This window comes from Ictidomys tridecemlineatus, chromosome 8 (assembly GCF_052094955.1).
Source record: "Ictidomys tridecemlineatus isolate mIctTri1 chromosome 8, mIctTri1.hap1, whole genome shotgun sequence".
Lineage (NCBI taxonomy): Eukaryota > Metazoa > Chordata > Mammalia > Rodentia > Sciuridae > Ictidomys > Ictidomys tridecemlineatus.
Window position 1 is genome coordinate 46,581,295 of NC_135484.1, and position 209,356 is coordinate 46,790,650.

The following is a 209,356-nucleotide window of genomic DNA, read 5'->3' on the forward strand; positions in this document are numbered from 1 at the left end:
TACAAATTACATTCTCCCCTGCTCTTTCTCAGCTTACTCAAATTCTTATCATGTGCTTCATTGTTATCATCTCCAGATACTGTCAGTGAAACACTGGAACCTACTCTGATGTAGTTGAATGGGTGATATGCCATGTTTAAAATTTGGGGTTAGGTTTACAAATCTCTGCAGCACCATTTGAGGTATTTCCTGGAAGGTAAGAGTATCTGCTCACTCTGTATACATCCTCCCTGGTCAAAAAAGGAAATATTTGAGAAATTTAATTAAAGTTTAAGTGGCCCATATTGTGAAGTTAATAGACTGTGGCATATGTTACATTTCTGATTTCATAGTATTTAAAAAGAAAAAATAATAATTTGTGGTTAATTATTTCGAAGTCCTTCTATTCTAAGGACTTATTTTATAAATTGTAGTAAGTAAAATAACTGGAAAAAACAACATTTAATGCTTTTGGAATCAGATTTTCCACTACCTAAAATGATTATACCTTGTATGTTTTCTAAGCTTCACTGACAAATTTGGTTGAAGGAACTAAGCCATGTCTTTCTTAATAATCTCAAAGTAAACAGAAGAAGTGCCCATTTGGTGCTTCCTGTTTGGTTCTGCTGATGGACTAATATTCCCTCCTGCTGCAGCAATTGAGGATGTTTGTATTCTTGACCCCTCTGCAGGGAAGCAGGAAAGAATCTGAACTCCGATGACTTGCTGTGCTTCTGGCTTTGATGTGCTGCTCTGGCCTCTGTGGCAGAAGTTCAATGTGCAGAGGTACAGACCTGAACTTAAACCAGAAGCAGTGAAAATGCCAATGGAGAGATTGAGGTTTAGCTGTTGTGTCTCTTATTTCTGTACAAACAGAATTTCTCTAGGAACACACATAATTGTTTCAACTGCCCTCAAAATTAGGCAGTAAAGCATGCAATAATGTATTTTTCTTAAAAAAAAAAATCTACGTAGAATGACCAATCAAGTAGGAAGCATACATCAATAATGGGCCTGTCAATAACAAACAGAGAATTTTGGAATAAGTATTCTGAGAACACTTCAAAATTTGAATTCCAAATACTCTAATCCAGTGATTTCTCTGATTCTTCCAGCATAGTATTTGCCCAAAATCCTGACAGGAAACTTCATCCTCCTCCAGATCTACCTTTTTTGGAGCATTAACATCATAGGAGCTAAAAAGATAATTTAAAGTTATGATCTCCCAGATCACATTTGGAAGCCAGGAAGTTTAACACAATCCTGCATCTTAACTTGACCTTCCTTTTCCTCACTTGTTCACCTTATGAAGGAAGAGCGAGAAATCTATGAAATATTGTTAACATTTTAACTTTCTGCTAGGAAATAACCCTGTAACGTGTTTGGCTCACTTCCTCCTCTATGTCTAGGGTCAATAGCTTCCTCTTGATGTTGTGCTGTGTAATTAAGTAATTGAGAAAAACAGGGTCCATTCTGGAGAAGGATGGAGATACACCAGCCGGAGGTACCTGTTCCCCGCCTTCCCCCGTCTTTTCCCTTCTTTATTATATGCACCAATAACCACTTTAGATTCCACTGATGTCTCTTTAGGGGAAACCCATTCCACTTTCCCTGGAGTCAGAAGGCCTTCAGAGAAGACTTTCATTTTTAAAGATCACACAGATGACCCCCAACAACAGCTTTATGAAACACTGAGAGAATCTCACTTCCCAGCTAATCATTTTGAATTAGGGTTTTATTTTAATTTGGGATCCTCTCCCCCTTCCTTTTATAAATTGTTCCACTGGAAAGAGGTCAGGAAAATATATTTAATTTTCTCATCTTTTTAGTAATATTTTGTCTTCATTTTGCCCTTATACACTGTTAGATTTTGATATATTGGCTTTTCTTTCCATAAGTGTTCACTAAATTCATGTTCTACAGCTAAACAGTTAACAGTCTGGGGAGTGCCCAGTATCTGTACATTTGACAAATGAAGAGAGAATCTCACAGTTTTCTTGGCCAAGCAAAAGAGACATGGAACCTGACTGCAGTGAGCCAGGCTTTGGCTGCCTCTGCACCCATTCAAAAGACACCCAGTGTCATAGCACTGGATAAAGGCACAAGGCAGTGAGATAGGCAGGTGGGCCAATGGCCTTATACTGGCATCAGTTAAATTTTTTTAAGTTTTTTTTTTTTTTTTTAGTTGTAGATGGACACAACACCTTTATTTAATTAATTAATTTATTCTATGTGGTGCTGAGGATCCAACCCAGTGCCTCACACATGTTAGGTGAATGCTCTGTCACTGAGCCACAACCCCAGCCCCATCAGCTAAATCTTATCAGGAAGACACTCTAAAGAGGTGAACTGGCATGAAGACCACAGTAATTGCCAAAAGATTTTAGAACTTTTAGCACAAGGAGCTTCTAAGATATTTTAAACATAGAGTTGTGTATGTGCATATTTTAAACATAGAGTTGTGTATGTGCATATGTGTGTCCGCAGAAATCGCTGACGGGACCCTTACCTCAGACTTTCCTCTCTCCTTTGGAGCCTCTGACTCCTTGGGCTTCCTGCCTTCCTCCCCTCAGAGCTCCTGTAGGATGAGGGCTGTCTCCCAGTTACCATAGTGATGGGCCAGGAAAGTCATCTAAATGCTTGCTGTAAGTCAGACAGCAATTTATAAACCAGTTACATATTTGAGAAGGCAAAATTATGAAAAATAGAGGAGCCTCACAAGGAAGGCAGATGACAATTCCACAAGATGCTTGCATGTGACAGAGAAAAGTTGTCGAAACATCTAAATGTCTCAAGAGATCATTCATCTACCTCAGTTCCAACACAGGATATTAGGTTTTTGTTTTTGTTTTTTTAATGATGAAAGTTACAAGAAACTTAGAGGTGAAAATAAGGTATAAAATAAAAATAAATCATTTTGTATGAATTTTTTAAAGGGAAAGAGACCTAAACTAAATAGCTGATGGTACCTTAGAGATTGTTTATTATAATAGTATCTATGAGGAAGTGCACAACCTAACTCATGGTAGGCATTTTCTTAACCATGCCTGGCCTCATCCCAGGCCTGCTGAATCAATGTTTGAAAGTGAGACATTGGAACTTTCAAAGGCCAGGCAACCAGCCTGATTTTTCTTTTTCAAAAATCACCTCTTACCAGTGACTTGTGGGTTTGGGTACTTTGATGTCTGAAGGACTTTTCTGATGCCACCAAACATGATCCTGGGCTAGCAGACAACTGGTCCCAACTGTTCAAATAACCAATTGTCCTTGAGAGAGTTGCTTACCACCCTGAGTAGACCAGTTAAAGTCTTTTTCTTACAAAAGAACATAGAACCAGAACAGGAGATGTGTGGTCTCCTACTATTATGCAAAAGAGTCATAAACACTCCTTTTTAGTGCCCCATGGTACAAATATAAATTAAGAGAAAACTGAAAGCAGAGAGATAGGAAAATATACACAATCACCCGAGCCTATACTATCCACAATTTTTGATACTGCTGGTTATCAGTGATGAGTTCTGCTTCCTCAAATGTTGAAGTTTGAAGATTAGAGAAGCGCTGAGGCAAGCATATAAAGCAGGTTTTATTTTTAAAAATAGTAACAGACTTCTGGGAGGGAGAAGAGGGCCATAGTTGGTATCCTGGTATCCCAAGAAGTGATAGCATCCTGCCCCTTATTTATACATTTTAGACTTTCTTTGTTCTCCTACTATCTTCCCTCTTATCTCTTTCCTTCCTGAGTAGTGACTAGGCCCAGGAGACAGAGATGCCAAAAGGTGAGAAGAAGGTGGACTGGAAGGGCCAAGGTGGAGTGGTCAGAAAGAAAGGGAGCGGCAGGCCAGGGGGCATTAATCAGCAGTTCCCTGACTGATCAGGGTGCTTCATTAACAGCCTTCTGGGAGAGACAGTATAGGCAGGTAATCTTGGTAATCAAAGGGCTCTGGAGACGCTAACATTCCAATCTCCTACCTCCCACGGGCTGTCTCCAATTTCCCAGACCCAAACTGGCCTCCATCTTCTCAGTCCCACCTGATTGCATATCTACACTGACTGCCTGCCTTTAATTACTGCTTCATTTTGACCAGGTAGACAAGGTTTGTATGCTCTCTGGAAGAGTGAGACCTACCTCTATAGGGAAGAGATCTCAGTGACCATCAATGAAATCAAAAGAAGTACTTGAAATGTCAACTTATTCTTTTATTTGGCTAACTCAGGCTGTTTGAGTTATCAACAAGAGGGGTTGACAGGATTGTGGACCCACCTGATCTACCACTGGTGTTCAACCAAGCCAGGCTCAGTGCATTTTGCACCTACAACTACATGCAGTATTCAGACTCTTCTATAGATTACAAAACTATAAAATCTGTTTCCACTCTGCTCTTCTAAGGCAACTGTGTTTTCCCTGTTTTTGTGAATCCCAATAGCTATAAAGGAGAGTGGACTTGATATTTCACCTGGATCCATTTGACTTCACTATCACTAATCTATATTGCTGACTCCCAGGAGGATACTCCTTTGCTATTTAGGCAAACAAGGGTGGGAAGATAGGCACAATATCTTTGCCTTCTTAGATCTTGCCTGCTGCTAAATGTATCTTGGAGTCAGGCTGAAAATTAAAGAAAATCTTCCCACAAACTAAAGAAAATCTTCCCATTTGTCAATAACAAGATGAGGGAGTAACATCACATCAAATGATTGTGGAATTAGCAGGAAAGGGTGATAGCAGACATAGCTCTGGGACATGTGTTTCCTGTGTGTAGGCATGAAGAAAGTCCCTTTGGGGCCTGGGTGAGGTGAGAGAGGGGTCTATTAACTGTAGAGTTCAGATCCCTACAGGTAGGCTTTCCTTTTCTCATTTGGCTTCATGCTTTGCCTTAGAGGAGTGTTACTGGATGTGGTTTTACTATGTGAGGCACGGAAGAAACACAGCACCCAGAAAGAAGGCAAGAACCAGATAAATCAGCCACTAGAAACTTACTGGCTAAAGAAGCTCCCCTAATTAAAATTGATATGTTAGAGGTGGAAAGAAGATGAAAAAAGAGGGAATGAGAAAAAAGAGTATCAGAGAAGATACATACTATCAGGCTAAGGACCCTTTCCCATATAAAATTGTCTATGACTTCTTACCAACTTAAATTTTCTCTTGCTATATAATTTAACTCAACTTGAATGTTGTGCTGTTTAATATGTTTTTTTAATTTTAAATACTCAAAGTTCAATACTTTCTTCAGAAATATTTCAAAACCTTTGTGCTATGTTCACTACAAATGAAATGGCATGGAATCTCATTATCCCTAAAACGAAAATGGGTGAAATAATAAGGAATTTTTTTTTGGACACACCTTCAAACAAGAACATTAAAAAACAAATCCATAGATAATTAAAGCATGCCATAGCAACTAGGCATGACAACTGACCCTGGCTAAACAAATGGTCAGGAAATATTTATTATCTGCATTGCTATCACTCTATTTTTCATTTTTCTGGAAAGGCAAATGAGAACTTCACTCTCCAATTTAAAAGAATAAGCATTCAAATTACTTTTTAGCCTAATGGGAGAAGAAAATATTGAATATATTCCTGGAGGAACACAGTGGATGATATTCAGTTCTTGTGTCTGCAATACAGGATTTCCTACTATGTAAGTGAAACTGCCTTGCTAGCAAGGGAGGGGGAGCATTTAAAGAAATCTGTTTGATAGCTGGCTTACACCTGACAATTTGCAAGAGAACTAGAAGGAAAATTCTTCCACTGATTTTTAAAAATAATATTTATTTTTTAGTTGAAGTTGGACACAATACCTTTATTTTATTTATTTTTATGTGGTGCTGAGGATTCAACCCAGGGCCTCACACATGTTAGTTGAGCGCTCTACCGCTGAACCACAACCCCAGCCCTTCCACTGATTTTTTTTTTTTTAAAGAACAACACTAAGAAAACCAGGGTATAAGCAAACTTTGAAAATATGGAACCTACTATTCAAATATCAGAAAAGTGCAAAATACTGTGAAGCACACTGTCATAATCACTGTTCTGTTTTGCAGGAAGACCTCTGAGCTTTCCTGCAGATAGAAAAGAACTTGCCACAACCAGGAAGTAAAATTTTCCCCTTCTTCTAACCCTCCAACGTGTACTGCATGATGGTTGAATCTCAGAAGTTAGCTTTCCGAAATATCTTCCCGCAGTCTCCCCTCTCTCACACCTACTCTTTCTTCTTCCCTATTAAACACACATGGACAATCGATCATGTTTTAGAAGAAGCTATATGTTACTGAAACCTCAATCACAGATTTGAATTAAAATATTTTATTACTGGATGAGAAATGACTTTTTCCTATATTAAAGAACTCTGAGTAATAACAAAATGATGTGTTTTAGGAAGAATGACAATCATATAGGAACCTTAAAAAAAAAATCACTCCTGGTGGCAAAGGTAAATCTTTCCTAATGAGGGAGATGCGAACAATAATTTGAGGATGGTAGAGAAGGAATGGTTTGTCCAAAGTCTCACTGGCAGAGGCTAAGGTCCCTCTGGGAGGTCAACTGAGGCCATAGACTCTTGAGAACATCTATGATTCCATCTTTCCCCTTTAATATCACATTTCATTTATTCTTTCATGTGAAAAAAAATGTTGCACACTGATTGTTAGGCACTGGACATTGTTAGCAATGAATAAGAAAGACAGTTCCTACTCTTATGACTTGGACTAGGGAAGAAGATAGACACTAAATAAGTAATTATAAATGTAACAAGTATTTGAAAGTGGGATCTTGGGATCAACTCAGGTCAAACAGAGATAAGGAACTCCAAAACTGCTTTACTAAAGGAAAATCTTGCTCTAATGACCTATTTCTTCAACAATATCTTTTAGCACAAGCTAGCCTGCTGAGACCTGTAGCCTCTCTCCACCTTCTTACTACACTCCTCCTTTGCCTTCTATTATGGGCTGAATCATGTCCCCCCAAATTCATATACTGAAGCCTTAAAAAGTATCTCAGAATGTGATTATGTTTGGAAACCTATTAAAGAGGTAATAATTATGTTAAAATTAGCCATTAGAGTGGGCCCTAATTCAACTTGACAGGTGTCCTTATGAAGAGGCTATTTGACATCCAAAAAAGACGCCAGAGATGAACAGGCATAGAGAAAAGACCATGTGAAGATGCAGTAAGACCACCTGAAAGCCCTGGAGAGAGGCTTCAGAGGAAGCCAATCCTGGCAGTCCCTTGATCTTGGACATAGAGACTCCAGGGTGTGAGAAAATAAATTTCTATTCTTTAAGCTATCCAGTTTGTGGTATTTTAACAGTCATAGACCTCTTCCCTGAGAGAGGACTATTCCTAACTTAAATTTTTCTCTCCTTTGTTTTATTCTTCACTAAGATTCCCCAAAGCAGATTTTATGTTTTCTGACTCATTTAGTTTGACTCATCTGATAAGTTCTTTATCTAGAAAAATTAAACTCTTGAGAAAGGAAAAACAAAATTTGATGTACTTTTGCTTTAAAAAATATTTTTATAAGTGTTAAAAAACAAGAGTCAGAAAACTCCACAATTGAAACTATCCAGAAACACATCTTGATGTTGGGATTAACCTTTGCAATGAAGTAATTAGCAGGTAACTGGCCGTGCAGCCTCTCATACAAGAAATCTGTTATAGGTTTATTCATTCCCTAAAAGTTCTGCTGGTAAAACTTTTCTATTTTTTCTGTGAAATATGATAATGCAATCTCTGGATGCTACTCCAAATCCATATTTGGGCAACAAATATTTGAGTATTATGTTCCAGGTATTCTATCAGGGATGGTGACTTAAACAGACACAGCTCATGTGAGAAAGGCACCGGATGGAATGAGAATGTGTATCAGGGGATCTTTTACTAAAGAGTCAGGGACAGCTACCCAGTGTAAGTCATGTTTAAACTGAGATGTGCATGTGGGGGTAGGATTTAGCTATATGGAAAGGTGCATAGAATGACCATCAAGTGCATGTGAGCAAAGAGAAAAGAACATATTTAAGAAACTAAAAGCTGGCTAACTTGATTGGAGTAAAGAAAGTGAAAGGGAAAGGAACAAAATGTGAGATTTTGAAGGTAAGTGCCAGAAAGCAGAATCTGATTGGGCCATGTTAAAGATGTTGTTTTCACCCTAAGAGCCATAAGGAAAGTATGATAACATTTTAAGTAAGATGAGGAATGATATGATTTCTGGTTCATATTCCACCAATTTTGTGACAGCTGTTAGGGTTTCTCAAAAAATATTTCCATTTCACTTCTCTCCTGATTTGCACTTTCCTGGTTTTTTTTTTCCATATTAAATGTGACCATGTTAGTATGTCACTTATTTGTTCAATGAAATGTAGACAGATGCTTTAAGAGTCAGTGTTGGAGTCACCATATTCTCTTATTTTCTATGACACAGCAATTGGTAAACCTGAATATGTTGGCTGCTTGTCAGCATGTGTTCCTGAATAACCACAATGAAAGTTTCCCTGCTTACTCATAATGGATATATATCATGAGTCAGACATACACTTTTAAAAAAAACATTTACTTTTTAGTTGTAAGTGGACACAATACCATTATTTTATTTTTATGTGGTGCTGAGGATTGAACCCAGTGCCTCATGCATGCTAGGCAAGCACTCTTCCTCTAAGCCACAATCCCAGCCCCAGACATACACTTTTGTGGTGTTAAACTGCTGAGAATTGGGAGTTATTTGTTACTACAGTTTAACCTAGCTATCTTAGCTAATACAAGCATATATATTAACTCCTTTGTGATCAATCCCTGTTTATCTAGATCTTATAATATTTTATTTCAATTTTAATTCAACAAACATCTTGAGAATGAATGGTAGTACCTCAAGATGCTATTGCTTTAAAAAACGAAATAAAAAGGTATATTTAGAATTGGAAGAGTTCAGAGATGATCTAGCTTATTCCCCTCAATTTCTAGAATGAACCAGTGAAGCATCTCTTTCAATAGTTTTATCCTAGATAGGAACAGAGCATATGAGGCATCCTAATTTCCATTTAGTGGTCTTTAAATCAGATCACGAAAATATACTAAATGCATTTACTATGTATATAGTTTACTTGGACACTTCTGCTATTCACTTATAATCATTAGCAAGATCACCAGTAGTATCAGTGATAAACTAGTTGAGAAGCAAGTTGATTTAATTAATTTCATTATTTATTTCCTTCAGAACAAAGGATTTTTTATTTCCCAATTTCTCTTCTTTCATTTACTTTTAACAATTCATTTCTAAATTAGCTAGATAATTCAAGGCTTACATTTAATTTCCTTCTTTTTTTTCAAATATATATAGCTAATAAACATAGACTAGAGCTCTGGTATCATTTGCAAAACTACTGGTTTCAACAGTTACTATTTGAGAGACAACTAGTAACTAACCTGTTGGTTAGTTTTGCTCATTTGGTCTCTTTCACTATTTTTTCAATGTATATAATGACAACCATCTCATTGGCTTATTGGAAAGTATAATAATTTATGATGATACAAAAATGAAATCACGTCTGTCAAATGCCTCATCATGATATAGAGCAAGGATTAATGAATATTTGTTCATTCTTTGATCATAGAAATACAGTTAATAAAAATTGCTTTGATTAAAATTATTTTTCATACTATTCAAGGTTTTAAAAACACTTATTGTTTATACTACTTACACTGTGTGAGAATGTGTGTGTGTGTGTGTGTGTGTGTGTGTGTGTGTGTGTGTGATCATGTATACACACATACTCTTTGTTTACTGTGGCACTTTCCTTAAAAGATTTAGAGAAAAACAGTTTTTAGATTATGGAGTATGTATGTTAAAGAGTTGAACACAGTACTGATAATCAGGTTAAACTGTGAGTAAAGAGAAATTACTTTGGAAAGGACACATCTTGTTCAATAGTAACTGATCTGAGGCCCTAGAACTTTATTTCTAAATATGAGGACATTAGGATGTACCTTCTAGATATCAACTGCTGAGAGCAGAATTGGCTTATGCCCCTGCTGCTGTGCTTGGTAATCCATAGGGGCCTTGCTTTCCACAGGTTGCTTCCAGCCAATGTGTCTGTGCAGAAGAAATACTAAGGCAGGCCCATTCCTATGAGACAAGATTCTTCTACTAGAAGACTTTGGCTTGAGGAGAGCCCAACAACATTGCATACCTTTTCAGGGAACTAAACTGCCCTAAAATACTTCTTTTGTTCTTCTTCCACCCTCTATCCTTCCCTCAGGTTAAGACATGCATCAAAATTTCCTGCAATTACCCCCTGAATCCTTCCCTATTTTTTCTCACAAGCATTTACCCTAAAGAATTTCTTACACATTTAATCCTGAATTTGGCATCTGATTCTTGAACAATCCCCTACTAATTATAAACTCAGAATTTCCAGGAGTTAATGGTGAAGATATTTGCATAGCATATTTTAAAAGAAGATGCTCAATTTTCAAGGCATTTCTTAAATACCCCCCTTTCTTTTCAAAATAAATTTCAAAGATTTAAAATTAAGTGATTTGCTGAGATAAAATTTCAGCACTGATTCTCTACTAATTCAGCTCAGTTGGGAATTTTAGGATAAAATATAGTAACTCTAGATTCCCAAAACACCTCACATGAAATGAGGGAGAGGAAATATTTTATTTTTTAGAGCACTACATATAATTCTGATGTAAAACCACTATTATGAACTATGGCTTGGAAGCTATCCATTGCCTGATTTTGGTTAGTACAACATAGTGCTTCAGAGTCCAGGATCTGGAGATAGGCAGCCTAGAACCAGATTCCAAGTGAGAGCCTTTACTAGCATCAATACATCAATACATGAGTTGATCTCGGAACCTCATTCATTCAACATCAACATCCCATCTATAGTCATGGAATGCCAAGCTCTGTTCTAGAGATACACCTGTGAATAAAAATACCCCAGAAATTCCTGCCCTATGAATTTACATTTTAGAGCAAAGAGACTGACAAAACAATAACAAAAACATAATAAATAAGAAAAATACATATTAGAAAGTGATAAGACAATGGAGGAGGAGGATCAGAGTTGGAGCCTACCTCTTGGACACATATTCCTTACCTAAAATACTTCTTGCTGGTGCCATACATCAGAAGCAAAGTGCTAAATGAAATATTATTTGACATTCCTGAAAGCATGGATCAGATAAAGGGCTAAAGGAAACTCACCTTACCTGTAGCTTTAGCCAACTCCTTAATCATCTTTATATAATAGTGGGCATATGAGGGGCTATTTACTAATTTCCATTTATATCATAATGGGTAAGCAATGCCAAAAAAAATGAAAAAGGAGCAAATAAAATAAATTTTTGACCCACAATTTAATGTAATCAATAATTAGTAGCTAAATGCGCTGGTACATACCTGCAGTCCCAGCTACTCAGGAGGCAGAGGCAAGAGGATCACTCTAGCCCAGGAGTTTAAGATCAACCTGGGAAACACAGAAATTCCCTGTCTAAAAAATTTATAAGTCTCTCTGAAATAAAACAATACTATTTTGTGAATAATGCAAATCTAATAATTTTCCCAAGTATACGTAGGCCAGAGTAATATTTTAAAGCATTTTTAGAGTCAGATGGAACTTAGAAAACATATAGGAGATCAGAAGTCAGGAAGGCAATAATTGAAGACAATTTCTCAAGAAAGTGTATTATTGGAATAACTTATCTGAGCCAAAGTCTTATGAGATGTCCAAACAATTCTTCTAACCCTTTATCAGAATGACTAATACATTTTTGAGTTACAAGATAACTATGACCGTTAAAGCCCACATTATGTGACCAAGCTCAAACTTGCTCCCATAACCCTGAAGTCAAAAAAAAAAAAAACAACAATTGAATTAATTAAGAATTAAATTTGAGGTTGATAAAGGAAGGAAGAGTAATAATTCAAACATTCTGCAAGCCAAACTAGAAACTACTTGAAAAATATAATTTATTTTGTTTACAGTCTTTCCTTATGATAGCACAGCAAAATCTTCTTTTATCTTTATTATGAAAGCACACTGACCGGAAAAGAAGAAGACAAAACAGTAAATCTTTGCTTAGTATAAGAGATTACATTGACAGGAAAGAAACAGAGGAAAGGAAACCATCAAGGCAGTGGCTGAAAGCCTTAAAAACAAAGATGAACAAAGTGAAACTTGATGTAAACAGCAGAGAAAATTGCTGAGTATCTAGGAGTATTTATCTATAATTCATTTCTCTATGAATTTTCTGATTCTACATATGAGTTAGCAAGACTGTGGGCATGATGAGTCCTAAATCTTGTATTACAGTTAAGATAGCAGACCAGACGTAATAAATGATTGTGTGGCATGTATGTTCATAAACTTAAAAGCAAAAGAGTAGAATTTTTTCTTTATAGAAAAGCAATGACTAAGCCATTTGATTAAATATACACGGGAATGAATGCTTCAATGAAAAGAAGAGAAAAAGGAAGCCTGTTGAGTATTGAGCTTTTCCATGGGAAAACAAAAACAAAGGATCTATGTCTGATTCTTCTGGAGGCTTGGGTTACTCCAATTCTGCTTGTAATTAATTTACAAAGGACTTATGTCCAAAGTCTTTAAAGATGCTCACATTTTGGGGTATTATGTAGCCAATCATCATTACTAATCAGCAAAAACACATATAAAGTTGTAATCATATTTTCCAAATGCTCCATAAATCCAGTTACAAAGTAATGTGAAGCTTTACTTCTGTTTGGCTTCATTTCAAAATCGGATTGGAAAAGTACAGTCTGTGTATTAGTTCCCTATGGCTACCATCATAAACTACCATAAACTGTGTGCCTTAAAATAACAGAAATTTATTGTCTCACAGTTCTGGAGGCTAGAAGTCAGAAATCAAGGTGTTGGCAGGGCCATGCATCTCCAAAGCCTCCAGGGAGGATTCTTCCTTGCCGCCTCCTGCCATAAGCCTTCCTTGGTTTATGACAACACAACCCTAACCTCTGCCTTCTTTTTTACATGGCCTTCTCTTGGTGTGTCTGTCTTCACATGGCTGTCTTATAAGGACACAGCCTACTTGTTTAGGGACCTACCCTAATCTAGTGACTGCTTCAATATTCTTTTTTTATATGTTATTTTAAATATACATGACAGTAGAGTATATTTTGACATATTATCCATATATGGAGTATAACTCATTCTAATTAGGATCCTATTCTGTGGTTGTACATAATGTGGGGTTTCACTGTGGTGTTTTCATATAGGAACATAAGAAAGTTAATGTCCTATTCATTCTATTCTCCTTCCTATTCCTATCCCCCCTCCTTTCCCTTTATTCCCCTTTGTCTAATCCACTGAACTTCTATTCTCTGCCCCGCCCCTTGTTGTGTGTTAGCACTTTCATATCAGAGAAAACATCTGACCTTTGGTTTTTTGGGATTGGCTTATTTCACTTAACATAATAGTCTCCAGATCCTTCCATGTATGAGTAAATGCCATAATTTTATTCTTATTTATGGATAAGTGATATTTCATTATGTATATATACTACATTTTCTTTATTCATTCATCTGTTGGATTCAACCTAGGATGGTTCCAAAGCTTAACTCTTGTGAATTGAGCTGCTATGAACATTGATGTGGTTGTGTCACTGTAGTATGCTGATTTTTAATTTGCATATATTCTGAGGAATGGTATAACCAGATCAAATGGTGTTTCCATTCCTAGTTTTTTTCTTTATTTTTTTATTCATATATAACAGTGCAATGCATTACAATTCTCATTACATATATATAGCTCAATTTTTCATATCTCTGTTTGTATACATAGTATACTCACACCAATTCGTGTCTTCATACATGTACTTTGGATAATAATGATCATCACATTCAACCATCATTAATTACCCCATGCCCCCTCCCTTGCCCTCCCACCCCTCTGCCCTATCTAGAGTTCATCTATTCCTCCCATGCTCCCCCTCCCTACCCCACTAAGAATCAGCCTCCTTATATCAGAGAAAATATTCAGCATTTGGTTTTTTGGGATTGGCTAACTTCACTTAGCATTATCTGCTCCAACACCATCCATTTACCTGCAAATGACATGATTTTATTCTCTTTTATTGTTGAGTAATATTCCATTGTGCATAAATGCCACATTTTTAATCCATTCATTTACTGAAGGGCATCTAGTTTGGTTCAACAGTTTGGCTCAACAGTTTGGCTATTGTGAATTGTGCTGCTGTAAACATTGATGTGGCTGTGTCCCTGTAGTATGCTGTTTTTAAGTCCTTTGGGTATAGACTGAGGAAAAGGATAGCTGTCAAATGGTGGTTCCATTCCCAATTTTCCAAGAAATCTCCATACTGCTTTCCATATTGGCTGCACCAATTTGCAGTCCCACCAGCAGTGTATGAGTGTACCTTTTCCCCCACATCCTTGACAACACTTATTGTTATTTGTCTTCATAATAGCTGCCATTCTGACTGGAGTGAGATGAAATCTTAGAGTGGTTTTTGATTTGCATTTCTCTAATTGCTAGTGATGATGAACATTTTTTTATATATTTGTTGATTGATTGTATATTCTCTTCTGAGAAGTGTCAGTTCAGATCCTTGGCCCATTTGTTGATTGGGTTATTTGTTTATTTAGGTGCTTAGCTTTTTGAGTTCTTTATATATCCTAGAGATTAGTGCTCTATCTGATGTGTGAGGGGTAAAAACTTGCTTCCGGGATGTGGGCTCTCTGTTAACGTACAGATTGTTTCTTTTGCTGAGAAGTAACTTTTTAGTTTGATTCCATCCCATTTATTGATTCTTGATTTTAATTCTGGTGCTATAGGAGTATCATTAAGGAAGTTGGGGCCTAATCTCACATGATGAAGATTAGGGCCTACTTTTTCTTCTATTAGACACAGAGTTTCTAATTCCTAGAATTCCTAATTCCTAGATCCTTGATCCACTTTGAGTTGAGTTTTGTGCATGGTGAGAGATAGGGGTTTAATTTCATTTTGTTGCATATGGATTTCCAGTTTTCCCAGCACCATTTGTTGAAGAGGCTGTCTTTTCTCCAGTGCATGTTTTGGCATCTTTGTCTAATATAACATAACTATAGTTTTGTGGGTTAGTCTCTGTGTCCTCTATTCTGTACCATTGGTCTACCTGTCTGTTTTGGTGCCAATACCATGCTGTTTTTGTTACTATTTCTCTGTTGTATAGTTTAAGGTCTGGTAAAGTGTTGTCACCTGCTTCACTCTTCCCACTAAGAATTTCTTTAGCTATTCTGGCTTTCTTATTTTTCCAGATGAATTTCATGACTGCTTTTTCTATTTCTATGAGGAATGTCATTGGGATTTTGATCAAAATTGCATTAAATTTATACAGTGCTTTTGGAAGAATGGTCATTTTGATAATATTAATTCTGCCTATCTAAGGGCAAGGTAGATCTTTTCATCTTCTAAGGTCTTCTTTGATCTCTTTCTTTAGGGTTCTGCAGTTTTCATTGTATAGATCTGTCACCTCTTTCGTTAAGTTGATTCCCAAGTTTTGTTTTTGTTTTGTTTTTGATTTTGAGGCTATTGTAAATGGGGTAGTTTTCCTTGTTTCCCTTTCTGAGCATTTGTCACTGATATACAGAAATGCCTTTGATTTATGGGTATTGATTTTATATCCTGCTACTTTGCTGAATTCATTTTATTAGTTCTAGAAGTTTTCTGGTGGAACTTTTAGGGTCTTCTAGGTATAGAATCATATCATTATCAAATAGTGTCAATTTGAGTTCTTCTTTTCCTACGTGTATCCCTTTAATTTCTTTCATCTGTAAAATTGTTCTGGCTAGTGTTTCAAAAACTGTGTTGAATAGAAGTGATGAAAGAGGGCATCCCTGTCTTGTTCCAGTTTTTAGAGGGAATGCCTTCAATCTTTCTCCATTTAGAATGATGTTGGCCTGGGGCTTAGCAGAGATAGCCTTTATGATGTTGAGGTATGTTCCTGTTATCCTTATTTTTTCTAGTGTTTTTAAAATGAAGGGGTGCTGTATTTTGTCAAATGCTTTTTCTGCGTTTATTGAGATGATCATATGATTCTTATCTTTCAGTCTATTGATGTGGTGAATTACATTTATTGATTTCCATATGTTGAACCACCCTTGCATTCCTGGGATGAATCCCACTTGATCATGGTGCAAAATCTTTTTGCTATGTTTTGGTATTCGATTTGCCAGAACTTTATTGAGAATTTTTGCACCTATGTTTATTATATATATTGGTCTGAAGTCTTCTTTTTTCTTACATTCTTACAGGAGAGACAGAAAACTTAAAATATATTTAAAAAATGAGTAAATAATGTAATTTTGGATGGTGAATACTACTATGCAGAAAAACAAAACAAGGCAAGAGATTAGCAAGTGAAGAGGGTATAGAAGACACTTTACTTGGTGAATTGAGTATCACTTTATGATGTTGTTAGAAGGTGTTATTTGAGAGATACCTGGGGAAAAAACATTTCGGTCAGAAAAACAGCATGTGATTAGGCCCAGATGCAGGAAGACAGATGGCAGGAGCATGCCACTCTGCAACATGGATTTTTTTTCCACTTTATTTTAGGGATAGTACATTATGACCTTCTTTTTCTTTAATACAGGCATATTTAATGATATTATATGCATATTGCATATAATAAGACAAGAAAATAAAATGCAATACATGGTTCTGGGTTGGGTCCTACACAGGAAAAATATTACCCTAACAATGAGGTTTATACTATGACAATATTTTTCCTGTGTAGGACCCAACCCAGAACCATGTATTGCATTTTATTTTCTTGTCTTTCTAGTCCCCTTTACTCTGGAACAGTTCTTCAGACTTCTTTATTTTTCATGACATTGGTATTTTAAAATAGTTAAGATAATTTAAGCAAATAATATGTTTAAAAGTCTATTTCTAAAAAATAACTAAGATCAGTAAGAGAAAGATAAGATAAAGACAGCATAAAATCAGACGCAGAGAGAGGACCTGGGCAATTAAGCAAGCCGAGATGATGAAGGCCTGTTGGGTTGGGAGAGAAGGGCACCTATGTGGGAGGCTTGATTATGGTGAAAAGAAAAGAAAATGAATCTTTGGACTATCTAGTGTTTGGAGATAGGACTATAGAATAAGCAGCATATTTTGTTTTTTGTTTAATTCTAAATTGAAGGAGAATAACCAATTTTGAATATGAATACTGAATGTACTTGTGTATTGTACAGCTTGAAATAAACCCTTCAACTAAGTGAGTTGTCTAGGATGGAGGATTACCTAAAGAATGACAAACCTAAACAACCCGTCTTCTGCTTATCTTTTTATTTCCCAACTGAGATCTGAACACAGGGGATCCTTGATAGACTGGGCTAACAACCATCTTATGGTAGCCCATGTAAAAGGCAAGGGGTACTCAAGTTCCCTTCCAGGCAGATGAGAACTGGGAGGCATCTGGGATATTCCCTGTGGAATTGAGGAACCCCCCCCCCCCCGGGCAGCACCTCCCCTGCTGATGAGAATCTGTCAGAAATTAACAGGACACCAGAAACACAACATTTCACACAAGGGTCACGATCCCCTGTATAAAATCCCTAAATCCAAAAAGCTCTGAAAACAGACAGCATTTCTGTATCTCATTTGGCAGCAAAAGTTGACCTGGAATTTTGTGAGGCTATTGATATAGAGTTCATTCATACCACTCACTGTGAATAGTTGCCTGTTTCACTGCATGGCTATTGATATATTTGATAAAAAGTACTGCCTCAGAACTCACTGTGGATGGTGCTTCATTCATGATTAACACACCCTATCTGTCTCCTCTCTGAAATCCAGAATATTCTGAATTTCTAACTCACACAACCGTAAAAAATTTCAGACAAGAAAATTTGGAAATGTGTTTGAAAAGTGAGGTAAATACTTTGCAACCTAGACTGGCACTTCTAAATAAACATTTGGCCCATAAAAATGTGGGTGAAACTTGAAAGAAGATTTCATAGACATTAGCACTTCATATGTAGAACTACTGAGAAGGTCTTTGTTTTTCCTCTTCTTACTCACTTTTTTTCATTTAAGGTTCTTTGGCTCTTTGTTTGGTCCTGTCCCTCAGCAATTATTACAGGACTGGCTCACCATTCTGATTTGAAGTTCTCACTCTTCTAAAGGATATGGTTTTGGGTACCTTGTTTATGTCCCTTCTGAACTATAACTTCCTCTAAGATAAGGGCTTACCATTTCCTACCCCCACCAGCCCTTCGGCACCCTTGTCGTGCCCTATAGAAATTTTCTCTTGCACCTGTCTCCACTGTCCTGCTCTGAACCCATGAGTTGAGGTGGGGTTGAAAGGAGTCAGGCTAGCCAGGCAATTAACCATCCAGCTGGTCATTTGTTTGCTCATCTTTTATTCATCTATTCAAGAAATATACATTAACCATCTATTACACTGCAGATATTATTGTGCTAGATAAATTAATTAAGAGATATAGTCGGTATTGTCATTGAGTGTGCAGTCTAGTAAGGGAAACAGGTATTAAAAAAAATACCTTACTACAATTATATTAAGTCCTGCAAATGGGGATACACTGTGCACTAGGCAGAAGGGGCCTAGCATGGTACTGAGGTTCAAGGAAGGCTTTCTGGAGGAAATGACTTTTGAGTTGACATGAGGATGAAGAGTAGGAAGTAACCATGTAGAGAGTAAGTGGGGTTAGAGGGAACTTCAAGCAAAGCAAATTGCATAAGCAGAATCAGATGGGCCTGGGATTGTGACTCAGCGGTAGAGCACTTGCCTAGCATATGTGAGGCACTGGGTTTGATACTCAGCACTCCATATAAATAAATAAAATAAAGGTCCATTGACAACTAAACAATATTAATTAAAAAAAAAGTAGAAGAAGAAGAAGAACCAGAGGCAGGAAGTAGGTTGGTCTAAATGTGGAAATGAAAGCTATAACCGTGGCTAGAGGAGATGAAGAGAGCACTGGTGGAGATAAAATAACTTTGGTCTTTATATGAAGAGCACTAATCAGTTACTGACAGATTTTAAGAAATGATGAGAGACAATCAGACAGTAGTTATCAGATCACTCATGCTGTGATACAGAGAAGAGATTGGAAGACCCAGAGGAATTGTAGGAAGGATTGATTAAAGATAAGATGGCCTTCTTAGGACACATACTTATCTAATGGAAGTAACAAAGAAACAGATCAAAGAAGAAGAGTTTGAGCAAAACTTATCCTCCCTGCTCTTCAACAGTGAGTTACATAGCCCAGTTGCACATGGACAAGGCCAGGGCTTCCTAGGCCTGGCCATCTCCGAGGAGAAGGGAACAATACTCTCTCCAGATGGTACTCATTTCTGCCTCTGACTTCTGAGGTAGAAACTCAAGAAGAGGAGGTTGCTGCACTTGTCCTTGTGTGGGTCCCCCATCCACCCTCACCCCCCTCATCTTGCCACCATGCATATATCCACTTACTCCAAAACCATCAGTCTGACTACCTTGAGAGTCTAACCACTATTTTCCAAACAAAGAATGATCCATCTCTTAGGATCTTTTTGTATATTCTGTACCTGAATAGTATTTTACCTTTAAATTGGTGGTCTATTGACGCTGATCATTTAAACTCTTTGAAAAGATGACCATGAAGTTGCACTAAAAATTGTAATCATATGTTGTCATATACAAATGACTTCACTCACATAGAGCAGAATTTATTCTGGCTTCCTTCCATATTCCAAGACTTTTATGCTGCCTGCTGGCATTAGAAACACTGCTGGAATTCATTCTTGAACAGAACTTTTCCTGAACTGAAACTCTATGCTAAAAACCAGTGAAGAAAAACTTGTTACCATTCATTTATTTTGGACTTAGATGCAAAGAGTGGGAGGAAAGGGAGGAGGACAATAGTTCTTTGACACTAGCTCTAGTAAGTTAGTAGGAGGCTAAAAATTTATTAGAATTGAAGTCCTGAGGCAGAATAGCCAGGAAAATAATAATGTAAAGCAGATCTTTAGCAGGAGGGGGAAGATAAGATAAATGTGTCTTGAAGCACATCAAGTCATTGCCAAATACTATACATGGTCCTCTGAATTCTAAAAATTCCCAGCTCTCTACCTCTATGGAATTTTATCAACAGAAGTGATAACATTACATATTCAGAAGTTAAAGTAACTTGTACAGTAGAAGCAGGGATTTTTTTCTTTGACATTTATATGAAAATAATATCCAAATACGGAAGGAAAGGAGTACTGCAGTCCTATTTAGTATTCCAAAAATAGTTAACAGCCATGTAAAAGGTACTTGAAACTTACTGTTCAAACATGACTCTATTATTCCTCTCTTTGTGACTTTGGATCTCAAAGTACTGTAGCACCTTCTGAAAGCAAGAGCTTAGTATTCAGGGCTAACTGCTCAGAGAAGGAAGCTCTGAGGCAAGAAGATCTGTCCTCTCTTTACTCTTTCTTCCTAAGAAACAGTTGCACTTTTTTTCTGGATGGAGCTTTATGGATAACTCCCAAATTTTAAAAAACTGGTTTGAATAAAAGTAAATTATTAGCAGACCAGCAGTTTATTAAAAACCTACAACTCTATTCCCATCTAATGCTGCACAATATCCTTGCCTATAACAAATCATTGCCAAAACACTAGTAATCTCAGAAAACAGTGGTAAGTAACAGTCTTTTTAGACCCCACTGATTTTACTTTCTCAACAACCATTCAGAGTATACTGTGGAATTAACCATTTCAACATTAATAACTTCTAAAGAGGGCTGGGGCCATAGCTCCGTGGCAGAGTGCTTGCCTTGCACATGTGAGGCACTAGGTTCAATCCTCAGCACCATATAAAAATGTGCAAATAAAATAAAGACATGCCATCCATTTACAACTACGAAAAAATTTTTAAAAAAATAACTTCTAAAGTTATGCACTTAAAAGATTATTTTGGACCTCTTGTGAAAGAAAAAAAGTTGTCAATAATTTTCTTAAAGTTTTGAAGATCCTATCTGGTACAAAAGGAAGCAACCCACTCATATTCTTTAGGAACTTATATGCATACTGTTGTTGGAGCAACATCAGATAAAATATTTAGCAATACCCAAGAAAAGTCCCTTATAATAAAAGATGGCATCCCCTTAATGATTAAATTAAATTAGAGATTTTGTTTGTTTGTATCTTCTTCCTTGGGGGCTCAGCCATTTATACATGAAAATTATATCCAGAACCCGAGTGTGTGTGTGTGTGTGTATGTATGTGTGTGTATGTGTGTGTGTATGTGTGTGTTTTACACATAAAAAGAACTCTGTGTTTACCTCTACCCACCTCTTTCTACTCTCATGTATTTCTTTTGCCTTCCCCTCCCACCTTATTCTGATCTTCAGTAGAATCAGGAATTGAAAAAGAGGAAGTTCTAAAGGGGAGACTGCAAAAAATGACCCAACTTGGTTTACAATCTTAAAAATTTTGGTCCAGGAGAGCCAAATATGTTCTGGAAATAAAATTCATAAGACTTATGAGTTCAAATTCTATTAAACTCAAAGTCAAGAAATACATCTTTCAATTCAATCACCCTTTGGGGATTACTTACATTTCTAGGTCACCACACCTTTGGTCACTTTCTCTCCTCACAGCTTTCTAAAGCCATGTTTATAGATAATTGGCTCAAATTATTCTTTTTTTATTGGTTGCTCAAAACATTACAATGCTCTTGACATATCATATTTCATATATTTGATTCAAGTGGGTTATTCTTAAAACCAAAAAGGGAAAAAGTGCTAATTGTTCCTCAGTATTCAGTCTGCCCTTCTTCTCCAGAATTCTAATTCAGCACAAAACTACATAAACAAAAATTAACTAGTGACTAGTTTCTCTGTCTGTCTTGCAAACCAAGTTTTACACTGCTATGAGAATGGTCGTGCTTGTGCGCTTTTCAGGTCACATTAGAAAACTGCTTGCCTCATGTCCTCTTTTCCTGTACTTGTACTATTTAGTATGTTTGACTACTTGAAGCAAACTGATGCCATCCTGGGAATGGAAAAGTGAGCAAAAATTATCCCACATTCAACTTGCTTCCAAAGTAATAAGGATAAGTAAAATAACTCAAAATAAGGTAAAACAAAACAAATATCATAATAAATATATAAACAATGCCTAAAAGGTTCAAAAGAAAAATATCATGTCTCTATCTTGAGGCATCCATAAAAGTTTTTTACTCAGGGGTGAATGATTTAAGAAGGGTGTTAATGAATGGATCGATGAGGAAAGGATGGCTCCTTACCCTGGCCTACCCATCAAGATGCAGAAAAGTTCAATGCTTCCTGTGAGTCTTAGTACTAGAACTGATCTGGCAAAAAGAATTGTATAAATACTATATGCATTATATGTTTTACATGTTGTCTACAACTCCTATAACAATTTAATAAACCTTTAATAGTTTAAAATAATACTAATTTATTATCTTACAGTTTTGGAGATCAGAGTTCCCAAAGGCTTTCACTGAGCTAAACTCAGGTATCCAGGGCTGCAGTCCTTTCTGGAGCCTGTAGAAAAGAATCCATTCTCTTGATTTTTCTAGTTTCTATGGGCTGCCAGCATCTCTTGACTAATGACCCTGTCCTCCCTCTTCAAGGCCAGTAATGGTAGGTTGAGTTCTTTACACATGGTGTCACTCTGAGTTACTCTTCTCTCTTCTTCTTATACTTTAAAGGACTTTTGAGATTATATTGGGCCCACGTGAATAATCCAAAATAATCTCCATATCCCAAGGTAAACTCATTAGCAACCTTAAATCTGCAGCTGTAATTCCCCCTTGATGTAACACAACATATTTACAGGTTATGAGGATCAGACATAGGCACCTTTGGGGAGGAAGGCATTATTTGCCTACCATGTATGAAAAACTTCAATCTGCATAGTAGTTTTATTAATTTGTTATTACTATTAACTCTAGTAGATAAGCAGTGAGGAAATAGCTTAAACAATTTGATAATGATCACAAAGCCAATAAATGGCAAAACAATGATTAAAACTCAAATATATCTTACCCCATGGCCTAAAGTCTAATAGAGAAATCCTGGTTTGCTGGAGACTGAATAGTTTTAACACTGAATTTCTCAGGTGAAGAAAAATTTCAGTCCCAGGAAAACCAGGATGGTTATTCACCAAGTCTGAACTTTTAACCCAAATGCTGATAACAATAGTTCATGGAGTATTTATTAAGGGCCTATGGATTATGGAGAACTCTATAATGGTGTTGAATGATATCTTTTGAGGCAAAGAGATGCTAGGGAAATGAGACCTCTTCCTCCAAATTCACTTTTTCCAAAGACAAATTTTTGACAAAGGGTAAATTTGCTGAACTGAACATAGTTGAGATAATCCTAAGAAGATTCATAAGCTGGACCTTGAAATCAGATGTAATAATGCATTTGAGGTGCAAATGCAATTTTGTCATCTTGTAGTTTGTGTAACAAATCAAACAGTCCCCAGACATAACCTATTAAAGTGTCTCATTGCAGTCCCATGAAAACCAGTGTCTCCAACAGTGTCCCCCAGAAGCTGAGCCTGGGTCATGGGTGTGCAAGAAGTTTATTTAGTAGGTGATCCACAGAAGGCACTGGTGTAGGGCTGGAGAACAGAGAAGGGAAGGAAGGAAACCAAAACAGGGTGTGATGACAAGTGGGTTACTGATGAGGGCATCTGGGACTGGATCACAGTGGAACATTTGAGAGACAATGTAAAACATACATCACAGTTATTCTCCATCTGAAAGGCAAGGAAGCTGGAATGTTTGTCCACCAACTCACACAGAGCTTGGACAAAGGCTGCTCCTAGGGTCACCAACTCCCTAGAATTCTGGCCTGGTAGTAGGAATCCTTCAGCTTGAACTGACACAGGGAAAACCACGGGAACAGAGAATACACAGTTCTGCTATAATTTGCCTATTCAGATTATATCCTGAGTTTCACTGGTTCTCATAATTTCTACAGCTATAGCTGCTGTCCAAGCCAATATTGACTCTCTCTTGGACCAGTGCAGCAGCCACTTCACCAGCCTCTCTGCCTCTGCTCTTTTCCCCACCCAACACCTACAAAACAGCCCAAATCATTTTTCTAAAACAGGAATGTTAGTATGTTAACTCCACCCCACAAAAAACTCATATTCTGTTTGTAACCATAATAAAATCCAGCTTATTTATACCCTTCAAAACCCTACACTCTCTGACCACCCCTTCTCTCTAATCTCATCCCCTAAATAAAGTCATTCACTACTCAGTCACACATTAATCAGCCCTTTTGCTAATTAGGCCTGTTTTGGGGGTCTCTGATACTTTGTTCATTCTGTAAACCTTCCCAGTGTTTCTTTATATCGGTTGCCTTCTTAAGTCTAATTCAAATATCACCTGTACACAGAGGCCACACCCACTGCCTTAGTCCAACTCCTCTTTCTTCAGAGAATATGTTGCTCCCTAAAGTAAACTTTTTGTATGCTTTCATATTTATTATCTGTCTTCCCACACCAAAACATAAACTCCAAATGAGCAGGAATTTGGCATGTTGTCTTCAAAAAGCATAGAGAATGGTGCCAAGCACATACTAGGAACCTCAGAAATATTTATTTACTGAAAAAAATTCTAATATTGATGAGGCTAAATTAAAAGGGCTTATCTGTCTTTCATAAGATAAACATAATTCTAGTATACCTTATTATTAATTTACAATGAGCATGAAGAGATGATGTACTAAGCAAAATCGAAGCTGCTGAGCTTATAGAAAAATTTTCTACTGTGGAATCCCAGTTAATGAACTTCTGCTTTCAGAGAGGCTTCTTTGAAAATGTTCTGGCTATTTTTAGAATGGAAATAAAACTTGCAATGTTCTTTTTCCCCTTAAATAGACTATACATTAAAATTGTTCTCTTCCAAGGTTTAGTCATACACTGAAACTAAAAATATAAAAAAATCAATTTTGAAGGGATAGATTATTGCTTTCTGAAAACATAGACAGCTCTATTTGGTTTAAATTGTTAAACCAAGACTGTTAAATTGCATTTTCCATGTTGTAGTTCCTGCCTTCTCATTCTACATGTTGGGTAATTAAGTTGTTGGATTACATCTCATCTTCCATAAAGACCTAGAAATTAAAAGATGTTAGGGAGGAAGTCAGCAGATTTCAAATAGGAGAAAATGAATGCATGTTGTCAGTGTTCAACAATTATGTTGATGACAGAATATAAAACTACATAGTGAGTCTCAAAGTCCTTCAAATACAAGCCAAACCACATTCCAGACTTCTTTCCCCGTCGTCCTCATCCTCCCTTCCCCTCAGCCTTTGCTTGGGCTGTTCTGGGAGCCTCTCATAGTTTCTTCTCTCAACTTTTTTCTGCATTCAAGTCCCAGCTCAAGTGTCTCCTTTTCTATGAAGTTCTCTCCAGTCCTCCTGTCCCATCCTCAGGCACTCACTAGATCTTTTTTCTGTGTTCGGTTCTCAGATTTTACTTGGTAAAATATACCTAGAGTTCCTTTTCACATTGTGATGCAGTGACACACTTCAATTCATGCTCCATTCCATGTGGCCAGTCTTTTAAGGGTAGGATCAGGATCTTTTGCCTTGGAATCCTCAACATTTTTACTTTAGGATCTGCTCATTAAGCAGTTTGCCAATATTCTCCTGGTTTTAGTACACTCAGGGGTTCTAAGAAGGTATATATATTTATTTTGTGTATATATATATATATATATATATTGTTCCCCATTGGTTGATGTCAAGAAAAATGAAGTAGGAGGAGATAGGGGAAGGACTTGTAACTCAGAATTCTCTTTCTCCATTTGTTTTCCCTTCTGGCTTCAAGATGTAGCCAAATACAAGATGGTGAGACTGGAGTGAGGATCCAATATGCTGAACTTCTGCTGGTGCTATGACAGAGGTGTTGGCTTGCAGGGATTTCCTAACATCTTCTTACCTCCTTTACTATTATGTTCTCATCTACTCTTCATTCCATGAGTTCTTGTCCCCTCGAGTTTTTCAGTTCTTGTTCTCTTAGGGCTTTTCCATCTTCCCAGATACTGCTATTAATATGCCTAGACTTCAGTGTTCAATCTAAGAAGGCTGGTTTGTAGGATATGTAAGCTAGTCACACTAACATAGGATCATGGGAGCATTTATATTCTAAACAGTATCTGGTACTACTAATAAATAAATCTAACCAACAAGCTATTTTTAGCTTGAAAGTTAGCTGAGTTTTTATTTTTTCTAATTCCAACACCCTACTTCTAGGTTTTACACACACACACACACACACTTTTAATAAAAAGATGTTTTTTAAACTATTGGATAATTACCATCTTGCACATAAACTATTGGATAATTACTATCTTGCACATATTCTTTTTATTATTAGAACATTATAGTTATACATAGAAGTTGGGTTCATTTTGAAAAAAATCATTCATGCATAGAATTTTATTTACTCTATTTCAACTCTCATTCCCCCAATTTTTCTCTTCCCTCTTCCTTCCTTTCATTCTCCCTTCTCTACTGATTTTCCTTTTGATCATTTATTTATGTTTGATTTGTGCTTTCTGTATATACATAAAGGTGAAGTTCCCTGTGGAATGTTTATATATGCACATAACATAATTTTGTTAAATTGATTCCACATTTCCTCCCCTTTTCCATCTCTCTTCCCTTTCAATCTCCATTTTATACTCCACTGATCTTCCCTACATCTTTATGATATCAGATCCCTGCTATGCCTCAGCCCTGTTTCTTTCCCTTATTTTGCTCTAGCTTCCACATGTGAGAGGAAATATTCAACCCTTGATTTTCTGACACTGACTTATTCCACTTAGCATGATTTTCTCCATTTCCATCTGGTTACCAGGAAATGCCATTCTTCTTTATGACTGAGTAAAACTTCACTATGTATATATATATATATATATATCCCATTTTCTTAATCTATTAATCAGTGGACAGGCATCTATAAATTTTGGTTATTTAAAATTGTACTGCTATAAACGTTGATGTGGCTGTATCACTATAGTATATTGATTTTAGGGTTTTTTTGGTTAAATACCAAGGAATGGGAGAGCTGGGTCATATGGTGGTTCAATCCTTAGTTTTCTGAGGGATCTCCACATTGCTTCCCAGAGTGGTTGTAATAATTTGCAATCCCACCAAAAATGTGTGAGAGTACCTCTCCCCCTACATCCACACCAGCATTTATTATTTGCATCCTTGATTATTGTCATTCTGACCAAAGTGCGATGAAATATTAGTGTAGTTTTTATTTGCATTTCCCTGATTGCTAAAGATTTTGAACATTTTTTTATATTTATTGACCATTTATATTTCTTCTTTTGAGAAATTTCTTCTTGGTTCTTTTCCCATTTATTGATTATTTGGGCTTTTTGGTGCTGTTAAGTTCTTTATATATTCTGGATATCAATCCCCTGTCAGAGGAACAGCTTGCAAAGATTTTCTCTCATTCTGTAGGCTCTCTCTTCATGTTTTTAATTGTTACCTTTGCTATGCAGAAGTTTTTCACTTTGATGGCATCCCACTTACTGATTCTTGGCTTTATTTTTTGAGCTTTATGGGTCTTTTGAAGGAAGGGGTGCTGGCACCAAAATGATGGAATGCTGACCCTATGTTTTCTTCTAGCAGTTGCAAAATTTTTGGTCTAATTAATGTCTTTGATTCATTTTGATTTGTGCAGAGTAAGAGATAGGGATCTCATTTCATTCTTCTACATATGAATATTCAGTTTTCCCAGCATCATTTGTTAAAAGGCTATGTTTTCTTTGACATATATTTTTGGCATCTTTGTCAAGTATCAGATATCTTTGTCAAGTATGTAACCCACTTGAATCAAAATGTGAAATATGAAATATGATATATCAAGAACTATGTAATGTTTTGAACAACCAACAATAAAAAAGTATGTCTTCTAATCTATTCCATTTGCCTTCATGTCTATTTTGATGACAATACCATATCTTCCATATATCCTTAAAAATAAATGTTAGATAAGAGAAATGCTACCAAATAGATCAACAAGTTTGCATCTAGATAATTTTTAAAACAACTAAAACAGTCCATAATACAGACACCTACTCCCAATAAATTAAAATTCTGACTGCCTGGGAGTGGTGGTACACATCTGTAATTCGAGTCGCTGGGGAGGCTGAGGCAGGAGGATCTTCAGTTCAAAGCCAGCCTCTGCAAAAGTGAGGTGCTAAGCAACTCAGTGAGACCCTGTCTTTAAAGAAAATACAAAATATTGCTGGAGATGTGGCTCAGTGGCCAAGTGTCCCTGAATTCAATCCCTGCTACCCCACTCCCCCCCAAAAAAAGATTCTGACTGAATTTCAGCACTTTTAAATTACTTTTTAGACTAATACTGGCCTCTTTTCCTAAATTTAAAAGAAAAAAATCCTTAATCCATCTAGAACTCTGTTTCAGTCTCAAATACTAGTTGCACAAGTTATCAAAGCAAATATGTTAATGCTGTCTTCTTCTTTTGAACTTTATATTTGATTTGTAAGGTTAAATTATTTCAAGACTGTATGAGATAGTTTTCTTAAATGTTTCATTGGAAAATATTTTGTTTTTCTTTCTTTCTTTTCTTTCTTCCTTTATTTCTTTCTTTGTACTGGAGATAAAACCCAGGGGACTCTACCACTGAGCTACATCCTCAGCCCTTTTTATTTTTTATTTTGAGACAGGATCTCACTAAGTTTCTAAGGGTCTTACTAAGTTGCTGAGGCTGGTCTTGAGCTTTCAATCTTCCTGCTTCAGCATCTCCAGGCATTGGAATTAAAGATGTGTGCCATCGCACCTGTCTTGCAATGTTCTCTTATAGTTTTCCAATTTAATATAGTTACTTTTCCAAGTCATTACGTCGGATCCATTTTACTCTTTCTAAAAGTTACATAATAGTCAGTATAGGAACATACCATTATTTATCCAACTTTTCTTTTTTAAAAAAATACTTATTTTTTAGTTGTAGTTGGACACAATACCTTGATTTTATTTATTTACTTTTATGTGGTGCTGAGGATTGAACCCAGGGCCTCGTACATGCTAGGTGAGCGCTTTACCGCTGGGCCACAACTCCAGCCCCCAACTTTTCTTTTACTCATTGATATTTAGTTTGTTTCCCTATTTTTGTATGTTTTCTCATCACTCCAAATAAAATAATTGGATCCTTACTCTGCTCCACAACACTGCTTCTCCCTGCATCTCTTGCCTCTTTCTTGCCTCAACCCTGAATCTGTCTGAATCTGTCAACTAATCTTTTTTTTTTCTGTGCTAATTGTGAAAAAAAAATTGATCTCACATGCCATTTGCACTTTCTTTATTTATCATTAATTCTTCAAACCCTATAACCTTTCTGTCTTGATATGCTTTTAAACTGTTCTTTCTCCAGGTACCTAAACCCACACAACTTCCTTACTCAGGAACATTTCTTCTCTAACTTTTCATTCAACAGGGCTGTATCCCTTGAACCCTTACTTCCTCAAGTGCATTCCTTCCTTACCTAGGAGGACAAAACTCTTTCCCTAGCTCCAGTGGGAATTTCTCAGTTTCCTCTGTTTTTCCTATGTCACCGACTGCTTTTATGTCAGTGTTCCCCACAGTACTATTTGGGGCTCTTTTACTTCTACTTTCTGTCTCTACATGAGTGTTATTCTTATCCTCTCTGATAGTTTCAAGATGTGTTGACTTCACTCTTCTCTTAACTTGAAAATGCCCAAATCTACTTTGTGATAGTTCCCCCGAATCATAAAACTCTCCTAATCTATAACTTAATTCATGATCTCTCCCCTTCCATCATAGACAGATCCTCTGCCTATTTTTGTAACTGAATTAAATTTTCACCCATCCCTTTTGTCTTAAATTAAAACAAATCAATCTTCAATTCCTTATTTCCCACCTTCATATCTATTTTTTAATCTCTTCTTTCATGATTTCTCTGAAATATTTTGTTGTTACCAACCACACTCCTAAAGATACACTCACCAAATCTGCCTGAATTTTGACATTTCACAGATATCCCAGCGTATAATTAATTATATAACTTTCAAACCAACTTCCATATAATAATTGACTTAATTTTGTCATACAATCCACATCAATTCCCTGCTTAAAAACCTCTGAAATCTTCTAATGTCCACATGATTAATAAATGGATGTATAATAATATTTAGTACATTATAGTTCATTATATACAAAAATAGTATATAATAAAAGGTATGTAACCATCACAGTCCATTTTACCTGACCTTAACCCCATCTAATGATCCTGTCTTTCAGCCATTTCCCCAAGCTGACTGAGCTCCTACTTGTGTCTGGATTTCACTCAAGGTATTTTATCAGTCTTGAATTCACTCTCTCATCCTGTTATAATCTTGCTGTTCTTATTAGGATTTCTTACCCAGCTCTCTTATCAAGTATGGCCATACAAACTTTCTCCTCTTTGCATCCAAAGCCCTTTGTTCTCATTTCTATTGCTACATTTATCATCTGGTATTATAATCCTTTGTTTCTTTCTGTATCTATCTTCTTCACAATGCCATACTCCCAAGTGAAGAACAGCCACATATTTCAGATTTTTGTACAACATCACATAACTGTTGTTTTTTCCCATATATTAGCACCAACAGTTATGTTTTGAGTTTATAGAGTTTGGGAAGAACATACACGGTGGTCAAGTCTCAGTTCTGTGCCTCCAATCTTCTGTGTTACCAATGACACTGTAGAGCATAGTGATGGTTAGAAAATTAGGAAAACTTAGAATTGGTGCTCTATTCTTGTTATATTAATAATGTGACTCTAGAATCAGGATTTAATCAGCAACTTCACTGAGATTCTGCTAGAAAAAGTTTCTCTTTTACAGAGAGGAGAAAACTGTTTTCTCTCAGCTTTAGGGATTAGGGAAATGTTTCCAATATTGGGTAATGAATGTGGGTATATGACATCCTAAGTGGAAAGGATGTGGATTCCATTCTTCTTCTCCGGAGGAATTATAATTATTTCCAAATTGGGCTTTATGTATTCCTTGATTTTAAAAAGTAATTAAAAACCAAAAAAAGAATTAAAAACCAAAACCTTAATTTTTAAAAATTCCTACTGACTATGGCATAGTGAAAACCAATGAAATACTAATTTGTAGAATTCTGTCCTTGAGTCAGTTCACCAGCAAATGATATCTCTGAACCCCAAGGATGAGAATCTGGAAATATTGTTAATTAGAAATATCAGCAAGTGTTTCTCCCTTCCTCCCTTCCTCTTTTCCCTCTTTTTGTGCTGGGGATTAAACCCAGGGCCTCACACATACTAGGAAACACACTCCCAGCCCCCTAGATATTGTTTCTTAAATGTGTCTCACATTTAATAATGCTTCCACTGAGGGCACTTGCTTCCTAAAAGCTGTATGTTCTGCTTAGATCAATACACTGTAATTATCATTAAATTTTTCATGACTGTTCAAGCTAGTCTTCAGGGTGGAATCATTTGATGTAGCCAACACTACAAAGGGAATCTCTGAGTGCTAAGCACTAAGCATACAGACCCTGGAGAAAGATGTCATCAGGAAAGAGGTAGCAATCATCCTTGGGTTCCCCTGTTATTGCCAAAGATTTTAAGAAATCAGAAAAGCACATGGTATAGTAGGAAGAAATCTAAAATTAGACAAACTGGTGTTATATCCACACTTCATTATTAAGTACTTATGTAACTATAGACAAGTCACTTGATCTGAGATATCTTAATTTTTTATAATAAAGTTAATATTACCTATGTCATGGAGGGATGAGATAACTGAGTAAAATAATACATGGGAAGCATTTAACACAGTACCCATTATGTATTAAGATTTAATAAGCACAGACTCTTCCATTAGTGATTGAATGAATGAATGATGGTCTCTTTCCATATCAACCTTGTACATTTTTAAAACAGATGTGCATAGAATGGCTTGCTAACAAACCAAAGAAAGATGTAATATACTCTGAAATCCAAAGAATCCATAAGGCAGAACTCTCAGCTAACAGATGAAGTGTTAATGACAACAAAAGTTTCAAGTTAGATATCAGAATATATTTTGAATTAATTTTTTGAATTGATTTTTGAATTAATTTTTATTTGGAAAGTTGTAAATGACCTTGATAAACTTTGCTTTAAAACTAGAAGGCTAATTTTTTTTTTTTTTTAGTATGAATGTCTGGTCGTTCTAAAAAGGCTCTTTGACCCTTGGACTGCTCTCACATTTTTACAAAGTTGCTGCTATTTTCATAAGATTATACATGAACTCTGGAGTTTTAATGAATGGTGACAAACACAAATTCATGGGAACAATGTTTGAAGAGTTTTAACTACTAATCTAAATCTTATACAATCTAGAGAATACAGAGATATTTTTCTATATATAAAATTTCTTAACCTTAGGGTTTTTGAGATGCTTTCACATATAAAATCCATATTTATTAAATGGCTTGACTGTCAATTTTTGATATTATACTAAACAAATGACTATGAGTCATAGTGACTTTTAAATATCTATATAATTATTTCTATGATTGTTTTACATACATTATTATTTGAATTATTTTATTCGACTATCTTACTTTACTAAAGGATTTGTCCCTCCTACCATACATTTTATTGATTACTTAATAACTAATGCAATTACACAAAAATTTTCAACTAATGTTTTATGAATTTGATGAATTTATCTTTTATTTCTCTAGCTCTGAAGAGTAATGGCTGAGACATCTTTGTAATTTATTTTAAATTTATAAGTTTTATGGTGAAGGAACATAATATTTGAATATCTCTTTGATATTATGTGAGCCAGTGGATAAGTACCTCTAGTTAGAATACCTCTTTGCAATAATAAAGACACACAATTTTTGCTCAAAAATGTTAACTAAAAACATGAATTTTAAAAAGATTTTTTTTTTGGCTCTACAAAGCACTTTATAAAATGTGTACCTGCCATTCTCTGTGGTAAAGCATTTTAGTTTCAGCAACCCCATTTCCTCAACACCTGAAGATACTATTTATCCAGAACAACAATGTCCAACAGAACTCTATTATGATGAGATGTGGCGTGATCAACACAGCTGACACTAGTCAGATGCTGCCATTGAGTACTTTAAATTAAGCTAGTGTGATGAGCTGAATTTTTCATTTTATTTAATTTTGGTTAATTTAAATATAAATACATGTGTGGTAGTGGCTACCATGTTAGTACGGGGTACAATGCATGTTGCACTAGCTGGAACAGTAGACAAGTATGATTACTGTGTCATCATTCGCCATCTCTTTCTCAAGCTATTCAATTCTTATACAAAGCAGGATTCAAGTGAAGCCTCATTTCCTCCATGAAGCTTTCACTGACTATTCTTATCTTCATGGATGTTTTTCTTCTCTGAACACCTATTTACTTATTGTTGGAAATCAGAAACTTAGTTCTCTATTATGCCTTAAATGGTAATTTAATTTTAATGTATGTATATGTAAGCACAAAATTCTATAATCTTCCATTCATTGAAACTTATAATACTGAATACACATATCTTATTTAGTCTTCATAATAGGCTTATAAAATATGTATAATAATTATCATTTTATCTGTAAGGAAACTGGCTCCAACTGATGAAGTGACTTGCTCAGAGTAAAAAGCTGGTGAGCAGTGGAGCTTGAACCTGAACCAGCTGCATGACTGGGTTGGCAACTTATGAGAGTAGGCAGACATATGAGATCCTTTGGCTTGATTTAAATATTGGAAGCCATGGGATTGGGGTTGTGGCTCAGTGGTAGAATGTTTGCCTGGCATGTGTGAGGCACTATATATATATATTATATATATATTTATATATATATAAAATTATGAGATGTGGCGTGATCAATATAGCTGATATATATATATATATATATATATATATATATATATATATATATATATATATATTTCATCAAAAACCCAAAGCTGTCTGAGAAAACTACTTTGTAACAATTACTGATTAGTGGGAATAAGTGATGTTTCAATGCAAATTATAAGAATGTTTAATTTATAGCAAAAGACTTTCCATAGTTCTTCCTCCATAGACTAGACCCAACACTTTTCTTAAAGACCAGTTGCTCCCTCTAGTGAAAGTCAATAGGAATACCATACCTAGCAAGCATTTAAAATTAAAAACACATTCCTATGGAAGAGTTATAGGATAGTGGCAATCTAAGGGAGCATTTTTTTTTCTTTTCCAGAACTTAACCAAAATTGGGTTACCATTTCATAAAACCTCATAACCAAGGTATCTTGAACCATAGCAAGACATAACCTGTATCAATCTCCCTCCATAGCTATTGTATCAACAGGTGTAACTTGCTCACTACTTTATCATTTCTTATACTGTAGACATGTTAATGCCTTTACATATTACAACAGACAACACTATAAGTTACTTTTATTTTTCTTTCATAAAGTTAAATTTTATTGAGTTTTTCTATTTATGTGTGTAGGTGGGTTATAGTACCTGTGAATTTCATTTCAAGAAAGTAAAGACTGTTTTAGAGATATCTGCTATAAAAAGGTGGTATTTTGTTTGATGGGATTGAGAATATACTGAATTTGGGGATCTTAGATAACTGCTTTTCTTCTAAACATGAAGAAAATACTTGGACTCTTTCTTTAAAAATATTAATATGCTTGTGAATAGAGGAAAGGGGGAGAGGCTAAAATGTACATCAATTTAACATTAAATAAGAACAGTTTTACTCTTAGTTTTAAAAAGTGACTTCACATTTTGACATGTATGAAGACTGCTATGTATGAAGAAACCAGAGTTACTAAGAGAAAGAGCACAAGTAAGCCCTAAATTGCATGGGACTACTCATAAGAGAATTGCAGGAATTCTGGGAAGGAAGATTAATGACTTATAGGATGGTTAAGGAAAGCTACACCCTGGAGGAGAAAGAATTTATCAGTTACTCTACATATAAACTTAGTTAATTTATTTAACCTCTCAGTGTTACTGTTTCTTCTTTTATTATCAAAGTTGGCAATTCAGTGCTTATAAAATGCTTAGCACATTCTACAGTTTGTATTAGGTTTGTGGTGGATCTTAGAGAATGGGCAGCAGCTGCTTAGAGAGAGAGAGAGAGAGAGAGAGAGAGAGAGAGAGAGAGAGAGAGAGAGTTTATCAGGAGAGCCTGTGTCATGTAAAAGAGACAAATGAGACTTTTAGGACCAAAAAGATTTTAAAAAATTGTACATTACAGTTCAACTACAATAAGAACAATTTTCTGTGGCAGAAGGAAATCATATATGTAATTTTTTCCTGCATGGCCAAATAATTCTTTGAGCAAGTGAGCCTTAGTGCAGAATGGAATTATGGATATCTCCTCCAAGTAACAATTCTTTTATTTTTTAAAAGAGCTGACAGAGAGCATACATACCTGCTTTTCCCTTTAAAGTCTTTGCCCTTCATTCATTCTCCTGAGCTCTTATTAAAAAATGTTCATAAACTGAGTTCTCCATTTCCTATAATTTAAAAAAAACACAATTACAATCTAATGTGATTTTCAGATCATTAAAATTAAAATAATTTAAACTTCTCCTTATTTTTCTACATATTAAATCAAATATTTCTTATCACATTTTCAACATATTGAAGAGGAGGAAGAGCTCTTCAAAATGTCTCAAAGTTACCCAGGAAAATTACATTCAGCAGACCCCAGAATATATTGACACACATTACCTGTAACTGGAGTCTTTTCTGACATTATCAGTAAGAACACTAATAAGAGAGGGAGTTGTGCTACTCAACCAAGTTGGTATGGAGTGTGTTTTAGTCAGCTTTTTTGCTTCTGTGACTGAGAGACCCACCAGAACAATTGTAAAGGAGGAAAAGTTTATTTGAGGGCTTAAGGTTTCAGAAGTCTTAGTCCAAAGAAGGCCGGCTCCATTCCTCAGGGCCTGAGTGAGGCTGAATATTATGGCAGAAAAGTGTGGCAGAGGGAAGCAGCTCACATGAAGATCAGAGAGCATAGAGACAGATCTCCCTTCTCCTGAAAGAAAATATATACCCCATTGCCACGCCCCCAATATACCACTTCCTCCAGCCACACCCGACCTGCCTGCAGTTACCACTCAGTTAATCCCATCAGGGATTAACTCGATGATTAGGTTGAGGCTATAACCCAATCATTTCTCCTCCAAACTTTCTTGCATTGTCTCATATGTGATGTTTTGGGGGGAACCACATGTAAATCATAATGGGGTGTCTGTCCAGACCAGCTTCTCCATGTTGAAGGTTTCCTTTAAGATCACTCTGACATTGGACCCACAGCTGCCATACAAAGTACTTAGTGTTCCTGAGAGTATACCTTTCACAGTGTCTTAAAATTTGCAGCAGAAGAATTTAAAGTTCCTGTTGCAGCAAGTGCAATTATTACCAATGATGGAACAAAAAAAAAATTCTGCACAGACTGCTAGAAATGTTTTTCTAAAGTATATTCAGGATGTATTCCTAGAGAATTATTCCTAGAGATTGTGTTGAAAGTTGTTAATATCTGCTACTTGGAACATATGATTACTTTTCAGAATAAATATTGGTATGTTTGCTGTTGTAAAACTGAAATCAGGCATTTAAAACATTATAAAAACACCAAGAGCCAATGAAACAAGGTGGACTCTTGTCCCTTTTTTTCATGCTCTTCAGGTGAAGAGGAAATAGGAAATGCCTGTAAGTAAAGGGTACTGACTCCACAGAAGGTTATAGAGTGGTTGATTATCATGTTGCAACACAAATAGGGAGTTATTTGTGGAAAACAGATTATCCAACGGTGTTTTTTTAAACTGGAGGATGATTATAATAATTCTTCCTGAGAACTTTCAGAAAATTAAGATTTACTGAATCTTATATATTTGTATTTGAGTTAAAAATGTAAAAAAAGTATGAATTACAGATGGCAGTTAGCTAGATAGCATCTGACTACAGACTCATAGTTTGATTCCTAAATGTATACTTTATAATGACAGCACAGACATATCTGATGGTTAACTATCTTGATACTTTATCATTGAGGTTTTTAAGTTTCAAAATTCATGTGTTATATAAATTTTAATTTAATATCAAAGAACAAAATATTGGATTTTTAAATCAATCTATATTAATATATCTTTTGAGACAGAAATCCTCTAGAAACCATTGTCTTTTGGAGGATAGTATTTCTGAATAGCTTTCAGGAAGAGAGTATTATTACAGAGAAAATCTGAAGATTATAACAAAACTTAAAGAAATACTGATGAAAAATTCTGATGAATTACATATTGAAGACCTGATTTTTAAAATGTTTTTTATTTGTTCTAATTAGTTATACATGACAGTATAATGCATTTTGACACATCATACAAAAATGGAATATAACTTCTCATTTTTTGGTTGTACATGATTTAAAATTACACAGGGCATATAATCATATATGTACATAGAGTAATAATATTGGATTCATTCTACTATCATTCCTATCCCCATATCCCCTCCCCTCCCTTCACTTCCCTCTGTCTAATCCAAAGTACCTTTGTTCTCCCCCACCCCTTATTATGAATTAGCATCTGCATATCAGAGAAAACATTTGACATTTAATTGCTTGGGATTGGCTTATTTAGGTTAGCATAATATTCTCCAGCTCCACCTATTTACTGGCAAATGCCATAATTTCATCCATCTTTAAGGCTGAGTAATATTCCATTGTGTATATATACCACATTTTTTCTTCCATTAATCTTTTGAAGGGCATCTAGGTTAGTTCCATAGTGTAACTATTGTGAATTGAGCTGCTATAAACATTGTGGTGGTTACGTCCCCTATAGTACATTGATTTTAAGTCTGTTGGGTATAAACCTAGGAATGGGATAACTAGGTCAAATGGTGGTTCCATTCCAAATTTTCTGAGTAATCTCCATACTGCTTTCCAGAGTAGTTGCACCAGATTGCAGTCCCACCAGCAATGTATGAGTGTACCTTTCCCCACATCCTCACAAACATTTATTGTTGCTTGTATTCTTGATAATTGACATTCTGATTGGAGTGAGATGGAATCTTGGTGTAGTGTTTTGTTTTGGTTTTTAGTTGTAGATGAACATAATAGCTTTATTTATTTATTTATTTATTTGGTGCTGAGGATTGAACCTGGTGCCTCATATGTGCTAGGCAAGTACTTTACAATTGACCTATCACCCCAGCCCCTCAGTGTAGTTTTGATTTGCATTTCTCTAATTGCTAGAGATGTTGGACTTTTTTTGTATATTTGTTGATCGATTGTATTTCTTTGAAGACCTGATTTTTAAGGAAGTGCTAATATTTCTCATCCAAGTGGATAAGAATCCAAGTAAGGGAAGATGAGAAAGCCTGGATGGCCAGGTTCTTGCAAGGAGGAAAGCAACAAAAAAATGGTAAAGAGGAACACAAAACCATCACAAAGTGTCACAGAAAAAGCAGCTGGTTGGATAGAGCTACAGAGTATATGATGTAGAAAACTGAAAGGGAAAAGGAAATACTTGAATAGTCACAGAAGGCAATTAGAGAAAGCAAAGTATAGGCCTTTTCAACATAGAGATCTAAAAATACCCCTTATGACAGTAAAAAGAATGATGTGCATAATGAAAGATTTTATTTTACCTTCTGTAGGAAATCAGTATCTGTGCACATCTTGAAAGGTGAAATGAAGGCTCACTGTGATTCAGAATCATTACTTGATTTAAATGATGAACTCTCTGGAGGCAGAGCTTATTGTCTTGTCATGTTCTTTCTAAAGCTGGAAATGTAGTTGGCTTTCAACAAGTACTCTGTGAATTACTCTTGAAAAAAGAGCATTAATTACACATATAGACATCATAATGGTAACTTTGATAAATAAAGCTATATTTTTTAGGATTGGTCAAAGCTTGGCACTCTTTTCTACCTAAAAAATAGAAGGCATATTTGGATTAATAAAAATATCCACTTTAGGCTATATTGAATTATGCCAGTTTCAAGATAGAAGCAATTGGAAACATTTCCTAGCAATTGGAAACAAGCAGGACTTGTGAAAAGTCCTATTATTAAATCTTATTGATATGAAAAATAATTACAGCTTCATGCATTATAAAATCTATATACATTTTTTTCCATTTCTTTTTTTTATTTGTTCTTTTTAGTTATACATGACAGTAGAATGTGTTTTGACATATTACACATACCTGGAGTATGATGAGTATAATTCTTATGGTTGTACATGATGTGGAGACGCATTCTCTTTTCAGGCTAAAATTTTGCCTTTATTGTAGACTCTGTGCTTAACTACTTTTATTTTTTTTTACTTTATTTACTTATCTATTTATATTGATTTTAAAAAATAAATGACAGCAGAATGCATTACAATTCATATTACACATATAGAGCAAAATTTTTCATACCTCTGGTTGTATATAAAGTATGTTCATACCAATTTGTATCTTCATACATGTACTTTGGATAATGATGTCCATCACATTCCACCATCATTGTTAACCCCTTGCCCCCTCATTTTCCCTCCCACCCCTCTGCTCTATGTAGAGTTCATCTGTTCCTCCCAGGCTCCCCCCTCCCTACTCCACTATGAGTCAGTCACCTTATATCAGAGAAAACATTCAGCATTTGTTTTAGGGGGGATTGACAGGGACACAGCCACATCAATGTTTATAGCAGCACAATTCACAATAGCTAAACTGTGGAACCAATCTAGATGCCTGTTAGTAGATGAATGGATAAAAAAATGTGGCATATATACACAATGGAATATTACTCAGCAATAAGAGAGAATAAAATCATGGCATTTGCAGGTAAATGGATGAAGTTGGAGAAGATAATGCTAAGTAGAATCTATATACATTTATTGCAGAGAGAAATAAAATAAGGCTTTGGATCACTACTTTGGTTTGTCCAAATAAGAAAAAATTGAAAATGCTATTAAATTGAGACTTTGCTTTATAAATTCACCCAAATATGTTGGTCTTGGGCTGGGGATATGGCTCAAATGGTAGCGTGCTCGCCTGGTATGTGTGCTGCCCAGGTTCAATCCTCAGCACCACATACAAAGATGTGTCCGCCGAAAACTAAAAAATAAATATTAAAATTCTCTCTCTCTCTCTCTCTCTCTCTCTCTCTCTCTCTCTCTCTAAAAGAAACAAATATGTTGGTCTTTTAAAGGTTTGTTTATCATACATTGTGACCATATATGTATAAATTATTTGTAAAACAAAATTGTTTCTGTGGATTCCCAAGCTTTAAAGACTTTTATGTATGTATGGAAATCCATTTTCCTAAGACTTTTTTACCATATACAGCAGCACTTTGGTTTGCCAGTAGCAGAAAGGCAGAAGAACAGAGTGACAATCCATACATCCATTCTCATTTTCTCATCTGCAACACCAAGTTGCAGGCAGAAGACATTGTACTTGTTCATTTGCTTTTTTATTTAATCATCTATGAAACACTCTGCAAGGCAAGTGGGAGGCACTTGTCCTTCCATAGCTCAGTCCTCTATAATCTATTTTGTGGTATGTTGAAACTTTAATTTTGTCTTTCTATGCATGGTGTAAGTATATTTCTGGTCTTGATATCCAAAGAGAGGCTCAAGCTGTAGTAAGCCAAAAACTGTTGAGCAGGATGTCAGGGGAAGGAAGGGGCTGCTGTTAGAAACTTGAGGCATGCATAGACACAACCAAACCTTGCCCCCTGCTGTACTCATTTTATATTGCATCTGTAACAAGTTTATCCAAAACTTAAAAGCTTAAAATGACAAAAATTTATTATCTTACAGTTCTAGAGATTGGGCATAATAAAATCAAGGTGTTCCTTCGGGGATACTTAGAGGATAATCCATTTTCTTACCTTTCCAGCTTCTAGAAGCTAGCTTCATTCCTAGGATTTTTGGCTCGGTCCTCCATCTTTAAAACTGGAAGTATAATATCACAGCATCTGCTTTCTCCACCCTAGCCTTCCACTCCTTTTTTTTGTCACATCTTCTCTAAAACTCTTGCTTCCTTTTTATAAGAGCCATTGCAATTTCATATAGCATATTTGCTTAACCCAGTATAATCTTCCCATCTCCAGATTCCTATATTAATCATATGTGCAAATTCTCAGGTTAAGGATTAGAACATGGATATCTTCGGGGACAGTTTATGATACAAGGTAAATCTAGCTTTTTTTTTTTTTTTTCCTTCGGTGCTGGGGATTGAACCCAGGGCCTTGTGCTTGCAAGGCAAGCACTCTACCAACTGAGCTATATCCCCAGCCTGATACAAGGTAAATCTAGTAAGAAAAAATAAAGTTTACCTGTTTTAAACCTTGAATCAATTAGGTACATGTTGCATGTGTTGCATTATAAAAGTTTTTTTTTCTACTTTAAGGTCGTTTGGATCTTCCATTTTAACTGTTTTTTCCTCATAAATCGATGGTAGGTGTTCTCCCACTGATATATATCTGGAGCCTTGTAATTTTTGAAGATACTATAACAGGCTATTGTCATCAGTAATATCGTCTTGCTTTATTCCTGTTCCCTTTCCCATTTCCAGGAGACTACGTTTACTCTGCACTCCGGAGCATCTTGCCTTCAAGATAACAGGCCAGGCACTAGGAGTTACTCATTTGTAGTCAGCTTCAAAGCATCAGACTGACAGACTCAAGCTCCTGTGAAACACTGATTTCTGCATGTTGCTTCTGACCCTCTTATAAATATTCTCCATTTCTCCAAAGACTTGGAATCTCTTTGGGGAAATGTGATGGTCAGCTTTTTTGCCACTGTGACTAAAAGACCTGACTAGAACAATATTAGAAGAGGAAAAATTTATTTGAGGGCTCATGGTTTCGGAGGTCTCAATTCATAGACAGTTGATTCCATTCCTTGGGGTTCAAGGTATGGTGGAGGGAAATGGCTCATATGATGATTAGAAAAGGGAGAGAGAGACAGAGAGAGAGAGGGGGGGGGGAAGACTTCACTTGCCAGATACAAATATACATCCCAAAGTAACACCTCCAATGTCCCACTCCTCCAGCCACATCCCAGCCTTCAGTTACCACTCAATCCCATCAGGTGATTAATTCACTGATTGGGTTAAGGCTCTGATAATCCAATCATTTCTTCTCTGACCATTTTTCCAGTGTCTCACATGTGAGCTTTCGAGGGAAACCTCACATCCAAACCATAACAGGAAATTAAAACATCTTCCTCCTTCCAGGTTGCTAACATCTTCAACAAACCTATACTTTCTTTGTCCCCAACAATTGTCTCTCCAGCACTGGTTTTCCTTGGGGAATCTTCTGAATATGTGTTCAGTAACAATAAATCAACAAACTAAATTAACCAGAGACACTAGCATTCCTCTCAAAAAAGCTAATTGCTATGGATATGTACTTTGTTAGAGCCAAACTTTCATACCTCACAGAACTAAACACATTAATAAATTAATAGCTTATGGGATGGAAAAAACTACCAACTCCTCTTTCCCCCAGTGACAGGACATGGAGCAAGATTTAGTAAATTGATCCTGATTTTATTCCTCCTGATATTAGCATCTTGAATTCTTTAAAAATTTTTTTATTGTTGTTATTTGTTTTTTTAGACATATGTATACATTTTAGACATAATGTATACATGGAGTATCACTTATTCTAATTAGGACCCTACTCTTGTGATTGTATATAATGTGGAGTTACCCTAGTCAGGTATTTATATACAAGGATAGGAAAGTTATGTCTGATTAATTCTACTATCTTTCCTATTCCCCTCCTCACTCCCTTCCCTTCATTCCCCTCTGATCTAATGGATTTCTATTTTTTCCCTCCCCACCCTCCCTTGTTGTGAGTTAGCATCCACATATAAGAGAGAATATTTGGCCTTTGGGATTAGTTTATTTCACTTAGCATGATATTCTCCAGTTGCATCCATTTACTAGCAAATGCCATAATTTCATCCTTCTCTATGGCTGAGTTATATTCTATTGTGTATATATATCGCATTTTCTTTATTCATTCATCTGTTGAAGGGTACCTACGATGGTTTCATAGATTGGCTATTGTGAATTTAGCTGCCATAAACCTTGATGTGGCTGTATCACTGTAGAAAGCTGATTTTAAGTTTTTTGGGTAAATACCAAATAGTGGGTTAACTGGATCAAATGGTGGTTCCATTACAAGTTTTCTGAAGAATCTCCTTATTGCTTTCCACAGTGCTTTTACCAATTTACAATCCCATCAGCAATGTATGAGTATACCTTTTCCCCCCATATCCTTGCCAACATTTACCCTTACTTGTATTCTTGGTAATTGCCGTTCTGACTGGAGTAAGATGGAATCTCTGCATAGTTTTAATTTGCATTTCTCTAATTGCTAGAGATATTGAACATTTTTTTCATAGTTTTTTTTTGACCGTTTGTATTTCCTCTTTCATGAAGTGCTTGTTCAGTTTCTTTGCCCATTTATTAAGTTTTTTTTTTTTCTTTGTACATCCTGGGATGGATGCTCTGAGGTGCAGATGGTAAAGATTTTCTCCCATTCCTCAGGCTCTCTGTTCACATTATTGTTTCCTTTGCTGTGAAGAAGTTTTTAGCTTTATAGCATCCCATTTATTGATTCTTGGTTTCACTTCTTGCTTTAGGCTTCTGAGGAAGTGCATTCCTAAGTTGACTTGAAGGAGTGTTGAGCCTATTTTTCCTTCGAATCTGGTCTAATGCCAAGGTCCTTGATCCATTTAGAGTTGAATTTTGCAACTCAACGCTTTTTTAAAATATTTTTTTTAGTTGTCAATGGACGTTTATTTTATTTATTTATATACGGTGCTGAGCATCAAACCCAGTGCCTCACACATGGTAGGCAAAAGCTCTACCACTGTGCTTTGACCCCAGCCCACAGCACCAACTCTTAATTGATGCGGTTTATGGATTGAGTACCATCGACAAATATATGCATCACTTTAGGGGTAAAAACCTGAGAAACTTTCTTCCAGTAATGTTAAAGGCTAGAATTCATATTTTTATGTCATTTGTATTTACGAAAAGGAAGCTATTTCGCCATTCATCTTAGTTAAAAATAAAGACACCGGCCATATTACTTCTAGCCATATGGGCTAATAGGAAATAGATTCACGTTCCTGCCTCACAAAAACCCCTGAAAAATCAGGAAAACATTTGTTGTCTTCAGACACTGGACAGCAGGCAGGGTAAGCACCATGATCCCTTACAACTGCCCCAGCTAACTTTGCGGGGCCGTTTCCAGATGCATTGCAAGGAGAGTGATCACAGCCTTCGGTCTCTGACACACTTATTTACATAAACAAAACTGCAGTTCCAACTGGTTAAATTGACAGAAACCTTAAGCAAAAATATACCCCAGCTAGCCGGAAGCGGCAGAACCAATCGGGACACCAGCCAGTTCTCGCGATATAGCGAGATCTGCATCCCTGACGTCACCGCCCCGGAGACGCTGGCGGTACAGAGGGTGGGTGGGGCAAGCGGCGTGTGTCTGAAGGCGGTTTCTGTGAGGAAAACAGACTTTACTGTGCTGTTGGTCTGTTACCAACATGAGCGGCCTGCATGGGGTCGAGAAGACCCTTCTCCCCCAGACCCGCAGCCTCCCTATCCCTGACCCTGCCAAGGAAGACCCCGACCAGTGCCTGACGCTCCGCGGAGAATCGGAGGCGGCTCCGGCGATGGCGGAGACAAGTGAGGCAAGCGTCGAAACGGTCGCGCGCCCATCGCCCCAGCTTTCAGAGGACGGGGGTGTACCCTGGGATCCCGCGGACGGTGCCCCGGCTCCCCAGATCCGAGTCGATGGTTGTCGCGGTCACCTGGCGACCGGAGCCCAGCAGGGGGAGGCTCCGCCTCTCACGGAGGGCCTGGAAGCTGCCTCTGAGTTGGTGGCCACCGTTAGCCGTCCGAAAAGTGATTTTCAGGGTGAGGAGAAGGCCCTGGAAACTTGTGGTGCGAAGAGGTCGGGGTCTGAGGTGATGGTGGAGGCGAAGGTTCTGGAAGCCAAGGCTGAAAAGGGCTCCATGCCCTCAGTAGCAGTGGGAGCGGAGGAGAGGGCTGAGGTGAAGGAAGGAGTGGTGGAGGAGGCGATGGAGGTGGAACAGCCCGCAGGTGGAGAAGTGGAAGCCCTGGAGGAGAGGAGAGTGATGGAAGAAGCTGAGGAGGCAGGACCCTGGCATATGGATCTCCGCATGAACCCCCTGGAGGCCATCCAGATGGAACTGGACACTGTGAATGCTCAGGCTGACAGGGCCTTCCAACAACTGGAGCAGAAATTTGGGCGAATGCGTCGACACTACCTAGAGCGGAGGAACTACATCATTCAGAATATCCCGGGCTTCTGGATGACTGCCTTTCGGAACCACCCCCAGTTGTCCGCCATGATTAGAGGCCAAGATGCAGAGATGTTAAGGTACGTAACCAATTTGGAGGTGAAAGAACTCAGACACCCTAAAACTGGCTGCAAGTTCAAGTTCTTCTTTCGAAGAAACCCCTACTTTAGAAACAAGCTGATTGTCAAGGAATATGAAGTCAGATCCTCCGGCCGAGTGGTGTCTCTTTCCACTCCAATCATATGGCGCAGGGGACGTGAACCCCAGTCCTTCATTCGCAGAAACCAAGACCTCATTTGCAGCTTTTTTACTTGGTTTTCAGACCACAGCCTTCCAGAGTCTGACAGAATTGCCGAGATTATCAAAGAAGAACTGTGGCCAAATCCACTGCAGTACTACCTTTTGCGTGAAGGAGTCCGTAGAGCCAGACGTCGCCCAATAAGGGAGCCAGTGGAGATCCCCAGGCCCTTTGGGTTCCAGTCTGGTTAACATCTGTCCTTGGGAACACTGCTGCATAGGTTTCCCGCACCTCCTCCTATGCTTGGGCAAGATCAGTGGGTGTGCTTTTTTTTTTTTTTTTCCTGAACTTTCTGTACCCTTTCTTCTTTCTTGATATTTAGTTCTTTCAGTATCAAGATTGAGAAGACTGTCATGGACCTTTTCTCCACTTCCACGTGGCCTCCATGCTATTCTGTATTATCACATTGCATGGCTACTAACACTTCTAAGCCAAGCTGTAGGATTGCACTACCTTTACATTGCTTAGACTTTTCCCCAGAACTTCTGATCTGGTTACTACCACTTGGATTTCTAGTTTTGTCTGGGAACACATTCTACTCACCCTGCTCTGCTTCCAGCAGTAATAGGCACATGATCTGTGGACAATTACTGGGCATTAATGATGTGAAGGGAAAGCAAGAGTGGACCACTTGTTCTGTGTGATTTATACTTCTCTATTGCTTTTCCTGCATCCTGGGTTACCTTTTAGTGTTGCCTGCTATTGGCTATGCCCACCCTCCTTGGTTTTTGCTAAGGCTCCTCTCCCCCACTTTCTCCCTTTTTCTCTTAGTTATTGAAGAAAAAATAATTCAGAAACAGTTGCAAAAGTAAACTTTTTAGTTTATTTTGCATATTATAATTTCCAGAGATAGAGAGGTTGCCCCGTAAAGTAGAATATTAGAGCTTTGATCACCCTTCTGCTCTCTTCCCAATAACCAGCCCCTTTGGCAAGCCCTAGAGAGCTTAAGGGAGAAAGCACTAGATGGAAAGAAAATGGGAGTCACTTTATAAAGGGAGAACTAAAAAGATTGTGAAGGGTGCTTTAAGCAATGGAAACTAAAACTCTAGAGGCATAAATGAGCCAGGTAAAAATTTGGGTGAGACTGAACTGATTTGAGAGCCTGAGTCTTACTTTGTCAATGGTGATGGCAAGAGAAATATTTTCTCAGGATTGCAATTAAATATCCCAGGAATTTAGAGTGTTACATATGTTGTCTAGATAAGAGTTCTTGAACAGTGAAAATTTGGAAGCTTTCTGTTTTTATGTGATCTGATGTATTTGGAAGATCAATATTGTGTCCTTATTTCACTACGATTTAGTAAAATCTTGTTATTTTCTGTTTCTGTTTATTAGAAAAGTTGAGCTGTTACAGGCTTTCTTTTGCTTAATTTGATAATATTTGGAAGAATAACAGTCTTAATTTTCTGTAAAGTATTGACTGTTTACAAGTTTTCAACTTTTTTTTTCCCCCCTTCTATTACTGTACCTTTAGAAACATAGTTTGGGTAACTTAGTCTTTGTCATTCTTGTCAAATTATTGCCTTCCTGGAAAATAATCTACAAAAAATGTGTGGCTTGATAAATTGTTTTGATAATGTGCTCTGCTAACAATTTAATAATTGATGTGTCTCTTCCCAAATTGCATAAATAACTTGTGAGATTACTCTGTCAAATTAAAGGTGTACCATTGGCATATTTGTTTTCCTTTATATGCATGATGGTAAAATAAAAGCATGCCACTCTGGTAGATTTCTTATTTTTTTACCCTGCCCATGAACATGCTTGAATGAAATTGTTCAAGCTAATGACATACTATGAAATTATTAAAATTCTTAAATGAACACAGTAGGCATTATCCCAAAGGTAAGAAAACAGAGCACTTTCAGGTAGGGAGTAATGGTTGCTGCCATTTTTTCCCCCTTGAAATGTTTACAATTACAACTGCTTACTCAAGATGTCAGGATTTTTTTTTGTTTTTTCTTTTTATTTGTTTTCTTTTAATAAAGCTTGTGTAGCACCGTCTCCTTTCACTTCCTCAGATTTTCCATTTCTGGCCTCATACATGATATGCTCAGGACATTTAGACTGTTCCTTGTATTCATTTGTGAATTTAATAAGCAAACATTCAGAGAGTCCCTATTATATGTGCTACACAAATTCTATTCCCATACGTCCTTATCTGTGCAAAATGTATTGATTTTTCAAACTTTCTTACCACCTTCTGTGTGTCAAATTCTTTAAGGTCTGTCTTGGTAATTCCCCTGCACTATAGTCTTTCTGTTATCAGCTGGGAGATAAAATGCTTCATTTTTTAAAAAATTTATTTACTGTACTTCGTAGGAACCTGTATTTTAGAAAATAACATAATTATTCATTATAGTGAATTCCACACATTTTTATTAAAACATTCTGTTAGTGCCTGGAAGAGAAAAAGAATAAGCAGATAAATTCCATTCCTTTCATTGCTATAGAATTGGGGAAGCACTGATATGCAGATAAATGATAAAGAGTGATATAGTATAATAAAGAGACAAATACATTTTTGTTCACTTTTATCATCTCTTACTAGTTTAGAAACCTTGTGAAAATAGTCTTTTACATCTTTCACTACATCTAGCATTGTTTTACATATAGTTGTCAACAGATAAAATACTGAATGACAGAGTGAAAAATTTAGATGGGGAAAAAAGAGCAAAATAACCTGGTGCCCAGAAAGCTTAATGAAGTAATGAAGTTTTTGTGCCTTGCCTTGGGTAAGAACAATGTCAAAAAGATTTGCAGTGACTTGTAAATAACAATTTCTCAGTGATTAGAAAAGGCCCATTTTAACCTTTAATCTTTCACCCACCATTTTATTATAACATTACTTAATTTTGGATAACCTTTATGTAATTTGTACATTTTAAAGTAACTATAGAATTTTAGAACCTAGACATGATGCCTAATACCTTTAACCTCCAGTGGCTTTTGAGCATTTGGAATGTGGCTGGTCTAAAATGAGATCTGCTACAAATATACAACTTGGGTTTTCAAGACAATGTAGGATGAAAATTTTTTTCATATTGATTGCATATTGAAATAATATTTTTGATGTTGGATTAAATGTATTAATAAAATTAGTTTTTCCATTACATAGGACAACATGACTATATTTCTTAAGTGAATATCTCAAAGCATGCAAAATATTTGTAAAATTTAAATGTGTTCACCAACAAGTAGAATTGTGTAGTATGCAATGGCATATCACTCAGGAATAAAAATGAACAACATGAGTAAGTCTCAAAAGCATGTTAAGTGAAAGATACCAAACAAAAGAGTGTAGTATATTTTATATGGACTTTAAAAAATGTACTTCTCAATTCTAGGCCAAAATTGGTCTAAAGATTCTTTTAACCTCCAAACTAAGAGGTGTGTAAACTTATGTTCCCTAAAATGAAGTCTGCTCAGGGCATACTCAAAGATAATCAGTACCATACTCCTGAGAATCTTTGAGCTTCCTTTTCTATTTTTGAACATTAAAATGCCTACAGGTTACCTTTGACTTCCTCAGTTCTAATATGCTCCTCTCCTGGGTAAAAGCAGGGAATCACAAAGGTGGTCTCAAGCCTAGCAGCCTTAACACCATCTGAATTTGTTAGAAATGCAATCTTTAGACTCCCATTTCTGCCTAAAGAAACTGGGGTTGGGCCTTTCATCCAAGTTTAATCATGCTGCAGGTGATTCTGATACGCTAACATTTGGGAACTATTGCCCTAAACTCAAGCTGCTTCTGCTTTGTCTCCATTTGATTCAGTTTCCTGAATTATGCTTTCATTACAAACAAATCAAGACATTTATGTCTACTATTAATCACAAATGATCAGACATTAGGACTTAATGATGTAGTTGAGAAGTGAAGCATGTACCTTGCATGGGTTGTGGGATCCCCGGCACCACAAAAAATAAGGGGTATCCTATTCTGTGTGAAACAGATATTGCTGTTGTTGTAATTATGACAATCCTTTTTAAAAAATTGCTAGATACATCAAGAATTTTGATGTATACTCACATTTTATAATTACATAGTTTCTATATCATTGCTCTGCAAATAGAAATGTATTGCCCAAGATGTAAGTAAAGGGCTCAGGTAGGGGTTCTCATTTCAAGTTTAGACATCTTGCACCATCCTGCAGCAACCTGTAACAAAATTTGACATTAAAAAAAATCTAAAATGGGGCCTGGGGATGTGGCTCAAGCAGTAATGCGCTCAGCACCACATAAAATAAAGATGTGTCCACCGAAAACTGAAGGATAAACATTAAAAAAAAAAAATTCTTTCTCTCTCTTAAAAAAAAAAAAAATCTAAAACGGGCTGGGGTTGTGGCTCTGCGGTAGAGTGCTAGCTTAGCACATTCGAGGCCCTGGGTTCGATCCTCAATACCACATAAAAATAAACAAAACTATCAAAAAAACCTCTTTTTAAGTATAAATAACTTTACCTTGGTTGTATTATTCCTAATCCATTCATGAATGGCTTTTAAGAGGAATACATTTATCTGTATAAAGATAATTGAGGGTCCCTAGATCCTATCAGATCATAAGTGTTTTCTATCTGTAAAATGTAATTGTTGCTATTTCTGCCTGAATTTAATTGAAAGAATGAACTACAGCAGTTCAAATATTTAAATTCTTGTAGAATTTGCTGAGATGTAAAGAATTGATACCATTAAGAAATGTAGATGATATATGTTTATTGAAGTTTATAACAAGCATTTAGAATTTAATTCTCATCCTCTTCACCAAAATCCACTTTCACATAGGACAATACAGTTCAGAGTTGTGTTAAGGCTCTATAAATAGGTGCATGGTAGCTTCAGTGCTGTTGTAATCAAACTTATGTAATGGCTAAACTTGAGTTTACCCTTCAAGCAGTTTTGGTGAATCTTCTAATTTTATCAGTACTGAGAGGGAAATCTAATAATTTTAAGATAAGCACTGGACTTAAATTTATGGGGCAAGAGTAGGCCTGTTTATGACCATGTGGTTCCCAGAAATAGTGTTTCTATCAGATGGTTTTCTGGCTTATTTTACTTAGCATGACATAGTCTCCAGTTCCATCCATGTACTGGCAAATGCCATTATTTCATTCTTCTTTATGGCTGAGTAATATGTCAAAATACACTCTACTGTCATGTATATCTAAAAAGCACAAATTTTAAAAAAAACTGACAAGAACAAGAGAAAGAAAAAAGGAAATAGTGTTTATTATATGGAATCATATTCTGGTACTATTTTTCATGAATTGTTTTCTCAGGATTTTTTGAGAGAATTTTTTAATATTTATTATTTAATTTTTGGTGGATACAACATCTTTATTTTTTAAAATTTTTATGTGGTGCTGAGGATGGAACCCAGCACCCTGCGCATGCCAGGCGAGTGCACTACCGCTTGAGCCACATCCCCAGCCCGGATTTTTTTCTTTCTATTTATTTATATTTAGATTTTTCTTCATTAAATGATAACCTTTATGAGGGCAGAGACTGTCTTTTCTGTCTCATGTTTTTAGCCTGATAGACATTGAATTGAAATGTGATTTCAGATAGTGGCTGTGTCCAAGTCTTGATCTAATATTGGTGAAGTGAATGTGTAATCCAATCTTATATGCAAAGATATTCAGGTCAGACAAACTTGATTTGAAATATACATCCTCTGTCCCTCACTGTCAATATGACAAGCAAGTCTGCTTAAAATTAGATATTAAAAGCATGATTTTAAAGGTATTTTTAATATGGTCTTTAATGTGATATTATGTGGAAGAATGTGGCAAGCACATAGTTCCAGCAATAAACTCTTTTCCCCCCAATCAACCCATAATACCATATGTCTAGATAAGTATAACATAGCAGACAAGAGTATTATTACTATGTCCTAAGGTTTCATATCAGTTCATATTCTGATTGGTCCAGTTCAATTCTTCAACAAAGCTTTCACTTAATGATTCATTCTACATGGATGTTATTTCTGAACTTATATAAACATACAACTTCATAATAGAATTTGGCATTGATTTTATACTGCCTGCAAAGTAGTCTATTTAATGTAGGTAAGTTTTAGCAAAAAAGTAATAAAAATGACGAAGTTGACTTCTTTTTATCACAGTGTGATAAATACAGATAATTTCATTCCATCTTCATGATAGTTCTTTAAATTTTATTATATTCATCTTATATATGAGGGTATATTTGGCTCTGAAAGGTGAAGTGACTAACCCAAACCAACCAGCTAGTAAATAGCAGAACTGAGACCTGTAGCCTGATCTGAGTCCAAAGTGTATGTTTAGGCAGCCTACAAAGTGCAAGGTCATTCAGGTGAGGGACCTGATGGTCTCTGGTTTCCTTTAAGATGTAGAAAGCAGAGTCATATGAGGTTTGTTTTTCCTTTTCCAAAGTATTCTTGTAGGGAGTCATCTTTACAAACCTGTGAGAAAATTTTAATCTTGTAACAGTGATAGAATAAAGATTGTGGTTCAATTTTGATTATAGAGTACCCAAATTTATGCTGAAAATCCATGCCTTTCAGTGCATTTATGGTCTGTAATTGCCATAAATATTTTCTTTAGAGCATCTTAAACTTTAACATAGGTAGACAAACAAATCGATTATCATCCTGAAGACCACTTCCTCCCTCTAGTGACTAGGAATAGGAACACCATGTAAAAAAAGATTCTCAGCACCTGTGCTCATCGCCCTTCAGTTAAAGGAGCAATTTTGTTTATTATAAAGACTCAAGGGGGAGCATTTAATAGGGGCATTAGAGATGTTGGACATCAGGATAGTTCCCTATGTAAAATAACATACGGTCATGTAGAAGAAAAACTATTATTTAAGCCTAGAATCTAGCAGTATTTCACTACTGAAAACAAAACAAAAAACAGTTTTAATATATGCTTCATTTTAAAAGTAATTTCATCTGCTGTTATTATTAATTGTAAAATGCATCGTTATTTTACTATGAAAAAGTTGCCAAACACAAAATTTTCTAATTCTTAGAATTTTTGTTTTATACATATTGAAAGACATTTAGATTTTAAAATGTTTTAAAAATCATATAGCATGCATGGTATACATCAAAAATGAATTATAAGTGAAATAAAAATTGTTTCATTAATTATTTCTCTGTTTAAAATAATGATCTTAGTCACTTTTGACTCAAATTTCTTGGTGTCCATGTTTTTTTCAAAACAGTATTGTCCTAAGAACCTTGAAAAATTTTGGTGGTGACATTTTTTAGAATATCCTATTGCTTATAAAAGTGCTCTGAGATTTTTTTTCTTAAGTCACTAGTATTCATTCTGCAATTTTTATCTAGTGCTTTCTTGATCTTACCAGAAGATATTAACAGAAGAACAAGTAAGACTCATTTATCTTCAAATGACTTTTGAGAGTTCTGTGAAGAGGCTACCATTATCCAATCATGTCAACAAGACTTAACAACCAACCCTACACATGCCCAGACAGTGGCAGTACACCTTGACTCCTGTTGTGCTGACAGTAGCTGTAAGATGCTATTGATTACATATGGATAGTCATTTAATAGATGTCAATATATGAAAAAAGGTGTATTTTAGAAATGAAGAAATGTGTACCATGTAATTTGAGAAAAAGTTTGTACTTTCCAGAACTTCTCATAAAGTTGTTCACCATTTCAGAAAATTTCACAACCCAAAGCATTGCTGCTTATGTCTCCAGCCCAATACACCTATATCAGGTTGCATCAGTAATTTTATATACTGGTGACTCCATAGGTATAACAATCTAAGTACTTAATCATGTCTTAAAGTATATGCATGCTAAAGTAATTACATACTGAAATAGATATTCTAAAAATTACTTTATTTTTATTTCTCCTTTAAATTACAACTAAGATCTTACATTAATTTTTTAAAAGTTATGTCAGATGGTGTACTGTTTAAATTTCAGAAAGAAAAAGGGAGTTATAAAATACTTGTTTTAAAAAAGAATCCTATGAGATGAAAACTATTAAGGCATTGAAACAGAGGATAACAAATTCTTTTTCCTCTTTTTAGTAACTACTTCCCTAACAATTGTCACTAATTTTGTGGATAGAGGAAGTGAGGATGCTGTAGACTGAATGTTGTTTGTATTCTCCCCCAAATTCACACTGAAACTGAATCCCCAATGTAAGGATACTTGGAGGACTTGGAGGTGGGGTCCTTGAGGAAATTCATGCCCTTAGAAAAGAAGCCCCAGGTTAGGAACCTACTAGATTAGTCCCATTATAAAAGAGGCCTCAGATCCCTCTATGTCAGGACACAACAAAAAGACTGCCATCTTTGAGTCAGGAAGCAAGTCCTCTGCTGGCACTTTGATTTTAGACTTCCTAGCCTCTAGAATAGTGAGAAATACATTTCTGTTGTTAATAAGTCACTGAGTCTATGGTGTTTTATTATAGCAGCCTGAACTGGTAACACAGGGGGATAGGAAGATGAGGAAGATTTAACATTAAATAGGAATGATTATTTGGTCTTATTTTTAAGAAAGTGCCTTCTCAAGTTTTATGTTGTGTAGGTTTACAGAATAGTATAATTAATGAGGACACAGGCTCCTAAATCAGATTACCTGGGTTCAGACTGTGGCTTCACCATTTGCTGTATGATTTTAATGAAATCAATTTGTCTTACTTCATTTCCTTCTGAAGCAAAGTGGAGGTCATAATATCACCTCACAGGGTTATTGTGAAAATTAAATGAGGCAACATACATTTAAGTATGTAAAACTGTCTGCTATACAGAGTATCAAATAAGTATATGTTATAATGAATATGTATAACCAGAAATTAGAGTGCTCTGAAAAATAAACTTGCTGTTCAACTGTTCAACTGTTAAACATTTTTTTTAAACCACAGACAGCTAATTTTATTATCTCTATTTTGCTGGTGGGGAAAATAAGCAAGATGAGGGTACCATCCAATTCTTAAAAAAAGAGTAATGGGGCATATTTCAAAAATTTCTAATATTTACTATATACTCTAGTAAAGTTGTTCCTATTTGATTCTATTTATGTTTGGATTTCTGTTAAATCTCTTATCTCCTAGCAAATGAAAATTTCTTCATAGATGTTCATGGCATTTTCTATAGCTATTTTTTCTATAAAATCATAAAAAGACATACCAGAACTTTATGATTTTATAGAAAAAATAATTTTTATTGCCAATTGCCAACAGGAAAGGCTCTATTGTATAATAATGTATAATAATATCTGATATTTTTTATCTTTTATTTTTGGGACCAGGGACTGAACTCAAGGGCACTGAACCACTGAGCCACATCTCCAGCCTTTTTTGTGTAGAGCTAGGGTGTTGCTAAGTTGCTTAGGGCCTCATTAAGTTGCTGAGGCTGACTTTGAACTTGCAGGTCTCCTGCCTCAGCCTCCCAAGCAGCTAGAATTACAGGCATGCACCACCAAACCCAGCTAATGTCCCATATCCTAATGTGCCAGAAATTGTAAAGTATGACTCATAGCTACAATGCATATCTACCATACTCAAAATATAATTCTACCAGCAGAGTTATATTATGCATTTTAGTAAAACCTTTTAAAATTTTCATATAAATTAAAAATTTTTACTTAAGTCATCAGGTTTTATTAAAATATTCTATGAGAATGACTTTCATGAAATAATCAAGAAAGTCAAAAAGTAAACGGTAGATGGCAGAGGTCATAAGAACTACAGAAATTTTGAGGATTATAAAAATCCTTGTTTATGAAATTCAGAGCATTTAGAATGCTTACTACAATCTTCATGGACTGAGTTTTTTGGTTTTTTGGTACTGGGGATTGAGCCCAGGGGTGCTTTACTACTGAACTACATCTCCAGCATTTTTCTAAATTTTAATTTTGAGACAGGGTTTTGCTAAGTTGCCGAGGGCCTCATCAAGTTGCCGAGGTTGGGGAACTTACAGTCCTCCTGCCTTAGCCTCCGAGTCTGGATTATAGGCATGCCTCACTGTGCCTGGCTCATGAACTGAGTTTTTAACAGGCTATTAGGAGTGGAAGATGATTCAGGTGACAGGAATAATCAAAGGTAGAGGGAGGGATATTTCCAGTAGAAGAGAAATCTTTTTTTTTTAATTGGTATACACAAAAAGAGAAAGTTTTAATTTTATAATGTTCTATAAAGTTCTATAATAGTTCTTTCAGCATTTGCTGCTTTTTTGCATCCCTGCTCAGATTATAATGAAAGAGTTACTCCTTCAACAGTGCAAAGATTCTTTAGGAGAAGAAACAAAGCAGAGCAGTGTCAAAGAATAACTCAATTATAGAACACTGTCAACTTGTTTACAGAGAACATAAATCAATAGATGGGTTTTACCCCACTAAAACAAAAATGAGAATTTATTAAGAGAAACAGCACTGCAGAGAGAGAAAAATAATTGCTTTCTGTTGAGTGAATCTTGTTAATATTTTTTAAAGTAGGATAACTTATTTGCTGGCAGTCAGCAAAGAGGTTAATCTGGACTCACTGTCCTTGAATAGGGTGACTAGGGATAAAACAAACAAACAAAAAACCTGACAATCTGTTTCTCTGTATTGTCTGCCTTCTATCACTACCTCATTCTTAGTTGAATCAGGTCTACACTACTTCCCTCACTAGAAGTCTTAGAATACATGCTGTTTTTCTTTAAATTCTTTTCCTCTAGATTCTGAGTCCTCATTTGAATATGATCATATTCTGGATTGCTCAAGAAGAAATTTCTGTTGCAAAGAGCTGTCATTGTTTGTCTAATATAAATTTAAGATCTTAATATAAATATGCAAAATTTAAGTTTCCCTTTGGTCTTACCTTTTCTAAAGATTAACACCAGTGTTCTCACATTCAAACAAACTAATAGACAATAGTGGTACCAAATGAATTCTCAGCTGACTTGGATAGATAATAACTAACTTTTCTTACTTTTTTTTTTAACCACAGACAGCTAATTTTATTATCTCTATTTTGCTGGTGGGGAAAAAAAGCAAGGTAAGGGTGCCATCCAGATCTTAAAACTCCAAAGAAAGCAATTGATTTGAATACCTAAGACTGCACATATTTTATCCAGTTAAAATGTAAGCAAAGAAAGCAAACCAAAACAACAAAAATGCAGAGTAGAGGAATTAATCATGCAGAAATGCTAAATCAAGACCTATGTCATTTTTTTGAAAGAGAAAAAAAGTTTCATTTGTATTATTCTAAGATGGTTGGGAAAGAAAAATAAAACATTAAGATATTATCTATGAGGAATGACACACAGAGATTCAAAAAGGCCTTTTCAAAAGTGGAACAAGACAGGGATGTCCTCTTTCACTACATAGTTCTTACAACTCTAGCCAGAGTGATTAGACAGATGAAAGAAATTAAAGGGATATGGATAGGAAAAGAAAAAAAACTATTACTATCTGCTGACAGCATGATTCTATACCAAGAGGATCCAAAAAATTCCACCAGAAAACTTCTAGAACTAAAAATTGAATTCAGCAAAGTAACAGGATATAAAATCAACACCCATAAATCAAAGGCATTTCTGTACATCAATGACAAGAAAGAAACTAGGAAAGCCACCCTATTTATAATAGCCTCAAAAAAATAAATAAATACTTGGGAATCAATGAAAGAGGTGAAAGTCCTCTACAATGAAAACTACAGAACGCAAAAGAAAGAAATTAAAGAAAACCTTAGAAGATGGAAAGATTTCCCTTGTTCTTGGATAGGCAGAATTAATATTGTCAAAATGACTATACTGCCAAAAGCACTATATAGATTTAATGCAATCCCAATCAAAATTCCAATGACATTCCTCATAGAAATAGAAAAAGCAATCATGAAATTCACCTGGAAAAATAAGAGACCCAGAATAGCCAAAGCAATCCTTAGCAAGAAGAGTGAAGCAGGTGGTATCCCTATACCAGACCTTAACTTTTCTTACTTTTAAAACAAATATTTTAAAAAGACAGTAGATTAGGTGCCTGCAAATAGCTGACAGTTGCTTCTGTGCTGCAGTGAATTACAACAGCCAATTTGGGCAGATACATGTGGGCTTCATGCCCACAGGCATTATGAAGCAGAAACGACTTTGAGATTATAACCTGGAGAAAAGCATAATACACATCATTTTAGAAGTTAAAATCCACTGACATAGTATTTATAATTTGTGCAAGTCCTGTGTATAGTCACCTCTAAGTAAAGGGGGAAATACTTTGCTACTCCTGTTAAGTGCAAAGGAAATACTGTCCATTTGTTTCATTGACAATAGCCAAACTATAAAAACTATAAAATCTGTATGGAAATGAAGTAATCCTTTATGATGTCTTGTTAGGATGAAAGATGTCTCCCTTTCAGCTGCTTCTAAAAAATCACAGCCTAGCAACATTTCCCTTCTCTTTAAAAATCAAAATCTGTTCATCTCAATTCTTTACTAATAGCCACAAATTTGTACCTTAAAGGAAGGCCTTTGATTTGATGAATCCCCTTTCCTATTCACTCCCTATGAGTCTGAATACACAGTAACTAACCGTTCTTACATTTTAAGTAAATACTTGAAGGTAGGTACCTTAGAAATTCATTCAGAGACCTAGATGACCATATCAACAAAATTCGTACATGCTTGAGTTTGGTTTGCATCCATTTATGTACGTCAAATTTCTTTTCCAGACTGATTAAATTCATAACATTTTGTAACAAGCAGACAAAGGAATATGTTTGATTGATAAGCATAATCATCCGGGCAGTGAGTTCTCGCGTGATGGTTAATGACGTCACCGGTTGCCATGGCAGCGCCCGCCCCAAGGAAAAGGGGTGGTGCTAAGGAGCTGACTGCGGCGGAGCGCAGCTTCTGCAGAGGACAAGGAACGCCCTTTTGCAGGTCTGACTTCCACCACAATGAGCGGTCAGGAGGTGGGCGACAAGCTCTCTCTCGCCGAAACCGCCCCTCCGGACCAGGCCCCAGGAGATCTGCCCCTAAATCAGTGCGAGGGGCTCCGCGAGGAAGCCGAGGCGGCACAGGAGATGGCGGGCACAGGTGAGGGCAATTTGGAGGCCACTGCGGAGGGAGGTGCACCCCGGGATGCCGTGGACTGTAGCCCCGCACTCTGCGTTCGAGTTGCGGGGAGCCTTAGCCTTGCAGCCACCGGAGGGGGAGTCGAGGATGCTGTGCCTCCTTCGAAGGGCTCGGAAGCAGCCTCGGTCTCTGTCGGAGCCGACAAGAGCCAGAAAAATGGCTGTCAGCTTGGAGAGCCGCGTAGCCCTGCGGGGCAGAAGGCTCTGGAAGGCTGTGGCGCAGGGGCCTGGGGGTCTCAGGTGAAACCTGGGGCGAAAGCCAAGGAAGTGACGATTAAGAAGTGCGCCATCGCGGCAGCAGCAGAAAAAGAGGGAGTAGCAGAGGCGGTGATGGAGGAAAAGAAGGTGGTACAGAAGGAAAAAAAGGCAGCTGGTGGAGGGAAAGAAGAGGCCCGGCCTAGGGCCCCGAAAATCAATAATTGCATGGACTCGCTGGAGGCCATCGATCAAGAGCTGTCAAACGTAAATGCCCAGGCCGACAGGGCCTTCCTCCAGCTGGAGCGCAAATTTGGCCGAATGAGAAGGCTCCATATGCAGCGCAGGAGTTTCATTATCCAAAATATTCCAGGTTTCTGGGTCACCGCTTTTCGGAACCACCCTCAGCTGTCACCTATGATCAGTGGTCAAGACGAAGATATAATGAGGTACATGATCAATTTGGAGGTGGAGGAACTTAAACACCCCAGGGCAGGTTGCAAATTCAAGTTCATCTTTCAGAGCAACCCATACTTCCGAAATGAGGGGCTAGTCAAGGAGTATGAGCGCAGATCCTCCGGCCGAGTGGTGTCTCTTTCCACTCCAATCCGCTGGCACCGGGGCCAAGACCCCCAGGCCCATATCCATAGGAACCGGGAAGGGAACACCATCCCGAGTTTCTTCAACTGGTTCTCAGACCACAGCCTTCTAGAATTTGATAGAATTGCTGAGATTATCAAAGGGGAACTGTGGTCCAATCCCCTACAATACTACCTGATGGGAGAAGGTCCCCGAAGAGGAATTCGAGGTCCACCACGACAGCCTGTGGAGAGCCCCAGGTCCTTCAGGTTCCAGTCTGGCTAATTTCTGCCCTTGAGAAGCTCCTGCACAAGTCTCCTTACCATCGTCTATTCTTGGCCAGCAGCATGCAGCCTTCTGTCTGCTTTTTCATTGTACTGAATTAGTTTTTCCTTCCGTTCTAAGGTTTCAACAGTCAATTTCAAGATGGCCCCTTACATACCTATGCTATTCTTCTTCTGGCCCTTCAAGCTGTTCTGCATTGTGTGAACATATTCCAAGTGCATGGCCTTCTACTGCTTCTATGCTACACTCGTGATGTTGTAGATACGTACTGCCTTCTTTGCATGGCTTTGGTCCTGTCTGTGACTATGGTCTTCTCCCAGGTCTTTTAGTCGTTCTCTACCATAAGGAAGCTTGACACTTCTTTACAAATAACTAACTACACTTTATGCTTGTTGTGCTTCTAATATCCATGTACTATGTGTTCTTGAGTTTCACCCCTGCAAGATCAAACTGAAATCCCAACTCGGCCATCAACCCAAACTGGACATTCTGGGCTACCACTTACTGGATGCCAGCTGCTTTCTGGGCCTTCTCCATCTAGTCTTCTGGTGGAACAAGCAGGTGGCTCGTGGGTAACTGCTAGACACAAATGAAGTAGCCCAACAAGAATGGGCTTTTTGTACTTTTGGTTATTATGCATCGCAATCGGCTACTGGTGAGTATGAAGGCCTGTGCTGTAGCCCACCAACACTACTTCCTCCCTGCTGGTGGAGCTCTGCACAGGCCACCACTGCCTCGACAGAACTATCTATGGACCTAAGCCCCTAAGCAACACACAGGAACCCCCATATCCACTGTGATTACCCATAAACCCAATTACTTGTAAGGCAAGTTGAGTAGTGATAATGCAGTGCCCAAAGCAAGGTGGAATGGTCCCTTTTTGTAGCCTTTCAGGGACCTAGCCAACAAACCACCCTTAATACAGGTGACTTTGTTTGGCTACCCCTTTTTGCCCCTTCCATCCTCCTCTGGACATGATGGAGTTGCCAGGGTGAGGGCACTAAGAGGTTTTTCTGGAATGTAGGTCTTGTTATGCCTCTCATTCTTCCCCTGTCTTTTTCTCCTCCTTCCCTCTCTGGAGCAGTTACTGCTGAGAGACAGAAAACAAACTGGCAAAATAGGTTTTTGGGTGTTTCCAGAAAGAGATTTATAAATTAGACTTCAGATCTCTGCCCTTATTTCTTCACCTCACTTTTAGCAAGGTCACATAGGGACCTGTAGGGTAACTGCTTATTTGGGCATTGTGTTTTCTAATCGTGGTATCCCCACCCTTTTTCTCCTATCCTGCCTAATTCTGTGAATTTCTTGAGCTTTGAGAAGCTGGAAGGAGAGAAAAGGGCCTCAGTGATGTGTTGAAGGCAGACCCTGTACAGGTTGTGTGCCAAGCAACTAGAATTTGCTTTACTTCACTTTTCAAAAGATGACAATTTGGGGGGACTTGGACTGTTTAAGAAATGATTTGAAAATAGCATTTTGCGAGTCACTCTGCCTCTAATGCTGTGATATTCCATAGGCTCCATTCTACTGCCTGGTCCTCTGAGTCCTCACTTCTTAGTTTCAGCATTTCTTTCCCTGCTTTGTCCTTCCAAATGAGGGAGTAGGCTGCAGTCCGCATTGTGGGAATAAGGTGGAGTCTGTGTTTCCAGGACAAGTTCCAGCACAGTGATACTGTAGGGCTGTCTCAGTTGTGGGGGTATATGGTGCTGGTGAAGACCATTGGCCTTCACCCGTTTCCTTTGTTTTGAAGTCCTTTCCCTAAGCTCCTGAGGGCTAAGGAGGTCTGATACAATCAGTGGAGAGGGTGCTCTAGGCTGGGAAACTAACTAAAGGCCCAGAAGCAGAAATAAGCCTGATGTATTGTGAGTTTCTCAAGGCCCACAGTAAAGATCCCTGCAGGATCAGGGGTGGAAGGCGAGGCCTGAGGCAGTTCTAGGGTAGAGGTGAGAGAATCAAAGCATTTGGGGTTTAATTAGGATGCTTGGAGAAGGGCTTTCCTCCAATTTTTCCTAACTCCTTAAATTCACCAATAGATTTTTGTAAACAAAAATACAAGTCTGGGTGTTTTCTCTCTATAATTTTAGGAGTAACCTTTATATATGTGGGAGATTAATGGTATATGTTCCTTATCTCACTGTGTTTGAATAACATCCTATTAATTCCTTTCTCCATTTCAGCCTATTGGCAAAATTGATGTTTACAGGCCTGCTTTTTTGCTTGTAATTGAGGACATGTGCAAAAATATCAAAATTTGTGTCCTGTGCAGTATGAAGATGTCTGTGAATATTCATTAATAGATTAGCTTGTTATGGTCTCTCTTCTATATAGTTCTATTCTTAGACATATAATTTGAATAATGTGATCTTTGAAGAATCTGAAGATTTTGAAGATTGTTGCTGTCTTGTGAAAGTAATCTCAAAAAGCATAACTGTTGTCTTACTTGATATTTCTTGCCCTAATAATAATGTACTTGACCTTATGTTCCTAACCAGTATAACTACTAGCAGAACTGCTGTCAAACTAAATAAGGATTATTAGTACTTTTGTCTTCTCTGTGCTTGAAAGAAAAGTAAAATGTCACTGTTATATTTCTTGTTGTCATCAATAAAAATAAATAAAAAGTTGTTTGTTGTCTAGTTTAATAAAAGGTTGGGAAACCATTAAAGTTATCAAATGGTCACAGGGAAATTATGAAGGGTGTCACTAACTTCTCACAGGGCAATATGGCTTAAGCAGATGAAAATAATAATACTTCTTTGATGACCAGAGGATGAGAGAATCTCTTAACTGGTTTGGAGGTCTACAGAAGGAATAAGACGACGAAGACGATGTTAAGAAATGGAACTGGGCTTCTAGAGTTAACCAAACTGGTAAGTGAAACCTATATGATGCCCGAGTCTAATTTAATGACTAGTTATAATAAACTAAACAGCAACCACATTAATCTGTAACAAATGAGTGGCACTAGCCTGTAGAAGAATGACACTATTGGTAAAGCTAAAGCTGATAATCAACCAAGGGCAAGAAAAATGACGTTTTCTAATTATGTCCAGCACAGGAATGGAAAAGATGGTTGAATTCGCAAAAGAAATATAGCTCTCTTAAAACCTCCAGGCCTAGAAAAAATTACACCTCAGCAAGTGGAACTTAAGTTTAAGAACTGAATCAAGAAGCAGCAACCCAGGCTGGGGTTCTGGCTCAGTGGTAGAGAGTTTGTGTAGCACATGTGAAGCACTGGGTTCGATCTTTAGCACCACATAAAGAAAGAAACAAAATAAGTTCTAAAAATTAAAAAAAAAAAGGCAGCAAACCCTGATTATATATTTAATTAAGTTTCTAACTCAAATTTTGGGCCGTTTATGTCAACTTTTTGCTTATATGCCTAAGTATACCTGGTTATTAATTTTCACAGACCTTGCAGCATCTATAACCCTCCCTGTTACACAGGATGCAGAAGTATTTATTCTCTAAACCTTTACGAGCCCTGGCTGGACAGCACACTATATCATTACTAGTAACTGAAGTGTAATATCTGCTTTCATGTGTTTCTCAATATATTTCAGTCATATTTAGGATATTCTTTTTGATATACCACACACTGTTATCTTTTTGACATAGTACACACTGTATGAAAAAAATTTAAGTGCTACTCACAAAATCCAAAGTCATTAATTCTTCCAAAGCTACATTAAGCTCTTTGGGAATTATACCAAGGAGGGCGTAGTTAACATAAATGTGGTAAACAAGGATGGTACATAATAGTTTTCCACTGGAAACAATATGTTCAGTGATAAAAACCAATGTAGGTGCTTCCATTGCCACCAAAACCTGCACTGATTGTATTGGGAAAAATTTCCTTCCTTATTTCATATAATTTTATTAAAGGATAAAAAAACTTTTCCAATATTCTTTTTACTTTTTATGGTGTCACTTTTGGATGATATTTACTCTTCATACTCCATTAGAAACACTGGCACTTTTTATGACAATGAAAGAAAAATGTTAAAAGCCTAATACAGTGTAACAAACATCCATTAGAGTCATCACTGACATGCTAAAAAGGTAGAGGGAAACTTAGAACGCCCAGTCCCTGCCACTCTTCAGTGGTCAGGAAAGTACAGTTTATTTTTTAGGGGGCTCTCATTTTTCTTATTAATAGCAGTTCATAAGCATTTAAAGATGTATTCTTTGCCATTTACAGAATAAACATGCATAAGGAAAAATAGCTTTATTAAAAAATCAGATCTCTATAGCATACACGAGTTCACATCTTCATTTAGCCCTAAGCTTGATTGTATATGCACATTGTAATATATTTCAATGACATTCTAGATAACAATTTCAAATACATCACCATATACTTATTGGTAGATATCAAACAAAGCTACTGACTTTGAGGGGGAAAAAAAATAAAGTTTCTTACCCTGAGATAATCATTCCCACAGTGTATTTGAGATTTCTCAAATATTTACAAATTTTAACAAAATATTTATCTTTTCACTGCATGTGTCCATGCTAAGTTCTCTGCTATAATACAAGTAAAATAATAATAATGACCAGTATTGTTTTCCGGTCCTGTCCATGATGAATAGTGAAATTATAGCATAAAAAGTAGTTAGGAATTTACTATAAACATTATCTGGCTCCAAATGTCTTATAACAAATAGCTACTAATGACTATGCACAACATATCCTGGATTGTAATAAACCTAAATGTCTTATAACAAATAGCTACTAATATGACTAAGCACAACATCCTGGATTGTAATAAACCTATAAACCCCTTAAAATAGTGTTTCTCAACATTTTCTTCATCACCCTCCCTCCCAAAGAAAAAAACTACATTTAACTCAAATTTAATAACTATATACTGCTCCCTAATAAGAAAATCCAATGCCAAGGAATAAAAATGAATTTTCTTGGTATTTTTGAATTTTGAAAGGCCAGAATCCACCGTGTTACTGAAGATTGTTTTGTACCCTAGAATCAATTTTTAATCCTATTGAGAAACATGTCTTAAAGTTATTGATAATGAATTAAACATTCCTTAATATTATTAGGGGGAAACAGTGGGTAACAATGAAGGTTGGGATTGGCTTCTAGTACCATCTCTGTCCCATGATGATTGTGTGATATCAGAAGAAATCATGTATGTATTTTCTTATTTTGGAAAAAACCAGGAATAGTTATCAAACCTAATAGTTTGGGAAAATCATTTAATGTCACTGGGCTCAATGTTCTTGGCTCTAAATTGAAGGAATTGGTATAGACTGGTTATTCGCAGTTCTGTTGTACTTACTAATAAAGACATTATAAACGATATCAATGCGCAGGTATTTACCCAGACAAATTAAACTAAACTCTGGAGTAAATGGTCATTGGTTCTCAAACTAGTGTCAATCAAAATCACCTGAAAGGCTTGTTAAGAAAACACACTGGTGGGCCTACCTCCCACAGTTTCTGACTCCGTAGGTTTGGGGGTAGGGCCTTCAAATTGGAATAATCAAGTTCTAGGTGATGCTGCTATGCATCCCTGGACACACACTTGAGAACCACCAGACTAAGCATATGTATAAACTCTGTGGGTCTCCCCAGCTGAATTATAATTTCAAAGCTATTGGTATAGAAAATACTAATAATGTTCTTTTTAGTTCTAGGATACTGGGATTTTAATATTCCAAGAGTTGTTAAGCATCAAAATGACTTATATAAAAAGCACATCTATGGACAAATATCAATTTCTTGGTCAATTTTCATTAAAAATTTGTTCCTATAAAGCATTTTACAGTATTTCTTTGAAAATTAATATTTTTTTACAGTACATTTGCTGCATATGTGGTTCTTCATTTTTTAGTAGAGATAATTTATCTTGTTGTACAAATCTCATCATTCAATAAGACCATTGGTATAATTGACCAATGGATAGTAGCCAGCTGTTTTTGAACTGTTTGAAGAGAACCTTGTAAATTTGTAGTCCAGAGGTAATTCTAAGAGGGAGAAAAAAACAAAAAACAATTTGATTATTCTGCAGGTCTCTAACCACCTTTCAAAAATACAAATAAATAAAAAAGAGACATTCAGTTTTATTTTTTAGAGTTTCATAATTTTAATGTTTCTTTTACCATATGGACAGGTGTCACTAGGATGAGTGTGAATGTCTTTCCTTAATACTTAAGTCAAATCACATTTAGCCATACTGCAAATCATTCTCAGAGCTCTAATAACTAGTGAGTTCACTTTTAGTACTCTACACAATAAATAGGTATGCTCATCTGAATTTAAAAAAAAAGAATTAAATCTCCCAGGTCTTATTCAGCAAATCTCATAAATGGTAAATCTGAACTAATAATCTTCACAGCCTCAGGGAATAGTAAGAGGGTCACTAAGAATAATCTTTGAATGTTCAGCAAAATAAGAATTCTAATATACATAATATGGTAACTTTCTCTATGTGATAAGCATTGCACATACACAGGACCTGGAGGGAAATTAAGATAGATACCATATAATATATGCTTGATGTTAGAAAATATGATATCCTCATCTATGTCTCAAAAGTTTAAAACAATCCTCAGATACTACCCCTAACCCCCAACTTCTCAAAGGGACCATTAAAAAGAAATATTTCAAGTGAAGCATATCAGCACATATCACATTATGATACTCATTCCACACCCAAATATATGACAGTAGCCCAGTGCAGTGGCATACGCTTATAATCCCAGAGGCTCAGGAAGCTGAGGCAGGAGGATTGTGAGTTCAAAGCCACCCTTAGCAACTTAGTGAGACCCTGACTCTAAATTAAATATTAAAAGGGCTGGGAATGTGGCTCAGTGGTGAAGTGTGCCTGGGTTCAACCCGCACTACCAAGGGAAAAAAAAATATATATTGTCATGTGTGTGTGTGTATATATATATATATTTGTGTGTGTGTATATATATATATATATATGACAATAATCCTTATTTCACAAATTTTACAAGTAGAACCAAAGTACTAAATATTTTGAAATTATACTTTATTTTAGATGCCACTGAAAACCATCAAAACTCAGTCAATCTATGAAATGAAAACTAGTGCTAGAGAATAAGAAGAAACACTGCCTTCCTGATGTTAAAGAGAGCTAGGATTACTACAAACAGAAAAACATTCGACATTAGTAAATGTCATAGGTCCTCCCTATTCTGTTTGCCAGAGGAGTTTTGTCTGTCTGTCTGGTGGTTCTGAAGATTGAACTCGGGGCCTTGTACATGCTAGGCAAGTGCTGTTATCACTGGGCTACATCTCCAGCCGTAGCTGGAATACATTTTTAACCAGGCATTTAAAATTGCATTGAGTGGTATGCAGTGGTGCAGGCCTGTAATCCCAGCAGCTTGGGAGGTTTAGGCAAAAGGATCACAAGTTTGATCTAACTATTGAGTTCAATTTTAGTACTCTACACAATAAATAGAAATGCTTATCTGAATGAGCAACTTATTGAAGTCCTAAGCAACTTACCGAAACCCCGTCTCAAAAAAAAAAAACCAACTGAAAAAAAAACAAATAAAAAAGGAAGGGCTGGGTAAAGCACCCCTGGGTTAAATCCCTGGTTCAAAGTAAAATATAATAAAACAACTAAAATTTAAAAATAAATAAATTAATTAAAAAATAAATGAAATTGCATTGAAAAGTAAATTCATAAATCTGTTTCTAAAATTGTACTCTGAGGTTCTGAATTTCTGATAAACTACCAAATGACACAGGCCAAGAGCTGAGCCAACCATCTTTTTTTCCCCCTTTTTATATAGTTCTAAAATGTAAGAAATATACTTTCTTTCCCAGGAATTCTGTGCCATCAAGTGTTGGTTGCCTCTTTACCTCTCCACTGACTTTACTCTGATATTTATATTTTGTCCAGCTTTTCTAGTTGTTTTAGCCCAAGTGAGAAATAGAAGTCTAAGTAATTTCTGAACTTCAGATTCTTAAGTTGGAGATGATAATACCAGACTTCATTTCTTCTCTCACAGGATGAATGTGAAAGTATAACAATATACTTACCTGAATTACTGGTAGAATTATGATAGGTTAAAAATGTTACCTTATAAACCAATCACCACTGTAACATATCTGGCTAAGTACAAAATTTTTATAACAGTTATAAAAATGGCTTCTGGATATTTAAATATGAATGAGATAACCAAGTCTAAAGATATCAGCTTTTTTTTTTTTTTAAATACTGGGGATTGAACTAGGGGCACTCAACCACTGAACCATATCCCTAGCCTTATTTTTGTATTTTATTTAGAGACAGGGTCTCACTGAGTTGCTTAGTGTCTCCCTGATGCTGAGGCTGGCTTTAAACCCATGATCCTCCTGCCTCCGGAGCCACTGGGATTGTAGGTGTGTACCACTGCACTGGGCCTAAAGATACCAGTTTCTACAGGGGGAAATAAAAAGAGGAGTAAGAGGTTTATTTTGCACCTATCTCATTCAAAACAGAGAACTTTATTGTCTCCTGGTACAGAAATGTTTGTTATTATGAAGAACTCAGGGAATGGGATATAGCCAAACTGTGTCAGATAACTATTTTGTTAAAAAAAGTATTCCTAGACTAGGAATTCATTAGACTATGGATTCTCCAAGAAGAAAACATTTGTGTCCCTTACAGGGAAGTCACTGTTGGGTGCTGTTTTTTTTTTTTTATAGCTCTGGAATTATAACTTTTTTTTTTTATATATATTGGGTTTTGAAAGCAGACAAAGAATCAAATTCTTACTCACCACAACAGTATTCTGTTAAAACTCTGAACTAAGTACACTATAATTATCAAGTATATTATCCAAACTTAGGTAACAATTAAATGGAGCAAATGTTCTTCCACAGTAAATTCAATATTAAATAACAGAGACAGAACAACTCTTGGGACTTTTTAAAAAAGAGACTGGCAGGATAACATTTATATAAATACTCTACCTTTAACATGTTTAAAGCCATGATAATCACACTAATTTTCTTCTAGCCATCTTTTTTAGTTGGAGGCAAATTATGCAGTAATATCGAGTGACACTAATCTGTTTCTGCAATAATATGAAGTTTTGAGATATAACTTCTTCACAAAAAATGTGATCACAGGAAAAAAAATGTGAACTTTGATGAATTCTTTGTTTTTTGAGAATTGTCTTCAGCATCAAAATAAACAACTGAATATGACATAACCTTACTCATCCTTTCCCTAAAAAGGGAGGGGGGCACTGGTTTACCTTTGTTTGATTATTGCCATGTCCTAACGTCCTACTTATTAATATTTCTTCCTAAAAAAAAAAGGTAGACAGAAGACATAGGCCCTCCTCAAAGTTATACAGTCCATTTCTTTAACAGAATTTTTTTTTATAAAAGGGAGAATTATATTTAGGTTATCAAAAAAATTCTTTAAAAAACAATGAGAAGATATTGTTTAAAAGATGAGGATATACTGACATATTGAATACATATAATGACAGAAGATGGATCTTTAGGAAAGTCCTATGTAGTATGTATCATCATAATCCCACCAATAATTCAGTTAAGTATACTTTCTTTCATACTCATCCTATGAGGGAGGAAATGCAGTTTGATATTATCAACTGCAATTTAAGAATCTGAAGTTCAAAAATTAAGTACTTAGACTTCCATTTCGCATTTGGGCTAAAACAAGTAGAAAAGCTGGACAAAATATAAACAGCAGAATAAAGTCAGTGGAGAGCTGAGGGCTCAACTTTTCATTTCTCTGGTTGTACACGATGTAGAGGCGTACCATATGTGCAGTCATACATGTACCTAGGGTAATGATGGCCAACTCATTTCACCATCTTTTCTGTCCCCAAGCCCCCTCCTTCCCTCCTCACCACTTTGCCCAATCAAAGTTCCTCCATAGAATTTCCAGTCTTTTTATAGTTTTAACATCTTTACCAAATTTCTCAATCCTTTCTTTTCTGTATTTGACCAAAGTACACATGGTTATTTCTGTTACTGTGGTCCCCTATCCTTGTATACTTGGATATTTTTTATTAAGTGTTGACCATTATATGGACTGTTGGTAGAAATAATTTGAGTCCTAGAATAATACTATCTTTTTCAAATGAGAATCTACATTTGTTTCTGCCAGGTTATCAAAGGCATTAACTAATCTGTCACTTTGATATTCAGCTGATTTGAAGCTGAGCTTTTAGTCCCTTTGAAAATGGAAACTACTTCTGTATTCATCCTTATTCTAAGATAAAACCTACCAGGGCTTCAACACAGATTAAGGGAGTTCACCAGGCCCACTCTTCCTAGACCTCCTAAGGATGCCGTTATGGTAATTCCTACATTTAATCTATTCCTGAAAGCTGACTTAAAAAAAAAAATAAGTCCAACTTTTATGTAGTTGGCTGTAGCAGAAGGGCTGGTCCTAATTACCCAGGCTACCATATTTAAAAGATGTTTCCCAAGAAAAATAAATCAACATTGTGGGAAGATTTCCTTCTTTTAAAGGACAAGAATCCTGGTAGTTATTGTCATCACTATCCAATAACAGGTAAAGATTACCTGTTTCAAAAGGTATTTTCCCCCTTACCTGCTATTGCTTCAATACTTGGAATTGCAATAGTGCTGTAAGTATTGATTCTCTTAGAAGACCATGTATAAACCAAGGAGTCCTCTGAATTTTCCCGTTGTGAAACTGAATCAATAAAAAAGGAGCCCCATTTTTTAGAAAATGTATTTAGAAGTTTTGTCTTTGGTACCTGAAAGAAGAAAATGGAATAATAAATGTGATTAGTAATGAAAACTGTGGTAAATTAATCACATAGTTTTGTTTTTAAGCAAATTGAGAAAAAAATCCTGTAGGAATACATAATCAGGCTTTGGTTATGCATTACATTTTTGGAAAGAAATAGTACTTACTATAAAGTATCCTTTATCTCAAACTAGAATGATCTTTTAAATAATTAGTTGATTATGGTATTAAACCTACCCCAAACAGAGCAATCTAGAAAGAATGTTTTCTCTACAATTAAAATAAATCTTTAATTATTATTGTTGTATCTAAAGGATAGCTAAAAATTTCTTTTTTTTGGTTAGGGGTACCCAGGATTGAACTCAGGGGCACTTGATCACTGAGCCACATCCCCAGTCCTATTTTGTATTTTATTTAGAGACAGGATCTGAGTTGCTTAGTGCCTCACTGTTGCTGAGGCTGGCTTTGAACTCCCGATCCTGCCTCAGTCTCCAGAGCCTCTGGGATTACAGGCATACACCACTGTGCTTGACTTAGTTAAAACATTTCTAATTTTTAAATTTGGTGTTTATTTTTTTAAAGGGGGATGAGGATAGAATTATTATTTACTGCTTCCAATGTACGTATAACATGAAGCCAATAACTGAATAAAAAGTTTCAAGGTACTATCTTTTTTTAAAAAAGTATAAGGGATACTCAGTAATAAATTTTGTTTTTTTCTAGGGCTGACCATATTCCTTTATCATAGAATTTCCAAAGGGTGTTGGCCATATCCAGGTATAATTCTAAATAAAATAGTATTTATTTCTAACTTAAAAGCCAAAAAACTATTCAACAAAATAAAGAATAATAATTATTTTCATTTTACTACAGAGTTGTCAAACATAATGGAGTGCAACTTCAGAGAATAATACTAGTCTATGTTATATTTTTCTAAATTAGCTCATAGTAAGGTCTCAGATTATTTTATTATATCAGTAAATCAATGTAAAAATAGAAACTCAAGTTTTATCTGTCCGATAGCTTTACACTGGTATCTCACCATTGTTTCAATTGTACATTAGGCATTACTAGTGAGCATGGTTGTCTCCTCTTATATACAAACTTTTCCCCAACGGCCTGATATCTTTTGTCCTATTTCACACTGAGTATCTGATTTTAGCCCATTGTCGAACCCCTTAGATATCAACCCATTGTTAGTTTTATCAGTTTGGATCATATTAAGGTGTAGTATTCACCTGTTTTAACATATAAAAATAGCAATTTCATAAGGTTCAATCTAAATAGATATTGCAAGACTCTTTCCCTTGAATTAGGTCCAAAGATCAACCGTATCCCAGGTGTTTTGAAGAGAACTATTTTATACTGATGCAAAGTCATCAGTTTTTCTACTTATTATTGTCCTTTGAGTTATAATTTGAAAAAAAAAATCATTTCCTACAATGAGGATGAAAAAAATACTTTCAAAATTTTCTTCAATCAAGTTTTATGTTCAGGTCTATAATTCCTTCAAAATTTATTTTTATATATAGGATGTAAAAGGAGATCATCTTATTTTTTCCATATAATGAAACCACTTACTTAATCCTATTATCTGAATTGTTTAACCTTTTCTGTTAATGGACAATGTTCTGCCATACCCACATTTATATGGGCCCGTGTCTTTTTTTATTCCTTCTATTCACTGAAATTTTTATATACAGGTTACATATTCCTTATCTGAAATGCATGGGATAAGAAGCACTCAAATTTGGGAATATTGGCATAGACTTTATTGGTTAAGCATCCCACATCTGAAAATCCAAAATTTTTTTAGTGTTATATTGGCTTCAAAAAGTTTCAGATCTTTGGAACATTTCAGATATTTTGGATTAGAGATGCTTTCCCATTATGGTTTCAGTATGAGTTTTACCCCCAAAAGTTCATGTATGAGTCAATGCAGGAAAGTTTAGACATGAAATGACTAGGTTATATGAGGTTTAATCTAATTGTGCATGAATCCCCTGATAGGGATTAACTTGGTGGCAACGATGGAGGCAGGTGGGGTATGGCTGGAGGAGGTGATCATTGGGGCGGGCAGTGTGCCTTTGGTGTTTATATTTTGTTCTCAGTATGCTGAGCTCTCTCTCTGCTTTCTTAGCTGCTTTCCTTCATCACACTCTTCTGCCATGATGTTCCACCTCACTTTGGGCTCTGAGGAATGGAGTTGGCAGTCTATGGAGCAAGACCCCTGAACCATCAGTCCCCAAATAAACTTTTGATTATTTTTGTCAGATCTTTTGGTTCACAGTGAAAACATTGTCTAAAAAAATGTTCCATACTCTGTTTCCAGTACTAGATCAAAAACAACAACAATCTGGTTTTCTACTATGGTTAGTGTCTGATGGAGTAAAATTCCAATCTTTTATTTTTTTTTTCAAAGTTGTCTGAGCAATTTATGGGTTTTAAGTTTTCTAAATGCAAAATCAGTTTGTGAAGATCCATTTAAAATCCTCCTGGGATTTTGTAAAACATTATATTGACTTTATAAATAAATGTGAGGAAAACAGTCATCTATAAAAATCATGCTTTTGCAAATATGTCTTTCCATTTATTTAGAACTGTATTCAAAAATTTTTAAAATATTTTTTTAGTTGTAGATGGATGCAATATATTAATTAATTTATTTTTATGTGGTGCTCAGGATCAAACCCAGTGCCCTACATGTGTGAGGCAGGTGCTCTACCACTGAACTACAGCCCTAGCCCCTGTATTCAGAATTTTTAATAAGCTTAAAATTTACATCATTAAGGTCTTATATATTTATTAGGTTAATTCCTAGACAGTGATTTATTTTTGTTGCTGTTGTAAATAATCTGTTTCTTACCACGTTTTGTTAAGTGATTCCTGCTGGTAAAGAGTATGGCTGTTAATTTTTGAATGCCAATTTGGATCTAGCATTCTGACCAAACTCACTCATTCGTTTTAATAGTTTGTTGATTTCTTCTATGCTAAGGATCACATAACCCTAAAATAGTGATGAATTTAATCTTACTCCATGTTTCTTTTTTTTTTTTCTTGTAGTATTGGCCAGTTCTCTGTTACACAGTGTAACTGATAAACAGTATCCATAAAGAACCTTAAAGGGCAGTATGGCTTTTGGCTTTTCCTTTCTTTTAATTCCACCATTACATGTTACATTCCCACTGGTGTTTTGGATGATATCCTTCTCTAATTAAAGAATGGTCCCTTTTCTTTCTTGCTTGCTAATTATTTTCATCATTAATTTTGCCAGACACAGTGGTGCACAATTGCAATCCCAGCAACTTGGGTAGCAGAGGCAGGAGGATCACAACTTAGCAAGGCCTTAAGCAACTTAGCATGTTCAAAATAAATAATGATATAGCTCAGTGGTAAAGGACCTTAGAGTTCAACCCCTCACTTGTTTTTAGTTAAAATGAAGAAATAAGTAAGAACAGTACTGAAGGAAGTTGAAGAAGAGAGCTCCTCTTCCTTTGACTTAGGAGGCTAGTTACACAGAGTTAAGGGTGTCCAAGTAATTATAAGTATAATAAGACTTGATTTATTGATTATTTGTTTCTAATGTTTAAACTAAAGAAAATTATTCCTTATTTTCTTTAGCTGGGCTTACTTAAACATTAAAATGTGCCATTTTTGCTGTTTTAATTTGTTCTAAAAACAGTGGAGGAAATAATCAACTGATGTACCATGATTTTAGAAAGTTTTGAGCAACAGTCTGTAAAATTCCATTTGAGATTTTCCCTGTCCTTATCTTAAGCTTCCTGTCACAAATGAAAGGAGGTGAAAGTGATCCTCAAATTCTCTATGCTCTTATAAAGAATGGAAACAACTACCAATATCTGATAAATTGAATTCAAACCTAAAATGAAATAAAATGTTAATCTTTGCAGAATGTAGTACATGTAAATGTTTTGGCTTCCAGGATCAATTTTGAAATGATCTGGTTAATTTGATTTTAATTATATTTTTCAAACTTCACTTAGGCTGAATACAGTAAATTAGAAACACAGAATTAAATCCTTTTGCATCAGACTTCAAACCTGTCAAAAGACAGCATCTTATATGTATCCTGTGCTTGACATTTGTTTGGAAAAACTAAACTACACTTTTCTTAACAATCACAAAATATACAGAACTCACACAGTGCTTTCTTTTTATCTTTCTTTATGGACTGTTTCCTTCCTGCTGCAGCGGTCAGCAAGATGTTTATATTCTGTCCCCTCCACAGGGAAGCAGGAAAGAATCTGAACTCTCATGAGGTGCAGTGCTTACTGCCTGTTTTGAAGTGCTGCTCTGGTCTTCTCCATGGAAGTGTGCTGTGCAGAGAACAGACCTGGACTTATATATATGTATTAAAGCAGCCTGACTTTTATAGGTTTGCGTCAAAAATGTTTGTAACAACAACAAAACAAAACCATGTAACTGTCTCATTTGTCTTTAAATACAAATAGAAAGACACATGTCAAATTTTCCATGAAACAGGTAATACAACTAAATTTGCTTGAAAAATCTGCTAAGGACCTTTAATACACACTGTTTCAAAAACAAACTACAGAAGCATGAGGGCATTTAGTCAGACCAGGAGACCTGTGAAGTCAAGTAGTATGAAAATACTTTAGCTTTCAAATAAATTTTTTTTCTTTCAGGAAAAGAGTGAAAGGGATGCTCACCTCATATTTTCCTCTCTTCTCCAGAGGCTCTGACTCCTCAGGCTTCCAGGCTTCTTCTCCTTGGAGCTCCTCTAGAATGAGGACTGTCTCCCAGTTCCTATAGTGGCGGGCTGGGAAAACATCTGAATGCATGCTGTCACCAAAGTAAACAACCTGTAAGTCAGACAGAAAATTCTGTTTGAGGCATGAGAACTGCGACAGTGGTGATCATTTCATGGAAGGCAAAAGAAGGGCAAAAGCATCTTACATTTCTTTGAATAACCTGGCAGCTGACCACTGACGTGTCCCATTTGATTCACAGAGGGCCAAGTTCATGTTAAGAAGTTATACAACCCACTTGCAGATAGAAGAAAGGTATAAGGTGAGATGAATAATTTTATTCAGTTTTCCTACAGAAGACGTGAACCTGTGTGTTTTGTATACATTTAAATCTGCCCTTAGAACTGAAGAGCTGGTGATATATTAAAGACAACTTGTCATAGTGGGTTGCAGATTGTGAAGGGTGCACATCACAACCACTTTTCAAGAGTTTCTGGGACCCACCCCAGATCTGCTGAAACAGAACACCTGAGAGTGTTGCTGGGCTTGAAATCTAGAAATCTCCATAGACATTCTAAAGCAAAAGTCCCATGGATCTAGTCCACACATTTCAATCTGCAGATGAGAAAATGAGGTTAAGGGATAAGACCTAGAACCTCTCAAATCAAGATCCTTTGTCCATGGAACTCCTTAGGGGTCCTTGGGAGCTGCAGCAATGTGGGAGCCAATAGCACAGGGTTCAGTTACCCAATTATCTCTTCTGCTCATGGAGCTACCGGTGAATATTTTTTAGAAGAGTAGTCTGTTGTGGAAAATACACCAATGTTCAACATCCTCAATAAGATCAAGATGTCAAAAGCAGTGGGTCTTAAGGATAATCTGTAGTATAATTTCAGTTTGGGTTTGTTTTACATATAAAACCTTTTTTTGTTATCAGGATTATCATTCCTCAGGCATCCCATATATGAATTCCATGCACTCCCTAGATCTGTGGCTGCCTGCTTGGAAACCTTACTCTTCTCTGTCTCAGATAAAGACCAGGTCTATATCAACAAAGAAAAGGCTTATTGTATCAGGAGAGGTAAAAAGAGAGCTATGGCAGCTGACAGAGGGAGATGATTCCATAGATAATTAACCTGAATGCATTTACAATTGAGGTTTTAGTTTACAACTCTTTATATCTGCAAGAGGACATTAAGGATTCTGAATCAGAAAATACCTTGGGTTCAGGTTTGCCAGTCATTTTCTTCAGAAGTTCATAAAGGTGTACAGCGTTCCCTTGAGAGTACCAGCCAGGTTTATTCAGAGATGGCAACACCTCCTGTTCTTCATCATTCTCTGGAAATACAGTTTGTCCATCATATACTTTTTAATCAAGTGAAAGTATTCAGTCAGGCAGGCTGTACTCAGGGCATGGCCGTAGGTCTCATGTAACAAGGAACCAGGTGGGGAAGGAGATTATATTCTGTGAGCACTTAGTGGAAGCACTTCGTGGGTCTATATATTATTAATCCTCACTGTGATCCTCTGAGTTGGAGGAAATAAGGCTCAGGGAAGTTATTTCACCTAAGATTTCAAAGCTGGTAAGTGATTTATTCAGTGATGAGATAGATTTCTGCTTGATATTATGCCCCTGCTTTTGCAAAATGGTTTATTGAGCAAACAACATAATAGAAACCATTAAGTCCTATCTTTTCGGAACTGGGTGTGGGGAAATATATTTTTATTGTAGTCTATTCAATGTAGGTTTAAATTGTGCACTCTAGGTGCCTCTATTACTTTACCCTAGTCTCAGCTTGGGGTGGGGAAAGGAGTTGGTAAAAGGGTTATCTGACACCAAATGGCAAGTTTGTGGATAATTCCAAACTGTCCCCTTCTAGCACATAACTTGCTCCCCAGATCCAGTTAAAGCAGGGCTGGTGAAAGTCTAAGAAGATTCAGCACATTCCTTAGAGACATACCCCCGCCAAAAGTGATAACTTCTCATAATGTCTTTGTTTAGAGCTATTGTACTATGTAAATAATAAGGGTTTAAAAAATGAATAATTTACACACACCCACACCCACACACACACACACACACCCACACACACACACAGTGCTGGAGGTTGAACGCAGAGGTTCATGAATGCTGTGTTAGTGCTTTACCAATGAGTTACACCCTTGGCCCTACATAAATAGTTTTGAAAGAAGATTTACATTTGACATGTAAATCTTCTTTACAATTAGATATATACACTAAGATATCACTTAGTTGCTAATATCTGTCAAATGATGTTTTTTTTCCTTTTCCTTATTATTATTTTGCTTATTAAAAATGAAAAAAAAAACCCAAATTCTATAGATTACAGTTCCTCAAATGTTGGGACTCAGTAATCTAAGAAGAGAAAGAAAGGGAAAAAAAACTAAAAAGAATAAAAAGAGAAACCAAAACAAAAACCCTCTTGATAAAACATCCACCCCTCTCTCTTTCCACATACTTCACTGAAAGCTACTTTTAAGGGTAATTAATCCGTGAGGGCAGCTTCAAAGATTCTGACAGAAGCTCCACACCTAGGAGCTCAGAAAATTAATTCCAGTAGAAGAGAGCCAGCCAGGCTGCTGAGAGCAACAGGGCTGAGATAGTTTAGAGAAATAAATTCAGGAGATGTCAAGCACAATTTCATTTATAAATCCAAACATTTTCACACTATTTAAACAAGGCATCACATTTTTTTTCAAGGCCTACAGGATGTAGTTATATGCACTTCTGTTTTCATATCACAGAAAAAAAATGTGTCCTGCAAGAAGTACCAAGAGTATACTAATTTTTAAAAGCTTAATTAAAAATGTTAGATGATGGGCTGTGGCTGTGGCTCAGGGTAGGGCACTTGACTGGCATGTGTGAGGCACTGGGTTCGATTCTCAACATCACATATAAATAAAATAAAGGTCTATCAACAATTAAAATTTAAAAAAAATGTTAGATGATAATAAATAGAATAGAAAAAAGTAAAGGAGGACACAGGGACAGAGGGTGATTATGATTTGTTTCCTTGGTTTTAAAACTGGGATAATTACAATGCTTAACTCCTAGAGGAGTTGTATAAATAAATTAATACAGATGAAGCACATGGAACAGTATTGGCCACACAGTATTTAAAAATATCTTAAAAACCTCAGAACTTTTCTCCCTTTGTAAACTTTCTGGTTTTTTTTCCTCATTTTTGCTTGAACAGTAAGAAATTTTTCAAGTAAAATACTCATTTGTATAAGGACTATAACAGAAAAATGATACCACTAAAGAAAATAGTTTACTGAAGAGTTGGAGCAAAGTTAATAACATAGAAAGCAAGATTCTTACCCTTCAAAACTTTGGGTTTGGGGGTTTCCTATTTGTTCATAATTTTTAAAATACTAATAGCTATGAGCTCCTTTGAGCTATGTATCTTTTCCTTCTGTTTCAATATGCTTATTTACCTGCTCATTTCTGGGCCTATTATAATGGGAAGTTAATTTCTTTGCAGGACAAGAATTTTCAATTAGATATATACACGAAGACATCACTTAGTTGCTAATATCTGTCAGTGGTAGTATAGAGATCTGCAGACAGGGCTGTATTCAATGCCTATTTGATTAGAAGCTGTGGCTTTGTCAAAATGCTAAACTTGGTACAAATTCAAGCAAATCAACAAATAAGCCATAGTCAAACATTCAGATTAACGAATGAATTCTTAACTGTACACTACGGATTGGGACTCTTTCATTCAACATGTTTTTAGTGTTACTGGCACTATGCTGGAGACACACAGCTGGCATTACCTGGCTCTCTACCACTAGAATTAATAATTTTCTGAGCCACATAGAATCCTAGCTACAGAGGTTCTGTCAGAACCCTTGAAGCTGTCCTTGTGGATTAATTGTCCTTCAAGGTAGCTTCCAGTGCAGTAGCTGGTGATAGGAAAGAGAGTGAACATTTGCATAAAGGGTTTTCTTTTGTTTGTTTGTTTGTTTTGGTTTTTCTTCTTTTTTTTTTTTGATTTGAAGATTACTGAGTCTCAACATTTGAGAAACTATAATTCTATAGATTTTGCTTTATTTTCTTTTGAAATTAGGGACAAAGGAAAGAAGAGGATGCTAAGAGGGGAGGGGGATTCATTGTATGATTATAAGTATTTTAGGTTTCATGGGACTTGCACTCTGGGGTGTGCAGAATATGGAGAACGCAAGGCTTATGTTATGAGGTCAAGGAAATGTGAAGCACAGCTGCTATCTTCAGGACTCACATCCCAGTGAGGAAATTCCCCAGATAACTTCCCCTTTATAGCCAAGTGAAAGGCACCAACAAACACAGAGAGGAAATGACTGCCTGGAGCCAGAGGAAGGAAGTACAGAAAGGAGGTTGTCTGTGCTTGCCTCCAAGCAGGGGAAGAAAGTCATTAGACAGAGGAGAGGGAGGAATTCCATATTTATCCTTGTTCTTCAAATAATACAGAAAACGAGGTTCTTAACTGATCTTCTGAAGAGTACCATCTGCCTTACTATAATATTTGTTTAGAAATGAGGAATTTTAGGCTTCACTAGGACCTACTGAATCAGAATCTCCATTCTAACAAAATCCCTGGGTAATTTATATATATATACTAAAAGCTCAGCAACATTGACCGAGAACAGCGGGAGCAAAAACATGCTGAAAAAAGAATAATAAAAGGTAATCATTCCACAGGGGTGGAATAATGGGCACCTGTAGTGAAAAACAGACTGAGGAGGATGAAAAGAATTTAGCAAGGAGATTGCAGAATTAGTTTTAGGATGCTATACCGAATGGAAAGTTAATGAGATTCTGTGTGCACATGATTAAATATACTTTTTGCCTAACACTTATAAATGAATTCCATAAAAGATACTGAAAAATTAAAAAGTAAGGGACAAAGGCATGTCCATGCTAATAAAAGGTATTTGAAGGCCCTGTGGAAAGAAAGAGGAGGGCAGAGATGAGAGATTTCAAAGGTAGATTAAACAGGTCTGATGTCCAGCATACTGGATGTGAAAGGATAAAGATTTAACGGATGGTTAAGTGAGTATGATAAGGCACAAAGGTGACCACTATGCCTGGCTGCATTTGGTTTCCAGATGAAAGGAGATTATCACAGTTGATTTCAGAACATTGAGTGGAGCTTTCTGATGTGCAGGAGAAAACACTGAGATTCAAGACAGGAAGTTTCAGCTAGGGAAAGATCGAGGTGGGGTGGGGTGGAGGTGGGGGGTTTGGAATGTGGATGACAGCTGAGGCCAAGGGACAGCACAGTGGCTCATGACTCCCACAATGGCGGGGAGTGGGGTGGCAGCCTTGGGGACAGGGCAGTGAACAAGACAGACACGATACCTTTCCCCAGTAGAAGTATAATCTTGCCAGGCAGAGATCCTCCCCTTACCCCAAACCTTAGTACTGGAGAGGGCAGAGGTCTCACAGTGCATGCAGAAGGGAACAGGGAGGGTCTTAAGAGTCGACAGGGATGTGGCTAATGGAGGATCTGAGTCTTCACCCGCCTGGCCACCAGCTCTTCCCTGGTCACCATGACAACCACTGATATTACGCATGTGGAGCTCATGAAGGACACGTTGTGCAAGGTGATTGGCTCACTGCACCTTACATCCCAGCATGCTTGCCAGCCTGGATTTTATCCCTCTGACTTTAACCATTTGCAAGGACGATTTAATTTACACACCACTGGAGTTTACAGCATTGGGCAGAGGAGACTTGCTTTCACAATAACTACCACACAGATGGCTTCAGGGCTACAAGGCAGGATGGAGGCTGGGACTGATAATCCAGACATGATGTAATACTGTACCAATTCATACAGGAGATGATAAAGGCAGTGTTAGTGATGATAAACCTGAGAGGACAGAAAGGGGAGATGTGAAGGGGAAAGAGGAATTGGAAGATGACTCATTAAGATCTGTGGTTGGAAAAGTTACTAATGAAATCAGGGAATGAAATCAGAAGAGCATGCTAAGAAGGGAGGGGGATTCAGCGTAAGGTTTTAAGTGCTTCAGCTTTCCTGCGACTTGAGCTCTGGGGTGTGGAGAATATAGAGGACAGAAATAGGCATGTGCAGATCTGGGAAAAGTAAGCAGAGAGGTAAGGAATTGAGAGTCATTAGTGAACAGATGATAGTTAAAATAATCTGAGTAGTAGAAAGCTAAAGTAACAACAGAAAAAAGGAGAGCCACACACAGAATGCTGGGAATAATTAACATTTAAAGAGAAAGGGAAGAGAAACCAGTAGTGTAAACCTAGATCAAGCAGTTAAGAGACATGTGAAAATCAATCATCAGCAAAATAAATAACACAACCAAACATAATGAACTAGAGATTTTTTTTTTTAAATAAGCAGCACCATCCTCTAATAATTGCTCTGGCAGTCTTCTTTGTGCTCTAAAAGAGAAACAACTATTTTGTATTAAATCTAAATCCTATGTTTAATTATATCTTCCTTTTAAATATTTTAAATTGGAAGTCCAAAAAATCAAGGCTCAAAAGAATACAAGACAGGGCTGGCATTGTATTCAGTGGTAGAGCGCTTGCCTCGCATGTGATAGGCACTGGGTTCAAAAAAAGAATATAAGACATCTTCTAGGACCTCCTGGATGTACAAAAAAAAAAAAAAAAAAAAAAAAAAGCTTTTCTAAACTCTGTACATAAAACATGAGGTCCCATATATTCTGAGGTCCCTGAAGCCATTTTATAGTGGTCATAAATGGGAACAGTAACAGGACTTTGAGCTCTACCTTATCAATCCTGACTTTTCATTTCTCAAACAGCAAAATAAAAACTTGGCTTTTATAAGATTTTCTGGATATGACCCAAATCAGAGGCAACAAATCCAAAAATAGACCTAAAGAGATTACATCATACTAAAAAGCCTCTACACAGCAAAGGAGATGATAGAGTGAAAAGACAATGTAGGGAATGGGAAAATATATTTGTAAAGCCACGTATCAGATAATGGATTATATCCAAAATATATAAGAAGTAAAACAGTTCAATAGAAAACAAATAACAAAATAAAAATGGGCAAAGAATTCAAATAGACATTTCTCTGAAGAAGATAAAATGGACATGTATAATATCAAAAAATGTTTAACATCACTAAACATTGGAAATACAAATTAAAACACAATGAGATATCACCTCCTTCCTGTTAGAATGACTTATTTAAAAAAAAGATGAAAAATAACACACATTAACCAGAATGTGGAAAAAACGAAAAACTTGCATATTGTTAGATGTTGGGTGGAATAAAATTAGTATAGTCATTACGGAAAATAGTGTAAAGGTATCTCCAAAAATTAAAAATTGGGCTGGGGGGAGAGCTCAGTGGTAGAATATATGCTTAGCATATGTGAAGTTCTAGGTCCAACCACTAGCACCATCAAAATAAAATTTAAAATAAATAAATAGATACAGAACTACTGTATAATCCAGCAGCCCCAATACTGAGTATACATCCATTGGATATGAAATTAACATACTTAAGAGCTATCTGCATTCCTATGTTCATTACAGCATTATTTACAATAGTCAAGACATAAAGTCAACCTAAATGTCTCTCAAGCAAACTAAAGAATAAAGAAGATGTGGTACAGACAGTCATCCCTCAGTTTAATGGAGGACTGGTCCCAGGACCACCCACAGAAGTTCCTTCTATAAAAATGGCGTATTTCCATATAACCTATGCACATGTTCCCATATATTTAAAATCACCTCTGGTTTATTTATAACATCTAATAAATGTAAATGCTATATGAATAGTTGTTATCCTGTATTTTTTAGGCAATGACAAAAATCTGCATTGTCGGTACAGATGCAATGTTTTTGAATATTTTTGATCTGCAACTGGTTATATCTGAACATGCAGAGGATCAACTGTATACATAATGAAATACTATTTGGCTTAAAAAAATAAAAAGAAATCTTGTTGGTTTTTTTTTTTTTTTGCGAAAACACAAACTGGTAGGACATCTTGTTAAGTGGAATAAGCCAAACACAGAAAGACAAATACTATATAATCTCACACATGGAATATAAAAAAGCTGAATTTACAGAAATAGCAAAAACAGTGGTCACTAGAGGCAGGGAAGTGGTAGGGCTGCAGAAAGGTGGTCAAAAGACACAAAATTTCAGTTAGATGGCCGGGAAAAGTTCAAGATAGTTAAGGTACATCATTAGTTAATAACAATGTATTCTATATTTGAAAATTACTAAGAGAATAGATCTTAAGTGTTCTTATCACACACAAAAAATGATAAGTGTGTGGGCTAATGCATATTGTTAAATAGCTTGATTTAGCCATTTCACAATACATACATATGTCAAAATATCATGCTGCCCATCCTAACTATGCAAATTTTACTTGTCAGTAAATTAAAAAGATACAAATTACATTTAAAGAAAGTGGAATTCAAATTAAAAAAAAAATAAATTTTGCTGTCCCAAGCTAAACCACCAAAATCTCACCTGGGAAACTGTAATTGCTTTGTCTTTCTCTTTCTCTCCATCTTTCCTGGCAACCAACAGATTCTCCATCCAGCAGCCAAAGTGACATCTTATCACTCTCCGGCCTCAAACAACTAAGTAGCTACAGATTGCTTCCATAGCCTCTGAGGCTGCCTGCCTCCTTAACATCAACATCTCCCTTCCCATAACTGTGTGCCAGAATGACATGCTGCCTCTTTGTCACTGGAATACAACAAAACTATTTTCCTAGTAGGCCTGTGCATTTGTTTGTTCCACTGCCAGGAACCCCCTTCCTCTGCTCTTCTTATTACTTGCCTCCTTTATCACCTTGAACATCACCTTACCTCATCTTTTTAGACACACCTTCACCGGTCAACCATTAAACTCATCAGGTAGTTTTTACCTTCACAACACTAACCAGAGTCTGTAGTTTTCCCTCACACTTGCTGAGGTGTTATGTGCTTCCACACGCATGTAGTTCACTGAGGGTCCCTCATACTTGACACTTGCTACACTAAACCTAACTTGGCTTTTACTGTTCATGAGCCACTGCTGAGAGAGTACTGAGCTACTGTCAACCCAGTGGCACTGAACAGGCTTTGGAATAGCAGAGCAGCAGTTCCAAGTAAATACTCTTGTATTGGTTTGTTAAATAACAACACTGGGTGTATGTGACTCACGTGAATACTTCTTTGGGGGATTTTAAATTTCTTTTCAAAATAGTACAGAACGTAAACAGGGGAAAGTAAAGAGAAATGTATATTACAGATCACTCCAACACAGCTTAAGTTGTTTATATAATGCCAAGTATATGAACAAAAGTTAAACATTTGTGCTTGTATGTATTTTGCGTATTTTATACATATATCTTCATTTTTATATGATTTTAAACAGATCTCTACACAGGTCTAAAAATTTATTTGTTAAGGATTTTATATACATTTATATGTATTTATAACCATTTACTGTGTTTCAACTTCCAAGCATTCCTGGGCTTCTTTAGATATCTCCTAAGAGAATTTCTCTCTCTCTCTCTCTCTCTCTCTCTTTCTCTCTCTCTCTCTCTCTCTCTCTCACACACACACACACACACACACACACACACACAAACACACACACACACACACACACTTAGTAGATGGACACACTACCTTTCTTTTATTTATTTGTAATGTGGTGTTGAGGAGCAAACCTAGTGCCACACACATGCCAGGCAAGCACTCTACCACTGAGCTACAACTCCAGCCCTCCTAAGAGAATTTCTGAACGAGCCTCAAATGTTAATATAATACTGGGTTTAACTGACATATACAAAAGACACCAGACATAACAACTAAGCTTCCTTTCTTTCACTCCCCCAAGCCTATAACTCCTCTATCCCTGATCAGGTTCTGCTTTTATTCACTTACATATTTATTCAAGAAGTGTTTGGAGAGCACCTATCATGAGTTTCTCACTCTGCTGTTATCATTCCTTTTTAACTGTAAATTTTGTTTGTTCTTTTCATTCAACCTCCTTTATCAGCCTCTTTACATGTATGACATTTTTTTTTTTGTGGTGGTGGGGGGCACGGAGATTGAACCCAGGGGTGCTTAACCACTGAACCATATCCCCAGGCTTTTTATTTTTTATCTTGAGACAAGTTCTCACTAAATTGCTTAGGGCCTAAGTTACTGAGGCTGGCCTTGAACTTGTGATCCTCCTGTCTCAGCCTCCTGGAGTCCCTGGGATTTCAGGCATACCTCACTGTGCCTGGCTACAAGTATGACAATTTTAACTACTTTTCCTTGAATATCCTGTCCTTTCCCCAGAGAGAATATTGTGTTTTTATGATCCTCAGGGATTCTGCAAGCACTTTTGTTCTAAAAAATAATCCATTCTGACTTATTATAATTAATTCTTTCCAATATTTATTGAGATGTTTAACCGGGCCCTAAAAATTAAGGTGAAACCCTTGACCATCATTTTTAAAATCAGGGAGACAATAACATGTAAACAAATGAGTAAGTGGTAAAGTTAAATACAAACACAGGTTTATTACCTTCTCTCTCCCCAAAGAGGGAAAAGAAGACATGGTATTACATCTGACACAGTAATCTGCATGTGGTTGTTAGTCAGCAGGTATACAGAAGAGGAAAGGAACAAAACATAACTTACTGAGTGTGCGGAAAGGCCTCTGACTTGGTGAATGGGAGAAGAAACCAGGCTTCAATGCATTCGTAATCACAATGTCAAAAAGGTCTTCAAAATCATTCCTACAAAGCAAAGTTTTCATTAACTTATTTTAAGAAATTAGAAAAGGTGCACAGAAAGCAGAACTTAACCTCAGCCCATCTATTTATCACTGCATCATTTCTTATCTTTTGGTCAACTTTTATGCCTGTAATCCCAGTGGCCCAAGAGGCTGAGGCAGGAGGATTGCAAGTCTGAAGCCAGCCTCAGCAATTTAGAGAGGCACTAAGCAACTTATACCCTATCTCAAAATAAAAAATAAAAAGAGCTAGAGATGTGACTCAGTGGTAAAGCACTCCTGGGTTCAATCCCTGGTACATCCCCTACAGATGTTTAACCGGGCCCTAAAAATTGACTCTAGGCATGGAGCTGGCTTTCTCCTGATGGTAATATTACACGGTAAATTCAATAGCTTCTAAGAACTAGAAACTGGGAAAGACATTTTAAAATTTGGGGACCGAAATAATTTTGTTTGTTATATGGGTCTTAAAGAAACCAGCATTATAGCAAATCCAGTGACATTTCTCAGAGTACTCAAACCATGAAGAAGATATTTTATTTTGAAAATCAGTGTAGGCTTATAATATAGCAATTTTTAGAAGGCAACAATTAATGACTTTAAATATGTATTTAGTATTATATTATATTAAGGATTATTTGGAATGGCAAAGGAAAAAAGTCCTTCTCCCTGACACTGGAGAAACAATATTTCCCCAATATTCCAGAATATTTTTACAACCCCAAACTGTGATAAATAGAAATAAAGATAAGAAGAAAAATTTGGGTTGTCTGTGCTAGTGAAAAAGGAGTTATAAGTCCTGACTGTTTATTCTGAAGCAAGTCCCGCTACTAGAGCAGCAAATGTCTTCCCAGGAGGCACCTTACAAGGCCTCCAGGACTTCAGCCTCAATTCAATTAAAGGATCTCAGCCTGCATATATTTCAGAAAGCAGATCTACTTGCAGATAAGTACACCACAGAACACACTGAACACGGAAATTCTGAGACTAAAAAATGTTGGTGGAGTCAGCTTGGAGGCTAAAACTTGCTCCACACATAGCAATTCTGTGGGCTGAAATTTGAGAAGACTTTAGGGGAAATCTAACAGGCCACTGTAGAATCAAGCTCTGGGATATTTCCTTTTTGTTTTATTTTTCTTACAAGAATAACAATAAATTAACTATTAACAATTATTGAAACTTTACCAACTACTCTGCCTAATAATTATCCTGTAGTATGCTATTTAAACATCCCCTCACACCTAGGAGGTATTATTGTCCCATTTTTAAAACGACAAAATTATGACTTAAAAGTGGTTACAAAATCCTGCCCCAGGTCACACAGTCAGTTGCAAAGCAGGGCTTGAACCCGCATCTGTTTTATTTTAAAGTCTACTGCATTTATACTGCCTTGATTTTCACGGGTATCACTTCCATCCCTGGCAGTGGTAAATGGTATATGGCTCCATACTGAAATGGAGACAGAGGGGCTGTACTCCAGGAAAATGTCAAGAGTGTATTCTACAACTCAGAGTCTCTCAGTAATCATCCAAAGTTGAGAAATGAAATGTAGAGAAGACCAAAGGACCTTCCCCAAACTCTAAAGCCCAGATCATATGTTAGCTAAAAGTATACTGGCCCCAGTTAATATCACTTTGCTAAAATGCATCAGGGGTGGGTTGCTATCAACAAATATTGAGGTATGTTATGAGAAAAAATTATACTTGTCACTCAGCACTATTTAATATTTAACATAATAATATGGGTATAGTCCAGCTCTTTTAGAAAGACACTGGTCTGGTTTGCTATCAATTTTATAAGACAATAAAAGTGGAATGACTCATTACTTACTTACCCAAGGATATATTCGCAGAGAAGTCTACAGTAATCACTGTGAGAACTGGTAATTAACAAAAGAATTTTTCCAGCATTCTTTAGCTGTCGAAGCCATTTTCTTACAGATTCAGGACAACTGTGTAAATATTTGCCTGGATCTCTCTTTATTTCTGGAAAATATAGTCCAGAGTTTTCTGAAAAATAAAAACACCAAGATTTCTTTTTAAAAATATTTTGACTAAGCATATTCTCAAACTAAACTCTTTCAAAACTATAAAATTAGAAGAATAAAGACTAGATTCAAACACTCTAGCAATAATGCCAATACTAACTACTTTCTAAAAGTGTTTTTTTGTTCTTTACTTTCAAAAATGATGGTTGAAAACCAGCCTCAGCAACTTAGTGAGTTCCTAAACAAGTTAGCGAGACCCTGTTTCAAAATAAAAATAAACAGGGCTGGGGATATGACTCACTGATTAAGCACCCCTGGGTTCAATCCCTGGTACCAAAAAAAAAAAAAGATGGTTGATAATGTCAGTTGATCATATTGGTTGAATATTAGATGAGAATAAACTGTTGAAACAGTGAATACAATATCATCAACATTTCCAATTGGTATTTGGACACCAATTGATTAATAAATATTCTTTCTCAGAGGCACAGTAGGTTTGTTTTTGTTTTGTTTAATTTTTCTGATGGATCACTTACCACACATGAGAGCCAATTTATAGCCTCTGAGAGGCACTGTGATGTCAAATGGAAAAAAACTGGACCAAATAAGCCAGAGAAAGCCAGAAGGCCTAGAGCTGATGGAGAATACTGAAAGATTTGAGTCACTGAACTGGGACCGCTGGCTCTGCCCTGCTGGGTCTCTCATAAGTCTACCGTTTTAGGCTAGGCTCTAAAGTGGACAGATGGAGGCAATATCTCTAGGTGTCATGGTTAGACCATCCCTAGTACTTGACCCAGTGCCTCAAAAGCTGTGCATACAGCAGATGAGTTCAGATTTGGTTGAGATGCTTCTAGATTCACATGGTATTTTAGAAACACTGTTCTTTGAGCATGATAGTACTAATAAGCAGAGAAAGAATCCAAGTCTTACTTTCTTTAACTGCTAGGAAAAGGACACAGGAAGTGATAAAACAATGGGTGAACGTGCTTGTACTGAATGACAGACTGTAATAAGTACACATGGACTACACCTGCAACCTTAACAGTGTGGTACACGTGAAATAATGGAAGAGAAGGTTATATTACAAGAATGTCAGGACAGAAGGGTCTCTAAGTAAAATAAATAAGCAAAAAGAAAAAAGCAGAGATAGTAAATAATTTGTGGCCTGCCTACCCAAGTATATTCCCCCTCTTCTTTGCTAGAGAGTGCTCAGGTTTGTTTGAGGTTTCCTCCTCCTCTCAGGGCTGTGTGTGTGTGCCCATGGAGGATCTGGGTCTCTATCAGTCTATACTCATAATGGTAACTCCCTCCACCTACCAGCAAATTGTTTGAGAAGGTAAAGGGGACCCAAGCATGGCTAATCAGAGCAGAACACTTTTAGGTGGCCCCTGGAGTAATATACATTACCAATATACGGGTGAATCTCCCTCTTCTAGGACTGGATTTTTGCAACAATTTTAAGTTCTACTTATCTACCAACAGCTATTTTCAACACAAAGCACAAGTCCACCATACCAGGGATGACAGAGTAGAAATATGAATGGCAACCTGGGCTCTGTTGATATTGTGGGTCTCAAATTAAGCCACTGAATCAACTACCACTGGAAGTACCACTCAACCTCTGGGGATGGTTTCTGATCATGTGAAACCTCTCAATTTAATACACCAACTATTTGTAGCCTAAAACATCTTGATTAAGAAAATAATACATTGAAAGAATATTATAACCAGAACTCCCACCCTCCCCCCAAAAACCCACCTTAACCAACAGGCAAATATAACAATATGAGAATAATATTCAAATATCAGAAGTTTAAGAACAAAACCAGTTTGTGCCCTCCTGTATTCTGTCCTACATTTTTACAGGTACATTTGTGAGAAATTCTCTAGGCTCTCCTAATTTTCCGGAAACCCTGTAATGGCCCTTACAAAAGTTAAAATATATTTTGCTTTTCAGCAAAAAAAAAAAAGGCATTAAGAAAAGGCCAACTTAAGAAGAATATGTTAAAATGAAATGGCTGAGAACAGTTTGATTAGTGGGTGATTATCAAAGTAATCAAAGAATTTATTATACCTAAGAGAGTCATACGTGAAATTATTTTACTCAAAAAAACAGATTTGGTAGCAAAAGGAATTTTATAGGTTGAATAACAAAAATTTATAGTGGGAGGGCTGTGGCTATGGCTCAGTAGTAGAGTGTTTGCCTAGCATGTGTGAGGCACTGGGTTTGATCCTCAGCACCACATAAAAATAAATAAACAAAATAAAGCCACTGTGTCCATCTACCAAAAAAAATAAAAAATAAAAAAAATTATAGTGTGTAATGACAAATATATTTATAGACTTTAACACTTGTGTACTCAGAAAACAACTGTTTACTGTTATTTTTTTCTAAGCTATATGTGCTTAGTGCCATCTAGTGATCAAAATATAAATTACTATTGAAAAGCAAATTGGCTGAGCATGGTGCCACACACCTGTAATCCCAGCTACTGGGGAGGCTAAGGCAGGAATCTCGCTCACAAGTTAGAAGTCAACCTGTGCAACTTAGTGAGACCTGTCTCAAAATGAAAAATAAAAAAGGGCTGGGTATGTAGCTCAGTGGAAGAGTGCCCTTGGGTTCAATCCAGTACCAGGGGCGGGGGAAAAAAAAGCAACTATTAACATTTCTAAATGAATAAAATGAAGCATATACACTTCATTTAAATTTCTTACCTAGATTAATTTTATATCTCTTAATAGACCTAATTTAAAAGAGAAAAATATAATAATCTAATTAGAAAATTATACTCTGAAGTAATATTGGAATTGTCTTTATTTTGTTCACAAGACACTGAAGAGGACAGTACAAATAGATACCAATGGTAGATTAGGAGCTGCTACTACAAAAAAAATCACTGGCTGTCACTGGCAGACATGTTTTTGTCCCTTTGTAACCTCAAACTATTAAGGTTTAAGAGATGTAATTACACAAGTACACATTCATCTTTTAAAAAAATAAAGCTAGTAAATGAAAGGGAAAAAAGTTAAATATACTAACTGAATTATAATTTTTATTAAATATTTTCTCCAAAGACACTGGAAAGTCTTATAGGTAAGGCATACATTTTTCTGCTTGCATGGAACAGGCATTCAATGCATGACTCCCTGAATTAGTCAGGAGCAGACATACGAACACTTATGCTTATTTATATTCAAAGTAATTATATGATTTGTAATACATACTCCAACAGTGACAAAAATTATATTATTCATACACTATCAAAATCACCAAAAATACCCTTCCATTATTGCACTCCTATCAAAAATGCTTAATTATGATACTAACAGATAAATACTGATTAGACAAGATAGAATTTAGACCTAAGGAGGAAGGAAATGGTGTTGTTTGTTCTTAATTCACAAAGTAGCCTGTGTTTTCACTTAACCTCCAAAAGGCATTCTACTTCATGGCCCTTTTATGTAATTCATTTTCCTGGCCTTCCCACCCCTCTTATATCCTCAGATGCTGGTATTTTTTTTTTGTGTCCCAATGAGATTAAATATAATTGTTTTAAAAAGCTGGTTCTAAAGAAAAAAAAGGATTTAGCTCTCTTATGTTAGAAATTTGGTTATTACACTGTCATGGAAATAACATCAAAATGTTGCAGAAGTCTGATGTGTACATAAAATGCCCAGCATCAGTCATACAGGATTTAGGGACCTCTGGTGGTTAAAAAAAAAAAAAAAGAAGATTAAATTGGATATTAGATATTATAAATACTTCCTTATTTTGATAATACCACATCACCATTTCTGTCCTCACTGAATAAGGAAGCATTTTTCTTGCTAACTGTACCACTACTTTTCCTGTAATCTGCTTGTTTTCAAAACTGTGGTCTAAAGGAGTAGAGATGCTGGGATGCTAACATCTCCACTGTCAGCATCCAGCTAAGGTCAGTCATTATTTCCACTATAGAATATAATTTAGGAGATTTAAATATTTACAGCATTTCCCAGTTATATAAGAATATGCTAGTAAACAGATAAAATGTTTAGCTATGAATTATTTAAATATGCTTACTGTAAGGATGATCCAATTTTCTAATAAAAAGTAAAATTTTTTCCTGACTAAGACTGAAATGTTTTTTCAAGAATTAAAGACATAAATTTCTTTTGTTTATGAGGGCAAAGAATGAAATTAAAATTTAATATTAAAATATTTCCTGTTTATGTTTCTACATGACTTATATCAATCTAATATTTTATTTGTCAATAAAGAAATCTCAAATATATAAAGTGAAAATTTATATGTCAAATATAATGGTTGAAATGGAGAAATGAAATATATAATTTATTGAAAAACATAATTTATAAAATTTACCTTTTAACAGTATCTGTCTCCTATCTCTGTGATTTAATTCACGTACTTGGATCCTTCCCTAAAGATCCTGATTTAGTTGGTCTTGGTAGGACCACAATATTGTTGCTTTTTAAAAAGCTCTCCAAGTATTTCTAATATGACATTGTGATTAGGAATTATTGCTCTAAGCTAGGCGCTAGGGCTATGCCTGTAATCCCACCAGCGTGGAAGGCTGAGGCAGGAGGACTACAAGTTCAAAGCTAGACTCAGAAAAAGCAAGGCGATGAGCAATTCAGTGAGATCCTGTTTCTAAATAAAATACAAAATAGGGTTGGGGATGTGACTCAGTGGCTGAGTGCCCCTAAGTTAAATCTCTGGTGCCCCCCCCAAAAAAAAAACAAGAAAAAAATTACTGCTCTAAAATATAAGAACTAGGGTTCTTAACTATTATCTATATATTTTATATGATTCACTGAGAATCATAGGTTCTCAGGGGGCAAGTACTTCTTAATTTTATAGCATATTATCTAATATATAGCCATGTAGACAATAAAGTCAGTCAACAAATATTAACTGCCTCTGATTATATTAAAAGTCATTGTGGTTGATGATCTTAAAGTATTTACTCTTATTTTACACAAACTCAGAATGGTATTCCACATTTAGTTACATATTCTAACTTTACAATGATAGAATTCATATTGATGACAGGAAAGAAAGGATGGCATGGAATTCTTTTACAGAAATTTTTTTACACAGTGTGAATTAGTCTAGAGAAGCCAAAGAGACTGCTTTTTCTCCCCAAAGCCACCAAATGGCAGACCTTGGACTGAACAGTCTATACATAATGGTTTTCAGTAATCAATGCTTTAACATTTTTGAATTTTACTTTATTGTATATGTTTACAGAATATAAATAATGTATAGTTTATGTCAGCATAATCTTTTGAATAAGTTAAAGAAGACCAAATTAACAAATATTTAAGAAAAATTCTTCATCACACTTCTGATTTTTCATCTACTTCAAATATGAAATACAGAACGGATCACAAATTATTAAAAGGCACAGTAATTATGACAATAAAAAATAAATTTCCTGGGATATTAGCCCTCTCCCCAAATCTCAACCCAAAAGTTTGTTTTTGCTTTTTGCTTTTTGAGAGAGAGAGAGAGAGAGAGAGAGAGAGAGAGAGAGAGAGAGAGAGAGAGAGAGAGAATGAGGATTGAACCCGGGTCCTACCTGTGCCAGACGAGCGCTCAACCGCTGAGCCACAATCCCAGCCCCCCAAAAGCTTTTGATATTTCTTCAAAACATAGATTGGTCTTCAAAACCATGCATTTTCAAGATCATATTTTATCACAAGGGTGCACTGTTTCCTTAATTAATTTAGTTCAAATAGTCTCAGTGTCTCCAGAAATACCTTAATAAAGCCAACAGGATTCAGAGCTATAACTAAGAAGAAATCCATTTCAGAACACACATACTATTATAATAGCCAAGGATTACTCATCCAATGTCTGGATGTCTCGGAGCATATTTCACATCAGGAGAGCCAGGCTGTTAGGTCCCTGCTGTATCTACCCTAGCTCATTGACTAATTAAGCAGCTATTTGAAATGAGGCATCACTGTATTTCATCATACTTTTCCACTTAATCAGTTGTGAAGTTTTAAATCAGTGAAATTTTAATTCAGATAACTGGTTTGACAAAGTATTAACTTTGTAATATAAAATTTAAAGTTATGGAGTTGATAAAATAAACCAGTATTAGAATAATCAAATAATTCATTTTTGATATAATAAACACAGATATACAGAGTCTATATGTATACTCTGCAACACTACTTGAGGAACAATAGTGCCCTAAAACAGAGCACTTAGTTCACACATGGGCTTCAGTGCCTCAATGAAACCCCAACACCGGTTGCAACATTCTGTCCCTCCATGTGTTTGAACATGTTATAAGGAGCAGAGCAGGTGCAGGCCTTCTAGCTTTCATCAGATTCCTGGGTATAGAGATGTGACCCCATCAGGCAAAGACTTAGATTTTCCTAGACTATGACAATGCATTAACAAAAGCATTAACACCCCTCTCCTTGTCATTACCAAGAAAAATTTTACAGAAGTACTTAGAGTAACAAAAAACAAAGGTAGTATAGATTTTTACACAAAATATAATTCCTAGGCTCTGTATGTATACATCCCAAGTCCAATAAATTTATACTCACTTAGGATGACTAAAGAAAAGCTATTCAAAGTTGATTTAATTTGTATGTTGTGAATTACCCAATATACAACTTAACAACATATAGAAGGCACCATAAGTACTCTTCATGATGAAACTATACTGAAAATAAGATTGAAAGTTCACTGTGTTAGGTTTTCTGCTGTTGCATAATAAACTACCTCAAATATGGTGTCTCAACACAGCAGTGAATTATCATTATCTCTCATGGTTCTGAGGGTTGACTGAGCATAGCTGAGTGGCCCTTACTTGGAGTGGTGACTGTCAGATGCCACTGGGTCTGGGCACCTGGACTGGGACAGCCTGCTGTGTGGGGACTGGTGAAAGAAATTGGGCTAGGGTGGGCTTCTGCAGAGCATGAGGATCTCAGAGAAACTAAGCTAAAATGGCAGTGGTTTTTCCCCAGAGCAATTATCCAAGACAAGCAAAAGCTGCAAGAATTCTTAAATCTAGTCTTGCAAGTCCTAATGTGTCACTTCTGCTGTATCCTCCTGGTTATACAGGGACAGTGTATTTTCAAGGAGAAGAAAACAGAGGGCATGAATTCCAGGAGGCAGGATTCATTAGTGAGCTATCCTTGCAGACCGGCTACCAGGAATACTAATAGGCCTGTGTGATTCCTGCCAGTATATCTCCTATCCATCTGGATCTCTATGGGAATTTTAAACATGGTTTTAATTTAATACCAAATTTTACAAATGGAGAGTTTAGAATAATTTCATTATTGACATACTTTGAGTGCTTATTTTGTCAAACAATTCTAAGATCTTTATAATCATTAATATACTTAATCCTCTTAACTCCATGGATAGACCCTATAATAGTTGCTTTTTGTAATTGAAAAACTGAGAACCAGAGAGCTTAAGGAAATTGCCCAGAGTCACATAGTTAGAAATGTGGCAGAGCAGAGCGATTGATGTGGCCAGTCTGCTTTCAGAGCTTGTGCAACACTTCTTCTTCAGTGATAAGGCATTTGGGGACTCAAAAGAGTACTTTAGGGCGTATAAGTCCTTATTTTCTTTTTTTGCATTTGGGTGCACTATCATGTAGTGTCACAGGTTCAGGGCCTTTGGGGTTGACAGGAATTCAAATGAGGAAAAACTTAAATTTGGACAAATCAAATTAAATTTTTACAGAGTTAAAAAAAAAAAGCATCTATTTTTTTATGGCTTGGGTCTGAAATGTCCTCCAAAAGTTTGTGTCTGAAATGTCCTCCAAAAGTTTGTGTGTTGAGTTTGGTGGCAATGCAGTAGTGTTCAGAGGTGTGACCTTTGGGAGAGGACTGGATTATGAGGACTCTGACCTCATCCATGAATTAACCCATTAATGGATTAATAACTTAACAGGCTATTGGAAGCTGGCAGGAACTTTAGGAGATAGGGCCTAGTTGTAGGAAGTAGGTCATGGGGTTAGGGTGTGTGTGTCCCCAAAGGATAATTTTTGTTCCTTGCCCCATTCATCTCGAGCTTTCTTTCTGCCTCCTGGCTGCCATGATGTGAGCAGCTCTGTTCTACCATATGGCCCCTTTCAACTCCTTCTGTCTCACCACAGGTCCAGAAACAATGGGACCAAGTGACCATGAACTGAAACCATGAGCCAAAATAAAATTCGCCTCCTTTGAAATTGTTTATTTCAGATATTTAGTCTCAACAATGGAAAGTTGCCTAACACACTTTCAGTATGCATTCTAATTACAGTCACAGTGTCTGGAACTGGAAGAAACCAACTCTTTTAACCCTGTTACGTTAAGATAATTAAGTAGAGCCCACAGATTTTGCTCAAAATTATCAATAGTAACCCAAGTAGGAATGGAATACAGTGCTCGAGAATCTCAGTTCACTAAAACTCACCACTTAACATAGCTAAATCTCTGTGTTTTACATCTAACTTAACTGGTGATGATTGTTTCTTAATAACTTGCATTCAAAAGAAATAGAAGTCAAATTCTTCAATGTGTATATCTACTTAGTTCTGAAATTTTTAAGAATTATAAAATTAAGTTCTAGTTTTTCTCAAAATTAGTACATTAGCTCTTTGTAGTCACTGATCTACAGTGACCTCTGAAAGTCACCATGCTGTTATTTTGAGTGTGGAGCCCTTCCCAAAGCCCTCCATCACACTACCTCTGGACATCAGTGAAAGCATTCATCCCAAAGCACCATAATCAGCACTTATAATAATCATCATTATGTGTTTTTCTTTCTTCCAAGACTATGAGATCTTTCTAAAAAGAAACCATTTTTACATTCATATTTATATTTCTGATGTCAAGAAAACTGTACAGTATGAATAACTACAGAAATACCTGTGTGTGTAGAAAGGGCTATCATGCAAGAATTAGCAGGTGACCATAAAGACAGTTTGGCAAATCACAGCCAATTGGCCATTTTACATCTTAAAATACCAATATAGTACAAACATCTACATATATCTTTGATTTTGTTTTTTGATGTACAAAGCCTATATTTACTACTTGGCTCTTTAAGAAAGTTGATTCCTGATATAGTATTTCATAATTATAGAGCAGTAAATAAAAAATTTATAGTTCAGAAAATGCCAAAATAATAATAGATGAAATTGTTAATTCAAGGGACATTACTGAAAACCTAGGTAGTCTCAGAAGAGAGAACGTTACAAAATCATTTGCAATAAAAATGCTTTTCTGAAAGACAACCTAAATAACATTATGTACCTTTTCATCACAGTGGATTCCCAGGCATGATATAACTGTCCCCCAATTAGGCTTGGGTCCTCTAGCAGGAGATTCCATAAGTCAGAAGAGGGGTCTTTTCTCTCTGTTATCTTCCTTGGAATTTTTTCAGGCAAATCAAAACTTGCCTTTGCTACTGCCTTTATTATTCTTAGTCTCTGAATAAAATTTGGAGGTTCACTTGGTCTACTTGTTAATAAAGCAATAGCAGGGCCACAGCAGAACACTAAGCTCAGGGCCAGAAAGCTAATGTCTGGTAATATTTTTCCTTGTTAATGTCGGAGGAAGTAGAAAGATCCAAAAAATGCACAAGATAATATGATGATATGATCAGGAGCACCTAGAGTTTGTAACTTGAATATGAATAAAGGCTCTACTGCCTAAACACGCCTTAAAAATAACCTGTACAAGAAGGTAAATTAAAGATACTTGCTGATAAACCCTGGGACAGGTTTTAGGTGCTAGCTTCAAAGAAATGTACCCTAGGTTTCACCTCAGATAGCTTGCAAATGGATTTGCCAGGCATACAACCATTTTGGAGGGTTTGGTTTTCTCTAGAAGTTGGTCCACTGACAGATTATCCTGACTTGAAACCTTCCCCCTCCTTCAGAAGAGAGAAGCTGGAAAAAATTAGAACAGATGGGTACCTCAAGGCAAAACAGGCTTAAGATGTGCCAATGCTATTCTAAAAAAATAAAAAATAAAAAAAATTTAAAGTTGACTTTTCTAGCTTTGAGGCACAAAGAGATCAGAAACAGGAACAAGAACAAAGGAATCATAAGGTAGATATTAGGGTTCACTTAGTATAAATGTTTAAAAGAAACCTGCCTCCCACTGAGGACTCAAGTGCCTGATTATTTAACACACAAAAGACCTGGAATAGAACTTCCACTGCATTTCTTCTAACCTGGTTTGTAGTAAATGGCCTAACAGAATGCTGAGACAGCCTTTTAGCTCAGTTGTTTTAAACAGTAGAGTTGTGCTTTAATACATATTGGGGGGGCTGGGGATGTGGCTCAAGCGGTAGCGTGCTCACCTGGCATGCGTGAGGCCCGGGTTCGATCCTCAGCACCACATACAAACAAAGATGTTGTATCCGCCAACTAAAAAATAAATATTAAAAATTCTCTCTCCTCTCTCTCCTCTCTCACTCTCTCTTTAAAAAAAATACATATTGGGTATTTTTCTAAACTAATAAACATAAAAATCATACATTCATTTTGTTTCTTTTCCTTTATTTTTTTTTTTTTTGCAGTGATGAGGATTGAACCCAGGGCTTTATATGTGCTAGCCAAGCACTCTATCACTGAGATCCACCCACAGCCACCATATGTATTTTTTAAACATTTAAACATAAAAGCTGTTTTAAATCTTTAAAGAATCAAATAACAACTTTTTTGCTAGATTAACATTAAAAAATCTAAAAATTAAAGTTATAAACTCACTTGTTTTTTAAAATATATTCTTGTCTATATCTACCTATCTATCTATCTATCTATCTATCTATCTATCTATCTATCTATCTATCTATATATATATATTTTAAAGACAGAGTGAGAGAGGGATAGAGAGAGAGAGAGAATTTTAATATTTATTTTTTAGTTCTCGGTGGACACAACATCTTTGTTGGTATGTGGTGCTGAGGATCGAACCCGGGCCGCACGCATGCCAGGCGAGTGCGCTACCGCTTGAGCCACATCCCCAGCCCACCTAACTATATTATTAAAGGTTTTAAAAGAAAGATTTTTCTGCTTTCTCTCTTTTGGAGACATTAAGTCTATCATTTGAAAAAAATTACTTCTACGGCTATAGACTGTATTGATATTAATAGGTAATAGGTAAATATTTTTCCCCACTATTCCTTAAAACATATATCCCAAAATTGGGGGTGGGGGCAAAAGGTCAGTATAGGTGACAAACGATTAGGTCAGTGGGGAAGATGGGGGTTGGTTCAAAAGGAAAGGAAATTAAATGCTAATACCTCCAGACCCCTTTCTCCCTCCTCCACCACTTGTTAAAGTTACCAGCTTCCAGGGAATTGTGCCTCCCTTTAGGGAGTTGTAGGAGTTGTTAATGAATACCCCCAGGGCTCTCCCTTCCTGCCCTAGGATCACTCTCTCTTTTGGTCACTAGTCAGGTAGGCAAGATAAATGGGGAAAAGAGTGAATGAGAACAAAGGACATTTAACATGTATAAAAGGGGCAGGTCCTCATCAGGCTCTGTGGCATGAAGAGGACCCCCACTTCCTCGGACACCCAGCTATGGGGCCCCATCTCTTCGGAGAAGTCAATCTCTGTGTAAGGATGGTCTTAGGACTTAGTCTAAGCCACTCCATTTTAAAACTCCATCTTGAAATAAACACGCAGTCTCACCAGGCAAGATATGGAGCCCTCCAATATGTCAATCAGGTATAGCCTGATAAAAGCAAGTTACTTTCCACAACCCTAGTAAGAGTCAGGGTGAAGTCACATGTCATTTGTCTAACCCTGATAAGAGTCAGAAGTATGACATCAGGGTAGAAATCACCAGACCATATGTCCTTTCTAAGAATGAAAGATGTCACCGAGAAGGGTGACCCAAAGGGTGAGCAGAAGCTCCCAAAATTTAATATAAATGACGGAGCAAATGAACAGACATTCAGCCAGCCGACACTGATGCCTTCATGCCAGAGAGCCTGATGAGGACCTGGACTAATATCCCAACTCTTCTCATTGTTTGCCTGATCCTCTGCATCTTCCTCATATTCTGAAACTCTACAGCTACATCTTGACCCTGAAGAGAAATGCAACTTCTTCCTACGACCCTTCTTCAACTGGCTGTCAGCTCCATCTGAAGCCTGCCTCTGTCTCTGACCTGATCACTGTGGTCTGAGTGAGTATGCATCTGCTGGACTTAGAGCCTAAGGCTTGAGACTTTAGATCTGGCACTTGAGCTTAACATGCAGAGGGAATATCTGTTATGATTAAGAGTGTTTGCAGAGTTTAGAATTAATCTAGAATTGTTTGCTGTTGATTGTCTATTAAAGTGCCTAGCATTAAGGACTGTCATTTTCTTGATTAAGAACCTATAGCGTGAAATTGTATTGAGTTATTTGAGTGAATAAAGCATTGAAAGGGCAGAAGCACGTGGACATTCTTTATTTCTCCCCCTCCACTACACAAGTTGCACCTTTGCCCATTGAGACAGTCTGTTCTATCCTTTAATTAAAACTTGCTTTCATGTTTGCCTCCATGTTTCTTGGGTGTTCAATCTTCACATCAGGGAAATGGGACTCAGCTCTGATTCTCATCACCAGTATCAAGATGACTCATGGTTCCCACTACAAGGTCTCAATCCCGAGAAGAGGAAAAACAAACCACTGAACTACAGTTGAAAGTGTTCTGAGTTAGGCAGACACATAGTGTGCAATGACTGCTGGGGAAGAAAATGACCACTAGTTCTCCAGCATGTAAGGTGAAGATTCAAGATGAAGTGAGATTTAGACGGAGCCTCGGTGGGCAAAAGATGTTCCACTGGCTGTGCTGGGGAGAATGGGCCACTGAGCAGAGGGAAGGTTAGGAGTGAATGGTAGGGAGTGTCTGCTGAGGGCCCACATAGCACTGAGTGGAGAGCAAAGGTCTCCTCACTGCCTGGATGAGTGGATGTATTAATCCTTACTTCAATGCCTTTACTCAAGATGCTTGCTGCTCGGCCCATGCCACCACCAACTTGAAGCCAAAATGATTTCTTCTCTTGTTTTCTCAATTCATCCCTTTTTTAAAGGGTCAGCTCTCATTTTTTTTCAAGTTTTCTCTTTCTCTTTTCACTAACTATGCCCATTACTTCTGTTCTATTTCACACATTCCAGATTTTATTCATTTATTTTTTCTTTACAGCTCATTAATTACATGAAAGATTTTTATCTCCCATTTAAGCTCCATAAAAACAATTTCACTGTGCCAATATAGTGATTATATTCTGGGCACAAAGAACATATTCAGTTAAAATAATGTATGCTCTTAAAATTGTAGTGATACTATTATGTTTAAAAAAAACATTTTTTCTTCGTATTCAAAGACAAAATTTCATTTCTACTCAATCTAAGTGAGGCTACTTAGCCTACATTTTAATTCAGTGGCATTTCAGAGCTAAAAGTCTTGGGAATGATATTGCCATTCTTAATACTAATGAATATTTAGTGCATACCTCAGTTTCTAAGAATAAAACATAACAAATCTGCTGTAGGCAGGAAGCAGTTGTTATTTATTAGGGCTTTCTGAGAACTAATTTAAAATTTTCTATTAAAAAATTATATTCTTTATTTTGACTTAGGAAAAAGCCTAAGAAAGCATATGATATAAATGGATCAAATGATTTCTTTTTTTGAGAGGAAAAGAGCTGTCAACATCAATCCAGAGAACTCTGTAACTTGTAATTGCTCAATAACCAAGAAGGAAACATTCAAAATTCAGCTTACATGAAGCAAATATTTCACTCACAATTATTTGGCAAATGTTAGCAATAAACACTAAATGAGCTATTTGTACTCAGTGAAGAAAAATGTGAATGAAAAGGAAATTGCATTAGACCTCAAGGATGACCATTAACATTTCATCTGAAAACTATAACAAAGAAAATGTTTTTCCTTCCAGATAAGAATTCCATTTAAAACTTCAAAAGGAGTTTAATCTAAATGTCTCCTGCTAGCAAATTAAATCATTAGAGAGAAAGGGAGGCGGGATGGGAGAAAGAAATTCATGATTTGCAGATGATTTCATAAAAAATGGCTGTTGGTGCTGCTGTAGGGAGAGAGGCTACTCCATTCCAACTGAAAAAAGCTTCAAAGGACAGCACAGCTCTAAGTCAACACAAATGCAAGTACATCATAGGATGTGGTCCCCAATGTTCCTGTGTGACACTGGTCCAAATCAGACAGTCCTGATTCAGTCCCAGTTGTGCAATCTCCTTGGGCACTGGACTTAGTTACCCAGAGACTTTGTTGGTTTATCTCTAAAGCAATAATTGTAGGACCCACCCCATCAAGTAATTGTGTGACTTAAATAATGTATGTGAAACACCTAGCACAGTGCTTAGAACATACTAAACACTCTGTGTTAGAGCAATTTTCACTTCACCAAGTTCCTCTGGCTTAAGTACAGGGCAGTTCATTACCTACAAGATGCTATGGGCCACACTGTACCATGGAACTGCTCTGCATGGGCTTAACATTTAAGATTTTGACTATCAAAATGTTACTTACCTTCAAGGTATATTTTATAAAATTACTTGCTATGAAATAACCGCCCCCCCTTGCAAAAAAGAAAAAAAGTGAACTACTAAGGGGGAGACAATGATGTTACTTTGTCACTTCCATGGGACAATAGTGGCCTGAAAGGCCTACTGCTACATTATAGCATTACTTTCACAGAGCACTGAGCACAGAATCTTGGGGTGGTTGTTATAACTTGGGAACCATAAACCCACTCAGCTCACTGTACAGATATGAAAACGAAGCCTGAAGAGGCTGACATGCCTACATTGCACAGTTGAGGAAACGCTGATGGAATGAAAGTCCTAGTCTGTTTTTTTTTATTCTATATCTTTACTATCTATACCTATTAACCTCATTGGTTTAACCCCTTATTGATTTAAGGTATTTTGCAGCCTTTTTGTTAAGACATATGAATGTGCTTAGCAAAATAAATTAATAAGTCCTTTTAAGTACCCTTGCAATACAAAATCAGAACAAAGAAATATTACAAATAGCTGCTTTATTCCTAAACAATAATGTATGCTCTTAAGTTTATTCCTAAACAAATAAGCAAAATCAATCTCTGGACAGTTTTTTGCCTTTAATTTATTCCACATATTCAAGAAATTCCCTTAGGAAAGATTAGGTCAAGCAAGAGCCAATGTTCTATAAATCTGTGTGGAGACTGTGGGGTTTCAGAAGGAGGACCTCCTGGCTTAGTAAGTTTCAACCTGCCAGATAACAAGGAAATTATTTTTTCATGGTAAAGTGCAATTTTAAAATTATCTTGTAATTACTCAAGTAATACATGCAAAATTATCCTTTTCCAAATTTCAAAACATTAAAACAGATCATAAATCTTCTTTGAATACTATCCCTAAATTCTGGAACCCTCCTTGTCTAGCTATGGCTTGGACAGATGTGTCCCTTAAAGGCTCACATGTTAAGGGCTTGTTCATCAGCCTGAGATTGCTATTGGGAGATATGTGGTGCTAAAGGTAGAGCCTTTAATAGGTTAGGCTTAGTGGAATGAAGTTAGGTCATGGCTCTTGAAGGAGATATTGGGACCCCTGCCCCTTCCTCCCTCATTTTACTTTGGGGCCACCATAAAGTGAACAGGTTTCTTTTTCAGTGTTGTACTGTGCCTCACGATAGGCCCCAAACCAACGGTGCCATGTGACTGTGAACTGAAACCTCTGAAACTGACCCCAAGTAAATCTTTCCTCCTTTATCACTGATAGTCTGTCGCAGTGACAAAAGGATAACTAACATAGGAAGTTGGTTCTAAGAAGTAGGGTCGTTGCTGTGACTGCATCTAATGAAGTGGTTCATAAGACTTTGGAACTGATTTGTAGGAGGAGTTTGAAAAAGTTTGGAGAAGCTGTATAGAGAAAGCCTAGAATGCTATAAGCAGAGCTTAACAGAGCAATGTGGACAGTAAAGGCTGTACTGACAAGGTTTCAGATGAAATGAGGCTTCTATTGGAAACTGGTCTACAGGCCACTCTTGTTACATTCTGTCCACATTCTGTCCATGCCCTGAGACTGTGGGAGGCTGAGTTAAAAGGTGACAGGCTAATTTATCTGGTGGAGGAAATTTCAAGGCATCACAGCATTCAGGAAGTACCATGGGTACTACTGGATGCTTTAGGCCAGATTTATGGTAAGAATCAGGAGCAAAAAATAGAGTTAAAAATCTGACAAATTTGCAGTTTGATCATAAAAAAAGTGTGTGTAAAGTTCAACCAAGAGAGGTACAGCTGCTAAATAGGTTAGTGCCCTTATAAAGAAGCCAGGCTGGGGATGTAGGTCAGTGATAGAACACTTGTCTTGCATGTACAAAGCTGCTGGTTTGATTACTTGCACCAGGACACAGGAAAGACAACCTGGGAACATCTCAGGAATTGGCAGGAATCTACCTATTGCAGGCTCAAAGGTTTAAAAGTTTAAGGATTTGGTCTGAGAAGAGGGCCCAGGGGCACCACCCTATTTGAACACAGCTATCTAAGGAATTGTTTTCTTGGGATTCATTTCCCTGTGTTCAGTCGTTGAGATACTCAGAAGCCACTACAATCGTGGTTTGTAAGTCCTGGTATAGCTTGGACTCTCGACAGACCTTGGTTTTGAAGGCATGGAAGAGTTGTGGGGTCATAGAGGCTTCCAGTGATATTTCAAAGGAATGCCTGGAAGGTCAGGCAGTTGAGTGTGCGGCAGAGTTGAAGTTCCAGCAAGCAGCTGCTGATAGAGTGATGCATGGAGCTGTGAGAGTGAAGCCAGGAGACCCCAAGAAGACAAGATATGCCAGAAATGTGGACTGTGCGTTGAGGGAAGTTGCAGGAGGTAAGCAGAGTTATCCTGAGAGAGGTCATGTGGCTTGTGGTCACCGGGATGGGCTATCCAAGTCCTTTGGAGATCACAACACACCACTGGGTGACCGGGATAATGGACACAGAGCTATAGGATTCCGTTTGCCTAGCTGAGTTTTAGTCTAATTCTTCTTTTCCATATCCCAATTCTTCTCTTTTGGAATGGGAATGTTTACTCTGTGCTATTATTTCTTAGAAGTATATAACTTTCTTTTTTATTTTTACAGGAGCTCTCGTTGATTTTGCCTTGGGTCTCAGTGGGTATTTTGGACTTGGACTTTTGAGCAATGATCCAACTGTTAAGACTATGGGTACTCTTATTAGAAATGGACTGAATGAGGTTTGCATAGTAAGATGGGCATGAGCCTTTGGGAGTTAGAAGTGGAATATTATCATTTGGCTCTGAAGTGTTCTCCAAAGACTTACATGTTAAAGGTATGACAGGGAATGGAAACTTTAAGAGGTGGAACTTCGTGGAAGGAAGTTAGATCACTGGAAACATGCCCTTGAAGGGGATGTTGGGACCCCAGCCCTTTCCTTTCTCCTTTTGCTTCTTGGCCAAGATGAGGTAAGCAGGTTTCTTTTGCCATGAGGTACTGCATCATCATAGGCCCAACAGCAATGAAGTTATGTATCCATGGACTGAAACATCTGAAACTGTGAGCCAAAATAAACCTTTCTTCCTCCTAAGTTCTTTACCTCAGGTATTTTGTCACAGTAATGGAAAGGTGAATCACACACTACCCTAAAGAGCATCATTATCATATTGCTGTATATTTTCCAGATAAATTTATGGAAAATAAATTTATATCATTCACATTTTAATGTGTATCACTGCAATGTTTTCATGGACTTATATACAAGCATACATATATTTCACAGTAGATATTTTCTACAATTTGATTTGTTCTCTCAACATAGATTTGGGAATCTAGCCATGTATATAGAGGTGTATTTAAGAAATAATTACTGGGCTGGGACTGTAGCTCAATGGCAGAGTGCTTGCCTAGCATGTGTGAGGCACTGAAATTGATTCTCATCACCATATAAAAATAAACAAATAAAGACATTCTGTCCATCTACAACTACAAAAAATAAAATAAAAAATTATAAAAAAAGAAATAATTACCGAGCATTTACTGCATTTTTTTTTTGTACTAAGGATTAAACCCAAGGGTGCTTAACCAATAAGCAACATCCTCAACCCTTTTTGAGACATGGCTTTGCTAAGTTGCTTATAGCCCACAGCTTCACTAAGTTGCTGAACCTAGTTTTGAACTTACAATCTTCCTGCCTTAGCCTTCTGAGATACTAGGATGATAGGCATGTCCCATCACACCCAGCCTTATTCTAGTATTGAAGATACAAAAATGGGCAAAACCAAAATTCCTTCCCTTATAGAGGTTACATTTTAGAAACATTCATTCTGATCTACTGTATGACTATACCAGCCGTTTTTGTGATTTATTTTCATTACTGCAAATTTTGGGGGTGATTATCATTATATTTGACTCCTGGTACACATTTGTGTACTTCTTTTCTGCTTAAGTGAGATGATGGGTCACTGCATATCTACATTTCCAATATTAATAGTTATACTGAATTTTATCCTAGAATGGTTGCAACATTTTAGCATCAGACAATTTTTGCCATTCCACTGGGTGAAAATGGCATTGCAACACTACATCATGTGTTCATGTTTCCCTGATTATTAATAAGGTATTAAGGTATAGCATCTTTTTGAGTCTATTTATTTTTTCTTAAAAATAAACTGGGGATTGAACCTCAGGTGCTTTAAAACAGAGCTACCAACCCCTAAGCCTTTGCTAAGTTGCTTAGGGCCTTGGTATGTTGTTGAGGCTGGCTCTAAACTTACAACCCTCTTATCTTAATTTCCCAGATCACTGGGTTTACAGATGTGCTCACTGCAACAGTGTTTTTGAGTCTTCATTAGTCACCGTCATTCATACTTTTTATATTTCCACAACACACAAGACTGAGAATGAAGTCATCATACACACACAAAAAGTTTGTTGAATTCAACTGGTGAACTGAGGGCAATTTGGGTCAAATGATTTTATTGTAAAATTTTACCAAATACACTCTGAGGACACTTGGCAAATTCTAGTATTATCAACTCCTCAAGTATTCCTTACTCCACCAAAAGCCTTCAGGCTCTCAGCAGTGCATCACCCTTTCCCTTATCCAACAGTTTCACTGCAGAATCAAATTTGCAAATGCACTGGCAAAAAGTGAACTAGGTCAAAGGCAACTTCCTCCAAGGGTTTTCTAGGTGGTCTATGGAAAATTGGAGGTGGGTACATTTGTTAATCACTGCAGAGGTGTCTATGTCCTAACTAATAAAGCTAGTTACTGTTAGCCTTCTCCAAAAGTTAAATTACAATCATCATTATTGATATCAAGAGAAAAAAAAAACAAGCCCAGAGAACACAGAATCTGGAACTCTCCTACACTATAAAAGCACCTTGAAAAATGTCTGGCAGTATCTACTAAATTGAACACACATATACACTTAACCTTAATTCTATTTTTAGGTATAGCTTCGAGTAACATGTAAATAGATACACAAAACATATGTAAATGATGTTCATAAAGACATATTTGTAGTAGTTCCCAATTAAATTAACCCCAAATTAAACCCCCAATTAACTATAGAACAGGTAAATATTAGTATAGTTACCTACTAGTATATCATAAGCAATTAAATGAATGATTTATTCTTACATCAAACAAGAGATATAAATGAAAGGAACATAATGTTGAGGAAAAGAAGTCAGACACAAGAAAATACATACTGTTCAATTCCTACATAAAGTTGAAAATCAGACATAACCAATCTGTGACGTCAGCTTTCTCTCCAGGGAAGGAATATCAGCTGGGAGAATGGTGGGTTTTGGTGGGGGGTGGCAATGTTCTACTAGCTAAACATGTGTTCATATCTAACAACAAGATTAACACTAATAATAAAGAACATAACAGTTGCATGACCATGAAAGTGAATTCAAGAAATGGACTCAAAACAAGTGGTAAATGAGATGTGAAAGACTCACATCAAAATAATCTATATAACATGACATTGTAAATGTGTTTAATATAAACAAAACAACTTTTGGTAATTTTGCTTGTTCAAATTTGCATTAATTAACATTTTAAATTAACCTCAGGATTCCCTATCTCCAAGCATAAGAAGTGCCTTTCTAATTTCATAATCTTTGGCAGAAAGTTGTCTATTAAACTTAATGCAAAAGTATGTGTATTAAGGAGTCAAAAAATCCATGTTAGGAAAAGAAAATATTTCTTATAAGAGCCCTTCCTCCCCTTCATTTTTGGAATTTCTATAGCACTCCTGGTAATATTTGTTACCAAGCACTTTCCTCACTCCTTGAGGATTTTCCAGTCAAGGAAATGTTAATTAAGAACTGTACCTTTACTGATTTCTTTCATGGAGCTTCTAAATTGTTCAATTTAATAACAGTAATGGAAACAGCTTTCATTATTTTAATAGTTCAATGTTTAACTGCAAAGCTTTTATGACTTTATAAACCACAGTTCCCCTTTCCCAGACTATAATCTCAGAATTCCATTCTTAGCTTAATGGAAATATCATGTGACTGAATTTTTGTCTAGCTCTGTAAAAAAAAACTCCATCTGAGTTTGAAGTGTCATTGAACTTTGCAGGCATCAAATAACAGATTTGTATCTGTAAAAGAAAATAGTCCTTTGTTTTTAGAATTAAAGAAATAAACCTTCTGCCAATAATAATTTTCTAAAGGCTCAGACTCTTAAAGGTAGAATCAAGGACATATGGGCTTGTTCTCTCCTCATTTTCCTCCCAAAAAGTGTGTGGTTAAACTCAGTGAATTTTATTTCTTAGTACTGAGTTTAAGATCTTACAGTTTTAGATTTAGGTGGGTCAAAATTTATATTGAACTTACTTCTGCTAGTGATCTACATATTCCAAATATTGTTAAGCATAAAAAAAAGGTTCTCAAAATAACCCCATCTTTTCCTCAAAAACATAGCCAAGTGTGCATAAGCAATGCCAAGAGCTCACATTGGAGAGAAGCCTGCATCATAATGGAGGATTCCTACACCTGCGCTCTAACAGGTCATTAGTCCCAGTGGCTATTAACTGTTAAATTAAGGAACATTAAATACAATTTAAAAGTCAGTTTCTGCAACTCCCTATCCACATTTCAAGTGCTTGATAGCCACATGTAGCTAGTGGCCACCACACTGGACAGCACAGATATAGATTATTTCATCACACAGGAAGTCTGTTGGTCAGCACTCCTTTAGGTAGGAGTTAATTCCAGTTCATGGTTCCTAAAATTATCAGCTGTGGCTGCATAAGGGTACAGTGTGGCATCTGGATCAGAATAATAAGCAAACATAATTTGGTCCAGAAATAAAGCATTTTAAAAAGTAGAAGTAATAATTATAATCTTGAAAGCACGGCAAGGCTTCAGTGCAGACTAGTAGGGGAAATGCCACCCAGAATCAAGTGGCTTGAGCTTTACACCTGGGCTTTAGCTCTGTGTCCTTTACTTACCTGTTAGAAGCAGCCATATATTATCTTCCCCATTTCAGGGAGGGATGGATATCAAACAAGCTTAAATGACAACACTGCTTTATAAAGTGGGCAAGCACTTATTGTTCACATTATTATTCATATTTAAACACTTTTGGTGTATTCAGTAAATCTGACTCTGGCAAATGCTCACCTCATTGTAGTACTCAGAACTGAAAAGTCATATGGAGGTGATTTGGTAAATGGCTGTTCAATTATTTTTCACCAAGATACTATTATTCATTTCTAAAAATGAGCCATGTTCAAATACATTCCTTTATATGGTGCTATCTCAGAATGAACCAACCATACTGTTCACTGAAATAAGCTTGGCAGGAATAATTTCCATTTTGTAGTTAGGAATCATTGCTATAACCAGAGAGGCAAGAATATCATAGAGGTAACCTACACCGAACTTTTTTTTCCTTTAATATACCATCCTTCTAAGTTTTTTCATTTGGCCATTGGGAGCTTATTATTATGCTCCATCTTAGTGGATGAAATGTCTATAACAAATTACTTGGAATTCTTTTATATAAGAATGAGTCTCTTCTCATTTATTTATTTGTTCCACCGTAAGATTCATTGGTATTTACTTTGTACTTTGGGTTATAATTCAATCCTACTTTCAGATTGTCCCAGCTTTGGTCAATGGATCCATTCTGAAGGATCCCCTCATCTCATGTTCCTGTTCTGCACACACCAGCTGCATTTTATGCCAGGAGGTTTGTGTTTCATCTGCAGCTATAAAGGGAGCAGTCATAGTGCCCTCTAATTTTTTCCATTTCCTCTTCACAGCAAAACAAAACAAAAACCAAAACAACAACAACAACAAAACCAACCAACCAAAACAAACAAACAAACAAACAAAAAAACCCACACAGATCTTTCAGACCATGGTTAAAAGAAAGCCTGTAAGTGGTGAGGATAGCTGCATTTCTGACTAGGTGGGGGAAGAGGAGGGAAGCACAAGTGGATTTCTTCAAAAGAAAAAATGGACAGGGTCAGCCATGGAATTTACACCAAGAAGGTGAATAACTTCTGTTTAACATCCTTTGTCTTAGATTGCTCCAACCCAGCGGGAGGAGAGATGGATTAAGATCAATAAAGACACTAAACATCAACATGAGAATGAAGTTGGGAGAGATTTCATGAATGGATTTTTAAAACTAAGGAAATTGCACACCAAAATTTGAGATTACCTTCAAGATTAAACAACCCTTACTTAATAACAGTGCCTTGACATGATTTCATTAAGTTTTTAATAAACTTTTCATTTTAGTTTTAGATTTACAGAACAATGACAAAGACAGCACAGCAGGTTCTCACATGCTCCACACTGTTTCCCTATCAACATCTTACTCTGTTATGGCACATGTGTCACAATAAATGAAACATCAAAGACTGATATGCTGCAGACTAAACTCTCTACTTTCTTTATATTGCCTTAGTTTTTACCTAATGTCTTCCTGTTCCAAGAGCCCATGTTACATTTAATCATTATGTTTCCTTATGCTACTTTTGGCTGTGACATAGTCTCAGACTGTTTTTGATGACCTTGACAGTTCTGAGGAGTACTGGTTAGATATTTTGTAGAATATTTCTCAGCTGGGATTTGTCTAATGTTTTCATGATTAACTGGAATTACAGGTTTTGGGGAGTGTAATGGTTACTTTGAATTGGCATCTTGATTGGATTAAGAGATGCCAAAGATTAAGAGGCTTCTGGTGTGCCAATGAGGGTGTCTAAGAATGATTGGCATGTTAGATAGTGGTCTGAAGTGAAAACCCTCCCTAAGCATGGGCAGCACCATCTAATAGGATGGTGGCTTGGATGGAAGAACAAGGAAGCAGCAGCAAATGCAAGCTTGATTCTTCTTGAAGGGGTTCTTGATTGCTGTTGGGATTACTTGAGGATATCAGACTCTTGCTCCTTCACTCTTGCAAAGGGGACTCTGCCAGTGATTCTCTAGAAGCCTCTGGTCTCAGACTGGGGTAGCACCATTAATTCTTCTTGTTCTAAGGCTTCAGCCTCTTGGAATGGGCAGCTACTGGTTCCTCCAGCTCTCTAGCCTGCAGACAGCATTGTAGACTATCCAGCTTCTGGTTGTGTAAGCCAATCTAATAAATCCCCTTTTTAAAATCATACTTCCTGTTGATTCTGTTCCTTTGGAGAACCCTGACTAATACAGGGAGGAAGACCATGAAGTTATAGTGCCATTCTCATCACATATATCAGGGGTGCAGACTACAAGTATGGCTTAGCACTGTTGATGCTGACCTTTATATTTTGGCTAGGGCAGTATTTGTCAGGTTTCTCCATTGTGAAAAAAGAGAAAAAAAAATATTTTTTGGGGGGCTGGAGATATGGCTCAAGTGGTAGTGCACTCACCTAGCATGTGTGAGGCGCAGGGTTCGATTCTCAGCACCACATAAAAAATAAAAATAAAAAAGATATTGTGTCCACCTAAAATTGAAAAATAAATATTAAATTTTTTTTTTCAGTGGTTCTGAGGATTGACCTAATGGCCTTGTGCTTATTAAGCAAGCAGTCTACCACTGAGCTACATCTCCAACTACTCTTCACTATAAAGTTACTCTTTCCGTCCCTTCCCATACAGTACTCTTTGTAAGGAATGTGCAGCCCACACTTAGGGAGTAGAGAGTTATGCTCCATCTCTATGTCCGCAACAAATTACTTGGAATTCTTTTGTATGAGAATTAGTCTCTTCTCATTTATTTATTTGTTCCATCATTTATTTATATAAGATTCATTGGTATTTACTTTGTACTTTGGGTTATATACTTAATTTTGTTCTCAAACTGTTCCAGCTTTGGCCACTGGGAGCTCTATCATTTGATTCCTGTGTCCCTTTGACATGCCTCCTTTATTTATTTATTTATTCCACTTTACTCTCTGACCTGCTCCAAGGTCTTCTTGTATAATTCCTGTACTAGTCCTACAGCTGAACAGTACTCCAAGGAATCTGTTCCTATTACTAGAGAAAGGTAATAAGAGACACCAACATCTGGGGACTAAGTGCCTTCTCTGGCTTTTAAAGGTGCTTTCACACATACACATTTCTCTCTTTTCCACATCTTCATTAGTAGATGAATAAACTAAGGCCTGGAGTGGTAAGGGATTTGCTCAAATCATGGCTAATAATGGTAATGCTGGCATAAAGTCAGTCTTCTGATGATGGTTCCATGTCCTTTTCACCATCTGATGTCATTTAGATGAGAATACACTAACAATTTGTAAGAAAAACAGAAAAAAGAAAGGGCACTTTCAGAATAAAGTCTTCTCAAGAGGGAAAATTTAACAGGGTCATCTGACAGACTCTCCTGTCTATCTAAAGAAACAACTGGAGAGTCTGCCTTCCTTAGAAAGAGTTCTTTAGTTATACTATAGCAGGGGTTCTCAACTGGGCATGATTTTGCTCCCCACCCTCAGGGAAACGTTTGGCAATGTCTGGAGGCATTTTTGGTAGGGGAAGGCTCTGTTACTGGTGTCTGGTAGAGAGGACAGGATGGCTGCTCAACATTCTTCAATGTACTGAAGGGCGCCCACACAAAGAATTACCTACTTCAAAATGGGAAGTGCAAGGTTAGCCAAAGGAGTGCCTAGAGAAAAATTTCATCCAATTTTATACCATTTCTATTCTTGCTGAATTATTATTATTATTTTTGTTGGTGGCTTATGAAGGACAAACATGGAAAACTGTCCCATTCTGTGAGTTAGCCTATCATATGGAATGTGGCTCTTGAATAGGTAAGAGACTTGCTACGATTCTTACCTATAGGACAAACAAAAGAGGTCATGCTCTTTAAAGCAAGTTGCCTGAGTCCAGCAATAACTTCCTCCAGGTATCCCGAGGGTGAAGGTCTATCTCCCATGGGGCCACCATTGACTGGCCGCATCTCCTGGTTCAGGAACAAGTTGTGCAGAACAGTGAGGTGGCTGGGAAAATCTGCCAACAATTGGGTGAACCTTACTAATTAGATGGCTATTACCCAGAAACTGTTGCTCACCACTTGGTGACCTCAACTTGGAGAGGAAGCAAGTGACTGAATCCCTATTTGTTGATGTATTCAGTGACCACCCAGCCGTTTGACAGGAGAAAGAACGTTTTTTGTTTACCAGGATCTCTCTTGGAAGCTTTAGAAAAAGCTTGCTCATTCTTGAGACTAACAAGTCAATAAAGGACATTTTCTGAGCAAAGCTAGGTGCTCTGGGGCCACACACTGCCAATGGCCACTCGTAAAGATTTCAGAGAGCTTATGGCAGCAGTATCATGTGGGCTGAATCTACCTGTGGAGCACCTGATGCAGCAGACATGTTTACATCAAGTGCTTTGTGCACCATAATGCCTGGTACACAATAACACTTCATCAATGGTAGCAACAATACAGAACAAATATTTACTTAGTGCTTTCCTTATGTGAGACTCTGTGCTAAGTGCTTTATATGTTATCTCACTTGACTTCTCACAACTAGCCTATGAGATAAATACAATTATCAGATTTCATATGTAGAATTGAAAGTGATTGTGCAAATGGCTAATGTTAATAAAAAAACAGTAGAGCTGGTATTTAAATCTCTGGTATTTAAAATATGGATACATTTATTACCAAATTATATTGTCCTTTATCCTCACTACAGCACCAGTGCACCTGGCAGTTTGTTCCTAAGATTTGGCAAATTGTGGGGGTCATGAATGTTAACAGTTGTTGCACCCATTTTCTAATGATTCGGGGTTTTTTTGTTTGTTTGTTTTTTAGTTCTTCAAATCAGTCAAGAAGATACTCAGATCTAGTAAGGAAACAAAGCCTTTCTGTGGGTTTTGCAAAAACTTCAGTTTTAAGTCTCATATGGCCCCTAGGAAAGGGAATGGTGCCTGCAAATTGTGGGTGCTATGTAGTTCAAGAGGCTGACACAGACATCACTAACAGGCAAAACAACCAGTATCCAGATGCCCATTAAGGCTCAGGCTTGATGAGGCCCAGCTAGAGAGCAAAAGCGATCCCAGAGACTTGAAAGGTTGAGGCAGGAGGATAGCAAGTGGGGGCAATAGCTGGCACACTGACAATGGAGAAAGGAGGTGGGGGCGGCAGTCCAGAGGATGCCCTGTCCCACCAGAGACAAGACCACCTGTTTCTCCCTCTGGCTCTGAGGCTATGGCTCTGAGAAACACAGGCAGCTGCAGGAGGGTAAGGACCCCTAGAGATCAGGTCTTCCAGAAATGAAAGGAAAAAGAGCCGGCCAAGTGCTACTGAATAGGTGTCTAGAGAAAACACATCTATTCTGTTTGAAAAATATCTCCAAAGTCAGGATAGAAGAAGGGTAGAAAAGGAAGCATATCCTCTCCTGGTCTCATGAAGAATGGTGCCTGGCTCATGATAAATATTATGTGAATGTTAAAAACAGCATGTACATGTGCAAGAGGAAGAGGTGGGGAGTCTGAGCCAGGTCTCCCACAGTGTGGAATGAGGAGCCAACAAACATGACCCAGAGAGTCAGCAACACTGGCAAAATGGTCATAAAATGTAACAGCAGACAGGGTAAATACTATTTTGTTTGCTGTGTAATGAAGCTACTTCTGTCCTCCTGACCCCTAGCTTCTACATACTAAATATAATTTTACAAAATAACATCCAAATATTTTAAGCATTTCTGAATGGATCTTTATTCTAGCAAAATAAAAACGTCACTGAAAAGAGATACCTGTTTGTTTTAAATCATACTAATTAGCAATAATGAGTTGATATATAGTTTGGGGAAAATGTTTAGGAAATGTTTAATTGTTTAAGCACAAAAGATTGGCATTTTAATTATCTGGACTCTCCCATTGATATGTATTTTGTCGTAGTTTGCACAATGCAAAACACAAAAAATTTAACATACATTCAGGAAATTACAAGTCTGACTTGGAAAATACGAATAATCTATCAGTTAAAATAACACAATTCCTAAAAGCTATTGCTAAGTGATTTGAGGTTTAAGCCATTACAAAACTTAGATGCTTATAAAATACATGATTGAGAAGGACAAAAAATGTCCATTTTGAGATATAGTCTGACTACTGTAGATAGCATGAGGTCAAGAGATCACAGGGGTAACAGAATACCATATTTAGCTCCTTAATATTAATGATATTGGTTATCTGTGAAAATACCAATCACAGCATCTTATAGTAGGTGTTCAAATTCTGGGAATATAAATAAATAATTAAATGACAAATACTCATTATCAAATATGGTTAAAAGATAGGGAATCTCTCCCCATCTCCCCATTCCTGTTTCCCAATTTGTGGTTCAAAACCAATCTCTCTCTCTCTCTCTCTCTCTCTCTCTCTCTCTTTTTTCAGAGATGGGCACTTATAATCCCAGAGACTTGAAAGGTTGAGGCAGGAGGATAGCAAGTTACAGGCTAGCCTAAGAAACTTAATGAGACCCTGTCTCAAAATTAAAATCTCATTTTGACACCTTTAAACAGGAGTAGAAAAAAGTATCTCTTTGGTCTTTAAACTCCATCCATTATCTCATAGTGTACTAAATGCATATTAAACTTGTTTAATTGCTGAGTTATTATTGTTGATCTAAATCGATCTACATTTCAATCTTTGTCAACGAATACTTTTAGCTGATTACCAAAAGAATCTATTATGTTTTAAGACATGCCTTCTTAACCAGAAATTTGAAAGATGTCCTGGTAGCTGTCTTTCTAACCCCTAATTATGTAATTTTGGGTGAGAGAACAGGGAACGATATGAAAGTGATCATTTCAAATGTGGTCAGAAGAGTATTTTGATTACTACTGGCATTACTATATTGAACTACTCTTTAAAAATGAATATTTTAAAAATGATTTGGTCAGGCTGGGATTGTGGCTCAGCAGAACACTCACCTAGCATGTGTGGGGGCCTGGGTTCGATCCTCAGCACCACGTAAAAATAAGTAAATAAGATAAAGATATCATGTCCAACTACATTTTAAAAATAAATATTTTTAAAAAATGATTTGGTCATGATCTGGCCATAACCAAGCTAACCTGGTATTTTATCATTACCCCTTCAGTACAAAAGACTGTTAATTCAATAAAATTTTAAGGTAAATTTAATAGAAAAATATAGTAAAGAAAGTAGTGTCTCTATAAAATTTCCAGTGTTTGGAAGAATCCATAGTCTTCTCTTGGTACATCATTTTTATACTATATTGGTATAAATCCTGGTGTAAGGTAAGACATAAGCAGTAATATACTGTTTTACTTACTAACATAAATTGTGCACTGCAAATTGAGTCTGTTTTACAAAAATTTACTTTCTTGACATATCAGTGAAAAAGAGAAGAGAATAATGACAACATAAATCATAATATGATACAAGCTGACACTAGGCTGGAAGGCAAAATCACTCCCTACTACCCAGAGTTAGCAGAACACAGGGAATCTGGAAGGAAGGGTGAGGAGGGGTGACAAGAAAGTAAGACAACTTTAGGCTTAAAGAATTATAGCAGACCTTCTAGATCTGCTGACTTTTTGCCATCAGAACTTAATACATGCTTGTATCAAAGTAATATGTACACAGGAAAAATACTACAAGAGAACAGAGTAGCTTGTAATGAAAACAAAAATAGACTCTAGCTCTGTCCTTGACCTTCTTCAGTATTGCTCCCAAAGGGACCACACTTAGTCATTTGTTTTTAACTCTTCTGTTAATTTATATTTACAAGTCTAAATATATAATTATTACACTAACAATTTATATTCACAGCTCTAAACATTTAAATTCACAATTCTAAAAGATCAGTATATTCTTAGTTTAAAAGCTATAGACAATTATCAACTGACTTCCCTCTAAGAAATGAGGATTTATTTAACTTGTATTCCTCTTTATTATTCTTTCCCTTCTTCATAATTTTATAGTTATACTGGCCACCACTAACTTTAAATAATATACTTAGAGTGTTATTGTTCCATCAATTTAAAATTCCTCACAACAGAAAATATGCCATTAGAGATTTTCCCCTTCTACCAACTCTCCAATCCCCTTCTATATCCTAATCTCTGTTACTATCATTTTTTCAAGTTATCAATCTTTCTACACTTTGTCTATACATAGTTTTTCAAAATTTAAAGGCAAATTATGTATTTACCGTATTGCAAATATTGGTTTTTGTAAAAACTAGTTATATGCTAGAATTACATTTCTATTTCTAGAGTTAATTTTTGTAATCTTAGTCATTTGAAAGAACATGTTACCAGAATAAACTCAAATGGATTTCCTTTTTCTTTATTTTCATAATTGCTCAAAATCATGCCACATTTTTATTGCATAAGGACTAGACCATGATGTTATTGCTCAGCTTTTTACTTTACCTGCAGTTTCCGACTGCCTTTATTTTTATATCATTCACCAAATCTTCAATTTTTTTACATTATGATTGTGTACTTGGGTCCAACATATAAAGATGACAAACTCAAGGTTTACTGTAGCAAAATTACAATTAAAACAAACTTTTGAAAATATAATGTTTTAAAATACTTAAAGACAATTGTTTACTCTGTGTTGGTTAGCACAGGGATGGGATAGATACGTTCTGTATTATTAATGACTTTCATTTATTTGGGGGGGTTTATAAAATACCTTCTAAACATCTAATTTTATGCATTCAATCCATTAAGCAGGCAATATTTTCTCCATTTCACAGATAAAGCAATTTAAGATTAGAGGAGCTGAGAGAACAAACGCAGCAAGTAAGTTGCAATTTCGAGATTTTAAATCAAGTTTTCAAAAAATTTTCAAAGGCCAGTGTTCTTTGCTTCTACCTCAGCTGCCTGACACATGAGGTCTTTCTGTCCTTTATTCAGAAGTAAAGCATGATTTTTTTTTTATTTTTTAAAAGGTTTTGTTATCAATTATAGCATTCCTATGAAAAGGAACAGTACTTACATTCCTGACTTATTACTAGATGTTATGGGGAAGGATTTTTGTAAATAAACAACTGGAAAGCTGGCAGAACTAAGAGAAAAACACAAATAAACTGAAAGGCCATTACATCAAGAGTTGCTGCAATAGCAAACTGAATAGTCAAGAGAGGGCAAAGATTCATAAGCATTTTCTCAAGTAATACATGACAGTCTATATGTCACTGGGGCTCATGTGTATAACTTTAATATACATTATAAAACAATTATATTATATTATAAACACTCATAAAAGGAAGAGGTGATCCCAATCATACTCTGACCAACCACATACATCTCACAAATAGTATCTTAGGAGTGACTTCCCATATTGACACTGCATGGTCAAGGGCAACCAGAGACCACTCAGGAGAACATCTCTTACACATACTTTCTCATACCTAGTTAAGTCAACTGAAAGTCCAACATGACAAATTCTGTATTTCTTTTTGGTGCTGGGTATTGAATCCAAGGCCTCATACATGTTAGGTAAGTGCTGTCACTGAGCATACTTCCAGTCCTCTACATGACAAATTCTTACCATGTTATTAATGATTATGAGTTTTCACCTGCGTAATAAAGAGATCTGAACTGGAGCCTAATATGAACATAAGCCTAATACCTACTCTCATGTTTGTTCATAATTTCTATCTCAGCTTTGTTATGTCAAGAGGATAAGAAGGAGCAATCAATGTAACTTGTAAGAAATATCAAACTGATCTGAATTCATCTCTGATAATGTTTCCTGTCCTCTTGCTGGTGAGATCATTAATGAACAAGAACCTCTGGTTTCCAGAATACAAATCTGCAACTTTTGTATATCAATATACATAATTTTAGAAATTAGGTACCAGGCTGAGAGTGGTAGCACATGCCTGAAATCCCAGTATCATGGGAGGCTGAGGAAGGAGGATTGCAGGTTCAAAGTCAGCCTCAACAACTTAGCAAGACTGTAAGCAACCTAGTGAGACCCTGTCTCAAAAAAAAAAAAAAAAAAAAAAAAGGCTGGGGATGTGACTCAATGTTTAAGTACCCTTGGGTTCAATCCTTGATACCAAAGGTTAAAAACAAACAAACAAACAAACAGACCAAAAAAACAGGTGTAATACTTCAGAATTTAAATATAAGTTAGTTTGTTGGAATTTACACAAACAATATATTTTTTTAAAAGTCAGACAAGTCTTCATAATCTTTTCAGCAACAGGAAGGTTTTCATTATAGTTAAACTCTATCTTCCTTCTGTACTTCATTACACATAATTGGGATTTTTCTGTAAAATTCATCAATGCATAAAAATCATTTTGAGTGAATGCTGAACACTACTTCATCTCATCATTGTTGAAGACTACTTCATCTCATCTCTATAAATCTATTTGTAAATATTTATGAAGCACCTATGAAAGTAGAGACCTCAGGCACTGTAATTTTTTTTTTTTTCTGCTTGTTTCCCTTGAATCTCTTCTCACCTTCCCCTTCCAGAGAAACAGGGGAGATACCACTCGCTAAGTACAGCAGGGTTTTTTGTTTTCTTACGGTAATGTTTCTTAAAGACCTCAGTTGCTTTTCCTTGTTTTATATTTCAAAGTAACTCGTCCTGAAGTTTGGGTCAGAGATACAAATCCTCACTAAACTACAGAAGGAAAGAAGAGTAGCTGTTTATTTTACTTTTCTTTCTTTATTTAGGATACTGACTTTCAGAGCTGAATAATCCTAAATTGGGTAGAAAGCTATATTACATTTTTAAAGAATGGCTTCTATTGGGATAGTAGGCATGGTAGCACATGCTTATAATTCCAGTGATTCAGAGGCTGAAGCAGGAGGATTGCAAAATTGAGACCAGACTCTGCAATTCAGCAAGACCCTCAGTAACTTAGCAAGATACTGTCTCAAAATTAAAACAGGACTGGGGGTGTTGTTCAGTGACAAAGTACTGCCATGCTCAACTGCCAGTACTGAAACAAACAAACAAACAAACAAAAAACTACCTTATAAGAAAATATAGGACAAAGGTCTTGACCCAGTTCTAATTCTAATCGGACACGTATGTAGAAATCACTTAGGCCTCCTGAAACAAAGAGCTGGAGTCAGATGATTTCTCCAATCTCTTCCAGCTCTGGAATTGTAGGATTTCCTTGCACTGATCTTTATAAACAGGGATAACTACTCATGAGGACCATGTATAAGTACCACACAGAACCCAATCCAATAGCACTTGGGAGGTTGTCTCCAGCATCTTCTCAGATTTCTAAAATCTAGCCGACCTGTCGCTCCTCAGCAGAATGATTCCTTCCAGCCATTTTACATACCACATGATTCTGGCAGTTCAGCTGTCAGGAATCCAGAGACCACTACATTTTTGGCAGTTTTGCAGGTCTAAAGTCTTTCCTGTTTGATTTTATTCAAGACCCAATAAAGTAAGAAGTTGTGCAAAAGTTTTTGTCACATTGGGTATTTACCCCATAACCACTGTCATTATTATTCCTCTTGACAATTTTAGCTGCTTATAAAAAGAACAATCAATGTGGCCAGAGTGTGTTTGTTGGGTTTTCTCAAATTATCAGAACCATTAACTCCTTTATCCTACCTGTGGTCTTTGTCACCTCATATCCCTCACTCAAGTCACTATACTAAATCTTCCAACAAAACAATTTACCTCCTCTTTCAAAATAATAACAAGTGAAAATTACTTCTGTTATTGTCTGATAATAATCTCACTTTCAAGGAAAAATACAATATTTCATATCATAAGAAAGAAAAATAGGCAGATGATTTAAAAATACTGTTTTAATTCAGGGAATACTCATTATCCATTGTTGAAAAAAAATGGGGAAATGGAAAAAGAAGAAAATAAACATGTACTGATAAGCTATGTGCCTGGTATGTTATATATCATATCTCATTTAATATCAACTACCTCTCTGAAAATATTTCTATAATCATGTTATAGCTAAAAAGAGCCAAGATTGATTCAGAAGGAGGAAATAATTTGCCCACATTTAAACAGAGCCCGGGTAGTTTAAATCATATCATTATTTTGTCAATACTTGAAAATTATTAAAAGAAACGTATATTTATTTCATTGCTCAATTAAATCAGTTTAAATATCTTATAAGGCAAATACATGTATATTGCATAGGATATACCAAAAGAATTCTGTACTTCATTTGAAGTGACATTATTAAGTATTTTGCACTTAACTAAATAATTACTGTCTATCATTACTTCGTTTTCCTCTACTTGCTGCATATGAATGGATTTTTGTATTCATTTCTTATTAAGGATACTGTTCTATTAAAATCATTTTCTTCATCCTCAGAACATTTTAACATGGCCAATTATAAATATTTACTCTCCCTTGACAAGCAAGAACCTTTTAAAGGGGAGAAAAACAGTCTACAAAACTGGCTTAAACTTATGAACTTTATTTCACCCACAAGAGCTATAGAGAACCAAGAGTCTCATAAGCACGACTCAGTGTCACTCAACACTCATATTCATTTGTAGGTTCAGTCAGGTTTTCTTTTCTCATACAAAAAGGATCTGAATTATTTCTACCAAATGCTTAGAAAAACCAGATAAAGAATACACATCAAAACCAGAGAAAATACAAAGAAAATGTCAAGACTAGAAAGATATAAAATAATAAAATAAAATAAAAGCATGTAGCAACACTGGGAACTACATGTAACTCAAACTGGGCTGTAAGCTTACTCCATTTACTTAAGCAAGAAAATGGATGATGCTTGTATTTCCTATTGTATCACCACAAAAGGCACAAGATACCCTATTGTTTGTGTGTGTGTGTGTGTGTGTGTGTGTGTGTGTGTGATGTTGAGACTGATCAGTAGGTTTGGGTGTTACTGGCCTTGTCCATTCATCATTAAGGTCGGTATCAGTTTTTTTCATAAGCTTCAGCAGCCATTGTGATTCTTTCCTTTTATTTATTATTTTTAGAGTTAGTCCCCTCATAGCCTCAAAATGGGTCCAGTAAGACATTGTATTCTTTTAATAGAATTTTTAAAGTTAAATACATCTTTTACTTGTGTACTATCTTTATAATTAAAATAATGAATGCACCACTTAAAAGAAATTTAATCATTGATCTCTCAAATTATTATAAGTTCAACATAGTTACACAATATAATAATAAAACACAGTGAAGATGTGATGATGTGCTTCTAGTTATTTTATACAACCAGACTAGAATTCCCACACTGTATTTTTCTAAAATTCTAAAACATGTAAACTTGCTTCAACAGGATCGCTGGCTAACAAATCCTTTAGGATAAGAGTGATTTTCCTATTTCTTCAAGAATAATTTATGTATATTCTTGTACATTTCCAAAGGAGAAAAAGCATCAGGCTAAGTAATCCTGTGTATGACTGAAACAAATCAGAGCATCAAAGATAGGTATGTCTCAATCAGACAGGAATTATAGCATTTAATGACCTCATAAAGAAAGCTAATTAGATTTTTATCATCAGACTACCAAATGCTTATTCAAAATCTGCTACTTTTTTGATTACCTCAGGAATGATTCAAACAATTTAATATCAGTATGTCAATTTTTAAAAAGGTCTATGAGTAGTAATATTTCAGGAGTGAATGCCAAATATATGATTCTCTGAAGCAAGCATTAATGTCTGATCAGAATAAGAATGTCAGTACTCCAGCTATGACAGAGTTTTCAGAATTTATCACTGTAATGCAATATTATTAATAAGATGAGGCATATTTTGACATTAATAGTTAATCACACATACTGGGAAAATACTTGTATATTTTTCTGAAATATGTTGCTATCCCTATACTCATAGCAACACTACTTGAAACTAAGTATATACACTTATGATAAATAAATAACAAGTAGGATTCATTTTATATATATTTAAAATTTTATAAATAATTAAAATTTTGTAACTTCAATCTACCTAAACTATTTTGGGGCCAAGACGTAATCATTTGTATAACCATAAAAATACAACTTATAAAAACTTTTTTTCTACTGTTTATTGGCTTTATGCTCTCAAGCCAATAAAGGGGAAAAAAAATTAAAGAGCAGGAAATACACCGTGAAACAGGGAAGTTTTGTTTAAGCCAAGATGATTTTCAGGGCAAACACTCAAACATCAGGTTTGCTGGAAGTTGGAGACTCTTCCCTGGTCCGTACCAAAGTCAACCAATCTGCAGGTTTTTGTTTGCTTACTGCCATTCTTAGAGGCTCACATTTTTTTTTTCTAGTGATCAGTCAAGAAGTTCTACTATTATTAGGTGGAAATTGCTCTACGTTTTCAGAAGTGAGATAAAATTTCAGTGAAACTGCTTTCCTCAACACTATGTTTCTTTGCACTGGGTTTGAAAAGCCCATTATTTTTCAGAGAAAAACTTGGGAGAACTTGGTAATTTGTTTTTCAAACATTGGTTTCCCCTAATGAAGACTGCCACCACAATAGCCAACTGGGAGTAGGTTTATCTTCTGCTTCTTTGCAGTGACCCCTGGTAATGAATGGGCCCAGGATGTGAGTCTCCATTCCTTTGTCTGGACATAAACACAGAGATGTGTGGAGAAATCTTCGGAGTCCGTCTGTCTCCTCTAATGTCAAGAAAGTCTGACTTAAAGTTCAGGAGTTTAGCAGAGCATGCTGGATCTGTGATTCTCATTATAAAATGAGGATTTTCGAGCAAATTAACTCTTCACTTTAGATCACATAAAATTTACCCAGGCCTCCTTCCTAACTTCTTCCATTAATATGATATACTTCTCCATTCATTCAGGTCTTCTTTTTATTTCCTTTCAATACTGTCTAGTTTCATGTCCTTTCAACAGGTTTTTATTAATTTACCCTAGATACTTAATATTTTATAGTCCTCTGCTTCCTCCTCTTAACTTCACACATTTTTTAATAAACTCCTTAATTAGAAAGTTTAAGGGCCCTGAAAAGCACAAGGCTTAAATGCAATTTACAGTATTTTAAAAAGTAGATGAAATCTTCTATGTGAAGGAGATCACAGGAGAATGTCAAAAGGTTTAGACTTACATTCAATGCAAAAGATATACCTGGATGAGACACTATGTAGGTAACACAATAGCATATCTAACACACACACACACTCTCTCTCTCTCTCTCTTTCTCTCTCTCTCTCTCTCTCTTATTTAAATCCTAAAAGTATACTTGGCAAAAAAATAACGAGAATTCTTGATAATGACAATTTAAAGTCACAGAATCAGTTTAAAAAGTTAATCATTAACTTCTAAATACATTTTATTATCTACTTCTATTTACATATACAGTACCTTTAATTTAGCAATGTTGTTCATTTAAGTAGAAAATTTATATTGTTAAAGAAGAAGTTCATGAATATATTTTAACTTACTTTACAATGAAACGGATGGAAGCCATTTATAATATTTAGAGTGGTGAGTTTCAAGCACAGAAATAATAAAGTCTAGATCTTACAGTGGTGCCTGCCTTGGGATATATTCTACCCAATTTTTTCCTCAAGTTTATAATGTCCAGAATAAAAACACTGTTAATTGAAAAATATGTAACAGATGATATAAATAGTCACGGGAAATAGCAAAGGAACATGATCTATCAGACTAAACTTTGCGTTGAGAATTTGTTGAAAATGGAAAGTTCATGTAACAAAGGATTTAATTTTATAATCTTATCCATGAACTCAACTCTAAGAGCCACCACTGAATATTTATACTGAAACTAATCCACATATTATAAAAGATCTGCCCTATAAATAGGACCTTCAAATTTTAGTTATGGTTCTCTGAACATATTCTAAGTGTATATCTGCCTCAGTATTCAATTCAGTAAGATTAAGAACTGCATTAAACATATTTCTAAAGTTCTTAAGAGCTTTCCAAAATTATACGGGGAAAGAAAAAGGTGTTTTAAAGAGGATATAAAAGACACAAGCACCTAACAAAACACCAGACTTTACTGTTGTCTTTTAGTTCAACACCTAGTTGCTTATAAAGGTAAATAATCTTTGCTAGTACTTCATTCTTTGATATATTTGTTTGTTTATATAATGCTCTTTTAATGTCAATATGTTGAATACAAAGATGGAAAATATTGGTTATTTTTTAATTAAACTAAAAATATTAGTTGAAGGAAATCTATATAAAGAAGTCTCACTATTTTGTCTTTTGCTATTGTTGTTGACAGGGAGAAAAAGGGGTCTTAGGACATTGAAGCAAACCAAAAAGGGCAGCCAGTGAAGGCTGGGGTTTCTTATTTTCCTCAAATAACATGAGTGACTCCTGAGCTGCTACAGTCCCAGCAGCAGTAATGCTTACTATGCTTAATATGATGGTTGGAAGGGGGAGTGCATTCGGTCTATAGAACACTCTTTTATAGCCTCATGTATATGCTCACACGTTTTTAAAACGTGTCTTGCCATGTGTTTTTGAAAACTTTATAATACAAATCACACACACACAGAGTTAACTAGTAAATTACCATTTACAGTAAGTGTTTTCTATTTCCATTCTGAGGAAAATCACAGAAATATCTAATTCTGAACATTCTACCTGAATGTTCTATCCAAAGTTTTATGATGTCTTAACTTTTGAATTAAATTATAGTTGTGAGTCCTTCATTATGCCAAATCTTTCTCCTAAAGAGACATTAATTTTCTTCTTTTTTGACTATGGGCATCAACTTTATTTATTTTTTAAATTTTCTTTATTTGTGATAATATACTTCCAAAAAGGAAGTCCCAATAATACTAAGAAATTAAAAAATACCAAATGCTTGAGAAATTCATTAACATCAGTTAGCAAAAAATAAACTTCATCTTATCAAACCACATAGTGAGAGAATTTTCATTCATATGTCTCATAGCTGCACTATAATGATGTTTAGTGTAGATCTAAAAAGATTCTAATACATATAATTTTTCTATTATTAAGTAGTTCTTAAGAAAATATCCAAAGTGTGGGAAGAAAAGTACTCTCATACCTTTGGTGGGATTGCAAATTGGTGCAACCACTATGGAAAACAGTATGAAGATTCCTTAGAAAATTTGGAATGGAACCACCATTTGAACCAGTTGTCCCATTCCTTGGTCTACACTCAAAGGACTTACAAACAACATACTATAGTGACACAGCCATATCCATGTTTATAGCAGCTTAACTCACAATAGCCAAGCTATGAAAACAATCTAGGTATCCTTCAATGGATGAACAGATACAGAAAATGTGGTATATATACACAATAGAATTTACTCATCCATAAAAAAGAATGAAATTATGGCATTTTCCAGTAAATGGATGGAACTGAAGAATATCATGCTAAGTAAACTGAGCCAATCCCCAAAAAACAAAGGCCAATGTTCTTTCTGATTTTTAGATGCTAACCCAAAATAAGGGAGGTTGGGGAGGAGAACAATAGAAATCCATTGGATTAAACAAAGGGAAATGAAGGGAAGGAAAGGGGAAGGGAGATAGGAAAGAGTAGAATTAATTGGTTATAACTTTCCTAGTCTTGTATTTGTATACAAGACCAGGATAACTCCTGGTCTTGTATACAAAGAACAAGAGAGAGAACCTAAATAAAATGTTTTACTTTATGTATATATTTTCTATCAAAATATCTACTATACAACTAAAAGTAAAAAAAAAAAAAATCCAAGGAAAAATGAAAATAAAACAATGATTCTGTTAATTTCCAAGCTTAAGAAAAAAGAGTGAATAGAAAAGAAAAAGATCTGCTTTAAAAACATTAGCTCTTACATATTACCTTGGTTCTTTTTGAAAAATTTGAAGCTAAAACTAAAACTAAAAAAGCATTTTAGAATGGGTACAGAATAATAAATCATTTTACTGACATATCTGAGAGAGACAGATGATCAGCAAAACTTAGAGACAGACACTACAGAGAAGGAGAAAAAAAGTAGCACAGGTGAGGAGTAAATTCCCTATTGTCACTAAGGCTGTTGTACTTGAATTTCTAAGCTCATTCACTGGAGAGCTCTTACACAATACTGGTTTAATAAGAAAACTGCTTTGATGCTGCACCATAAACACCACAGAGGTATTTTCTAAAGTTCATGTAATCTGCAAATAAATATCCTTATTTAAGAGAAATTTTAGGCAGAATATGGAGTAGCTGAAAATCGAAATGCAAGTTTGTTTCTGGTCTAGGATGAGGAAAAGATGTAGAGGACCATTACTACTGCCAAAAGTGTAACAAATGTCTGATGGAACTAAACAATGCACATAGAAGAAACCACAGAAGAACTGTGAACACAAAGGAATGTAAGAGAATTAAATAGGAAGAAGCCATTTCATACCTTGGACCATATGCTAAGCTTGGAAAAGTGGGACCACCACAGGACAGTCAGCCAGGGAAGAGGAAAATAGACAGACTTTGCATGCATGTGCAAAGGAGCCATCTAGCCTGCAAGTCTTCAAAGAGGTGACTGCCAGTCCAGGGAAGGTTGAGGGCAGAGGGTAACTGCAGGAGACAGGTAGGCCATGCTATCTGCTTCCTCAGGCTCTTCATGCTAATGGAGCAAAAGGCTTAAGCAGCTGGAAGAAGTACAGCAAGTATTCATAGGCACCAAAAAGGACTAAGTGGGTGAAGGTGAAAGAAAAACTCTTCCTTGGACATAAAACAGCTCCGGACCTAAAATCCCACCTGCTGCTAGGAGAGGGGCAGAAAACTTCTGCCCAATGTTACTTGCAGGTGAAAGGCAGCATTTGGCTGTCAGGATGGGGAGAGCCAGGAGTGCTGAAAAAACATTCCCTAAGATCCAAATACACAAAGCCTCCCTGAGACTGAGACAGAGCCAGAACAACAGAACAAAGTTCAGCCTCCACACCTAAAAGAACCATAATATAGAGTGCTCATCAACAGCAGTTTGCTGCCGAGGTGGGGCAAGAGTGTGGAGATACACACCCTGTGGTACAAGTGTGCAGGGTCGGCTGAAAGCTGAGGGTGGAACAGTAATACCAGGACAGCATCCCTAGGCACTCACACTGGCAGCCCAGCATTAGAGGAATTTGAAGGCTGTGGTCTATTAATGGTAGAAAAACCAAATCCAGCTAAGCTTCTGACTAGACTAATTCAACTCCAAATACTAATAATAGGCCAAGAGAAGATAAGGCAGTCTATTTTGAAGTATAAATAGTATATATTTCAGTGTCTAATGCTGACAAAATGTCTTATATTCAATCAAGAATTATAAGACTGGTACATAAAACAAATGAGCAACCCCTACCCCCACCCAAAGCAACTCATTATTAAAACAAAAATAATCAACAGAAGCAGACTCATAGATGATGAAAAATTTGAGACTATCAGTCAGGAACTCAAAAATAAAAAGAATTAAAGTGTTAACAGACCTAATGAAAAAAGATCAACAACAAGAATTAGCAGATGAAATTTTTAGTAGAGAAACAGGAAATAGGGAAATACTAAAAATTAAAAAGATAATGAAGATGAAGATGTCTTCATCGGGCCCATCAGTTTATGAGGTATCTAGGGATGTATACTGAACATGAAGAAAAGTCAACAGAATTTACCTAAACTAAAACACAAAGAAACAATATTTGGGGAAGGAAAGAAACCATTCAAAAGCTGTAGGGCCTTAACAAATGGTCTAACATGCATGAAATTGGAGTCAAGTTAAAAGGAGACAATAGGACAAAAAAAATAATCTGAAGAGATAAAGATCAAGAATTTTCTAGAAAATAATGAAAGATATTAACCAATAAGCCAAGAAGTTCATGAGATAAATACTCCCCACCTCAGCACACTATGGTCAAACTGCTGCAAAGCAATTATGAAGAGAAAATCATGAAGACAGCTAGAGAAGAAAGTATGTGAGCAACATAAAATAACTGCTTTCTCAAAACTAACCCAGAGTGTCAGAATAGTGGCAGCAATCAGATTACTGTGAGATGTGGAGGTGGTAGGACTGATTCCAAAGATGAGAAAATGAAAGAACATTCTGTATCCTGACTGGCGTAGAATTAGAATTCACTGAACTGTACACAATATATGTATGTTTTATTACATGTAAATTATACTTCAGTAAAGAATTTGTAAAGTCTATAAGCCAAATTAATTACTTAATTTTTCAAACAAATAAATAGATAATTCTGCTCATGGAAATGTTCTATATATCTTATAAATAATTATCATGGCCATTAGAAATGGGGAATAACCTGACCATTAGAAATGGAGAAGAAAAACAGTTTATTACATTTAATGTTAATCTTTTCCTCATGTTCTTCCTCCCTGTTCTGTTCTTAGTTGTTCTCTTTATATCAAAGAAGACATTTGGCACTTGTTTTTTAAGGATTGGCTAGCTTCACTTAGCATAATCTGCTCTAATGCCATCCATTTCCATGCAAAATCCATGATTTTGTCGTTTTTTAGTGCTGCGTAATACTCCATTGTGTATAAATGCCACATTTTTTTTATCCATTCATCAAGATTAACATTAAACAGAGACGAGTGGGGGGAGAGAAAGGGAGAGAGAAGGGAAACTGTATGGAAATGGAAGGAGACCCTCATTTTTACACAAAATTACATATAAGAGTTTGTGAGGGGAAAGGGGAAAAAAAAACAAGGGAGAGAATTGAATAACAGCAGATGGGGTAGAGAGGGAAGATGAGAGGGAAGGGGAGGGGGGATAGTAGGGGACAGGAAAGGTAGCAGAATACAACAGACACTAATATAGTATTATGTAAAAATGTGGATGTGTAACCGATGTGATTCTGCAACTTGTATTTGGGATAAAAATGGGAGTTCATAACCCACTTGAATCAAATGTATGAAAGATGATATGTCATGAGCTTTGTAATGTTTTGAACAACCAATAAAAAAAAAACACCAACATTTGACATTAGTGAAAAAAAAAGAAAACAGTTTACTACAAAACATAACTTCTTAGATGTATCTTTAAAACTACAAAAAATCTCCTTCTATTCTAATATGGCCTATGTAGTGGTTATAGAAAACACTGTTAATAACCTAGATAGACTGAACTATCTATGCCTTATGTTGACAGCAGGTTGTAAAATCACAAGATATTAACACAAGATATTAATGGAGACTAAGTTCTTCAATAGTGACAAAATTTAGATTACTGGTTAAACAAAAGCAAGGGCAAATGTAAAAACAAGTCCTAGAAGCTAGAAATAGACCAAATCAAGTCTCTGGATAAAAATTCAAGGTAGCTTTAAAAACCCTTACTGAAAATAGTAAAGGAGAATGCCTGGATTCTCTAGTCTATCTACTTGTCATACAAATTGTTCTTATTCATTACTTTTATCCTGAAAGAAAGCAAAAATTAGAAACGTTTTGTTCACCTAGCACTGGCAATCTGAATTTTATAACCAGTATGAGAAATACATTTGATAGACATCACTCAAGTTGGTTATTTCATTGAACATGCATACCACATTTTGCCTCAGGAGAGACAGAAAGAATTAAGGCTAGTAAACAGTCCAATTAAGTATGTCCATAATGTTTGTTAGAGAAAAATTTCAAAGAAGCATAACTGTCCCTACTCTAGCCAGTGGAGTAATTCCCACCTCCCAACCTTGAAAGTGGACTGGACTTAGTGACTTACTTCCAAAGAACAGAGCAGGGAAAGAGTGACTTTATAGTAAAGAAAACTGGTAAGTGCTATGTTGGTCATATAACCAAGGTTGTTAGCATTACCAGTGATGTCATATTGACAGTTTGTGTCCCTGCTAGTGTGATGAGGACGGCTCTTCACCCTGCAGAAGTTTTTCCCCAAACTCACAACCCCAGCCCAGTCATGGGAAAAACATCAGACAAACCCAAACAGAGGGACATTTTACAAAACACTTGGCCAGGGTTCCAAGGTTCTCAGGTCATGGGAAAAAAAAATGAGAAATTGTCATTCACTAGAAGAGACTAATAAGATGACTAAATGTAATGTGGTATCCTGGATGAGATCCTGGAACAGAAAAAAAGGAAAAACCAGTGGAATCCAAATGAAGTCTGGAGATTAGTGAAGAGTACTATGCAAAGTTGGTTTTTCAGTTTTGACAAACATTAACGTTAGAAGAAACTGGGTGAAAAATATACAAAATCTCTCCAGATTGTTTTAATTACTTTTCTGTAAATCTAGGGATCATTCCAAAATGAAAAGTTCATAACAATAACAATTAACAAAACAATGTGTAGGAAGAGAGAGTCCAAGAGGATAGGTTCACCTGTATATGATTTATATCTGATTTTTCCCCAAAGTGCTGTGCTACTCCTAGCTGGAGGACGACATTCACCCTCCATGGCATTCCTGCTACCTCTGCCCAGCTGGAGCACTCCACCTGAAGGACACTCACTGCCCTAGAGGGGACTGACAGACTGTCTACCCCCTCACACTGCATCCCTAGAATATTCTGCTTCTTTGCCCAAAGATCACATAGCTGGAAGAAACCTTTAGTGTTTTCCCACTCCAGATCGGTGCCGATGTTTCAGTTTTAGATGGTTAAAGGCCAATGTTACAATTTCTTATTTTTTTTAATCTCATTTTTCTAAGTTTCAGATTTTGTTGCCCTTAAACAAAATCTGGAAAACTTTGGCGTGCATTTCAAGTGAACAGTGAGCAACCACCAACATAGTTAAACAGTTTGTACTCAGACAGGTTGTGGTTTAGACACTAATAGTGTTTTTAATTAATACTTTTAGTACATCATGCTTAACTTATTTCTATAATGGATCACTAGAAATGATAAGTATAAGGACCATAAGTTTTGAACTTTAAAAAGTTAGGAAAGAACATAAAAACGATTGATTCTATAAGTTCACCCCAAAATAATTGTACCCGTGAACTGTGTTCATCTGATCAAATTTCTTATGTTAAAATAAATCAAGATATTTCAAACTATAACAATGATTTTTACCCTAATTGGTCAGCCATACTTGCAATGTAAAATTGTGCTAAAGTACCTGCAAACAGAATCTTAAAAGATTCTAACTTATCATTTAGACACCAAAGAGAAACAAGGAGAAGAGATGTTCCTAAAGCTCAAATTTCAAGAATTCTAGACATCCAGACATAAAAGTTTTTGACTATTTCTGATACCTTAAAACACTGATGAATATTAATAAACACTTTAAAATTTCAAGAAATAAATTCTTATATAATTAAACTTTCACCTGCTACATAAACAAAAAATTTAAAAGTATAAATTTACTAAGAATTTATTAATTCAATCTTTTAATAATGTAATATTTAATAATACAGTAATACATTTTTTAAAACTTAAAACCACTTTACTATAAAAAAAGAAGAAAAGTATTTTCGACATTTCTATGAATCATGGAACCGATCCTACTCACAGATTATAAAATGCACAACCAGTTCACTATCCTGTTTACAGATTAAAACAAAACAAAGGGGAAAAAAAAAACCAAGAGTCCAAGATTTATGGATGAAAGTGACAATGTTAGGCCAAGAATCAAAACACTAGACTGAGAAATTATGTATTAATACACTAGTGTTCCCAAGGTTTTTCTGTACGCTAGTTGACCAACATGGCCCCGCTGTTCCTAATATGGCAGCAAGTGTGAAGAACTTAAGTGTTCTGGAATAATCCTTAAACCCAAAAGTAGAATACTAACAGCAAAGTAGAAGAGTACATGGGAAAGAGAATTCAGCCAAGTGGAACGTGGAATAAGCTGCCCCCCTGCTTTTCCATAATGAACTATTAATTGCTCAAGTCTAATCTACTCTTCCCTTCCTGGACCTCCTTAAAAAAGCCAGTTATGAAATCTGATTATCACCATCATAATCATCTTTACTACTATTAATATACAGCATGACTTGTTTTAGGAAATATATTCCAAATTTCTGACAATTAGATGATAAATGACCTTCTAGAATGGTGTTTATTTGTAATTTCTAGTCCTAGACCCCTTGTTCAAAATAATGCTTTTCTAAGCCTGAGAATAATCCACATATTTATTTGATTTTATGACTTACATTCTTAAAATAATAATCTTGGTAAGCAATTAGCAAATAAGCCAAGTGATCACAACATTAAAATATGCAAAACCATAACAGCAGTGACAGTTATATTAACATTTAAATTTATTAATGTATTAAAAAATCACTTATTAATACTATGGGGTCAAGTACTGTGCTGGAGATAAAAGAAAAAGATGAATGTTCATTACTTCTAAGGATATTTTAGATCAGTAAAAGGAGACAGATGCAAAATCTTTAGAGATAATGGCTCAGAAATGTCCAAAAACTAACCAATAATGTTCAGTGCACATTTTAAAAACCCCACAAATCCCAAAGAAGAAAAAAAATGACACCAAGGAACATTAAAATAAAAGGGTTAAAACCAAAGACAAAGGGAAATCAGTAGTCTGAGCAAAACAGATTACCCTTTAAAAGCAACTAGACTACAAATGAACTTTTTAGCATATATGATGGAAATTAGAGCACAAACAGAAAATAACCAGTGACCTAGCCTTCTACCTCTAAAGAAAGACAAAATAAAAACATTTTAAAAAGTAAACACCAAATGTACATAGTATTTTTTTTAAACATTTCAGTTAAGTTTATCAAACTTGGGGGCTATGAAAGGTGATTATTCAACAATGGCCACAGACAGGCATTGCATTTTCTAAGAAAGCTGTACTTTCCAAGGCACTGAGTACAGATATTATTCATAAGCAATTCGAATGAATTTAAAATTAATGGAAGGTAAGACTGTCAAGAAAGAAAGAATATCAATTTCTAAAATATTTGAATGTCATCAAATGAAGTGAGTATAATTAATTGAAATCAAAGTTATATATTTTTCAGTCAGGTACTGAAAAAAATATTGCTTGTTCTTACTTTCATGTGGAAGTTAAAAAGTTGATCTCAAAAAGTAGAGAACAGAATAGTGATCAGGAAAGCTTAGGAGTCTGGGGGTTGAGGACTGGAGAATGGAGAGAGGACAGTCCACAGGTACATGGGTTCAGTGGATAGAAGAAATAACTTCTCATGATCCACACCACAGTAGAATAACTGTGTTTGACAATTAGTTGAATACTTCAAAACAGGAGAGAGTATTCTGAATGTTCCTAAAAGAAATGATTGATGTCTGAAATGATAGATTCCTCTGATTTGATCATCATACATGTATATATGTATTGAAATGTCACACTGTTTCCCATATATATGTACAATTAATTACTAGGTGTCAATTAAAAATAAAAATTATATATTTTGTAGGTTTTTCCATTTGAAATAATTTTACAAATGCTTTTAAAATCAAATTATATTGCTTTAATGTCTGATGCATGTTGAACACATATAAATCATTAGCAATGATCAAATGTGACAAAAAAGATTATTCTAAGGCAACTGAATGCCCTGAGTAGTCTAAGTGTGATCTAATCTTCTCAAAACCAAGTCATTCCTCACATATCCTTTCTAAGTCCCACATCCTAGAATACAACTCTGCACATAGTGGATCCCCCAAACAACTAATAAGCCAAAATTCAGATATCCAAGAAAGGCAAGATACTTCTCCAGATCAATTCAAGAAAGAAAGAAAAAAAATCTAATTTCAAGGTTTGAACCAGTACATTTAAGAATTTCAGTCCTTTCATCTTCAAATAAAAATCACTTCAGGGAACCATTTTTATCTTTTATATAATTTAACTACTAGATTAAAAAAAAAAACGAAAAAAGTTCCCTTTGAAAATTTACAAGAAATTTCCCATGGATTTAGAATGCAAGTGAACTACCCTCCAAAAGAGTGTTTTCTATTTAGCATAATACCAGGTAGAAAAGGGCACTAGGGTGGCGTGAGCTCCAGGAACCATAAAGAAAGCACAGGCTACAGCTTAGCACAGAGACACAGCAACCTGAGAAGTTAACTATTCACAAGATGTCAAGGACCTCTGACAGACAGGATGGTGAAAAACAATCTCCAACTTTTAGGACATTCTCCAATGCATGGCACATTTTGACTTGAATGGGCAGAAATAAATGAATAGTCATGTATGTGTAAACTGCCAAATAATGAGGAAAAAGCATATGAGGAAAAAAAATGAATAAGATTCTTGATTTGATAAGAAGTATCTTTTTCTTCTTTACATAAAAATGTTGTATGTCTGCGCTTTGATAAGAACAGAGCTATTAATTTTTTAAAGGAGTTATACAGAATAAAAATTAATACAGCTACAAAAAAGTCATATAGGTTCTAAAAAAAAACATTGCTGATCACAGAGCAAGGGCATAAGGAGACAGTCTTCTGTGGGAACTCCCTAATACTGCTGGTTAGTAGGGAGACATGATGCACAGTTAGATCTAATAATTAAAACTACTGAAGAATGTGTTTTTGAACCATCCCAATGCAAGTGTTCATGCCAAGGTGTCATTCCATTCTTGCATTAACACATGGGATCAAATAAGTGAAATTCCCCAATCCTCATCCGCGTCTCAAAAAAAGTCACTGACTGCTGGAAAACAACAGAAATTTATTCTCTCCTGGAAATGAATCAGAAGGCAGACCATCATTCGGTAGCCAGCATATGATTCAGCAGAGCTTTGTATAAAAAGTATAAAGTTCAAAAACAACCCAAAAGGGCTCTTGGAAGTAGAGGACGGTCTCACCCTTCCTGGAATTGCAACCGAGAGCATCCATGAACTTCTGACTGTGTGTTACAGAAGAGCACACCAGCATGACAGAATTGTGACTTTTACAGAGCAGCCAAGAGCAAGCACTTAGGGATTCTCAGCAAATACAGGTAGGAGAAATGCAAATGTGCAACAATAGGTTTATATGTCCAAAAATGTGCATAGATAAAAAAGAGGGCATGAGCACTAGCTGTGACTATTTAAACAACTTCTCAGAAAGGATAAGATGTATTTAGAGAAACTAGCATACTTTTTTTCCATGTCTCATAGGATTGCTAGGTTTGTATAGTCTTATCTTCACTAAGCAATGCTTAAATAAAAAGCAAATCATTTACAAACTACTTTTTTTTTTCTTCTGGATTTGAAGAGATGTGGAGTCAGTCAATTAAACAGGAAAGCATCTAAGTAGATGCACACAACAATAAAGGTATTGTTTGAAGTGTCCTGTCTTTAACAAGGTATCACTCTAATATTATCACATCAGCCCTCATTTTTAGAATAAACATATCCCTATAAGAAAGAATAGATATTGTTAGCTGCAGAGTTATTAGGTAATAAAAAGCACAGTAGAGTAATTTGAACTCCTTATAGCTACTGAAAGTAGAAAAGTTCTTACAAAATCAGAGGAATTGTCTTCTTTTGGGAGCTCAAACTGCCAACATTTTATCTTTAAAAGAGAGGATGGGAAGACAAGACTGGAAAGAGAAGTACAAAAATATTTAATTGAAAAATATGCTTTTTATTTTCCTGCATGTTCTTGTAACCCATGTAAGACATTTAGTCTTTTTACTTTAATTTAACTAACAGTGTCTAAAAAAGTCTTAAGGGGTTTGGAAGGAGTCTCAATAGGTAGGTCAGATCAGCTACAGGTCTAATTATCAGCTTATGATTTGCTCCTTAAAGTCTCTGGGAACCAATGTGCCCTTTGTCTTCCACCTACATCCAAAGCTTCAAAATACTAATTTAGTTAAACTCTTTCTATTTCATTTTGTTTAAAAAATAGATCCAAATTCAGGGAGGGCAGGGAGGTAGCCTGCCCTGTGGTTTCGTGTGCTTTTTTGTTATGGTCTACTGAAAATGAATAACTTTAAAAAAAATTCAGTTTTACACACACTTGATCTCCCATTGGACTCAAATCCCTTCAACAATGCATCTTAATATTTTTTGAATTTAAAAAACAATTTAGTTTTAAGACTTGAACACTGGTTTTTGGCAGATAGTTTTTCAACATAGTTTCAGCTCTTTGAACCTGTCCTCACAGTTCTCGTCCCACTGCCTGAGCTTCCAAGATAGCAGCAGCCAAAGGATCAGAATGTGTGGAAGCCCAGAGAAGTTATTTGACCAGAGGTCCTCTGAACAACTGGCCCCACACATTCTTAAATTTTTATAGACACTTGGAGCATGGATAATGCTCAGGAAATATGGGGGTGAAATCCTTAGTATGAGACCAAATTAATCAAGAAAGCTTGAGGTAGAGGGAAAAGCAACAAATACCCGAGAAACATATAAGTAAAGATTACTTTTGTTTTGCTTTCACATTCTCGCCCCCAAATAATCCAGGAAAATGTAGTCCAACATCTAGTGCCTTGATCCTCTACTTGGTAGAAGGAAGGCAGTGCTGTGCAGTGAGTAGCGTTAGGCCATAACAACAACAACAAAAACCCAGCAGAATGAACAAGGATGAAGGAAGGACTCAGCAGGCCTGCCAGGAGTGACTGTCCTACACCAGGAAACTCACACAGACTGCAGCCCCAGAAGGACAGATGGGCCATGGGGGAAGGGGTGGGGAGAGGACTTATAGCACAAAGTCATTGTCACCCCATGTCTACCTTCTTTAGATAACAGATAGCTCTATTTTTACTCCAAAATGCAATTCTTATTCGAGATATAGTGAAATTTACAAACCTATGAAATGAATATTATCTCTACATGACCAGACACATCTTTCTGGTTAATTTAATTCCATTAATGCTAGAAGGCTTCCAGTGCCCTCTTTTGTCCATCCCCAGTTAGCACACACAATCCCAGTCCCTTCCTTTGTCCTGTCTTTCCTAAAATACATTCCTTTCTACTTTGTACTATACATGGCATGGTAATCCTTCAATTGCTAATTAAAAGCATAGATTATTAACAAATCTTTCTAATCTGAAAGTTCCTACATAGTATTAAAAAATAAAGAACAACAAAACACAACTTGTTGAATGAGACCTATAAACTTAAAAACATTGAAAACAAAAACTCATTAGCAGAAAATTAGAAAAGTAGGGATAAAGGGAAAACTATGGGAAAGGAAGAGTTAAAAACAAAAAAACAAGAGTCAAATAGAAAATATTTTTCTCCCCCCTGCCCAAAATGATGGGGACTAGGATGCCAGTGATATTTTTTTTTCAAAGAAAATGAATATTAACATAACTTTAAGATTTTTAAGCAACTGCATCATTTGGAACTTGATTGAGGTTAATGTGATTTTTTTTTTCTAGCTCATTCCTAACCCCAGTTTCCTTCAGGTAACTGTTTATATTAGTTTATTGTATATTCTTCCAGTGTTTCTTATAGAAATACTTACTTATCCACCCTCACTTTATATAAAAGATGGTATAAAATGTATACAGCCCTGTATGTAGTCTTTTTTTTTTTTTTAAGGAGAATCAGATTATTTGTGTGTGGATACACAGTTTATTGGACCAGTGTCTTAGTAGCATATGTATTCAAGTGGAATTCAAAGAGATAGAAGAAGATAATATGTAGTCTATTCATTTAAAGTTTAAGTTAGGTATGTGCCTTGCTTCTCATCTTTTGCTTTAAGAACTAGTTGGGGTTTTTTTTGAGTTTTATTTTTTTTTTAATTTTTTTTATTAGTTGTTCAAAACATTACAAAGTTCTTGACATATTTCATACATTTGATTCAAGTGGATTATGAACTCCCATTTTTACCCTATATACATAATGCAGAATCACATCAGTTACACATCCACTTTTTTACCTACTGCCATACTAGTGTATGTTGTATTCTGCTGCCTTTCCTAACCTCTACTATCCCCCCTCCCCTCCCATCCCCTCCCCTTCCCTCCCCTCCCATCCCCTCCCTTCCCGTCTTCTCTCCCTACCCCATCTACTGTAATTCATTTCTCTCTCTTGTTTTTCCCCCTTTCCCCTCACTTCCTCTTATATGTAATTTTGTGTAATAATGAGGGTCTCCTTCCTTTACCATGCAATTTCCCTTCTCTCTCTCTTTCCCTCCCGCCTCTCATCCCTTTTTAGTGGTGATCTTCTCATGCTCTTCCTCTCTATTCTGTTCTTAGTTGCTCTCCTTATATCAAAGAAGACATTTGGCATTTATTTTTTAGGGATTGGCTAGCTTCACTTAGCATAATCTGCTCTAGTGCCATCCATTTCCCTGCAAATTCCATGATTTTGTCATTTTTTAGTGCAGAGTAATACTCCATTGTGTATAAATGCCACATTTTTTTCTTATCCATTCATCTATTGAAGGGCATCTGGGTTGGTTCCACAGTCTAGCTATGTGAATTGTGCTGCTATGAACATTGTTGTAGTTGTGTCCCTATAGCACGCTCTTTTAAGGTCTTTAGGGAATAGTCCAAGAAGGGGAATAGCTGGGTCAAATGGTGGTTCCATTCCCAACTTTCCAAGGAATCTCCATACTGCTTTCCAAATTGGCTGCACCAATTTGCAGTCCCACCAGCAATGTACAAGTGTACCCTTTTCCCCACATCCTCGCCAGCACTTGTTGTTGTTTGACTTCATAATGGCTGCCAATCTTAGTGGAGTGAGATGGTATCTTAGGGTGGTTTTGATTTGCATTTCTCTGACTGCTAGAGATGGTGAGCATTTTTCCATGTACTTGTTGATTGATTGTATATCCTCCTACTAGTTGTAAAGGACAACTTCATTATATGTCACTACACTGATAAGCAGAATACAGATAGGTAAATACATCTGTGGTTTCTGATTGATTCAAAATCAATTGTATGTAAATTGTTTGTGTTAGCCTTTCAAAGGAAGTGTTCAAACTCATTAACCTGAATTAGGTGTTATATCACTTATTCTTAAAATATGGTTTTAGAAAAATGATGACTGACAATGGTCTTTTAGGGCACCTAGAAAGTGGCCACTGAATTCCAGAGAGGCATTTGTATTAGTGACAAGAACCCAAAACTGAACACCACTACTATAAAGTGACAAGTGAATCGAATAATAAGATTATCTTTCCCAGATTATGCCAGATGTTTGGGAGTCACCTGGAGAATTCTGGAAACTGTATAATGTATCACTACCATGACTGTTGTGTTTTCTATCAACGCCCATAAGCACTAAAGCCATGCAAACTACTTGCACCCTTACTAACCTAAATAGAGAAATATTCCAGTGCTATGTCATATTTAGTTGGCCACATATACAAATCTGTATATGACATATCAAAACCAAGATCTATTCTATTATACTGGCCCCATTCCAAATTAGCCCGGGGAATAAAAACAAAACAGAAAAAACAAAGCAGCTGTTCAGGGATGTGGTTATTTTTGAAAAATATTGAATGCTATCATTTATTTTAATCTCATTCAAGAAAAATGGTTTTATTCTCAAAAACATTTATTATTTTTCCTCATATATAAGACATTATGGTCAAACTAAGGAATGTAACATGCTAGCTCTGTGAAGAGAAGTATCTCCTAATTATTAATCCTGAGGCAAAAACAAGGCAAACATTGCTTTATTTTTAGGTTGATGCGTAAAATAAAAGGAGAACAAATAAAGAATTATTTAATTCCATCATCAAAAAACACCCACATATTTCTCAGGGAGAACCGCTCCCTTTCATAATTAAATGAACCTGTAAATTTACTGAATAAACATCATGAATAGTGTACCTTCAAACTGTTTTAACACTACCTCACTGTTCTAGCATTTTTTTTTTTTTACAAAAGCAAAAACCAAGTTTTGTGTGTTTTTCTAATCAACGTTTTGCTGCAAGACTTAAAATAAGCCTAACATAAAAATTCAAAAACAAAAATGATCACCTGTAGATCAAGTATGTGTTTGGTGAATCTGTTGCCCCAGTTCAGGGAAAAAAAAAAAAAAAAGTAATAACCATGTCTCCTCGTAACAGGTATACAGGGTACAGGAATGGAAATAGATAAGGTTCACTGATGCCATCTTTTAGTTTGGCCCAAAATACCACTTCAGATATTTCTCTGTTTTTTTAAGATATTAAATGTACTTACCAAATGTATTTAAATTTCACACATTTTAATTAAGTGTTAACACTGATACCAATTAACTCAAAACTAAAATCAATAGACAATTATATTACTGCTGTTCTGATTTGAAAGCCATGTTTTAACATCTTCTTTGTCAATCACTTCACCTAGCATTTCACCAAAATAAGCCTAGAAATACAAATATATTACTTTACACTGAAAATGGTAGGAAGATTTTTTGGTATATAGTAAGACCTATTTTTCCCTCTGAGGCTTATTTTGTCAAACTGCATTTCTCTCTCTTTATGCATGTGTGTGTATGTACACATACATACACACACACACACACACACACACACACACACACACACCCCTTCCCAAACCCCCCCCCCCAGAAAAAGTAAGAAAACAATTCTTTCAAGGTCAAAACTTTAGTTCAACAAGACTTATGGTCCCACATTGTATAAAACACAGAAATAGAAATTACTAAAACAATAAGAAATTTCTTAGGTTGAATCATGTGCAACTGTCAATATTTGACTGTTCTGACATACAATAATGGCAATTTCCCATGATATGATATAATATATTCCTGAATTCTGAAAAACTGAGGCACCTAAATATGAACAAGACTTGATTCAAGGGGACTTAAAAATTGGAACAAAATGTTTACAGCTTAAACTTTAAATGAAAAAATCCCTGAATATTATCTTTTTCTATCAGTTTGAATTCCATTTGCAAAGATTCTAAAAACACTACATTTAAAAATAAAGTTAAATGCACTCATTTGACAATTGATATTAGGTTTCTAATAAACCTAAATTCACCCTTGAGGTGTCTATGAAACTTTTAAAGCTGATGTTTGCATATATTGTGTGCAAGAATATGATTTTAAAATATACCAAATTTTTACAAATTCTTAATTCTAATTAACTCTAGTACTTAAAAATTATTTATGTGTATATTTGAATGTATATATGCATAAGCATATATTCATATTTGTAATATGTAAGTAAAATATATTTGGTTAATTGTTATACATTATGCTATTTCAAGTGATTAAGATTTTACTTGTTTTCCAAAAGCAATGTAGTTTAGCCATCTAGTGGTAAAGTATAAGGCAATACTTTCTCTGTATTTTATTACACTATTAAAAACAACATGAACAGTCTGGAGAAGAAATATAAGTTGTTTAAATTTACTGTTTCTTTCCTTTGGAGAGCTCACAAAGCCCAATCAATAACTCAGGAGCATTTTCTTACTGGATCTTTGACTGTTTAAAAATTAACATGGCCAAGTATTAATTTTTAACTTAATTTATTTTTATTACATTTTAATGAAACATGTAATTATAAAACATCCTACCAAAAATTCAATTACCCTGACAAATAAGTAGATTCAGCTCTACCTACACTTGCCAACACAAGTCATAAGCCTGCTGGGTATGTGGTCTGGTTGGAATGGGGCTTGATATATAAAAGGCACCAAGCAATGTAGAAGGCAGTACCATAGGTGCTGTGAGAGCAGAGGCAAAGGAATGCTGAAACCTGACTACAGATTCTTGGAGATGTTTTCTGGGTTAAACTGTAGAAGATTAAAGGATTCACCATAGGGACAGTAGGTATTCAGACATAATGATCTATGTATACAAAGATAAAGGAAAAAGAACATGGCACATTAAGAGACTTTCAAGTAATCTGCCATGGTTACAACAAATTCTACATATGGAAACATGGAGAAACGGCCACAGAAGGGTAGGGAATCTAAGTTGTTTAGGACAAGCAGTGATATTAGCCTCTTCCCACATTCTATGCTGTGTGTCCTCTTTCAAGTCTTCATGTCTGTCTGTGCATAGGATCATCATCTCCACACCAGATCCCTCTTTGGAACTCCAAGCCCACCCAGTCAAACAAACAACTGAGGTCCAGCAGATACTTCTAACCCACATATCTAAAGACAGAATCATCATCTTTGAAAGTTTGACTCATTTTCTTCTCCTCTGTATCTTAATGACTAAAGATATAAACCTTCAAATAAGCAAGCTGAAAACCTCGAAGTCATTCCTTTATTTCTACTCCCCTAATTAGAAAGTAGGATCCTGTACAGCCTATCTCCTTACTACATCTTGTAAACTCCTACCTTCTCTATCTCCTCTGGGACTCCTGAGTTTAGCTACATATCTTTATCACCTTTTATCAAGTAGATTCTAATAGTCTCCCAACTCCTAACCTTTATCTAATGCATTTCCAATATGACACTGGAAATAAGGGACTAGAGAAGATGCAAGTGATCCTAGGTAGAGACCACGTATGGGACAAAGTCCCATGTATGTGGCAAATGAGGTTATGACAATTGTGAGCTGAGTGTGGTGGCACACACCTGTAATTCCAGAGGCTGAAGCAAGAGGATCCCAAGTTCAAGGCCAGCCTGGGGAACTTAGTGACACCCTGACTCAATAAATAAATAAAGTAAAATAAAAAGAGTTGGGACTATAGCTCAGTGGTAGAGCATCCCTGGCTTCAATTTCCAACACCAAAAAAAAAAAACACAACAGAAACAAAAACCGAGTGTGCTTGAAAATGTAAGTAGTTTCTGTAGTACAAAGAAGAGGACCAAATATAGAACCTTTAGCAATCTCAATATTCATTAGATGAACAGGAAACGAGGGAAACCAGGGAGGAGAGGGGTAGTAAGAAATCCAAGAGAGGAAAGGATTTTGAGAAAGGGTGATTCACAAAGTACAACATATGAAGAATGGCAATGGCAATGTGGCTAATGAAAGAAGTTTGCTGGATGTAGCAATCTGAAGTTTCTGGTTGACCTTATCAAAAACAGGATGGTGAACTGGGCACAGTGACATATGCCTGTATGTTCCAACCACTAAGGAGGCTGAGGCAGGAAGATTCCAAGTTTGGGGCCAGCCTGAGCAAGGCTCTAAGCAACTTAATGAGACCCTGTCTCAAAATAAACAATAAAAAGGGCTGGGAATGTGACTCAGTGGTTAAGCGCTCCTGGGTTCCATCTCAGGAACCAAAAAACAAAACAACAAAACCCAAAACAAAACCAGAATGATGGTATATTAGAATTGTAAAAAATAATAATAATAATAAAACCAACAACAACAAAAAAGAAAAATGAAAAAAACAAGGAAACAGAAAAATATTGGATAATCTAAGGAAGCAATACTGCTGTGAAGGGAGGGAGGGAGGGAGGAAAGAGAAGGAACTGTAGGTGGTAGGAGGGATCTCTTTTTGGTTTATAGCATGCAAAGACTCAAAGATGTTAAGGAGCTCCAATAAGGATGTGCTGAAGATGGGAGACAGAATCAAAGTCATGTGAGGCAGAGGGGGATGAATCCTGTACACAGCAGTAAGACTACCTTGGAGAAAGAGCAGGGAGCTCACTCTCTGACATAGTGGTATGGGTAATCACCATGCCAGATGACTTTAAAGGTAGAGGGGAGAGGAGACAAAAAAAATTATGTAATGTGTTTTCCTCATTTTTGAAACAACGCAAAGGGCATACTCATGGTGAAGAAGCAGAGGCAGCATGAAAGGAATGGACGTTAAGTGGTAAAAGAAGCCAATCAACTGCAGCTGCCACACTGAATTAAAATGTTCATCATCATTAGATGAAGAAAAACCAAATAGTTACCACCTCTATCTTCCAATCATCTACTCTCATTTCAAATTCTGAACCTTGAAACTCGTTTGTCACGTACATTTCAGAAGTCAATTATACTGAAATGACAATGAAAATGAAGATACTGCCTCCTTTTAAAGGAGATTATAAAATACAAACTTCATTCTCTCTCCTCCAAAATTTCCATTTCTCCTTGTCCTTTGAAAGGAAGAGCACACCAGATTCAATCAGGTCACTGTAATCCTGCATCTTAGTCAAGAGAACTCAGTAAAATAAAATAGTTGTTTTCAATGAAGTTGGCATCAATTACTGCCCGAATAACGTGTCCTCACAAAGCTTTTAGAAGCCAAAATAAATATGATGGCGTTCCAGAAACAAAAGAATATTTAATGAAGCAAAACTATCAGCTTAAAAATGTCTCAATAATCAAGAAAAGAGTTATTATCCACAAGCTATAGTGAAGTATTTTGCTGTTGCTATTTTTTAAAAATGTTTTTTAGTTGTAGATGGACAAAATACTTTTATTTTATTTTTTAATTTTTATATGGTGCTGAGGATTGAACCCAGTGCCTCACATGTGCCAGGCAAGCACTTTACCACTAAGCCATACCCCTAGCCCCTGTTGTTGCTACTTTTTAAACTGAAAGTTTGTTTGCTGTGGTAGTCTAAGCTGGTTTTCATTTTAGACAAATTAAAATGAATAGTCTTTATTTATATTACAAATATGATGTAAGGATATAAAGCAAGAATTTCTAACACACTATCCATAAACCTAACCCTAAATTTAACAATCTAACATCATATTTTTCAATATTTACATGTATTGCTTTCTCTAAATAACTAAGAATTTTTAAATATACCACAGACCATATATAGATTACTTAAGTATTTATAACCTGATATTAACAAACTTAAATAAGGAATAGCAGGTAAGTGCTCAATATATTTCAAGTGAGTAAATAAATGAATGAAGGGAATAAAATGTGGGTCTTTTAACCATACAATCAGTTACAAGATATAAATCAGAAGCAGTATAACAAAGAATTTTTCCTTCTTCAAAATTCATTTTGAAAAAAATTACCCAAGAAAAACATGCATTGTCAAAAGGTATCTGCACATATGAATATGAGCCAAGAAGCTGATGTACTCATCAACAGGCTCACATAGTGTCCTTAAAGATGCAAGAGTGGGTGGTCAGCATACAAGTAGATGGTGCAGACACAAAAGCTGGCCTGGATGACTGCCCAAAGGAAAAAGAGGAGCAAGCTAGTGAAACAAATTGCAATTAGGAGCTGCAAATTCAAATCCCTGGGCAAACTCAGAAAGATATATAAATCCAGAGATGTCAAGATTTCAATCGATGAGATACCATTTTTAAATGCTATAGTCTTCAAATGTCATCTTATTTACTCATTTATCAAAGTCCTAAAAATTACATAACATGAAATGTTTCTACTCATTAAAATTTAAATGTCAATCGCAGTATCTAAATCAACTTATATAATGATTAAATGTGAATCCTGTATATATGACACATAATTTTGGTAGTATTCCCAAATTTACATTTGATTATCACAAGATAAATAATACTACAAGACTCTCCAGCTTCCCAACTTTGATATTCTATTAAATCATAATATCTGACAAAAAAGAGTGAATAATCTCAGATAAAAATAAATTTACCAAGTAATGCCAGATTAATGCCTCAATCTCTAAAAGCAAAAGTACCTAAAAGCCACTCTCATCCAGCTACTCCTCTCCATTTCCACTAACCCATCTAATCTAAGACATCATTTTCTTATCCTGACCATTGACTCCCTCATGTTCTCCATAATGCAGTCTGGAGTTATCTTTCTGAAACACTCATCTACAAAACTCCTTCAAGTTTTGGCCTCTTGTTGCCTTTGTAAAAGATCAGCCTCTATGACAGCGCCAATAAAACTACACAATCCAGCTCTTATACTCTTAAGTCTCAATGCACACAGTCCACATGCCTCTCTTCTGTTGGAGGCAAGCATCAAAGGGAGACAATACAGAGAATAATGTCATACCAAATGCCAACACAAGCAACTATACCTACCTGTGTGTGTGTTGTGGGGTGGGGCGGGAACTATAGATAAAAAGCTTGAGTCCTAATCCCGATTCTTTATGTAATTCAAATTCCTTATCTCAATCTCTTTACCTCTAAAGAAAGAGGACTGCTTAGAAAGACCTCAATTTGAATCTTCAAGCTCTGATTCCATAACTTTCAGTACTTACTGTACATGGAGATTTCAGATTCAAAGGTTCTACCTTAAACCTCCACAAGGATTTGTTACATCAACATTAACTTCAATTTTTTCTTTTTAATTCAGCATCTGAAGTAGACATTTGGGCTCTTTTGGAAAATAACTATTTCACCAAAATCTAGATACCCTTTTGACAGCTGTCCTTTGATTCACTTTTGTTAAAAGCAACAGTGCTATGTACTTTACTATTCAAATACCACACTGTTTTGAAAGCTCCATCTCAGACTCAACTTATTTATTCTACTAAAGAAGCCTTTGAATAGGTCAGTGTTCTGTTAATACTGGCGTGGAAATAATTTAGAGATTATAATCCTAAAAATTTAGAGTCAGTTCAGTGAAGACATAATGTCTATTTGATTTCCTGTCTCACATACTGGGAAGAAGCATAAGTAAGTATATAGAAATGGCTTATAATACTCTGAAATTTCACAGTGAGAAAAACAGACACAAGCTATTAATTATGAAAAAAAATTCTTAATTAAAAAATTTTTAAGTCACCAAGTAATTTGTGTTGAATTTACTAATAATATCATCTACACCTTCAAATTCAAAACCAAATGTATAATTACCCTCTAATGTCCTGCCTAGCAAAATAAACTTTGAGAACTTTATTGACTTAACGTCCACTGCATTTATCCATGGATTATATACCTGTCCTATAACAAAGAAAAATTTATGACATGTGAAATAAGTTAAAAATTCAAACACTTAGAAAAAAATATGTGAAAAATGGTCAATTCCCATCTCTTAAATGTTTAGTATGTTTTAGTGATTAAAAAAAACCACAAAGAATTGGCTCCATAGAATATATTTTAACTTATAAATCAGTGTCATGCAATATTTATTTATTGAAAACGTTTCTTAGGCTAGATCCTTATTATTCTTTCATTTTGATTTGCTTATGGAAATAACTGTCTATAAAATCAATCACTCAAAATATAGTTTAAAAAAGTCAGTATACTAAAGTATATCTCAGTATTAAACATTACTTGGCTCCATTGCTTCTTTCCATAAAGTAAAATGAGAAAAACAAAAAATTCCTCAAAAAACCATTTTAGTTATTAATGAGTCTGGTATATGAACTATTCAATTTCCTTTTTCTTCCCTAACAAAAAAACAATACAGTGAAAAAATACATATAACACATTAATATTACATATAACACATTAATACTTCTATTAATTAAATGTCCACATTTCCTGAGTACAATGAAAATCAATATTCACAACAATGATCGAAAGCAAAAAATGTAAATTAAGTATAATTGTAGGGTTACTGTTACTGTTATCTATAACTATATTCATATCCACGAAAGAGGAGGCAATCTTTGAATGGTGTGTTCTGTAAGTTGCAATAAAAACAAATGGCTACTTTCTTTTTCAAAAAATTATTTAAAATGTCATATTTTTGGAATATAATATAATTCTATAACCCAAAGAGAGTTCATTCAGTCATTTTGAGTGAGGCAACTCCAATTGTTTATTTATTTATGTCACATAGCTTCAGAGAAATTCCTTCTCCTCCCCTTAAGCTGAACTGAGAGGATAAGGCAAGATCAAGTCCATGTAGTAATCTAAAATCAACACTTGATGCCATCTACTCAAAAAGTACACAGTCAACATTTTTCTTTATCTTAGATAATGTTTTATTTGATTGATTCCTTTAACCACATACTAGACTCAAATCTCAGATTACCTACATTTCCTTATCCTATCCCAGGGACTCTCTTTGCCTCATATTCTGCCCACCACACAAAATACAAAAGTTTTTTTTTATTGGTACTAACTGAAAAAACATGATCAACAAGTCAGGACATGGAACATGTGGCTGGTAAGTGTGCTCATGTTAACGGTTGGGTAAGAAGAGGAAATCCCTCTCTACTGTGCCACTCCCAGAAGTACATAGGGGAAAACATCTGTCTGATACAGTGCACTGTGGAAAAGCTAGACTGCATACCAAATTAAAATAATTACCAAACAAACACAAAACTCTAGGCAACTGTCCACTGTTCTCAGATAACCATCACAGAAATGTTAAAAGAAGTTGAAAAGGTACAAAAAGTTCTACTTGATTTGTTTACAAATACAAATTTTCAGCTCAGCCACACAATTATTGATAAAGATGAAATAGTTATCTAAATAAGAGACAGGACTGCTAAAAAACTAAAAATAATAAGTTTAAAATGAAAACGGTTATTTTTATATTTTATTTAGGGTGAGAAATGTAAATCTGATTTTTAGATCACTTGGAATAATTTAAAGAAAGATACAGAATACTGAGTGGATTATGTAACATGATAAATAAATAATTATTAGGTAAGAAATGAAGAGAAAATAATCTCAAGAATAAACCATAAATTTATAACAGCAAGACTTCTAATAAAATGACAAAGAATCTACTTTAATATCTTAAAGTGAAGCTTATGGATCTCCCATTAAACAATGATATCACCAATGTCTTTATTAAGGGGTATTATAAGACCAGAGAAAGTTTTTCATTTTGAAAAGCAGCGTTTCTTTTTTAATCATTGATTGCTATTTTTTTTTTTAGAATTTCATAGCAAAGAAGTATTGAACTCAGAAAAGATAATGTTGATAAGCCAGATTTCTTGTGGTGCATTCTTTTAGCCATATCTCATCTTTCTGAACAAATTCATTTAGAGACATTTAATAGTAAGCAATTATCAACTGTCCTCCATAACACAACACTTTGTAGAGTAAGAGGGAGAATTTAAAGAGCAAGAGGGATAATTTTAATCCATTATAACATCTCAAACATATAGTTTCCATGTTCTATAACTTTGCTGACATATTTAAACACATTCCTTTTCTTATGTGTCAATCTGATTAAACCTATGACAGGTGCATTCATTTATCCTGAGAATATTTTAACACCATGGTCCAATGGAATCTTCTTTCCTTAGGTTACCTCTCCATCACTGGCAACAGTTTCCAAAAAGTTTTACAGAGGACAGTCAATGCCATTAGACTAAGAGCACTTGTTTGAAAAAGTTTCCTTCTAACTACGTGCAGAACAGCGGCTTCATTCTCCATCCTGTGTATTTGCCAATGGGATGGGGTGAAGGAGCTCAGAGTCATCAGGGACAAATACCACTGGCTTGCCACTCCTGGTTTACTTTATGCTATCACACCCTTCCCTAAGGACTATATTAATGGTGTGAAGTCTAAAAAACAGTTGTCCCCAAGTCTGGAGTGGATTACAAATAAACTCTAAGAGTCCACTTACTAGTTTATTGGAAGTCAAGGTTAATTTAAATACACCCAAATATTTGAGTTCTAAACTTAGAATTGTTTTAAAAATAATATAGAAAACCAGGAAAAACAAATTCAATAAATATATTTAGCAGCTCAGTATATGTGAATGAAAATTGATGTTCTCCTTTAAGTTTATATTTAATATTCAATTTCATACTTTCTATTAAAATAAGAATTTCAGTTACAAAAAATCCCAGGAAATCCATATTTCTGAATGGAAAATGGCTGATACAACTGATTATCCTTATTATAAAAATACAAATGTCCATATCTATTTGATAATGACAAAGATCATAATAAAAAGCTCTCAATCTGTTTGTTTTTCTCAAATTATAAAAAGGTTTAAGTAATTTTAACCACTTCTGAATATTTATAGAAGGTTATAAATATCTTACTAATTGTTCTAGATTAATATCTATTAGAGAAAATCAAGTGTTACTATAAATTCAGCAATGTTAAGATAAATGACACATTATTATTATTATCATTGATGTTACTGGGGATTAAATCCAGGGCTAAGTCTTCAGTCCAATTTTTATTTTGAAGACAAGGTCTCACTAAGTTATTGAGACTGGAATTAAATTTTTGATCCTCCCACCTGAGATTCTAAAGTTGCTGGGATTACAGGCATGTACCAGTGCTCAGCTTAGTATTAATCTTTATTTGATTACAGTGAAAATTAATTTATCATAGTTAATTTTATAAATAAATTACTTATTTTCTGGGCTTATAAAATGGTCACTTATCTTAAAAAATTATAAATCAAATGCTCTAATATGTAGTACAGCAAAATGTTGAATTAACAGTAATAAAAGTTAATATACAGATGGTCCCAGACTTACAATGGTTAAACATTCAACTTCTTACTTTTGAAGGTCCAAAAGTAATATGCATTTAATAGAAACTCTACTTTGAATTTTGATCTTTCCCCCAGCTAGTGAAATGCAATACAATCCTTTCTTGTGATTCTGGGCAGTGGCAAAGAGCCACAGGTCCCAGTCAGCCACTCAGTATTCTACCATGTACTATGCAACTAAGCTATAATGTTCAGTGAGTTAGGTACATTTTTGACTTATGATATTTAAAATTACAATGGCATTATCAGGATATAATCCCACTGTAAGTCAAGGACATATGCATATACAACAGAATATTTTTTAGCCTTAAACTGAAGGAAACCCTGGGTCTGGGGTTGTGGCTCAGTGGTACAGCGCTCACCTAGCATGTGCCAGGCCCTGGGTTTGATACTTAGCACCATGTAAAAAATAAATAAAATAAAGATATTATATCCAACTACAACTAAAAAATAAATACTAAAAAATGAAGGAAATCCTGTCATTTTTTAATAATATGCATGAACCTGCAGGACATTATGCTAAGGGAAATAAGCAATGCACAGAAACACAAATATTGCTTGATTTCACTTGTATGTGGATTCTAAAGAAGTCTAACTCAGAAGCGAAAGCAGAATGGTGTTTGCCAGTGGCTGGAAGGTGAGGGAATGGAGAGATGTTGATCAGAGTACAAAGTTTTAGATATGTAGGATAAGTAAGTGCAGTAGAGTCAAGGTACAATATGGTGACTATAGTGAATAATACTTCATTAACAGGAGGACCTCTGCATCAATGGGTTTTGAGTTCATATATTCAACTAACCATGGATCAAAAACATTCAGGAAAAAAAGTCCTTGGATACATCTAAATGCTTCTTCTTGTCATAATTCTCAAAACAATACAGTTTAACAATTCATGGGGGTGGGGGTAAGATCCTGGACCCAATCTCCTAATGCTACAGAGAGACAACTGTTATGTTTTAAATTTATTAAAAGAATAGATCTTAAGGGCTGCGGTTGTGGCTCAGTGGTAGAGAGCTCACCTGGCCTGTGTGAGACTTGGTTCAATCCTCAGTACCACATAAAAATAAAATAAAATTATTGTGTCTATGTAAAACTAAAGAGAGAGAGAGAGAGAGAGAGAGAGAGAGAGAGAGAGAGAGAGAGAGAGAGAGAGATAGATCTTCAACACATTTACTAACACAAATGGGAACTACATGAACTACATGATGGATACGTTAATTAGCTTCACTAAAGTAATCATTTCACAAAGTGCACATATACTCAAGCATCCCACTGTATACAGTAAGTATATATAATTTTTATCAGTTATGCCTTGATAAAGTAGAATTTTTTTTTAACTTTTGTTGTTTTTGTCAATGGACCTTTATTTTATTTATTTACATGTGTGGTGCTGAGAATCGAACCCAGAGCCTCACATATGCTAGGCAAGCGCTCTACCACTGAGCCACAATCCAGCCCCTAGAAAAATATTTCTAAAAGTATATTTGTAAAAACATGACTGGGACAGGTATTCTGCTGCACAGGCTAGCATGCCTGAAGCATACCTGAAGCAAAAACAAACAAAAAATGAAAACCAAAAGCCCCCTTTTTAAAAATCAAATTAAGTATATTGAAGTCAGGATAAATATTCAATATAAGCTAAAAAATAATTTGGTAATATAAGTTATATTATTAAGTAAAAAAAATGACAGGTTACCTAAGATTTTTAGTTCTGTCCAAATATACCTTTGCTGAATAATAGGCAGAAGCTGGGGCTCTGCCACTGTTATCTAGAAGACTTTCAAGGAGTAACAAAAAATGGGGTATGACATGAAAATAGAAGAGAGATTAGTGGAACAGAGGAAGGGGATAGAACGGAAGGGATGGGAAAAGAGAAGAATGGTGGAATGCAATTGACCAGGCTATGCTATGTACATACATGTAGGTACAACAATAAATTTCATCTTTATGTGTATTTATAAAACACTAATTTAAAAAAAAAAAACTACAAATACACATAGAGAAGACCAGTAGAGTAAAGGAAGGGGAATGTGCGAAGGAGGGAAGGAAAGGGGAAGTACTGGGGATTGAGTAGAGCAGATTATATTCCATACTTATATCATTATGCCATAAAGAAACCCAATATTATTTATGACTATGACACATTATTAAAAAAGAAATTAAAATAGAAAATTCATTTAAAAATGGGGTATGGGTACCAAGGACAAAATTTAAATATCATTTTCTGGTACTAATATTTATATCTCCTACCATACTAATGTTCATTTTTTGGTGATACTAAATGCAGTTCTCAAATTTTTCATCTCAAAAACCCTAATGCTCTAAAACGTATGATTGGTACTCACCTTGCAAATAATAACCCTTTAAAGATTAAACATTTCCATTTGGGTGAGAAGAGGGGAGCACGAAAGAATCAATAAATGCTATTCATTAGTTTATGAGACCATTTTTATTTCCTGGGATATAACACCTGCTTAACCACTAAGGAGCTGAATGAACTGATGCACCAATAAGTATATGAGGTTAAGAATAGAAGTAAAAATTGGAAAATTATGCACAGACATGTCTAAAAAGATAATCATTGCTCTCAAATTGTATAGTTCAGGTTTCTAAGACAGTCCTCTGTTCTTCCTTTTAACTCCATCTTAGCCCTCAATCTATACCTACTCTCTGACATCTAGACCTCTACCATCCTTGAGAAGACCTGACTTGGGAAATTTAACTCTGAAATTCTCACCCATTAGTTAAAAGAATAATTTAAGACACCCAGTCATTAGAAAAGCAGCTGCAGTTATTTTACTTTGTGAAAACTGCTTTTGGAAACAAGTTTTTGACACTGGGGCCTCTATAATAATTCAGTTTTTGTAACATAAGACACAGTGAAAAGACTCAGACTCATTCCAGTGCCTTGCAAAAGTCTATACCCTTGTGTGCCCACAAACACGAGGGGAATTACCAATACTCAATAAGTACTGGAATCTGATTTTCTAAAGCTCTTAGTTCCTTCATTCAGCAATATTTAAGAGGTTTCTGCTTGGTAACAGACACTGTCTGTGGAGAATGGAGTTTCAATGGTAAGAAATCAATAATCTTTGAATTATATTCAGGAAAGAAGATAAAGTGTGAAAGCATGCCACTTCATGCTTAGGGAGACAGGTTCATGCAGACACAAAAGAAAGCCAGAGCAAAGGCCATAAGAGACTGTTTAGTGTGTGTTTCCTCCATGAGACTGAGATCATCAATAGCAGGGTGTGCTCCTGCCCTGGGTTCCCAGCATCTATCACGACTGGCTTACTGCAGAGGGTCAAAAGAGTTTGGAGAACATTTGAGAAGTACTGGTAGTATAAAAAGATTTAAATATAATGTCTTCTTCCTTATCAGCATGGTCCTTAGACTCATGCATATTTATTGAGCACCTGTAGGCACTGCTCTACCACTTCACATGTATTTTCTTTCAACTTTCAAAGTCCCTATTGGTAAAAGTAACAGAAGACAGGATAACCTTATACACTGCATGCCTACTATTTGAACCTTATTGGTATTAGAATTGGAAAGTTATTTTTACTCTTAAGTAATTAAAGATAACTGATAGGATAACTAAAAAAGGTCAACAGGGGAAAATATTACTATTAATAATCATTATATCTCTATGTTATATAAGTTTTATTTTCTGTATTCTCTAAATAGCAATTATGTTTAAAATCTGAAAGAAAGTGAGCAGACATTTACAGATGTACCAATGAAGAAACAAGTGCAAGAAGGCCAGGTGACCTTCCCAGAGTCTCTAATGGGTCAGAGGCCAAAGCCACAGATGATAGGAAGAGCAGACACCTAGCACCTGTCCACATGAGGGGTGGAGGTCCATGAGTCAGGTAACAAAGTTGTTGATCAAAGGCTAAGCAGACAATGCATTATTTAAACTAAAAGCCCTGGGTTGTTTTTAATTGTTAACATTAGTAAGCTAAACAGTTGTATAAGCATGTCTCCAGGATGGTCCATGATCCTACCAAACCCTTACGGGTACTTCATACCCTATAGATACTTCTCTATCCTACAAGGCCTTTGTATCCTATCAGTGGTGATTGTGAAGTTGTTCTTAAGTATGATAATAAAGAGAGGAGCAAAGACATTCAAAGACAGAGTACCACCCTGTACCTTCTCTAACACTTTAACTCCATCTAATTTCTCCTTCCATTTTAGCAGAGACTACATGCAAAGACTGAACTGCACATGCAAACAGAGTAAGAGAATGGCAGAGAAACCACTGGCCAAAATCCTTGAAGGTTTGGGGTCAAGGGGCCAAGAAACCCTATATTTTTAACTCAGTTAGGTTAACTGTGGAAAGAAAGTGATGTCACTAAATGGCAAACAAAAAAAAAAAAAAACATGCACTCTTTAAGTAGTGTTTGATTTATGTGTAGTAAAAAATAGAATATAAAGCCCTTGTTCAAATTTTTAAAATGACTCTCAGTTTTTCTTGACCTGACCTGAAGTTTCCGGGGTTTTCATAAACATCTGTTTTTACACAGGAATTTCTCTTTCCAAGCCCTCAGCAGGTATCTAACCACTAAACCACATCAAACTATTTACATGAACAAATCACTTCTGGCATCTGGCTTCTGTCAGAGCACCTACAAACATCCTTTTACAGTTTTTCGAAAGGAATGAGGTACAGCACAGTGGTGGTGGAAGCTAAGGGTCTTGGAGTGCCCTAACTGAACTTCGGGCCACTTCTGCTATTTCCACTGCTAAAAGGATGATGGATCAGAGAAACAGAAAGTCAGTGTCCTGCTGGACACAGGGATGAACACACAAGCTTAGTTCTGGCATTTTCCCTCAGTGGGCTGTCTCACCAACAGATCCTCACTTCAGAAATTTAACTCAATTAAACATTAGGGATGAAAACATGCATAACAGAGAAGCCAGTTTTCCTCAGCTGATGAATAAAATGAGTGATCTAGATGACCTTTAACACCCTTTATCATTCTTAGCTTATGAAAGAAGAAGAATATTCTCAATCAAAATTTTATGAACCTTGAAAGAAAATTTTGAATGTAAAAAAAATCCTCAGAAGTAAATTAAAAAGATAAATTGAAACTGGAAAAATATGTGCCAAAACTATATCACAGAGCAGAGGTTTAGATTCCTAAGCTATAGAACACTTTTAGGAAAAGTGTGTTAGAGATATAGTCTTAATTATACGAAAAGATGCTCAACCAAGATTTTTGTAAAAAGAATAAAAATTAAACTAAATTGAGATTGCAATTTTTACCCCTAAGGTGGGCAAAAATCTAAAAGTTCACCCAAATCTGAACAAATATCTAGTTGGTATGGCTGAAGAAAAGCAGGTAGCCTCATATATTGCTGGTAGAAATAAAAAAATAACACATCTAAGGAAAGAAACATACTGATACCTAACAAAACCATACATCTACTTGCTGATCCACAAATTCTCATTCTAAGGATGTCTTCCAAAGATATTCAGACAAAAAGCTTACATAAACAAAGTTTTTCACCGTAAAAATACTTGAATTAGCAAAGGTCAGAAAATAATAGAGATGAATACCAGTTAGGCAATGGTTGAGAAAACTATGGTACATCCATACAATGTAGTATTATGAAGCTGTAAAAAAAGAACACAGACCATCTTTATATAATCTTATGCAATGATTCCCAAGATAAACTGTTACACAGAAGCAGCAAAATAAAGTATGCATAGATGCCATTTACCTAAGAAATAAGGATGAAATAAAAATGCAAAATATTTTAATAGTAGGATAAATTAAACCCATTTTTCCTATTTTTTTATTGGTACATTATCATTATACACAATATTGGGATTGTTACTTATTTGTGCATGCACATAACATAATTTGATCTATTTAATTTCCCAGAATCTCCTCCTTTTCTCCCCTCCTCCCTCCCCATGGTCCCCTTCCTCTAATCCCTGGTGTCCCTTCTATTTTTCATTTAAACACACACACACACACACACACATTAATAAAACAAATAAAAAACAGTTATATAACCTATAGAAGGAAGGTTTTGAAACACAGAGTAGACAGGAGTGGAGAAAGAGGAGGAAAAGAGGAAGAGGAGGAGGAATGGAGGAGGAGGAATGGAGGAGGAGGGGTAGAGGAGGAATGAAGGAGGAGAAGGTGGAGGAGGAGTGGAGGAGGAGGAGGAGTAATAGAAGCTAGACTACTCTGAAATTTTCTTACTTTATAAATCTGACCTAGGAAATATGCAATGTATGCTGGAGCTGGCACGTACTGGTTCTTGGTAAATATTCAGGTGCTTTGTAAGCCAGGTGTCTTAACATGGTAGCTTCAAATTGGCCATGGTGGTAGTATTTATACAACAGAAATCAGCAGGCCATCTTCCTCACCCCCAAGGTGGATGTTAAACATTTATCAGCACATCACAGGAAATGCAAATATGTTAGCAAAGTATAAAAGAAAATCAAAGTTGAAAAGAAAATCCCTAAACCCTGAAAGCAAAATGAAATAAACCTAATGATGAACCGAGTGGTTAGCATCTATTTTGAAATAAGCCATTTCAAGTGACATTGAAACACAGTAGTTTGACTACACAGTTTTTGCGAAAATACTAAAGAGAATAATAAAAGTAATCAGTTTAAAAATTGAACTAATTTTAATTATGATGTGAATGTTGGTATAGATATTCAGAACAACTAGGAAGATGATGGAATAAAGTGAATGTATGCTTTATTATCATGAGAACTGGGATCCTCTGGGTGGGGCTATGGAAGTATGCACACAAGTTCAGGATCATTAAGAAAAAACTCTGGTCCTGAATGTGAATTAGATATATCAGGATAATGGCATGACATCTTTTACATTTAGTTAACATTGTAAGCATGAATTTCTTGGCTCTGTCCACTGAAAACCTAGAAACTATAATCAACCCACGAGCAGGGTACATCCCTGAGACTCAAACAGCCAGACACCCATACTGTGGTTTCTACTTCTATTTCCAACTAACAGAAGTAAGACTCTGTGGAGAAATGTCTTACAACAGATCTGGGCCAGGAAAAGTACAAAATACTGGAAGAAAAGAAGTTATAAAAATTACTTGGATCATGTCAAAAGGGCTCAGGAGCAATCTGAAGAGGCTCTTACTGGCCAAAGATGGGGAAAAACATTTGAATATATATATATATATATATATATACACATACATATATATATGTATGTATATATATATATATATTCACACACACACACACACTGTAACTCAGGATAACCATATATATATATATATATATATATATATATATATATATATAAAAAATAACTCAGGATAACTACAGTTGAACAGTGTTTTTTTAATAGAAACAAAAAAGGAAGAATGATAAAATTAGAATATCACCATCTTATAACTTACATAATAAGTATAAGTAATTAGACTTAGTAACACCAGAGAACCAGCAACAAAGGGCCTCCCAACAGAAATATACCAAACCACACTCTCTAAATTGGTAAAATATTCTTGCCAAAAGCATTTGTGTGTGTATGAGTGTTTCAAACCTGAATGAGAGCAACACTGTATGTCTAACTATCAATCAGCAGAGGAGCAAATTAAATGACAACAATATCCAGATTGCAGGAAATTGCCCAAGACAGATAACTCAGCTTTTCAACAAATAAGTTGCAAAGGGGGAAAAAAAAAAGAGATGCAGGTAAGAAACCTAGATAAAGGGGACATATCAGTCAATAGCAATTAAGGAAATCTGATTTAAACAAATAACAAATCAATTTTTTTTTCTTATAGTGCTGGGGACTGAACCTAGGGCTTTGTGAATACAAGGCAAGCACTCTACCAACTGAGCTATACTCCAGCCCAATAAATCAATTCTTTAAAAATATATATGTGTATATGTATATAATATACATGTACATATCTATGTATATGTTTGTGTATATATACATGTCTATAAGTCTATATAGGTATATGCCATACGTACAACAGATACCTGGGGAAATGTGATGGACTAAAGCATTGATGATATTAGAAAATGATTAATTTTTTAGATATAATGAATATTCTATTTTAAAGAAAAGGCGTTTTTAGTCTCTGGAGAAATATATTGAAATATCCACTGGTGAATCAGTATAACATAAGTGATTTGTTTCAAAATTTGAGAGGGGATGAATAGAAGGTAGATTGAGTTGAGATTAGTTTAAAATGATTGACTGGAACACAGGCATTCATTAGATGCAGTATCCTCACTTGTAGGTAAGACCAAAATTTCCTATAATAAAGTTTAAAAAATGAGCACAAACAACAAAAAGGTAAATAACTAATATTAATAATCTGGTAATTATACCATATCAACATCCCAACATTAGGAGTAGATCATGATTGTCTAAGGAGTTTTTGCAAAATTGAGTTTCTGAACCACTACTATCTTCATGAACTCCAAAGATTGAACAAATTGTGTCATACTCCTCAGGACTGCGAGAATGGGAAAAAGAGGTTGAGAACATATATAAACACCTTAGGGCATACACACTATTCGTCCAATATTTATCCCAATGCCTGACACTTAAGAGGTACTCAAGAAATATTTGATGAACTCATGAATGACCTAGGGATACACAAATGAGCAGACAAACTTAATAGCAGGTAAATGCTCAATGTGCAAAAATATCACTCATAGTTGATTTAAAAATCACTCAGAAAATTGGTTTTACAAAGCAAGACTCTTTCAATGGAATGAGTTTCCTTCATAAAGCCACAGACTAGTCACTTCTTCAAGCTCCAAGTAAACACCAAGAATAAAAATAGTTTTAAATACACAATTGGGTGGGGTGTGGCTAGTAAATATTCTGATTCTACAATCTGTTTTGCACAAGAAGTGCTTCTTATGTGACTAACAAAGCAAACAGTAGTTATATTCTGTGTGCTGAAATAAATACACTATTTGTAAAAAGGGTTGAACGTCCAAGGCTTACCAACGAAGGCACCACATTTCCCAAAGCTAAAGGGGAATATAGAATGACAAATACCCATATATATTTATATATCCCCAAAACATACAACCACCTAGTATAATTTTTTTTTCTTTTTGTTGCAAATCTAAAGTCAATCGAAAGAGAGCCAAGTCTACCATATGACCATGGGGAACAAACTTGAGTGCAAGAAAAATCCAATTTTAAATCCTAAAGGAGCTTAGACATCACCTCGTTCAAACTTCTATTTGTTAATGAAGAGACAGACATCAAGAAAGTTTAAGGTATAAAGTTCTGAAAATAGAGTACCACAGTGAACAAATGGTCTACACAGGTGCAAAGTGCTAGGTATGTAGGGCTGGGAATCCATCTTCTAAATGTTCACAGGAATAATATCAAATGGCATTATAAAAACGTGCCTCTGTGTGTGTGCATGCATGCACTTAACCATATATACACACAAAACACTAAAATATGCACACATTTCTAATAATTCTTTTCAAAACAAATTCTTCAGCCTAGCTCTGAAAAGCACCTTATAATCTTATCTACTTTGTCAAATCTTGTCCAAATAAACCGTAAACAAATGGAAGACAGCTGTTTTCTTTCACTTATCTTTTGTAGTTTCTTACAGATGTAGCCGAGTTCATATAATAAAAAAACCATTCCATATAACTGCCAAATGATGAGACTGATTAAAATAAACTATCCAATTGCCAATAATCTAAATTGATATAAAAGCCATATTTCAGCCAGGTGTGATGGTGCATAACTATAATCCCGGGAGGCGGCAGGAGGATTATAAGTTTAAAGCTAGCCTGAGCAAAAGTGAAGTGCTAAGCAACTCAGTGAGACCCTATCTCCAAATAAAATACAAAATAGGCCTGGGGATGTGGCTTAGGGGTCAAGTGCCCCTGAGTTCAATCCCTAGTACTTGCCCCCCCCCAAAGCCATATTTCATGTATATCTGCATATTGCATAAAGACATGCATGACAATGTAGATTTTTTTAATGTGCAATCAACAAATGTTTAAGTGAGAAAAGAAAGAGAGAGAACACTGTGAATGAGTTTTGTATTTACATTTTTGCAAAGTAGTATACAAGGCTTTATTTAAATACCACAGGAAACTGCCTGCAGGGGAGGAGTGAGGGAAAAGGAAGAGGGAAAAACCATTATTTCAATCACACATCAATACTCAACCCCACTACTTCAATTCTAGGGAGATACCAAAAATTATCTATTCTGAATCTGGAATTTTTCTTCTCAAATCATTTATCTGTAAAGTTGACTGGACTTGGATCCAAAATGACAAAATTAAATAAGATGCTAAATTTGGTCTCTGAACTTCCTGTCTTTATTAGATGTTGTAGGATCCTGAAAACTGATTTTAAGAGTCTCTAATATTGTTAAAGAGAATACTAACTAGTAAAGTTGACAATGATGATGTTTATTTCCACCTTTGGGGGAAAAATGTTTTTAATTGAGATGATACAAGATCCCTGAAGGAAATTGCGATGTAAGCCAAGAGTATTTTTAAAAAGCTAAAAGCAAAGTTTGAGGATTTTTTTTTAATTTCTGAAATGAACACAGAAGCCCTATGTAAATAAACGTAATATGAGATTAAACATAATATAAGTTAAGTACTCTTGCAAACTTTACTCCAACTCTAAAGTAAAATCCAAATTTAAGCAAGAATATCTGAGGCCATATCCAGAACAAAGTGTATTATTGGGAATAAAGAATCTAAATTCTTCAGAAAGAATATATTGCTAACTCTAATAGCAAATTCACAAATATCCTGCATTTGACTGAAAATTTTTAAATATTTAAAATGAAGAAATTAAAAAATTGTAATGTTATCACTTTAAATTTCTTTTACTAACTTCTGAAGACTTACACTAAAAGCCTGAAATGCAAAACAGCATACCCACAATTTCACCATTTTATTTTTTTCTCTCAAGCCCATAAATATATAAGAATTGAGCTAAGCTATGTTTATAAAAATTTAGGAACATTAATGGATACATTGGTGGCTTTATATAATAATTCAAGAATTTAGATGATGGTTTAAATCCACATCCTCCTCCAAAAGAGTTCTTCCCCTATTTTTATATATTACCAAATATTTTCAAACAAACAACACAATAATGTGCTTTTCAAAAATAATAAGGGGGAATCATCATTCCAACATGAACTAAGATTAGAGTAAAAATTTCTAAAATAAAATTACAGAAAAATGGGTATGGTTAAAACTATTAATATATATTTAAGACAAAGAGTTTATTTTTCAATAAGAAAACAAGAAAAAATAGAGGCCAACCTGATTTTTTATGCCTGTCTAATAGAACTTTCCACCATAATTAGTGCTTCCCACCTCTGAGGGGAGGGGCTTAAGCTCAGAGTAACCTCAGGCAGTGAGAGGAAGACTGTATAAATACCTAAGGGCAACTTTGGAGAGGGCATCTTCTGCACTGCCTACCTGAGCAGAGGAGGCTTCAGAAAGCCACCCAGACACTAGCTCCAGAACTTCCAGCACTCAGGTAAGTCTATGGACTGAGGGTCATTGTAAAATTCCATGTTAGCTCGCTTGGAAAGAAGCAAGTTAATATTGAAGTAAGTTAATTCTTTGGGGTCCTTGTGCATTATTTTAAAAAATGGCTTTCTACTAAAATATACTCAGAGAGGTTTACTTGTATATAAAATATAAGTCTATATAAAATAATCCCAATAAAAACCATACTGTACAAACTTATCCTAATCTGCATTTCAATGTATTTAGAAACTACTAGATATTTCAGGATATGTTTAAGATCCAGAATGAATTAATATAGTTGTCTAGTGATGATTTATTTATGTTTATTTGTAAATCATTTTATTTTTACTTGATTACTTGAATATAGCTTCCCCAAATAAATATGATATACATTCACAGAACTAAATAATTATCTCTCATTAATTTATGGAATATATTAAAATTTTCATAAAGGACTGTGTTAAAAAGCAGTTAGTTAAATAAAGAATTCCAACTGTGCAATGTTAGAAAAATGAAACAGGTCAATACAAATCTATATGAAATAATTCTTTTCTGTTTTCCAGAATCCACCTGAGAATATGCTGCCACAAATCGCCCTTTTGCTGCTAATGTCCTTGAATTTGATTCATGGAGTGTTTTATGCTGAGCGATACCAAACACCCACTGGCATAAAAGGCCCACCACCCAACACCAAGACCCAGTTCTTCATTCCCTACACCATAAAGAGTAAAGGTAAACTGAATTGCATATTTTGCTCTAGTAACTAGCTAGCTGCTGCTTTCTACAATCTTAATGATGATGTCTTTAACAAAATGCTTTCAATTCTGGTATTATCTATTGAAAATTCCTAAATTAGTCCAAATTACAACAAAATAATTTGTGAATGAAGAACAAAACTCCTTGTACAATAAATATAATAAATATAACAGAAAAATATTAAAGACTTTTAATACATGAAGTTTCTTCCCTAGAATGATACCTTTGTACAAATAACTATCTATAATCCAAATATAATAATTCAACCAAAAGTAATTAAATTTAAAATATTTAAAAATAATTACACAAAGAGAATAGAAGGCTAATATATCTAAATACTTATACACATTTACTTTTTATTTAATGTTTTTTAGTTGTAAATGGACACAATACCTTTATTTCACTTATTTACTTTTGTGTGGTGCTGAAGATTGAATACAAACCACACATTTACTTTTAAAACACATTCAACTAGTCTACAAATATACACAATAAGTTTCAATAAGCTAAACAGGCAAATGAAGTAGCAATCCTCATAGCTATTTATATATCCCATAGTTTAGTGGTTAAATGCACAGTACTAGCTGTGTGACCTCAGGTAAGTTATTTTTCCTCTCTGTGCCTTAGTTTCCTCATTTGTAAAACAAGAAGGAGCGATTGATCTCTAAGGGCTTCCGTGAAGGTTATCAAGAGAGTTAATACCTGTCAGGTGCCTTATGTTTCACTATTACTACAATACTAATAAATTACTAATAGTACTTCTAGTTCTGATTACTACTTTACTGGCATAGTCTTAGATAAATTTTAACTTTCCTCTTGAATCTATTCCTCATCTGTATGGCTTTCTCGGCTACTGGGAAGAGCAATGAGATAATATATATACATATATATAAAATACTAAGAAATCCTCAAAGAGCAATGACAAGGTCTTATCCTCACTGATTCTACTCGACAGCATCTAATACAAACTGCCTAGAAAACATCAACTGGACAATATAAACTGATTGCAGGCTTCAGGTTCCCTTTCCACAATATTTTTTTCATTTAGTTATATACTCTCTCCTGTACATAAAGCTAAAGCCATTTGTAATAAACTTTAAATAATATGTTTTGGGGAACAACCAATTTAAGCAAATGGCCTTGTTGAGAAGAAAGATGAAACAGAGTATTTCATGAAAGGAAGCCTAATATTTAAAAACAGAGGCACAACAGATATTATTGAATGTATTAAAATATAAATAAATTAAGAGAAAGAAAAAGCCAGGAAAGAAAGAGCAAAAAATAAGGACATGCTACCTCACTTGAAGCAACAAATGTGATGTGAAATGCTATGACAGGCAACGATGGGTTCAGTACTCTCTCTGATCACAAATTCAGACTCCTAAATACCTTACCAAAATCATAATAAACAATCTTGAATTAAAAATAAAATGCACCACTGTAGAAAGTTAAACCTATTTCTATCTTCCCACCTTAATGTACTTGAACATCCTGGCTATTTTTATAGAACAAATGAAAACATCTTGTTAAATAAGAATTTCAGAAGCTATCCTTTAACATTAATCCTCCTGGGTCTCTTCTTGATAACATAAGACAGAAAATCAAACGTATCATCATCCACATGGCAGGCACTAATGCATTACAAGAAAATGTTAAGCTGATAACAGAAATTCAGAATTCGTATGTAATTCCTAGGCATGTATGTTCAGCACAGGCTAAAAGAGGATCCCATTAAAACACTACTAAATCATGCTGCAGAGGATTCTACAGCTGCTAGGCAGATGCAGGTAACACATTCTGACATAACCAACCACTATTTCAGTTTGTGGACATTTAAGAAACTTATTAGTAGGTTGTCACTTTTCCTTAAGGATGGTGCCACCCTAATCTTGTTTTTTCAGCTTGCAAGCTACAAACAGGGGCTCCAGAGATTCAATAGAAGTCAAATTCTGTCTTACACCAAGAGGTTTAGAACCATTAGGGCAACATTTCAAGTAACACAGATCACCCTGTTATTGGAGTTCTGGCCTTAAAAGGTGCCCAATACGATCATTTTCAATAAGATATGATATGTTTTACCTCTTTTAGCAGTGCAACAGATTTCTAGTTGGACAATTATTTCAGTATGAACATGATCCTTATAGCCAGATTCTGAAGCAAACCCCTAACTAATATAGTCTGCATTAAAAATGCTATTTTACTCCAAACCATTAAGAAATCCCTTACTTATTCACCTATTCTACTTGCAATATACTAAATCCAGTTTTACATATAGATCCATCATGAACATGTACTAAAGTCAGTGAATGAAATGTGTGTTAATATATGGAAATGTCCATAAATTAATTTCTCATATAAATCTTTTTCCTGTTGTAAGTTTCTGAAAGTCCATGGGAAAAGCTATATTTTTGAATTTCTGAAAACTGAAATATAACTAATTACTACAAATACAAAAGTTCCTAAATCTAAAACAAATATCTTCCTATTTCAGCATATTTAGTTCAATTATTTATTCTATATTTTATATAGGTCAAATGCTTTTTAATCTCAGGAACACCTCTACAGCTCTACCTAATAGAAATTAGTACCTACTCTTGGCTAACTATTTCTTATATAACACTCAATTAATATGACAGGTTTTTTTTTCAATTTTAATATGTTTATGTATTGACAGCTAATGATTCAAGGGAATTAATACTCCAAAATGCTTTCAAAGGCAATTTACAATTCTTTTCAATGCATTTGATAATAATTCTATTTTAGCCTCATTTTGAGTTTTTGAGTTATTAAAGATTTAAGATTTAAGTCCACTATTTTTTTTTAAACAAATGTGACTCAAACGTCACAGCTATAGGACTAGAAACTTATTAGCTCAGTGGTAGAGCACTTGCTCAGCACACATGAGGCCCTGGGTTTAATACTCCACATTGCCCCCCCCCCCAAAAAAAGTCAGGCCATAAATGATTTTCAGGATTTAAGCAACCTCTCCAACTAATATTACATCATTAAGTCAATATTACTATGAACAGTTTTTCAACAACCTAAGAATCTAAATAATAAGTAGGCATCTTATGTTTCTGAACATAAACAGAAAACAATTTTAATACAAATTCTGTAGTAAATATTAAAAATCACATGCAACTTTATGTCATCTTGGCTAACTATTTAAGAATTTCCCTGATAAAAGAAGAAAATTTTATGTAGATGATTATGAAGATTAATGTCAAAAGACTAATGTGGTAACACTAATGCCTGCAGTGCCCTGCTACAACCCATCTTTGAGTGACCAAAATAGCCTGGGATACCTCTTAAAAGCTCTTGTTATGTAGTCACTCATTTCACTCTAGGATTGAATCCTCCATAGGACACAACTTGTGCTTTCCCACATTTGTGGCCTTTTCACATCACAGGTACTAAATAAGTGATCACTGAGTTTAAGTTTAGCCCATCAGAAGTTAAACCAATAGCTTTATAAAATCAAACAACATTAATTTGCACTTAAACACTTTAATCCTATTTTATATACTTACCCATTATATCTGATTAACTAATTCTTTGTTTCAATTAAGTCAATAAGGAAAAGAATAAAAAAACACAATATATTCTGAAGTTTAAAAAAATCAGCCTAAATCTGGGGTGTGGCAGATGTAAATTAGAATTAATTCCATTACTCACTTATGTCTTCCAGGATAGCTTTTGTGAGGGAAAAATCTTTACAGCTCTATAAATTTTTCTTATTTATTCTTCACTCGTCTTTCTCTTCCTTTTCTGTCAAATATCTTTTTTTCTTACCTATGTAGATGATTTTTCCAAAATAAATGTGAAAAATTGTCCACCTTACTCTTATTCTGAAGAAATCTTCAATGTCAACTTATCTTAGATCATCAGGTTATGAAGAAAGTGGTAGCCATGGAAAACTCTCTCTTTGGCAGTAATTTTACAACACTGTAAAATGAATCATCCAGACCTATTTAAGCTTGGTCTAAAAGACTAGTATGGAATGAATGACACCGCACTGCCCTGTCCTGTTTGACATTTTGAGAAACACTGATCAACTTTAATGTTACTAATCATCCCCCTCTCTGGGTGGTATATTGGTGTGTCTTTTAGGTGTAGCAGTAAGAGGTGAGCAAGGTATTCCTGGCCCACCAGGCCCTGCAGGACCTCGAGGACACCCAGGTCCTTCTGGACCACCAGGAAAACCAGGCTATGGAAGTCCTGGACTCCAGGGAGAGCCAGGGTTGCCAGGACCACCAGGACCATCAGCTACTGGGAAACCAGGTGTGCCAGGACTCCCAGGAAAACCAGGGGAGAGAGGACCATACGGACCAAAAGGAGAAGTTGGACCGGCTGGTTTACCAGGACCACGGGGACCACCGGGGCCTCCTGGAATCCCTGGCCCCGCTGGAATTTCTGTGCCAGGAAAACCTGGACAACAAGGACCTGTAGGTGCCCCAGGACCCAGGGGCTTTCCTGGAGAAAAGGGTGTGCCAGGAGTCCCTGGTGTAAATGGACCGAAAGGAGAAACAGGGTATGGTGCTCCTGGCCGCCCAGGTGAGAGGGGCCTTCCAGGTCCTCAGGGTCCCATGGGACCACCTGGCCCTCCTGGAGTAGGAAAAAGAGGTGAAAATGGGTTTCCAGGACAGCCAGGCATCAAAGGTGATCGGGGTTTTCCAGGAGAAAGGGGACTGGCTGGCCCACCAGGTCCCCAAGGTTCTCCTGGAGAACGAGGACCAGAAGGCATTGGAAAGCCAGGAGCTGCTGGGACTCCAGGTCAGCCAGGGATTCCAGGGGCAAAAGGTCACCCTGGGGCTCCAGGAATAGCTGGGCCACCAGGAGCTCCAGGCTTTGGGAAACCTGGTTTACCTGGTCTGAAGGGACAAAGAGGACCTGTTGGCCTTCCAGGGGGTCCAGGTGCCAAAGGGGAACAGGGGCCAGCAGGTCATCCTGGGGAGCCAGGTCTGACTGGACCTCCTGGAAATATGGGACCCCAAGGACCAAAAGGCATCCCAGGCAACCATGGTCTCCCAGGCCCTAAGGGTGAGACAGGGCCAGTTGGGCCTGCAGGACAACCTGGAGCCAGAGGAACAAGGGGTTCTCCCGGCTTAGATGGAAAACCAGGATACCCAGGAGAACCAGGTCTCAGTGGTCCCAAGGGTAATCCAGGGTTACCAGGCCCAAAAGGTGACCCTGGAATGGTAGGACCTCCTGGTCTTCCGGGCCCTGTAGGCCCAGCAGGAGCTAAGGGAGTGCCTGGACACAATGGTGAGGCTGGTCCAAGAGGGGCTCCTGGAATACCAGGTACCAGAGGTCCCATTGGGCCACCAGGTATTCCAGGATTCCCTGGATCTAAAGGTGATCCTGGAAATCCAGGTCCTCCTGGTCCAGCTGGCATAGCAACTAAGGGCCTCAATGGACCCACTGGACCACCAGGGCCTCCAGGTCCAAGAGGCCACGATGGACAGCCTGGTCTCCCAGGGCCTCCAGGACCCCCTGGGCCCCCAGGCCAAGCAGTCATGCCCGAGGGCTTTATAAAGGCAGGACAAAGGCCCAGTCTTTCTGGGATGCCTCTTGTTAGTGCCAACCAGGGAGTAACAGGAATGCCTGTGTCTGCTTTTACTGTTATTCTCTCCAAAGCCTATCCAGCAATAGGTGCTCCCATCCCATTTGATAAGATTTTGTATAACAGGCAACAGCATTATGACCCAAGAACTGGAATCTTTACCTGTAGGATACCAGGAATATACTATTTCTCCTACCATGTGCATGTGAAAGGGACTCATGTTTGGGTAGGTCTATATAAGAATGGCACCCCCATAATGTACACCTATGATGAGTATACCAAAGGCTACCTGGATCAGGCTTCAGGGAGTGCCATAATCGATCTCACAGAAAATGACCAGGTATGGCTCCAGCTGCCTAATGCCGAGTCAAATGGCCTGTACTCCTCTGAGTATGTCCATTCCTCCTTCTCAGGATTCTTAGTGGCTCCCATGTGAGTACATTCTCATGGAGCTAACTAAATCTTCTGCTTGGAAAGGTGTTCCCTAACTCCATCCCACCCCACAAAACGCATACAGAGGTAGGCTGAAAATAATACAATTTTAATTTTCCAAAATACACATTTGAATTTTTAGACCAACTAATTTTCCCCTGGTAAATATAAGCAGCAATGGTAAATATGTGAAGATCCTCATGAGTTTCTAGTCAGCAATCCTAAGCCTCTTAAGAGATTCTCTGTGAACTCCTTCAATATTTAAAAATTTCTGCTGTTAAAACAAATTATCACACATAAATACCCAGAAATAGGCTTCTAAATTACATTAAATTTGGTTTCAGAAACTTAGCATTTCTTTTTAAAATAGCTTTATTCTAATAACTAATATGAGAGCTTTTAGGAAACATTTGGGAGGTACATAACTTAATAGAACTTAAATACTTGAGTACTGAAATTCAAGACACTGTATACCCTAAGCTATTTCAGATGGTGCATAATATAAGGCTTATATGGCCCCTTTCATTAAGATTGATTCAAATATATAGGTGCATGTATGCTTTTTTGAAGCTCTCATAAGAAATCAAAATATTGTGCTAAAATGAAGGTGCTTTCATTATGAACTTTTCAAACTTTTTTGGGATTGCAGAAGAGATTTTTAAATACCCAGTAAAACCTGGAACAGGTGTCTGACCTATTCTTATTTATTTAACACAAGCAATTGATTTGATTTGATCCCTTAACTGAGTCTTATGTAATATCATTGTGTGGGTTTAAATAACATTGGCAAATGGATCTTGTGCTTCTTATTCTGGTGAAATTATAATTAATGTCAAGCATTTCAAAATCTGCTAGAAATGAAAGACATTATTTATTTATGCTCTGTACTGTATTTTTATACTATTGTTTAAAACTTTTAAGCTGTGCATCACTAAAGAACAAAATATTTAATCTACTCATTTACAAAGCAATAAAATAACATTAAAAGATTTTTATGCTGAATTTACTTGAAAATAACAATTTGGTATTTCATCCATGCTTTTAAGGCTATTCATTTTACAAAGTTAATGAAGAGAAAAACAATAAAGTAATATGCAGCTTTTATGATTGTTATCAATTATGTCCCTCTACTGAAGATGGGCATTCCATATCCCCGGAACTCAAAGTAGACTGAGAAGAGGCACCCACAAAACCACGTGAGGCCTAGAACCCAGGGTCAAGGGCTAATAAGTAGGCACAGAGAAGTGACAAAAGTCACCCCAAGGTAGAGCTTCTTTTCTGGGAGGCAAAGTGACAGGTGTCAGAGAAATATATAATTTGAAAAAATATTCTGCAATTACTATTTATTGCCTTGGCATATTTTTTAATCATAATACTTAAAATTATTTTGATGGCTTGATTTATATTGAAAGGAAGGCAAGCAATTTTTATATGTCAATCCAAAGGCAAGGATTTTAAGATGAAAAACACTGCTCTTCAGCATCCATCAGCCCACTAGTTGAATCAGGGCAGTGTGTTTCTAGTCACTGGGATGAAGTCATCTATTTATTCCTTAGAATTAGTCTTTGAGTAATGTGAGCAAATGTTCAAATTAAAACATAAAACCCCAGGCTCAAGGCTGGCCGAACCCCATTCTGGCCCCACCACTACTGTTCCTTAAGCAACAAGTATGGAATTTCCACTGGCAGATACTTTGCCCACCCATCTATAACTACTATGTTAAAGGTTGCAGGCATTACCAATCCTCACTCCCAAGCCAGAACACAGCAAAACTGGAATATTTCGTTCTAGGGAACGCACGGAATAACTCAATGTAAAAGAACAGCATTATGAAAGCACCTTCATTTTAGCACAATACTGGCAGGCATATGAAAGATACTTGAATTGGCAATTATGACCAAGAAACAGACATGAATAAAAGAACCTCTTAAAACTAGAACTAACTTCACAGCAATATTTAAGATCAAATTAAATCCTCACTAAGGAGCATAGGAAAAGAGATGACTTCTATCTAATTCAGTAGACACACAGTATTTAACAAACATGTATCAGAAAGCCTCTCTTTGTTACTTACCCTTAAAAGCTGACATTTTAAAATTGTGTTGTATACCAGCGACTATATCCTTCCAAAAATCAAATGTTTTTTGATCACTGTTCTGCTAAAAAAAAAAAAAATTCCATATGTAACAAATACAATAATTCTGTTTCTAAGCATAGTGGAAAGGGATGGCAATTATAATATTGCTGGATTCTAAGATAAGGATTTATGTTTTAGAAAACAATAGGTTAATAATGTTCTCGTCTACTTTGTGTTATTTTAGAAAGAGAACTCTTCCGTGAAAATTACTATACACACACACATATACATATACAAATGTATATGTAATATAGCTCATGCAACCCAAAATATAAATTTTTATAAAGTCTAAAAGTCATAGAATATTTTAAACACATAAGCAAATTTAGAGTATAGTATGGTCTGAGATATCAGAATGTGTTACTTAACGTACTGTGCTATCAATGGAGCCAAAAAACCTGAAGCCCTAAGGCCTAGAAGCTGGTTATTTCAGATTTTGTTGATCCTGAATCTCAGTGTAAAAGAACAGCAAGTCATTATAGGAGAGATGAATTAGGTTCAATTCCAAATCGTAAGTCATTTTTATGAAGAATTTTTTTAACCAGAATACAAATAAATATTACATTAAAAAACACACACTTCTAAAGCCCTTTGTTTCCTTGGAAACATTGACCAGTGTCTTATCTAAACAAATACTAGACATTTGTATACAATTAAAGTATAAATTGCTTTACAACTGATACATTTTGGAACTGCAGCATAGCTGAGTGGTACAGTACCTGCCTCTCATGTGTGAGGCCCTGGGTTTGATCTCTAGTACCGCAAGGAAAAAAAAATTTGAAACATTTTGTTTGTGATAACTATAAAACACTGACTGGGGCTGGGGATGTGGCTCAGTAGTCGAGTGCCTGAGTTCAATCCCTGGTACCCCCCACCCCAAAAAAGCAAAAGATTTGAATACATCATTGCGATTTAGAAAATGTATGCTAAAAGGAAAGCAACTCTGAAATGTAAACCCATTTACATCATAGGTTTTCATCTCAAAGTATGACTTCATCTTGATATGTAGTACAAAGCGAAAGTATGAACATATTAAACTGAGCTCAGAAAATGAATTTAAAAATTTCATCTTGCTGGGCACTGTGGTGCACACCTGTAATCCCAGTGACTCCGGAGGCTAAGACAGGAGGATTATGAGTTCAAAACCGGCCTCAGCTATTTAGTGAGGCCCTAGGTAACTTAGGGAAATGCTGTCTCAAAACAAAAAATGAAAAGGACTGGAAATGTGGCTCAGCAGTTAAGCACCCGTGGATTCAATCCCTGCAATAACAACAACAAAATCTAACCTAATTTTTCTGGTTTTATATTATTTAGAATGCTTAACGATACATAGAATGTTCTTAGTTGCCTTTACTCTTTTTTATTCTGCAAATGAAACCAAGTAAATATTCTTTCAGATCAGTTCTGTATTTTCTTTTTCTAGACTTTTGCACCCCCTGCTGGAGAACATATTTATGTTCCCTGGGGGGAAAAAAACGGCCACTGCTATTTAATTTCCCAAAAATATTTTGACCAAATTTGCCATGTCTTTCTTCCTTGGTCACCTTTGAAACCACAAAGAATAAAGTAAATAAAATTTCAACTCAAAAGTTACATATGATAAATCATCTGATTTATGACTGAACACATATCAGATTTTTTTTTTAAAAAAATCAATGTTTACTCACCTTTGTTAAGGAATCCACCACCCTGGCACACAGAAGAGCTCCTGGCAGGTCAAAGTAATTATCGTAAAAGTAATATTTTCCTAAAAAAGAAAAAAACACACAAAAATTTCAAAATAGGAAACAAATTAATGCCTCATACATGAAGGATACAAAGAAATTTGAGGGAAGAGACAATGGACTGTGGTTTATTTATTTGTACAGCCACATTTCAATTCAAAATGGCACTAATACAGGCTCCGTGTCTGTTAAGGAGCATTTAGTTTAAGCTCTGAGGACACTATCTGAAAGGTAAAATATGACATCTACAAACATGACACTACAAAAACACAAACAAACTTCTCAAACAATTATAAGTGTAACAAAATAAACCTAGTAGTAATAGTCAATAACTGCAACTGATTTCTGGTTACTACACTTTCTGAAGGAGAAAGGTACATTTTAACACTGCAGTGTGGGAGAAAAAGAACAAAAAAGCAAAAAAAAATTAGAATAAATGAAAAACTAGCACAAAGAATATTTAATAAGGTCTATCTATCTAGAAAAATCTTTTAACTATTCCCTTTTAATTTATGCACATCAAAGTTTGAAAATAATTTTTTGAAGTCATTTTATAATTAGTCTTAATGATGCTTGTTAAAGACACTGGTTAAAAAAAAGTGAAAAATAATTTAAAATATGGTAAAATAGTGCTGAGAGTATAATTTAGTGATAGAGCACTTGCTTAGCATTTGATCCCCAGCACCAATAAATACACAGGAAATTAACAAACTAAGCATTTTATTTAAAAAATTGAGTTGTCTTAAAGATATGAAAACTATACGCAGGATATATTGCAAATATAAAATGGAATAGGAAGGAGTCACAATTTATGCTATCAATGACACTAAATTCCAAAACAAATAGCTTTGTAAAGAGTTCCACAAATACTGCTTTTCCACACCAGTGCTGGTTGGTCCATCAAAAGTACTGCATTCAGCTGGTATGCCAGCAAATTTCAGTGCAATACAAGGAGGACCAGGGTAACTGATGAATTAATACTATACCCTGTGAGTACATGGTGGATTATCTTAGGAAAATGCAGGAGTATAAGACAGGTACACTCACTCCAGGATCTCATGGAAGAGAGGCATTAAATTTATTTTGTATGGCCTTGGGAGTAGAATTAAACCTGAACTCTTACATATGCCACTTTTGGACATGTTGTCCCTGGACAGTACTTCTGATGGCCCATGTCATATCCCTGGGACCCACATCTGAGTCTAGCCACAGCTATGCTGAACAGCATCAACCTACCTAAAACACAATAGTGTTACTTGCTTTATCCTAAAGGTCCTTGGCCACCCTCAACTAATGGGATTAGAAGCCTGAAAATGAAGATCACAGCTTCCAGTCTCCCAGACTGACAACTCTTAAGAGGTATTCTTTGTGTATCTCCTCAGAAGTTTCAGTAGAATTCAATGCCTAGTGTCCCTTAGTTTTACAATATTTAATTGACAATATGCTTGATTGCTTTTGTAATGTAAACAAAGTGCAAATGGGTTATGAAATTAAAGGACTTTTTTTTTCTTCTTTCATGTTTCAACATTAAAACAAAGTTTTATTAAAGACATTGCCTTTCTTTTATTATGTTGCCTTTCCTTTATTATGTGTCACAGCCTGAATCCCTGGGCATTGGGCACTTGGATGGTCTTGGAGTTTATCAATTTACAGTACATAAACTCCAAGACCATCCTTAGGATGCTCTGGGGTAAAGTAAGCACCAGAGGGAGATGTTGATTCAAGAAGGTACCGCCCTCTAGTGGACACAGCAGTAAAAAATACTCCATATTCTGAATAAATTTTCAAAAGAAACATTTAGCTATGTGCCTAGCTTGTCTGGGAGAAAGGAAAAGCTTATTTATAATTGCTAAACTCTGGAGAGATAACAGCAGCTCTCCATCATCATTTTGAGTAAAAGGTTTTGCACTCAATTTGACTCAAGATGTATGAAAACATTCTATATCTGACCCCAGTATGAAGTCTGTTTTTCATATCAACTTATTTTATTATGAACACGTATACTTCCTAACACATTCAATCACTACAAAAACACATACTTACTTCTCAAACAATGACAAATATAAAAAAATAAACCCAATAGTAATAATCAATAATTGCAACTAATTTCTGGTTACTACACTTTCTGAAGGAGAAAGGTACATTTTTAACACTGTAGTGTGGGAGAAAAAGAACAAAATGGCAAAAAAAAAAAAAAAAATTAGAACAAATGAAAAAGTAGCACAAAAATATTTAATAAGGTTTATCTATTTAAAAATTTTTTTTAACCATTCCCTTTTAATTTATGCACATGAAAGTTTGGAAATAATTTTTTGAAAAATCATTTTACAATTAGTCTTAATGATGCTTGTTAAAGACACTGGAAAAGAAAAAAGTGAAAAAATCATTTAAAATGTGGTAAAATAGGGCTGAGAGTATAATTTAGTGATAGAGTACTTGCTTAGCATTTATCCCCAGCACCAATAAATACACAGGAAAATAAAAAAAGGCAGAAGATACTAGAATTGAAAGTAAGGAAGAGAATTCCGGAAAACAGAAGTGGTGTGCAATGTGAATATGGAGAGACATGAGAGCTGGAGAAAGGAATCCAAGGACTGAGCACACGACAAAATTGATAGAAAATACAGTATGGCTAAGGAATGTATTATTGCTAAGTGTTAATCTATCTTTTCCAACCCAGACAAGTGTAAGTAAAAGAAGCATCAATTAAATTTTAAAACAGTGTGAAATGCTGCTAACAGCATTCTGAACCAGCTGCCAAAAGGAAATCAGACATATCTAGAAAAAGAAATCCATCCTACTGTTATGAAATCGAGGTTGTTCCTTATATGTTGTGCCCAGCAAAGGACATAGAGGAGGGTCTTCTCTATATTCTCACATTGCAGACTCAGGTTCCAAAAGAAAAGGGGTGTAGGTAGTACAGCTGCCCATTTGGGTCCTACCTGAATGGCAAGGCACACCAGTGTCAGACACAAAATGCTTCCACTCCTTCTTGCCATATGCCTCTGCCAGGGCCTCTGGAGTCATCATCTTAGTGCCACGGCTTGCCCTAGTTTTAGGAGATAATGCAGACTGCTCATTAATGGCTCCTTTGAAAGCCTGTTCCTCTAGAACTGAGGTTGTTGACCCCAGCTGCTGCCAGAGCTATCAAAAGTTTTGTTCTTTTTTTTCCGTTTTCAACTGGGTGACTTCCCTGCTTTCAATTCTATAAGGCATTTCTACTGACAGCTATAGCTCTTCCTCCATTTAATGTATCCACTAGCAAGTGATTAGGAACAGCTTGCTCTGAGGGCAACACTGTGTAACCCACCACTTTTTCCTAGAGAAGCTGTTGTTTCTTGAAATAATGAGATGAACATAACTCAAAACAATTAGGAAACGACCTTGTGCACTGGGTGGGAAGTTGGTTCTGGTACTAATAAGGAAGAACAGCAAGTACCAGAGTTAAAGCACAAGTTACACCAAGCCACAGGAGGCGCAGGAGGCACCAGGCACCCGGCACCAACGGCAGATGACTGTGAGCACATGGTACTGCAGAGACAAGGGAGGGCAACCTGCCCACTCAAGGACACAACACAGCCAAAGTATGGTGGGATGTAGCAAGAGGACCAAGGCAAAAGAGAACAAGACAAGAAAGTAGCTCTTGTGCATGCCCCAAATACTGCTTTTGAATCAACTGGGCCTGGTTAAGAGAAATTCCTGTAGGAAAGAAAATAGTTGATATTCTTTGGAGTTTATTATGAGAAATTATAATGACAGGGAATACCACTATCATTATCTTGGTACTATATTGTAGTAGCAAGATGATATGAAAGGAAACAAGGGAATAAAAAAAGCAAATGGGGGCCAGGGTTGTGGCTCAGAGGTAGAGAGCTCACCTAGCATGCGTGAAGCACTGGGTTCAATCCCCAGAATCACATAAAAATAAAATAAAGATATTGTGTCCACCTGTAACTAAAAAATAATTATTAAAAAAAAAAAACGCAAATGGGGGGAAACCACAGATGGGCCTTTATTTACAAAAAGATTGATGTTTTAGAATGCTATATGTTAATATGGAAGAATCCTGAATGGGAAGTTTCATGAGAAGGCAACTGCATTGTTGGAAGAAAGAAGGTATCAAGAAGATAAGCTAAGAAATGCAGAAGAAACTTAAGGTTAGCCAGAACTTGAATAGGGAAAGACAGACCCTGGTGGAGGTTGACAGACTGACTAACAACAGTGAGAGAATGGCTGAAGGTAGGCAAAAACACTATACCAAAGTGACCATGGTCAAAGCTGTGCCATGTCTATATATATGTATGTATACATGCATACATACAAGCGTACACACTATCTCTAGTCACCTGAGAAAAAAACTTATGCAAATAAATTACAAAATAATCAGAGGCGAGGCCATACCTGCTCTAATTAGAAGCACCTTAGGGAAGGTCTGGGAAGACTGAGAAAGAAGTCATGTCATGCAAAAAGAATGATATGTTCAAAGACAGAATATATACAGGGGTTCCTGGGCTCCAAGTCTTCTTTGACTCTGGCTGTGTTGGCATATGTAATAAATGGCACAGCTTCATGGCCATGGTGATCTAATTATTAGTACTTGGTAAAAAACAGATGCCCATTCCCTAGTGCTCTCTGAAAGGCTCAAAAGCAGGGACAGCAGCTACTTCATGACTGCTTTCCACATGGTTACTAGCACCTGAAAGGGTTGGGTACACTCAGAGATGAGAGAAGAATAGGAAGTTAGTACTGACTATTGAAGAGAGGGAAAGGTTGGTGAGGACTATAGGAGTCTAGAAAAACTTCCAGAAGGAGCTGGGATGCAATATGAGCCCTGCATGATGAATGATGTACACTTGGATAAATGGAAGAAAGGAAATATACATAGACCACCAATCCCTACTCAATATCCATTCCCCCTTCCTCTTCAATCAAAAGAATAATTGTTTTATTCTAGGCACCTACACACCTAGCTAAAACAGAATAATTCCCAAGCTCTTTTGCAATAAGGGGTGGTCAATAAGATGAAGCAAGTTACTAATTTTCTATTGTATTTCCTGCAAATACTTCAAACTAAATTTAAAGGAGCTAGACCTTTAAATCTAAAGCTTACAGATTTATATTTAAATGGCTCAATAATTCATACAAAGACACACAGGTAAACAAATTATCTGTCATCTGATTAACTACAATAAAAGTGACTTTTTATTTAACTCATACCTTAAGAATCATATAGTAATACTGTATCCTGGAGAAAGTAAGATTTTAATTTCACAACTAAATTTTATTACCTGAGCACGGTGCCATTATCCGCAAGTTTAATGAAGGTCCCATCTTCCAGATCCAATGCCAAACCCTTGCAACTAAGAAAAGTTTGACTGTTAATTAGTTCATATATTTAGCTAACTTAAGAAATAATAATCTATATTATTCAAAAGTTACAATGTTACAAGGGATTCTCTTGCCCAGGTAAATGATATGTTAATCAAACAAACAAAAAATCCAAGAATTATAAAATTAAATATCTATCACAAAAGAGGCATATAAGGAAAACTGTTAAATAGGCAAAGGGCAGTATGTTTAGTTTGTAAAACCTTTAGGTTTTAGAAAAGACAAATCTGACACTCAAAAGAGAGAGAGAGAAAAAAAATAACCCAAAAATTTTCCTATGCCTCTGTTAAAATGTGCAAATGTTATTTAAAATACACATCTCTCTCTCTCTCTCTCTCTCTCTCTCTCTCTCTCTCTCTCTCTCTCTCTCTCTCTCTCTCTCACACACACACACACACACACACAGATCTGTTTTCTACAAGTTAACTTCTCGCTACTTTCTTTAGGATTTGTCTCAATTTAGGTCCCCTCTGGGCAAGCCATATTATTGAAACCAAGTAAAATAAAGTCAGATATGAAGTTTTAAGTTATTTACTATAAAAGCTTTGTGGGATCTGGGGAAAAAAATGAGTATAGATTTATTATAAGAAATAATAAAAGGAGGTATAATTACCTGCAAACACCAAGAGATTACTAAAATCAAAGGCTGCAATAGCAGCATTACTTACATTCTTTCTAATTTCCAAAGCCAATTGTTTCATATATTAGGATGTTTATTTTCTTCCTTTAAATTAAGGGATATATCAAAAGACTAACCAAATATCATAGGAATGTATGATATAAGACTATTATACATGCATTTTAGTGTTTTAGTGTTACTGTTAATTTCAAACTGAATTAATTATTTATTCATTCATTCACTTCTTCATTTGTTGTTATTTATTTATTTATTTGATACCAGGGGTGGGGCACTTAACCACTGAGCCATAACCCCTTTTCATTTTTTTTTTTTTGTTGTTGTTGTTTTGAAACAAGGTCTTGCTAAGTTGCTTAGGGCCTTGCTAAGTTGCTGATGTTGGCCTTGAACTTGTGATCCTCCTGACTCAGTCTCCAGAGCCACTGGGATTACAGGTGTGTGCTACTACTCAACCTCGAAGAACAATTTCAAGTGGCTTATGATTTTTGTTTGTGTCATTAAAATGAGGAAGAAAGATATAGGAGGCTTTGGGAAGCCGAGAATCCTAAACCAGGAATGAAGGGGGCAATAAAAGGTAAGCAGGTTTGCCCAACCAAATTACCAAAACCAAAAGTTCTAGTGAAGTTACTTAAAACATGATGATTCCTCCTCTTTTACTATTCTTTTATTTTAAGGATAATAAGTCAAATTTTTTTAGAAAGATGTAAATTTTAGTTCTTAATAAACTTTGAAAATTTTAATTATAACAAACCATATCTGAATTAGTCACCTAAACTCTTAGTTTCTTTTCAGATCTAATTAAGCAAGTCTAAACTTGTTTAAAGTAGAAAATATTTTAACTCATTAGATGCAAAACTTAGTGTAGAAGGCATTTTGTCTTTTGACTCAATTTCACATTTTGCTTTCTACGTTTATAGAAGAGGAAACAGTAAAATTTTATCAGCAATAATTAAAAACCACAGGGAATGTGCAGACATTAAAAAAGAAGAAGAAGAAAAAGAAAAGACTTACCAGAAATCCCAATCCTCTGGGGTAACAGTAAGCAATTCCTTATCATACCCTTTCTCCTTGACTAGGTACTGAGCAAAGCTATTATAAATGAGCTGCAAATAAGGAAAGGAAAAAGAGAGATTAAATATAAAATTCACTGTTCATTCTAAATTTCACAGATGAAAATTGAATGAAATCACTAATGGAAGTAAGTAGGAGGAACACACCTGTAATTATAAAATTCTGCAGTATAATCCCCCTTCACAAGCAATTTATCAACCCCTGTGAGCCCCAGGCAGCTATCCTCTGTCTAAAATTATACCATCAGTATACAATTATAAAACCAAGGATGATTATAAATCTTACTCCCAAATTCTAATGGACTGGAGATCATAATCAAGTCTTGACAAAGTTTTGCAATTTATTTAACACATCACCAAGACAAAAAACATGTTACCCAATCTCATTACATCTGTCCTTTCTTTCCATCCTTGCTGGGAAGACTCCCTCTCAGGATGAAATGCACATAGAAACCAGGCAGATAATCTGAAGGAGGAATTGTGAAGTAATGAGCCTCTAATAGGTACAGGAAATCTCTCTTATTTCTCCACCAAAAGAAAAACAACTGAATAAGAAGAACAAAGTAAGCCTTTGGAAGCAAGCACAATGGTAAATGCTGACTTCTGATGGATCTGATTTCTCAGCAAGTCCTAGATATCTGAGTGAAACACCCATTGTTTGTTTATAGAACTGGCTCAATTTTTAAAGGACAGCATATACCAAACAAAAAGTGGACAAAAGGTGAATGATGGTACCATAGGCCCTACCCTCTACCTCAGGAGAGTATTTGCAGGTCTGAGTCAGATGAACTTGAACTTAAGGCAGTGGTCTGGGTGTGACTGAGCTGTGTCCAGAAGGACACATTGAACAATATGGCCCTTCTTCTATAGATGTTAACCCACAGCAGGTTGTGAGAGCATGTTATGTACAAGGGGAGAAAAGGTATAGTGCAAACGAGTGGCCTCTTTGTGTTAATGATGCTTACATGAATACCTGGAAGATACAGCAATGAGTTGGGTAAATCAAGAGAGGATGGAGAGCAAGCCAGGTGCAGAAACTGAGGGGCCTGCACACAGCTGGAGTTGGGAGTTTGGGTGGAGTGTGTGTGTTAAGAAATAGGAATGGAGAAAGCAAAGGCTCCAGTCAAATAGGGCTGTTCTCTGTCATAAAGCTAATTAAAATCACTAAACAAGTATTCCCATCCAATGCAAAGTGACCCTAATCCAGGTCAACGGTTAATAGACTCACAATACTTCAACACAATATTGCAGCAGTTCTCAACCCTGGAGGTGACTCAGAACCATAGGAGCTGCTTCCTAAAACCACCCTGGATTCCTACAGGGTTGGAAAGGGCATCTAAGAAATTCCTGAAGCCCCTAGAGTACTAAAAACCACTGACTCACATATTTTATGGATATTCACTATATTGTTAAAAATAAATTAAAAATGTATTTTTAGTTAGACATAATTATGAAAGCATGGAATATAATTGCCCTAATTCAGTCCCCAGTACTTCCCCTTTCCTCCCCTCTTCACTACCCCCCATTCCCTTCCCTCTACTGATCTTTCTGCTATTTACTTATAGTTGCTTTTTTTTTAAATTAGTGCCTTATGGATATACACTATGGTGAGGTTCACTGTGGTATATTCATATATGTACATGAAATTTAGGTTTGATTCATTCTACTGTTCTTCCCTCCCTCTCCCTCAATCTCCTTGTATATATAAATAAAAACAACCAATAAAATTTTACACACACATACACTATGAAGTTTTATTCAGCCACAAAGAAGGAAATTATGTCATTTGTAGGAAAATGGGTGGAACTTGAGAGTGTCATGTTCAGTGAAATAAGTCAGACTCAGAAAGTCAAGGATTATATGTTCTTTCTATGTAGAAAGAAAGAAAAAACTAAAAAAGGGACCTCATGAAAATAGAAGAGACCAGTAGAGTTGAGGAGAGGGATCAAAGAGAGGGAGGAAGTGAGGGAAAGGGGAGATAATGGAAAATGAAACTGATCAAATTATATGGTTATATTGTATGTTATGAATATGTAACAATAAATCCCATTATTATGTATAATTATAATGCATCAATAAAAATAAAAGTAGATGCCAGGTGTGGTAGCTCTGGAGGCTGACAGGAAGATTATAAATTCAAAGCCAGCCTCAGCAACTTAGTGAGGCCCTGAATAACTTCAGGGATCCTGTCTCAAAATAAAAAATAAAATGGGTGGGGGATATGGGTCCGTGGTTAAGAACCACTGGGTTCAATCCCTGGGGAGGGAGGGAGGGAGGGAGGGAGGGAGGGAAGGAAGGAAGGAAGGAAGGAAGAGAATATTCTCAATTCCTTGCTAAAGACTTGCATGGTTTCTTCCATATTCCCTAAACTTTTTCTCTTCACTTTTATTTAGACAGCAAGATTATTTTGATTCTCCAAAATATTAAAAATTCTAACCATTTCCTCTATTTGCTTTTACTGAAAGAGAAGCAAAGGGCATGGGAGGAAGGCAAAAAAAAATGTAGTAGAAATAAATATGGGCCACTCTCAACTGTTAAAAACTGCTAACATATACAAAGAAGAAAAAAAAAGAAAAACATCTGCTAAAGAAACTGAATTCCAGCTAGCATCAATTCTTCATTTGGGATAAACTCAGGATGCTCCTGCATTTTTTGGCAGGGATGGGGGGCGGGGAACCAGGGATTGAACTCAGGGGGGCTCCACCACTGAGCCACATCCCCAGCCCTGTTTTGCATTTTCCGAATCATATCCCCAGCCCTATTTTATATTTTATTTAGTGAACTGCTTAGCAGTTCACTTTTGCTGAGGCTGGCTTTAAACTGGTAATCCTTCTGTCTCAGCCTCCAGAGCTACTAGGATTACAGGCATACACCACCACGCTCAGAGCTCCTATATTTTTAAATACCTTTACTTTTCATTCTTTAGTTTTCTTTTTTGCTATACTGAAGCATTCATGTTAACTTATGAATTGATGACCTATGCATAATTAAAATCTTAAAGACAGAATAAATGAACTATCTTGATTATTGTTGAGTGATAGAATCTTTTCATTTCCACAGTCTAGTGATATCCTGAATTCTCTTTATTTTTTTCCTGTTCCATCTTCAGAACAATTCAATCTGTTAAAAAATTACTATCATGGGCTGGAATTGTGGCTCAGTGGTAGAGAGCTTGCCTAGCATGTGTGAGGCACTGGATTCGATTCTCAGAACCACATTTAAATAAGTAAATAAAATAAAAAGGTCCATAAACAACTAACAAAAATATTTTTTAAAATAATAATTATCATGGCATAGATACATTCCTATCAAATCAACAATTGCTATCATTAAAATGCCTGTCACATTTTAAAAAATGCATTGAATCAGATTGAGGTACAAAGTATTATGGACAATAAAAGGTACACATCACGATTCTGCCTTCAGAGACTAGAGCCATGAAGTGCTTAGTGCAGTGCCTGACATATGGGCAAATCCAATTTAAGTATTTGCTATTATTATCAGTTGTGTGCTAATCAAAAAGATGAGAACAAAACACCACTCAGAGTTATAGAGTTTGCCTATTCTTGCCATAGCCTGTTTCAGTTTACCTGCCTGTACACTGCCTGAACACTGAACAGAGTTTTCCTACACCTAACATCCAGTTTTGCATACTGTTAGACTTGCTTCAGGTCATGGCACTTAAAGTCTCGGGTAAGAGGAATTTCTCACCCTTTGATGAGAAATTGATGATCACTGTAAGATATGATCAGATGCCTTCCTGAGAAAAAGTGTCCCTGTCCATCAGGGCTGTCACCAGGGGCATCCAGGGCTGTTACCTACTTTGTGGAGGGAACATTTCCATTAACAGGAGATAATGCAGCAATGTGCAAGAAGCAGAGAAAGACAGTATTGAGAAAAGCAGAAGAATCTGTACCTTGAAACCTCTATTCTAGACCTAAAGTCTTGGTTCTTACAGCTTATTCTTGGACCATGCCAGTCACCTAAGAAGCCTCCAGGGCTCAGGCCCTCCATCACTTCCTCCCACAGCCTGAATTGCCACTTGCTTCCTTAGTCTCACATGACTAATAAGAACAGAACGCACACACCATGCAGTAAGTACAAATTGGTGCCTTGTGGGCCACAGGTAGCCCACAAATCATGTGTGGTTCCCACCTAAGGTTGCCAAGTAAAATAAAGAATACCTAGGTAAATCTGATTTTCAGATGAACAGCAAATAGCTCCCTCCATAAGAATGTCCCATTTACTATTTGGGACATTCAAATGTTCTCATCATTTGAAATTTGAATTTAACTGGGTATCTTAGATTTTTCTTTGACAAATCTGGCAACTCAGCAATGCTGTTGTGTGTGTGCATGACGCGGGGAAGGTAGCATTTGAACACTTTTCAAACAAGTTCAAATTTCTAGCTTGCCCCAAAACCTTAAAAAAAAAAAAAACAGAAGACCTGGCAAGATTGAGCCCCTCTTGGTTAATACCAGCAGGAGTCAAGTGTAGCTGCTCCTTCAGGAGGGGCACACACTTTACTGGCTGCCTGAGACACCTTTCCCCTCACATTTTGGTGAACTGCCTGGTATTAGACCTCTGTGTGCAAATCCAAGATATAGGTGTAATCCATCATCTCTCCTAGGATGCCTTTCCTGAGGCGCCAGGTAAAGAGATACACTCATGACTGCATTTGCACAATACTCTGCACTTGCTAAATGCCTAGGAGACTTCAGGAAGAGGCTCTGCAGCTCCCTAACACCAGACCACTGCTGACTTCTGCAACCCTCACCTTTTAAACAGCACCTAGCAGTTCGTGCTATTGCTCCTCTCTAGATCTTTGCCTTGGTTGTACTTCCTCCACCTGAAGTACTTCTCTCTACCTCCTCCACTGCCTCATGGTGGTGAGAGGCAGAAACCCACAGCCAGACCACCTTGCTGGGGAACTCTGGAAAGATCCTTAACCTTTTTGTGCCTTGTAGTTCTCATCTCTGTGTACTGACTGTGGCAATAATACCTAGCTCCAGGGACTTTGTGAAGACTAAATCAACTCATATATGCAAAATGCTTATTAGAACAATGGCTCTATTATAACTACTTATTAGAATTCGTGTTATTTATTCAATCTTTTCACAATTATTGGTTGGGCCAAGTATGCCCAGCACAAAGTTAGCACACAGAACAAAAAGTAAACTGTCCGTAAACTGTCCCACAGTCTACCCTGGAGGAGGTATCACTTTAAATACCAGGGGAAGACTCAACAAGTAAACAGGAAAAGTTAAAATTCTGTGGTAAGTGCTATGGGAAGTTGGGGTCTATGGAAAGCTGGATGTGGGACTGTGGTAAAGGGGTGAATTTCAGGGTCGTAGGGTGCTAAGGATGGCTTCCCAAAAGGAACAGTATCTAAGATCAGACCTGACTGCATAAAGAGTCACTGTGAGGAAGAACCAGGCACCCCAGGCATAGGCAGAAGCAAGTAGCAAGACCCAAGAAAAACTGTCCTCATCATAGGGACTGTAGCTTTTCACCATCTTTGGCTTTTTACTGGAGGATTCTGCCCACCAGGGACTGAAGGCCTACCTGTAGTTTACTTCCATATCCCTGACACCATCCTGGTGCTCAGGATAATGTGGGACTTTAATAAAAGATTTAAATACCAAACATGATCCCAAACTCAGTAGGTTACTTTTTCAACCACTAAACATCACTTATATTCAAGGCTTGTAGTAAAGGATATCTTGTAGTACAGTAAAAAAATTCTTATCTGAAATTTTATGATCATGCATGCACAAAATTGGCTCTTAACCTTACAGTGGTTTAACAACATCCCCTGTAAATGAAGGTGAGTACAGAGGAAATACATAGAAATGTGACTATGACCAGGAATGTCAAAGGCACAGAGAAAGAGAAAATACAAAATCAAAGACCTAAGGGAATAAGTGCCCAAAGAAAAAGCAAGAAAAGACTTCTAACTCTCAATATGACTAAAGAAAACAATAGGAAAGCAGAAAAGTACAGGAACAGTTTTTCAAAGCATCTGTGCAGAGAAAACACAGGAATAATTCAGGCAGCCACTCATTTTTGACCTTGGAATACCTAACGGGGCCGTGACTTGACTAAAATGAACAGACCCTGCAGTCTACACTAGTGATTTGGAATCCTACCCATAAAAGGTGAGGTTTCCAAATAGTTTGGGTGGAAACCATAAAAGCAAACACTTGTTTTTTCCAGGGATTGCTCTAAGCATTACATATGTATGCCAACTTAATCCTTCCAAAAATCTTCTGAGGTAAACCCAATTATTAGCCCCATTTACAGATGAAAGAATTGAGGAACATGGGTTAAGTAACTTGCCCAAAGTCATAGAGCTAGTCACGGCGGAGTTGGTGTACTAAGCTATATAGTCTAAGGGATCCCTATGCGCAACAAAAAAATCCTGTTAATTTTTCAAAATTTGTTTCCTTTAACGCCAAAGGAACAAGTGAGAAGTCAAACTTGGCATGTTGTTAAGATTAGGATTATTCAAAGTGCGTGGGGCACGGGGCAGGTGTAATAAATGCTTATTATAGTCTCTTAGTAAAGGCGAAATCAGGGCTAAAGTCTTAATGATTTTCTTGGCTCGGTGTTCTAATTCACTACACAGTCTCTCTGCGACTTTGCTTAAACTGTGATAGGTGATCACCTGGATACGCAAAAGTTAAACCGCAGCCACGGAAAATCAAATTGCCAAACCAGGTGCCCACGCCCAATTGGTGCTTGGGACTCGCAAAGAGGTCAGGAATCCGTAAAGACGCCTAAGTCTCCTCGGCCCTTCCCTTGCTCGCTCTAGAAACCGTTTTCCCAGGTTGATCTTGCAGAATTTGCCTCTCCAGTTCCCCTTCTTTCCCACACCCCTCTCAAACTCCGCACATCCTTCCCGTAGGCAGGGAGCTGGAGGCACACTTCCGCCCGGGCTCGCGCTGGGGGCGGAGCTCTGCGCCCGGACGAGCGGCGGCAGGCCCGCGGCCGCGGGAGGGAGTTCTAGCCCCAGGCGCCATGGAGGCTGCGCGCCCAGCGCTCTGGGCAGCCCGCGCCACTCACCGGGGCGCTCTCGGGCAGGTTGTAGCGACACAGTGTGTGGTCCAGATCGAAGCCGACCACGTCGCAGGCGGCCAGGGAGAAGTGCTGAGCCATGGCTGCGCTGGGAGCAATGGCGAACGCCTCAGCTGGGGAGGGTGCGAGGAGCGCGGGGACAGACGCTACGGGACGGGACCCAGCCGGACACGCCGGGGCGGGGCGAGGCGGGGCGGGGCGGGGCGGGGCTGCCCCGGGAACCGCGCCGCGCCACTCCGGCTTCCCCAGTTCTAGAGCGCCGCCTCCCGGACACGCTTCTCCCCGCCCCTCGTGTGGCCAGCGTCTGGTGCCCCGCTAGGCTTGAGCTCACGCTGGTGGCTCTTCTGACACTTGCAAGCTGGCTCTGGCTGCGTGGTCCCTGGCCTGGAAGTCCTTTAGACCGGAGGACACCTGAAGCGGAGCCACTACTGCAGGAGTTGAGGAGCGCAGCCAAGAACCTGTTGGCATGTAACCTTTTAAGGGTTATGGCAGAATTAATCAAAACTCCCTTTCATCTTCAAGGTGCTGCGGACACCAGCAGATCCTAGCTAAACCTTTATTCTTGTGGGCAGAATAGTGTAATAAGATGGTGGAGAAAATTTTATCCACTAATAGTCCTCTGATCAGGTTAGCCTGCAGTTTGGTAGGACTTTCCCACCCACATGATCTCTGATGGTGGGCTGAATCAAAAGCTTTATATTCTACGGTTCCCTAAGTAATAAAACGAACACCTATTACCCCCCACCGTATGTTACAAAATGACACTGGTTAATATTAGTTGTTACTTGATGAGCCTATTTTTTATCGTAACGAATTCTATGAAAGGACATCAGAAACGTCATAAAAGTATTTAGAACACACTACAATAGAGACTTATTTTTAAGCAAGGTTTTAAGACTTAAGGAGTACAAAATGATTTGAGTGACATTTTGCTTAACTTCTTCCAATATTGTATATAGTTAGTATTTTATAGGTAGAGAAGAGTTAATTCATTATGTACAATGGATGCCGTCGAACATTTAATTATCTCAGAAACCCCTTCTATGTGAAGGACTAGACATTAAGATTTGTACTATAAGTCTCTTCATTTAAAAAATAAAATACAAATCTATTGTTTTTATACTACTTCTGTTTTAAATTTAAAGGGTCACTTAATCCAATGGGAAAAATCAATAGTTATGACATAATGAAAATATAAATGATTTTGAATCACATTTAACCCTCAAAATATTAACTCTTGGGAGGCTAATAGAACAGCCAAGGGATTAATTTAGTGCAATAAATAGTGCATTTGAGTGGATGGTTATAATGCCTAGTAGACTCATTTGATTGTCTTAACCCTTAAAAGTAAAACAAAACTCTCAGGAATTAGAATTGGAATAGGAATAGGAAAAGAGTTCTCAAGAAAATTGAGCTGTTCCCTGATAAGAGCCCAACAACCACTTTACTGTCTGAACTAAAAAAACTGGATAGTTTCATAGTTTTAACCCATTTTCCTTTTTTTGAGTCTCTTGGCCTTGGAGGAGTTCACATTCCTTTTTTATCATCTGCAATGAAGTGTATACCAAAACCTGACCTCTAAATAGGCTATGCATTGAAGGCTATGAGTCTCCTTGATGGATATCTTATTATATTATAGGAATGGGCACTTTAGAGATTGTCTTTGTAAGATAAATGCACTAGTATACTCATTTCCAGAAGGAAGAGTGTAAAAGTTTTGTTTCTTGATGACATAGTAAAAAGTTCTCTTTATGACACCCCCATCCCCACAATGTGCTATACTGGGGACAGGAAATTCTTTGGGGCGGGGGAGGGAACATAGACACTCTTCAAGAAAAAACCCCACAGTCTTTAACCAGGTGGTCCTGGAACTGGAGTTAAAGCTTAGATAAGTTCATCACAGTCATATCTACTTGCTGAATAACAGTTGTTACATTTCTTATATGCCTAATGTCCACCTAAGAACCCATGTGTTAGAATCCAGGTCATTTATATTTAATGGGAGAATTTTGCAAATTATATGATCAGATGATTCTGGAGCATTGTACTCCTCTTTGAGGCCCACTCAGCTTTTCTTGATCACTATCTCATGCCTCAGTCTAAACATCTCTAAGAACATGTTTTTCTTCCCCCATTCCCTACAGAACCCTGAGCTTATATATGAACATTCACTTTGTTTCATCAGGCTTATTTTCAAATAAAGATGTTTCCTTTCCCTGAACATCAAACTTTTAGCACCCTTTTATAAAACACCACAGCATTTTTATATCAACTAGAACTTCAATCATCTATTTAGATAGATAGAATATGCCAATTAATTTGTTTCTTTGAGTGAATGTTGTATTTATCAGTGCAAAAGTGACCTGTATCCCCAACAATTCATACGTTGAAGTCTTAACCCCCAATGTGACTTCATTTGGAGACAGGGTTTTTAGGGAGATAATTAGGTTAAATAAGGTCAAAAAGGTTATAGGCTTATAATCCTATAAATGCATGAAGAAACACCAGATATCACAAGTGTAGAAGAAATACACTCTTTCCTGTGAGAATGCAGTGAAAATGTAGCTGTCTGTAAGCCAAGTAGAGAGGCCTCACTAGAAACCAATCCTGGTGGTGCTTTGACCTTGAACTTCCAGTCTCACGAGAAAATTTATGTCCAAAACTACCCATCTTGTGGTAGTTCTGTTTAGGCAGACTGACTAGACTCAGTCTACTATGAGATTTGACTAATTGTTGATGGTTTGTTAAAAGTAGCAAATAGTATTTGCCATTGGAAAGATCTCTAAATTAATGTTATTTGTTGATTTTTTTCTTGAATTTAGGTACTTTCGCTTATGCAAATATTTTTAAAATTTTTTTAGTTGTATATGGACACAATACCTTTATTTTATTTGTTTATTTTTATGTGGTGCTGAGGATTGAACCCAGGGCCTCATGCATGCTAGGTAAGTGTTTTACCACTGAACCACAACCCTGGCCCCTTGCTTATGCATAATATTAATTTTAAATTTAGGTACTTTCACTTATGAATAATGGTAATACTATCTTGTGCAGTGTTAGTATTTTTTTAAGTATTCCATTTAGGGAGTTTTATAAGTATAGTTATAATTTTTTAAAGCTCAGAAATAAGATATTATAATTTAATTGATTTTCTAGAGTCAAATTTCACAATTGCAGCTGATATATCTTTTAATAAAGATATTACTATAAGTTATCAATTTTAATCTTAGATATGACTTTTATTTATTATTCATTATTTACCTAAATCACAACTTTGTGAGGATTTGGCTTAAGTTTTAGATTCCAAAATAACGCATTCAATGACCTTTAGTGTACTTATAATACTGCATTTTAACATATGCACTGAAAAAACGTTACTTTACAAACTCTTATTTTGGGAGAGAGGGAAATGACCTCTTTTTCATTGGTTTAAAATACGATTTTCTAAATACTCCAAATTAAACAATAGAATGTTCGACTTTTTATATAATGTAAGCAATTCTACATATCTTCTCTGGGCCAGATAACTTGCTTAAAATATAACAATAAACATTATTTAGTAATTTTAAAACAAGACAAAATATACAAATGCCTAAAAATTAATCTCTATGGCACTTTTAAATATTAGCCTTTGAACTAAGTAGAACCGAAAACTGATTTGTAATACTGCATAAGGCCATTAGGTGGCAGTATTTCTACACTAGGAATGTTTTCAGTTTGTTTTCTTTTGTAATGTTTAGATCTTTAAGCTTCTTAGTGAAAATATTTCATTTTCTGGTCTCTAGTTCTGCTCTTGACACAAGAAAAGAAGCCTTCTTAGGAATTTCACTGTGTTTCTTGTGGGTGTGTTTATTTTTGATGATAGAGAGGAGGATGTGACGGGATGAAATTCTTTGGTGAAAACCTCTTATATAGATTGTGTTTGGACAAAGAACCAAATGTTTAAAATATGAAAAGAGTTTCTCTTGGAGAGAAAGCTAAAACATTAAACAGAATAATTGTGATTCAAAATAATTGTGATCTCAAATGATGGAACAATGGGTTGAAATTTTATTAGGACATAGGTTTTGGAAGTAGGTTGAGATAATTAACAGTGTATGATGGAGAATTTTGATTTACTGAGCAATTAAATTGGAAATGAAATGTGGATAGACTCAAGGTAAACTCAGCTAGTTCCATTTAAATTCTGGGTCTCTTTGACAATAACTTCACAGTTCTTCCCTTTGATTTTGACTTCTCCTTTTAAGGGTATTGAGCTTCTAAATTGCAGAAGGGTCGGTAACATACTGTCAAAGAATCTGGAGAGAAGTTTTTGGTCCTTGGTCAGTGACATTCATATTCATGGCTTTTCCTGAAACAGACCTATCTGGCTGCTTTTGGTTGCCTTTGGTCACACTGGCAACATCAGTAACCATCCCTTCTATATAAAATATAAAATTTCTCTTGTTTAAGTGTTGTCAGAAAAATGTTTAAACTTTAACCCAAAACCTGAGCCATTTAAAACTTGCCACTCCACACTCAGTGAACCCAGCAACTTCCTTGCATAGTTGTGGAAAATCTTCAATTTAAAACTATAAGGGGAAAAAGCCTATGCTATGGCAATAGGGAGGTGGGTGGCTATCTCAGGCCCTCTTTCTGTCTAGATGTGGCCCACTGTTCTGATTCCAGTCACTGTCCCTATGTCACAAGACACAGTGGAAAGGTGTTTTCTCTCAAAATTCCAAATGCAAATCAAATCTAATTATCTGCTTTTGGATCCTAAGCTCACATGGAGGGTTTTCTTGTTTCCCATGCAAGGGATATGATCATTCAATGGGACAGAGTATAGGACCCAAAAAGGAGCTTATTGTCATGTTCTCTATCCTATTTTCCAATTTAATACCTAATTAAATTTGAATGTCCCAGATATTACATGGGACATACTAATACTTAAAAAATACTAATACTAATACCCATTTTGAGATAAACTTTTTTGGAATTTTTTCAAATTGATTTTTTTCAGAAGCCCAGAATATGAAAAATCAAATGTGCCTTAATGTTTGTCATAGGCTGAATTGTGTCTTTCCAAAATTCATGTCAAAACCATAACACTTCATACCTCAGATGTGGTTACACTTATAGGGCCTTTAAAGATGTGATTTAGTTAAAATGAGGATTTAAATTGTGCTGAATCCAATGTGTCTAGTGTCCTTATGAGAGAAAATTTGGACCCATAAAGGATGCAAAGGAAAGACTAGGTGAGGACACATTGAGAAGGAAGGGTTACATGTGAGAAGGTACCATCTACAAGCCAAGACAGGCCTTGGAAGACACAAAACCTGCTGATACCTTGATCTCAGACATCTAATCTCCATAATTATTTAGAAGGTATCCCAGAAATCAGCAGTATAGCAGTAGTAGTACTAGTAATAGAAGAAGAAAAAGAGGAGGAAGAGGAGGAGGAGGAGGAGAAGGAGGAGGGGGAGGAGGAGGAGGAGGAGGAGGAGGAGGAGAAAAAGCCAATAACAATTTTACAAAAGGGCAACATCAAGATCACCTTTACAGACTACATTAGTTCATTTATGCTAGAATGTTTCATGAAACACAGAGGATGCCTCCTAGAATTGTCTTAGGGAGACTGGATATATTTATCTACTGATTTTCCTGCTCTGTCATTGTTGAAGTTACCCACCAGCTTTCAAGCTATGCTTGAGCTCAGATTCCTATGGCCACTGATAAGGCCCTTGGGCACAAAGAAGAAAGATCTTATGGAGCTCTACTGAGGTGGGTCACTGCAAGTGTGCTGAGTGTGGTCTCACTCACAAATGACCAGGAGCAAACTGCGACTGAAATCAGAATTGTGGTAAAAGGATGTGGTATGGTGCACCAGCGCCATCTACTGTGTCAGCCATTCTTGTAAAACCTGAATCACTTCAGTATCCTTTGCAAAATTTGTTCCACTCTATAAGAATTTATCTGGGAACAGTGTGTCCATCTGTAGGTCAGTTGGTCTCTGATCAATCATTCAACCTGTATAGTCTCTTTCTGTTTTTGTGGTCTACTCAGTATATTCTCTGCCTTAGTACAAAAATAATAAAATTTGATGGAAACTATCAAAAATGTTTTCTTCCAGTGCTTTCCAAATGTGTTGATATCATGGCTTACATAGAAACTGGTAATGTTTACTTACCATGCTGGGACAGTAAAAAACAAAAACTATCCTAGGTTGGTGGGGAAACCAGGGCTCATAAAACTCTGGGCTTATTCTAAGACTCACAGGGTTGATTAATATCTAAGCATAAATATACTGAGTATGTTCTGAGAAAATTGGTTGAAATACTCTATTGAAAAACCTTCTATTTTTTAAAATAGTAGTAAATTTGTAGGTTATGACTTCTTAGTTCAGTTGATAGCAAATGTTTATTGAGAATCTATTGTATACCAGGCACTATGATAGTTATTAGAATACAAAAATAGATGTAATGGTGGCTTCCCTAGAAGGGCCTGAAGTTTAAAGAGGGAAACAATACAAAATCTGATAACCACAGTAAAACAGTGTACATAAAACACAGAGAAGCAGCAGCTGGTCTGATGCATCTTCCACACTTCATGTTTTGTAGCATTATACCCAAAGTATTCTCTGCACCCTTTATTCCCTGATTTTCATTCTCATGCAAACCTTTGACCATGCCATCCTTGGAAATAATAGCAAGTATTTTGTCTAGCTGCAGGAACTAGAAGATATCTTTACTCCCTTACTCTTGCATTAGCCTTTTCTCTCATGTCAGCCTTTTCCACTGGCTGTAGGTTGTTTCAAGCTGGGGATTTTGTCATGTTCATCTATGTACCTCAGTTCTTAGTTTCTTAATGTCTGTGTTATCCATTGTGAAGTTTTGGATGGCTGCAAGGAAGCCTTTACTCAGAGGCAGCAGGCATTTTATTTCACTGAAACCCTAAATCTCATGTTCTCAGTAATCAATTTTTAAAACAAATTTTTTTAGTTGTAGATGGACACAGTACTTTTATTTATTTATTTATTTGTCTGTTTATTTATTTCTATGTTTGAGGATTGTATCCAGTGTCTCACACGTGCCAGGCAGGCACTGTACCACTGAGCTATAATCCCAGCCATCTCAGTAATCAAGTAATCAGAATTCATATGTCACAGATCTATAACGAAGATCTTAATTGCTTAGAGCCACAATAGCACTCTGTGTTCTGACAACCATTAATTTTTAGTTCTGTCAAATACTAGTGTAAGTACATCCAAAACTAACTTTTAATTTGATTTATCCTAAGAGCTTACATGCAGTGGATGTAAATAATTATGGGATAAAGATTGCCAAAGCTAACATTTTAGGAACCTAAGAATGAGCTTATCCAGTAGCACTGGCTTTTAAAATAGTCTGTTTTAGCCAGCTTTGCATCACTGTGACCAAAGTTTCTGACAAGAACATGTTAGAGTAGGGAAAGTTTATTTGGGACTCATGGTTTCAGAGGTCTCAGTCCATAAATGCTGACTCCATTACTCTGGGCCCAATGTGAGGTAGCACATTGTGGGGTGGGCCCAGCAGAGGAGGAATGCTGCTCACCTCATGGTGGGACCTAGAAACAGAAAGAGAGAAGGGAACAGGCCTCAGGGAAAACACACCCTGGAAGGGTAAATTCCAGTGACCCACATTCTGTCATAATCTACCTACCTACTGTTACTACCTTGTCAGTCCACTCAAACTAGGATGAACTGCTTAGGTCACAACTCTCTTGATCTAATCATTTCATCTACAAATATTCCTGCATTAACAGGAACTTTCGGGAGCACCTTATATCCAATCCATAACAATATCATACACTTTGAAGTAATTGCTGATATCAATTGAGTGAATGCCCTTACAGACTGTTACAATACACAGCACACATATATACACACATATGCACACACACAGCATATATCTATATACTAATCCACACCAATCACCACCCAGTTCTTGTATTTCCCCTTTGAAGATTTTAACTCCTGGCTCATTGTAATTTTTCTATTCTACTTCTTTTTTATTTTTAAAGATTCTACCACCATAGCCTCTTAATTCCTGCAACTCCTCTTTGACGATGATCTTGTCATTTTCACTACCTTGACTACCCACTCCCACTCCTCCATAACCTAAAAAGTAAACATAATTCTCTCTTCTGTTTTTCCAGCTCATGTTCTCAGGCATACAACTCCAATAATTCTTCAAGGTCAGTAGCATCTACAATCTAATAATACTCACCTTTTCACTGTCCTCCACTGCTTTTATCTTCTCATTTCTTTTTACCTAAGCTATGAATATTCATTATAATCATTTCACTAACACATCCTTAATTCCTGTATTTCTTGATTATAGCTTTCTACTCAAGAAAATCACAACCCTGGTAGTCATAGATTTCAACAGTAGTCATTATTCTCCTTTTCCCTGCATCCAGGTCCCTTGGTAATATGACCATGCAAACTTTAGAGTTTATTTTCCACTCCTTTGATGTGGTTGAGACTTGTAACTTACTTTGGCCAACAGGACACAGTAAAAAATGACATTTGTCAGTTCTGAACTTGAGTCACAAGAAGCCTTAAGATTCTACTTTTTTGGGAAAACCTGTTCCTGCCATATAAATAAGACTAATCTAGTGTACTGAGTAATGATGTATTATCTCAGTCACCCCAGCCATCATAGCTTGTAGTCATTGTACTGCCAAGACACACAAGTAGGGCCATGAAAAACCAATCATGTGTGTGCAGACCACAGACCATGAGTGAGCCCAGCTTTGATTTGCTGATATTTGTCCAGATCAATAAGACTTGATGGCTGACAATGCCACCTGAATAATAGTAGTATTATTTAAGCTACTGAATTTGATTATTATGCAGCAATAGCTAACATATACATAAGTTACCTTTTTTGGATTAACAGGTACATAGGTTTGATTCTGTTTTTTGTATTTACACTTGAGAAATTGATCCTAACTGAAAAAAAACTACATGCAACCATTGTATGTAATTTCAGTGAGTACTTATTATAGAAATCATACTCTAATGCACTAGTGCATTCTCTGTAATATTGCCCTCATTTCATATTTTTCCACTCTTCAAACTGCTACTACCTCCACCCTCATCTTCACTGTCATGTATTGACCAGGTAATTTTCCTAGACAAATAGAGGCAATTAAAAAACTATCCCTTAAGTGTCTACCAACCATATTACCCATCTAATCACATCCATTCTTAGATACTCCACTGTTATGGTTTAGATATAAAGTGTCTCCCAAAAGCTCATGTGTGAGATAATGCAAGAATTTTCATAGGTGAAGTGATTAGTGTAAACTCATCAGTGGATTAATGCACTGATATGGACTAACTGGGTAGTAACTGTATGCAGGTAAGGCAGGTGTGGCTGGAGGAGGTAAGTCACTGGGAGTGTGCCTTTAGGGTTCATATTTTATCTCTGATGAAGGTATCTCTCTCTCTGCTTCCTTGTTGCCATGTCCTGAGCTGCTTTCCTTCCACCATAATTTTTTGCCTAACCTCAGGCCCAGAGCTATGGAGTTGCTGACTATGACCCGGTGACCAGCACCCTGACAGAGCAGGTTCCTGTTCAGGAGGTGTGAGCCACCAGGGAATAAAAAGTCTGAAATAATCAGTAAGAAATAAGACAAAGCCAAAGATTAGATTTAAAAAATGGAACACCTTATGGGTCTTCCAGTCCTGATAGGAACTGGAACTCAACAACTGAAAAAGACCCCATTCTTTATTGAAGGGCAGTACATCAAAGGCAGGAATAAGGTTTCATGGGAGGAGTCTTGTTTCGGTGCTTGCTTTTCCATATGGCAGGGGTCTTGCAGTAAAACAGGTTGATTGGCATTTGGCAAGCTACACCCATCTGCGGGAGGCTGTCCAGCTCTACTTCTCTCTGGAGCTGTGTTTGAACTTGAGCACTAAGCTAGAACTGGGTACCAATGTGAATTGGGCATTCTTGAACCAGTGGATTCCATCTGGGAGTTCCCCAGACAGGGCTTCCCTAACTAATAGACCCAACGCTGCTCAGTTCACCCGAGGCTCATAGATGGCTTCCTGCAGCTGACTATGAACTAAACCTCTGAAGCCATGAACCAAAATAAACTTTTTCTTCCCTACCATGTTCTTGTCAGGTCTTTTGGTCATAGTGGTGAAAAAGCTGACTAAAATATCTACTTTGCCTTGTGATATCACAATGATTCTTATATTGTGGCTCTCAGATCAGTAACTATACCTGGGTACTTGTTAGAAACAGAAATTCTTGAGTCTCACTTGAGAAATACTGAATCAGAAACTCTAGAAGTGGGATCCAGCAATCTGTATTTTAATAAAATCTTTTGGTGATTCCAATGTGTGCCAATGTTTGAAAATCACTGCTACAGATGATCTGCATTTGTATGTTAAGGCTAACCCTCTTTTTAAATTTTTTTTTTTATTACTCCTAGGTTATTCTCACCATAATACAAACACGCTGCTCTTTTTCTCATCTTAGAACAAATTTTTTTTCTGGCACCAAAAAAAAAAAAAAATGTCTCTGTTTCTCTGCTTTCCTTTGATGAACACTGGAACAGTTGTCTGGCTCAACGTCTGCAATCCCTACTCTCCCATTCTCTTTTAAGCACATGAAGATGAACTTTTGCCTCCCACACTCCATCAGAACTCTAAGGTCATTGGTGTTATTAATTTGCTCAATTCAATAATCAATATCCACTCCACATTTTATTTTACCCATGAGTGTCATTTGATGATTGATCTCTTCTTCCTTGGGAAATACTTTTTTAACTTGGTTTGGAGGAAACACTACTCCTTTCTCATGGGCTGCTCCTTTATTCCTCCTTAGTCTCCTTTGATGGTTCATCTTGTCTTCCTGATATCTTAACTTCTGAATTCTTTGAACCTTTTCCTGCCCTTCCCACTGAAGTATTTTATCTTCTCTGCATCTGAACTAATGACTTAAAAATTATATTTATGCTTTGGAAACCACTAAACTTATATTTGTAGACTTGGCTTCTCCCCTGAAGTTCAGGTTTATAGATCTAGTTGTCTACTTGGCACCTCCATTTGTAGACTTAATGTGATACTTTAAACTCAATATGCCTAACAGTGATGTCCTGATATTTCCTCCAAAACCTACTGCATCTGCAGTTTTCCCCATGCCATTAGTGGAAGCTCTATTTTTCTGGTTTCTCGGGCAAAAGTGCTTGGAGCTATTCTTGATTTCTTTCTTGCTCTTACATCTCATATATAATACATTATCAAATGCTGCACCTCCATTTAAAAAATATATCCAGAATCTAACCCATTACTAACCAACTTCATTCACTGCTAACAACTAGAGCCAAGGTACTATCATCTCCAATCTGAAATATTACAGTAGCTTCCTAATAGGTCCTCCAGCATTTATGCTTGCCTTTCCCTGTCTCCATTCTATTCCCCACCCAACAGATGAAAAGGTTCATCAGGTATAAAACAGAGTTCGCCTTTCCTCTGTTTATATCCTTCCAATGGCTTTCACCCTTATTCAGCATCAAGCCTAAGCTATGGTGGAGGGCTGCCATTCCTGCACTGACTAGACTCTGTCACCTGTCTCTTCTGTTAGTATTCTATCCTTGCTCTTATTCTGCTATGATCAAACTTCTTTCTGTTCCTCAGATTCACTGTGCAAACTTGTAACCCTTGCAGTGGCTTGCCACTATTTTCCAGGTATCTATGTCACTTCTTTATGATTTTGCTAAAGTAACTCCTTCTTGGGTAATAAGTTAGATTTTAACCTCCCACCCTCCTTCCTCTTTTCTGTGCGCCCTCCACAGTTCTTATCACGTTTTAAGGAAAATATTAATTTTGCTCATTATGTTTATTGTCTATCAACATTTTCCTTCCTCCTACTGTAATGTAAATCTTCATGTGAACAGATTTTTTTTTCTTTTTGTGTGTGTCTATGCTGAAGCTACAGCACCTGTAGCAGTGTATGGCACAGAACAGGAATTCAATGAAAGCATTTGAATATATGTGTTTCTCTTAACATAATTTGGCTCATATCAAATACTCAATAATATAATCATTGTTACTATATATATATTTTTAAGTGCTGCACAGCATTTCTGGGAAATAATTTTTACAAGTGAAACAGTGGAATGAACAGGATATATATTTAAACGTTGCTAAACTGTACTCCAAAATGACAGTACTGATTTGCACCCCTACAAAAAAAAATGTTTGAAGACAGCTATTTTCTCATATCCATATCCAAATGGATGTTGTCAATATTTGTAATTTTTTGTTAAATTGGGAAAATAATAGCTCCTCAATATTGTTTTTTATTAGTTTATTATAGTCTTACATAATAGTGGAGTTCATTTAGATACTATGCAAGTATAGAGTATAATTTGCCCCACTTGAGTCCCCAGTAGTTCCCCTTTATCTTCCCTCCTTCCTTTCCCTGTTCTCCTTATTCTACTCTACTGATATTCTTTTTATTTATTTATAGCTTTTAAAAATGAATTATGTATATCATATATATGTATTATATATATAATACAAATATATATATGAAATTCACTGTGGTATATTCATATATTTACATAACAATTCGACCAATTTCATTCTGCTGTTCCTCTTTTCCTATCCCTCTTTTCTCTCCCTGTACCCTTTTCATCTACTTCACTGATCTTCTGTCTATTTCCATGGCATCCCCTGATCTTTTTTCCCCACCTTATTTTGCTCTAAATTCCACATGAGAGAAAACTTTCAACCCTTGACTTTGTGAGTCTGGCTTATTTCACTTAGTATGATGTTCTTAAGTTCCATTCATTTACCAGCAAGTACCATAATTTCATTCTTTCTTATGACTGAGTGAAACTCCATTGTGTATATATACCCCGTTTGCTTTATCCATTCATCTGCTGACAGGTATCTGGACTGTTTCCATGGATTTTTTGAATTGTGCTGCTATAAACATTGGTGTGGCTGTATCCCTACAGTATGCTGATTATAGTTCTGTTGGATGAATTCCAAGGACTGGGATAGCTGGTTATATGGTGGGTCTAGTTCTAGTCTTCATATTGCTTTTCAGATTAGTTGTGTACTAATTTGGAGTCCCACTGAAAATGTATTCACTAGAATTTATTATCATTTGTATTCTTTATTTTTTTTTAGTTATTGATGGACCTTTATTTATGTACTTTTTAAAAATGTATATATTTTTAAGTTATACATGGGCACAATATCTTTATTTTGTTTATTTTTATGTGGTGCTGAGGATGGAACCCAGGGTCTCACATGTGTGAGGTGAGCGCTCTACCTCTGAGCCACAACCCCAGCCCCAATTTTATTTACTTTTATACAGTGCTTGGAATGGAACCCAGTGCCTCACACATGCTAGGCAAGCACTCTACCACTGATCTACAATCCCAGGCCCATTTTTGTATTCCTGATAATTGCCATTCTGCTCGTATTGTTTTAATTTGCCTTTATCTCATTACTAATCACTTTGAGTATATATTCTAAATATGAAGGGCCTTCTATATTTCTTTGCCTATAGAGTGCCTGTTCATGTCTCTTGCCCTAAGGCTATTATATCTGTAATATGTAGGAGGTTTTTATACAGTGAAAGTACTGATCTACTGTCTGTTTTATTCTCTATTGTCTCTTTTGTGTTATGACTTTTCTTGTGGCCTCTTTTGTGTTAAAGAAGTTACAATGGGCTGGGATTGTGGCTCAGCGATAGAGCGCTTGCCTAGCATGGGTGGGACACAGGTTCGATCCTCAGCACCACATAAAAATAAAGGCATTGTATTGTGTCCATCTACACCTAAAAAACAAATATAAAGAAAAAAAAGAAGTTACAATTTTTCATGTACATAAATCTGCCAAGTGTTTGCTTTAAGGCTTTCTGTGTTTAGAAAGACTTTTTCCATACCTAGACTAAAATATTTTCTTCTAATATTTTCTGCTATTCTTGTATTACACTTTTAATCTAGCTTGAATATTTTTAATTATTATAAAAACTATACATTTACTACTATTTTAAATAGATATCCAATTGTGTCATACCTTTTATTCAATAGGCCTTCTTTTCCTCATAGAATACATTCAGTCATTAATTCTGAGTGGAGACAGTATGAAAGTAACACAGGAGAGCATCTTTATAATCTCATGATAAGATTTATTAAACAATGATAAAATCCATAAAAGAAAAAATTTAGAAATGTATCTACAATTAAATTGTTTTCTGTTTACCAAAGACACCATTAATGGTGACAAAGTAATCCTCAAAGGAGAAAATGTATTTTCAACATACATAATTAATAGAGCTTTTATCTAGAAAGAATACTGCAAATCAACAAACACAATACAAAAACCTAATGCAAAAATGGGCAAAGGACCTGAATAGATAATATGTAAAAGAGAGCATATAAATGGAATACTAATAAAGATGCTCAAAATCACTGGAAACCAGAAAAATGAATATTTTCTCAGTGAGAAGGCACTGCATTCCATCAGATTGGCAAACATTAAAAGTCTGATAATACAAGTCAAGTGAGGATGTAATATAACATTAATTCTCGTGGTTACTTGTTGAACTGTAATTGGTACAACCTTTTTTGTAATATCTAACAAAGGTGAAAATACCAATAACCTATAATACAATAATTTCACTCTAAAGAGAGCATTGTGCGTACTTGGGTAACAACAGGCACTGTTCAAAATGGCTCCTTACTGGACCACAAATCCAAAGTCCAACTAGTAGAACATATGGTTGCAATAAATCCACACAAAGCTACATCACACAGCAATGGAAAAAAATTGACTTTAAATTTTTTTTTTTAGTTTAGATGAACACGATATCTTTATTATTTTATTTTTATATGGTGCTGAGGATTGAACCCAGTGCCTCACACATGCAGGGCGAGCACTCTACCACTGAGCTACAACCCCAACCCATGAATTGACTTTTGGTATATATAACAAACTGGGTGAATCTAAATAACACATAATATTAAGCAAAAGAAACCAGGAAGAATAGAACATATACTGTATGAGCCAAAGGGGGGGCAAAATTAATTATATCTTTAGGGATGGTTCATTATGTTGTGAAATGTGAGAAAAATGGAAGTTAATTGAATTTCATAAAAGTGAGGAAAGCGTTTGGCATTAGAGTGGTAGTGGTTAATGAGGTTATGATCCAGAAGTTCCCGCAGGGAGGGGACTATTAATGTGTTGATGATTTTTTTAATTTTAGAGTTAATTTTGCAACAAATTATGCTGTATATTTTAGTTTTATGTACTTTTCTGTATATTGGATTTATGTCACAATTTCCAAGGCTTTACCAAAATAAGATATTTCACATACGGTATTGTGAGGATAAAAATAACTACCATAAAGCCTGTCACCATAAAATCCCTCAATAAACATTAGTCATTAGAGTCTGTGTGACTATCCTAAATTCATATATCCAGACTGGTTAGGCTGTTTTTGTTCAGATTAATCCAGGGGCATTAGAAGCAAAACAGGACACTTCTCATAATTGTTCTATTATCTTTGGCTGTGTGCACAAACAAGAATATTATCCAACAAGTTAAGTATCTCTAACAAATTTTGAGATGCCATGTTCATAACTGCTATCCAGCAGATGGGACCTTTAAAGATCAAAAGCCCATTTTGTTTGCTATTTTCACCGTGAATGTATTTTCACTTGGCTTATAAGACAAGTCAGTGTCCAGCTGTGTGTAACTGCTATATGGTATGAGTTCACCTGTTAGGGTAGCACAAATGGAAGCATCTGGTCAGGGGCAGTGGTTGCATTAAGATCCATGATGAAACAAAGGAGAAGCCCAGTCTTCTCTAAAAGGAAAAGGCATAGGCTTTCTTCAGTGTCTGGCAGAGCCCTGGTATCGAGGAATATTCAAAAACTTGTTTGTTCCAGGCATAAGGGAATGTATACTTGAATATAATGATCAAGAAAGAACATAAGGGGTAATTACAGTTTAAATAAATCAAAGGACAGAGATGTCATAGTTCAGAGAATGATTAGACTGAATCAGCACTCTTGAGTTCATCTATAAGGATCAAATTACAAACAGGATTTAGACACCATATTGTCTGAGGAGCAGGCTAAAGTAAAGGATAATTTTTGTAAAAGGAGAAGTGACTCCTTGGGTACTCCAAAGGGGTGAAAGTCTAGAGTCCAAGACAGCATTCTCATTGGCACTAGCAAGCCCTGTAGGAAAAGCTCCTCCCAGTGCAGCAGAGGAAGTAACATCTTTGTGCATTAGATGCCTGCTTGGCCCTTACTGTGTGATCTCAGGTCCATTATATAAAGCCTCAGCCTTGGTTTTCTATTTTTGTAGTGAGGGTGAGTGACAATATCTTTATCACAGGTAAAAATACATAAAATGGAATGCATGATATGCCTCTATTTCTTTATGAATTACTACATTAATCTAAATGTGATAAGTACTTAAAACTTTTTCATTTTCATTTCTTTTATATTTTAAAGAGTCAATCTGACACATGGATAATTCCAAATCATTAAATAAAATGCAAATGAAATATAATAAGAATAATCTGTAATGTTGTCACCCTTTTTTCCTTGATCTGACCAACATATTATTTTTCTAACAAGTTCAGATTTCACTTTGCCAGCAAAGTGAAAGACATTTAATGATGGTTGTCTGTTATTACTGTTATTAATTTAATTTAGATTATCAGTGCACAGAATACTCATAGTACAATAGACATATTAACACTAACTGTATCTGCAAGGTCATTTGAGCAGTCAGCTCACTAAACCACATTAGTCAGGAAAAACACACAAAAGAGTTGATAAAATATGTGTGATCTTTAAGCATTTAAGTTCATTTATTAGTTTTTGTCCTCAAAATAAATGCAAAAAGGTTTTAGACACATCAATGGCCAGAAACAATTCAGCATGATGTTCACAGGTTACACCACACCTTCTCTTCTTTATCAAAGCTATAGTTCTACAAAGACTGAAATGAATGAGAAAAACAACAACAAATTTTCCTTTGTTAAACAAAGACAGCAGAAATCAAATTTTGCAATTGCATTTAAAATCCAGGAAAGGACACAACAGTTGCAACTCAAGTTAAGTACAAAATGAAGTGTGGTTCAATAGAAGAGAATGAGTTAAAATAATATAAAGATAATAAATAATTTTGATTTTTGCTCTTTGGCATGTATAAATCTGCATAAATAAATGGGACACATGTAATTTTGCATATATACATATCGATGACACCCATTGTAACACACTATCAGGAAAAAATTGATAATTTTCTTTAAATAATTTTGAAAAAAATCTTGACTCATGTGGCAATAGTCTTGTTTGATGAGAGTATTCATAACAGAAACAGATGTGTAAGACATTTAGGAGATGAAAACGTATGAAGAAGTGACTCAGTTTACAATACTAAAAAAAGAAGAACGCTAAGAAAATCAAAATGAAGATGCAGAGGAGTTTGCAAGAGTGAGTCAATGTCAAGGGATGTCAAGGAACCAATGTTAGATCAAGATTATTATGTGCTAAAATCTTGTATTCATCATCTTACTATATTTTCACATACTAGAGTCTACAGGGTCATGTAGATTTGGTCTATTGTTACTTACTGTCATTCTCATTATGTTCAATCCAGGCACAGTGGCCTTTTTTAGAGCACTTGAAAAGTGAGGGGCTCCTTCCCATGACATAATTTTGCACATGGGGAGTTCCCTTGTAATAAAGCACTCTACACCAGATTGTCTTACTCTCCCTGAAAGTCTCAGCTTAATTGTTTCCTGCAAAGGAGGTCCCCAGCTATCAAGACCGGGATGAGGTCTTATTCATAGCTTTTGTCACAATTGAAATTACTTTGTTTGAAATTATTGGTTTGATTTTTATCCTTTATGCCAGGTTGTAAACAATATAAGGGCAGAAACTTTGTTTTGTTCTTATTTTTATTCCTCAAACCAGACAATGATTAGCATATAATACTCCAATATTTGCTTTCTTAGTGCTTTTTTCCAAATATTTTAAATTAAATTGTCATATATTTACATATTTCTGTCTGCTAAATGTCTTGCATATCATAATGTCTAGCATAGGGCACTCAATAAATATTTGTTGAATGATTTTCTCAACCTATAATAGGGATTGTTATTATCTCTAGATTATACACGAGAAGCTGGAGTCTTTACTGGAAACACTCATTCTATTGAGACCTGTGGCTTACACCTGTAATCCCAGCTAGTTGGGAGACTGAGGCAGGAGGATTGTACCTCTGGAATCCATATCCAGTAACATCACCGAAAAAAAAAATCTATTGAAAGAAAGATTCTAGAAAAGTTTTTAGTATTTTTTTTAAGCTGTAAAGCTTACATCTAAATAATTCCACTCACACAAAAAATGTCCTTAGTATATGGGAGATCCTTAGTACCTGGTAAAAATAAAGGACTGTTGGTTACCAACATGCCACATATAAATCACAAGCTTCCTAGCATTAAAAGCATGTAAATGAAGATGTCTGCCATTAAGAATTCACTCAGATCAGGCCCAGACAAAGCTTTAGCTTTGCAGAATGCAATGGTAATACCTTCTAAGCTGTATGCAGACTTTCTCAAACCTCAGGAGCCAGATCTCTGAATTGTGAGTTTGAAATTGTGTTAAATTTCCTTAAAGTAGGTGAAATACCTAACCCCATGAAACATCAAGAGCTGGGATAGAAGCAGCATCTGCATAAGCTTTGCTGACCATACAGGAGTAATGTCAGAGCAAACACTCTAGTCTCCTTCATTTCAGTATGGAGGACAGAGGACAGAACAAGTAAACTCTCTGACAGCTTCCTTCACCCCAGCAGCAGCCAGGAGCCAGGATTTTGGACACTGGTGTCAGCTCTCTTATTAATTCCCTGAGCAATCTTTGGCATTGTAGCCAAACATCATTTTAAGCTCTCAGTCTGTCAACTCTGGAAAATTCTTTGCTATCTTCTAGTGTTGTTGTGGGAATTGATTAATATTTATGAACACATTTAAGTGGAAAAGTGCAGGATAAATATTACTGCATGAATTGAAAAATTGTTTCCTTCATAATATTATGCACAAAGAAAATAAGCTGTGGACCGTAGTGTCTTCTTGGAACAGTTCTAAAATGGTGATCAGTTATCTGTTGCTCCCCCTTTCATCTTTAATAAGTTTAGTGCCTTTGTAATTTAGTGTTTTCAATGAAGATTTCTGCTAAATTTATATTTTATTGTTGTTATGTGTTGATGCATTTTGTTTCCTGTTCAGTTCAATATATCTCTTTATTTCCAGTTAAAATTTGTAAATCATCGACTACAATGGTTCCCCCTTGAAATTTGTCCAGTGTGCTAGGCACATTTGTCATTACTTAAGAATAATTATGGAAATCCATTGCTTAAAAAAATAGATATTTCTCCAGTTCAATTTATAGTACATCAAATTTCTGTTGCATGAATTCTTGCTCCATTGTTGGATTTGTAAGCATAAAGTTAGAATTATATTTGACTGGAAGAAAATAGAATTTTAAGTATAATAAAATAATGCTTAAGTATTTGCTGAAGTTCATGAATCATATAAAATAGAGGACTAATCCTTATCTCATAAAATATATGACATATTAGCGATAACTCAAAATATTCATAATGGAATTTTTTACAAATGGAAAAAATAAATATAAAAATGCAAAAAGATAGTGCATTTCAGAATGATTACTTTTAAAAATTCTTCCTATATATGCCCTGTTATAGCAGGGGGTAGCAGTCATCTTAATAATTTAATATTTAAGAGTTAAATTCTGTTTTGTATCTAAGTTTAACATTAAGATTATTTTTGTAAATGTTCTCCCATCTTTTTATAACTCTAACCTGCACAACTCTTTTGAGACAGCTGTTATTTTAGTTTAGCCACTGATAAGGTCTAGTACATTGTCTGCCACCATGAAATGCTGTGGTACATAAGGCTGACAGCCACTTTCGTGTCCTGAGCACAGTATCTTAGTAGAGTCACACCGATGCAGGGTCTGGTTCTCAATAATACATGTTTAGAATATTTGTAAAAAACAGATTATCCAGAAATCATCAAATTTGCTAAATATGTTCTAATTAGTCAAATTCACAGAAGAATGTTTTATTAAATGCAATGTCTTAATAACAAGGACACTTGATAGAACTAGTAAAATATATTCAGGAGTTCAAAAATGAGAAGTTGCTAAATGAAGACAGAACACAAAAATGGCCTTATAAATGATAATATTCCCATAAAATATCCCTGAACATGACCCTTCCTTACTCAAGTTTTTTTTAACAATATCTGATAAATAATATCAGAGTACAGTAGAGACACATCAATACATTCTTTTTGTGCCAATGTTCTCTTTCAATATTTTTTATCAGCTGGCATACACACAGGATTCTTCCATAATTACATGATAAAGTTCTTCATGACAAGCATTACTTTTTTTAGGATCAATGTTAAAGAAATATTTCTTTTGGGGGGGAATACCCCAAGCCTTTTGTTGAGAGTTAAGAAACACACTAATCTTACCAACAGCTTGTATTTTAAAGATGTTTTTGCCCTTTTTATGTTCAGATATCTAACCTTACATAGGTTATCAGTCAGTATGGATTAGGTTAAACTCCTACAAGGGACAATCCATAAATCTCTGAGACTTAGAACAACAAAGGTTATTGCACAACTAACTTATCTATCCAGTCAGTGGAGGCTCTCAGGTTTTGCTTAGCTAGGGATTCAGGCTAATAGATTACCTTTCATTTGGAACATTGTCGTCACAGTAGAGGAAGGAAACACATTCAGTTTCACGTTTCTTCTTAAACACTTTTACCTGGAGATGATATACATTCATTCTAATAAAATTTTATTGGTTAAAACAGATCCTATGACCACGCTTATCTTCAAAGAGATAGAAAAGTACAATTCTTCCACATACTTGAAGGAAGAAAATTGGAAATAGTTTAAACAGCAATAATAAATGGCAGATCTAATAATTTTGATTAATTTTTCATTTAAAATATTTATTTCATTGATACATGATATTTGCAAAAATATTTATGGAGCACAATGTGACACCCCAATACCCATACACAATGGTAATGATCAAACCAGGGTGATCAGCACGTTTACCTCCTCGTTCATTTACTATCCTTGGATTCCCTTCCTCCAGTTCTCTGTAAAATGTACAATAAATTGCTATGAACCCTAATCACCATACTGTGTTGTAGGACACTAGAATTCATTCCTCTTCCATAACTATATTTTGGTACCTGTTATCCAATCTGCTTTGATGCCTCTGTCCCCTACTCTTCCTAACCTTTAGTGACCACTTTTAAACTCTCTCCTTCTATGAAACTTACTTCTCTAGCTTCCCCATATGAACAAGAGGGTCAGTCTTACTGTGCCTGGCTTATTCCACCTAGCATAATAACTTTCAGTTCTACCTGTGTTGCAACAAATGACAGAAGTTAATTCTTTTTTATATTTGAATGATTTTTCCACTATGCATATATACCCCATTTTTTTTATCCTTTCATCCACCAATGGACACTTTGGTTGTTCCATATCTTACCCATAATGAAGAGTGCTCATTAAACATGAAAGTGCAGGAATCTCTTTGATAAGCTGATTTTAT

General features: G+C 36.0%; 4 protein-coding genes and 1 pseudogene across 6 annotated transcripts; 4 read left to right on the forward strand and 1 right to left on the reverse strand.

Annotated features, from left to right (window-relative positions):
• Window positions 1-36,286: 36,286 nt before the first annotated feature.
• Window positions 36,287-36,551, forward strand: LOC106145407 (ubiquitin-fold modifier 1 pseudogene; annotated as a pseudogene).
• A 7,922-nt stretch (window positions 36,552-44,473) lies between these two features.
• Tspyl1 (TSPY like 1) lies at window positions 44,474-47,392 on the forward strand. The gene has a single exon (XM_005340848.5). It carries the CDS (start codon window positions 44,586-44,588, stop codon window positions 45,852-45,854), a length of 1,269 nt encoding a protein of 422 aa, XP_005340905.1. The 5' UTR covers window positions 44,474-44,585; the 3' UTR covers window positions 45,855-47,392.
• Window positions 47,393-58,457: 11,065 nt separating this feature from the next.
• Tspyl4 (TSPY like 4) lies at window positions 58,458-62,417 on the forward strand. The gene has a single exon (XM_005340847.5). The coding sequence runs from the start codon at window positions 58,561-58,563 to the stop codon at window positions 59,794-59,796; it is 1,236 nt and encodes a 411-aa protein (XP_005340904.1). The 5' UTR covers window positions 58,458-58,560; the 3' UTR covers window positions 59,797-62,417.
• Window positions 62,418-64,006: 1,589 nt separating this feature from the next.
• Nt5dc1 (5'-nucleotidase domain containing 1) lies at window positions 64,007-187,864 on the reverse strand. Of its 3 annotated transcripts, none has more exons than XM_078019366.1 (12): window positions 187,661-187,863; window positions 180,537-180,628; window positions 178,789-178,860; window positions 176,443-176,549; window positions 173,444-173,523; window positions 171,714-171,798; window positions 87,847-88,021; window positions 85,919-86,016; window positions 76,478-76,596; window positions 75,220-75,372; window positions 70,367-70,535; window positions 64,007-65,780 (listed from the first exon to the last, which is right to left on the reverse strand). In XM_078019366.1, exons 1-12 carry the CDS (start codon window positions 187,751-187,753, stop codon window positions 65,680-65,682), a joined length of 1,344 nt encoding a protein of 447 aa, XP_077875492.1. In that variant the 5' UTR covers window positions 187,754-187,863; the 3' UTR covers window positions 64,007-65,679. The 3 variants fall into 3 exon arrangements, with proteins under 3 accessions (XP_077875492.1, XP_077875493.1, XP_077875494.1); XM_078019367.1 differs by having other exon boundaries at window positions 171,714-171,795; window positions 187,661-187,862; XM_078019368.1 differs by lacking the exon at window positions 64,007-65,780 and having other exon boundaries at window positions 70,513-74,865; window positions 187,661-187,864.
• Window positions 135,958-170,628, forward strand: Col10a1 (collagen type X alpha 1 chain). Its single transcript, XM_078019365.1, has 3 exons — window positions 135,958-136,209; window positions 163,452-163,620; window positions 167,755-170,628. Exons 2-3 carry the CDS (start codon window positions 163,467-163,469, stop codon window positions 169,641-169,643), a joined length of 2,043 nt encoding a protein of 680 aa, XP_077875491.1. The 5' UTR covers window positions 135,958-136,209; window positions 163,452-163,466; the 3' UTR covers window positions 169,644-170,628.
• Window positions 187,865-209,356: the final 21,492 nt, after the last annotated feature.

What these genes read in the sequence shown, in the direction of transcription:
- Tspyl1 (XM_005340848.5), top strand. Translation starts at nt 44,586, where the DNA reads ATGAGCGGCCTGCATGGGGTCGAGAAGACCCTTCTCCCCCAGACCCGC.
- Tspyl4 (XM_005340847.5), top strand. Translation starts at nt 58,561, where the DNA reads ATGAGCGGTCAGGAGGTGGGCGACAAGCTCTCTCTCGCCGAAACCGCC.
- Col10a1 (XM_078019365.1), top strand. Translation starts at nt 163,467, where the DNA reads ATGCTGCCACAAATCGCCCTTTTGCTGCTAATGTCCTTGAATTTGATT. An exon ending in CTACACCATAAAGAGTAAAG is followed by an intron (nt 163,621 to 167,754) that starts GTAAACTGAATT and finishes TGTGTCTTTTAG; the next exon opens with GTGTAGCAGTAAGAGGTGAG.
- Nt5dc1 (XM_078019366.1), bottom strand. Translation starts at nt 187,753, where the DNA reads ATGGCTCAGCACTTCTCCCTGGCCGCCTGCGACGTGGTCGGCTTCGAT. An exon ending in GATAATGGCACCGTGCTCAG is followed by an intron (nt 176,550 to 178,788) that starts GTAATAAAATTT and finishes TCCTAAAACTAG; the next exon opens with GGCAAGCCGTGGCACTAAGA. An exon ending in TGGTGTGCCTTGCCATTCAG is followed by an intron (nt 173,524 to 176,442) that starts GTAGGACCCAAA and finishes TTTCTTTTTTAG; the next exon opens with GAAAATATTACTTTTACGAT.